The sequence below is a fragment of the Sturnus vulgaris genome, unplaced genomic scaffold (genome assembly GCF_052056855.1).
Source record: "Sturnus vulgaris isolate bStuVul1 unplaced genomic scaffold, bStuVul1.hap1 Scaffold_195, whole genome shotgun sequence".
Lineage (NCBI taxonomy): Eukaryota > Metazoa > Chordata > Aves > Passeriformes > Sturnidae > Sturnus > Sturnus vulgaris.
Window position 1 is genome coordinate 11,006,077 of NW_028276170.1, and position 284,336 is coordinate 11,290,412.

The 284,336-nt window shown below is 51.8% G+C and overlaps 5 protein-coding genes and 2 long non-coding RNA genes across 16 annotated transcripts; 3 read left to right on the forward strand and 4 right to left on the reverse strand.

Moving 5' to 3' along the window:
* The first annotated feature begins 13,046 nt into the window (after positions 1-13,046).
* LOC148218076 (uncharacterized) lies at positions 13,047-132,545 on the forward strand. Its single transcript, XM_088158043.1, is given in 8 exon segments — positions 13,047-13,515; positions 26,944-27,441; positions 38,208-38,221; positions 50,091-50,581; positions 72,252-72,264; positions 76,824-77,313; positions 81,233-81,241; positions 131,956-132,545. Coding segments are annotated over 8 exon segments (2,574 nt in total).
* LOC148218077 (uncharacterized) lies at positions 91,234-98,459 on the reverse strand. 2 transcript variants are annotated; one of them, XM_088158118.1, is made up of 2 exons: positions 98,356-98,459; positions 91,234-92,647 (listed from the first exon to the last, which is right to left on the reverse strand). In XM_088158118.1, exon 2 carries the CDS (start codon positions 92,519-92,521, stop codon positions 91,865-91,867), a length of 657 nt encoding a protein of 218 aa, XP_088014244.1. In that variant the 5' UTR covers positions 92,522-92,647; positions 98,356-98,459; the 3' UTR covers positions 91,234-91,864. The 2 variants fall into 2 exon arrangements, with proteins under 2 accessions (XP_088014244.1, XP_088014245.1); XM_088158119.1 differs by lacking the exon at positions 98,356-98,459 and adding an exon at positions 92,739-92,838 and having other exon boundaries at positions 91,803-92,647.
* On the reverse strand, positions 99,598-105,682 carry LOC148218078 (class I histocompatibility antigen, F10 alpha chain-like). 6 transcript variants are annotated; one of them, XM_088158165.1, is made up of 8 exons: positions 105,484-105,682; positions 103,575-103,838; positions 103,039-103,311; positions 101,655-101,927; positions 101,455-101,562; positions 101,321-101,356; positions 101,170-101,201; positions 99,598-100,061 (listed from the first exon to the last, which is right to left on the reverse strand). In XM_088158165.1, the coding sequence occupies exons 1-7, from the start codon at positions 105,680-105,682 to the stop codon at positions 101,176-101,178; spliced, it is 1,179 nt and encodes a 392-aa protein (XP_088014291.1). In that variant the 3' UTR covers positions 99,598-100,061; positions 101,170-101,175. The 6 variants fall into 6 exon arrangements, with proteins under 6 accessions (XP_088014291.1, XP_088014290.1, XP_088014296.1 ...); XM_088158164.1 differs by having other exon boundaries at positions 99,598-100,075; XM_088158170.1 differs by having other exon boundaries at positions 103,575-103,726; positions 105,484-105,587.
* Positions 132,546-157,733: 25,188 nt separating the features above from the next.
* On the forward strand, positions 157,734-236,353 carry LOC148218079 (uncharacterized). The gene is given in 4 exon segments (XM_088158044.1): positions 157,734-157,753; positions 176,617-177,196; positions 220,662-220,702; positions 234,547-236,353. Coding segments are annotated over 4 exon segments (1,323 nt in total). The 3' UTR covers positions 235,229-236,353.
* LOC148218080 (uncharacterized) lies at positions 179,596-184,935 on the reverse strand. 3 transcript variants are annotated; one of them, XR_015800626.1, is made up of 3 exons: positions 183,965-184,935; positions 182,730-182,846; positions 179,596-180,985 (listed from the first exon to the last, which is right to left on the reverse strand). It is a non-coding gene; the product is annotated as an uncharacterized LOC148218080 (long non-coding RNA). The 3 variants fall into 3 exon arrangements; XR_015800627.1 differs by lacking the exon at positions 183,965-184,935 and adding an exon at positions 183,011-183,856; XR_015800625.1 differs by having other exon boundaries at positions 179,597-180,985; positions 183,863-184,935.
* Positions 191,132-194,780, reverse strand: LOC148218081 (class I histocompatibility antigen, F10 alpha chain-like). 2 transcript variants are annotated; one of them, XM_088158173.1, is made up of 8 exons: positions 194,627-194,780; positions 193,458-193,721; positions 192,836-193,111; positions 192,345-192,617; positions 192,155-192,259; positions 192,021-192,056; positions 191,863-191,895; positions 191,132-191,385 (listed from the first exon to the last, which is right to left on the reverse strand). In XM_088158173.1, the coding sequence occupies exons 1-8, from the start codon at positions 194,700-194,702 to the stop codon at positions 191,372-191,374; spliced, it is 1,077 nt and encodes a 358-aa protein (XP_088014299.1). In that variant the 5' UTR covers positions 194,703-194,780; the 3' UTR covers positions 191,132-191,371. The 2 variants fall into 2 exon arrangements, with proteins under 2 accessions (XP_088014299.1, XP_088014298.1); XM_088158172.1 differs by having other exon boundaries at positions 191,845-191,895.
* LOC148218082 (uncharacterized) lies at positions 194,882-197,395 on the forward strand. Its single transcript, XR_015800624.1, has 2 exons — positions 194,882-195,162; positions 197,008-197,395. It is a non-coding gene; the product is annotated as an uncharacterized LOC148218082 (long non-coding RNA).
* Positions 236,354-284,336: the final 47,983 nt, after the last annotated feature.

Below are 284,336 nucleotides of genomic sequence, written 5' to 3' on the forward strand. Positions count from 1 at the left end.
AATCTTTTTGCTTGGTAAAAACTTTTTTCCAAAATCTTTTGTTTGAGGTGGTTTATCCTTTGCTCTAAATCATAAAAGCCCCTTCCAACTCACTTGCTCTTTGCCTTCTAGTTACCCAGTCAGACTGGTTCAGCAATTCTTCCCTTCTACATCAAAATTTGCTATGATTTGTATTCCTTCTTCAGATTCTACATTCAAAGACCTTTCTGTTATACATACATAACTGTGAGACCTTCCTGTCAAATCCTTATCCTTTCCAACACCTGTCGCTTCTCACAAGTCAACTATTACATTTTTTAAAGATTTCATAAACCTTTAAAATGTTAAAAGTGAGCGTCGTTTCTCACACCCTGCAATGCCGGGGTAGGAGGTGCAGCTGGAAGGAGAGAGGAGTGGGGGAAAGCTGGTTTGAAGGGTCTTCATTTACTACTCATTATCCTGCTCTGAGTTTTTGGAGTTTTCTGCCAGAAATCTCTCTTGTCCACTCATCCTATGGGGTTTGGGGCAGTTTTCCCATTCTGGGGAAAATCAAAGCCATGCAATGATGATCTTAATTAGGGGGTAGGAGAAGTGAGGCTCCAGGGATTCCCGCTGAGCCAGAGCCACCGAAAACACAGGGCTGGGAAAGGCGTGCCGGGAGCTGCGGAGAACTTTGTTTGTGTTTCCAGGCCAATGGCGGCTCGGGCCCGGGCCCGTTCCAGGGCTGTTCCTCATCTCCGCCTTTGCCCTCCCACAGCCCGGGGGGCCCTGAGAGCGCGGGCCGAGGCTGGGCCGTGTGCAGAGCCCGGCCCTCGCTGCCATTGGCTGATTGTGCCAATGTCACTCCTGGTTGTCGCGCGCTGATTGGGCAGAGCAGCAAAGGCGCCATTGTGGCAGCGTCAGTGCTGGCCCGGCAGCGGCGGCAGCGGCCGGAGCCCGGGGAGGCGGCGGCGGAGCTCGGAGGGGGCCCCAGCGCAGGTGGGAGCCGCGCTCGGTTGTGCGGGGGCTCGGGGCTCGCTGCGGGCCGAGGGGGCGGCAGGGGGCTCTGGCGGGTTGGTTGTGCCGGTGCCGGCCCGTGTTGGCGCTGGGCTGAGGGCGCTGCGGGAGCGGCTGCCCGCGGTCTCCTTCCCGCTGGGGCCTCGGCAGGAGCCGGTGCCGGAGCAGCGCTGGCTCGTCCCGGTTGCTGTGGGTGGCACAGAGATGTCTGCCCTGTGCCCGGGGCTGCGCGGGAAAATTCCCGTGGCCAGAGGTTTGTGTGCCCAAAGGAGACAGAGGAGTCCTGTAAAAGTGACTTTATTCGTGAACAGAGAGAGGCCATGTGGCATTTGCCATGCGGTGTCTAAAATGCAGCCTCCTTTTTATCCTCATTTTCCCAGCTGCGTCTCCCTGTCCCTTTCCCCACTGGCTGAGGTACTTTGAAGGTTCAGACTTCCCGATCCACCTACTGCATGTCCCTCTTAATATGCACTCCTACTACGATATTAATCTTACTGCTTTCAATCCCTCATTTTCTCATTTTCTCAAGAATTGCCTTTACTAACTTTTAATTTCCATTGACTCAATCTCTTTTCCTGCATCCTCTTTGGAGAAAGGTGTCGTGCATGGTAAAAAGCTGAGAGTTGCTGCAGCACGTCAGAAGAGGAGCAGCATTCGTTTAACCCGTGGTCTGCCAGAAAACCACGAAAACGTCTCCCATTCCCATCCTTTCTCCGGAATACGAGATATTTTCATATTTCCTTTGCTATCTGTTTAACCACTTTTCGGTTATCATCTGTTTGCAAACCGCCGTTTGCGTCACTTAATTTTCCACAAACTCCTCCTTCTTCTGTAAGTAGATAATCTGATCCCATCCCATGGTGAAATGTCTCGTTCCTCATTTCAGCGGCTTGGTCAGCAGGAAGGTCAGGAGCTGGAGCTGTCTCCTTGGTTATTATTTCAGGGATACTTTTTAACCTAATTATGCCACTCAAATTATGGATGGATTTTCTGTGTCCTGATATGAATTCGTTAGGGATCCCAGGGGCTGGTCCATGGTCTTGTAGCATTTGTTCTGGTGGCCGTTCATCTTTTTCCCTTTTTTGGGTGCTCCCTCCATCCACGGCTGCATCAATTGACCACTTTTATCTTATGAAATGATAAAATATTTGGATTCCCAGCTCATTTCTCTGGACTAGCAAAAACACCTCAGTACTTTGGGGAGAGGGATGATCCCTCCCCAAACACTTTTTTTCATGAAATTTGCTCAATATTCTCCGTTTGCTGTTTCCCTTTGCAGCTTAACCAGTTTCTGTTGCAGTCAGATATCCTCACTATGGGCTCTGCCTTTAGTTGTGCAAATTCCATCTGTGCAAGCAGGCAGAGCTGGGGGTGAGGGGCAGATGGACTCAGGGAAATTCCTCCCCCAGGCAAGAAGGCCCTTGGGCATTGTCCACACTTCTCCAGAGCAATGTTAATTTGCATTTCTAAAACTCCTCTCCTGGCTGCCTGGAACTAGGATTTTCTTCCAGAGCAGCTATTAGGGGATTCACACGTCCACCCTCACAATCTGCTCTATTTTTCTTTATTATTTTTTTTAACGATTTTTTATTAACAGTTTATGCGTTAAAGCCTCACCATTAATACTCTTCTAGGTTTGCAAAATGCAACTTAAAGCTGAGCTTCTAAAGATCCATTCCGAAATTCTGCCGTCATTAAGAGCCACCACAAATATATAGAAAAATATTCCAATGCAATCAAGTCTTTTCTACCTCTTCTCCTAGGAGTAAAAATTGGTTGTCACACGCCTGGCCCAAACCTAACTGACAATCTAAAAGTAGGATTAATGTGAAAAATTTTTCTCATGGTGTAATCTTGTCACTGAAACTGCAGGGACAATAAAAAACTCTCCAACAATATCTTTAGTGTTAGAGAGTTAAGGCATTACTTGATCCTGGTCAGGATGTGCAACAGAAATCATTTCATCCACACATAGCCCGGGTGTGCAGAGAAAATCATTCCATGAGATGTGAATTTTACTAGATTTTTCCTGAAATTTTACAGTCTGAACCCATTGAAATCCATTGGTTTAGTGTTTATTGCTTCCAGGTTGTGTAGTTTTTAGTGTTTGGTTTCCTATTGCACTCAGATTTCTCCTCTTCTGATGTTAATTAGATCCACATTCCTGGATTTCCTTCTCAGCCTTTTCCAGACCAGGTGTCTCCATCTATGTTGGGGCAGTGTCTGGGGTGGGTGTTCCTTGATGTTTGCTGATATTTCCTTGATGTTTTGTTGAATGTTGTTATCTTTGTTGGTATCTTTTGGGCTATTCCCAGTCTGTTGAGATGTTAAACTCATCTCTGTTGAGTGGTGCAACATCCCTTAAAAAAAGCGTTTTAAAATTTCTTTCCTGAGAGAAAGGCAAACCGAGCCTGACTAGTAAAATGAAATGTGAAAAAAATTTAAATTTGGTATACTTTCCAACAGTGGAATCGCAGGCAGCCCAGTGTGTGAGTGTAATTGAGAGGCAGAGTCCTGGGTGGATGCTGTGAACAGCAAAGTGCCAAGGCAGGCTCTGTGCCAGCCCAGCTTCCTGTGGCAGAGATTTCACAAGAGACAGGATTCTGGCCACAGACTGCTTGAAATATACATCCCTTATCTCCAGCCCGCACTAGGTGGAGAATTCCCAGGGTAAGGAATTGCAAAGATCAATTCCAAGGGAGATAATTGAATATCTGCCCTGGCTCTGGCCAAAGGTTATAATGGCCGGATGCTTGGCCTTCAGCCAAGGGCACACATTGACTCAGAAAACACTTCCTAAATGCAGCAACATGTTGCATATTCATAGACCTTCATGCATTATTCTGAATCATTCCCCTCCAACCTGTAAATCACTGTTTTTGCCTTCCCTGGGGTTCTGGTGTCCCATAATCCAGGAATGTGAAGAATTTCCTGATTATCTTTTTTACCATTTTCCAAGTTTGTTACATGAACAAAAGATTTTTACGTTACACTCCAAGAAAAATATATTTATCACACAACTGTTTATAAGTTTTGTTAATTGCAGAACTAAAAGAAACTATATTCATACAGGAATGTGTTCCAGCATATAGCATTCATTTTAATATTTGCAAAGTCTCAATAATATAATGTACACTTATAACACACCTAGAATTCATTTTTCTTTTTCTCTGTCTGGAGGAGACATAGCTGGTGGTCCAGTCATTTTGTTGTTTTTCATTTTCTCAGTTTTTTTTCCTTTTCTCCTGTCCATAGCACAACACTGAGGGTATTTGGGTTTAAAAAGTCATAAAATGTTGTGGCTAGAGGAGAGAATCTTCAATCCAGGTCCTGCAATTTCCTCTTAATCCTCAGAATTCTTGCACCTGCTTTTTAGTCCTGGATTACTTCTGAGATTCCCTGGTCCCTCTCTGGGTCAATACACCTCAAACCCTCAGTCAAAATATGTCCCAAATATTTAACTCTTTTCTCCAAAATTTCCTCTTTTATTTCAAATACTCAAAGATGCTTTTCAGCCTGAACGTTCAGCCATTTCACAGAGGCTTCTTCTGCCACTTCTTGTCCTCCTGATTACAGCAAGTCATCCACATCCTGCATTAACCCAATCCCTGGGGGTGGGGTAAATTCTTGTGATATTTTCTGCAAGGCTTGCCCCAATAAGGCTGGTGCTTCCCTGCATCCCTGCCGAAGGACCGTCCATGTCTTTTCCATTTTCCCTTCTATCTCTTATTCCCACTAAAAGGCAAATACTAGTTTTCCATACTGTGTACGTGGGCATCCCCAGAAAGCATCTTTGCCATCAAGGACTGAATGGTGTCAGTGTGAGGAGGGCACCTGGTTGAAGATGGTGTAAGGATCTGAGACAATTAGGTACCTGGGTTGGATAATCTCATTTATTTTCCTTAGGTCCTGCAGCATTCTATCGATTCCATCTGATGTCTTGACCGGCAGGATAGGAGCATTACAGGGAGAGATCCCTGGCTTCAAAAGCCCTGCCTTTAGCAGGGACTCAATACGAGGCTGTAAGCCCTTCCTTCCCTCCCTTGGAGCCGGGTACTGCTTTTAGACACCGCTTGTCCTGGTTGCTTCAAAGAGCTTTGGAGAGGCTCCATATCTAATTTTCCCTATTTTTCTGGAGCTGCCCAAACTTCTGAGCTCACATCAGCTTAGGCCTTGCCAGATATTTGACACAAAGGCAAAACGGAACTTGACTCTGTACCACCTTTTACAATGTTAATTTGCATTCGAATTTAGCTATCAAATCTCTTCTCAGTACATTACAATCACAATTAGGTGCAAATGAAAATTCTTGCATTTCAAACTCAGTCCCCTGGGTGCTGGAGCCCCCTTGGGCCCTGGGGTTCATCCCTCAGGGGCTGTAGAAACTCTGCCATGGCCTTTGCCTTCCCCTTGGCCTTTTCCTCATCCCTTCTTGCATTCCCCTGCTGTGCCTTTGTGACCAAGTGCTCCAGGGGCTTCTTCTGCCCCTCCTGCAGCCCCCTCAGTGCCTGGGGGTGCTCATCCTCTGACAGCTGCTGAGCTTTCTGCTAAATCATTCCTTTCTGCAGTGACCCAAGGAAAATGCTTAAAAGCTAATCTCGATCCTTGCACGTCCAATCCCCATTTCCCAGCTGTTCCTTCGTGCTGCTGCTCCTTGTGCTGTGGCTGCCGTGGCCAGCCCGTATCCCAGAGCCGGTGCCTGTCCTGCCGCAGTGTCCAAACGCGGCCCCCCCGGCGGGCAGGGCCGGCAGCTCCACGGGGCCGGGCAGCGGCCGGGGCGTCCCGCAGCCTCCTGGGGGCCGGGGGCCACTGCCGGGCCTGCAATTGCCGGGGGGTGCTGGGCTCAGGCAGCGCCCGGCGCTGAGCCCCGGCTGCCCCACAGCCCCGGCCCGGCCCCGCAGCTCCCCACAGGCCCCCAGCCCGTGCTCCCGGTGCCGCCCCTCTGCGCCCGCTCCTGCCGCTGCCCAGCACAGAGAAACCCCCTGCAATCCTGACCTCCTTGTGTGCCTGTCCTGGCAACCGGGGATACAAAGGATCTGCAGCAGCTGGCAACTCTTGAGGATGAGAGCCTGCTGAAAAACATCCCCATCCTCAGTATTTTTCTCTTCCTCCTCTTTCCCTTCACCCTTTTTCTTCCCACATAGATTGCTCCTGCTGCTTCCTTGCTGAACCATATTCCTGCACACTGCCCTTCACCCAATCCCTTCCCAGCACACCAACACAATCCATTCCCTGTTGTCTAAATCCCTTCTGGACTTCCGTTATTGCCCTTCTGGGTGTCCATGTCCTTGATTACCTCTGGGAGAATGTGCAAACTTCATCAACATGCTCCCAAGGGACCCTTCAGAGATATTTTGAGATCATCATCCCTTTTGCCGGCATCCCTTCCTGGCCTTCCCTTTCTTCCCTCCATGGGTGCCCTGCCATGTTTAGTCCCCGAAGATCCCACTGTAGTCACTGGTGAGATTTTCAGTGCTCTCTAGCTGCCGACTCTTCCCAGCCCCCCTGATCTGTCACTCGTCTGTCTCCTGGCCCCAGCGCCCCCCTGGAGGGGAATTTGGGGAGGTGGGAGGGGGGGAGCGCCAAGACCGGGTCCCCCCGCGCTGTGGTGGCGGCAGCGGCTGCAGTGGGGAGCGAGTGCGGGCGGGAGCGGCCGAGAGCCCAGCGCTGCCCCAGCCCGAGCTGCCCCAGCTCCATCGCTGCCCCTGCGCTGGGATGCTGTGGGTTTGGGGGGAAGAGGGAGCCGGCAGTGGGTGCTGGGCCTGGGGGCAGCAGGAGGAGGGAGGGACAAGCAGAGTTGAAGAACAAAATGATCAAACGATGCATATAGGAGGAGAAGGTGGGATTGTGCAGGAGAAGGAGGAATAGTAGGAGGAAGAGGAATGTGAGGAAAAGCAGAGACACAGGAAGAGCAGAAATGGGAAGCAGCACAAGATTCCAAACCTACAGCGTCCCTCCAGTCCCAGTGTGTTGGCCCCCCCCTCCACATTCAGCAGGTGACTGGAGAGGGGGATCCACCATTTTCAGAGGGGTGAACCTTGTTGTTTCTGAGCTTTATTGGGCTAAGACGTGGTGCTTTGTTTTTTTGCTGGGCCTGAATCTTTGTATTTTGCAGGGGGTTTGGCTGAGTCTTGCTTTTTTGGGAGTTTTTGATCTATGTCTTGATATTTGGAGGATTTTTGTGATCAGTCTGGGTGTTTGGGAAGTCCTTACAAACACAGGATGCCCAGTGTCTTCCTCAGCTGCACATCGGTTGGAAGAACCGCTAGCTCAAGGCAGTCCCCTCTTGTTTTTTCCCCAAACCAGGATTCTTCATTCCCATGGGGTGGGCAGATGGCGGAGGAGGAAAATTTCCTGGGATCCCTCAGGAGGAGGGGCTGCAAACCCAGCCTAGTGAGCTGTGAGGAGGAAAGACCTTCCCTGAGCCGGGAAGGCGGCCGGAGATCCAGGCAGAGCTCAGAGCTGGTGGAGAAGCCTCATGGAAGGCAGAAGCCCCACAAGTGCTTGGAATGTGGGAAGGGTTTCAGCTACAGCTCCCATCTGATCCGGCACCAGATGATCCACACTGGGGAAAAGCCCTATGAGTGTGAGGAATGTGGGAAGGGATTCAGAGACAGCTTCCATCTGATCCGGCACCAGATGATCCACACTGGGGAAAAGCCCTATGAGTGCGGGGAATGTGGGAAGAGCTTCAGAGACATCTCTGGTCTAATGCAGCACCAGGTGATCCACACAGGGGAACGGCCCTACACCTGCTTGGAATGTGGGATGAGCTTTGGACACATCTCCAACCTGAGAAAACACCAGCGCATCCACACTGGGGAGAGGCCCTACGAGTGTCCCAAGTGTGGGAAGAGCTTCTCCAGGAGCTCCGACTTGACCCAACACCAACGGAGGCTCCACTAAGGGAAGCCCTGTGAGTGCCCTGAGTGTGGGAAGAGCTTCGTGCTCTGCTCCAGCTCCATCCCCCATGGGAGGATCGGTGTTGGATGATCCCCAGTGACCCCCGTTGGGCAGAGCCCTGGTGATCCCTGGTCCTGGTGATCCGTGTTGGGAAGACACCTGGCTGGGGGGGCTCTGCATCATCTTGTCTCCCTGGATGAATGCAGGGACAGGAACGTCCATCGGGATGGAAAACAACATTGGGAATTCCTTGGGGAGAGTGAATTTGTTGACTTTCAACCCCAGAAAATCTTCTGTTTTCAGTCCTATCTTGGTGGTCTTTTCCATCCTCAGAGATTCCAGGATTTTGATTTTGATTTTTGATTTTTTGATTGTCCAAGGGTGTTTTCCACAGAAAAATGGTGATGAACTGGGGCAAAGACCAACATTTTGGAGACAGTGGGGTGGAAACACCTCCAAAAGTATTTTTCCCTCACTCCTTCCCTGCTGGATTTTCAGCCAGCATGGACACAGAAATCCTTTTATTTTGGGCTGGATTTGCTTTTCATTTCTCTTCATCTCTTTAAAACATCCAATCTTGGGATAAAAATAAAGACACAGAACTGAGACTTGGGTAGGGAGAAAGACATGGTAGTACACAGACATGGAGAGTGACATGGGGACACATGGACATGGATGGTGATGTGGCCATTCGTGGGGACATGGGGGGACACGGGCATGGATGGAGATGTGGGGGACAGTGACAGGGATGGAAACATGGTGGGGACACAGCCATGGGTGAGGACATGGTGGGACATGGGCAGTGACATGTGGGGACACGGCCACGGCCGGTGCCATGGGGGGAACTTGCAGGGGCTGTGGGGGATGCTGGCTTGGAGGGAGTTGAGGGTTCCTGGCAGGGACTTGGGGCTCGCTGAGGCCTTTGGGGACCCCAGGCCGAGCGGCTCCGGCTGCGCTGGGAGACCCTGGCGGAGGTTCTGGGGCAGCTGCTCAAGGACCCCCTGCCCTGGAGCCCCAGCTGGGCATTGGGCTCCTGGAAGGGAATGAACGTCCTTGTCCCCAGCAGGGAAATCCCAGCACCCCCAGGGTGTTTGTGGCAGCTGAGAGGCCACAACCGGGAGGGGAAAGCCAGACAGAGCTGTCCCAAAACTGAGCACCGAAAATCCGAAAACTGGGATTCCACTAGAAAGAATCTTTGAGGAGCTGCCCGTATTGAGGAAAAGAGGGATAGGACCCCGAGAGTGAGCAGGAGGGACCTGGAAACCTCTTTCAAAAAGAAGCATGAGGTCAGGGGTGGTTGACTGGGGGACAGTGGAAAAGGACTGGAAGAGCATGGGAAAAGAGGCGGCTGGTACCCCTAAAGAATTGGTCAGGGCCCTGGGACCGCCAAATTGCATTTAGAGATGTCCCACTCCTCCTCCTTTCTAGTCCTGCCTCCTCTCCAGTCCTTCTCCTGCTCCTTCCTCAGCCCTCCTCTGCCTCCATCCCTTTTCCTGCTCCCCCTGGGCCCAGCACCCACCCTTCATCCCCCTGTTTTCCCAACACCCTCACATCCTGTGGTAGGAGCTGGGATGGAGCCAGGGCAGGTCGGGCTGGGGCAGCGCTGGGCTCTTGGGCCAGCCTGGGCACCCCCCCATGCACCCCCTCCCCAAATTCCCCTGTTTGTTTATTGGGGTCCTGGCACCTTTGGGGTTGGGGCGGTGCCATGTTGGGGTTCAGGGTCTTCCCAAGGCCCCCTAGAGCAGGGTGAGAAGGGGGGACACGACCATTCCTTGGGGTCCCCATTCCTGATCCATGCTGGGGCCAGTTCTGCGACCCCCCCCCCCCCAATCATGGCTCCCCCTGCGGGGTCCCTCCAAGTCCTTCCCACTGGCTCCCAATAAACAGGACCAGGCAAACTGGGAAGCTTTATTGGGAATACTGGGAGCAGCCGTTCGGGAGCAGAGTGACACCGGGCTGGGGGTCCCCGGGGGGAGCACACACGTTCACCCGAGTCCCGCTGGCCCCAGACAGGTGAGCTCCCAGCAGCACCAGTAGCACCAGTAGGGCCCCAGCTCCCCCGACACGCCCCATGCCCAGCGCCGGGCGGTGCCGCCAGCCCCAAAGCAGCCGCGCTGTGCCCTGGGGGGGTCCCCGCGGCCCCGCCCCACGCGGCACTGGGAGCACCAGTCCGGACCAGTTGGAAGCGTGGGCGGGCGGCACCAGAACCCACGGAAGTGAGTCCACCACAAGGCGTTTAGAACCCCCAAAATTGGTGGAAATCATCAGGATTCTCCCAAAAAGGAGGTTACATCTGCCCATAAACTAACCGGGAAATCCCCCAAAGCTGTTTATAACCCCCTAAAAGTGGCAGAAAGCAGCAGGATCTTCCCTAATATGAGCTCCTGTGATAGGTTGACTTAGGAAGAAGAAATTCAGAAAAGATTCTTCCTAAGGGAATTTCCTCTGTGGGGGTTGGGATACCTGCAACAGCCAATTAGAGAAAGTTAGTTCGCTCCGTGAACACACATTTTGAGGAAGGTAATCCGGAACTGAGCCTCTTTGTCTTCCAGCGGCTGAGCAGGTAACATCAACCCGAGCTTCCCCCTCCCCCATGCGGGGGGGAGGCTCGGGAGGCCGCTTGGGCCCCTTTTGCCAACGAGGGGGACCCGATGGCCGGGGGGAGAAAAAGTTGTGTGATGAGACCTTCACGGCTTCCTCCTCCACGGGCCTGCGGCTCTGGCGTGGGGGGAGGCCGACTCTTGCTGCTGCCGGACGGGCCGGGCCTGCCCGGGTGGCCATGAGCAGTGTGGGGCTGCAGCCCAGCCCCAGAAAGGCTGATTAACACCTCAGCTGCCCCCCCCAGCACGGCCTGAGCCTGGCCCAACTCTTGTAGTTGTGTTAAACTTTAACTCTTTAGTGCTCAGATAAGATTTGCAAAGCCTCCAGCCTTTCCTTTTAATATGAAAGGGAATAAGAAGATTTCTGAAGTCAGTGATGTAAGAGCTAAGTTTTTAAGATGGAAGGAGAATGAGAAGATGCCGAAATGGCTGAAAATCTTTTTGTAAAATTGTAGGGATGAACTGATGTACTGAATATTCCTATAAACTATGGAAAGAGACATGGGGGATGGAAATGTTCCATTTAATAGATGATTTGACTAAAGAGCACCTGTGTTAAGAATTTCTGTCCTGAGAAAAGAAGGAGATCTTGGTTTTCTGAAAATGAAGCCTGAGCAGAGAAAAAGGAGACAGAGAGAATCTTTGCGGTTGAACATTTCATTCTTAAAAGTAATACCCCATGGAGCAGACATGGCCCACATCTACAGCTTTGGGACGGCTGTAGAGTTGGGAGGAGCGTCACGGTTGCAGGTTCCCGGGCGGATGCAAATCGTGAAAGATAAAACCACAAGAGAACTGGTTTTTTTCCTTCTTGTGGGAAAAATCCCTACAACTTCAACAAGAAGAAGCTTCTCTCTCCAGAAAGTGAACTGAGAAAGACTAAATTGGGCACTGACCGAAGTATTTGTTATATGTTTGTTTTGTTGTTATGAAGATTGGGAGAGGGAGGGAAGGAGTGATCTAAAAAATCTTATTCTGAATTTTTTTTTTCCTCTCTTTTTGTTTGTGTAGTTAATAAATTTTCTTTTATACTCTCTCAAGTTTTAGGCCTGCCTTGCTCTTTTGCTCCTGGTTCTGTCTCACAACAAGAAAAATAAGTTTATTCAAATTGGCAACTCAAACTCAAGACATTAATTTGGTGCATTGGCCGGGAAACGTCAAAATTAAACCAAGACAGCTCCCCAAGTCCTTCCCTGTGGGGCCCCACTCCAATGTCAGAGCCTGTTGGAATGTGTAAAATTAGAAGCCTCTCTGAGTCACTCAGAGAAAAGAATGGAGGGATTGTATTAAAGCCTTTAGAGAAATTAAAATATATTAAGCCACACAGACGTGAAGTAGAAGGTTAAGTTTTAGTTTTAATTCAGTAGGAATATTATTTAATCACATAGATATGAAGAAGAAGTTTTAGTTTTAAATAAGAATATATTTTAAGTGCCTTAAGAGTGTTTAAACCCCTAAAATCTATTTTAAAGTTCAGAAACTTAGCCCCGGACTGTGCTAGGTTACAATGGAAAGATATGCCCAAAATGATGTATTCTGTGACCTCTTCATGAGCTGTGGAAAGCAGGTGGGGCAGTGATCCTTATCTCTGTGGGAGATATCCTCTGCTAATGGGCCATCTGTTAAAACCATGTGGGGCAGTGTTCTTTATCTTTTCCACAACCCATCCTTCCTCCAGGAAGATATCTTCTGTTAATGGGCCATTGAGTGCCCCTGCATGACTGATAAAATTCCATCATCCCACTGGGAGATGCTCCAGCCAGGGGGAGCAGCCAAGCCTTTCCTAGCTAGATAAAATCTGAGATTTGGAACACCAAGGCAGCCTTTTTCCATTGAATTCCAGAGGAAAAAACAGACATTTCCATTTCATCACTGAACCTTTGGAGGAAAACTGCACCCTTCTAGAGGACCAGTGCTCAACTGAACAACATCTGTCATCCAGGAGGACTGCAGCCACCATTTAATGGGACTGCTACCAACACGCTGACTGACGGGGTGTCAGGTTGTATTCTGACTCGGTCAGTGTTTTGGGTTTGTTCTTTGTAATACTGTAGTTCCATTTTAATTTTTCCTCGTAAAGAACTGTAATTTCTATTCCCATATCTTTCCCTGAGAGCCCCTTAATTTCAAAATTAAAATAACTTGGAGGGAGGGGGTTTACATTCACCATTTTAAAGAGAGGTTTCTGCCTTTCTTAACAGACCCCTATCTTTCAAACAAACACAGGAGGTTTTTGGTTCTGAATCCTGGTGTTTGGGAGGTTCTTACAGACATGACATGCCCAGTCCTCCTGAATTCTGGAGATGAACTTGGGCAAGGAGTTTATGGAGCTCTCTTCCTGTTTTTTCCCCAAACCAGGATTTTTCATTCCCAAGGCGTTGGCAGATGGAGGACGGTGAAAAGCCCCATAGATCCCTCATGAGGAGGGGCTGCAAACCCAGCCCAGGGAGCTGCGAGGAGGAAAGACCCTCCCTGTTCCAAGAAGGTGGCCGGAGATCCAGACAGAGCTCAGAGCTGGTGGAGAAGCCTCCTGGAGGGGAGAAGCCCCACGAGTGCTCGGAATGTGGGATGGGTTTCAGCTACAAGTGCAGGCTGATTCAGCATCAGATGATCCACACTGGGGAAAAGCCCTACGAGTGTGGGGAATGCAGCAAGAGCTTCAGCAACAGCTCCAACCTGATCCAGCACCAGGTGATCCACACAGGGGAACGGCCCTACACCTGCTTGGAATGTGGGAAGAGTTTTGGGTGGATGTCCTCCCTGAGATACCACCAGCGCATCCACAGTGGGGAGAGGCCCTACGAGTGTCCCAAGTGTGGGAAGAGGTTTCAGAGAAGCTCCAATCTCCTCCTACACGAGCGGATTCACACAGAGGAGAGGCCCTTCCGCTGCCCCGACTGCGGGAAGGGCTTCAAGCAACATGGCAACCTCACTGTCCACCGGCGCATCCACACTGGGGAGAGGCCCTACGAGTGTCCTGAGTGTGGGAAGAGCTTCTCACAGAGCTCTAACTTGACCCGACACCAACGGAGTCACCACTAAGGGAAGCCCTGTGAGTGCCCCGAGTGTGGGAAGAGCTTCGTGCTCTGCTCCAGCTCCATCCCCCATGGGAGGATCGGTGTTGGATGATCCCCAGTGACCCCCGTTGGGCAGAGCCCTGGTGATCCGTGGTCCTGGTGAACCCCACTGGGTGGGGGGAAGTTGTTGGAGAGATTTCTCTCTGTTTTCCTTCTGTTGCTATGATTTGATTGGGAATAAATTCCCTCGCTGTGCCCAGGCTGGGTCTGTTACACCCGTTTTGCTGTTTTGTGTGTTTGCTCTCCCTGTCTTAATCTGATCCTGGTGCTCCTGGTTCAACTTTCTCTTCCCTTGCAGCTGGAGGAGCAGGATCAGAGTGGCTTTGGTGGGTGCCTGGCATCAGGCCAGCGTCACCCAGGCCATGGGCACCCCTGAGATTCCAGTGTGGTGATGCATTCCCCCACTTCTAGATAAAGTCCAACCCAAACTGCGGCTAGGATGAAACATGGTTATGACTGGAGCCCACTCTCTATCAACAGAAATCCAAAAGGAGACCTTTGAGCTCTCCTGGGCCACCGTGGGCTGTGACCAGCAGTCTCTCTCTGAGTGGCCTCAGAGCCAGCAAACCCTCGGCTTTGCTGTGCCTGGAGGATCGCTGAAACACGACGTGTCCTGGGCCCATACCCTCACTGCTCAAGGCCCCATCCTTCGGCCAGTGGGAGATGCAAAAACATCTGAAGGGAGGATTTCACTGAGCTCTGAGGTGAATTGCCTACATTGACTATTCCTGTCTGTGTTTGCCCCTGCACATATGCTATAGCACATCTGGGAGAAATACAGCTTTCCTAGGTGTGGAAGTACCTTGGATATCTAAGTTAGGCCTGTAAGCAAGGTTCAGTTATAGTTATGAACATACTTAAATGCTGTTAAATGCTAAGTGTTTTGCTAAATTCTTAAATGTAAGTAATCAGGGTTGTTTTTGTATTAAGTTGCTAAGTACAACTTGGAAGTTATAGCTGTAAGTTAGCTTAAACTTGTTAAGTATTATTGCTCTGTGGAATTGTTAATGTTATCAGTTAAGTTAGGTATAAGTTCGGTGTTGTTTTCTGTTGAATTGCTAGGCCTAAGGTATAAGTTAAGTTACAAATTAAGGTAGAATTTAAAGAGTTGTTTAGAGTTGTTAAGTTTTTAGGCCGTGTTCCTTTTAATCCCTGCATGCACCTAAACACAGCACACACCCACCCACACTCCCCTAGGGAGTTCCCCGTTAATTTCTGTTCTGATTGCATGGATTTTATTTGGTGTTGTTCTTGCCTTGTTGTGCCTCACCTGTCCTGTAGGCAGTAGAGTGAATCTTGCCAACAAACTTATTGTACTTTGTTGCTTAATATTAAATCTGACTTTTGTTCATGCCCTTGTCACCGATTTTTAAGCGATCTCAAACGCTCTCATTCATGACAGCACCACAATGTCCCGCATCACCGAGGGCCCTGACACACGCCCGTGTCACAAAGGGCCACCCCCGGCACCCAAGAGCAGAGGGACAGCCTGGAAGCGGCCCAGAGCAGCCCCGGCCTCGTGTCCCTGTAGCCCCTGGCGTGGCCAGAGCCCTGGGAGGCTTTGGGGTCCCCACGTTGGTGTCCCAGGGGTTCCCCGTCTCCAGGCTCATCCCTTCTCCAGGCTGCCCCTTCTCCAGGCTCCCCTCACTCCCGGCTCTCGGGGTCCCCCCTCTCCAGGCCCCCATTCCAGGCTCCGGCACTCCCGGGGCTCTCCCCTTTTCGCTTTCCCCCCCTCAAGGCTGCTCCCCTCGCCCTGCCAGTCCCGGGCGATCGCCACGGGGCTCCGGGGACCTCCATCCCCCACCCACCGCCGGGGCTCTGTCTGCAGCCGCCACCCAGACATCCCCAAAAAACCACCCGGGGACCCCGCAGGATCCCCCAAAAGGGGATTTCGGGACAGCTTTGGAGCCCTGCAAGATTCAAACACTGCTCTGCCCGCCGCGTCCCGAAAAGAAGAAACAGGGAGAACTAAAGATACTTCGGGTGAGCTCCAAATATCCCTCACCCTTTCAAAAAAACCCTGCCAGGTCCGCCCAAGATATTGGGGGCGAGGTCCCCCTCCCGAGTCACCTATGTCAGGAAAATTAATCCAAAAACACCAGAGGTTTATGTCCAAAAAGGAGACAGAGGAGTCCTTTTTGCTTTATTCGAATAAAGGGAGAGGCCATGGGACATTCGCCTGGGATCTCTCAAATTTTTGGAGGACGCAGCCTCCTTTTTATCCTATTTTCCCGGCCGCATTTCCCTCTCTCTTTCCCCATTGGCTGAGGTACTTGAGAGGCACAGACTTCCCGGAACGCCTGATACCTGAAATTCCCCTCTAATGTATAAAATTCCCTTTTAATTTTTAATTCTTATAGAATTCATAGTTTCCCCCCCCCCCCGTTGCTTCTTTCATCTTTCGATATCCAATTTCATTTATCAGCAGCCCTACAGTTTGTTTGTAAAGGCAAATATCTCTTTCCATTCATCAATCAGTGGAATCCATCCCATTGTTTCTTTTATCTCTCAGTATCTTATCTACAGGCTGATCCACAGCTCATTTGTAAAGACAAATTCAACATTCCTCTCAATCCCTCCTCTTTTATTGTTTAATAATTGTCTTTACAAACTTTAGCTCTCATTGACTTAATTTCTTGTCCCTGAGTTGTTTTTGGTTTTGTAATTATTTGGAGTGACATCAATTTCTGTCCTTTTGTAACCATCTCTGGATCAGTAGGCGTGGCTATTACCTGCATCCCTTTGATCACATGTTGAATAAGTTGTACTAAGCAAGGGAACATGCCTGGCAAAAAGATTAGAGTTGCTACAGCACATAAGAGGAAAAAAAGCAGTTGTTTAACTTATAGTCCACCAGGTAGCCAAGAAAACATGTCCTATTCCCATCTTTTTCATCTTTGGACTGGTACATGAGCTAATTTTTTAAATTCATTTTGCAATTTGTTTCACCACTTTTCCATTGTCATCTACTTGTCTATTTAGGCAATAAGTGTCTTTTTCAGAAGAATGAAGCCGTCATGGACTTCCTTCTTCATCCCAAAATCCTGTTCCATTACAGACTTTACTCAGGGTGTTAATCTACTATTGAGGTTTTACTGGGCTGGCCACCCATGGCCCGTTTTCAGATTGTCCTGGCCCTCCACAGACCCAACAATTGCTAAGGTTAAAGGTTTTTGCTACTTTTTCTCCTAAGGTCAAAAAATTATTTTCCCATTCTTGGCCCCAACCTAACTGATAATATAAAGGGAACATTATTAAGGGAAACATTCTGATTGTGTAATCTAATTTCCTAACTTAATTTTTACTTTCACGTTGTCTTCCACACCACCTGTGGCGAGTGAAGGCACAGAAACAGCTCAACATAAAGAAAACAATGACAGCAAGGGTTGGCCCCCAGTGCCTGGAGATCTGAGAGGAGGGATGCCCACACAGACTATTTCAGCAGGCACTCTGTGGGTGGGCACACGAGGCTTCCCCCGATGTCGACGCCCTGGCTGCTGCTCCAGTCCCCTCCTGCCGAGTGTCAGTCGCGGCTTCCCGTCCTTCTCCTCCAGCTGAGATGTCCAAATCTCTGGGGCTGCAGAGACCTTGGCCCGAGTGTGATGGGTCCAGCCGTGTTCAGCTGTCTTGACGGCTGTGTCTGTGCTCAGCAACACCTGGAAAGGTCCACGCCACTTGGCCACCAGTGGTGCTTCTTCCCACTCCTTAACCAGGACCCAGTGTCCCGGTTGGATGTTGTGAACAGCAAAGTCCAAAGGCAGGGTCTGTGCCAGCTGAGCTTCCTGTCGAAGAGATTTCACCAGAGACAGTATCCAGCCACATATTGTTTTAAATACACATCACTTATCTCTATCCCCCCACTAGGCTGAGAATTACAAGGGGAAGGAATTCCAAACATCAATTCAAAGGGAGATAATTGAATATCTCCCCTGGGTCTGGCTCTTATCCTTGCTAAAGCCAGGGGCAGGAGCCGTACCCACGGCATTTTAGTTTCTATCACCAGCTTCAGGAGATGTTTCTTTATTTCTCCATTTGTCCTCTCAACCTGGCCCGAACTCTGTGGGTGCCAGGGGGTATGGAGGTTCCACTGTATCCCTAAAGCAGTCATAACTCCTTGAAGAATTTTTCCTGTAAAATGAGTTTCCCTATTTGAATCTATTGCTTCCACCATCCTATATCTTGGAATTATTTGTTCCAAAAATACTTTAACAACTGATCCTGTAGTTGCTGAAACAGTTGGAAATGCTTCTGGCCACCCGGTTAATTGACATACTATTACCAGAAGATATTTAAATCTTGCCACTCGAGGCATTTCAGTAAAATCCACCTGGCATCTCTGGAAGGGACGTACTGCCCAACGCCTCCCTCCCCTGGCCAGTTTCTTTGTAACTTTGTTGTTGGTTTTAGCACAAGTCAAACAACATTCAATAGCTCGCTTTGCCAGGCTAAAGAGACCAACAGCAGCGTTCATTTTGAGGAAGGCTTCTGCCAGTCCTCGGGAGCCCCAATGACTCCCTTCATGAAGTTGTTTTAACAATTGTAAGGCTAGAGCTTTTGGTATCCACTGCTTACCATCCCTTGTAAACCAATTATTTTCTCTTTTCTCTGCCCCACTCTCTTTAATTATCTCAAGTTCCTCTGGTGGAAAAGAGAGTTTCTCTGGCAGTGGTGCAGTTACTGGGAGCATAGGCAGGATCTTAGAGACTTCTGGCAACAATGCAGCTTTGAGAGCTTCTTCATCAGCCAGTCGGTTTCCTATTGCCTCTTCCGACCATCCTGCCTGATGCCCCTTAATGTGGATTATCTCCACCTTTTTTGGTAAATTCACTGCCTCCAATAGGCGAGAGATTAAGTTCTCGTGAGCTAACGTCTTTCCTCTGCAGCTTAATAAACCTCTTTCTTCCCACAGTTTTCCAAATGCATGTATTACCCCATATGCATATTTAGAATCAGTAAATATATTTACTGTCTTGTCCTGGTATAATTCACAGGCTCTCACAAGCCCGTACAGCTCTGCTGTCTGAGCTGACCAGGTGTGTGGTAACCTCCCCCCTTCCTTTAATTGCTTCCCATTCACGATAGAGTATCCTGTAAATCGTTTCCCTTCTACCACCTTGGAGGGCCCATCAATGAACACGTTCTCTCCCTCAGGCCAGGGAATATTCCGTAGATCTTCCCTAGCCCGTGTCTGGAGGTCTATAACCTGGATACAATCATGGATTTCTTCCTGGCCCCCCTTTTCTCTAGGGCCAATTAAATAAGAGGCTGGATTAAAAATTTCCCCACCTCTAAGTTCTAAATCCTCCCGTTCCATTAAACAAGATTCATACTGTAATAATCGAGCACTCGTCATCCACTTAGAGGCTCTCTCAGTTAACAAAGCTTTAATCTGATGTGGGACTTTAACAATGAGATGCCCTCCCCTTGTCAGCTTTCGGGCCTCAGCCACCATCAGAGCTGTGGCTGCACAGTTCTGCAGACAATGGGGCCGCCTCTGGCCACCGGCTCTAACAACTTAGAAAAACAGGCACCAGGCCTCCGTGTTCCCCCATGCTCTTGCACCAAAATTCCTTTAGCATGACCCTGTTTGACATCCACATATAGCTGAAATTCTTTTTCTGCGTCTGGAAGAGCCAAGACTGGGGCCTTAACCAATTTGTCTTTTAATTTCTTAAAACTTTTCTCTCCTTCTGGTGTCCATACCACAACATTAGGACTGTTTTGAGTTAAAAAGTTATATAAAGGTCTGGCCACCACAGAAAAATCCTCGATCCATGCTCTACAGTACCCCACCAACCCTAAAAACCGCTGTAACTCCTTTTTAGTCTGGCGTAATGGTACCTGTAAAATCCCTTTTTTGCAAGAAAATTAAGCAGCTTTACAGTAGCCTCTTCAACCACCTTTTCCTGTTCCCCTGATAAGAGCAAATCATCCACATACTGCAACAACTTGACTCCTGAGGGTGGAGTAAACTCTCTTAATATTTTCTGTAAAGCTTGCCCAAACAGAACTGGTGACTCTGTATATCCTTGAGGGAGTACTGTCCATGTCAATTGTTGTTTTATCATTTTCCCTCCTTCCTCCTGTTCCCACTCAAAAGCAAAATACTGTTTACTATCTTCTGTGATTGGACACCCCCAGAAAGCATCCTTCAAATCCAGTACAGAATAATACTGATGTGAAGAAGGGATTTGATTTAGGATTGTGTATGGATCTGGAACTGTGGGATGCCTTGGTTTGACAATCTCATTTATTATTCTTAAATCCTGCACCATTCTGTAGGTTCCATCTGGTTTCTTAACCGGCAGGATAGGAGTGTTATAGGGAGACATACACGGCTCTAAAAGACCTGCTTTTAGCAGGGACTCAATAACAGGCTGTAACCCCTTCTTTCCCTCCCTTGAAAGAGGGTATTGCTTTTTAGACACCACTTGTCCTGGTTGCTTCAAAGTAATTTGGAGAGGCTCTATGTCCAGTTTCCCATATTTCCCTGGAGCTGCCCATACTTCCGGATTTATTTTAGCATAAGCCTTTTCAGACATTTTACACAAAGATATCACAGTTTCGGACTCCGTGTCACTTCTTACAATGCTAATTTGCATTCCCATTCTAGCCATCAAATCTCTTCCCAGTAAATTACAATCACAATTAGGAACAAACAAGAATTCATGCACTTCAAATCTGTCCCCCACATCTATTAACAGCAGTTGAATAAAATGCACTCGCTCATCCTTTCCGCTTACTCCTTGAATAACCAAGGATCTTTTTGACAATTTCCCCCACTTAGGTATAAAATTTAAGGTGGACGGAGAGGCCCCCGTGTCTACAAAAAAACACACCTCCTCTCGATCCGGACCCACCTTAAAAGTTATCAAGGGCTCCTGAGTGGTGGGTCCTTGGTATAATAGGAGCCCCTGACACCCCTAACAATCCATTTCCATTATCCTCTGGACTTCCTCCTCCTGAGGGTCCAGTTGTTTCTGCGGACACTCGTTTTTCCAATGCCCTTCTGCCCTGCAGACAGCACACTGGCTCCTCCCCAGCCGCTGTTTGGGTCGGCTGTCCCCTGCCGAGGAGGGAATCCCTCTGCCCCTTCCTTGTGGCCGACCCCGTCCCCTCTGTCCCTGGGGACCCCTTGGACCCTGTGGTTTATTCCTCCGGGGCTGCAAAAACTCTGCCATCATCTTTGCTTTAGCTTCTGCCTTTTCCTCATCCCTTCTTACATATATCTGCTGTGTTTTTCTAACCAATTCCTCTAGAGGCTTATTCTGCCACTCTTCATCTTTCTGTACTCCTTTCCTTATATCAGGCCAGGCCTTAGTAACAAATTGCACTTTAAGCAATGTGTTGAAGGCTGGCCCTTCAGGATCCATCCCCCCGTGCTTCCTCAAGGCATCCCTAATCCTCTCCAACCAATGAGGGCTTTCCTGTTTCTCCTGTTCTAACGACAGAGCCTTAGCTATGTTGTTAGTTCTGGGAGCTGCTGACTTGATTGCCCTGATCAAATAAGCACGGCAATCACGGTGAGCCAGACTGGCCTGGTTATTTGGGTCCCACTGGGGGTCTGCCTGGGGGATGGCATCACCCACCGTAGGTGCATTGGGTCCAGCCCCCCCTGCTGCTTGTGGATGTTCAACCTCCCACAGCTGCCGAGCTTTCTGCAAAATCATTCGTTTCTCTGATGACCCAAACAAAATTCCCAAAAGAAAATCCCAATCCTTTCACGTATAATCCGCATTTCCCAAATATTTCTCTATCTTTTCCCCCACCCCTATGGCAACATATAAATATTTTTTTTTTTAACCCTCTTATATCCTGGGTAGTGAGTGGTACAATTACAAACCCAAATCCTCCCCCTTGACCCCCCAAAGGAACTTGACAGAGTGGCATCTGGTGTACTCCTGTCTCTTGGGGGGCTTCTGATGCCCTAAACTGAGTTCAAATTCTAGTTCTGGGGGGGGTGATACAACATGCTGCTCCCCTCCCCCTACACCATCATCCTTCTCAGGTGGGGCTGTAGGAATAACATTTCCCTGATCCCCTTGCTCTGAAAGTTGAGGATACAGACGACCTGCAGCTGGCCCTGGGTCAGCTGGCAACACTGGAGGACAAGACGGGGGAAGGAGCTGAAAAACATCCCAATCCTCACCACTTTGCTCTTCCTCCTCTTTTTTCTTAACACATAAATTTCTCTTGTTTCTTGTCTGACCCATATTAATCCACATTCCCTTTCAATCCATCCTTTCCAATTCTCCTCTAAGTACCTTCACAAAATTCAACACAAATGAATTTTATCTGTTCCATAAGGTGGCCATATAAGTCCCCTTGCCAACTTATACTCTGGCCACACAAAATAACAATATCTTACCATAATTTCCATAGTTACTTCTGGGTGAATATACAATCTCTCCCAAGACCTCAGCATTCTCCCCAAGGGACTCTCCGGGGGTATTATGGGATCGTCATCCCTTTTTCCGGGGCCCCTTCCCAGCTTCACCTTTCCAACCCTCTCTGGGTGCCCCGTTTTACCTGTGCTACCCTCCATGGGTGCCCTCTCAGGTTCACCTGTGCTACCCTCCATGGGTGCCCTCCCAGGGTTGCTCCCCGAAGATCCCATTTTACTCACTGGTGAGATTTTCAGTGGTCCTTCCCTGTGGAATCTTCACGGACCCCCCTGGTCTGCCACTCGTCTGTCTCCTGGACAGTCTCGGGAACCCAATGGATCGCCCGGTACCGGCCGGCACCAAGGGGAGCTGATCACCCAAACTGGGTGAGGCGCCTTCAGCTCCACTCGCTGCCCCGGACGGTGGAAAGATCCCGGACGAGCCCCCAAAATTGTCAGGAAAATTAATCCACAAACACCAGAGGTTTATGTCCAAAAAGGAGACAGAGGAGTCCTTTTTGCTTTATTTGAATAAAGGGAGAGGCCATGGGACATTCCCCTGGGATCTCTCAAATATTTGGAGGACGCAGCCTCCTTTTTATCCTATTTTCCCGGCCGCATTTCCCTCTCTCTTTCCCCATTGGCTTAGGTACTTGAGAGGCACAGACTTCCCAGAACGCCTGATACCTGAAATTCCTCTCTAATGTATAACCCTCCCTTTTCATTTTTAATTCTTATAGAATTCATAGTTCCCCCCCCCCCGTTGCTTCTTTCATCTTTTGATATCCAATTTCATTTATCAGCAGCCCTACAGTGTGTTTGTAAAGGCAAATATCTTTTTCCATTCATCAATCAGTGGAATCCATCCCATTGTTTCATTTATCTCTCAGTGCTAGCCTTATCTACAGGCAGATCCAGAGTTCATTTGTAAAGACAAATTCAACATTCCTCTCAGCCCAGAGGAGAATCTAGCACAAAATATTCTCCCTGTGTATTGCACGACAAAAAATATTCAGGGGAAAATACTGTGGCAGCTGAGGCTTGTGGAACTCCCAGAATACTGAGCCTGCAGAGGAGGCAAACAGCCCTGGCAGTGCCTGAGGGGACTTCTCCTCACAGCCTCCTCTCAAAGTGTGTCACTTCAGCAGGGGAAGGCTTTCAAACCTTTGCCTTTCCTTCCTCCTGTGATAAAATTTAAGGCTCCTCCTGAGAAAATACTGACCTACAAATAGTTCTCCATTCCTCAACAAAGCTACTCAGGTGCTCAACTTAAGAAAGAGCAATACAAAAGGTATTCAGAAATTTCCCATCAAGGCCTATTTGCAGAGAAACCCCATCATATGGGACCGAATATTTATTGACACCAGTTCACTCAAAAGAAACCCAACCCTGTATTAAGCAGCGTTTTAAACGAACTTGAATTCTTTTTCCTCACATATCAACTGGACTGGTTTGTTCCTTTTTTGTCCTAGAGAGAATATTAGAATGATTTGCTCTTGACAGGACTCCTTGGGTGGTCCCCAGCGCTGGCTCCTCACCACGCCTTACCTGGGCTGTTAACGCAGCCTGTCAGCACCACCTGACTTTGGCAGCCTGTTCAGGCCTCGGGCACGGCTGGTGCCACGGTCCCCTCTGGTGCCACGGTCCCCTCTGGCTCCTGGCGTGTCCCTGCTGCTGGAGGAGCCCTGCTCGTGCTGCTGCCTGCGTTCAACAACCCCGGTCCTGCTCCCCAGGCAAAGAGAGACCAAAATCACTGCTTTGGGCAGCTCGTTTGAACGAGTTGAACACTTACTCATCTCTAACACAGACCTCTTAACACTCACACACCAACACCTGGAAGTCACCTCATCTACAGAGGTGAGGAAGCCTGAGAGAACAGAAGGTCGACGTTCAAGCACATTTGTGGGACACATATTGAGAAAGTAAGAAAATTACAGCCTGAAAAATATTCCAGGCTGGAGCTTTTCAGCTCTGTTCCCAGCTGATAAGCTGGTTCAGCTCAAGGCTAGGGAGAATTTCTCCCAGGCTGATAATTTGGTCAAAATAAAAAGGAATTAGTAACAAAGATAGAACAGCTGTTGTGATGTGTGACCAGGCCCTGGGAATGGGGTGTCTTCTGTCTGAACCAATCACCTTTTCTCTACTCTGGGAATTACGAGTCATGCTATAAATCGAGTGTATTTCTGAATAAACTTGTCTCTTTCTTCCTGTCATGAAAGATGACCATGTAGCTGTGCATCTTATTTCCGCCGCACTTAAAGGGTTAAAACCCGATTCCATGGCTACACACATTGGGTTTTTAATTTAGTGGAAGCGCTCACTCGTTCACAAGCCTTACTTGTCAAACTGGATTGTGCGATGCTATTGTCTTGCTTGTGTCAGAGAGAAACCAGGGAGAAATCAGCTAAGAAATGAGAACCACACTTGGGGCTCGGGCTTGGCAGACAAAGGGAGCAGGGCGGCACCTGCCCGCTTTGCCCGAGTCCCTGCTCCTGCCGGACAAAGGCGGACGCGGCTCCGTGCGGGGCGAGCCGGGCACTCCGTGCCGGGGCCGGGGCCGAGCGCTCGGGCGGGCGGCGCTCAGGATGCTCGGGCAGCGCCGCGGGCCGGGCGGGCGCGATGGAGCCGCCTGAGGGCTGGGACCCCTCCGGGCGTCCGGCCCGGCGCACGCAGTGGCTGCTCAGCGCCCTCGCCCACCGCTACGGGCTGGAGCTCGGCGTGGAGAACGAGATGGTCGTGCTGGCCAGCGGCCCGGAGCAGTCCCTGCAGGAGATCTTCCAGCAGCGGGACTGCGCCGGGCCGGGCCGCATCCCCGGCGAGGAGTCCCGCACGCTGTGCCGGGCGCTGGGGCCGGAGGAGGCGGCGGAGCCCGAGGAGTGCGCGGGGCTGTGGGACGGGCTCTGGGCCGAGCTCACCTTCCGCCAGCTCCACGCGCGGCTCTGCGGCCACTTCAGCACCCGCGCGGGGCCGTGGCTGCCGCTGGGCCGGGAGGGCGAGCACATCGAGAGCCACATCCGCCCGCGCAGCCCCCGCCGAGCCCGAGCGGCGGCCGCCGGGGCCCTGCTCCCGAGAGCGCTGCGAGGAGATGGTGGCGCTGGAGCGGGCCGAGGAGCGCATGGCCGAGCTGCAGCAGGAGAAGGGCAGCCTGCGGCAGCTGCTGGAGGACGTGCGGGCCGCCCTGCAGAGCAGCGATGCGCGGTGCCCGGCGCTGCGGCTGAGTCCGGGCCGGCTTCTGCACCGCGCTCCCGGCGGCGGCTCGGGTGGCCCCGAGCGCTTCAGGAGAGATGCTGCTCTCGGAAAGTCAGTGTTTAGAACCCCTCCACCTCCGCACTGAGACCGAAGTTGCTCCTTCATCCTCGGCATTAACTTTCCAGTAAAGTTTAGTTACAAGGGAGGCTTTTAGGAGAAATGTATGGCACCGGTGTGCCATTAAATATATTTGTGATGAGCACTGTTCAAAGTGTAGGGGAGTTCAGCTTAACAAACCCACGTGTACAATGCTGCTGCTGCTTCTCCTGCACGTGCAGCCAGGATGTGCTGATAGCAGATGCTGGGTATGCACTGCTGCAGGGTTTTTCCTGAAGTATGAAAGAGCTTTGGGATCCTTCCCTGCACAAGCACGTGCAGTGCCTCAGTCATAAGTGCCTCAGAAATATCAGAAGTGTGTCTTCTTCAGAGTGTGGTCACAAGGGTTCAGAGTTGGAGCCAGTTCTGTGGGCAGGCTGATGAATAGACTGGGGCTCCTCTGCAGAGCCCCATTTATTCTGGGGCTGCTTTCTGCTGGTTCTGCTGGACTGGCTCGAGTGAAACACACACCCAATTAACAGCAGTTAAATTACTCTGGCATGAAACAGTGGGGAACAGGCAGAGCAGTGAAGGGCAGCATGGACCAGTTGTTCTGGCAGGTCTGACGAGGTCTGGTTTGATACAGCACTCACAGAACTCTGCTCCACCTGTGACACTTCCACTTGCAGTAGATGACTGTTCCTCTTCACAATATCCAGCAAGGCAGGTCAAAGACACTTTTACCATTTTCATCTTCAAAAGGGAGAAGAAATCAGCAGCAAACATGAAGTAACCTGTCAGAGGTCCAGGGAAGAAACAAAAGAACAAAGAGTGGTGGAAAAAAACAGTTGGAGCATCGATCCTTATCTCTGTGTGGGAGATATCCTCTGCTAATGGGCCATCTGTTAAAACCAGGTAGGGCAGTGTTCTTTATCTTTTCCACAACCCATCCTTCCTCCAGGAAGATATCTTCTGTTAATGGGCCATTGAGTGCCACTGCATGACTGATAAAATTCCATCATCCCATTGGGAGATGCTCCAGCCAGGGGGAGGAGCCAAGCCTTTCCTACCTAGAGAAAATCTGACATTTGGAACACCAAGGCAGCCCTTACCCACTGGTTTCCAGAGGACAAGAGCTACCAGACCTTTCTACAGCATCACTACTACAACAAGACCACTTCATCGGGACTGCTACCACCACCCTAACTAGCGGGGTGTCAGGTTGTATTCTGATTCTGTCAGTTGTTTTCTTTTGTACTATTGCATGAATTTATCTCTTTTCCTATAAAATTGTATTTCTGACTTGGAGACTTTCACTGGTTTTGCTTTCGAATCAGCACAATTTTGGGGGGGATTTTGGCTGAAGCTTGTTATTTGGGGAGGTTTTGATCTGTGTGTTAAAGTCTGGAGGATTTGGGGCAGGAATCTTGGTGTTTGGGAGGTTATTACAGACACAAGATGCTCAATGACTTCCAGAGATGAACTTGGGCAAGGAGAAACACCCTGTTTATGGAGCTCTCTTCTTGTTATTTCCCCCTAAACCAGGATTTGTCATTCCTCAGGTGTGCGGGGATGGAGGAGGCAGAAAAGCCGTGGAGATCCCTCAGGAGGAGGGGCTGCAAACCCAGCCCAGGGAGCTGCGAGGAGGAAAGACCCTCCCTGAGCCGGGGAGGCGGCCGGAGATCCAGGCAGAGCTCAGAGCTGGTGGAGAAGCCTCCTGGAGGGGAGAAGCCCCACAAGTGCTTGGAATGTGGGAAGGGTTTCAGCTGGAGCTCCAACCTGATCCGGCACCAGATGATCCACACTGGGGAAAAGCCCTATGAGTGTGGGAAATGTGGGAAGAGCTTCAGAGACAGCTCCAGCCTGCTCTGGCACCAGATGATCCACACAGGGGAATGGCCCTACACCTGCTTGGAATGTGGAAAGAGCTTTGGCAACAGCTCCAACCTGAGACAACACCAGCGCATCCACACCGGGGAGAGGCCCTACGAGTGTCCCAAGTGTGGGAAGAGGTTTCAGACCAGTTCCAATCTCCTCCTACATGAGCGGATTCACACAGAGGAGAGGCCCTTCCGCTGCCCCGACTGCGGGAAGGGCTTCAAGCAAAATGGCAACCTCACTGTCCACCGGCGCATCCACACTGGGGAGAGGCCCTACGAGTGTCCTGAGTGTGGGAAGAGCTTCTCACAGAGCTCTAACTTGACCCAACACCAACGGAGTCTCCACTAAGGGAAGCCCTGTGAGTGTCTCGAGTGTGGGAAGAGCTTCGTGCTCTGCTCCAGCTCCATCCCCCATGGGAGGATCAGTGTTGGATGATCCCCAGTGACCCCCGTTGGGCAGAGCCCTGGTGATCCGTGTTTCTGGTTATCCCCGTTGGATAAGGGGAAGGGGTTGGAGAGATTTTTTTTCCTTGTGCCGCTGTGATTTGGTTGGTAATAAATTCCCTCGCTGTGCCCAGGCTGGCTCTGTTGTTCCCGTGCCGGTGCTCGGGGCGGGATCTCTCCTGTTCCTTCTCTCAACTCCCTGGCCTGTTCTCAGCCAATCAGAGAATGCGATGAAGAAGATTCAGCCAATCAGAGATAGCAGCTGTGATGACTCACCGGTTGCCGGGCTGACCCGCAGCACCCAGTGTTCCCCACCTGGACCCACCCTCCCCCCCAGTCACGATCCCCCCGCGGGGTCCCCCAAGTCCTCTCCCAGTCCCGCCCCACAATAAACGGGACGGGGCGAACTGGGAAACTTTACTGGGAACACTGGGAGCAGCCAGGCTGGGACAGAGTGACAGCAGGGCGGGGGGAACACACGATCCCCCCTAAATCAGCGTGGGGACCGAGCGGGGGGTCCCTGCCTCACCCGAGGCCATGGGCAGGGTCTGCCGCCACTGCTGGGTCAGGAGTTCTGTGGGCAGAGAAAAGGGGGTAGCACCTGACTGGGGGCCCCATGGGGAGCGCACACGCTCCGGGGTCGGAACGCGACCCCGGGACCCTCCCCCCACCCTTCTTGCACAGGTAGAAGCCGAGCCCCAGCTCCAGGAAGACGAAACCCAACACGGAGCCCCCGATCCCCATCAGCACCTTGCTGCGGGCGGTGTCCGGCGGCATCTCTGGGGGTCCACAGGCGTCAAGACCTCCCAAAATCTCTCACAGACACCCCAAGCTACTCCAATCACCCTCCCAGTCACCTCTAACCCACCCAGGACTCCTTAAATCCTCCTCCCAATATCTTCCCAGCCTCTCCAGGACCCACCAACGCTCCTGCTTTCCATCTCAGCATCCCATAACCCCCTCTCAGTTGCCCCCCACCACCTCAGGACCCCCAAACCCTCTCCCAGTCCCTACCCGGTCTCACCAGGACTCACCAGAACTCCTCCCAGTCTCTTCCCATCACAGCCAACCTAATTCCAACCCTTGATTTCCAGCTCCAGATCTTTCTCCATCCCCTCCAGGCTCACTCAAATCCCTCCCTGTTCCCCCCAGCTGATCCTAGTGTGTCCCCACTCTCTCCCAGTGTCCCCCAGTGTGTCCGTCTCACGGTGGCCCTCGAGCTCCCAGCCCGGCCCCAGCTGCCTGCTCTGCTCCATGGATTTCTACACTGCTGAGATCCAGGTGAGGTGGTTCCAGGGCCAGCAGGAGCTCTCAGGGCATGTGGTGGCCACCAGGACCAGGTCCCCAACAGGAGATGGCTGGTGTGGCACTGAGAGGGACTGGGAATGAAACTGGAGAGAGTGGAGGAACACTGGGAGAGAGTGGATTGGATTGGGGCAATGGGAGAGAGGGTGGAGGTCTGGGAGTGGACTGGGAATGGAATGGCTGGGGACTGAGAGGAATTGGGAGGGACTCTGGTGACACTGGGAGGGACCGTGAGGACACTGGAAGAGACTGGGATGGAGTGGGAGAGCCACTGGAGTCACTTGGGGTGAGGGGGCAGGAGGCCCCGGGGATGGGCACAAGAAGGGCTGACGTGTCTCGGGTGATTCCCAGGGAGGTTTTGAGGGGCTCCAGGGTCGTTCCCAGGGCAGGGTCCGAGGGGACACGCTCTGCCCCACGCTCACCTCTGCACTCCACGAGGAACGGGCTGGACAACTCGTAGTTGTGCCGGCAGTGCCTGTCCACCGCAGCCCGTCTGTACTCCATCCATTGCGGGTCGCTGTTCCAGTGCCTGGCAGCCTTGTCCCCAAAGGAGGTGTCCCCACGTGCAGCCCCACATCGCTGCCGAAGTGCAGGAACTGCTCCCGGTTGGAGATGTTCCTCTCCACGAACCTCAGCCGGTCGGTGCCGTGAATGAAGTGACACTCGGACTAAACCATCTCCTGGAACAGCGCTGTGTGTGCAGGACACAGGTCCGGGGGTGTCCCCCCAGCAGCCCCCCAGCAGCCCACAGTAGCCAAGAGCTCCGGGGCAACCCGGACTCCGCACCCCCAGTGCCCCACGGCTGCCATGGGACCCTTCATCCTGCAGTCCCACCCTTCTCTGTATTTTCCTCCCCCTTTCCCAACATTCCCCAGTCACCAGCCCCCCCCCAACATCTGTTTGGGGATCCCACCTCCCCATTTCTTTTTCTCTCCCCACTGTTCCCACCATCCCACCACTTCCCGCCCCTCCCGCTCACCCGAGAGCTCCGTGCCCCCAGCCCGGGGGGCTCCCAGTGGCACCAGTAGGGCCCCAGCTGCCCCACACGCCCCATGGGCAGCGCCGGGCAGGGTCTGACACCTCCCCCCTGTTGGATCCCTGGAAACTGAGAGGTTTGGGCTTTCTGTGCTGACAGGCACTGACCCCCAGGAAAATGCTGCTTTTGACCTGAGGCTGTGAAGAAGGTTTCCTGAACTGAGTGATAGAACTGGGATCACTGGTGTGTTGTTGGAATAGAAATGTGCAGTGTCACATAGTGGAAAATTAAAATTTGTGATTTTAGAATGTAGTAATATATATTAAACAAGATGGAGATTTTAGGGTGGAGGTTTCTTTCTTCTTCACTTTCTTCACGGGTATAGGTGGTACTTTTGTAATTAGATAGAAAATTCCACATTGCAGGTCATGGGTGATTGGTTCTTGGGCTATTATGGTGTCTTTTTTTAATTGGTCTCATTGGCCCTTAAAAGGCCTTGTAGAGAGAGATACGTCGCCATTTTTAGCCTGTTGGCTAGAAGTGCTATTGAACTCACTGTAATATAGATAAGAATTAATAAACATCTGAGTCCGAACACGAAATACCGTCTCTCGAGCATTTAATCTCGACTCTAGAAAAACAAAAAAGAAGATAAAACGTGATAGCCCCCACCTCAAATTCTCCTGGCGGGGGGCGCTGGGGGCGGGGCGCGGGTGGAGTCCAGGTGAGGAGCTCTGGGCGCTCTGGGACTGCCTGAGGAGTCATCAGCGCCGCGCGCTCTGATTGGCTCAATTATTTTGGTGCCTTCTCTGATTGGCTGAGGAGAGGCCCGGGAGTTGAGAGGAGGGCCGGGAGAGATCCTGCCCCAGGCTAGCGGTGGAAGAACATCCAATTAACAAGGCATGCAGATCATTTCCCAGCGGTGCCCACACTCCTGTAGGAACTAAATGCACCGAGGATCTCACGAGGGTCACCAACTCTCTGGCGGCCAAATCCAGCCCTGCGCTCCCTGCGGGTGCGGGCACTCTGGGAAGGGCTCAGCTGCGGGTCAGATGGCCGGAGAGTGGCTTGGTGGTCACCTCGTGTGTGAGGCAGTGATGGGCTGGGGAGATGTGTGGACACCACATGATCAGAGAGCTGACTGGGTAAAGGGACACATCAACAGCGACACCGCAGTGACAGGCAGCCAATGCGGGCTTGTTTCACTAAAGTTTGGGTTAAGTTTCTCTTGGGGGTTGTTTTTATTTTTTTTTTTCCCCCGCCTAGTTCTCTGGAATTTTTTCCCATTGACATGCTAAGATGGCTAGTGATAGGGGGAGACTCCCTGACCCTTTTTGGAGTTTCTCTCGTAGGGCAGGGGGGATGGGGAGGGAAGAGGGAGAACACTGCAAAATCAGGGGCAGGTAAAGGAGAGGTGTGTGCAGCTGCTCGCTCTCTCGCTCGTTTGGCTCGGAGAAGGACGGCCACTGGAAAACCTCGCCCTGCCATCCCAACACCGGGAGCTTGGCTGTGGGACCTCGCACTCTCCTGGTCGGACACTCTCCCACTTCAGCCTGCCACCTCCACACAACCTATTGGAGCACTGGGACTGACACTGCCTCCAAGGATCCATGAGCAGAGTCTTTCCTCCACCCTTCCCACCCAGGACACAGCCGCCATCACCCCCAGCACTCCTGCAGCCACACGGGATCACCGCATCTGCCCCTGCCCACCGGGAGCCGGCTGGCACTGACTGCCAACTTGGACAGAAACTGCAGCAGAGGGGAAAGGTGTCCACAACCAGAAGAACTGTTACTGGGTTCCCGTCTTCTATTTGTTGTTAATTACTTAGCTGTTGTTGTTTTGTTTGCCTTGTTATATATATGTATATATACTAGTAAAGAACTCTTATTCCTATTCCCATATGTTTGCCTGAAAGCCCCATAATTCCAAAAGTATACTAATTCAGAGGGAGGGATTTATTAGCTCAATTTCGAGGGAAGGCCCTGCTTTTCTCCAGCACACACCTGCCCTTTTTCAAACCAGGACAGATTTTTGGCACCCAACATGGCCCCTTTCCCTATGGGAGTGGCTTTTAATGAGTGTGAGAGAGAGGTTTGTCCACAGAGAGAGAATGCAGGAGCACCATCATAGAATGTGCTGGAAGACCCTTAAGGAAGGGATCCAAGAGCTGAGAGAAGTGGCAGTGCTGGAGGTGCTCTTTGGGAGGGATGGACAGCATGACAATGACCCTGACAAGGTCAGGTGCACAGGGCAGATGATGTGGAACCTGGCAGACCTGGGGCCATCTCAATACACCACCTTTATTGCAATGGTTAATGCTGAAAGCAGCCGAGAAACAGTGGGTTCTGTCACCAACAAACTTAGAAATTAGGAGAATATGATCAATGGCCGATGCAGGCTCGTGTCTCTGCTGTGATTAAGGAACACAAAGAGAAGTTTAAAGAGGAGATGAGGGAAGAGATGAGGAAGATCAGTGCAGCACCAGTGCGAGTCACAGGCCCCAAAGTCAGAGCCCAATGTCCCCCAGCTAGGGAGAGGGTACACTCCACGAGCTGACCTGTGTTTCTTTCTGCGTGGCCATGGGGAAGACATGAGAAGGTGGGATGGGAAACCCACTTCTGTCCTGGCAGCACGGGTGCATCAGCTCAGGGGGGGAAACACAAACTGAGGGAGCTCTGATAAAGTGAAGGTAGCCTCAGCCTCCCATGACCGAGGTGCAGGGTATTACAGAAGGGAGGATGATGTGTCAGATCCCCTTGATGGAACCTCCAGCATGTATCCCCAGGAAAGAAAAAATAACCAGGGCTAGAGGGGCCCTGCCTCTAGCCAGAGAGAGGGACGGGAAAACCGGGTCTTTTGGATGGTGTGGATCCAATGTCCTGGCACGTCAGAGCCACAGAAATACAGAGTGTTAGTTGATCCTGATGCACAGAGTACCCTAATGCCATTGGGACATGTGGGGACAGATCCTGAGTCCATTGCTGCGGTGATTGCAGGAATTGACTCTGCTGGAGGCTGAGGTGAGCCTGACTGGGAAGGAGTGGCAGAAACATCCAAATTTGACCAGCCACTTCCCTGGTGGACGTTGCCCATGGTGTCTCTGCTGCAGCTCTTGCTGCTTTGTCCAGTCCATGGCTCTGGGCCCCTTCTCTTTCTTCTCTGGAAAATCACATTCCTGTATCTCCATCTGCTTCGTCTTTTTGTAAGAATCTTCTATTTACAAGGGTCCCCAGCAGGTTCTTCTATTTACAAGGTCTGGACCTCCACAGCTCTCGACTGCTGGCAGCTCTTCCCAGTCACCTTCCCCCACTGGGGTTCCAACTCCACCACTATCCCCACAGCCGGGCTATTGCCTATCACATCGGGGTCACCACTCATTGCAGTTGAGACAGAGCAAAGACAAAAAACTCCATGTTTGTGCAACAAAAACCAACTTTTATTGAGGGCTGTTCTCCCTATATAGCCTTTGAAGTCTGCACGGTTAGCTCAGCTTGGCTAAATTAGTTGTCACCTTGCTAAGTGGCCAGTGGCTGCCCATGTCCCAAATGGCCTAGACCTGCTCCCCAACAGCTCAGACTGCTCAAGTTATATCATTACAGTAGTTATATTATTATTTACATTATAAAATTACAATCGGGATTAGTTATAACTGGAAGGCCTCCAGGCCAGCTGTTAGCTACTACAGGTTTAGTGCTGGCCAAATCTTCCACTAGAATTATTTACTCATTTCCTGATGTGAGATAGGATTAGGAGGAAGGCAAAGCCGGCTCAAGCTTTAAAGGGTATAAAGAAAGAACTTTATTAACAGAACTAAAAGAATTACAAGAATCAGAATAAAACCTTCAGAACACTTCTCTGTAAGGCTTTTTCTCGGCCCAAAACAGGGTCTTTCACCCTTCCTCCGGTCTAGCTCAGGTGTTAGGGTGAAATTCCCCTGGGCCCTAGCCACAGAGACATAGATAAGATATCAAAAGAGGCTCTTTCCCCTAATAAAGTTATAGGTTTATTTCTCGTGGGTAGTGAGTGAAAAGGGAAGGGAAAAGAGTGGGGGAAGAGAGAGAAAAGAGGGGGAAGGACAGGGTAAAAGCGTGGGGGGGGGGAAAAGAGAACAGGGGAAGAGAAAAAGCACGGGGGAAGAGAGTGGGGGGAAAAAGAGAAAGAGCACGGGGGAAGAGAGAGATGCGGGATAAGAGAGCAAGGTCAGTGGGTCCTGACCTTTTCTAGGGTCTGGAAAGGGGGGGCGGGGAGAAATTGGATCCCAGCCAGCTCTGTGTGGCCAGGAGGGGAGAGGGACCAAGATACAGGGCACAGCAGGGGTCATGGAATGTACCATTTACAATGTATCTAGGAAACGCAACATCTCCCCGTTTTTTGTTTAACAAAGTTGAAAGAAGGATATTGGTATCATTCAAATTACGATTTTGCCCACCACTTGTAGCTGGCGGGAGGGTTAGATTGTTTCAAGTCCTTCATTTCTATGTGATTGACTACTGAGGTAGAGGGAATGAGACTATGAATAGCCTTGAAAACCAAGTGACGTAGGATCCCGAATGCCATTATTACAAGGAAAAGAATAACAAAAATTAACATAATTGTTTTGACTATAGATGTCCACCACCCTCTGAGTCCCCAGCCTTTGAACAGTCCATTGAACCAATCTTCAGATTCTTGCTTCACTTGTCCGATCAAGTTGTTCATGTTTCGGAGGGCAGCATGGATGTTAGGAGCTTTCGAGGTCAGGTCCATACAGTAAAGTCCTTCAAATTCCTGGCACTCATGTCCGTGTAGTAGCAAGAGAAAATCTATTTTCTTGTTGGAGCGTCTGTGCCAGGGTCACCCAGGTGTTCTGACGTGGCTGAGGGACGATCCATGCAGCTGCTAGACTGTTCAGTGTTAGCAGGAAGACAGCTTGGATGGGGTTCATCACGGGACTGAGAGAAGAGAAGGTTTTCTCTAGAAGGAAAAACAAACATTATAAAACCTATTAAAAGTCTCTATCTGCCGGAATGCCACCTTCTATGAGGATTTCTTTTCCTTTTTTCCGGCGGCGTCTTCTTTTTGAAGCCACTGCTACCTGCTCCTCGTTCTCCTCAGTCGGAGCAGGATGTCAGGGCCTGAGGGAGTGGATACACATGCATAGCCACGCCCCCAGGTAACAAGCTCATAGGGACCTTTGATTTCCCAGGTTTCTGGGTCCCTAATCAAAACTGGAGGATGCTGGGATAACTTGAATTGTTTACTACTGTTAAAGTGACGTACCACAGGTGGACTCATGTTTTCAAATGAACAATTTAGGAAATTGATAGTAAACATGGCTTTGCAGAGCTTCTGCTGTGGAGACATCCACACAGTTGAACTGCTCTGTTTAGCCAAAACCTGTTTGAGTGTCTGATTGGCTCGCTCCACTATACCTTGGCCTGTGGGGGAGTGGGAGGTGCCAGTTTTATGTTCCACTCCCCACTGCTGGACGAATTCCAGGAACTCCTTGGACTTATACGCTGCGCCCTGATCAGTTTTGATTTCCTTAGGGATCCCCAATACTGAAAAGGCTTGCACTAGGTGTTGTTTAGCATGCATAGCCCTTTCTCCTGCATGGGCAGAGGCATAGACTGCGCCTGAATATGTGTCAATGCTTACATGCACATATTTGAGGCGACCAAAACTAGGAATGTGTGTGATGTCTGTTTGCCATACCTCACAACTGCCAAGACCTCGGGGGTTTACCCCCATGCCTATTGAGGGCATGGTGTGCAGCTGACAGTTGGGACAGGTGGCCACAATGGCTCGAGCCTGACTCCGTGTTAGCTGGAACTGACGCATTAGACCTGGTGTATTCTGGTGATACTGCTAGTGGCTCAGCTTTGCCTGTTGGAAGATGTCAGGAAGGTGTGCTGGTTCTGCTGGGGTTGCTTGTTCTGCTGGGGTTGCAAGGGAGTCTGCCTGACGGTTCCCTTCTGCAATTTCGCCTGGCAAATCTGTGTGTGATCTCACATGCACAACATAGAACGGGTGTTTTCTATGAGAAATCAAATAAATTAGTTTGGAAAGCAACCTGAAAAGCTGCTCATTTTCGATGTCTCTGAGCACTGCCTGCTCTGCCCTGGACACTATCTCCGCTACATAGGCTGAGTCTGTCACCAAGTTTATTGGCTCTGAGAACTTTTCAAAGGCTCTCACGACTGCTGCCAGTTCAGCTACCTGGGGTGACCCTTCCACAAACTCAACATCAGCTTCCCAATGCTGAGTCTGAGGATCTCTCCAAGTCATCACCGACTTGTGGGATGCCCCAGATGCATCCGTGAACACTGTGAGAGCTTTGAGTGGTCTCCGACTCCTCTTCTCACGAGGAATGAGGTGGAATTCCTCATTAAACAGCTTGTGAGATGGGGCATGGACTGATATTTGTCCTCTGTAGCTGTCCAGGGCTAATTGGAGACTGGCATTGCTCTGGAGCAAATGCTCAAACATCTCTTTAGTCAATTTGTCAGGAGAGTTCTTTCCCTCCTCAGACAGTTTAACAGGGAGGTGAATACATGTGAAGTCACAACCAGCTAGTTCATACAGTCTGATCCTTGCTTTCCGAATCAGTTGTGCTATTAACTCTTGTGGCTTAGTGATAGTTTTGGATCTCTGGTGGGAGAGGAAGACCCACTCTATGATTAAGAGTGACTCTCTCTGCTCCTTGATCCATTGGAATATTAACCCGTGTAAGTGTGGCAGTTTTCCTAGGACAATGAATTTGAAGGGCAGCTCGGGCTGGTAACGGTGAGCTTGCCTCTCTCCTAAGGTCTTTTGTACCTTTTCGATTGCAGTCTTTGCCTCTGGGGTCAGTTCCCTGGGAGAAAGCAGCTCTCTCTCCCCTTTCAATAAATTGAAGAGAGGTTCTAGGTCCTCATTAGTGAGGCCTAGCCAAGGCCTAACTCAATTCAATGACCCACAGGGAATGGAGATCTGCTAAGGTTTTTGGATTACAATTAATTTCCAATTTCTGCGGAACAATGGTCCATGCAGTGATTTCCAGGCCCAGGTACTTCCAAGGTGGCATCCTTTGGACTTTGTCCTCCTGCAATTCAAATCCAGCAGAGGTTAAAACTTTAACCACTAGGTCAAGTGTGTCCTGGAGTAGAGAGTTATCGGGTGCACACACTAGCACATCATCCATGTAATGAAGGATGATGGCCTCCCCTCTCTGGGCACGCACCTGGGACAGCAATGAGGCCACATACCACTGGCAGATGGAGGGACTACATTTTAATCCCTGGGGCAAAACTCTCCAGTGGTAGCGCTTCATTGGGGCCTCTCGATTGATGGTAGGAACCGAGAAGGCAAACCGTGGGGCATCCTCTGGGTGTAGGGGAATATGGAAGAAGCAGTCCTTGATGTCTAGAACAGCCAATTGCCAATCTCTGGGAAGCATTGTTGGAGAAGGCATTCCAGGTTGGAGAGACCCCATGTCTTCAATTACTTTGTTTATTTCCCGGAGGTCGTGGAGCAGCCTCCACTTGTCTTTCCCTGGTTTCTTTACCACAAAAATCGGGAAATTCCACGCACTTGTGGTCTCTTCTATGTGGCCTTTAGCCAATTGTTCCTCCACAAGCTCCTCAAGCGCCCTGAGCTTCTCCTTACTCATCGGCCACTGTGCTACCCACTTTGGGGTATCATCTAGCCATTTCAACTTTTGGGTAGGGTGCCTCACAGTGGCCGCTTCTAAAAATCCCGAGGAGTTTTAGGAATAATCAATTTCACCCCCCACTGGGACATGGTGTCTCTCCCCCATAGAGGGCATTTATAATCTGTAACAAATGGACGGATGCTAGCCAATTTTCCATCCGGCCCCTCAATTTGTACGATGCTTTTTGATATTTTTGCCAATTTGATTCCTCCTACACCCTGGATTCTGCCTGCCACAGGCTGAAGTTCCCAATGTGACGGCCACATCCTTTCGGGTATGATAGTCACATCAGCACCCGTGTCCAGTACCCCCTCCACATGGAGGTGATCTGATCCACAGGTTAGGTTGCACGCCAGAGAGGGCTTGTCCTCACCCACCACTTCTGCCCAGTAGACTTCAGGTGATTTTCCATCTACTGGGACCTCCTGTGGAACAGGAATGGCCTGGGCAAGGATTTGTCCCTCAGCCAGGTAATATGGTGGTAGAGGACATCGTGCCAAGAGAATGAGGCCAGTTATGCTTCCCTTGATGGTCATGGGAACCACCTCAATCTCTAGGGGTGTGTGTGCTGTGTCACCGACAACAAAGTACTCACTGTCCAGTTTCATGTGGTTTAACGTCACGTCCTGTGTACTGTTAGGTAAGTCCACTGTTATGACTGTCCAATCAGGTGACCTGAAATGAAAACCTCTGGTAGTCACAAGCCTAAAACGGCCTAGTGGCTTCCAAACCTTGTTAACTGAACCTTTGATATTTTCATTGACATACATCCCCACACCCTCTATCCCATCCTCCCCCTTTTTGTTTATTAAGAGAGAGTCTTTTGCGAGTGTGGAGCCCGCAGTATTTATAGCCGAGCGCGCTATGGTGTTAATGGCGGGTACGCGCTGTAAAGTTAGTTTTTTTGTTTGTTGGTTTTCTTCTGTTTCTGGTTGTGTGGACAGTCCCTGGCGAAGTGTCCTGGCTGCTTGCACTGGAAGCAGATGATGTGCTGCAGTTGCTCTGGTGTCATTGGTTGCTTCTTGGCTTCTGGTGTTACAGCTGCCATGGTCCTTGGGTGTGCCAGTCCTGGATTTCTTTCGTGTCCACTGAACAGTTCTGCTTTCCTGGCGCAAGCTTCCATCATCTGTGCTAAGCTAGGTGCTGGCTCCAGGGGAAGGCCAAGGATAACCCTACGGCAGGTTTCATTAGCATTCCTCTGAGCCATTTCTTTAATTAATTCAGCTTGTAATACTGGATCAGACACTTGTCTTTCTACTTGTGTACGAAGGCGGTCCACAAACTGTAAGAAACTCTCAGAAGTAAACTGTTTAATGTTAATATAACTGCCTTTAGTATCTACTCTTGGTAATTGATTAAAGGCTTTTTCTGCAGCATTGCATATTTTATCTAGGACAGACTTAGATAGTACTCTGGTTTGATTTTCAGGGCAATGCCAATCTTTCTCCCCACATAGGTGTTCATATGTCATATCATTATTATCAGCATCCTTTGCATTATCTGAGCTTTTTAAAAGCTCTTGTAAAAGCACTTTTAAAGATCTTTTCCACAGGCTTTCCCATAGATCATATTCGGAAGGAGTTAACAGACACCGGAAAAGCTCTTTGATATCATATGGAACCAGTTCGTTTGAATTAAAAGTGGCTCTCATCATGCCTTTAAAGATTTCACTATTCCTACCAAATTCTCTTTGTACTTTACAAATTTCTTTTTTATCTTGGTAGGACAAAGGTTGATAACTTCTTTTTCCGTTTCTCTTACCAAGATAAACTACAGGAGCAACTGATGGTACATACTCTTTCTCCTGGTGCTGACTTTCAGGTTTAGGCACCCCCCCCCCACCCGGCCCCGGAGGCCGCCCACCCCCCCCACCACGGGAGCATCATCCATCCCCCAGGGGCTGTGAGCTGATCCCTCCCCACCCCCACCGCCACCGGCACTGAAGCCAGCAGGGGCTACATTGCCCTCCCCCACCCCGCAGCAGCTTGGAGGGAAGGAATGTGAAACCGGAGAGGGGGAGGGGTGGTGGAATCCAGGGTTGCAACACCTGTGGGCGGGGTCGCCAGGTACCAGGCAGGACAGGGTCTTGGAGGGGGGAGGGGGCGGTGGAGCCGAGGGCAGGGATGAGTTATGGGAGGGGACAGGCTTAGGGGCTGGGACCAGAGGGTAAAGGGGGTTGCGGGATGAAGGAGGAGACACGTGGCTGACACCATATCGCCCCCCCCCCACTCCCTGGACCGCATGTCCAATGCTATCTGGGACCCCGATCCTGACCTGTCCAGATACGGCCACGTGTTCGTGGCCTGGAGGGGAAGGGGACAAGGAAGGAGAGCTGATAATTTTAGAAAAATCGTCAGAACCGGGATACTGGGGAGGATTTGGGGTTTCAGCACAGTTACAGCCGTGCTGAGCATGCTGCATTCCCAAGGGAGACCCTGGGGTGCTTTCCAGGTTATGGTTATAGGGATTTTTGGAAAGGGAAGGTGAGTTTGAATCATTTTGCTGCTGCTGTCTGTTGTTTTCTGTCTGAATTAAAACTTTCCGAATTTGTAAGAATATCGGAAGGAATACAGAGGCAGTTTTATCTCCATTTTCTACTTTTAAAGTTAATAAATCCCCTATTTCATCCCAAAATGAAATCGAATTTATATTTTGCAATTCAAGGTCCGATATTTCAACAGACAGCCAGCTGGCAAAACGGGCTAGTTTTTTATTAGATATTAAAACATTTCCTGAACTTAGTATTTCTTTGAGTTGTTTTGTTATACTCTTTTGTAAGGCAGATTGCTGTATCCCCATAGTGTTAGCAATTTGCACTATATCTACCCCACTACAGTTAAAACACAGGAAAGGAGTTAGTTGTTAAGACATGCTAGGTACACTACGGTTTTCAGACTTTACTAGATGCGGAACCGATGTTAATTTTGCCGTTTTTTGTCAGCAAAACCTATGTGTGGCGCCCGCGCCGCTGTAGGGACCGCCCCCGCGCCGCAAACACCCGTAAAAACCGTAAAAACGCAAAAAAACCTCCCTGTGCCGCAGCTTTGAAACCGATCAAAGCTGCCTGCCTGCTGTGCCGCGCCTGGGGTGGCCGCGTCCAGCCCCCCCCCATCCCCCGCGCCGCACCACGTGGCCGAGGGCTTCCAAGCTGCGCGCACGCTGCAAACATGCCCACACCGCCTGTCCTCCGGAGAACGGCTCCGGGCCAGCAAAATGCCACCGGTGAGACCCCCCGCGGAGCTCCGGGAACTACCCGCCGGAAAGGGACGCTTAACTCACCTTTTCTCTTGCAGGCAGAGACGTCTGTGTACACGGTAGTGGATCCACGTCCTGAACCGACCTGTCTGGGACTGACAGGCTGCCGGTTCGTGCTGAAAAGTCTTCGAACTGCACAAAATGCAGCTTAAAGAAATTTTAGCTAGTTGATCAGCTCCTATGCTGGTCGAATCCCGAAATTAGGGATCACAGCGAAACGTGGGTGCTTTAAAGAAACCACGCACGTGGAGCGCCAACTGTAACGGCTTTTTCCTCGGCCTAATACAGAGTCTTTCACCCTCCTCCGGTCTAGCTCAGGTGTTAGGGTGATATTCCTCTGGGCCTTAGCCACAGAGACATAGATAAGATATTAAAAGAGGCTCTTTCCCCTGATAAAGTTATAGGTTTATTTCTCGTGGGTTGTGGGTGAAAAGGGAAGGGAAAAGAGCAGGGGAAGAGAGAGAAAAGAGGGGGAAGGACAGGGTAAAAGCGTGGGGGGGGGGAAAGAGAACAGGGGAAGAGAAAAAGCACGGGGGAAGAGAGTGGGGGGAAAAAGAGAAAGAGCACGGGGGAAGAGAGAGATGCGGGATAAGAGAGCAAGGTCAGTGGGTCCTGACCTTTTCTAGGGTCTGGAAAGGGGGGGCGGGGAGAAATTGGATCCCAGCCAGCTCTGTGTGGCCGGGAGGGGAGAGGGACCAAGATACAGGGCACAGCAGGGGTCACGGAATGTACCATTTACAATGTATCTAGGGAACGCAACAGGAACTGGGGGGAAGTTTGGTCTCCCCCAATCTTTACTAGGACTGGGGACACCCCAGTGACATCTCATGTTCTCTCCACAGTGAGGTGGTGCCATTGCTGTTGGCGATGTGAGTATCCTGAATTCTTCTGCTGAACCAGAGCCTCCCCTCTCATGGCCATGACCCTCCAGGCCATCCCAGTGCACCCCAGTGCGTGCCTGTACACCCCAGAGCTTCCCAAGGCTGCCCCTTCCCCTGGGTCCCCATTGTATTCCCACCCATCTCAGTGCACCCCAGGCACTCCAAAGATCCCCATGCCCAGTCCACTTCCTCTCCTCTTTCCCTCCACTCCCTTCCCTTTCTCATTCTCCATGACAGTATCCCCAAATCCCCCTCCTGGACTCCCAAAGCCCCTCCCAAACCCAACAATTTTGGTCCTCTGCCCCTGCTTTCCCCTGTCCCACCCACCTCCCACTTCAGCCCCCATGTCCCCCCACTGGAATTCCTGCCTCCCCACCTGCATTCCCCCATTCCCATCCCTTCCACTCCCCCAGCCCCATCCCCTGGGTCCCCAAAGTTCCCCCAGTTCAGTGTCTTTGGGGCCCTCACATCCCACTCCATCCCCTCCTCCTTGGAAGCCCCAAGTTCCCCTCGCTCTCCTCGTCTCCATCCCCACCGTGGTCCCTGCAGGAACAGGGATCGGGTGAAACTGCCTGGAGTGGGACTGCGGGGAGCAGAAGGGATTTTCCCCCTCAGACTGGGGACAGCCACAGGGCGTGGGGACACCTGTGACTCTTGAATTCCCACAAGGACCATTCCAGACTAAACCTTTGCTCTCCATCTGCAGGTAGTCATAGGAGGAGCTGCAGGTGGATGCATTGCGGTAAGTCCTGGAATTGGGGCACCAGTGTGGGAACTGGGGGCCAGTTGGGTCCCCCCGTGCCTTGCTGGGACTGGGGACACCCCGGTGACCAGTGACATCTCCCCATCTCTCTGCAGAAGAAGAACGGCGTCCAACGAGTGAAGAGGTCTGAGGTGGGTACCCGCAGTTCTGCTGGGCCCAGAGCTTCCCCTGTCCTCGTCATCACCCCCAGTGCCCCCCAGCACACCCCACTGTGCCCCAGTACACCCCAGCCTGCCCCAGTATCTCCCAACCAGCCCCAGTATCCCCCAGTGTGGCTCTAACCCCCCCTTTCTCCCCAGCCCCTCGTGGCTGAGCAGGTGGAGCTTCTGCGGGAGTGATGCCCGGCTGCCCCTCTGGATGCCCTGGTGAGAAATCTTGGGGGATTCCAGCCCCACAAAAGATCCTCGGGGACCAGGGCAGATTCTTGAGCCCTCTGGGGTGGGCAGAGCTTGGGAAAGTCAGAGGGACATGGAGGGGGCTGTCCCTGATCCATGTGCTGGGGTTCGGTGGACAGAGCTGTCCCCAAGGCTTCCCTTGCACTGGGGGGCTCTAGGGACACCCAGTGTCCCTGTGGAGCAGCAAGGGCTCTGGGAGGTTTTGGGATATTCCAGGGTGAGGGGCTCTGGGAGCCACATGGATGTCAGGAGCCAAGTCCAGTCCCAGGTGTATCCGGGGCTCCAAATCCCTTCTCCTGCTGCAGGTCCCTGCAAAGAGAGGGGTGGGAACAAGGTCCCTCTCGTGTCCCAGTGGACACAGGTGTCAGAAAGGGGTTCTTGCCTTTCCTTAGAAAATACCTGTCTTTCAAACCAAGACAAGGTGACACTGGCCCGATGCCAGGCACCCACCAGAGCCACTCTGACCCTACCCCTCGAGCTGCAAGGGAAGAGAAAGTTTAACCAGTAGCTCCAGGAGCAGATTAAGACAGGACGAGCAAACACAGCAAACAGCAAAACGGATGTCACAGACATAGCCTGGGCTCAGCAAGGGAATTTATTACCAACCAAATCATAGCAATAGAAGGAAAAGAGACAGAAATCTCTCAAGCCCCTTCCCCCTCACCCAACGGGGATAACCAGGAACACAGATCACCAGGGCTCTGCCCAACGGGGGTCACTGGGGATCATCCAACACCGATCCTCCCATGGGGGATGGAGCTGGAACAGATCACAAAGCTCTTCCCACACTCGGGACACTCACAGGGCTTCCCTCAGTGGTGACTCCGTTGGTGTTGGGTCAAGTTGCACCTCTGTGAGAAGCTCTTCCCACACTCAGGACACTCGTAGGGCCTCTCCCCAGTGTGGATGCGCTGGTGCCTGATGAGGGTGAAGTTGCGGTTGAATCCCTTCCCGCAGTCGGGGCAGCGGAAGGGCCTCTCCTCTGTGTGAATCCGCTCATGTAGGAGGAGATTGGAGCTGGTCTGAAACCTCTTCCCACACTTGGGACACTCATAGGGCCTCTCCCCGGTGTGGATGCGCTGGTGTTTTCTCAGGTCAGAGCTCCATCCAAAGCTCTTCCCACATTCCGAGCAGCTGTAGGGCCGTTCCCCAGTGTGGATCACCTGGTGCTGGATCAGGTTGGAGCTGTTGCTGAAGCCCTTCCCACATTCCCCACACTGGTAGGGCTTCTCCCCAGTGTGGATCCTCTGGTGTAGGATCAGCTGGGACCTGTAGCTGAAACTCTTCCCACATTCCAAGCACTTGTGGGGCTTCTCCCCTCCAGGAGGCTTCTCCACCAGCTCTGAGCTCTGCCTGGATCTCCGGCTGCCTTCCCGGCTCAGGGAGGGTCTTTCCTCCTCACAGCTCCCTGGGCTGGGTTTGCAGCCCCTCCTCGTGAGAGATCTCCGGGGCTTTTCTGCCTCCTCCATCTGCGTACACCTGAGGAATGAAAATTCCTGGTTTAGGGGGAAATAACAAGAAGAGAGCTCCATAAACTGGGTGTTCCTCCTTGCCCAAGTTCATCTCTGGAAGTCATTGAGCATCTTGTGTCTCTAATAACCTCCCAAACACCAAGATTCCCACCCAAAATCCTCCAAACTTTAAGACACGGATCAAAAACACCCCAAATATATAGATTCAGCCAAAATCCCCTCCAAAATTGTGCTGGTTTGAAAGCAAAACCAGTGAAAGTCTCCAAGTCAGAAATACAATTTTATAGGAAAAAAGATAAGAGAAAAATAATACATGAAATAGTAGAAAAGAAAACAACTGACAGAATCAGAATACAACCTGACACCCCGCTAGTTTTGATGGTGGTAGCAGTCCAGATGAAGTGGTCTTGTTGTAGTAGTGATGCTGTAGAAAGGTCTGGTAGCTCTTGTCCTCTGGAAACCAGTGGGTAAGGGCTGCCTTGGTGTTCCAAATCTCAGATTTTCTCTAGGTAGGAAAGGCTTGGCTCCTCCCCCTGGCTGGAGCATCTCCCAATGGGATGATGGAATTTTATCAGTCATGCAGTGGCACTCAATGGCCCATTAACAGAAGATATCTTCCTGGAGGAAGGATGGGTTGTGGAAAAGATAAAGAACATTGCCCTACCTGGTTTTACCAGATGGCCCATTAGCAGAGGATATCTCCCACAGAGATAAGGATCATTGCTCCACCTGTTTTTTTCCACCACTCTTTGTTCTTTTGTTTCTTCCTGGGACCTCTGACTTGTTACTTCATGTTTGCTGCTGATTTCTTCTTCCTTTTGAAGATGAAAATGGTAAAAGTGTCTTTGACCTGCCTTGCTGGATATTGTGAAGAGGAACAGTCATCTACTGCAAGTGGAAGTGTCACAGGTGGAGCAGAGTTCTGTGAGTGCTGTATCAAACCAGACCTCGTCAGACCTGACAGAACAACTGGTCCATGCTGCCCTTCACTGCTCTGCCTGTTCCCCACTGTTTCATGCCAGAGTAATTTAACTGCTGTTAATTGGGTGTGTGTTTCACTCGAGCCAGTCCAGCAGAACCAGCAGAAAGCAGCCCCAGAATGAATGGGGCTCTGCAGAGGAGCCCCAGACTATTCATCAGCCTGCCTGCAGAACTGGCTCCAACTCTGAACCCTTGTGACCACACTCTGAAGAAGACACACTTCTGATATTTCTGAGGCACTTATGACTGAGGCACTGCACGTGCTTGTGCAGGTAAGAATCCCAAAGTTCTTTATGTCAGGAAAATTAATCCACAAACACCAGAGGTTTATGTCCAAAAAGGAGACAGAGGAGTCCTTTTTGATTTATTCAAATAAAGGGAGAGGCCATGGGACTCCCTTGGGATCTCTCAAATTTTTGGAGGACGCAGCCTCCTTTTTATCCTATTTTCCCGGCCGCATTTCCCTCTCTCTTTCCCCTTTGGCTGAGGTACTTGAGAGGCACAGACTTCCCGGAACGCCTGATACCTGAAATTCCTCTCTAATGTATAACCCTCCCTTTTAATTTTTAATTCTTATAGAATTCATAGTTTTCCCCCCCATTGCTTCTTTCATCTTTCGATATCCAATTTCATTTATCAGCAGCCTTACAGTTTGTTTGTAAAGGCAAACATCTTTTTCCATTCATCAATCAGTGGAATCCATCCCATTGTTTCTTTTATCTCTCAGTGCTTAACCTTATCTACAGGCAGATCCAGAGCTCATTTGTAAAGACAAATTCAACATTCCTCTCAGCCCAGAGGAGAATCTAGCACAAAATATTCTCCCTGTTACTGCACGACAAAAAATATTCAGGGGAAAATACTGTGGCAGCTGAGGCTTGTGGAACTCCCAGAATACTGAGCCTGCAGAGGAGGCAAACAGCCCTGGCAGTGCCTGAGGGGACTTCTCCTCACAGCCTCCTCTCAAAGTGTGTCACTTCAGCAGGGGAAGGCTTTCAAACCTTTGCCTTTCCTTCCTCCTGTGATAAAATTTAAGGCTCCTCCTGAGAAAATACTGACCTACAAATAGTTCTCCATTCCTCAACAAAGCTACTCAGGTGTTCAACTTAAGAAAGACCAAAACAAAAGGTATTCAGAAATTTCCCGTCAAGGCCTATTTGCAGAGAAACTCCATCATATGGGACCGAATATTTATTAACACCAGTTCACTCAATAGAAACCCAACCTAAGCAGCGTTTTAAACGAACTTGAATTCTTTTTCCTCGCATATCAACTGGACTGGTTTGTTCCTTTTTTGCCCTAGAGAGAATATTAGAATGATTTGCTCTTGACAGGACTCCTTGGGTGGCCCCCAGCCCTGGCTCCTCACCACGCCTTGCCTGGGCTGTTAACGCAGCCTGTCAGCACCACCTGACTTTGGCAGCCTGTTCAGACCTCGGGCATGGCTGGTGCCACGGTCCCCTCTGGTGCCACGGTCCCCTCTGGCTCCTGGCGTGTCCCTGCTGCTGGAGGAGCCCTGCTCGTGCTGCTGCCTGCGTTCAACAACCCCGGTCCTGCTCCCCAGGCAAAGAGAGACCAAAATCACTGCTTTGGGCAGCTCGTTTGAACGAGTTGAACACTTACTCATCTCTAACACAGACCTCTTAACATCCACACACCAACACCAGGAAGTCACCTCATCTACAGAGGTGAGGAAGCCTGAGCGAACAGAAGGTCGACGTTCAAGCACATTTGTGGGACACATATTGAGAAAGTAAGAAAATTACAGCCTGAAAAATATTCCAGGCTGGAGCTTTTCAGCTCTGTTCCCAGCTGATAAGCTGGTCCAGCTCAAGGCTAGGGAGAATTTCTCCCAGGCTGATAATTTGGTCAAAATAAAAAGGAATTAGTAACAAAGATAGAACAGCTGTTGTGATGTGTGACCAGGCCCTGGGAATGGGGTGTCTTCTGTCTGAACCAATCACCTTTTCTCTACTCTGGGAATTACGAGTCATGCTATAAAACCAAGTGTATTTCTGAATAAACTTGTCTCTTTTTTCCTGTCATGAAAGATGACCATGTAGCTGTGCATCTTATTTCCGCCGCACTTAAAGGGTTAAAACCCCATTCCACGGCTACACACATTGGGTTTTTAATTTAGTGGAAGCGCTCACTCGTTCACAAGCCTTACTTGTCAAACTGGATTATGCGATGCAATTGTCTTGCTTGTGTTAGAGAGAAACCAGGGAGAAATTAGCTAAGAAATAAGAACCACACTTGGGGCTCGGGCTTGGCAGACAAAGGGAGCAGGGCGGCACCTGCCCGCTTTGCCCAAGTCCCTGCTCCTGCTGGACAAAGGCGGACGCGGCTCCGTGCGGGGCGAGCCGGGCGCTCCGTGCCGGGGCCGGGGCCGAGCGCTCGGGCGGGCGGCGCTCAGGATGCTCGGGCAGCGCCGCGGGCCGGGCGGGCGCGATGGAGCCGCCTGAGGGCTGGGACCCCTCCGGGCGGCCGGCCCGGCGCACGCAGTGGCTGCTCAGCGCCCTCGCCCACCGCTACGGGCTGGAGCGCGGCGTGGAGAACGAGATGGTCGTGCTGGCCAGCGGCCCGGAGCAGTCCCTGCACGAGATCTTCCAGCAGCGGGACTGCGCCGGGCCGGGCCGCATCCCCGGCGAGGAGTCCCGCACGCTGTGCCGGGCGCTGGGGCCGGAGGAGGCGGCGGAGCCCGAGGAGTGCGCGGGGCTGTGGGACGGGCTCTGGGCCGAGCTCACCTTCCGCCAGCTCCACGCGCGGCTCCGCGGCCGCTTCAGCACCCGCGGCTGCCGCTGGGCCGGGAGGGCGAGCACATCGAGAGCCACATCCGCCCGCGCAGCCCCCGCCGAGCCCGAGCGGCGGCCGCCGGGGCCCTGCTCCCGAGAGCGCTGCCAGGAGATGGTGGCGCTGGAGCGGGCCGAGGAGCGCATGGCCGAGCTGCAGCAGGAGAAGGGCAGCCTGCGGCAGCTGCTGGAGGACGTGCGGGCCGCCCTGCAGAGCAGCGATGCGCGGTGCCCGGCGCTGCGGCTGAGTCCGGGCCGGCTTCTGCACCGCGCTCCCGGCGGCGGCTCGGGTGGCCCCGAGCGCTTCAGGAGAGATGCTGCTCTCGGAAAGTCAGTGTTTAGAACACCTCCACCTCCGGAATGAGACCGAAGTTGCTCCTTCATCCTCGGTATTAATTTCTAGCAAAGTTTAGTTACAAGGGAGGCTTTTAGGAGAAATGTATGGCACCGGTGTGCCATTAAATATATTTGTGATGAGCACTGTTCAAAATGTAGGGGAGTTCAGCTTAACAAACCCACGTGCACAATGCTGCTGCTGCTTCTCCTGCACGTGCAGCCAGGATGTGCTGACAGCAGATGCTGGGTATGCACTGCTGCAGGATTTTTCCTGAAGTATGAAAGAACTTAGGGACTCTTACCTGAACAAGCACGTGCAGTGCCTCAGTCATAAGTGCCTCAGAAATATCAGAAGTGTGTCTTCTTCAGAGTGTGGTCACAAGGGTTCAGAGTTGGAGCCAGTTCTGCGGGCAGGCTGATGAATAGTCTGGGGCTCCTCTGCAGAGCCCCATTCATTCTGGGGCTGCTTTCTGCTGGTTCTGCTGGACTGGCTCGAGTGAAACACACACCCAATTAACAGCAGTTAAATTACTGTGGCATGAAACAGTGGGGAACAGGCAGAGCAGTGAAGGGCAGCATGGACCAGTTGTTCTGGCAGGTCTGATGAGGTCTGGTTTGATACAGCACTCACAGAACTCTGCTCCACCTGTGACACTTCCACTTGCAGTAGATGACTGTTCCTCTTCACAATATCCAGCAAGGCAGGTCAAAGACACTTTTACCATTTTCATCCTCAAAAGGAAGAAGAAATCAGCAGCAAACATGAAGTAACCAGTCAGAGGTCCCAGGAAGAAACAAAAGAACAAAGAGTGGGGGAAAAAACAGGTTGAGCAGTGATCCTTATTTCTGTGGGAGATATCCTCTGCTAATGGGCCATCTGGTAAAACCAGGTGGGGCAGTGTTCTTTATCTTTTCCACAACCCATCCTTCCTCCAGGAAGATATCTTCTGTTAATGGGCCATTGAGTGCCACTGCATGACTGATAAAATTCCATCATCCCATTGGGAGATGCTCCAGCCAGGGGGAGGAGCCAAGCCTTTCCTACCAAGATAAAAATCTGAGATTTGGAACACCAAGGCAGCCCTTACCCACTGGTTTCCAGAGGACAAGAGCTACCAGACGTTTCTACAGCATCACTACTACAACAAGACCACTTCATTGGGACTGCTACCACCACCCTAACTAGCGGGGTGTCAGGTTGTATTCTGATTCTGTCAGTTGTTTTCTTTTCTACTATTGCATGTATTTTATTTCTCTTATCTTTTTTCCTATAGAATTGTATTTCTGACTGATTCTCTCACAGGTTTTGCTTTCAAATCAGCACAATTTTGGAGTGGATTTTGGCTGAATCTTGTTATTTGGGGAGGTTTTGATCTGTGTCTTAAACTTTGGAGGATTCTGGGTAGGAATCTTGGTGTTTGGGAGGTTATTAGAGACACAAGATGCTCAATGACTTCCAGACATGAACTTGGGCGAGGAAGAACACCCAGTTTATGGAGCTCTTTTCTTGTTATTTCCCCCTAAACCGGGAATTTTCATTCCCCAGGTGTACGCAGATGGAGGAGGCAGAAAAGCCCCGGAGATCTCTCACGAGGAGGGGCTGCAAACCCAGCCCAGGGAGCTGCGAGGACGAAAGACCCTCCCTGAGCCGGGAAGGCGGCCGGAGATCCAGGCAGAGCTCAGAGCTGGTGGAGAAGCCTCCTGGAGGGGAGAAGCCCCACAAGTGCTTGGAATGTGGGAAGGGTTTCAGCCAGAGATCCAGGCTGATCCGGCACCGGAGGATCCACATTGGGGAAAAGCCCTATGAGTGTGGGGAATGTGGGAAGAGTTTTAGGGACAGCAACTACCTGATGTGGCACCAGGTGATCCACACAGGAGAACGGCCCTACACCTGCTTGGAATGTGGGAAGAGCTTTGGATGGAGCTCCAACCTGAGATACCACCAGCACATCCACACCGGGGAGAGGCCCTACGAGTGTCCCAAGTGTGGGAAGAGGTTTCACACCAGCTCCCATGTCCTCAGACATGAGCGGATTCACACAGAGGAGAGGCCCTTCCGCTGCCCCGACTGTGGGAAGGGATTCAAACGCAACGACAAACTCACTGTCCACCGGCGCATCCACACTGGGGAGAGGCCCTACGAGTGTCCTGAGTGTGGGAAGAGCTTCTCACAGAGCTCTCACTTGTCCAAACACCAACGGAGGCTCCACTAAGGGAAGCCCTGTGAGTGCCCAAGTGTGGGAAGAGCTTCGTGCTCTGCTCCAGCTCCATCCCCCATGGGAGGATTGGTGTTGGATGGTAGAAAAAAACACAACAAACAAACAAAAAACCCCCCCAAACAAACAAACAAAACAACACAAAAAACCCCAAAAAACAAAACCAAAAACCCACCAAAATAGTGATACGCACAGAAGCAATATAAAAACACCGAAATCAAGCAAAAGGAATAGTCAGCTTCGAAATAAAGAATGGAGAAAAGTCATGAACTAACATTTCTCTTTTTTTTAAACTATGGAGATAAAACTCTTGTTTCCTCTAAAACGTGTAAAAATATTTTGAAGTGAATATGACTGTTCCAACTGTAGATATAAAGAAAAGCATTAATATTAAAGTAAACAAATGTTAAAATTGCAGTAATCTCCTAGGTTTAAATAATAAGAAAACCTCTGCTGTCCCCCCCAATAAAACAAAAAGGAAAAAACTCTATTCTCAAAAATGAATTAAGGTTTTGTTTAAACTGTTATAATCCTTAAACTGTGCATCAGAAGTTAATATAGTCCTCAATAAAAGTTATGAGAAAAATTGTTAGTCTGTATAAAGGATTTTTAGATAGTAATCAGATTTTCATTCTCCTGGGAAGCTAATCACTGTAACATCAAAACAAGAAGAATCCGTTTTCTTATGAAGAAATCTCCATAGACTGAAAAAAAGTCTCCTCTTTCAAGTAAATGAGTGAAAAACTATTTTAGAGATGGTAGACTGAGTTGTTTTTGTACGTGTTTAGTATTTAAAAAAATGTATGGAAGAAAAAGCTGTAGCCTAAAGTTTTCTTCTAAGGGTTTTTTCTTATAGTTTCTAGTAATAAAATTTCTCTTTATACCATTTAAAGTAAAACCTGTTTTTTGTCTACTTCTTAATCCTCTCTCACAACAAAAAAATTCAAATTAAGAAACCAAAACTACTACATTTAACCTCAGTGATTCCAGGATTTTGATTTCCTTTTACCCAAGGGTATCTTCTGGAGCCAAATGGTGATGGACTGGGACAAAGATCAAGATTTTGGAGACAGTGGGGTGGAAACTCCTCCAAAAATGTTCTTCCCTCCCTCCCAAGCACGTGGATCCTCTACTTGCACAGACACAGAAATTATTTTATTTTGGCCTTGATTTGCTTTTCATTTCTCTTCATCCCTTTAAAACATCCAACACTGGCTAAAAATAAAGACTCTGAACTGAGACATGGGTGGGGACATGGGGGGACAATGACATGGTGGGGACACAGACATGGAGAGTGACATGGGGACACATGGACATGGAGGGGGATGTGGCCATTCCTGGGGACGTGGGGGGACACAGGCATGGATGGAGATGTGGGGGACAGTGACAGGGATGGAAACATGGTGGGGACACAGCCATGGGTGAGGACATGGTGGGACATGGGCAGTGACATGTGGGGACACGGCCACGGCCGGTGCCATGGGGGGAACTTGCAGGGGCTGTGGGGGATGCTGGCTTGGAGGGAGTTGAGGGTTCCTGGCAGGGACTTGGGGCTCGCTGAGGCCTTTGGGGACCCCAGGCCGAGCGGCTCCGGCTGCGCTGGGAGACCCTGGCGGAGGTTCTGGGGCAGCTGCTCAAGGACCCCCTGCCCTGGAGCCCCAGCCGGGCATTGGGCTCCTGGAATGGAATGAACGTCCTTGTCCCCAGCACGACAGATTTCTTATTTCTTGCAGGTGCAAATGGTTCTCTTACCAGAATAGCTTGTTGTGTTGATTGTTTTCATGCTTAAGATTGTTTTCACATGGGAACAAGCAAGTTACTTAGCTGCACATAGAAGAAGTGACAGGCTAGCTATTAATTAGCAGAGAGCAAGACCTGATTTTATGGAGCCTTCCTTTTATAGTTTGTGTACCTGACTGCAACATCTCACCCTTTTTCATTAATTCAAAGAAGGCTCATATGTTCTGATGATAAAATAGCTCTCTCTTGTGAGGGTGTTATCTCATTAAGGTTATCACTGGTTATCTCTTAGATATGGGATAAGATACACAAAAGACAGATTACAATCAACAAAACTTGGCAAATTCTATCATGTCATTGACAGAGGGTTTCACAGCATGAGAAAACAAAAGAATAATGTCCAGTGTGTCCTAGGGAAATGGGAATAAATGACCATTGTTTTAAAGTCCAAATAGTCCATTAGCTGGAAATGTTGATCTTTGACATCACTGAATGTGCTCTTGGATCCTGGAACAGGGAATAACTGAAGAAGGTTAGTAGGAACACTATACCATGATGTTGACACAAGGCTTTTGTTGGCAATTTGCCTGTAAATTTCCAGACACAGCCATGTCTTGGCAGTCCTACTTCTGGTTTTGTTATGGCCATGAAGGCTGCATGGTGATTAGGTTCTTTTTCTTCTCACTGGGCTTCATTTTCTTGGAGGCAACTGATGTTTGGCTGAATGAACAGGTGACTACTTTGAACTTGTTGATGATAAAAACACATGCATACCTTCTCCATAAGTTAATGAATTAATTAGACTTTGTCATTGTAGCTTCAATTGAAGAGCCTTATATAAAAATATTTTACTTTTTTGTATAATTATTGCAAAAAAAATTTTTATAAATATATAAATATTTGGGAGCTAATTCTCCCTTCCTTGTTTTAAAAACAGCATGCATGATTCTTGCCATGAACATGAAGGGAAGTTCAAAACAAAACAATACATGTAGTAAAACCAAAAACTTAAAGTAATTGGGAATAATTCTGATACAACAATCCAAAACATTTCTGATAACAGATATAAATAATAACACTTGTGAAATTAGATGATTAACAAGCATTAAAACATGGTACCGTCATCCCAGTATCTGCAACAGCTGATAAACCTCAAATCAGTGAAGAACTGGATAAGCGTCTGTTGGGGGTTGTTTTTTCCTTTCCTCTCTGCCTGTGGAATTTTTTTCCCATTGACATGCTAAGAAGCACTGATGGTTGGGTCCCAGCACCAGGGAGAGCCTCCCTGGTTTTTTGGGAGTTTCTCTCGGAGGGCGGGGGGAGGGAAAGGGGGAACACGGTGAGATTGGAAGCAGGTAAAGGAGGGTGGGGGGCAGTTGCTGGCTCTCGCTCGCTTTTGGCTCTCGGAGCAGAAAGGTCATTGCTACCCCCCCACCATCCCAACGCCGGGAGCTGCCTCTCTGTTTTGGACCCCGCAGCCCTGCTTGGACGCCCTCCTGCTTCAGCTTGCTGTTTTCCCAGCATCCTGCCTCTCCTCCATCCCTTCCCATCTGGGACACAGCTGCCATCACCCCCAGCCCCTGCAGGTGCCGGGATCGTCACATCTGCCCCGTCCACCGGGAATCTGCCAGCGCTCACTGCCAGCGGTGACGGTGACTGCAGCACAGGGGAAAAGTGCCTGAGGCCCAGAAGGACTGGAACTGGGTTCCTGTTCTGCTTCTTGTTAATTCCAGAGTTGTTCTTCTGTTTGCCTTCTTAGATATACTAGTAAAGAACTGTCATTCCATATCTTGGCCTGAGAGTCCCTTAATTTCAAAATTATACTAATTCAGAGGGAGGGATTTGCTTTCTCCATTTCAAGGGAAGGCCCTGCTTTCCCTAGCACACACCTGTCTTTTATTCAAACCAGGACAGATTTTGGCACCCAACAGTGGAACCTGTGGGCATTGAGTGGAATGGCTGGAAAAGCAATAACAGTTCTTGAGTGACCTGATTTTGTGTTTTAGGTGGCACCATATGGTTTGTGCTGCACGTGGTCACTGCTACATCTCTCCCATTTGCAGCCCTTTATCTAAAAATGGGTCCTATAACAAAGGCTACTGTGGCCATTATCCAGTTCATTTTGTGGGTTGATAAGATGAGGAATTCATGGAGTTTTAAGTCTCTCTGGAAGGTAAGTACATGGATTCAGAGCTATTGAACTCTAACTGTGTGTTTTTGGGGTTACTTCAATAATGGTACTTACTGTGAGGAAGTGACAGCAGGGGAAATTTTCTCCCTTCCCTTCATCCAGTTCACCATTTAGGTCCACCCCACCAGTTTTCAAAGGTTTCAAAGGCTTCAAATCTTCTCTAAATACTAATGCCTTTACAGTGGCTGGTGTTGCTGATAAGACTGTTAAACCTGTTCTATTTAACATTCAGAGATAAGGGGAGATTGATTTGGATAACAACCCTGATACCTACCCCAGGAAATTGGGATGCTGCTGCAGAGCCTGACCCTGCCCCACAGCCCACTTCAGAAATGAAACACCCGGATTGGGTGGGTGTTTTAGTGAAGGAGATGTGTGAGATGAGCCAGATGCTGAAGGAGTACCTTTCCCCAGCTGGTGAGAAACTCCCCCTGCCTTCAAGAGGGAGACTCTGATGGTGCAGCAGTGGAACCCACAGACATTACATCTGTCCAGGTTCCAGCTGAACTGCAAGGACACTCACAGAGAGCAATAGTCACCCCTGTGGAAACAAAGAAGTCTAAGATGAAAACAAGGCACCTAGAAAATAAGGATAAGAAAGGAGGGCCCTCACAACCAGCAGGGGAGCCAGAGGTTGAGATCATCACCAAGTCCCTGTCGTACAAAAGTCTCCATACTCTGCAAAAAGACATTGAGTGACGAGGCCGTGAGGCTTTTACCACCTGGTTACTGCAGGTGTGAGGCCTTATGGGTACAGGTGTGTGACTGGATGGTCCTGAGGCCAGGAATTTGGGACCCTTGACCCAGGACTCAGGTGTGGATCAGGTATTTGTAAGGGAGCCAGGCATCCTTTCCCTCTGGGAGTGGCTTTTAATGAGTGTGAGAGAGAGGTTTGTCCACAGAGAGAGAATGCAGGAGCACCACCATAGAATGTGCTGGAAGACCCTTGAGGAAGGGATCCAAGAGCTGAGAGAAGTGGCAGTGCTGGAGGTGCTCTTTGGGGGGGATGGACAGCATGACAATGGCCCTGACAAGGTCAGGTGCACAGGGCAGATGTTGTGGAATCTGACAGACCTGGGGCCATCTCAATACACCACCTTCATTGCAACAATTAATGCTGATAATAACAGAGACAGTGGGTTCTGTTGCTAACAAGCAACAAGCTTAGAAATTTTGAGAGTATGATCAAGGCCCAATGCAGGCTCATGTCTCTGCTGTAATTGTGAGCCTCCAAGAGGAGATGAGGGAGATGAGGGGGGAGGGGAGGAGGAACAGTTCCCAAGCAACACCAGTGCTGTCATATCACGAGTTCCTGGAACACATTTTCAAGCCCTTCCAGCTGTTTCTGTCTTGCATCACAAAATTGGCAGGTGTTTTGCCCTTTAAAAAGGACTTGTTGCATGCATTATTATCCAAGGGGTCGCTTTCAAAGGCCGACAAAAACCCCATGAACAAACAGCAACCAACCAAACAACATATTAAAAACAAGTACTTTATTTTTAGCTCTTGATTACAATATTTTCCAAGCTGGCCTCCTCTTCCACTGCAGTGTTCTTTGAACAGAAAAACTTCCTTGCCAGAGGATGTGACTTAACAAGGCAAACAGAACTTACACACAATTGATATATTAAAGCTAAACATTCAGAGTCCCATTTCACAACCATCATCATTTATTTTCTGTTCATTTTGTATTCAGAAGGGTGGGAACTGTATCTCGGATCCCCTGGCTAGTTCGGTGCCATAGCTACTGATTACCTGTCCTTTCTAATTATCTATCCTTTCTGTAGTTCCTCTGCCCGTCTGTTGCTCTTTGATCGCTGCCTCCTTCACCTGATTTTTATATTTTTCTAGATTTGTGGGGGTTTTTGTATGGGTTTTGATTTTTTCTTGCTGGTTGTTTTGTTTGCCTGCTTTGTTGGGTCACACTTTCCATTTTGTTATTTGGTTGGGGTTTTTTCAAGTTACTAGTAGGAATCAGCTTGTGATTTGGATTGAAAAGTTTTGAAGACAGGTGTTGCACATAAAGGTTGTTTTTGTTTTTAAAGTCATCTCACACACAGCTCTGCAAGGCCCTGTGACTTTGAGGACTGTGAGCTCTAACAAATTGTGCATGAATAGGAAACTTGTAGTTCCTATCTGCATTACACACAGCAAAATGTAAAGTGTTTGGAATGGAATCAATTCTAACCTTTTTTTTTTTCTGCCATGCCATAAATTGTGTCAGATTCATCAATGAACTCGGTTCTTCCAGGATGGAGTGTGCAAGGATAATCCCTTAGCTCCTGTGTGGAGCTGGTGTGCACCAGGCCAGACACAGCACTGTCACCCATAGCCAGCCTCTGTCTGCACAGAGAGCAGGGAGCTGCAGCTCTGAGGAACTCAGGGCTTGGTGAGCAAACACACCAAACCCCTCATGTAGATCAGTTACTTTACTGGACTATTTGTTGCTATGTATTTAGTATATATTTATTTATAGTATATGCTGCTGATATATTTTTATATCCCCACCCAAAGCTGAAAAAAAAGAACCCTGGCAGTTTGCTTTAGCTGTGAAGTCAAGAGACTCATTTCAACAGGTTCCAGCTTTGCTCCTTGTTTGAATTCAAAGCAAGCAAAAACCTCTTCTGTTGGTCACATCAAACCAACATAAGTCTGTGAAAGACAGAAGAGTGTAAAAATTAGTTCATTTTCTAGTACTTACAGTCTTCTAATTCAGCCATGGGATAATTATGCCATAATTCACTAGATCAAATAACTGGTAAAAGCAATAGAAAAGAAATTTTTTTAAAGCTAGGTTTAACAAAAGTGGATTAATTTCATAAACAAAACCATGTAGTAAAAATACAGTAATTTAAACTTCTCAAAGCCCTTTGATAATGGAGCCCTGCACCCCAGTCATGTGCAGTGCAGCCTCAGCTGTCCCTTTGAGCCCAGAGCTGCCAAGGGTCAGGGCTGGGATAAGCCTTCACCCAAAAGTGAATCCAAAATCAGTCCAGAACAGGGCTCACACACAGAGCAAAGTCTCAAGGCCAAAGCCAAACCTCCATCGGGTTGGATTTGTTTAACCACTGAATTGTAGAAAATTTGCTCATCCTGTAACATCATTATTACCATGAAACTTTACATGAGCTGCTAAATAACCACATTCCCATCCTGAAATGCATTCCCAAATATTGTTGTGCACTTGCTCTGCCTCTGCCACTGCTCCTGGGGCTGCTCTTGGCCACGCAGCCTCAGTGGGAGCCAGCACTGGCTGCAGCCCCAGCGGGCTCCCCAGGACAAGGCCCAGCAATTAAGAGGCCAATTAAAGCACTGGGCAGCAGCAGAACCCTTATCAGAGTTATTTGGACAACAGGGACTTGCCACAGCTCCACAGCAGCATGACCATGAGCCAGGCTACCAATGCAATGAGCAGAGTTTTAATAAAACTGCGGAGAAAAATCAGCAACTTACCGTCCTATCTGATAGAGCTTCCGAATGCCAAAATAGCAGCAGAGCAGGACAAGTGGCACAGTGAACATTGTCACTACTGTGCCGATCATGCAGGACCTGCGCACATCCTGGGGGCAGACAATTCTTGGAAGGCGCTCTGGATCCTGAGCATCTATTCCTGTTTCAGGGATAACATCTGTGGGAGCAATGGGGAGCGTGAGCCCGTGCTGTGCTCCACTGCTGAGCTGGCAGCTCGCTGCATACGGCCAGGACGTTCTCTGTTTGCCCCAGAGCTGGGGCCTGCAGGCACCTTGGCACCCCTTGGCACAGGCTGTGCCACCCAACAAAGCCCAGGAGGCCGGGAGGAGAGCCCGGGGCCAGCGCAGCTGCTTGGGCAGTCGCTGCTTCCAGGGAGCCGCGCCCAACCCATCCCTGAGCAGCCACTGCCAGCCCCGACCCTCCCTGCCCCGTGACAGCTCCCCCAGCCCAAGGGGACAGAGCCAGGCCCTGTCAGGACACACTGGAGCCCTGCTCTCCCCCTCTGCCCTTTCCCCACCATGGTCACCCCTTGCAGCCCCTCCCAGGTTTCGGGCGGTGTCTCCCACGGAGGGATCCCAGCAGGATTGCTCAGCCTGGCTGAGCCTGGCACAGCAATCACCTTCTGTGGCTCTGCCTGGCATCTCCTCCCTTTGTGTACCAGGGGGTGGCACGGAGCCATTGCTTCCTCCAGGAAGCGCTGCCTTCACCAAGGCCTTTTGGTCCACCTCTGGAGAAAGGAAGAGGCGCAGCTGGATCAGATGGAACCATTCCCCATTGGGGAGGGGGCATCTTCAGTAAGTAATATTTGTCAAAGACATGGATAAGGATCAGGAAAAGGCCCAGGCTCTTGGGGTTGCCACGGGGCCCTCCCTCCTCCAAACAGCCACCCCTCCTGATCTACCCTGAGACCAGGAAATTTCAGGGATCTCAGGATGTGCATGGCCTGTGGGGCACTTTGGGCTCCCTGTCAGATGATGCCAAATGCCTTCCTGCAGAGGCTGGGGAGAAGCTGCAGCCAGGCCAGGCTGGGAAACAGCCCTGCAGGCTGTGACAGCAGCAGTGGGACAGCGAGGCTGCCATGGATCCCTTCCCGCTGTGCCGGGCACGGCGTGTCCAGATGTGCAGAGAAAGCCCCCGGCTGCTGAGTGTCAGGAGAAGGCTGAGGGAAATGCACCCACCACGGCGTCTCTGCAGATCACTCAGCATCTGGTCCAGCAGTTTGCCTGCCTCCAGGGATTTCTTGTTTCCTGTTTCTTGGGCCTTGCCTGTTGGTAGATCTTAGAGCAAAGTAATTCAACATCATGTGGATGGATTCCACAAAAGCAGTGCTCAGCTTGTGGGGTCAGCAGGTACACACTACTCACTCCTGCTATGGGAATTGGATTTGGACACAGCATCCAGCCCTGGAGCTGCCAAAGTGCTCCCTGCAGACACACCTGTAACTCAACAGCCACACAAGCTTCTGTCACCTGGTTTCTGCCAGGTTGTCAATGATTGTGCTGTGAGGGGAAGTTAAGAACTTACCTGCAGAAGCTCCCAAGAGTTCCAAATCTTCCATCCAACTTCCTTGAGAAGCCTTCCCAGGAACCTCACCTAGAAGGGAGCACACATCAGAAGCATTTCCATGGTGTGCTGGGATCCCCTTCTTCCTTAGGGAACTGGGCAGTGCAAGGAAGGGAAATGCAACCACCACGGCGTCTCTCCAGATCACTTAGCATCTGGTCCAGATGTTTGGCTGCCTCCAGAGATTTCTGGTCTCCTGTGTCTTGCCTCTTGGCTTTTGGAAGACTTTAGAGCAAAATAGTTGCACTTCAAGTGTATGCATAGGGTGAGGCTGTGGGAGCCAGATGTGAATGGACATGGCCAAAGCTGCAGAGGGGCCTGGGGGGCTCTGCGGTAGCTCTGGTCACTCTGCACACTCTCTCCATGCCCTGTTCAACATCCCTGGAGGGGATATCAGGGCAGCCCACGGCCACTCTGGCTCTCTCCCTCCCACTGAGGAAAACCTCCCTAAAGCCCTATGGAAAACCATCCCCAACGCTTCCTGGGGAGAAGGGAGCGCTGTCCCAGGAAAGGGGAGCCAGGCCCCCAGCTCACCTGCTCCCTGTGCTCTCCACGGAGCTGCCTGGGCAGCCCTGGCAGGCAGGGCTAGTGCCAGGAGGAGCAGGAGGAAGAGGCGCAGAGCCAGGGCCATGGTGCCTTGCCCTGTGCCAGTCCCGCAGCTCTTGCTGCCCCCGCTGTCCTGACACCGCTGTCCCAATGTCAGCACCACTGCCGCCGCCGCCGCTGCTGCCGCAGCAGTTGTGCTCAAGGCCTGACTGCTCGGTGCCTGTGGTGCTGTGCAACCACGGGGCTCTGGCACCTCTGGGACCTCACAGCCTGCTGTGACCTCATGTCCAGCGTGGAATTTTGTGGGGAGTGGGATCTATGTTCTTTGGGAGGGAGCTCATCCTGCCCAGCAGCTCTGTCCAAGGGCTGTGACACAGTCCCAGCCCAGCTGATCTCACAGCCTGGGGGATGAAGGGATGGAGAGCAGCTCTGCCGGGAAGGGCTTGTGGGTGCTGCTAGATGAGAGGGTGGACATGAGCCAGCAATGACACATCCAAAGGAGTGAATGTTGAAGGAGGTGATTCCACCCCTCTGGTCTGATGAGACCCCACCTGGAGTACTGCATCCAGCTCTGGGTCCCAACACAGGAAGGACATGGTCCCGTTGGAGCTAGTCCAGAGGAGGCACAAAATGATCTGAGGGCTGGAGCCTCTCTGCTTTGGAAACAGGCTGGGAAGCTGGGGATGCTCATCATGAAAGAGAGAAGGCTCCAGGGAGACCTGATTGCTGCCTTTCAGCACCTTAAGGGGACTTGTAAAAAAGATGGGACAGAATTTTTAGTGGGGTCTGCCTTCTCCGGGCAGGCCTTGGCAGCACCGCAGCCCTTCATGGCCTCCCACTGTCCTGTGCCCTCCACGCCTCCCCCAGGCCTGCCTGGCTGCTGAAGGAGCTCCAGAGGAGCCGCATCAAGAGGCACCTCAGAGCCCTCAGCAATCCAGCCAGCAACACACGGGCAGGACACAGATGGCGCTTCCAGGCTGGCAGAGGGGTGCTGGCCATCTCCAGGGACCGGTCTCTCAGGGATCCCCGCCGCAGCTCCGGCCTCTGCCCGCCCGCTCTGTCAGAAGCCTTAAGGCTTCCACAGAACCCCCAAAGGCCAAGGGCCTTTTGGCCACTTTCCCTTCCACTCCGCACGCTTGGCCAACTTGCTGAGCACAAGCACCCTTTTTGCCCTCTTCCCCATTGGCCTGAAGACTCTGGGCACCAAAAGAAAGCTCCTGGACCTCTGTGTATGACAACAGCAATTTACTAATCCTACAATGGGGTGAAACAAAGTGCTTGCAGAGCAGAGAAGTTCCCTGCAGGCTCAGGTGGCCCCAGCAGATGCAGCCTCCCGGATCAGTTCTCCACAGTGCTCACGCAGGACAACCAGCCCCTGCGACACAGGGAAGGCCGTGACTTCCAGAGCCGGCGGAATCCATCTCGCATCTGCTGGAGTCGGGAGGAGGGAATGCTCTGTACAACTCTGTTGATGTACAGAGTCTGAAGAGCCAGGCATGAGATGGCAGGGCTGGTGTCATCTGTCATGTCCTGAAGGGCTGGAAGAGAGAAGAACAGAGCCACAGTCAGAGCCTGCATCTGCAGGGACCTGGGGAGACCCTCCTGCCCCATCCCTCCCACACGGCAGCTCTTGCCATGGTCTGGAGGAAGCAGGAGACAGCAAGGATCAGCTGGAAGGCGCTGGCCACGAATGTCCCTCCCGCAGGCCCCTGGAAGGTCTCTGTGCTCTGCCCACGCCGCCCCTCGTGCGCGCAGGGAGCAGAGCCCTCCCAGCCGGGGCAGGGAACGCAGCTGCCAGCGCCAGCCCCCGCTGACAGCCCGCTGGCCTCACTCACCCCTGCACATGAGCTGCAACTCTCGCTGCTGCTCTCTCAGGAACCGCCCGGCCATCCCTGCCAACACAGAGCCTGTCACGGCCCCAGCCGCACAGCTGCCCCGCAGCGGCGCTGCCAGCCCTGCGGCCACAGCAGCGCCTTCCCCTGCAGGGCTCAGGCCCGGCCCTCGCCGCATCCTGACGCCCAAGGACACGGCTGCGAGAGGGCGGCAGCGGCGCCGAGGGCAGGCGGGGCTCCAGAGCCCCGGCCCGGATGGCGCTGCCGGGGCAGCAGGCGGGGCTGGGGCCGAGCTGCGGCGGGGCGGGGAGGGAGCCGGGCTTGTGGCTCACCAAGAAACCTGACGGCCGCCTCTCGCAGGGGCTCCTGTGGGCTCCGCAGGTACGGCAGCGCCTGGCGCAGCAGCTCGGCCGCTCGGCTCCTGTCCTGTGCCAGCTGGAGAGAGCGGCAGGGCACGGAGGGAAGGGTTGGCGCGGGCTCTGTCCCTTGGCCCCGGCCTGCCCTGCCCGCACAGCCCTGAGCGGGGCAGAGGGCCCGGCAAGGCGCGGGCTTGATGGAGCTCGGGGCTCCATCAGCTCCGGCCCTGGGGCCAGAGGAGCCTGGAGAAGAGCCCGCGTGGGTAGCCCAGGGAAGGGAGCAGCGTTCTTACCAAGCACTCGCCAAACCTCCACATCTGATCCGCCATCAGCAGGTGCTCAAGATCTCTCCTCTTCAGGAAGCTTAGCGCAGAAAGCAGCGTTTCACAAGAGGCCTGCAGAGCAGCAGAGACCCAGAGATGGCACGGCAGCCCAGGGCACAGGACCTGCCTCCCTGTGCCAAGGCCAGGAGGAGGCTGGAGCCCATGAGGTGCCCGGGTGCAGGGAGACAGCTGAGCCCCCTGCCAGGAGGACAGCAGCGCCCAGGAGTCCTCACCTCTGCCACACGCATGTTCTCATGGTGGCAGTTGAAGAAGAGTGGCAGCAGGCTCTTGCTCACAAGCATCTTGAGGGGCTTTTTACCCTTGGCCGCTACCAACCTCATCACCTCTTGGAAGAGGCGAATGGAGAGCAGCTGTACATGGCGGTTGTCCTGTTGGAAAGGAAGCAAAAGCCCTCCACATCAGCTGCTCCAGGCCCCTCTGTGCACAGGCCCACAAATCCATGGGACCCCACACTTGGGGGCAGCACCCAGTGGCCGTGGCTGGGGGCACAGAGCCTTACGTTGTCCAGCAGTGGCCAGAGCGCGCCAGCCAGCCGCAGGGCGATGGGGCTGGGTATTGCGAGGTGTCTGTGCGAGAGCAGAAAGCTGAGCACCGCGACGGTCATCTCAACGATGTCTTCATCTGCATCCCGCAACAGGTCCACAAGGCTTTCTGTCAGGCTGTACATTCTAATGTTCTGCACGGAAGACAAGGCAGGGCAAGCCCACGCTGCTGCTGCTGCTGCTGCTGCCGTGGAGCCCAGGGGCCGAAGGCCTGTCCTGAAGCACTCGGGCAGCTGAACAGCAACGCAGGAGAGCTGGGAGCAGCTGCCACAGCTCCCAAAGCCCAGCCAAGCCCAAGGGGCTGCTTTCCCCAGCCCCACGCTGCCAGCACAGCTTCAGCCGCTGCTGTCTTCTCACCATCGAGGGGTCCTTGCTGAGCTGCACGAGGCCTCTGAGCACCAGGCGACGCATCTCCCTGGACGTGCTCTGCAGGCGCCTTGCCATGATCTCCAGGACGCTGTCACCCCATTCTTTGATGTCCAGGAGGTCCAGGACCTGAAAGGCACAAAGCAGTGACTGGGGTGCCCAGCTGGCAGGAGCTCAGAACTGCACAGGGCTGAGCCAAGGCAGCAGCACAGGGCACGGGCACCGTCCCAGGCAGCTGCGGCTGTGAGAGGGCAGAGAGGTGGGAGGCAGCTCAGCTGTGCTGCCCATGGGGCTCACCTCCACAAGGAACGCCATGGCAGGCAGCTGCCAGTCTGAAATGTCTTGGCTGAGGAGCTCCAAGAGGCAGGAGATGAAGCTGCAACACCAGATCATGGAGACACAGCGCATCTCCCTGGTGGGGGGGAAAAGGCATCATTGCCCCTGAGCCGGGAGGGCAAAGCTCTCCCAGGAGTGACCCACGGAGCTCTGGTCTTTTCCCAAGCCCCCCGTGGGCGCTTTGGGAGGCGGCTGTTCCCGGGCACCCTCCTGTGCCAGCCTTTTCCAGTCTGCTCGTCCGTCTCTTTGTGACAAAGCCCTCTCACCCCTGCCCATGGGAACTGTGTGGGGCACCGTGGGCACAAGTGCCGGGGGCAGCAGGGAGAAGGGGGTCTCACCTGGCCAGGAGTCCCACTGCATAGTGGTGGGTGTCAGTACAGAGCAGCGTGTCCCAGCCAGCCTTGCCTTCCATGGCTACCACAACACGCTCACACTGCACTCGGCAGAGCAGGACCTTCAGGGTCTGCACTGCAAACCTGTGTGCAGAGCAAAGCCCAGGTGATGCTGGCAGCCCTGGCTCCTGCCTTGGAAGGGATGGGGAGACTGGGAGGACTGGGATGGAGCACCTTTGGGGGTTGGTGGCAAGGCCCAGTTGCTCCTGGCACCCCTTCCAGAAGGTATCAACCTCCTCTGGCGTATCCAGTGCGCTGATGTAAACTTGGAAAAGCAGACACAGAAAGAGACGGGGAAAATACTCCAACACTATAGGTGGGCACCAGGTCAGGTTGAAGACCCTCCACAGTGTCACGGTTGCCTGCAAAAAATGAACCACCCAGAGACAACACTCAGTGCCAAGACATCCGTGTGGCAGGGCCCGAGCATGCTAGGGAGAGGCCGAGGGAGACACCGCGGGGTCACCCAGCCTGGTGCCCCTGAACCTTGCCCCTAAGGCAGGTTTCAGCCCAGTGCCTGGGGCAGAGAGATGCAGCTGGGGGGAGGACAGAGAGCTAGCTGCTGGAGAGGTGGCCTAGGGGCAAGCCAAGGTCAGTTGCAGGAACTCACAGCCAGGGCAAAGACTCCTGTGCTGTCGCCATCGGAGGTGTACACACTGTCCACTGGCCAGGCGTTCAGCACATTGAGGAGTATCTGCAGCGCCGGCTCCGCAGTCCCAGTGGAGGACATGATCACTCCCCACATGGCCGTAGCAGCTCTGTGGGGTCAGAGCTCTGTGTCAGGGGGGTCTGGGCCACAGCACTGTGGCCTGGGCTGCTGCAGGGGCCCGCGCTGGCCGTCAGCCCTGCCTCTGCCCACCGGCCCTCGCTGGCAGCACCCAGCCAGCCCACGGGGGTGCAGGCATCTTGAGGGGCAGGGAGGGAGCGTGGCAGCACGCTCAGGGGCTGACATGGCAGCACTGGCAAACGGAGGAGCCAGAGGCTCCTGGAACTGTCCCCCTGTCTGGCAGTCACCAGGGACAGGCTCTACAGGGTAACGGGCCGGGGAACCCTAAACCCTCAAGGCAGGTGGGGCTGCCGTACCTGTCACCCGATGGGGCCCAGCGCAAGAGAGTCATCAGCACATCGCAGGGGTATTCCCTGGTCAGCTCCAGAAGGGCCTTGTCCAGCCTGTGCCCAGCAGACTCATTGGCCGTGAGCCACTTGTGGATGTACCTCACCATGGCTGGCACCTGCAGAAGGCCCGGGGAGACTTGGACACCTGCCCGAGCAGCAGGTTCCCCAGCTTCCCCTGAGAAGTGCTGCCCTTCTCACCCTATTGGGCTGGGCCTCAAAGACTGAAGGAACCCAGCAGAGCTGGCTTGAGGTGTCACACAATTCCTGGGGTGATCAAGCCCTGGCCACAGGCTGCTTACTTGCTTTGGATTGGAGACACCTTTCTCCACAAGCAAATCCAGCATGGCAGCCCCGGTCTCAGCAGTGAAGAGGTGAAAGTTTGCCAAGAGCCCAGTGCCCACACCGGTGGTCTCTTCCCGCCAAATGCACATGATGAATTCATAGATCATCTGCAGGAGAAGGGAAGGAAGAGATTGAGAATCCATGGAGTGCTCCAAGCACGGTGCTGGGCTGAGCAGTGACAGCAGGCCCAGCCCAGGTGGGGATGGCTGCAGTACCTGCGCTGTTCTGCGGAAGCGGCCACGGGCAGGGTCCTGCTCTTGTGTCGGGTCCATGGCGGCACCTGGCAAAGAGCGAGCGCAGCCAGGGCTGAGGGGCTGTGGGAGAGGCCGGAGAACACAGGCCAGCCCTGCATTCCCAGGCAGGGACAGCCCTGGGATGCTCCAGGGATGGGGTGTGGCTGCCTGGGCGTTCAGCCCCAGCCCCTCTTCTGTCCTATCCATGGGCATGTTGGATGGGATGGGATGGGATGGGATGGGATGGGATGGGATGGGATGGGATGGGATGGGATGGGATGGGATGGGATGGGATGGGGCTATGTTGGCTGCAGGCACCAGCCCTGTGACCCAGCTCTGCTACTCACCCTCTTGCAGCAGCTGGATCTGCTCCAGCTCTTCAGGCTGCTGTGCTGAGGGAGCTGCAGCCTCCTCCTCCTCCTTCACCCAGGCCAGCTTGGGCACTCTGGGTGGTGTCTGCTCCATGTCACTGTATGGAGTTGGGACTTCTTGCAGGAGAGATGTCTTGGAAAAGCTCCAGATGGGCAAGTGCTGCAGTTGTGCCTTGTGGGCACCTGCAACAGAGAAGCCTTGGGAAGGCTACAGGACACCGTGTCCTGCAGTCTCTCCTCGAGGTCACCTGCAGAGGAAACGCTTTGGAAAACCTCCGGGTCAGTAGGGAACAAGCTGGCTGTGTGGGGGCTCCTCACAGCACCGCTCTCTCCGTCCTGTCCCGACGAGTGCACCGAGCACTGTGGTGTGGCCGTGTCACCGCCAGCACCTATGTCACGATGTGTCACAAAGGGTCACCCTTGTACGCTCTGTCCCTTTCCTATTGCACGGTGACCACGGTGCACTGTGTCACAAAGAGCCCTAGGACACACCTCCACGTGCCCTGGGGACACCCCCACCCCCCCCACCCCCCCCCAAAGTGGCCCAGCTTGCAAGGAAGACGTTCCCCCAAGGTTCGAGGACAGCCCAACAGGAATTTTAGGAATGGCTCAAACAACAAGCAGATGCTCCTCTGCTCTGCCTGCTCAGGGCAGCAGAAGGAGCCCCCACGGTTGCCGATGCAGCTGCAGCAGGAAGGGCATCGGGGCCTTCCAGAGCAGCTGCCAGGGCCTCTCTGGGACAAGACCCGGTGCTGGGTGGCCGTCACACACACAGGAGTGTGACACAGACACGGGACATAAGGCCCAGGGCACGAATGCTGCTCTGAGTCCTGGGAGCAGTGAAATCAGCAGGTGTGGCAGAGTCCCTGCCAAAGGAGACCTGCCGCCCCCAAGGCCTGCCAATGCTGGTGCCTGCTCCTGCCACAGAGACCTGTGTCCCCTGGGGACTTCTCTGCCAGAGGACAGCCAAAGCCCACGTGCATTGGTGTGTGTGCTCCTTTCTGCAGGCGGCTGTTGGCAGGAGCACCTGGTGGCAACACTTGGTCTCTGTCAGAAGCTGTTACTCCTTCCTGGAATGATTTTTGCTTGGAAGTGATTATGTGCAGTGTCCACGCATCTCCCCAGCCCATCACTGCCTCACACACGAGGTGACCACCAAGCCACTCTCCGGCCATCTGACCCGCAGCTGAGCCCTTCCCAGAGTGCCCGCACCCGCAGGGAGCGCAGGGCTGGATTTGGCCGCCAGAGAGTTGGTGACCCTCGTGAGATCCTCGGTGCATTTAGTTCCTACAGGAGTGTGGGCACCGCTGGGAAATGATCTGCATGCCTTGTTAATTGGATGTTCTTCCACCGCTAGCCTGGGGCAGGATCTCTCCCGGTGCTCCTCTCAACTCCCGGGCCTCTCCTCAGCCAATCAGAGAAGGCACCAAAATAATTGAGCCAATCAGAGCGCGCGGCGCTGATGACTCCTCAGGCAGTCCCAGAGCGCCCAGAGCTCCTCACCTGGACTCCACCCGCGCCCCGCCCCAAGCGCCCCCCGACAGGAGAATTTGGGGAGGGGGTATCGCGTTTTATCTTCTTTTTTGTTGTTCCAGAGTCGGGATTAAATGCTCGAGAGAAGGAATTTTGTGTTTGGACTCAGATATTTATTAATTCTTATCTATATTACAGTGAGTTCTACAGCACTTCTACCTAACAGGCCAAAAATGGACACGTATCTCTCTCTCTCTCTCTACAAGGCCTTTTAAGGGCCAATCTGTCCAATTAAGAACCGACAGCTGAATTCTTTTTACTTTTAACCCAACAACCAATCACCTGTGACCTGCAATGTGGAATTTTCTATCCAATTACAAAAGTACCACCAAGACCTGTGAAGAAGGTGAAACCCTAAAACCTCCATCTTGTTTTATATATATTAATATAATCTAAAACCACAAATTCTAAATTTTCCACCATGGGTCATTACACACTTCTATTCAAACTACACACCAGTGATCCCAGTTCTATCACAATTCTGGAAAGCTTCTTCACATCCTCAGGTCAAAAGCAGTGTTTTCTTGGGGGTCAATGCCTGTCAGCAGAGAAAGCCCAAACCCCTCAGTTTCCAGGGTTCCAACACGGGGGAGGTGTCAGAGCCTGCCCGGCGCTGGCCATGGGGCGTGTGGGGCAGCTGGGGCCCTACTGGTGCCACTGGGAGCCCCCCGGGCTGCGGGCGCGGAGCTCTCGGGTGAGCGGGAGGGGCGGGAAATGGTGAGATGGTGGCTCTTCCAGTCCGTCCCAGTCTCTTCCAGTCCATCCCAGTCTCTCCTAGTGCCTCCCCAGGCCCTGCCAATATCCTCATAGTCCCTCCCAGTGTCACTAGAGTCCCTCCAAATTCCTCTCAGTCCACAGCCATTCCATTCCAAGTCTATTCCCTGTCCTTTCCAAGTCCTTTTTCAGTCCAATTCCAGACCACCACCCTATCACCCATTGCCCCAATCCGCTCCACTCTCTCTCGATGTTTCCCCATTCTCTCCAGCTTCACTCCCAGTCCCTCTCAGTGCCACACCAGTCCTCTCCCATCTCCCCCCCCAGCTGATCCCAAAGTGTCCTCACTCTCTCCCAGTGACCCCCAGTGTATCCATTTCACTGTGGCCCTCGAGCTCCCAGCCCGGCCCCGGCTGCCTGCTCTGCTCCCTGATGGATTTCTACCCTGCCAACATCTAGCTGAGCTGGTTCCAGGGCCAGCAGGAGCCCTCGGGACACGTGGTGGCCACCGACCTGTTCCTCAACGGGGACTGGATTTGTACCAGCTCCTGGTGCTGCTGGAAACCCCCCCGGCACGGGGTCAGCTCCAGCTCCAGGTGGAGCACGTCAGCCTGGAGCACCCCCTGAGCCGGCACTGGGGCACGGCCCGGACCCCACAGCAGGGGGTAGTGGGGGAAGTACTGGGGGGCTGGTGGGTGAATTGAGGTGTGCTGGGAGTAACTGTGAGGGAGTTTGAGATAGTCTGGCTTAAACTGGGAGTAAGGCTCGGGGGTCTAGAATGGCTAAGAAGGAGTCTGAAGGATGTTGGGGAGGGTGGGATGGGGTTCCGGGTGTCCTTCTGGGCACTGGGAGGGAGTTTGGGGGTACTGGGTGTAACTGGGAGGGATTTGAGTGAGCCTGGAGGGGATGGAAGAAGATCAGGGAGGGAAAAGCAGGGGTTGGAATGAGGTTGGTTGTGCTGGAGAGAAACTGAGACGCGTCTTGGTGTGTCCTGGTGGGGCTTGGAAGTGACTGTGAGAGGGTTGGGAGTCCTGTGCTAGTGGGGGGAAACTGAGAGGGGAGTTACGGGATCCGGAGAGGGACAAGAGGGGCTTTGGTGGGAGCTGGGGAGGCTGGGAAGAGACTGGGAAGAGACTGGGAGGAGATTTTAAGGGGTCCTGGGTAGGCTGGAGGAAATTGGGAGGGTACTTAGAGGGATTTGGAGTATCTGTGACAGGTTTTGGGAGGGTCCTCACCCTTGTGATCCCCCAGAGATGTTGCCAGACACCGTCCAGAGCAAGGTGCTGATGGGAATTGGGGGCTTCGAGCTGGGCTTCAATCTTCCTAGCACTGGGGCTCGGATTCTACTTGTGCAAGAGGGAGGGGTCCTAGGGAGTCGTGTGCTCCCTCCACCAGCGCGCATGTGCTCCCCCTGAGGCTCCCAGTCCGGTGACATCCCCCTTTTCTCCACCCACAGAACTCCTGACCCAGCAGTGGCGGCAGACCCTGCCCATTGCCTCGAGCCCAGCCAGGACACCCTGCTTTGTCCCCACACTGATATTGGGGGAGGGTCGTGTGTCCTCCCCAGCCCCGCTGTCACTCTGACCCCGCCTGGCTGCTCCCAGTAAAGCTTCTCAGTTAGACCCAGTCCCGTTTATTGTGGGGCGGGACTGGGAAAGGACTTGGGGGGACCCCGCGGGGGGATCGTGACTGGGCGGGGAGGGTGGGGTCCAGGTGGGGAACACTGGGTGCTGCGGGTCTGCCCGGCAACCGGTGAGTCATCAGAGCTGCCCTCTCTGATTGGCTGAATCTTCTCCATCGCATTCTCTGATTGGCTGAGGAGAGGCCCGGGAGTGAGAGAAGGAACAGGAGAGATCCCGCCCCGAGCACCGGCACGGGAACAACAGAGCCAGCCTGGGCACAGCGAGGGAATTTATTACCAACCAAATCACAGAGGGACAAGGAGAAGGGAGAGAAATCTCTCCAACCAATTCCCCCCACGCAACGGGGATAACCAGGATCACGGATCACCAGGGCTCTGCCCAATGGGGGTCACTGGGGATCATCCAACACCGATCCTCCCATGGGGGATGGAGCTGGAGCAGAGCACGAAGCTCTTCCCACACTCGGGGCACTCACAGGGCTTCCCTTAGTGGTGACTCCGTTGGTGCTGTGTCAAGTGAGATCTCCTGGAGAAGCTCTTCCCACACTCAGGACACTCGTAGGGCCTCTCTCCAGTGTGGATGCGCCGGTGCCTGATGAGGTTGTCGTTGCGATTGAATCCCTTCCCGCAGTCGGGGCAGCGGAAGGGCCTCTACTCTGTGTGAATCCGCTCATGTAGGAGGAGATTGGAGCTGGTCTGAAACCTCTTCCCACACTTGGGACATTCGTAGGGCCTCTCCCCTGTGTGGATGCGCTGGTGTTTTCTCAGGTCAGAGCTCCATGCGAAGTTCTTCCCACATTCCAAGCAGGTGTAGGGCCGTTCCCCAGTGTGGATCACCTGGTGCCGGATCAGGCTGGAGCTGTTGCTGAAGCCCTTCCCACATTCCCCACACGCGTAGGGCTTTTCCCCAGTGTGGATCCTCTGGTGTAGGATCAGTTTGGACCTGTAGCTGAAACCCTTCCCACATTCCAAGCACTTGTGGGGCTTCTCCCCTCCATGAGGCTTCTCCACCAGCTCTGAGCTCTGCCTGGATCTCCGGCCGCCTTCCCGGCTCAGGGAGGGTCTTTCCTCCTCACAGCTCCCTGGGCTGGGTTTGCAGCCCCTCCTCGTGAGAGATCTCCGGCGCTTTTCTGCCTCCTCCATCCCTGCACACCTGGGGAATGAAAATTCCTGGTTTAGGGGGAAATAACAAGAAGACAACTCCATAAACTGGGTGTTCCTCCTTGCCCAAATTCATCTCTAGAAGTCATTGAGCATCGTGTGTCTCTAATAACCTCCCAAACAACAAGATTCCCAACCAAAATCCCCCAAACTTTAAGACAGGGATCAAAACCAACCCCAAATATCAAGCTTCAGCCAAAATCCCCTACAGAATTATGCTGGTTTGAAAGCAAAACCAGTGAAAGACTCCAAGTCAGAAATAGAATTTCATAAGAAAAATATAAGAGAAAAAAAATCCATGCAATAGTACAAAAGAAAACAACTGACAGAATCAGAATACAACCTGACACTCCACTAGTTAGGGTGGTGGTAGCAGTCCCGATGAAGTGGTTTTGTTGTAGTAGTGATGCTGTAGAAAGGTCTGGTAGCTCTTGTCCTCTGGAAACCAGTGGGTAAGGGCTGCCTTGGTGTTCCCAATCTCAGATTTTATCTAGGTAGGAAAGGCTTGGCTCCTCCCCCTGGCTGGAGCATCTCCCAATGGGATGATGGAATTTTATCAGTCATGCAGTGGCACTCAATGGCCCATTAACAGAAGATATCTCCCTGGAGGAAGGATGGGTTGTGGAATAGATAAAGAACACTGCCCCACCTGGTTTTAACAGATGGCCCATTAGCAGAGGATATCTCCCACAGAGATAAGGATCACTGCTCCACCTGTTTTTTTCCACCACTCTTTGTTCTTTTGTTTCTTCCCGGGACCTCTGACTGGTTACTTCATGTTTGCTGCTGATTTCTTCTCCCTTTTGAGGATGAAAATGGTAAAAGTGTCTTTGACCTGCCTTGCTGGATATTGTGAAGAGGAACAGTCATCTACTGCAAGTGGAAGCGTCACAGGTGGAGCAGAGTTCTGTGAGTGCTGTATCAAACCAGACCTCATCAGACCTGCCAGAACAACTGGTCCATGCTGCCCTTCACTGCTCTGCCTGTTCCCCACTGTTTCATGCCAGAGTAATTTAACTGCTGGTAATTGGGTGTGTGTTTCATTCGAGCCAGTGCAGCAGAACCAGCAGAAAGCAGCCCCAGAATGAATGGGGCTCTGCAGAGGAGCCCCAGACTATTCATCAGCCTGCCCGCAGAACTGGCTCCAACTCTGAACCCTTGTGACCACATTCTGAAGAAGACACACTTCTGATATTTCTGGGGCACTTATGACTGAGGCACTGCATGTGCTTGTGCAGGTAACAATCCCAAAGTTCTTTCTGTCAGGAAAATTAATCCACAAACACCAGAGGTTTATGTCCAAAAAGGAGACAGAGGAGTCCTTTTTGCTTTATTCGAATAAAGGGAGAGGCCATGGGACATTCCCCTGGCATCGCTCAAATTTTTGGAGGATGCAGCCTCCTTTTATCCTATTTTTCCGGACGCGTTTCCCTCTCTCTCTCTTTCCCCATTGGCTGAGGTACTTGAGAGGCACAGACTTCCCGGATCGCCTGATACCTGAAATTCCCCTCTAATGTATAACCCTCCCTTTTAATTTTTATTTTTTATATAATTCATAGTTTCCCCTCCCCCCTTGCTTCTTTCATCTTTCAATATCCAATTTCATTTATCAGCAGCCCTACAGTTTGTTTGTAAAGGCAAATATCTCTTTCCATTCATCAATCAGTGGAATCCATCCCATTGTTTCTTTTATCTCTCAGTGCTAGCCTTATCTACAGGCAGATCCAGAGCTCATTTGTAAAGACAAATTCAACATTCCTCTCAGCCCAGAGGAGAATATAGCACAAAATATTCTCCCTGTGTACTGCACGACAAAAAATATTCAGGGGAAAATACAGTGGCATCTGAGGCTTGTGGAACTCCCAGAATACTGAGCCTGCAGAGGAGGCAAACAGCCCTGGCAGTGCCTGAGGGGTCTTCTCCTCACAGACTCCTCTCAAAGTGTGTCACTTCAGCACGGGAAGGCTTTCAAACCTTTGCCTGTCCTTCCTCCTGTGCTAAAATTTAAGGCTCCTCCTGAGAAAATACTGACCTACAAATAGTTCTCCATTCCTCAACAAAGCTCCTCAGGTGCTCAACTTAAGAAAGAGCAAAACAAAAGGTATTCAGTAATTTCCCATCAAGGCCTATTTGCAGAGAAACCCCATCATATGGGACCGAATATTTATTAACACCAGTTCACTCAAAAGAAACCCAACCCTGTATTAAGCAGCGTTTTAAACGAACTTGAATTCTTTTTCCTCACATATCAACTGGACTGGTTTGTTCCTTTTTTGTCCTAGAGAGAATATTAGAACGATTTGCTCTTGACAGGACTCCTTGGGTGGCCCCCAGGCCTGGCTCCTCACCACGCCTTGCCTGGGCTGTTAACGCAGCCTGTCAGCACCACCTGACTTTGGCAGCCTGTTCAGACCTCGGGCACGGCTGGTGCCACGGTCCCCTCTGGTGCCACGGTCCCCTCTGGCTCCTGGCGTGTCCCTGCTGCTGGAGGAGCCCTGCTCGTGCCGTGCCTGCGTTCAATAACCCCGGTCCTGCTCCCCAGGCAAAGAGAGACCAAAATCACTGCTTTGGGCAGCTCGTTTGAACGAGTTGAACACTTACTCATCTCTAACACAGACCTCTTAACATCCACACACCAACACCAGGAAGTCACCTCATCTACAGAGGTGAGGAAGCCTGAGCGAACAGAAGGTCAGCATTCAAGCACATCGAGATTTTAATTTAGTGGAAGCGCTCACTCCTTCACAAGCCTTACTTGTCAAACTGAATTGTGCGATGCTATTGTCTTGCTTGTGTCATAGAGAAACCAGGAAGAAATTAGCTAAGAAATAAGAACCACACTTGGGGCTCGGGCTTGTCAGACAAAGGGAGCAGGGCGGCACCTGCCCGCTTTGCCCGAGTCCCTGCTCCTGCCGGACAAAGGCGGACGCGGCTCCGTGCGGGGCGAGCCGGGCGCTCCGTGCCGGGGCCGGGGCCGAGCGCTCGGGCGGGCGGCGCTCAGGATGCTCGGGCAGCGCCGCGGGCCGGGCGGGCGCGATGGAGCCGCCTGAGGGCTGGGACCCCTCCGGGCGTCCGGCCCGGCGCACGCAGTGGCTGCTCAGCGCCCTCGCCCACCGCTACGGGCTGGAGCGCGGCGTGGAGAACGAGATGGTCGTGCTGGCCAGCGGCCCGGAGCAGTCCCTGCACGAGATCTTCCAGCAGCGGGACTGCGCCGGGCCGGGCCGCATCCCCGGCGAGGAGTCCCGCACGCTGTGCCGGGCGCTGGGGCCGGAGGAGGCGGCGGAGCCCGAGGAGTGCGCGGGGCTGTGGGACGGGCTCTGGGCCGAGCTCACCTTCCGCCAGCTCCAGGCGCGGCTCCGCGGCCACTTCAGCACCCGCGCGGGGCCGCGGCTGCCGCTGGGCCGGGAGGGCGAGCACATCGAGAGCCACATCCGCCCGCGCAGCCCCCGCCGAGCCCGAGCGGCGGCCGCCGGGGCCCTGCTCCCGAGAGCGCTGCGAGGAGATGGTGGCGCTGGAGCGGGCCGAGGAGCGCATGGCCGAGCTGCAGCAGGAGAAGGGCAGCCTGCGGCAGCTGCTGGAGGACGTGCGGGCCGCCCTGCAGAGCAGCGATGCGCGGTGCCCGGCGCTGCGGCTGAGTCCGGGCCGGCTTCTGCACCGCGCTCCCGGCGGCGGCTCGGGTGGCCCCGAGCGCTTCAGGAGAGATGCTGCTCTCGGAAAGTCAGTGTTTAGAACCCCTCCACCTCCGCACTGAGACCGAAGTTGCTCCTTCATCCTCGGCATTAACTTTCTAGCAAAGCTTAGTTACAAGGGAGGCTTTTAGGAGAAATGTATGGCATCGGTGTGCCATTAAATATGTTTGTGATGAGCACTGTTCAATGTGTAGGGGAGTTCAGCTTAACAAACCCACGTGTACAATGCTGCTGCTGCTTCTCCTGCACGTGCAGCCAGGATGTGCTGATAGCAGATGCTGGGTATGCACTGCTGCAGGGTTTTTGCTGAAGTAAGAAAGAACTTTGGGATTCTTCCCTGCACAAGCACGTGCAGTGCCTCAGTCATAAGTGCCTCAGAAATATCAGAAGTGTGTCTTCTTCAGAGTGTGGTCACAAGGGTTCAGAGTTGGAGCCAATTCTGCAAGTAGGCTGATGAATAGTCTGGGGCCCCTCTGCAGAGCCCCATTCATTCTGGGGCTGCTTTCTGCTGGTTCTGCTGGACTGGCTCGAGTGAAACACACACCCAATTAACAGCAGTTAAATTACTCTGGCATGAAACAGTGGGGAACAGGCAGAGCAGTGAAGGGCAGCATGGACCAGTTGTTCTGGCAGATCTGACGAGGTCTGGTTTGATACAGCACTCACAGAACTCTGCTCCACCTGTGACACTTCCACTTGCAGTAGATGACTGTTCCTCTTCACAATATCCAGCAAGGCAGGTCAAAGACACTTTTACCATTTTCATCTTCAAAAGGGAGAAGAAATCAGCAGCAAACATGAAGTAACCAGTCAGAGATCCCGGGAAGAAACAAAAGAAAAAAGAGTGGTGGAAAAAAACAGGTGGAGCAGTGATCCTTATCTCTGTGGGAGATATCCTCTGCTAATGGGCCATCTGTTAAAACCAGGTGGGGCAGTGTTCTTTATCTTTTCCACAACCCATCCTTCCTCCAGGGAGATATCTTCTGTTAATGGGCCATTGAGTGCCACTGCATGACTGATAAAATTCCATCATCCCATTGGGAGATGCTCCAGCCAGGGGGAGGAGCCAAGCCTTTCCTACCTAGATAAAATCTGAGATTTGGAACACCAAGGCAGCCCTTACCCATTGGTTTCCAGAGGACAAGAGCTCCCAGACCTTTCTACAGCATCACTACTACAACAAGACCACTTCATCGGGACTGCAACCACCACCCTAACTAGTGGAGTGTCAGGTTGTATTCTGATTCTGTCAGTTGTTTTCTTTTGTACTATTGCATGGATTTTTTTTCTATTATATTTTTCTTATGAAATTCTATTTCTGACTTGGAGTCTTTCACTAGTTTTGCTTTCAAACCAGCATAATTTTGTAGGGAATTTTGGCTGAAGCTTGATATTTGGGGTTGTTTTTGATCCGTGTCTTAAAGTTTGGGGGATTTTGGTTGGGAATCTTGTTGTTTGGGAGGTTATTACAGACACAAGATGCTCAATGACTTCCAGAGATGGACTTGGGCAAGGAGGAACACCCAGTTTATGGAGTTGTCTTCTTCTTATTTCCCCCTAAACCCGGAATTTTCATTCCTCAGGTGTGCGGGGATGGAGGAGGCAGAAAAGCCCCGGAGATCTCTCGCGAGGAGGGGCTGCAAACCCAGCCCAGGGAGCTGTGAGGAGGAAAGACCCTCCCTGAGCCGGGAAGGCGGCCGGAGATCCAGGCAGAGCTCAGAGCTGGTGGAGAAGCCTCCTGGAGGGGAGAAGCCCCACAAGTGCTTGGAATGTGGGAAGGGTTTCAGCTACAGCTCCAAACTGATCCTACACCAGAGGATCCACACTGGGGAAAAGCCCTACGCGTGTGGGGAATGTGGGAAGGGCTTCAGCAACAGCTCCAGCCTGATCCGGCACCAGGTGATCCACACTGGGGAACGGCCCTACACCTGCTTGGAATGTGGGAAGAACTTCGCATGGAGCTCTGACCTGAGAAAACACCAGCGCATCCACACAGGGGAGAGGCCCTACGAATGTCCCAAGTGTGGGAAGAGGTTTCAGACTAGCTCCAATCTCCTCCTACATGAGCGGATTCACACAGAGGAGAGGCCCTTCCGCTGCCCCGACTGCGGGAAGGGATTCAACCGCAACTCCACCCTCATCAGGCACCAGCGCATCCACACTGGGGAGAGGCCCTACGAGTGTCCTGAGTGTGGGAAGAGCTTCGCCAGGAGCTCTCACTTGACTCAGCACCAACGGAGTCACCACTAAGGGAAGCCCTGTGAGTGCCCCGAGTGTGGGAAGAGCTTCGTGCTCTGCTCCAGCTCCATCCCCCATGGGAGGATCGGTGTTGGATGATCCCCAGTGACCCCCGTTGGGCAGAGCCCTGGTGATCCGTGATCCTGGTTATCCCCGTTGCGTGGGGGGAATTGGTTGGAGAGATTTCTCTCCCTTCTCCTTGTCCCTCTGTGATTTGGTTATAATAAATTCCCTCGCTGTGCCCAGGCTGGCTCTGTTGTTCCCGTGCCGGTGCTCGGGGCGGGATCTCTCCTGTTCCTTCTCTCACTCCCGGGCCTCTCCTCAGCCAATCAGAGAATGCGGTGGAGAAGATTCAGCCAATCAGAGAGGGCAGCTCTGATGACTCACCGCTTGCCGGGCAGACCCGCAGCACCCAGTGTTCCCCACCTGGACCCTACCCTCCCCGCCCTGTCACGATCCCCCCGCGGGATTGCCCCAAGTCCTTTCCCAGTCCCGCCCCACAATAAACGGGACTGAGTCTAACTGAGAAGCTTTACTGGGAGCAGCCAGGCGGGGTCAGAGTGACAGCGGTGCTGGGGAGGACACACGACCCTCCCCCAATATCAGTGTGGGGACAAAGCAGGGTGTCCTGGCTGGGCTCGAGGCAATGGGCAGGGTCTGCCGCCACTGCTGGGTCAGGAGTTCTGTGGGTGGAGAAAAGGGGGATGTCACCGGACTGGGAGCCTCAGGGGGAGCACATGCGCGCTGGTGGAGGGAGCACACGACTCCCTAGGACCCCTCCCTCTTGCACAAGTAGAATCCGAGCCCCAGTGCTAGGAAGATTGAAGCCCAGCTCGAAGCCCCCAATTCCCATCAGCACCTTGCTCTGGACGGTGTCTGGCAACATCTCTGGGGGATCACAAGGGTGAGGACCCTCCCAAAACCTGTCACAGATACTCCAAATCCCTCTAAGTACCCTCCCAATTTCCTCCAGCCTACCCAGGACCCCTTAAAATCTCCTCCCAGTCTCTTCCCAGCCTCCCCAGCTCCCACCAAAGCCCCTCTTGTCCCTCTCCGGATCCCGTAACTCCCCTCTCAGTTTCCCCCCACTAGCACAGGACTCCCAACCCTCTCACAGTCACTTCCAAGCCCCACCAGGACACACCAAGACGCGTCTCAGTTTCTCTCCAGCACAACCAACCTCATTCCAACCCCTGCTTTTCCCTCCCTGATCTTCTTCCATCCCCTCCAGGCTCACTCAAATCCCTCCCAGTTACACCCAGTACCCCCAAACTCCCTCCCAGTGCCCAGAAGGACACCCGGAACCCCATCCCACCCTCCCCAACATCCTTCAGACTCCTTCTTAGCCATTCTAGACCCCCGAGCCTTACTCCCAGTTTAAGCCAGACTATCTCAAACTCCCTCACAGTTACTCCCAGCACACCTCAATTCACCCACCAGCCCCCCAGTACTTCCCCCACTACCCCCTGCTGTGGGGTCCGGGCCGTGCCCCAGTGCCGGCTCAGGGGGTGCTCCAGGCTGACGTGCTCCACCTGGAGCTGGAGCTGACCCCGTGCCGGGGGGGGGGTTTCCAGCAGCACCAGGAGCTGGTACAAATCCAGTCCCCGTTGAGGAACAGGTCGGTGGCCACCACGTGTCCCGAGGGCTCCTGCTGGCCCTGGAACCAGCTCAGCTGGATGTTGGCAGGGTAGAAATCCATCACGGAGCAGAGCAGGCAGCCGGGGCCGGGCTGGGAGCTCGAGGGCCACAGTGAGATGGATACACTGGGGGTCACTGGGAGAGAGTGAGGACACTTTGGGATCAGCGGGGGGGGAGATGGGAGAGGACTGGTGTGGCACTGAGAGGGACTGGGAGTGAAGCTGGAGAGAATGGGGAAACATCGAGAGAGAGTGGAACGGATTGGGGCAATGGGTGATAGGGTGGTGGTCTGGAATTGGACTGAAAAAGGACTTGGAAAGGACAGGGAATGGACTTGGAATGGAATGGCTGTGGACTGAGAGGAATTTGGAGGGACTCTAGTGACACTGGGAGGGACTATGAGGATATTGGCAGGGCCTGGGGAGGCACTAGGAGAGACTGGGATGGACTGGAAGAGACTGGGACGGACTGGAAGAGCCACCATCTCACCATTTCCCGCCCCTCCCGCTCACCCGAGAGCTCCGCGCCCCCAGCCCGGGGGGCTCCCAGTGGCACCAGTAGGGCCCCAGCTGCCCCACACGCCCCATGGCCAGCGCCGGGCAGGGTCTGACACCTCCCCCCTGTTGGAACCCTGGAAACTGAGGGGTTTGGGCTTTCTCTGCTGACAGGCACTGACCCCCAGGAAAACACTGCTTTTGACCTGAGGATGTGAAGAAGCTTTCCAGAATTGTGATAGAACTGGGATCACTGGTGTGTAGTTTGAATAGAAGTGTGTAATGACCCATGGTGGAAAATTTAGAATTTGTGGTTTTAGATTATATTAATATATATAAAACAAGATGGAGGTTTTAGGGTGGAGTTTTCTTTCTTTTTCACCTTCTTCACAGGTCTTGGTGGTACTTTTGTAATTGGATAGAAAATTCCCCATTTCAGGTCACAGGTGATTGGTTGTTGGGTTAAAAGTAAAAAGAATTCAGCTGTCGGTTCTTAATTGGACAGATTGGCCCTTAAAAGGCCTTGTAGAGAGAGAGAGAGAGATACGTGTCCATTTTTGGCCTGTTAGCTAGAAGTGCTGTAGAACTCACTGTAATATAGATAAGAATTAATAAATATCTGAGTCCAAACACAAAATTCCGTCTCTCGAGCATTTAATCCCGACTCTGGAAGAACACAAAAGAAGATAAAACGCGATACCCCCCTCCCCAAATTCTCCTGGCGGGGGGCGCGGGGGGCGGGGCGCGGGTGGAGTCCAGGTGAGGAGCTCAGGGCGCTCTGGGACTGCCTGAGGAGTCATCAGCGCCGCGCGCTCTGATTGGCTCAATTATTTTGGTGCCTTCTCTGATTGGCTGAGGAGAGGCCTGGGAGTTGAGAGGAGGACCGGGAGAGATCCTGCCCCAGGCTAGCGGTGGAAGAACATCCAATTAACAAGGCATGCAGATCATTTCCCAGCGGTGCCCACACTCCTGTAGGAACTAAATGCACCGAGGATCTCACGAGGGTCACCAACTCTCTGGCGGCCAAATCCAGCCCTGCGCTCCCTGCGGGTGCGGGCACTCTGGGAAGGGCTCAGCTGCGGGTCAGATGGCCGGAGAGTGGCTTGGTGGTCACCTCGTGTGTGAGGCAGTGATGGGCTGGGGAGATGCGTGGACACTGCACATAATCACTTCCAAGCAAAAATCATTCCAGGAAGGAGCAACAGCTTCTGACAGAGACCAAGTGTTGCCACCAGGTGCTCCTGCCAACAGCCGCCTGCAGAAAGGAGCACACACACCAACGCACGTGGGCTTTGGCTGTCCTCTGGCAGAGAAGTCGCCAGGGGACACAGGTCTCTGTGGCAGGAGCAGGCACCAGCATTGGCAGGCCTTGGGGGCGGCAGGTCTCCTTTGGCAGGGACTCTGCCACACCTGCTGATTTCACTGCTCCCAGGGCTCAGAGCAGCATTCGTGCCCTGGGCCATACGTCCCGTGTCTGTGTCACACTCCTGTGTGTGTGACGGCCACCCAGCACCGGGTCTTGTCCCAAAGAGGCCCTGGCAGCTGCTGTGGAAAGCCCCGATGCCCTTCCTGCTGCAGCTGCATTGGCAACCGTGGCGGCTCCTTCTGCTGCCCTGAGCAGGCAGAGCAGAGGAGCATCTGCTTGTTGTTTGAGCCATTCCTAAAATTCCTGTTGGGCTGTCCTCGAACCTTGGGGGAACGTCTTCCTTGCAAGCTGGGCCACTTTGGGGGGGGTATGGGTGTCCCCAGGGCACGTGGAGGTGTGTCCTAGGGCTCTTTGTGACACAGTGCACCGTGGTCACCGTGCAATAGGAAAGGGACAGAGCGTACAAGGGTGACCCTTTGTGACACGTCGTGACATAGGTGCCGGCGGTGACACGGTCACACCACAGTGCTCGGTGCACTCGTCGGGACAGGACGGAGAGAGCAGTGCTGTGAGGAGCCCCCACACAGCCAGCTTGTTCCCTACTGACCCGGAGCTTTTCCAAAGCGTTTCCTCTGCAGGTGGCCTCGAGGACAGACTGCAGGACACGGTGTCCTGTAGCCTTCCCAAGGCTTCTCTGTTGCAGCTGCCTACAAGGCACAACTGCAGCACTTGCTCATCTGGAGCTTTTCCAAGACATCTCTCCTGCAAGCAGTCCCAACTCCATACAGTGACATGGAGCAGACACCACCCAGAGTGCCCAAGCTGGCCTGGGTGAAGGAGGAGGAGGAGGAGGCTGCAGCTCCCTCAGCACAGCAGCCTGAAGAGCTGGAGCAGATCCAGCTGCTGCAGGAGGGTGAGTAGCAGAGCTGGGCCACAGGGCTGGTGCCTGCAGCCAGCTTAGCCCCATGCCATGCCATGCCATGCCATGCCATGCCATGCCATGCCATGCCATGCCATGCCATCCCATCCCATCCCATCCCATCCCATCCCATCCCATCCAACATGCCCATCGATAGGACAGAAGAGGAGCTGGGGCTGAACCCCCTGGCAGCCACACCCCATCCCTGGAGCATCCCAGGGCTGTCCCTGCCTGGGAATGCAGGGCTGGCCTGCGTTCTCCGGCCTCTCCCACAGCCCCTCAGCCCTGGCTGCGCTCGCTCTTTGCCAGGTGCCGCCATGGACCCGACACAAGAGCAGGACCCTGCCCGTGGCCGCTTCCGCAGAACAGCGCAGGTACTGCAGCCATCCCCACCTGGGCTGGGCCTGCTGTCACTGCTCAGCCCAGCACCGTGCTTGGAGCACTCCATGGATTCTCCCTCTCTTCCTGCCCTTCTCCTGCAGATGATCTATGAATTCATCATGTGCATTTGGTGGGAAGAGACCACCGGTGTGGGCACTGGGCTCTTGGCAAAGTTTCCCCTCTTCACTGCTGAGACCGGGGCTGCCATGCTGGATTTGCTTGTGGAGAAGGGTGTCTCCAATCCAAAGCAAGTAAGCAGCCTGTGGCCAGGGCTTGATCACCCCAGGAATTGTGTGGCGCCTCAAGCCAGCTCTGCTGGGTTCCTTCAGTCTTTGAGGCCCAGACCAATAGGGTAGGAAGGGCAGCACTTCTCAGGGGAAGCTGGGGAACCTGCTGCTCGGGCAGGTGTCCAAGTCTCCCCGGGCCTTCTGCAGGTGCCAGCCATGGTGAGGTACATCCACAAGTGGCTCACGGCCAATGAGTCTGCTGGGCACAGGCTGGACAAGGCCCTTCTGGAGCTGACCAGGGAATACCCCTGCGATGTGCTGATGACTCTCTTGCGCTGGGCCCCATCGGGTGACAGGTACGGCAGCCCCACCTGCCTTGAGGGTTTAGGATTCCCCGGCCCGTTACCCTGTAGAGCCTGTCCCTGGTGACTGCCAGACAGGGGGACAGTTCCAGGAGCCTCTGGCTCCTCCGTTTGCCAGTGCTGCCATGTCAGCCCCTGAGCGTGCTGCCACGCTCCCTCCCTGCCCCTCAAGATGCCTGCACCCCCGTGGGCTGGCTGGGTGCTGCCAGCGAGGGCCGGTGGGCAGAGGCAGGGCTGACGGCCAGCGCGGGCCCCTGCAGCAGCCCAGGCCACAGTGCTGTGGCCCAGACCCCCCTGACACAGAGCTCTGACCCCACAGAGCTGCTACGGCCATGTGGGGAGTGATCATGTCCTCCACTGGGACTGCGGAGCCGGCGCTGCAGATACTCCTCAATGTGCTGAACGCCTGGCCAGTGGACAGTGTGTACACCTCCAATGGCGACAGCACAGGAGTCTTTGCCCTGGCTGTGAGTTCCTGCAACTGACCTTTGCTTGTCCCTAGGCCACCTCTCCAGCAGCTAGCTCTCTGTCCTCCCCCCAGCTGCATCTCTCGGCCTCAGGCACTGGGCTGAAACCTGCCTTAGGGGCAAGGTTCAGGGGCACCAGGCTGGGTGACCCCGAGGTGTCTCCCCCGGCCTCTCCCTGGCATGCTCGGGCCCTGCCACACGGATGTCTTGGCACTGAGTGTTGTCTCTGGGTGGTTCATTTTTTGCAGGCAACCGTGACACTGTGGAGGGTCTTCAACCTGACCTGGTGCCCACCTATAGTGTTGGAGTATTTTCCCCGTCTCTTTCTGTGTCTGCTCTTCCAAGTTTACATCAGCGCACTGGATACGCCAGAGGAGGTTGATACCTTCTGGAAGGGGTGCCAGGAGCAACTGGGCCTTGCCACCAACCCCCAAAGGTGCTCCATCCCAGTCCTCCCAGTCTCCCCATCACTTCCAAGGCAGGAGTCAGGGCTGCCAGCATGACCTGGGCTTTGCTCTGCACACAGGTTTGCAGTGCAGACCCTGAAGGTCCTGCTCTGCCGAGTGCAGTGTGAGCGTGTTGTGGTAGCCATGGAAGGCAAGGCTGGCTGGGACACGCTGCTCTGTACTGACACCCACCACTATGCAGTGGGACTCCTGGCCAGGTGAGACCCCCTTCTCCCTGCTGCCCCCGGCACTTGTGCCCAAGGTGCCCCACACAGTTCCCATGGGCAGGGGTGAGAGGGCTTTGTCACAAAGAGACGGACGAGCAGACTGGAAAAGGCTGGCAGAGGAGGGTGCCCGGGAACAGCCGCCTCCCAAAGCGCCCACGGGGGGCTTGGGAAAAGACCAGAGCTCCGTGGGTCACTCCTGGGAGAGCTTTGCCCTCTCGGCTCAGGGGCAATGATGCCTTTTCCCCCCACCAGGGAGATGCGCTGTGTCTCCATGATCTGGTGTTGCAGCTTCATCTCCTGCCTCTTGGAGCTCCTCAGCCAAGACATTTCAGACTGGCAGCTGCCTGCCATGGCGTTCCTTGTGGAGGTGAGCCCCATGGGCAGCACAGCTGAGCTGCCTCCCACCTCTCTGCCCTCTCACAGCCGCAGCTGCCTGGGACGGTGCCCGTGCCCTGTGCTGCTGCCTTGGCTCAGCCCTGTGCAGTTCTGAGCTCCTGCCAGCTGGGCACCCCGGTCACTGCTTTGTGCCTTTCAGGTCCTGGACCTCCTGGACATCAATGAATGGGGTGACAGCCTCCTGGAGATCATGGCAAGGCGCCTGCAGAGCACGTCCAGGGAGATGCGTCGCCTGGTGCTCAGAGGCCTCGTGCAGCTCAGCAAGGACCCCTCGATGGTGAGAAGACAGCAGCGGCTGAAGCTGTGCTGGCAGCGTGGGGCTGGGGAAAGCAGCCCCTTGGGCTTGGCTGGGCTTTGGGAGCTGTGGCAGCTGCTCCCAGCTCTCCTGCGTTGCTGTTCAGCTGCCCGAGTGCTTCAGGACAGGCCTTTGGCCCCTCGGCTCCACTGCAGCAGCAGCAGCAGCGTGGGCTTGCCCTGCCTTGTCTTCCATGCAGAACATTAGAATGTACAGCCTGACAGAAAGCCTTGTGGACCTGTTGCGGGATGCAGATGAAGACATCGTTGAGATGACCGTCGCGGTGCTCAGCTTTCTGCTCTCGCACAGACACCTCGCAATACCCAGCCCCATCGCCCTGCGGCTGGCTGGCGCGCTCTGGCCACTGCTGGACAACGTAAGGCTCTGTGCCCCCAGCCACGGCCACTGGGTGCTGCCCCCAAGTGTGGGGCCCCATGGATTTTTGGGCCTGTGCACAGAGGGGTCTGGAGCAGCTGATGAGGAGGGCTTTTGCTTCCTTTCCAACAGGACAACCGCCATGTGCAGCTGCTCTCCATTCGCCTCTTCCAAGAGGTGATGAGGTTGGTAGCGGCCAAGGGTAAAAAGCCCCTCAAGATGCTTGTGAGCAAGAGCCTGCTGCCACTCTTCTTCAACTGCCACGATGAGAACATGCGTGTGGCAGAGATGAGGACTCCTGGGCGCTGCTGTCCTCCTGGCAGGGGGCTCAGCTGTCTCCCTGCACCCGGGCACCTCATGGGCTCCAGCCTCCTCCTGGCCTTGGCACAGGGAGGCAGGTCCTGTGCCCTGGGCTGCGGTGCCATCTCTGGGTCTCTGCTGCTCTGCAGGCCTCTTGTGAAACGCTGCTTTCTGCACTAAGCTTCCTGAAGAGGAGAGATCTTGAGCAGCTGCTGATGGCGGATCAGATGTGGAGGTTTGGCGAGTGCTTGGTAAGAACGCTGCTCCCTTCCCTGGGCTGCCCACGCGGGCTCTTCTCCAGGCTCCTTTGGCCCCAGGGCCGGAGCTGATGGAGCCCCGAGCTCCATCAAGCCCGCGCCTTGCCGGGCCCTCTGCCCCGCTCAGGGCTGTGCGGGCAGGACAGGCCGGGGCCAAGGGACAGAGCCCGCGCCAACCCTTCCCTCCGTGCCCTGCCGCTCTCTCCAGCTGGCACAGGACAGGAGCCGAGCGGCCGAGCTGCTGCGCCAGGCGCTGCCGTACCTGCGGAGCCCACAGGAGCCCCTGCGAGAGGCGGCCGTCAGGTTTCTTGGTGAGCCACAAGCCCGGCTCCCTCCCCGCCCCGCCGCAGCTCGGCCCCAGCCCCGCCTGCTGCCCCGGCAGCGCCATCCGGGCCGGGGCTCTGGAGCCCCGCCTGCCCTCGGCGCCGCTGCCGCCCTCTCGCAGCCGTGTCCTTGGGCGTCAGGATGCGGCGAGGGCCGGGCCTGAGCCCTGCAGGGGAAGGCGCTGCTGTGGCCGCAGGGCTGGCAGCGCCGCTGCGGGGCAGCTGTGCGGCTGGGGCCGTGACAGGCTCTGTGTTGGCAGGGATGGCCGGGCGGTTCCTGAGAGAGCAGCAGCGAGAGTTGCAGCTCATGTGCAGGGGTGAGTGAGGCCAGCGGGCTGTCAGCGGGGGCTGGCGCTGGCAGCTGCGTTCCCTGCCCCGGCTGGGAGGGCTCTGCTCCCTGCGCGCACGAGGGGCGGCGTGGGCAGAGCACAGAGACCTTCCAGGGGCCTGCGGGAGGGACATTCGTGGCCAGCGCCTTCCAGCTGATCCTTGCTGTCTCCTGCTTCCTCCAGGCCATGGCAAGAGCTGCCGTGTGGGATGGATGGGGCAGGAGGGTCTCCCCAGGTCCCTGCAGATGCAGGCTCTGACTGTGGCTCTGTTCCTCTCTCTTCCAGCCCTTCAGGACATGACAGATGACAGCAGCCCTGCCATCTCATGCCTGGCTCTTCAGACTCTGTACATCAACACAGCTGTACAGAGCATTCCCTCCTCCGGACTCCAGCAGATGCGAGATGGATTCCGCCGGCTCTGGAAGTCACGGCCTTCCCTGTGTCGCAGGGGCTGGTTGTCCTGTATGAGCACTGTGGAGAACTGATCCGGGAGGCTGCGTCTGCTGGGGCCACCTTAGCCCGCAGGGAACACCTCTGCTCTGCAAGCACTTTCTTTCACCCCACTGTAGGATTAGTAAATTGCTGTTGTCATACACAGAGGTGCAGGAGCTTTCTTTTGGTGCCCAGAGTCTTCAGGCCAATGGGGAAGAGGGCAAAAAGGGTGCTTGTGCTCGCCAAGTTGGCCAAGCGTGCGGAGTGGAAGGGAAAGTGGCCAAAAGGCCCTTGGCCTTTGGTGGTTCTGTGGAAGCCTTAAGGCTTCTGACAGAGCGGGCGGGCAGAGGCCGGAGCTGCGGCGGGGATCCCTGAGAGACCGGTCCCTGGAGATGGCCAGCACCCCTCTGCCAGCCTGGAAGCGCCATCTGTGTCCTGCCCGTGTGTTGCTGGCTGGATTGCTGAGGGCTCTGAGGTGCCTCTTGATGCGGCTCCTCTGGAGCTCCTTCAGCAGCCAGGCAGGCCTGGGGGAGGCGTGGAGGGCACGGGACAGTGGGAGGCCATGAAGGGCTGCGGTGCTGCCAAGGCCTGCCCGGAGAAGGCAGTGGGAAGGCGTGAGGGGGATGCGTGTGGCGCTGGGTGGCGGGAGGCTGTGATGGGCCAGGAGGACTTGTGTGGATGGGTTGGTGGGAAGCCCTGAGGAACTGGGTGGCAGAGGCCATAAGCAGCCCCCAGACAGCCACCTTCTTCCTGCCAGCCGGCTGCTCTGGCGCTTCCCCGACGCGTCTCTGGTGCCCGTGGCAGAAGCCCTCGAGGCCTGGCCTCAGCAGGACGGTGGGGACAGCCCCGAGGTGCCCAAGCTGCTTTGGCCAGGGACAAGGAGCGGCAGGGAGGGACAAGGAGGCCCTGCTGGAGCACGGCCACTGGCTGCTGCAGGCGAGGAGCAGTGGGAAGTGGCAGCGCTGGCGATCAGCCCGGGTCCCCAGAGCTGTCCAGGCCACTGTGCTGTGTGGCCAAGACTCCCCTGACACTGAGCTCGGGACCCACAGAGCTGCTGCCACCATGGCAAGAACGATGTCTCCTGGAGCTGGCCTGTGGAGCTGCTGCTGTCAACATGGCTCTGGACACCAGAGAAAAATGACCAGAGTGTGCACAGGAACAGCAGCACCCAGAAGGCTTGTACCTCCTCAGGAAGACATGCACACCAGACAGGATGCCAAAAGAGGGGATGCTATGGGCACAATTTTTCGTGGCTTGGCAAAGGGTTTAAGGGAAAGTGGTCACCATGGTTTTCTCTTGACTTGCCAGAATCACAGCAACGCTTGGCAGCTTCAGCTGCAGCCTGTCCCCCTGACTGACCTCAGCGGCTCTGCTCGAGGGCACACTCGCCTTCCAGAGTCGGCTGTTGCAAGGCAGCAGCGTTGGTGCCATCGTTAGAGACTCTGATGGGACACGAGCCCTTAGCTGCAGCTGCTGACACTCTGCTCCATTGTTATAGTTTTGACTTGCCAATTTAAATATACTCATTTTTCTGTTGTGAGACAGAACCAGGAGCAAAATAGCAAGGCAGGACTAAAACTTAAAAAGGGTATTAAAGACTTTATTAACTACACAAACAAAGAGAAAGAAAAGCAAATTCAGAAGAAGATCTTCAGACCACTCCTTCCTTCCCTCTCCCAACCTTCATAACAAAAAAAAACATACAAAAAACTACTTCAGCCAGTTCCCAAGTTAAATAGTCCTTTTCGATTCACTTTGGAGAGAGAAATTTCCTCTTGTCAGAACATAGGGACTTCACAAGGGAAAAAAACAGTCCTCTCGTGGCTTCACTTTCACGATTTGCATCCGCCTGGGAAAAAACTTGCAAAGTCATGAAGTTCCTCCCATCTTCACAGCTTTCCCAAAGCTGTGCTTATGGGCCATGTTAAACCCATGAGGTATTTAGTTTTAAGAATTAACTGTTCCAAACTAAAATTCTCCTCATCTCTCTTTCTCTCTGTTCGTGTTTCATCTCCAGAAAAAGAGATCCCCTTTTCTCCTCGGGGTGAAGGATTCTCAACACAGATGCTTTTTGCTTAACAACCTATCAAACCCCCCAATAACATCTCCATCCCCCCATGTCTTTCTCCATGGTTTATAGGAATATTCAATACATCAGTTCATCCCTACAATCTTACAAAAGGAATTTTCAGCCATCTTCACAGCATCTTCTCATTCTCCTTCCATCTAAAGAAACTTAGCTCTTGCTTCACTGACTTTGGAGCATCTCCTTTTTCCCCTCTCATATTCAAAGGAAAGCCGGAGGTCTGCAAAATCTTACCTGAGCACTAAAGAGTTAAAGTTTCACAAAGAAGTCACGGCGCTGGGTGTGGGGGCGGCTGAGATGTTAATCAGCTTTTCTGGAGCTTGCTGCAGCCCCGCACTGCCCATGGCCACCCCTGCTTCCAGACAGGGCCCGGCTGCCTCCCCCAGGCCGTGCGGGGGCTGGGCGGGCTCGGCCCCTCCAAAGCTGCTCCGAGCCAGCAGCAGGAGCCGGGCCCCCCCAGAGCCGCGGGCTCGTAGGGGAGGAAGCCGGGCTAAGGTCTCATCAATGAGCCTTTCCTCCCCCCGGCCATCGGGTTCCCTGGTTTGCAAACGGGGCCCAGCGGCCTCCCGAGCTCCCCCCACATGGGAGGGAGCCCGGGCTGGGCCGTTGTTACCTGCTCAGCCACCGGAAATAAAAGAGAGTTTTTTCCCGGGTTACCGCCTTCAAAATGTGTGCTCACCGAGCGAACTAACTTTCTCCAATTGGTTGTTCAGGCTGTCAATAACCAAACCAGCCTCCAATTGGTCCCATCAACTCCCAGAGGGAGTTCTCACAGAGAATTTCTCTCTTGAGTTTCTTCTCCCCAGGTGTAACTAGCACAGAAGTTGATATTAGGGAAGATCCTGGTGCTTTCCACCAGTTTTAGAGGGTCATAAACGCTTTGGGGGATTTCCCGGTTAGTTTATGGGCAGGTGTGACCCCTATTTTGGTGTTGATGCTTTCCGCCAATTTTGGGGGTTCTAAACGCCTTGTGGTGGACTCACTTCCGTGGGTTCTGGTGCCGCCCGCCCACGCTTCCAACTGGTCCGGACTGGTGCTCCCAGTGCCGCGTGGGGCGGGGCCGCGGGGACCCCCCCAGGGCACAGCGCGGCTGCTTTGGGGCTGGCGGCACCGCCCGGCGCTGGGCATGGGGCGTGTCGAGGGAGCTGGGGCCCTACTGGTGCTACTGGTGCTGCTGGGAGCTCACCTGTCTGGGGCCAGCGGGACTCGGGTGAACGTGTGTGCTCCCCCCGGGGACCCCCAGCCCGGTGTCACTGCCCCCGAACGGCTGCTCCCAGTATTCCCAATAAAGCTTCCCAGTTCGCATGGTCCTGTTTATTGGGGGCCAGTGGGGGAGGACTTGGAGGGACCCCGCAGGGGGAGCCATGACTGGGGGGGGTCGCAGAACTGGCCCCAGCATGGATCAGGAATGGGGACCCCCAGGAATGGTCGTGTCCCCCCCTTCTCACCCTGCTCTAGGGGGCCTTGGGAAGACCCTGAACCCCAACACGGCACCGCCCCAACCCCAAAGGTGCCAGGATCCCGATAAACAAACAGGAGAATTTGGGGAGGGGGTGCATGGGAGGGTGCCCAGGCTGGCCCAAGAGCCCAGCGCTGCCCCAGCCCGACCTGCCCTGGCTCCATCCCAGCTCCTACCACAGGATGTGAGGGTTTTGGGAAAACAGGGGGGTGAAGAGTGGGCGCTGGGCACAGGGGGAGCAGGAAAAGGGATGGAGGAGGAGGACTGAGGAAGTAATGGGAGGAGTGGAGAGGAGCCAGGACTAGAAAGGAGGAGGAGTGGGACCTCTCTCAATGCAATTTGGCGGTCCCAGGGCCCTGACCAATTCTTTAGGGGTACCAGCCCCCTCTTTTCCCATGCTCTTCCAGCCCTTTTACACTGCCCCCCAGTCAACCACCCCTGACCTCATGCTTCTTTTTGAGGCTTCCAGGGCCCTCGGGCCCTCCTGCTACCTCTGGGGCTCCCATCCTCTTTTCCCTCAGTTCAGGCACCTCTTGAAAGCTCCTTTCTGGTGGAATACCAAAGTTCTGGGATTTTTAGGGTGCAGTTTTAGAGGTGGACAGCTCTGTCTGGCTTTCCCCTCCCTGTTGTGGCCTCTCAGCTGCCCCCGACACCCTGGGGGTGCTGGGATTTCCCTGCTGGGGACAAGGACGTTCATTCCCTTCCAGGAGCCCAATGCCCGGCTGGGGCTCCAGGGCAGGGGGTCCTTGAGCAGCTGCCCCAGAACCTCCGCCAGGGTCTCCCAGCGCAGCCGGAGCCGCTCGGCCTGGGGTCCCCAAAGGCCTCAGCGAGCCCCAAGTCCCTGCCAGGAACCCTCAACTCCCTCCAAGCCAGCATCCCCCACAGCCCCTGCAAGTTCCCCCCATGGCACCGGCCGTGGCCGTGTCCCCACATGTCACTGGCCATGTCCCACCATGTCCTCACCCATGGCTGTGTCCCCACCATGTTTCCATCTCTGTCACTGTCCCCCACATCTCCATCCATGCCTGTGTCCCCCCATGTCCCCACGGATGGCCACATCCCCCTCCATGTCCACGTGTCCCCATGTCACGCTCCATGTCTGTGTCCCACCATGTCATTGTCCCCCTGTCCCCACCCATGTCTCAGTTCAGTGTCTTTATTTTCAAGCCAGTGTTGGATGTTTTAAAGGGATGAAGAGAAATGAAAAGGAAATCAAGGCCAAAAGAAAATTATTTCTGTGTCCATGCTGGCTGAGGATCCATATGCTTGGGTGGGAGGGAAGAACCTTTTCTGGAGGTGTTTCCACCGCACTGTCTCCAAAATCTTGGTCTTTGCCCCAGTTCATCATGATTTGGCTGCAGAAGACATGCTTTAGTAATAAAAAATGAAAATTGCAAGTTCATTGAGGTTGGAAAGGACCTTCAAGACCATTCAGTATTCCTGAATGCCACCAGAAGATAGGATTGAACAAAGAAGATTTCCTAGGGTTGAAAGTCAACAAGTTCACTCTCCCCAAGAAATTCCCAATGTCAGTTTGGATCCTGATGGACGTTCCTGCCCCTGTGTTCATCCAGGTACCCACAGGGAGACAGGATGAGGCAGAGTCCCCTCAGTCAGGTGTCTTCCCAACACGGATCACCAGGACCACGGATCACCAGGGCTCTGCCCAACGGGGGTTACTGGGGATCATCCAACACCGATGCTCCCATGGGGGATGGAGCTGGAGCAGAGCATGAAGCTCTTCCCACACTCGGGGCACTCACAGGGCTTCCCTTAGTGGAGCCTCCGTTGGTGTTTGGTCAAGTTAGAGCTGTCTGAGAAGCTCTTCCCACACTCAGGACACTCGTAGGGCCTCTCCCCAGTGTGGATGCGCCGGTGGTCAGTGAGATGGGAGTTGCGGTTGAATCCCTTCCCGCAGTCGGGGCAGCGGAAGGGCCTCTCCTCTGTGTGAATCCGCTCATGTAGGAGGAGATGGGAGCTGGTCTGAAACCTCTTCCCACACTTGGGACACTCGTAGGGCCTCTCCCCAGTGTGGATGCGCTGGTGGTTTCTCAGGTAGGACATCCATCCAAAGCTCTTCCCACATTCCAAGCAGGTGTAGGGCCGTTCCCCTGTGTGGATCACCTGGTGCTTCATCAGAGTTGAAATAGTCCTGAAACACTTCCCGCATTTCCCACACTCATAGGGCCGTTCTCCAGTGTGGATCCTCTGGTGTCGGATCAGCTCAGAGCTCCACCTGAAACCCTTCCCACATTCCAAGCACTCGTGGGGCTTCTCCCCTCCAGGAGGCTTCTCCACCAGCTCTGAGCTCTGTCTGGATCTCCGGCCGCCTTCCCGGCTCAGGGAGGGTCTTTCCTCCTCGCAGCTCCCTAGGCTGGGTTTGCAGCCCCTCCTCGAGAGGGATCTACAGGGCTTTTCTACCTCCTCCATCCACCCACGCCTTGGGAATGACAAATCCTGGTTTGGGGGAAAACACAAGAGAGCACCTTGGGCTGACGGTTCCTCCTTCCAAAGTGCAATTCAGGAAGTCATTGAGCATCTTCTGTCTGTAAGACCCTGCAAAATACAACAATGCAATCCAAAAATTATCCAAGCATAAAGACACAAATCAAAAACTCTCCCAAAATCAAGATTTAGCCAAAAATACCTCCAAAATAAAAAGATTCAGGCCCCGCAAAGAAACCAAGGCACCAACATTTAGCCCACTAAAGCTGATAAACGCCAAAATTCGCCCCTCTGAAAATCATGGATCCCCCTCTTCGGCCACCTGCTGAATGTGGGGGGAGCAATGCTCCTGGGACTGGGGGAGAGGCTCCAGACACAGGGAGGGGTGGAAACTTGTGGTGCTTCCTGTTTCTGTTCCTCCTCTTCCTGCATCCTTGCTCTTCCTCACACTCCTCTTCCTCCCATTATTCCTCTTTCCCCTCTACAATCCCAACTTCTCCTCCCACGTGCACCGTTTGATCATCTTGTTCTTCAACCCTGCTTCGCCTTCCCTTCTCCTGCTCCACTGCCGTCTCCCTCTTCCCCCCAAACCCACAGCATCCCAGCGCAGGGGCAGCGATGGAGCTGGGGCAGCTCGGGCTGGGGCAGCGCTGGGCTCTCGGCCGCTCCCGCCCGCACTCGCTCCCCACTGCAGCCGCTGCCGCCACCACAGCGCGGGGGGGCCCGGCCTTGGCGCTCCCCCCCTCCCACCTCCCCAAATTCCCATCCAGGGGGGCGCTGGGGCCCGGGCCGGGCGCAGGTGGCTCCAGGTGGGCAACGCTGGGAGCTGCGGCTCTGCCTGGACACTGCTGCGTCATCACCGCCGCGCGCTCTCATTGGCTCAGCGCTGCCCGAGGGGCGGGGCTGCACCAAGCCGGGACACCCTGCTCCAGGGGGGATGGCCCCAAAACGGGGGACCCCCATGCAAGGAACAACAGCAAAGGGTCTCTACAAACACAGGCTGCGAATCCGCTTGGACACAGGGCCGGGGACGCGGACATAAGGAAGTGACAGCAGAAGCCATCAGGGTCAGAAAATGTTATTAATTGACCACACAGACTGCTGCTCAGCCAAGGTCCTGCTCAATTCATGAACTCCCAGAAGAACAAAGACTTAACAGAGCCAAGAATATCACTAGCTGTACAAAAGTGGAGTGCATATTAAGACTCAAGCACCCAGGGGCTCTCACATCCTTACACCATCTTCAACCAGGTGCCCTCCTCACACTGACACCATTCAGTCCTTGAAGGCAAAGATGCTTTCTGGGGATGCCCACTCACACAGGATGGTAAACTGGATTTTGCTTTTGAGTGGGAACAAGAGATAGAAGGGAAAATGAGAAAGACATGGACGGTCCTTCTGCAGGGATGCACGGAAGCACCAGCCTTATTGGGGCAAGCCTTGCAGAAAATATCACAAGAATTTACCCCACCCCCAGGGACTGGGTTAATGCAGGATGTGGATGACTTGCTGCAATCAGGAGGACAAGAAGTGGTAGAAGAAGCCTCTGTGAAATGGCTGAATGTTCAGGCTAAAAAGCATCTTTAAATATTTGATTAAAAAAAAGGGCAAATGGTGGAGAAAAAGGTAAAATATTTGGGACATATTTTGACTGTAGGCTTCTCGTGTATTGACCCAGAGAGAGACCAGGGAAGCTCAGAAATAACCCAGGATTAAAAAGGAGTTGCAAGAAGTATGACGATTAATAGGAAATTGCAGGATCTGGATTGAGGATTCTCTGTTCTAGCCAGAACACTTTGTGACTTTTAAACACCAGATAGTCTCAATGCTGTGGTATGGATACAAGAAATGGAACAAAACTTAAGATAATGAAATAAACAAATGATTGATGCTGCAGCCATGGCTCTACCAGACTCAGAAAAAAAATTTGAATTGGATGTGGATGTTAAACAGGGCCATGCCAAAGGAATTCTCATTCTAAAATGTTTAACCCAGTGGCCAGAGTGGCCTCATTGTCTGCAGAATTGTGCAGCCACAGCTTTAATGAGACCTGAGGCCCAAAAACTGATGGCAGGAGATCTCCTGTTGTTCAAGTCTGGCACCAAGTGAAAGCTTTGATAACCAAAGGAGCCTCTACATGGATGAGCAGTGCTCGGTGATTACAGAATGAAACTTGTTCAGTGGCACAGGAGGATTTAGAATTGAGGACAGGGCAAGGGTTTAACCCAGGCTCCTGATTGAACAGCCTGCACAGGGGGCTGGGAACAAACCCATGACTGCATTCAAGTGACAGAGCTCCAGAGCCAGGCTGGGAGAGATTTAAGAGACATTCCCTGGCCTGAGGGACAAAATGTGTTTATGGATGGGTCTGCAAGGGCAGGAGAAGGGAAAAGAGCTCCAAGACACGCTCTGATGAAGGAAAGGGAATTAGACCAAGCTCAGATTACCGCCTGCATGGTCAGCTCAACCGGCGGAGCTGGGTGTGCTTGGAAGAGCCTGGCACTGAAATGCCCTGAGCAGGAAGGCTCAAATATCTTCTGGTGACAGCATGGCAGCTAACAGGGTGGCAAACGCAATTCTGACTTCTTCTGTTGACTCGACTGCTGCTGTACTTGAGAGAGAAAACACAGCACTCTCTGATCCTTATGTAAAAGTCCTCTTTATTTTTCTGACTTTTTCTTAAATATCTTTCTTAATGTTCCCAGGTAAGCGCCTGTGATTGGTTCCAAGTTTAGGCTGCTCAGCCCTCTGAGCAATAGCCCCTGCAGCTTAGGACAGAATTGAAGACAGACAAGGATGTAACCCAATGAGTTCCAGCCTATCTCTGCTCTCTGGGGGCCTGTCTGTTAGGCCAGGCCACTTCTCTTAGCAGAGGCCAAATTCACTGCCCAGTGTAAGCCAGCTAACACTGTGACATTGTTCAGCAATCACTGGATCGTTTATTAAGGTATTTCTAAAACAACTCCAAGATAAAGGATTGTGGAAAAAACCGACTCTCAGATGGGGAACTCTTTTTACAGCAAAGATCCTTCAGGGCGTTATGGCTGCTTTAGGAATACAATGGGACCTCCACAAGCCCTTGCACCCCCAGAGCTCTGGGCAGGTAGAAAGAAGGAATGGGGAAATAAAGAAACTCCTTTGGAAGCTGGTGATAGAAACCAAGATGCAATGGATACAGCTTTTGCCATTGGCTTGGGCAAGAATAAGAGCCAGACCCAGGGCAGATATTCAATTATCTCCCTTGGAAGTGATCTTTGCAATTCATTGCCCTGGTAATTCTCCACCTAGTGCAGGGTGGAGATAAGGGATGTATATTTCAAGCAGTCTGTGGCCAGAATCCTGTCTCTTGGGAAATCTCTGCCACAGGAAGCTGGGCTGGCACAGAGCCTGCCTTGGCACTTTGCTGTTCACAACATCCAACCAGGACATCTGGTCCTGCCTAAGGAGTGCAAAGAAGCACCACTGGTGGCCAAGTGCCATGGCCCATTCCAAGAGTCCCTGAGCACAGAAACAGCCGCCAGCACAGCTCAACACGGGGGGACCCCTCACCCTGGGCTCAGGGGCTCTCAAACCCCGGAGATTTGGAATTCCCGGCTGCAGGAGCAGCATGGGAGGGCACCACTGACCCTGCACTGAAGGCAACGCAGCAGCAGCCAGGGCTCCACATCGGGCCAAGCCCCTGGGCCTGCCCACAGATCCTCTGCTGAAATCCTCTGCCTGGGCACCCTCCTTTGGCATCTCCACACACTGGGGCCAATCCTTGCTGCCACTGCTGGAGCTTCGCTGCTTTCTGTGCCTGCACTGCCACAGCTGCTGGGGAAGACAACGGCACAATTCCACTCTGCCCCTCAGTTACACTCACACACTGGGCTGCCGGGCATTCCATGGTCAGAAAATACACCAAGTTGAAAAATGTTTTCAGAATTATTTCTCTAGGCAGGCTTGATTTGCATTTGTCTTGGAGAAAGGAATTATTAAGTGTGTTTTTAAAGGGATGTTACACTAAATGAACGTGAGTTTAACATCTCAACAGACTGGGAATAGCCCAAAAGATACCCACAAGGCTAACAAACATCAAGGAAACATCAGCAAACATCAAGGAACACCCAGCCCAGACACTGCCCCCGGCATACATGGAGGCACCTGGCCTGGAAAAGGCTGAGAAGGAAATCCAGGAATGTGGACCTAATTAACATCAGAGGAAAAGTAATACGGGGCCAATAGGATACCAGATATTAAGAACTATCCAACGTAGAAGCAATGAACACTAAACCAACGGATTCCAAAGGGTTTAAGACTGCATAAAGTTCAGGAAAAATCCAGTAAAACTCACGTGTCATGGAATGATTTTCTCTGCACACCCGGGCACTTATGTGTGGATGAAATTATTTCTGTTGCACATCCTGCCCAGAATCAAGTAATGCCTTGACTCTCTAACACTAAAGATATCAAGTAAAAAGCAGATTGTGGGGGCCACATGTGAGTCACGCAATGCCTGCTCTGGAAGAGAACCTTTGGTTCCAGGCAGTCAGAAGAGCTTTAGAAACACAGATTAACACTGCTGGGGAAAATACCCATTTATCATTCGAACTACAGGACTAGATGACAAGATGTCCTCGAAATAATAATGAAGCAGGCAGACCCAGCTCCTGACCTTCATGACAACCAAACCACGCCAAAGATGAAGGCCACATTTGTGGAAAATTAGATTATTCAAACTGCTATTTGCAAACAGATAATAACGGAAAACTGGTGAAATAGATAACAAATGAAAGTAGAAAGTAGCTCATATTCTGGTAGAAATGTAGAAAGGATGAGAATTAGACAAGTTTTTGGGGCGCCATGGGTTAAACGAATGCAGTTCCTCCTCTGATGTGCTGCAGCAACTCTCATCTTTTTACCATGCACGACACCTTGCTGAGTGCAGCTCATTCAGCAGGTGAGCAAGGGGATGCAGGTGGCAGCCAGGCCTCCTGATCCAGAAACGGCTACAAAAGGACAGGGAATAAGGTCACTGAGAATAATCCCAAACCAAAGAGGATCCAGGAAAAGAGACTAAGCCAATGGACATTAAAGTCAGTAAAGATAATTACTGAGAAAATAAGAAGAGGATTTGAGTAGAGTAAGATGAATATGCCTGGAGATAGGGCCAGGGATTTGTATAAAAGGAAGTAATGGGAGAAACCATCGTTTTCAGAAACTGTTAGTAATTTCCAGAGACAGCTGCTCAGCCAAGATCCTGCTCAGTGCCTGACCTTCGAGAAGGAGAAACACTTAACAAAGCCATGAATATCGGATGTTATACAAAAGGAGAGGTACATATTAACGAGGACATGCAGTAGTCGGATCGGGAAGTCTGAGCCTTCAAAGTACCTCAGTCGGTGGCGAAAGGGAGAGGGGGAATGCAGCCGGGAAAATGAGAATAAAAAGGAGACTGCGTACTACAACAACTGGAGAGACCGCATGGCAAATGCCGCATGGCCTCTCTCTTTGGTCATCAATAAAGTCACTTTTACAGGACTCCTCCGTCTCCTTTATGCACACAAACCTCTGGCCACGGGAATTTTCCCTCACAGCCCCGGGCACAGGGCAGACACCTCTGTGCCACCCACAGCAACCGGGACGAGCCAGCGCTGCTCCGGCACCGGCTCCTGCCGAGGCCCCAGCGGGAAGGAGACCGCGGGCAGCCGCTCCCGCAGCGCCCTCAGCCCAGCGCCAACACGGGCCGGCACCGGCACAACCAACCCGCCAGAGCCCCCTGCCGCCCCCTCGGCCCGCAGCGAGCCCCGAGCCCCCGCACAACCGAGCGCGGCTCCCACCTGCGCTGGGGCCGCCTCCGAGCTCCACCGCGGCTTCACCGGACTTGGGCAGCTGCCGCCGCTGCCGGGCCCACACAAACTGTCCGACAATGGCGCCTTTGCTGCACCCCGCCTCATGGGCGGGGCTTGTCCCCGCTCTGCCCAATCAGCGCGCGACAACCAGGAGTGACATTGCCACAATCAGCCAATGGCAGCGAGGGCCGGGCTCTGCACACGGCCCAGCCTCGGCCCGCGCTCTCAGGGCCCCCCGGGCTGTGGGAGGGCAAAGGCGGAGATGAGGAACAGCCCTGGAACGGGCCCGGGCCCGAGCCGCCATTGGCCTGGAAACACAAACAAAGTTCTCCGCAGAGAATGTTGGACACCAAAATTTCTTTCAGTTTGAAAGACATGTGTTTGCTAGGGAAGGCAGGACTCTCCCTCGGACTAGAGAATGTAAACCCCCTCCCTCTGAATTATTATAATTTTGAAATTAAGGGGGTTTTAATCGAAGATATGAGATAGGAATAACAGTTTCTTACTGGTATGTATAACAAGGCAAGAAAACAACAACTATGGAATTAATAACAAACAGAACCAGGGAGCCTGTGACAGCATTTCTGGCCGAGATGGGAAAGGATGGAGGAGAGGATTTGCTTCTCAAAGCTCTGGGGCAGTCAATCCCAGTGCCCCTGCCGGACTGAAAAGCACTAAGCTAGAACAGCAGGAATGAACAAAAGATCTTGGGCTGGTGGACGAGATGTATCAGGCAATTTTTCGGCAGGAGTTGGAACCTCAGGACGTCCCAGCAGGGCAGGGCAGGGCGGGGCTTCAGCGCAGAGAAACTCAGAGCAGCGCTGAAGGAGCAGCGGGCAGCGGCAGCTGGGTGTGAGCAGAGGGTGATCGGTGCCTCTTTTAGTGAGGAAGGGGTTAATAAGGCCTTAGGTCAGTGGCTGCTCTTACGAGCAGAGGCTCACCCCAGAGGAGAAGGAGCAGCAGCTCTGTGCTGGGTCATGGGGACTTCCTCTCCTTGAGCAAGAGCAGCTCCAAACGTGTCTTCCAAAACCCAAAGCCTTGAGTAGCTGCCCACCCCCATCCTCCTTTTTACCTGGGCCAGGCCAACCTTTTGTTTTCTAAAGCACTAACCAGTAGCTGCAGTTAGAATTTTCTAGCAATTCATGGGAAAAATTCTATAGGTAAGAAGGAACAAAAGAAAAGAAACCTAACCCCCAATAAATAGATAAATATGTAACAACAGTAAATATCTAACAGTAAATAAATATCTAATAGATAAATATCAAACAACAGTAAACATCTAACAACAGATAAATATCTAATAATATATAAATATCTAACAGTAAATATCTAACAGTAGTAATGTCTTGCACAGTTGGCTATCATGCAAAGACGAATCCTGATTATTACAAACAGTTCTTTAGGCACAGAAGAGGAATAATTTAAAACATATTTTTATCTGCATCAGTCTCTGTATTTTCAGTTGTTTCAGGAGCAGAACCCTTCTTAACTCTGGAGCAGTGAATCCAAGGTCCTTTGCCAGCAACTTTGACTGAGGTGAGGGTGGTCAGCAGGACTTGGAATGGTCCTCTCCACTTGGCTTGCAGATGATCACTGTCCCACCACTTCACATAGACCCAGTGTCCAGGCTGGAAGGGATGTGCAGGTGTGTCCAGTCCTATGGGTCTGGATAGCAGGATGTAATTCTGGAGCTTCTGCAACATGGAACCTAAAGCCATTAGATATCTCTGTAAATCCAGTTTCCCCTTCATGTGAATTTAACCTGGAACATGTGGAATCTGATATGGCTGCCTGTTGTAATGCAATGGGGGTTTTTCCCTTTGTGACAACTTCACCAGCCTGACCGGGTTACAGCGTGGCTAGTAATAATAATAATAATAATAATAATAATAATAATAATAATAATAATAATAATAATAAGTGGGATGGGAATGATGGTGTGCCTGTGATATCCTTTTAATCCATTTGTGAACATGTGATCTGAGAGGCTGCATCCAAAGACCAGGGGGAGGGATATATACAGGGATACCCGAGGGCAAAGGTCCAAAGACAAATGAGAATTAGGGACGTGCCTAGGCATGCCTGACATGTCCTTACAAAGCCCATGGTTTTAGGCTAAAGCCTCTGCATCTGCAGGGCAGGGGCCAGACCTCATGTCTAAGGCCTTGCTTTTTAACAGCCTGCCTCCCAAGGTCTTAAATTTGTGCTTTCTTTATAGGGAATTTGGGCTAAATCCCAGTCCATCTCAGCCAAATCGACTACCACAGGAAGGGGCTGGATCCAGCTCTGGGGATTGCTCAGGCAGTGATTCCTGCCGGGATGAGAGAGGGTCACGGTGTCACCCTGTCCCTGTCCCCATCCCACAGGATGGACCTGGCTGGAGCCCATGGAGAGTGAGAGCTGCTCCGGAATTCCACCTGATCCTGCCTCAAACTTGCTCCATCCATCCAACTGATCCTGCTCTGGAACACCTCCCTGATCCCACTTCATCCATCCCACACCAATCCTGTTCCATCCATTCCACGTAATCCCGCCCCACCCATCCTGTCCCAATCCCTCTCTGGAATTCCAACCAATCCTGCCCCATCCATCTCACACAAATCCTGCCCCATCCACCCTGCACCAATCCTGCCCCATCCATCCCACCTGATCCCGCTCCAGAATCCAGCTGTGATCCCACTCCACAATTCCATCTGATCCTGTTCTGGACCCCTACTCTGATCCAGAATCCCTCCCTGATCCCAATCAGTCCAATCCTGCCCTGATCCCTCTCTGGAATCCCACCCTCATCCCGCTCCATACCTGTGGTCAAGCCGTTGTTCCCACATAATTTCCTGCAGAAAGAGAAGATCCATGAGATTCTAGCACGGATCACACACCAGGATTAACCCCAGGATCCATCCTGAGATCTGCACAGAGGGGATCCAGAGCTGGATCCACCACTGGTACTCACTGGCTGCCATGCTGTATTCATTCCTGTCCCTCTTCCCTGTGGAAAAACAGTGGGATCAGCGTTGGTGGCACAGGATTCCCAGAACAGTGCCAGGTGGATCCATGCCCCTTCCCAGCCCCCATCCCGTGTGTTACCGGATTGGCGCTTCCAGATGACAAATCCAATGAGGACAATGAGGATGATGATGGCAGTGATGATGGACACAGCGACCACCACAGTGAGATTCCTGCCAGATGTTGGCTCTGGGAAACGAGGGATGGTGAGCAGGGGGAGGGGGATCCCCATTTGGGCATTCCAAATTCCCAATTCCCACATTCCACATTCCCAGCCTCACCCCAAGCGTAGATCCCGGGCCCCGACATTCCGGGATGCTCCACCCGGCACCGGTACTGCTCCCGCTCCTCCGGCCGCGCCTCGATCCTGGCCCAGGTGTGGAAGGTGCCGTCGCTGTTGGGAACGATCCCGCCCCACTCCGTCTCCTGATCCCAGATTTCATCCCCCTTCATCCAGTTGACTGCGATGGAGCTGGGGTAGAATCCGTACGCGTGGCAGGACAAGATCAGTGTCCTGTGTTCCTCTTTTCCAGACACATGGACATCAGGGGGCTCTGGAATGGGATAATGGTAAGAGACATCCATGGAATTCCATGGGAATGGGATGGGGGTAAGATCTAACCATGGAATTCCATGGGAATGGGATGGGGGTGAGATCTGCCCCTGGAATTCCCACTGGAATGGGATGGGGGCGAGATCTGCCCATGGAATTCCCCTTAGAATGGGATGAGGGAGAGATCTGCCAATGGAATTCAATGGGAACGTGATGGGGGTGAGACCTGCCCATGGAATTGTCATAGTGCCTGGTTTTATATTGTGTTAATTGGTTTGTACTTAGTTCTACAATGGTTCACTCCTATGTTACACCCCTAGTTTGATATGATTCTCCCCTTCCTGCCTCTACCCATGTCCATCATCCCCGAACCCCTCCTATATTCCAGATTCTTCCCTGCTCGTCACCCTAGCCCCAACCCACATGGCTGTCAATCCCCCTTGGCCCCTCCTATCTTTCCAGCATGTTCTGTATCAGTCATCCCCTTCTTGGTACATGATTCGATGTTGCATTATAGTCTCCGCCTATGTTTTCCTCTATTGGTTGTATGTAAACTTAGTCCCTCCTTATGTTACACCCCTAAGCTGTAGCGATTGGTTGCTGTATTGTACCCTCCCATGGGGGAGGGCCCCTATTTAAGTTGCTGCAAGTCTGTGTTCCCTGCCTTCTGTGGTTCCTCCTCCGTGACCGTGGTTGGTTTTCTATCCCTCTCCAATAAATCCTATCCTGGAATTACAAAAGGACTCTCCTGCGCTCTTTTCCTTCCCTTGGACCGGTATCATCGCAGCAAGAGCTTGGAGCTCTACCTTTATCTCGGGTTCCCAGGATCCTGGGAAAAGGCCACTCTCGGCACAGGCTCGTCTTGGAGCTAGCAGGGTGACCCTAGCTTGAGTGGGCAAAGGGGAACTGTGTCAGAATTCTATGGGAATGGGATGAGGATGAGACCTGCCCATGGAATTCCATGCGAATGGGACAGGGGTGAGACCTGCCCATGCAATTCCCACTAGAATAGAACGGGGGCAAGATCTGCACATGGAATTCTCACAGGAATTACCATGTTCCCAAGTTCTCCATTCCCAAATCCCACATTCCCACAGGAATTCTGCTCCCACCTTTGTGGTCCAGCTCCTTCTGCCCATATCCGACATATTTCTGCAGCCATTCTGGACATTCGTGCTCCAGGGTATTCGTCAAACTCTTAGCATAATTTTCATGTTCCCAGTACCTCCTGGTGACCTCAGCAGCGCTGTTGGCCGTCACAAATCTCCCAGATCCCAGGTCAAAGGAGATGAAATCTTGCCCATCGTAGCCACTCCGGTAGGATCCCCGGACGCTCCCGTCGGACAGGAGATCACAGCCGGTAACTCGCAACAATGTGTGGAGACCTGCAGGGATTGTACCCACAGAGACCCATGGAATTGTCTCCTATCCCCACAGAGCCCCATTCCAACCCTATGGAGCCCCAGAGTCTGATGGAGACCCACAGAGCCTCATCCCAGCCCCATGGATCCACATCCCAACCCATGGATCACAAGATATCCCATACCAGCTTAATGGATGTATCCCCATCTCAGCCCCTTTGGCACCCTGTGAATCCACAGCCAAATCCCATAAATCTCATCCCAGCCTCACAGATCCCCCCACTCACCCCTGCTCTGGTTGTATCGGTCCTGCAGTGTCTCCAGGTTCCCAGCAGTCACGTGCTGGCCCCTCTCATAGAACTCGGTCTGGCTATCCCAATATTCCGGATCGGCTCCATCCTTCATCCACTGTGTCAGCGGCTCCATCCGGCCCCGCTCGCTGTCATAGCGTGTGAAAGGGATCCCATCCAGGTACCCCATGGACATGAACTGGGGGATCCCCGGGCTGGGCTCCGACACCCCCACAGACAGGAAGCGCAGGGAGTGGAGAACTGGAGGGACACGGAGATTTGGGGGGGTTGAGGGGGTCATGGATCAATGAAAGAGGAACTGGGAGAGCCGGGAATGGGGTGCATGGGGCCCCAGTGTCCAGCAATGGGGGCTCAGGGGACTCCCTGTGCCAAGGAAAGGGAGATACAAGAACTGGGAGAGGTGGGATGGGGTTCCAGGGTATCCCTGTGCCCAGGAAAGGGGGATACAAAGTTTAGGAGAGATGGGATGGGGGTTGCAGGAGATCCCTGTGCCCAGGAAAGGGGGTCCAGGGGTCCCCAGCCAAGGAAAAAGGGGTCACAAGGTGGGGAGACCTGGGACAGCTGGAATGGGGAGCTCAGGGGTCCTTGATGCAGAGGGAAAGGAGGCCTGGGGGGCGGAGAAAAGTAGGAATCAATGTCCAGGGGGTCTCAGGGTCAAGGAAAGGGGGAGTCTGGAAATAGGAAAGGCAGGATGGATGGGAAAGGGGGTGCAGGGGGGATTGGATAAGGAAAGGCAGGGGGCACCAGTGCTCAGGATTAAAAATTCAGGGGGTGCCCAGAGCCCAGAATCCCCCCGGGACCCTCCACGACCCCCCAGGCCCCCCCCCGACTCCCTGGGACCTACCACAGGACAAGCAGGGCGTGGAAAACTGAGGGGACGCAGAGACTGGGGGGGCAGGAAGCGGAATGTAGAGAGCCTTGGAAGGGTCCAAGGTCAAGGAAGGGACTGGGAGAGGAGGGATCGGGGATCCAGGATGTCCCTGTGCCCAGGAAAGTGGTCCAGGGGTGCCGGGTGTTGCGGGAAAGCGGGGTCTGGGAGCTGGGAAAGGCAGGAATGGGGGTTCAGGGGGTCCCTGGGTCACGGGAAAGGGGGGTCTGGGGATGGGAGAGGCGAGCGGATCCCGGAGGCGCAGGCTGGGAGACGGGAAAGAGACCGAGGGAGAGCGGTGGGGGAGGGGATGCGGGAAAGGGGGAATTCCAGGGAGTTCATCTGGATCCCATTGGATCCCCGCTGCGACCCCCCTGAGACCCCTGGGACGCCGGGGACCTCTTGGACTCCGTTTCGGGAAGCGGCGGGAGTGGAAAACAGGGAGGACACGGAAAGCTGGGAGATCCGGGGGGTCCAAAGGTCAAGGAAAAAAGCGGATCTGCGGTCTGGGAAAAGTGGGATGCCGGAAAAGGAGGAGCAGGGGGGTCCCAAGGCCGGAAATGGAGATTCAGGGGTGCCCAGGAATGGGGGTTCAGGGTGGTCCCGGTGCCAGATAAGGGACTACAGGGGGGTCCCGGTGGCCGGAAATTGGTGCTCAACGGAGTCCCCGTGCCCAGAAATGGGGGTACAGGGGATCCTAGCGCCGAGGAAGGGCTTGGGGGGGGGGGTCACAGGACCCAAAATGGGCCATGGAGGGGTTTCCCGTACCCGGGAATGAAGGTTTGGGGGGTCGCGGTGCCCGATATGGGAAGTTCAGGGGGGTTCCCGGTCCGCGATTCGGGGTTCAAAGGGATCCTGATCCTCAGCAATGGAGTTTCAGCGGGGTCCCGGTGCCAGATGAGGGGGTACAGGGAGGTCCTGGTGCTAGGGAATGGGATGGGGGGGTCACAGGACCCAAAATGGGGATACCGGTGGGAGGGTGTACAGAGTGGTCGCGATTTCAGGGGTCCCGCTCACCTTTCGTCGCGTCCCCCGGATCCCAGAGGAGCCCCAGGAGCCCCAAGAGCAGCCCCAGACCCAGCGCTGGAGCCATCGCGCTGCTCCGCTGCGGGCCAGTCCCCAGCACTGGCCCCGCCCCCAGAGCCGCCTCCGGCCACGCCATTGGCGCCGATATTTCCTTTCCGCCAATGGCAGCCCGATATCTCAGTGACGTCATCGGTCGCCGGGTAGATCTCAGTCTCTCAGGTTTGGACGAGGAAACGAAAGAAACCGAGGGAGCGCGGTGGGGGAGGGGACGTCGGAATTCCACAGAATTCCTCTGGATCCCTCTGGATCCCCGCTGCGATCCCCCGGAGCCCTCTGAGAACCACCTGGGACCCCCTTAAGAAAATGCCGGGTAAGCCGTTTCGGATCCTTGTTATTAAAAATGTATAAATTGAGGCCCAAAGCAAATTAGATTAAATGATCTGCTGTTACTGTCAGAGACAAAAAATAATTTATTGGGGAAGGATTAAATAATAGCATTGGATTTGAAAATTGAAGTATCCCGAGGGTAACTTAAAATTTATGCCTTAACCAAAAACATGAGGAACAAATATGTCCTGAGGTGTGGTACACCCCTGGGGAAATAGGGAAGTTAAAAATGAAACCCAACAAAGTGACAATCACTGATCCTGATTTGCCAATCCGAGTTTGTCAATATCCAATATCAGTAGAAGGGAGCTCGGGCCTTCAGCCTGTCACAGAAAACCTTTTGCCACAAGAGGCTTCAGAACCATGCATGTCCCCACATAATACTCCTATTCTGCCTGTCAAAAAGACAGACGGGAATTACAGATTGGTACAGGATTTGAGGGCTATAAATCAGCGAACTGTTACCAAATTTCCTGTAGTAGCAAACCCTTACACTCTCTTAAGCCAGCTGTCCCCTGACTACACTTGGTATAGTGTAATAGATCTAAAAGATGCCTTCTGGGCATGCCCGTAAGAGGAAAGTAGCAGAGATTGCTTTGCCTTTGAATGGGAAGATCCTGATAAAGGCAGGAAACAACAACTGCGTTGGACAGTATTGCCTCAGGGCTTTACAGAATCCCCCAATGTCTTTGGACAAGGCCTAGAAGAACTGATGCAATCTTTTGAGCTACTAGAAGGGGTGAAATGGTTACAATATGTAGACGATCTATTAATTGCAGAAAAAAGACCAGAAGTCTACTAGAAATGGGACTATATGACTTTGAAACTTTTTGGGACAACGGGGTTTGAAGGTATGCAAAGCTAAATTGCAATTCACAGAACCAGAAGTAGAATATTTAGGACATTGGTTAAGTAAAGGGAAAAAGAAATTGGATCCTAACAAAGTCTCTGGAATACTAAGCCTAGGACTCCAAAGACTAAAAAAGAAGTGAGGAAAATGTTGGGACTGCTGGGATACAGTCATCAATGAATAGTGGGATTTAGTGAGAAAGTGAAAATTCTATATAAAAAACTTACCACTAATCGCCTAAAATGGACAGAGGAGGATGACAAAAGTTTTGAAAAGGTCAGACGTGCTTGAATTCAAGCCCCTGTACTCAGTCTCCCAGACTTGGAGAGACCATTTCAGTTATTTGTAAACACCTCTGATCAAACAGCACATGGGGTACTCAGCCAGGAATGGGCAGGCAGTCGAAAGCCAGTGGGATTTTATTCTAAACTGCTCGACCCTGTCAGCTGGGGTTGGCCCACATGCCTCCAGGCCCCAGTGGCCACAGCACTTTTAATTGAAGAAGCCTCAAAAGTCACCTTTGGGGTGACCCTAGTGGTCCACACCCCCATAATGTGAGGGGAATTCTGAATCAAAAAGCTGAGAAATGGTTAACTGATGCCCGAATATTAAAATATGAAGCTATTCTAATCACTTCCCCAGACTTAGAGCTAAAAGCAGCAACTGCTCAAAGTCCTGGACAATTCCTGTATGGGGAACCAGGAGAAAATTCAGAATGTGATTGTGAGGACATTAGTCCTCACGGAAAAGAAGCGATAAATAAATTAAAGGTAGAACGGTATAAGAATGAATAGGTTTTACCAGATGGCAGGGAATTTTTACTCAAAACCCAAGCCAGACAAATTATTGAATAATTACATCAATGAACTCATTTTGGAACCAGAGTGCTAGAAGACCAATATTTAAATTTTTTTTGATGCATTGCCATTTTTGATATTGCAAAACGGAGCATTCAGGATTGTTTAACTTGTCAGAAAATTAATAAAAAGTTATGCTACAAGGTCCATCAGGAGAACGGAAATTTGCTTACAGACCCATTGAAAGAATACAAATAGATGTTACAGAATTATGAAAAATAGGAAGATGGAAATATTTACTAGTAATAGTAACCAGTTAACCCACTGGGTAGAGGCATACCCTGCAGCTAGAGCCACATCACAAGTGGTAGCCAAAATATTGTTGGAACACATAATCCCAAGGTATGGCCTGGTTCGAGCCATAGACTCAGAGCAGGGGACGCACTTTACATCAAAGGTGCTGCAGTCACTGACCCCGGCACTGGGCATCAGCTGGGAGTATCACACACCTTGGCACCCTCAGAGTTCTGGCAGGGTTGAAAGGATGAATCAAACATTAAAACAACAGCTGTCAAAATTAATGATTGAGACTAAAATGCCATGGACAAAGTGCCTCCCACTAGCCCTGTCTAATATACGAACAATGCCAAATTCAAAAACAGGGATTTCACCATATGAAATGCTGTATGGTATGCCTGACCCTAAAGGAGTACACCTTGATCCGACCTTAGTTCAGGACCCTTCTCTTCAGAATTACATAACAACAATCAGCAAAAACTTAGAAGAATTAAGAGAGAAGGGAATTTTAGCTCAAACTGTCTCTCTAGGATTTGCCATACATAAAATTAAGCCAGAACAACATGTGTTAATTAAAGTATGGAAAGAAGAAAATCTAGCTCCAAAATGGGAAGGACCATATTTAGTTCTGTTAACGACTGAAACAGCTGTGAGGACAGCTGAAAAGGGATGGACACATGTGAGTAGAGTCAAGGGTCCTGTAACCCCTCCTACTGCAGGTTGGGCAGTGACATCTGAGCCTGGAGACCTCAAAGGGCGAATTCGGAAGACTTGATGTCAATATCGGATCAATTCGTCTCGAAGGTCTCCTAATCAGGACTGAAAGTCACCTGCCCCAAACCCGGGTGTAGTCTGTTCATCAAGAAAAGGTGTCCATATTGTACTGAGTTGTGGTGGTGTTATTCCTATGGTGGGCATCCCCCATTCACATTATGTGTCCAGTGTATAAAAAAAGAATATAAGGAAACTATTACAGTATTAATACCCTATCAGCACAAGGAGAAATCGAAATTGATGATCATGACTGGTGGGAGGAATAAGGAAAAAAAAAAAAAAAAAGAAGGAAAACCAGAACAGAGGTATTGACAAGAAAGTGTCAGAAGGGTTGTGTATACTGTGCTGTTACTGCTGTACCTCGTTCTGAAATGTTAAAGCTAAAAGCTGGGACAAAATTAAGAAACACTACCAAAAGAGAAAGACAAAGTGGGAGAGCCCAGGACATATTCCCTGCTGCTGAGAAGATGAAACAAACCTTGGCTACTGGCAGCAACCCCGTAGGCCTTGAGGGAGGCAGAGGGATGAAAATGGTCATGGGAGTCATCCCATTGCTAATGATGATAAAAGGAAATAATGCTGATGCTTGTTCCAAGTGTCACCAGACAATTGGGTACGGGGATGCACGGTATCCACCCTTGCCTTCCACACACACATCAATTCGGCCTGCTGTAATAAACACATTATGCACTATTATGGAAAAAATTGGGTAGCCACCAATTTGGGAAAAGGAGGGTGGGCTCCATGGGCATACCAAAGTTGCCCAGTAGGAGAGACACACCTCTGCTTCCCAAAAGAAGGTATGTGGGGATATTCAGATCAGGGAGGAGTGCAAGATCACTACAAGGAGGAATTGATTAAAAAAAATATTATAACTAAAATGTTCAAAGGAACAAGGACAAACCGTGGAGAAAGTTTTAACTTGTATGAGAAAATAAAACAACAACTCAGCGAACGGGACTTACCCACCTTGGGAAAAATTTATTTGTAGAATTAATGAAAGAAATTACTACTGAACTTAACTCACTGTTGGATCTGTAGAGGAATGCAGATGACTGAACAATGGCCATGGAGGTGGGGGAGGATTAGGGCCAGAGCAGTTGTTACAGTGAAATCAAACAGAAATATCGAGGGGGAGTGTGTGGGAAGTTTAATAATTCTGAATGCTGCTTAGAAATTTATTATAATAGTGAAGTAATGACTAAAATTGCAGAAGAAATAAAACGAATAGCCCATGTGCCTGTACAAACCTGGAACTCTATGCTTAATGATAGTTGGAATAACCTGTTGGGGGGGAGCTTGGTGGAAGAAATTAGGGTTTCTGTTAACATGTGCATTATTAGGACTACTGTTCATCCTTTGTCTTGTTCCACGCTTCATTCGACTAATCCAGTCAGTGGTTCAAGGAATGCAAGTTGCTACAATACCAAGAGAACCTGAGAAGGCAAAAAAATTAATGATAGTAAATGAATTAAATCTAGTACAAGAGGTACTGACAAAATTTGAAGCCAGAACACGAATCAATGGGATAAAAAAACAAAAAAGAAGTGGGGAAATTGTGATAATTGATAAAAGATTCGTGTTAATCACAAAAGCATTGGGGTTTGTATAAACCAGAATACTAAGCTCTGAAGTGAAGCATGGACACTAGATAAAGGAAATTATATGATAAAATCATGCTGTTTAAAATCACCTTGTTATGGTATATTATTTCATGTAATGTTATATTATGTTCTGTTTTCCAAATAAGTTGTATCGGCTACCAGCTTGCAAAATCAGACTTCCCAATAGCCCTTCCTCCCTTTGTCTGATCAATACTGCCTATCTCAAGGACCAGACTTCCAGAACTTCTCTGGTGCTTATCTACAAGGACCAGATGGCTATCTGTGACTGATTATCACCCAAAGGCTTTGTGAAGTTGTGTAAGGATGTTTATTCAACCACCACTGCTTATGACAACAAAAATCCAAAAATTATTGATTACAACGAGAACCCACAGTATAAGAAGAGGCTGCAAACCAAGGTTGGGTGGAGCGTGGAGTGGGCGGTGACCCCTCACGTTCCCCAGCGCTGCTTGCTCTTTCTATATCAAATAAAGCAATCTAAATTTTGCTGAATATCGAGACTTTTGTCTCTCATTTATAACAGGGTTCACCTTTTCCTCCTCCATGTGTGACGTCGTCTGGAGCACAGAGATCCCAGGAGCTGCTTCCTCCTGAGCCAGTGGCACTCCTGGCACTGGGCAGCGCAGGGCCCTGTGCCCCGTATATACCCCTGCAGGGCGGGGCTGTGCCATGTCACCAGGACAACAGAATGGCCAACAGCACCCAGGAACCCGATAGAACGGCCCTGTGTCACAAAGGGCCCAGCCCAGCAGCCCTTCAGCAGCCCAAGCCCCTGGAAGTGGCATGGAGCAGGTGCCCAGCAGGTGCTGGCTTTGCAGGCTGGGCTGTGCGGGGCCAGAGGAATTGGCCGGATGGACGCAGGCAGGGAGTTGTGGTCAGCGGCTCCATGGGCGGCTGCAGGCCGGGGATGAGGGGTGTCCCTCAGGGAGGGCTCTGCCTCGGCCCCGGGGGGGCCCAATGCGAGGGCGAGGGGCTGGGGGGGCCATGGGGGCGTTCGATCAATGGGGAGGGCCCGGGGAGTGCTGAGAAGGGGGTGGTGAGTGGGGGGGAGGGAGGGGTCCCATGGATTTGGGGGGAGTCTTGATGAGTGTGGGGGGAGTCCCATGGATTTTGGGGTCCTGGTGACGGGGGGGGAGCGGTGAGTGGGGGGGGGGTCCCATGGATGGGGGAGGGGCGGTGAGTGGGGGGGGGTCCTGGCGCGCTGGGGTGGTCCCAAGTATCCGGGGGGTCCCAGCGCTTTGGGGCGGTCGGTGAACGGGGGGACAGTGAATAGGGGGAGCCCCGGTAAATTGGGGGGGTCCCTGGTGATAACCGGAGGAGAGGGGGGAAAGGAGCGAGCCCCAAGGGACGCCCCCCGGTGCTGGGGACACCCCGGTGCCCCCCCAGCGCACGCCCCCCCCCCCCCCCCCCATTCCCGCTCCTGTTCCCGGGGGAAGTCAAAGGGGAGGGGCGGAATCCCCGGGATGGGCAGGGGGGGCACAAAGGGGGGTCCGGGCCCTGTGCACCGGAGGGTGGTCGGTACACGAGGGGGGGGTCCAGTCCCGGTGCCCGAGGGGGCGTCCCGGTGCCCGGTGATTCGTGAGGGGGTGTCCGGTGATTCCTGGGGAGGTCTCCGGTGGTCCTGGTGCATGACGGGGGGGTCCCGGTGACTCATGGAGGGGTCTCCGGTGATCTCGGTGCTCGAGGCTGGCGATGTTTGAGGGGGGGTCCGGCGGTCCCGGTGCACGATGAGGGGGTGTCACTGCTCGATGGGGGGGGGGGGGGAGTCCCGGTGCACGGTGACGGTGCTGATTGATGGGGGAGGTCCTCTGGTGGTCCCGGTGCCCGGTGATTGATGGAGGGGGTCTCCGGCGATTCCTCAGGAAAGGGGGGGCGGTCCGGAGATGCCGGTGCACGAGGAGGGGAGAGAGGAAACTCGAGGGTCCTGAGGGGGTCCCGGTGCACGAGGACGGTTAAATTCGGGGGTCCTGGTGCTCGGAGGGGGGGTCGGTTCCTGGTGTGTGACACAGAGAGAGACCCCGGTGACACTGGGGACCCTGGCATGGGGCTGGTGATACTCAGGGGCTCCGGGTGGCACAAGGAGCTGGGGGCATCTGGTAACACAGGGCTCTCGGTGTGACTCGCAGGGCTCTGGGTGACACGAGGAATCTCCCCGTTCCTCCTGGTGGCACTCGAGGAGCTCTTGGTGACTCTCGCGGGGCTCTCAGTGACACGAAGAGCCCGAAATTCCTCTGGGTGACACAAAGAGCTCCCTAAACTGGTCTGGGTGGCACGAGGAGACGGTGGCACGAGAGGAATCCTTTACACGAGGACCCCCAAAATTCCTCGAGCGAACCCCCCCGAAATCCTCGCGCGGGACCCCCCACTCACCGCGAGCCCAACCCCCCCCTCCTCACCCCGGGGGTCTCCGGGTGATTCCGCCCCACGTCTTCCAATTTCTCCCTTTTCCCCCAGGACTGGGAAGGTCGGAGGGACTGAAGGGGGGGTGCAGGTGCGGGTTTTTTCCGGGGGGGTCCCGGCGGCCCCCGGGGCGGGGTCAGTGCTCAGCAGCGGGGCCGCGCCGCTCGCACCCGTTGGCCGAGATCGGGGGGGGGGCGGGGGCGGCCCGGGGACCACGCTGGGCCCCCAAATCAGACCCGGGTCTGCTGCTTTAGTCCTGTGCTCCCAGCGCTGATTTTTCTCCTTATTCAGTCTTTTGATGTATATTTTTTGCTAAGATTTAATAAACCTTTAAAATTTTACAAAGTGAGCGTCGTTTCTCCAACCGTGCACTGCCGGGTTGGAGGTGCAGTTGGAAGGAGAGAGGGGTGAGGGAAAGCTGGTTTGAGGGTGTGATCAATGTGATTCGTGCTAATTAAATTGTAACTATATTAGCAAAATTGTATTTAGATCAATAGAAGACCATTGTTACCGAGTGAAAGGGGGGGAGATGGGTGAGACAGGATAAAAGACATCTTCCAGATGTTGGGAGTCGAAGAAGGAGGTTAGAAGAAAGTCAGATAAGAATAGTAGAAGGACGGAGGTCTGATAAGCAGCATCTAGAAATAGAGCTTCAACCTTGAAATGGGCAAAAATGGAATGATTCCAAGCATGGGACTTAATTAGAGTCATGTTATGGAAAACATCTGCTCAGTCACACAGAGCACCTGCGCTACCTGCAGGTCACACCTCGGTCACTGATGAAGATGATGAGCCTTCACCGGAAATAAGACCCTCAAAAGGATAGAGTATTAGTAGAGCATGCGCCGTGCAGTATAGTTACGTAGATTTTAGGAATAGAAACTAGGAGGAGCTTTCTAGAAACTTCTGTAGCCTACAGTATATAAGTGGGATTGTTAGCCTGGATGCTTTGGTACGAGAGGAAGGGCAGGCCCCTCCCCGTACCCCCGGTCGGTTTTGCTTATGCTTTATACGAACCTCAATTATACTAAAACACTCTCAAATTGTATCCATCCCAAATTATACAATTGTAATACTTTACTTGGATGGTATTTAGTTTCAGTAATTTTTGTAATCATCTTTAATACTTCTGATTGTATTCATTTATAATTGTTACTATTAAAAATTTGTTGTTACTTTTAATCTTTGTTGTTTGTTTAATTGGAAAAATAGAAAACCATTCATAACAATTTGGTGCCGAAATCCGGGAACTCCAGTCCAAGTGAAGAGTGGCTAGTTTTGGGAAGGAGCTCCCCACCAGTTGTTAAGGTGGTCCCAAGGCTAGACCAGGCTCTCTTGGAAAAGGAGTTCCAAATTAGAATAAAGCATAAGCAAAAGAAGCTCGCTACAAAGAGGCGCGCCAGAAGAAGAAGGCTCCCGTGAGAACGCCGGCAGAAAGGGAAAGGTGCCCGTAAAACGTCTTGTGCACATGAACCCTGTGCGAAAATGGGCTGTGTGAGTACCATGGGGTTGGGTAAAGGGGGCGGCTGTGTGCTTGTGTGTGAGTGAGGAATGTCTGAAAGGGGAGAGCGAGTGAATACCCCGGGAGGGACTGGGAGGGAAAGTCCCAGCCCGAGAACTCACGAGAAAAGTCTTTGAGAAGGGAGCTGATGCTCGGAAGAAGTGATTTAAGAAGGGAGTGAATGAGTCAGGTTCAACTATCTGTTGGGAGGATAATAGATGGAAGTTTCAGTACGTGATTAAGAAAGGATTGTGGAAAATAGTCAGAAAGAGAGGTTGGGGAGAGAATAAAAGGAAAAGAAGGAATTAGGTGTGAAACAAGTGGTTGGCAAAAGAAGTGAGATTGGTATATTAAGCGAAGGAGTTGAACCACAGAACGAATGAGAGAGAGCAAGGGAAATGTTGCCGCCAGAGATGGGTCAGAGGAAAAGTAAAATCTCTGACCCAGGGGTTGTGAATTATGAGAATAGTTCACGAGAACCCGGTGTGCCTGGGAACCGAGAGGGGGGTTTCCCAGAAGGGGAGCGAGATTCCTCAGGACAGCCCCCTGAGGATAGTGTTACAATACTAAAGTACAAGGGAATCCCAAAGAGAAAAAGTAAGCAGAAAATTATACAGTACTGTATGTTTGAGTGGACAAAAGAAAAGATTTGTGCAAATAATTTGTACTGACCAGAGTTTAAATCATTTGAGGATTAGATTTGTCAGGTTTTAAATCTATATATGAGTTCAAAACAACGTTTTAATTAAGAAGAAAGTGAATATGCTGCTTTGTGGCTTCCAAAAAGTGTGTGAGGGGTAAATTTATAGTTCAAAGGCAAGAAAAAAAAGGTTATTCGTTATACCCTTTGCAAACTAAAGGACGGGCAGCAAGAAGGGACTGGCTAAAGCCATGGGACCCGTTAGATCACCTCCCACCCCCATACAGACAGCCTGTCCAGCCTGTTCAGCCTGTCCAGCCCTTGGTCCCCGATGCACCCCCTATTCAAGTCGAGCCAGTAGCACACAGAACTAGAGGCAGAAGGGAACAAGAGGAAGAAAGTGACAAAGAGGGCGAGGAAGCAGGAAGGGAAGATAGATTATACCCTCTTAGAGAGGTTCCAATGGCAAATCTGGCCCCAGGACAGGGACCTATTGGTTACATGAGTGTTCCCCTGAATACTAGGGACGTTAGGAAATTTAAGAAAGAGATGGGCAGGATGCCAGAAGATCATATTGAGGTAGCAAAGAAACTAGATCAGTTATTAGGACTGAATATTTACACCTGAGTGGAATTGCAGTCTATTTTAGAAATCTTGTTTACAGTGGAAGAGAGAAATGATTAGATAGTCAGGAATACAGGCTTAGAATAGAGATCATTAGAAGCCAAACCAAAGAGATCAGAAATGGCCTATGGCAGATCCAAATTGTAATAATCAGGAGGTAGAACATAGGCAAAATATGAGAGATTTCAAGTAAATGATTATCCAAAGTATTCAGGAAGCAATGCCCAGAGGACAAAATATAGGGAAATCTCTGAGTGAGCACCAAGAGAAAGATGAATGCCTGGCAGAATGGTTAAAGAGACTAAAAAAAAAAGGATTTGCAGTTATACTCAAGCATAGACCCCGATACACCAGCAGGGCAGGTCCTTTTGAAAACACAATTTGTAGCTAAGTCTTAGAGGGGGGACATCAGGAAAAAGTTAGAAAAATTGAAAAATTAGCAGGATAGGAGCTTCAGGAGTTGTTAAAGGAAGCACAATAAGCGTATGTTCGTAGAGATGAGGAAAAGAAAAATTAAAGCCAGGATTCTAATGACAGCAATCCAAGAAATACAAGCAGCCACAAACACAAAGAATTTATCAGGAAAGAATAAAAATAAGAAAGAAAAATCAGGTCCTGCTTCTGAGGACACAAGACCTATGTGCTTTTCTTGTCAAAAAAAAAAAAAAAAAGGACATACACACAAAAAAATATTAATTCAAGAAAACTAAAGGGGGGGTCAGAGGCTCATTTATTTAATATGAACCAAAATACCAGAAGACCCCTTGATAAAGCTGAAAGTAGATTCTCAAAATGAAGAAATCATATTTTTAGTAGACACAAGGACTTTGTTTTAGTTTAAGGTAAATTTAGAAAGAAACTTTTGAATAGAATTTTTCTGGGAAACAAATTTAAGCAATCTCTTTTTTAATTAGTTAGAGAAAAAAAAATTTCCTCAGAAGTGGGAAAAATAACTATTTATTTAACAGGCAAAACACTTTTCAGTATAAAAATGAACAATATTAAACAACAAAACTTCTTATTGTTTCAAAAAGATGACAGATTCAAAAGAAGGTTTTTTTGTAAGTTGCAGCTTAACTTACTTAGTCTGGTATCAGTTCCTTCAGTGCTGGGAAATGCCTTGGCCCAGGCCAGGCTAGGTGGGCTACAGTGTGAGCTTCCAGTGCTTTCTTGGGTTTTCAGTCCAGAGCAAAATTGAATAATTCAAGAAAAAAAGAAGAAAAACACACTCCAGGGAATTTTTTTACTTTAATTGGTTAAGAAGAAGAAGAAAAAAAAAAAACCTAACCAAAAAGCAAAAGAGAGTTCTCTCCCGCTGTCCACTGCAGACAACTAGGTCTGTGAGCAGGAATGCGGGGGAGTCAGTGTAGTTTCTGATAACTAATTCTGCACTTTTTCTCTCCTCTTTCACTCCTGGAATCAGTCTTAAAGCTGCAGAATTCAATATTCAACACCAACTGAACAGACTATTTAAAGATACAAGCATCATAAAATAAAAAGAAACAATTTGGCTGATAATAAAGCAGGGGGGGAGCCCTAGGAGAAAACGGCAGTGTGAGTGTGGCTTTTGGGGAAGCAAAAGCACAGGGTGGGGCAACATGCTTTTCCTTGGCAGAATTGGAGGCTGTGAAGAAGCTGGGGGTAACCCTGAAAAAAGGATGAATTTTTCTGCCCAATAGTAAAAGAGCGGTGCCAGGACTTTTGGCCCAACAGATCCCAGACAGCTCACATGGGGGGATTCACTGGGGCACGAGAGCACTTTGTGACCATTTTTGTAAAATTTTATTAAAAAAAAAAAAAAAAAAAATACTCAAAAAAAAATGTAATAAATCAAATGAAACTAAGGAGAGTACTGGGTGCCAAAAGCTACAGTCCATATAGAGTTAGAATAGAACCACTGTACTTTGGGACCAAGGGAGAATGTGATTTTTGTATGTGCAGTGAAAAAAATATTATTTTACTGCTGTTTGAAATACCAGTTTAAAGTTGTTTTAAAAGGTGCATTATCAAAGTCTGGACATCCTGAATTAGCTGCCAACTGCAACCTCATTGAACCTGAAGGCAGAACAGCGCTGATGGGAAAGAATCAGACACCTCGTTGATCAATGAAAACAGCCCAGGAGGATTGAAAAATTTCTCCAAGAGCCTCCAACAAACATGAACTGATTTATTTGAAGAACTACAACTCCAGAAAAAAAGACTGGTAACACCTGTTATTAAGAGGGTCAAAAACATAATTAACACACTGGGAAAGTACTAACCATGGCTTAAAGCGTTGTCCATAAATTTGTGTTATTTGTACCTATTGTTTTAATTTGTAGTAAAGAGTAACTAGAGTGAGAAAAAAAAAAGATAATTGGTTTGTTTAAGTTGTGTATGTAAACAGCTAACTTTAAAAAAAAAAAAAAATTTTTAGTAATTTTTTTGGAATGCTATTGGGACAAGTTATGTGAAAACAAATCTTGTAGTTGGCATATCTCCGGAGCTTTAGTGGATTAGGAAAAATAGCTGATCAATCTAAGGAGAAAGATAAGGCAGTGCTGCAGAACTACGAATACTTTGTGCCATCTTTGGAACAAAAAAAAAAAAAGTTAAAATAGTTCATACGAACCTTATGAGGCCAAGCGTATCAAAAAGAAACAAATTCCAGGATAAAAACTTTGCTACCGAGAAGATGGACATCTCGGCCCTTGGCTGCAACCCAAGGGGCCTTGAGACAGGCAGAAAGTTAAAATTCCTGAGAATTATTTTCATTGTGCTTACTATAATACCCCTGGCAACTGGCTAAAACCATAAGACAGCATGGAGCAAAAAAGAACAGACCATGCAGGAACAAATTACAAGAAGACAAGCAATGCAAGAGCCAGCAGTAAAGAAACAAACTATTCCTGATCCCTGTGGGTCAAGGATAAGATGGAATCAGATTTGTGTCACATTCACATGTTACTGCTGCCTGTTATGACTGTACCAGCTTTTTAGAAAATTGTGTGAAAAGTCCAAAATTCTATTGAGTAAGAAGAAATTTAGGATTCAATGAGTGAACTCCTTATCCTAACAATAATCAACTTTGTCCTAGATATAAAATTTTCTTTTGTTTTGAAAAATATAATAATGGAAGTTGAAAAACAAAAAGAAACAAACAAACAAAAAAAAGATAGGAAAAGATCAAAAGGAAAGAGTTAAGGAAATTAATTGAGCTGTATAAACAATTAAAACAGCACTATAGCGACTGGGATTTGCCAACTTCAAACAAAAATTTGTTTGTAGATCTAATGCAAGAAATTGCCACAGAATTGGGATTATCTAAATGTTTTGTTTGTGGAGGACTTAGAATGGCTAAAAGATGGCCATGGAGAGGTGAGGGTTTGGCTCCAGAACAATTTTTAAAATGGAATCATACACAAATTTCTAAGACCCTAAGACGGCCTGAAGGCTGGGTCCTGAGTCATCAAGTCATTAGAACAGTTTGTATAACTCGGGAAGGGAGAAAATACACTGAAGTGGTGGGATATACTCCTTGCCTATCTACTTTAGTAGTAAATTCAGACAATAACACAAAGACCTGGCAACCCAAGAGTCCTACTGGATATTGGGGAATAGCAAAAGAAATGAATTGCGAGTGGAATAATCAAACTAATTTGTGCTGGCATAACAGTTCTGGAGCTAACCCCTACCAATCCATAAAAGACTTGAAATCTTATTGGGAACAACCAGAAAATACAAAAAAGAAAGATGGAAAGCCCCTGATGAAATATATTGGATTTGTAGGCAACAAGCATACAGTGAACTACCCCGAAAATGGGAGGGAACTTGTACTTTAGGGATTATACGACCCTCCTTCTTTGTCATACCAAAGTCTAAGGGCGATGTACTAGGAACACCACTTTATGAAACCTTAGAAAGAAAAAAAAAAGGGAATTAAATCTCGACTTTCCGATGGCGGGAGGAAACCAAAAATGGAAAGATGAAGAATGGCCTGCAGAAAGAATTATAGCATACTATGAACCTGCTACTTGGGCTCAGGATGGGTCTTGGGGATATAGAACTCCAATTTACCTATTAAACTGGTTGATAAGGCTCCAGGCCGTAGTAGAAGTCGTCTCAAACCACACAGCGGACGCTTTAAAGTTGTTGGCCAAACAGCATTCACAAATGCGAGCATTTGTATATCAAAACAGAATTGCCCTAGACTACCTGTTGGCAGAAGAAGGAGGAGTTTGTGGGAGGTTTAATGAATCTGAGTGCTGTGTGGAAATGGATGACCACGGGGAAGCCATCACCAAACTTGCTGGCGAAAAAGTGGCACATGTACCAGTTTAAAAATGGAATTCTATGCTGAAAGCTGACTGGTGGGATAATCTTTTTGAGGGTGTGTGGTGGAAAAAATTAGGATTCATGCTATTGTGTTCTGTTTTAAGTCTATTGTTTCTGCCTTGCATGATATCCTATCTAATCAAACTAATCCACTCAGTAATTCAAGGAATGCAACTTACAGCCATGCCCATGGATCTAAAATCAACAGAAAAAAAAAAAAATTAAATTCCTTGATGGTACTGAAAGCACAATCCACTTGCACTCGAAGGAGAAAAATCGAGAAAATAGTGACTGAATGCAAAGAGAATACCCTGGCATGAGAAATGTTAACCAAATTTAAGAAAAAGTGTGAAGAGCTAGATGCCACATGAAAAATGTTAAAAAAATTAAAAGCTAGTATAAAGGAACACAGACAATACGAAGTAGCAACTTTTTAGAGCACGAATCAATATAATCAAAAAGAGAAATGGGGGAATTGTGATAAATGTGATTCGTGCTAATTAAGTTGTAACTATATTAACAAAATTGTATTTAGATCAATAGAAGACAATTGTTACAGAGTGAGAAGGGGGAGATGGGTGAGACAGGATAAAAGACATCTCCCAGATGTTGGGAGTCAAAGAAGGAGGTTAGAAGAAAGTCAGATAAGAATAGTCGAAGGACGAAGGTCTGATAAGCGGCATCTAGAAATACAGCTTCAACCTTGAAGCTGTCAAAAATGGAATGATCACAAGCATGGGACTTAATTAAAGTCATGTTATGGAAAACATCTGCTCAGTCACACAGGGCGCCTGCGCTACCTGCAGGTCACACCTCGGTCACTGATGATGATGATGAGCCTTCATCGGAAATAAGACCCTCAAAAGGATAAGAGACCCCCTAAGCCATTAGTAGAGCATGCGCCGTGCAGTATAGTTACGTAGATTTTAGGAATAGAAACTAGGAGGAGCTTCCTAGAAACTTTTGTAGCCTATAGTATATAAGTGGGATTGTTAGCCCGAATGCTTTGGTACGAGAGGAAGGGCAGGCCCCTCCCCGTACCCCCGGTGGGTTTTGCTTATGCTTTATACGAACCTCAATTATACTAAAACACTTACTCTCAAATTTTATCCATCCCAAATTATACAATTGTAATACTTTACTTGGATGGTATTTAGTTTCAATAATTTTTGTAATCACATTTAATACTTCTGATTGTATTCATTTATAATTGTTACTATTAAAAATTTGTTGTTACTTTTAATCTTTGTTGTTTGTTTAATTGGAAAAAAAAAAAAAAAAAAAGAAAACCATTCATAACAGAAGGATTAAAAGGAACAGCCTAAAAACTAATCTACACTAAGCAGCACTTTAACTTCTCTCTTAATTTGTCACTTAACTTATACCTTAGCCCCAGCAATCCAACAGAGGTACAACAATGAACTAATACCTGACTTAGCTTATAACTTAACATTAACAATTCAACAAAGCACTAACACTTAACAGCATTTAACCTAACTTATAGCTATAACTTCCATGTTGTACTTAGTAATTTAATGGAAGAACAACACTTAGCTTATGACTTACATTTAAAAATTTAGCAAAACATTTAACACTTACAGCATTAAAGTAAGTTCATAACTATAACTAAACCTTGCTTACAGGCCTAACTTAGATATCCACAGTACTTCCACATCTAGGAAAACTGTATTTCTCCCAGATTTGCTATAGCAAATGTGCAGGGGCACACACACAGACAGGAACAGTCAGTGCAAACAAGGTACCTGGGAAAAATTCCCCCCAGAGCTCAGTGAAATCCTCCCTTCAGATGTTTTTGCATCTCCCACTGGCCGAAGGATGGGGCCTTGAGCAGTGAGGGTATGGGCCCAGGACACGTCGTGTTTCAGTGATCCTCCAGGCACAGCAAAGCCGAGGGTTTGCTGGCTCTGAGAGGCCCCTCAGAGGGAGACTGCTGGTCACAGCCCACGGTGGCCCAGGAGAGCTCAAAGGTCTCCTTTTGCATTTCTGCTGACAGGGTCACAAGAGAGTGGGCTCCAGTCATAACCATGTTTCATCCTGGCCTCAGTTTGGGTCGGCACTTTCTCTAGGAGTGGGGGAATGCTTCACCACACTGGGATCCCAGGGGTGCCCATGGCCTGGGTGATGCTGGCCCGATGGCAGGCACACACCAAAGCCACTCTGAACCTGCCCCTCCAGCTGCAAAGGAAGATAGAGTTTAACCAGGAGCTCCAGGATCAGATTAAGACAGGACAAGCAAAGACACCAAAGAGCAAAATGGGCAACACAGACACAGCGTGGGCACAGCGAGGGAATTTATTCCCAATCAAATCATAGCAACAGAAGGAAAAGAGAGAGAAATCTCTCCAACAACTTCCCCTCACACAATGGGGATCATCAGGACCACGGACCACCAGGGCTCTGCCCAATGGGGGATGGAGCTGGAGCAGACCAAGAAGCTCTTCCCACACTCGGGGCACTCACAGGGCTTCCCTTATTGGTGACTCCGTTGGTGTTGGGTCAAGGCTGAGCTGTGTGAGAAGCTCTTCCCACACTCAGGACACTCGTAGGGCCTCTCCCCAGTGTGGATGCGCCGGTGCCTGATGAGGGTGGAGTTGTGCTTGAATCCCTTCCCGCAGTCGGGGCAGCGGAAGGGCCTCTCCTCTGTGTGAATCCGCTCATGTACAAGGAGATGGGAGCTGGTCTGAAACCTCTTCCCACACTTGGGACACTCGTAGGGCCTCTCCCCGGTGTGGATGCACTGGTGTTGTCTCAGGTTGGAGCTCCACCCAAAGCTCTTCCCACATTCCAAGCAGGTGTAGGGCCATTCCCTTGTGTGGATCACCTGGTGCTCCATCAGGTGAGAAATCGTTGTGAAGCTCTTCCCACATTTCCCACACTCGTAGGGCTTTTCCCCAGTGTGGATCCTTTGGTGCCGGATCAGATGGGACCTGTCTCTGAAGCTCTTCCCACATTGTCCACACTCATAGGGCTTCTCCCCAGTGTGGACCACCTGGTGTCGGATCAGATGGGAGCTCCACCTGAAACCCTTCCCACATTCCAAGCACTTGTGGGGCTTCTCCCCTCCAGGAGGCTTCTCCACCAGCTCTGAGCTCTGCCTGGATCTCCGGCCGCCTTCCCGGCTCAGGGAGGGTCTTTCCTCCTCGCAGCTCCCTGGGCTGGATTTGCAGCCCCTCCTCGTGAGAGATCTCTGGGGCTTTTCTGCCTCCTCCATCTGCGCACACCTGGGGAATGAAAATTCCTGGTTTAGGGGGAAATAACAAGAAGACAGCTCCACAAACTGTGTGCTCCTCCTTGACCAAGTTCATCACTGGAAGTCATTCAGCATCTTGTGTCTGTAATAACCTCCCAAACACCAAGATTCCTATCCAAAATCCTCCAAACTTTAACACACAGATTAAAAACCCCCCAAATATCAAGATTCAGCCAAAATACCCTCCAAAATTGTGCTGGTTTGAAAGCAAAACCAGTGAGAGACTCCAAGTCAGAAATACAATTTTATAGGAAAAAAGAGAAGAGAATTAAAATACATGCAACAGTAGAAAAGAAAACAACTGACAGAATCAGAATACAACCTGACTCCCCACTACTTAGGGTGGTGGTAGCAGTCCCGATGAAGTGGTCTTCTTGAAGCAGTGATGCTGTAGAAAGGTCTGGTAGCTCTTGTCCTCTGGAAACCAGTGGGGAAGGGCTGCCTTGGTGTTCCAAATCTCAGATTTTATCCAGGTAGGAAAGGCTTGGCTCCTCCCCCTGGCTGGAGCATCTCCCAATGGGATGATGGAATTTTATCAGTCATGCAGTGGCACTCAATGGCCCATTAACAGAAGATATCTTCCTGGAGGAAGGATGGGTTGTGGAAAAGATAAAGAACGCTGCCCCACCTGGTTTTAACAGATGGCCCATTAGCAGAGGATATCTCCCACACAGATAAGGATCACTGCTCCACCTGTTTTTTCCACCACTCTTTGTTCTTTTGTTTCTTCCCAGGACCTCCGCCTAGTTACTTAATGTTTGCTGCTGATTTCTTCCTTTTGAAGATGAAAATGGTAAAAGTGTCTTTGACCTGCCTTGCTGGATATTGTGAAGAGGAACAGTCATCTACTGCAAGTGGAAGTGTCACAGGTGGAGCAGAGTTCTGTGAGTGCTGTATCAAACCAGACCTCGTCAGACCTGCCAGAACAACTGGTCCATGCTGCCCTTCACTGCTCTGCCTGTTCCCCACTGTTTCATGCCAGAGTAATTTAACTGCTGTTAATTGGGTGTGTGTTTCACTCGAGCCAGTCCAGCAGAACCAGCAGAAAGCAGCCCCAGAATGAATGGGGCTCTGCAGAGGAGCCCCAGACTATTCATCAGCCTGCCCGCAGAACTGGCTCCAACTCTGAACCCTTGTGACCACACTCTGAAGAAGACACACTTCTGATATTGCTGAGGCACTTATGACTGAGGCACTGCATGTGCTTGTGCAGGTAACAATCCCAAAGTGCTTTCTGTCAGGAAAATTAATCCTCAAACACCAGAGTTTTATGTCCAAAAAGGAGACTTTATTGGAATAAAGGGAGAGGCCATGGGACATTCACCTGGGATCTCTCCAATTTTTGGAGGACGCAGCCTCCTTTTTATCCTGTTTTCCCGGCCGCATTTCCCTCTCTCTTTCCCCATTGGCTGAGGTACTTGAGAGGCACAGACTTCCCGGAACGCCTGATACCTGAAATTCCCCTCTAATGTATAACCCTCCCTTTTAATTTTTAATTCTTACAGAATTCATAGTTTTCTCCCCCGTTGCTTCTTTCATCTTTCGATATCCAATTTCATTTATCAGCAGCCCTACAGTTTGTTTGTAAAGGCAAATATCTTTTTCCATTCATCAATCAGTGGAATCCATCCCATTGTTTCTTTTATCTCTCAGTGCTAGCCTTATCTACAAGCAGATCCACAGCTCATTTGTAAAGAAAAAATTCAACATTCCTCTCAATGTGGTTCTCTAAGAAGGCCATAACTAAATGCTTGCATGGGGATTTTGGCTTCTGGAGCAGTGGGGTAGGGCTATTGTTGGTTCCTACCCCTCCATCCCATGATGATGTAAGGGGTGAGGGATGCCATGTGTGGTGTGCACTGGCAGTGATCCTCATGAAATCCTTCTAATCCTCTCCTTCGACCTAGTCAAGCTCCTGGAAATGACAGGAAAGAAAAAAAATTTTAAAAGTGCTCAGTTTTGTGCCCTCCTGCCCTTGTGGGGTGAGGGGCAGGAGGCAGAGGTCCAGCTTGGTCTCTCTCTGACCTTTCCTTTGAGACAACACTGTCTGCTCCCACCACAAAGGCACAGAGGGTGCTCTTTGCCCCCACCAGTGGGAAGTGGCTCTGCTGACCCCACTAAGAGTGCTGGAAGATGAGTCTGTGAACGAAACAGTTGAATATTGCCTAGAGGGGGGTAGCAGGCAGTAGATGTGCCACCATTCTCTTTCCAGGACCCCACTGGGAGTACTTGAACTATCGACGATGAGAGAGAGACGGGGACACTGAATGGTGATCAAAATCCAATTTTTACTGAGCACTACATGTGCTTATATACCATTTACAGGAAGGCTGGTAATATTTTACTGCAATCACATAGACAAACCTTACATAGACAAACTATCACATAGACAAACTTTACATTTGGACTTAGTAAAATCTTATTTCCCATAACCCAGACTTGATCCAGTCCTCTTGCAGTCAGGTCTCTGTTTGCTCTTGCCAGGCATCCTCGTTGCCAGGCTGCATTTGCTGATTAAATCTGCAGTACTATCAGTCTCATTTGCATTACCCATATCCACACCTCCCCCGTTTCTTTTAACTAAAAATACACTCTTAAGCGATTTGTCTATTAAATTCTTAACACACCGTAAAATACAAGGAATAACTACTACAATGCATAATATGATGCCTAATACATACAAACCTATTTGAACTAAATTCCTGACCCAGCCAGTGAGTCCCCAGTGCCCTAAGAGCCAGTTCAGCCAGTCGTACCCATTATCTACCCGAAGTTTATTCCCACCTTCTTTCAGGGCTTGAATGCTGGCATAGATGGGCTGGGAGTGGTCAGAAAGGTTAAGGCAACACATCCCATCGAATTCCTCAGCCACAGGCGGCGGCGGAGCTCGGAGGCGGCCCCAGCGCAGGTGGGAGCCGCGCTCGGTTGTGCGGGGGCTCGGGGCTCGCTGCGGGCCTCGGGGGCGGCAGGGGGCTCTGGCGGGTTGGTTGTGCCGGTGCCGGCCCGTGTTGGCGCTGGGCTGAGGGCGCTGCGGGAGCGGCTGCCCGCGGTCTCCTTCCCGCTGGGGCCTCGGCAGGAGCCGGTGCCGGAGCAGCGCTGGCTCGTCCCGGTTGCTGTGGGTGGCACAGAGGTGTCTGCCCTGTGCCCGGGGCTGTGCGGGAAAATTCCCGTGGCCAGAGGTTTGTGTGCCCGCAGGAGACAGAGGAGTCCTGTAAAAGTGACTTTATTGATGAACAAAAGGAAAAGCCATGCGGCATTTGCCATGCGGTCTTTAAGCCGCCGCCTTTTTTATCCTCATTTTCCCGGCTGCGTCTCCCTGTCCCTTTCCCCTCTGGCTGATGTTTTTGGAAGTTTCAGACTTCCCGATCCGCCTACTGCATGTCCTCGTTAATATTCACTCCTCCTACGATATTAATCTTACTGCTTTCAATCCTTCCTTTTCTTATTTTCTCAAGAATTGCCTTTACAAACTTTTAATTTCCATTGACTCAATCTCTTTTCCTGCGTCCTCTTTGGCGCAAGGTGTCGTGCATGGTAAAAAGCTGAGAGTTGCTGCAGCACGTCAGAGGAGAAGCAGCATTCGTTTAAGCCGTGGTCTGCCAGGGAACCACGAAAACGTGTCCCATTCCCATCCTTTCTCCGGAATACGAGCTATTTTCTTATTTCCTTTGCTATCTGTTTCACCACTTTCGGTTATCATCTGTTTGCAAACAGCCGTTTGCGTCATTTAATTTTCCACAAACTCCTCCTTCTTCTGTAAATAGATAATCTGATTCCATCCCATGGTGAAATGTCTCGTTCCTCATTTCAGAGGCTTGGTCAGCAGGAAGGTCAGGAGCTGGAGCTGTCTCCTTGGTTATTATTTCAGGGATACTTTTAAACCTAATTATGCCACTCAAATTATGGATGGGTTTTCTGTGTCCTGATATGAATTCGTTAGGGATCCCAGGGGCTGGTCCATGGTGTTGTAGCATTTGTTCTGGTGGCCGTTCATCTTTTTCCCTTTTTTGGGTGCTCCCTCCTGCCACGGCTGCATCAATTGACCACTTTTATCTTATGAAATGATAAAATGTTTGGATTCCCAACTCATTTCTCTGGACTAGCAAAAACACCTCATTGCTTTGGGGAGAGGGATGATCCCCCCCACACTTTTTTTCATGAAATTTGCTCAATATTCTCCGTTTGCTGTTTCCCTTTGCAGCTTAACCAATTTCTGTTGCAGTCAGATATCCTCACTATGGGCTCTGCCTTTAGTTGTGCAAATTCCATCTGTGCAAGCAGGCAGAGCTTGGGGTGAGGGGCAGAGGGAATCAGCCCAATTCCTCCCCCAGGCTAGAAGAGTTTGGTACATCTTGCACACATTGCCCTAGCAGTGTTAGTTTGCATTTCTAATTAAATCGCCACATACTCGAATTTCCAACTCATTTCCCTGAACTTGTGGCTGCAAAAACACCCCAGTGCCCCAATACACCCTATATAACCTGGACAGTGACAGCACAGGTTGGAGTGAGGAGAGGGATGATTTCCCCCCCGCTTTTTTTCATGAAGTCTTCCCAACATTCTGCGTTTGCTGTTTCCCTTTGCAGCTTAACCAGTTTCTGTTGCAGTCAGATATCCTCACTATGGGCTCTGCCTTTAGTTGTGCAAATTCCATCTGTGCAGGCAGGCAGAGCTTGGAGTGGGGGACAGAGGAAATCTGCAAAATTCCTCCCCCAGGCAAGAATAGTTTGGTAAATTGTCCATACATTTCTTCAGCAGAGTTAATTTGCATTTCTAAAGCTGCTCTCCTGACTCTGCCTGGAATGAATCTTATAAAAGTAGGATTATTAAGAAAAAACCTTCTAATGGTGTAGTCTTGTCACCAAAACTGCGGGAAGGACTAAAACTCTTCAACAGCATTTCTACTGTTAGAGAATCAAGGAATTGCTTGATTCTGGCCAGGATGTGTAGCAGAAATCATTTCATCCACAAATAGCCCGGGTGTGCAGAGAAAATCATTCCATGACACGTGAGTTTTACTAGATTTTCCCTTAACTTTTTACAGTTTGAACCGATAGAAATCCATTGGTTTAATGTTCATTGCTTCCAAGTTGTGTAGTTCTTAGTATTTAATTTCCTATCGGACCCAAATTTCTTCCCCTCTATATTAATTAAGTCCGCACTCCTGGATTTCCTTCTCAGCCTTTTGCAGACCAGGCATCTCCAACTATGCCAGGGGCAGTGTCTGGGGTGGGTGTTCCTTGATGTTTGCTGATGGCCTTAAGGGTCGTTATCTTTGTGAGTATCTTTTGGGCTATTCCCAGTCTATTGAGATGTTAAACTCCTCTCTGTTGAGTGGAGGAACATTCCTTAGAAATCTCTTTAAAATTCGTTTCCCCAATGCAAAGCACATGAAGCCTGAGTATAGAAATAGATTTTTAAAATTACACTCGGTATATTTTCCGACCATGGAATCCCCGGCAGCCCAGTGTGTGAGTGTAACTGAGGGGCAGAGTGGAATTGTGCCGTTGTCTTCCCCAGCAGCTGTGGCAGTGCAGGCACAGAAAGCAGCGAAGCTCCAGCAGTGGCAGCAAGGATTGGCCCCAGTGTGTGGAGATGCCAAAGGAGGGTGCCCAGGCAGAGGATTTCAGCAGAGGATCTGTGGGCAGGCCCAGGGGCTTGGCCCGATGTGGAGCCCTGGCTGCTGCTGCGTTGCCTTCAGTGCAGGGTCAGTGGTGCCCTCCCATGCTGCTCCTGCAGCCGGGAAGTCCAAATTCCTTTGGCATGGCCCTATTTAACATCCACATCCCATTCCAATTTCTTTTCTGACTCTGGTAGAGCCATGGCTGTGGCGTCAATCACTTTGTTTTTTCATTTTCTCAAGTTTTGTTCTTTTTCTTATGTCCATACCATAATACTAGGGCTGTCTGGGGTTAAAAAGTCGTACAATATTCGGGCTGGAACAGAGAATCCTCAATGCAGGTTCTGCAAATCCCTGTTAATCCTCAGAATTGTCCCAGTTCCATTTTAGTGCTGGGTAATATTGCTTCTGAGATTCCCTGGTCCCTCCCTGGGTTAATACACCACAAACCTTGAGTCAAAATATGTCCGAAATATTTTACTTTTTTCTCCACCATTTGCGCTGTATTTTCAAATAATCAAAGATGCTTTTTAGCCTGAACATTCAGCCATTTCACAGAGGCTTCTTCTACCACTTCTTGTCCTCCTGATTGCAGCAAGTCATCCCCATCCTGCATTAACCCAATCCCTGGGGGTGGGGTAAATTCTTGTGATATTTTCTGCAAGGCTTGCCCCAATAAGGCTGGTGCTTCCCTGCATCCCTGCAGAAGGACCGTCCATGTCTTTTCCATTTTCCCTTCTACCTCTTGTTCCCACTCAAAGGCAAAATCCAGTTTACCATCCTGTGTCAGTGGGCATCCCCAGAAAGCATCTTTGCCATCAAGGACTAAATGGTGTCAGTGTGAGGAGGGCACCTGGTTGAAGATGGTGTAAGGATGTGAGAGCCCCTGGGTGCTGGGGCCCCCTTGGGCCCTGGGGTTCATCCCTCAGGGGCTGTAGAAACTCTGCCATGGCCTTTGCCTTCCCCTTGGCCTTTTCCTCCTCCCTTCTTGCATTCCCCTGCTGTGCCTTTGTGACCAAGTGCTCCAGGGGCTTCTTCTGCCCCTCCTGCAGCCCCCTCAGAGCCTGGGGGTGCTCATCCTCTGACAGCTGCTGAGCTTTCTGCTAAATCATTCCTTTCTGCAGTGACCCAAGGAAAATGCTTAAAAGCTGATCTCGATGCTTGCACGTCCAATGCCCATTTCCCAGCTGTTCCTTTGTGCTGCTGCTCCTTGTGCTGTGGCTGCCGTGGCCAGCCCGTATCCCAGAGGCGGTGCCTGTCCTGCCGCAGTGTCCAAACGCGGCCCCCCCGGCGGGCAGGGCCGGCAGCTCCACGGGGCCGGGCAGCGGCCGGGGCGTCCCGCAGCCTCCTGGGGGCCGGGGGCCACTGCCGGGCCTGCAATTGCCGGGGGGTGCTGGGCTCAGGCAGCGCCCGGCGCTGAGCCCCGGCTGCCCCACAGCCCCGGCCCGGCCCCGCAGCTCCCCACAGGCCCCCAGCCCGTGCTCCCGGTGCCGCCCCTCTGCGCCCGCTCCTGCCGCTGCCCAGCACAGAGAAACCCCCTGCAATCCTGACCTCCTTGTGTGCCTGTCCTGGCAACCGGGGATACAAAGGATCTGCAGCAGCTGCCACCTTTAGAGGATAAAATCCTGCTGAAAAACATCCCCATCCTCAGTATTTTTCTCTTCTTTGTCTTTGTCATCATCCTTTTTCTTCCCACATAGATTCCTGCTGCTTCTTCTTGCCTGAACCATATTCCTGCACACTCCCCTTCACCCAGTCCCTTCCCAGCACACCAACACCTCCCTCCCTTGTTGTCTAAATCCCTTCTCGAATTCCCTTATTGCCCCCCCTGGGTGTCCATGTCCTTGATTACCTCTGGGAGAATGTGCAAACTTCCTCAAGATGCTCCCAAGGGACCCTTCAGAGATATTTTGGGATCATCATCCCTTTAGCCAGGAGCCTTTCCTGGCTTTCCCTTTCTACCCTCCATGGGTGCCCTGCCATGTTTAGTCCCCGAAGATGCCACTGTAGTCACTGCTGAGATTTTCAGTGCTCTCTGGCTGCCGACTCTTCCCAGCCCCCCTGATCTGTCACTCGTCTGTCTCCTGGCCCCAGCGCCCCCCGGCAGGGGAATTTGGGGAGGTGGGAGGGGGGGAGCGCCAAGGCCGGGCCCCCCGCGCTGTGGTGGCGGCAGCGGCTGCAGTGGGGAGCGAGTGCGGGCGGGAGCGGCCGAGAGCCCAGCGCTGCCCCAGCCCGAGCTGCCCCAGCTCCATCGCTGCCCCTGCGCTGGGATGCTGTGGGTTTGGGGGGAAGAGGGAGCCGGCAGTGGGTGCTGGGCCTGGGGGCAGCAGGAGAAGGGAAGGAGAAGCAGGGTTGAAGAACAAAATAGTCAAAGGATGCCTGTGGAAGGAGCAGGTGCGATTGTGCAGGAGAAAGATGAATAATGGGAGGAAGAGGCCTGTGAGGAAGAGTAGGGATACCAGAGGAGGAGCAGAAACGGGAAGCAGCACAATGTTCCACTCCTCCCTGTATCTGCAGCCTCTGCCCCAGCCCCAGGAGCGTTGCTCCCCCCACATGCAGCAGGTGACTGAAGAGGACCATCCATGATTTTCACAGGGCTGAATCTTGGTGTTTGTGAGCTTTATTGGGCTAAATGCTGGTGCTTTGATTTTTTGCAGGGGCTGAATCTTTATATTTTGGAAGGGATTTGGGCTGAAACTTGCTTTTTGGGGAGTTTTTGATCTGTGTCTTGATGTTTGGATAATTTTTGTGCTGAATCGTTGTGTTTTGGAGGTTCTTACAGACACAAGATGCCCAATGACTTCCTGAGTTGCACTTTGAAAGGAGGAACCCCCAGCCCCAGGAGCATTGCCCTCGCCACATTCAGCAGGTGACCGGGGAGGGGGATCCACGATTTCCACAGGGGTGCATCTTGGTGTTTCTGGGCATTACTGGGTTAAATGTTGGTGCTTTGGATTTTTTGCAGGGGCTGAATGCTTATATTTTGGAGGAGGTTTTGGGTAAATCTTGCTGTTATGCGGAGTTTCTTATCTGTGTCATGATGTTTTGGAGGATTTTTAGGCTGAATCTTGGTATTTTGTAGGTTCTTGCAGGCATCATATGCCCAATAATTTCCTGGTTTACATTTGGGCAAGGAGGGACCCGCAACTCAAGGCACTCCCCTCTTGTTTTTTTCCCCAAACCAGAATTTTACGTTCCCAAGGTGTGAACAGATGAAGGAGGAAGAAAAGCCCCGGAGATCCCGTGGGACGAGGGGCTGCAAACCCAGCCTAGTGAGCTGTGAGGAGCAAAGACCCTCCTCGAGCCAGGAAGGAGGCTGGAGATGCAGGCGGAGCTCAGAGCTGGTGGAGAAGTCTCCTGGAGGAGAGAAGCCCCACAAGTGCTTGGAATGTGGGAAGGGTTTCAGCTGGAGCTCCGAGCTGATCCGGCACCAGAGGATCCACACTGGGGAACGGCCTTACAGATGTGGGGAATGTGAGAAGGGATTCATGACGATCTCTAATCTGATGCAGCATGTGCTGGTCCACACTGGGGAAAAGCCCTATGAATGTGGGGAATGCGGGAAGAGCTTCCGCCAGCGCTCCAGCCTGATGCGGCACAAGGTGAGCCACACTGGGGAACGGCCCTACACCTGCTTGGAATGTGGGAAGAGTTTTGGGTGGAGGTGCGACTTGAGACAACACCAGCACATCCACACTGGGGAGAGGCCCTACGAGTGTCCCAAGTGTGGGAAAAGGTTTCAGAGAAGCTCCAATCTCCTCCTACATGAGCGGATTCACACAGAGGAGAGACCCTTCCGCTGCCCCGACTGCGGGAAGGGATTCAACCGCAACTCCCATCTCACTGACCACCGGCGCATCCACACTGGGGAGAGGCCCTACGAGTGTCCTGAGTGTGGGAAGAGCTTCTCACAGAGCTCTAACTTGACCCATCACCAACGGAGGCTCCACTAAGGGAAGCCCTGTGAGAGCCCCGAGTGTGGGAAGAGCTTCGTGCTCTGCTCCAGCTCCATCCCCCATGGGAGGATCGGTGTTGGATGATCCCCAGTGACCCTCGTTGGCCAGAGTCCTGGTGATCCGTGGTCCTGGTGATCCCCATTGGGTGGGAGGAAGGGGTTGGAGAGATTTTTCTGCTCGGGGAGTGGACAGGGAATGGAATGGCTGTGGACTGAGAGGAAATGGGAGATACTCTGGTGACACGGACTGTAAGGACAGCAGGAGAGACTGGGATGAACTGGGAGAGCAACCGGAGTCACTTGGGGTGAGGGGCAGGAGGCCCGAGGGTGGGAACAAGAAGGGCTGACGTGTCTCAGGTGATTCCCAAGGAGGTTTTGAGGGGCTCCAGGGTCATTCCCAGGGCAGGGCCCGAGGGGACACGCTCTGCCCCACGCTCACCTCTGCGCTCCACGAGGAACGGGCTGGACAACTCGTAGTTGTGCCGGCAGTGCCTGTCCACCGCAGCCCGTCTGTACTCCATCCATTGCGGGTCGCTGTTCCAGTGCCTGGCAGCCTTGTCCCCAAAGGAGGTGTCCCCACGTGCAGCCCCACATCGCTGCCCAAGTGCAGGAACTGCTCCCGGTTGGAGATGTTCCTCTCCACGAACCTCAGCCGGTCGGTGCCGTGAATGAAGTGACACTCGGACTAAACCATCTCCTGGAACAGCGCTGTGTGTGCAGGACACAGGTCCGGGGGTGTCCCCCCAGCAGCCCCCCAGCAGCCCACAGTAGCCAAGGGCTCCGGGCCCCCGCCACACGCACCATGGCCAGCGCCGGGCAGGGTCTGACACCTCCCCCCTGCTGGAACCCTGGAAACTGAGGGGTTTGGGCTTTCTGTGCTGACAGGCACTGACCCCAAGGAAAACACTGCTTTTGACCTGAGGCTGTGAAGAAGGTTTCCAGAATTGTGTGATAGAACTGGGATCACTGGTGTGTAGTTTGAATAGACGTGTGTAATGTCCCATGGTGGAAAATTTAGAATTTGTGGTTTTAGACTATATTAATACATATAAAACAAGATGGAGGTTTTAGGGTGGAGTTTTCTTTCTTTTTCACCTTCTTCACGGGTCTTGCTGGTACTTTTGTAATTGGATAGAAAATTCCACAGTGCAGGTCACAGGTGATTGGTTGTTGGGTTAAAAGTAAAAAGAATTTAGCTGTCTGTTCTTAATTAAACAAATTGGCCCTTAAAAGGCCTTGGAGAGAGAGATACGTGTCCATTTTTGACCTGTTAGCTAGAAGTGCTGTAGAACTCACTGTAATATAGATAAGAATAAAATATCTGAGTCCAAACACGAAATTGCGTCTCTCGAGCATTTAATCCTGACTCTAGAAAAACACAAAAGAAGATAAAACGCGATACCCCCCTCCCCAAATTCTCCTGGCGGGGGGCGCTGGGGGCGGGGCGCGGGTGGAGTCCAGGTGAGGAGCTCTGGGCGCTCTGGGACTGCCTGAGGAGTCATCAGCGCCGCGCGCTCTGATTGGCTCAATTATTTTGGTGCCTTCTCTGATTGGCTGAGGAGAGGCCCGGGAGTTGAGAGGAGGACCGGGAGAGATCCTGCCCCAGGCTAGCGGTGGAAGAACATCCAATTAACAAGGCATGCAGATCATTTCCCAGTGGTGCCCACACTCCTGTAGGAACTAAATGCACCGAGGATCTCACGAGGGTCACCAACTCTCTGGCGGCCAAATCCAGCCCTGCGCTCCCTGCGGGTGCGGGCACTCTGGGAAGGGCTCAGCTGCGGGTCAGATGGCCGGAGAGTGGCTTGGTGGTCACCTCGTGTGTGAGGCAGTGATGGGCTGGGGAGATGCGTGGACACTGCACATAATCACTTCCAAGCAAAAATCATTCCAGGAAGGAGTAACAGCTTCTGACAGAGACCAAGTGTTGCCCCCAGGTGCTCCTGCCAACAGCCACCTGCAGAAAGGAGCACACACACCAATGCACGGGGGCTTTGGCTGTCCTCTGACAGAGAAGTCCCCAGGGGACACAGGTCTCTGTGGCAGGAGCAGGCACCAGCATTGGCAGGCCTTGGGGGCGGCAGGTTTCCTTTGGCAGGGACTCTGCCACACCTGCTGATTTCACTGCTCCCAGGACTCAGAGCAGCATTCGTGCCCTGGGCCATATGTCCCGTGTCTGTGTCACACTCCTGTGTGTGTGACGGCCACCCAGCACCGGGTCTTGTCCCAAAGAGGCCCTGGCAGCTGCTCTGGAAGGCCCCGATGCCCTTGCTGCTGCAGCTGCATCGGCAACCGTGGGGGCTCCTTCTGCTGCCCTGAGCAGGCAGAGCAGAGGAGCATCTGCTTGTTGTTTGAGCCATTCCTAAAATTCCTGTTGGGCTGTCCTCGAACCTTGGGGGAACGTCTTCCTTGCAAGCTGGGCACTTTGCGGGGGGGGTGGGGCGGGGGTGTCCCCAGGGCACGTGGAGGTGTGTCCTAGGGTTCTTTGTGACACAGTGCACCGTGGTCACCGTGCAATAGGAAAGGGACAGAGCGTACAAGGGTGACCCTTTGTGACACGTCGTGACATAGGTGCTGGCGGTGACACGGTCACACCACAGTGCTCGGTGCACTCGTCGGGACAGGACGGAGAGAGCGGTGCTGTGAGGAGCCCCCACACAGCCAGCTTGTTCCCTACTGACCCGGAGCTTTTCCAAAGCGTTTCCTCTGCAGGTGGCCTCGAGGACAGACTGCAGGACACGGTGTCCTGTAGCCTTCCCAAGGCTTCTCTGTTGCAGCTGCCTACAAGGCACAACTGCAGCACTTGCTCATCTGGAGCTTTTCCAAGACATCTCTCCTGCAAGCAGTCCCAGCTCCATACACTGACATGGAGCAGACACCACCCAGAGTGCCCAAGCTGGCCTGGGTGAAGGAGGAGGAGGAGGCTGCAGCTCCCTCAGCACAGCAGCCTGAAGAGCTGGAGCAGATCCAGCTGCTGCAGGAGGGTGAGTAGCAGATCTGGGTCACAGGGCTGGTGCCTGCAGCCAGCTTAGCCCCATCCCATCCCATCCCATCCCATCCCATCCCATCCCATCCCATCCCATCCCATCCCATCCCATCCCATCCCATCCCATCCCATCCCATCCAACATGCCCATGGATAGGACAGAAGAGGGGCTGGGCCTGAACCTCCTGGCAGCCACACCCCATCCCTGGAGCATCCCAGGGCTGTCCCTGCCTGGGAATGCAGGGCTGGCCTGTGTTCTCCGGCCTCTCCCACAGCCCCTCAACCCTGGCTGCGCTCGCTCTTTGCCAGGTGCCGCCATGGACCCGACACAAGAGCAGGACCCTGCCCGTGGCCGCTTCCGCAGAACAGCGCAGGTACTGCAGCCATCCCCACCTGGGCTGGGCCTGCTGGCACTGCTCAGCCCAGCACCGTGCTTGGAGCACTCCATGGATTCTCCCTCTCTTCCTGCCCTTCTCCTGCAGATGATCTATGAATTCATCATGTGCATTTGGCGGGAAGAGACCACCGGTGTGGGCACTGGGCTCTTGGCAAACTTTCACCTCTTCACTGCTGAGACCGGGGCTGCCATGCTGGATTTGCTTGTGGAGAAGGGTGTCTCCAATCCAAAGCAAGTAAGCAGCCTGTGGCCAGGAATTCTGTGGCGCCTCAAGCCAGCTCTGCTGGGTTCCTTCAGTCTTTGAGGCCCAGCCCAATAGGGTAGGAAGGGCAGCACTTCTCAGGGGAAGCTGGGGAACCTGCTGCTCGGGCAGGTGTCCAAGTCTCCCCGGGCCTTCTGCAGGTGCCAGCCATGGTGAGGTACATCCACAAGTGGCTCACGGCCAACGAGTCTGCTGGGCACAGGCTGGACAAGGCCCTTCTGGAGCTGACCAGGGAATACCCCTGCGATGTGCTGATGACTCTCTTGCGCTGGGCCCCATCGGGTGACAGGTACGGCAGCCCCACCTGCCTTGAGGGTTTAGGATTCCCCGGCCCGTTACCCTGTAGAGCCTGTCCCTGGTGACTGCCAGACAGGGGGACAGTTCCAGGAGCCTCTGGCTCCTCCGTTTGCCAGTGCTGCCATGTCAGCCCCTGAGCGTGCTGCCACGCTCCCTCCCTGCCCCTCAAGATGCCTGCACCCCCGTGGGCTGGCTGGGTGCTGCCAGCGAGGGCCGGTGGGCAGAGGCAGGGCTGACGGCCAGCGCGGGCCCCTGCAGCAGCCCAGGCCACAGTGCTGTGGCCCAGACCCCCCTGACACAGAGCTCTGACCCCACAGAGCTGCTACGGCCATGTGGGGAGTGATCATGTCCTCCACTGGGACTGCGGAGCCGGCGCTGCAGATACTCCTCAATGTGCTGAACGCCTGGCCAGTGGACAGTGTGTACACCTCCGATGGGGACAGCACAGGAGTCTTTGCCCTGGCTGTGAGTTCCTGCAACTGACCTTGGCTTGCCCCTAGGCCACCTCTCCAGCAGCTAGCTCTCTGTCCTCCCCCCAGCTGCATCTCTCTGCCTCAGGCACTGCGCTGAAACCTGCCTTAGGGGCAAGGTTCAGGGGCACCAGGCTGGGCGCCCTTGTGGTGTCTCCCCCGGCCTCTCCCTGGCATGCTCGGGCCCTGCCACACGGATGTCTGGGCACTGAGTGTTGTCTCTGGGTGGTTCATTTTTTGCAGGCAACCGTGACACTGTGGAGGGTCTTCAACCTGACCTGGTGCCCACCTATAGTGTTGGAGTATTTTCCCCGTCTCTTTCTGTGTCTGCTCTTCCAAGTTTACATCAGCGCACTGGATACGCCAGAGGAGGTTGATACCTTCTGGAAGGGGTGCCAGGAGCAACTGGGCCTTGCCACCAACCCCCAAAGGTGCTCCATCCCAGTCCTCCCAGTCTCCCCATCCCTTCCAAGGCAGGAGCCAGGGCTGCCAGCATCACCTGGGCTTTGCTCTGCACACAGGTTTGCAGTGCAGACCCTGAAGGTCCTGCTCTGCCGAGTGCAGTGTGAGCGTGTTGTGGTAGCCATGGAAGGCAAGGCTGGCTGGGACACGCTGCTCTGTACTGACACCCACCACTATGCAGTGGGACTCCTGGCCAGGTGAGACCCCCTTCTCCCTGCTGCCCCCGGCACTTGTGTCCAGGGTGCCCCACACAGTTCCCATGGGCAGGGGTGAGAGGGCTTTGTCACAAAGAGACGGACGAGCAGAGTGGAAAAGGCTGGCACAGGAGGGTGCCTGGGAACAGCCGCCTCCCAAAGCGCCCACGGGGGGCTTGGGAAAAGACCAGAGCTCCGTGGGTCACTCCTGGGAGAGCTTTGCCCTCTCGGCTCAGGGGCAATGATGCCTTTTCCCCCCCACCAGGGAGATGCGCTGTGTCTCCATGATCTGGTGTTGCAGCTTCATCTCCTGCCTCTTGGAGCTCCTCAGCCAAGACATTTCAGACTGGCAGCTGCCTGCCATGGCGTTCCTTGTGGAGGTGAGCCCCATGGGCAGCACAGCTGAGCTGCCTCCCACCTCTCTGCCCTCTCACAGCCGCAGCTGCCTGGGACGGTGCCCGTGCCCTGTGCTGCTGCCTTGGCTCAGGCCTGTGCAGTTCTGAGCTCCTGCCAGCTGGGCACCCCGGTCACTGCTTTGTGCCTTTCAGGTCCTGGACCTCCTGGACATCAAAGAATGGGGTGACAGCCTCCTGGAGATCATGGCAAGGCGCCTGCAGAGCACGTCCAGGGAGATGCGTCGCCTGGTGCTCAGAGGCCTCGTGCAGCTCAGCAAGGACCCCTCCATGGTGAGAAGACAGCAGCGGCTGAAGCTGTGCTGGCAGCGTGGGGCTGGGGAAAGCAGCCCCTTGGGCTTGGCTGGGCTTTGGGAGCTGTGGCAGCTGCTCCCAGCTCTCCTGCGTTGCTGTTCAGCTGCCCGAGTGCTTCAGGACAGCCCTTCGGCCCCTGGGCTCCACGGCAACAGCAGCAGCAGCGTGGGCTTGCCCTGCCTTGTCTCCCGTGCAGAACATTAGAATGTACAGCCTGACAGAAAGCCTTGCGGACCTGTTGCGGGATGCAGATGAAGACATCGTTGAGATGACCGTCGCGGTGCTCAGCTTTCTGCTCTCGCACAGACACCTCGCAATACCCAGCCCCATCGCCCTGCGGCTGGCTGGCGCGCTCTGGCCACTGCTGGACAACGTAAGGCTCTGTGCCCCCAGCCACGGCCACTGGGTGCTGCCCCCAAGTGTGGGGCCCCGTGGATTTTTGGGCCTGTGCACAGAGGGGTCTGGAGCAGCTGATGTGGAGGGCTTTTGCTTCCTTTCCAACAGGACAACCGCCATGTACAGCTGCTCTCCATTCGCCTCTTCCAAGAGGCGATGAGGTTGGTAGCGGCCAAGGGTAAAAAGCCCCTCAAGATGCTTGTGAGCAAGAGCCTGCTGCCACTCTTCTTCAACTGCCACGATGAGAACATGCGTGTGGCAGAGGTGAGGACTCCTGGGCGCTGCTGTCCTCCTGGCAGGGGGCTCAGCTGTCTCCCTGCACCCGGGCACCTCATGGGCTCCAGCCTCCTCCTGGCTTTGGCACAGGGAGGCAGGTCCTGTGCCCTGGGCTGCGGTGCCATCTCTGGGTCTCTGCTGCTCTGCAGGCCTCTTGTGAAACGCTGCTTTCAGCACTAAGCTTCCTGAAGAGGAGAGATCTTGAGCACCTGCTGATGGCGGATCAGATGTGGAGGTTTGGCGAGTGCTTGGTAAGAACGCTGCTCCTTTCCCTGGGCTGCCCACGCGGGCTCTTCTCCAGGCTCCTCTGGCCCCAGGGCAGGAGCTGATGGAGCCCCGAGCTCCATCAAGCCCGCGCCTTGCCGGGCCCTCTGCCCCGCTCAGGGCTGTGCGGGCAGGGCAGGCCGGGGCCAAGGGACAGAGCCCGCGCCAACCCTTCCCTCCGTGCCCTGCCGCTCTCTCCAGCTGGCACAGGACAGGAGCCGAGCGGCCGAGCTGCTGCGCCAGGCGCTGCCGTACCTGCGGAGCCCACAGGAGCCCCTGCGAGAGGCGGCCGCCAGGTTTCTTGGTGAGCCACAAGCCCGGCTCCCTCCCCGCCCCGCCGCAGCTCGGCCCCAGCCCCGCCTGCTGCCCCGGCAGCGCCATCCGGGCCGGGGCTCTGGAGCCCCGCCTGCCCTCGGCGCCGCTGCCGCCCTCTCGCAGCCGTGTCCTTGGGCGTCAGGATGCGGCGAGGGCCGGGCCTGAGCCCTGCAGGGGAAGGCGCTGCTGTGGCCGCAGGGCTGGCAGCGCCGCTGCGGGGCAGCTGTGCGGCTGGGGCCGTGACAGGCTCTGTGTTGGCAGGGATGGCCGGGCGGTTCCTGAGAGAGCAGCAGCGAGAGTTGCAGCTCATGTGCAGGGGTGAGTGAGGCCAGCGGGCTGTCAGCGGGGGCTGGCGCTGGCAGCTGCGTTCCCTGTCCCGGCTGGGAGGGCTCTGCTCCCTGCGCGCACGAGGGGCGGCGTGGGCAGAGCACAGAGACCTTCCAGGGGCCTGCGGGAGGGACATTCGTAGCCAGCGCCTTCCAGCTGATCCTTGCCGTCTCCTGCTTCCTCCAGGCTATGGCAAGGGCAGCCGTGTGGGAGGGATGGGGCAGGAGGGTCTCCCCAGGTCCCTGCAGATGCAGGCTCTGACTGTGGCTCTGTTCCTCTCTCTTCCAGCCCTTCAGGACATGACAGATGACACCAGCCCTGCCATCTCATGCCTGGCTCTTCAGACTCTGTACATCACCAGAGCTGTACAGAGCATTCCCTCCTCCCGACTCCAGCAGATGCGAGATGGATTCCGCCGGCTCTGGAAGTCACGGCCTTCCCTGTGTCGCAGGGGCTGGTTGTCCTGTGTGAGCACTGTGGAGAACTGATCTGGGAGGCTGCGTCTGCTGGGGCCACCTGAGCCTGCAGGGAACACCTCTGCTCTGCAAGCACTTTGTTTCACCCCATTGTAGGATTAGTAAATTGCTGTTGTCATACACAGAGGACCAGGAGCTTTCTTTTGGTGCCCAGAGTCTTCAGGCCAATGGGGAAGAGGGCAAAAAGGGTGCTTGTGCTCACCAAGTTGGCCAAGCGTGCGGTGTGGAAGGGAAAGTGGCCAAAAGGCCCTTGGCCTTTGGTGGTTCTGTGGAAGCCTTAAGGCTTCTGACAGAGCGGGAGGGCAGAGGCCGGAGCTGCGGCGGGGATCCCTGAGAGACCGGTCCCTGGAGATGGCCAGCACCCCTCTGCCAGCCTGGAAGCGCCATCTGTGTCCTGCCCGTGTGTTGCTGGCTGCATTGCTGAGGGCTCTGAGGTGCCTCTTGATGCGGCTCCTCTGGAGCTCCTTCAGCAGCCAGGCAGGCCTGGGGGAGGCGTGGAGGGCACGGGACAGTGGGAGGCCATGAAGGGCTGCGGTGCTGCCAAGGCCTGCCCGGAGAAGGCAGTGGGAAGGCGTGAGGGGGATGCGTGTGGCGCTGGGTGGCGGGAGGCTGTGATGGGCCAGGAGGACTTGTGTGGATGGGTTGGTGGGAAGCCCTGAGGAACTGGGTGGCAGAGGCCATAAGCAGCCCCCAGACAGCCACCTTCTTCCTGCCAGCCGGCTCCTCTGGCGCTTCCCTGATGCGTCTCTGGTGCCTGTGGCAGAAGCCCTCGAGGCCTGGCCTCAGCAGGACGGTGGGGACAGCCCCGAGGTGCCCAGGCTGCTTTGGCCAGGGACACGGAGGGGCAGGGAGGGACAAGGAGGCCCTGCTGGAGCACGGCCACTGGCTGCTGCAGGCGAGGAGCAGTGGGAAGTGGCAGCGCTGGCGATCAGCCCGGGTCCCCAGAGCTGTCCAGGCCACTGTGCTGTGTGGCCAAGACTCCCCTGACACTGAGCTCGGGACCCACAGAGCTGCTGCCACCATGGCAAGAACGATGTCTCCTGGAGCTGGCCTGCGGAGCTCCTGCTGTCAACGTGGCTCTGGACAGCAGAGAAAAATCACCAGAGTGTGCACAGGAACAGCAGCACCCAGAAGGCTTGTACCTCCTCAGGAAGACATGCACACCAGACAGGATGCCAAAAGAGGGGATGCTATGGGCACAATTTTTCGTGGCTTGGCAAAGGGTGTAAGGGAAAGTGGTCACCATGGTTTTCTCTTGACTTGCCAGAATCACAGCAACGCTTGGCAGCTTCAGCTGCAGCCTGTCCCCCTGACTGACCTCAGCGGCTCTGCTCGAGGGCACACTCGCCTTCCAGAGTCGGCTGTTGCAAGGCAGCAGCGTTGGTGCCATCGTTAGAGACTCTGATGGGACACGAGCCCTTAGCTGCAGCTGCTGACGCTCTCCTCCATTGTTATAGTTTTGACTTGCCAATTTAAATATACTCATTTTTCTGTTGTGAGACAGAACCAGGAGCAAAAGAGCAAGGCAGGCCTAAAACTTAAAAAGGGTATAAAAAACTTTATTAGCTACACAAAAAAAGAGAAAGAAAAGCAAATTCAGAAGATCTTCAGACCACTCCTTCCTTCCCTCTCCCAACCTTCATAACAACAAAAAGATAGAAAAAACTACTTCAGTCAGTTCCCAAGTTAAATAGTCCTTTTCAGTTCATGTTGGAGAGAGAAGTTTCCTCTTGTCAGGCCATAGGAACTTCACCACAAGAAGGGAAAAAACCAGTCCTCTCGTGGCTTCACTTTCATGATTTGCATCTGCCTGGGAAAAAACTTGCAAAGTCGTGAAGTTCCTCCCATTTTCACAGCTTTCCCAAAGCTGTGCTTATGGGCCATGTTAAACCCATGAGGTATTTATTTTTAAGAATTAACTGTTCCAAACTAAAATTCTCTTCATCTCTCTCTCTGTTCGTGTTTCATCTCCAGAAAAAGAGATCCCCTTTTCTCCTCGGGGCGAAGGATTCTCAACACAGATGCTTTTTGATTAACAACCTATCAAACCCCCCAATAACATCTCCAACCCCCCATGTCTTTCTCCATGGTTTATAGGAATATTCAATACATCAATTCATCCCTACAATCTTACAAAAGGATTTTCAGCCATCTTCACAGCATCTTCTCATTCTCCTTCCATCTAAAGAAACTTAGCTCTCGCTTCACCGACTTTGGAGCATCTCCTTTTTCCCCTCTCATATTCAAAGGAAAGCCGGAGGTCTGCACAATCTTACCTGAGCACTAAAGAGTTAAAGTTTCACACAGAAGTCTCGGCGCTGGGTGTGGGGGCGGCTGAGATGTTAATCAGCTTTTCTGGAGCTTGCTGCAGCCCCGCACTGCCCATGGCCACCCCTGCTTCCAGACAGGGCCCGGCTGCCTCCCCCAGGCCGTGCGGGGGCTGGGCGGGCTCGGCCCCTCCAAAGCTGCTCCGAGCCAGCAGCAGGAGCCGGGCCCCCCCAGAGCCGCGGGCTCGTAGGGGAGGAAGCCGGGCTAAGGTCTCATCAATGAGCCTTTCCTCCCCCCGGCCATCGGGTTCCCTGGTTTGCAAACGGGGCCCAGCGGCCTCCCGAGCTCCCCCCACATGGGAGGGAGCCCGGGCTGGGCCGTTGTTACCTGCTCAGCCACCGGAAATAAAAGAGAGTTTTTTCCCGGGTTACCGCCTTCAAAATGTGTGCTCACCGAGCGAACTAACTTTCTCCAATTGGTTGTTCAGGCGGTCAATAACCAAACCAGCCTCCAATTGGTCCCATCAACTCCCAGAGGGAGTTCTCACACAGAGAATTTCTCTCTTGAGCTTCTTCTCCCCAGGTGTAACTAGCACAGAAGTTGATATTAGGGAAGATCCTGGTGCTTTCCACCAGTTTTAGAGGGTCATAAACGCTTTGGGGGATTTCCCGGTTAGTTTATGGGCAGATGTGACCCCTTTTTTGGGAGAATCCTGATGGTTTCCGCCAATTTTGGGGGTTCTAAACGCCTTGTGGTGGACTCAGTTCCGTGGGTTCTGGTGCCGCCCGCCCACGCTTCCAACTGGTCCGGACTGGTGCTCCCAGTGCCGCGTGGGGCGGGGCCGCGGGGACCCCCCCAGGGCACAGCGCGGCTGCTTTGGGGCTGGCGGCACCGCCCGGCGCTGGGCATGGGGCGTGTCGAGGGAGCTGGGGCCCTACTGGTGCTACTGGTGCTGCTGGGAGCTCACCTGTCTGGGGCCAGCGGGACTCGGGTGAACGTGTGTGCTCCCCCCGGGGACCCCCAGCCCGGTGTCACTGCCGCCGAACGGCTGCTCCCAGTATTCCCAATAAAGCTTCCCAGTTTGCCTGGTCCTTTTTATTGGGGGCCAGTGGGGTAGGACTTGGAGGGACCCCGCAGGGGGAGCCATGATTGGGGGGGGTCGCAGAACTGGCCCCAGCATGCATCAGGAATGGGGACCCCCAGGAATGGTGGTGTCCCCCCATTCTCACCCTACTCTGGGGGACCTTGGGGGGACCCTGAACCCCAACACGACACCGTGCCAAACCCAAAGGTGCCAGGACCCCAATAAACAAACAGGGGAATTTGGGGAGGGGGTGCATGGGGGGGTGCCCAGGCTGGCCCAAGAGCCCAGCGCTGCCCCAGCCCGACCTGCCCTGGCTCCATCCCAGCTCCTACCACAGGATGTGATGGTGTTGGGAAAACAGGGGGGGTGAAGGGTGGGTGCTGGGCCCAGGGGGAGCAAGAAAAGGGATGGAGGGGGGCTGAGGAAGGACTGGGAGAAGGACTGGAGAGGAGGCAGGACTAGAAAGGAGGTGGTGTGGGACATCTCTCAGTGCAATTTGGTGGTCCCAAGGCCCTGACCAATTCTTTAGGGGTACCAGCCACCTCTTTTCCCATGCTCTTCCAGCCCTTTTCCACTGTCCCCCAGTCAACCACCCCGACCTCATGCTTCTTTTTGAGGTTTCCAGGCCCCTCCTGCTATCTCTGGGAGTCCCATTCCCCTTTCCTTCAATTCAGGCACCTCTTGAAATCTTCTTTCTGGTGGAATCCCAAAGTATTGCGATTTACAGTGTGCAGTTTTGGAGAAGGACAGCTGTGTCTGGCTTTCCTCTCCCTGTTGTGGCCTCTCACCTGCCCCTGACACCCTGGGGGTGCTGGGATTTCCCTGCTGGGGACAAGGACGTTCATTCCCTTCCAGGAGCCCAATGCCCGGCTGGGGCTCCAGGGCAGGGGGTCCTTGAGCAGCTGCCCCAGAACCTCCGCCAGGGTCTCCCAGCGCAGCCGGAGCCGCTCGGCCTGGGGTCCCCAAAGGCCTCAGCGAGCCCCAAGTCCCTGCCAGGAACCCTCAACTCCCTCCAAGCCAGCATCCCCCACAGCCCCTGCAAGTTCCCCCCATGGCACCGGCCGTGGCCGTGTCCCCACATATCACTGGCCATGTCCCACCATGTCCTCACCCATGGCTGTGTCCCCACCATGTTTCCATCCCTGTCACTGTCCCCCACATCTCCATCCACGCCCGTGTCCCCCCATGTCCCCAGGAATGGCCACGTCCCTCTCCATGTCCATGTGTCCCCATGTCACTCTCCATGTCTGTGTACTACCATGTCTTTCTCCCTACCCAAGTCTCAGTTCAGTGTCTTTATTTTTATCCCAAGATTGGATGTTTTAAAGAGATGAAGAGAAATGAAAAGCAAATCCAGCCCAAAATAAAAGGATTTCTGTGTCCATGCTGGCTGAGAATCCAGCAGGGAAGGAGTGAGGGAAGAATACTTTTGGAGGTGTTTCCACCCCACTGTCTCCAAAATCTTGGTCTTTGCCCCAGTTCATCACCATTTTGCTGTGGAAAACACCCTTGGACAATCAAAAAATCAAAAATCAAAATCCTGGAATCTCTGAGGATGGAAAAGACCACCAAGACCATTCAGTATTCCTTGAAGCCACCAGAAGATAGGACTGAAAACAGAAGATTTTCTGGGGTTGAACATCAACAAATTCACTCTCCCCAAGGAATTCCCAATGTTGGTTTCCATCCCAATGGACGTTCCTGTCCCTGCATTCATCCAGGGAGACAGGATGATGCACAGCCCCCCCAGCCAGGTGTCTTCCCAACACGGATCACCAGGACCACGGATCACCAGGGCCCTGCCCAACGGGGGTCACTGGGGATCATCCAACACCGATCCTCCCATGGGGGATGGAGCTGGAGCAGAGCACGAAGCTCTTCCCACACTCGGGGCACTCACAGGGCTTCCCTTAGTGGAGCCTCCGTTGGTGTCGGGTCAAGTCGGAGCTCCTGGAGAAGCTCTTCCCACACTCAGGACACTCGTAGGGCCTCTCCCCAGTGTGGATGCGCCGGTGCCTGATGAGGTTGGAGTTCTGCTGGAAGCCCTTCCCACAGTCGGGGCAGCGGAAGGGCCTCTCCTCTGTGTGAATCTGCTCATGTACAAGGAGATTGGAGCTTCTCTGAAACCTCTTCCCACACTTGGGACACTCGTAGGGCCTCTCCCCGGTGTGGATGCGCTGGTGGTATCTCAGGTTGGAGATCTGTCCAAAGCTCTTCCCACATTCCAAGCAGGTGTAGGGCCGTTCCCCTGTGTGAACCACCTGGTGCTGCATTAGACCAGAGATGTCTCTGAAGCTCTTCCCACATTTCCCACACTCGTAGGGCTTCTCCCCAGTGTGGATCACCCGGTGCCGGATCAGATGGGAGCTCCACCTGAAACCCTTCCCACATTCCAAGCACTTGTGGGGCTTCTGCCTTCCAGGAGACTTCTCCACCAGCTCTGAGCTCTGCCTGGATCTCCGGCCGCCTTCCCGGCTCAGGGAGGGTCTTTCCTCCTCACAGCTCACTGGGCTGGGTTTCCAGCCCCTCCTCCTGAGGGATCCCAGGAAATTTTCCTCCTCCGCCATCTGCCCACCCCATGGGAATGAAGAATCCTGGTTTGGGGAAAAAACAAGAGGGGACTGCCTTGAGCTAGAGGTTCTTCCAACCGATGTGCAGCTGAGGAAGACACTGGGCATCCTGTGTTTGTAAGGACCTCCCAAACACCCAGACTGATCACAAAAATCCTCCAAATATCAAGACGCAGATCAAAAACTCCCAAAAAACCAAGATTCAGCCAAAACCCCCTGCAAAATATAAAGATTCAGGCCCAGCAAAAAAACAAAGCACCACGTCTTAGCCCAATAAAGCTCAGAAACAACAAGGTTCACCCCTCTGAAAATGGTGGATCCCCCTCTCCAGTCACCTGCTGAATGTGGAGGGGGGGGCCAACACGCTGGGACTGGAGGGACGCTGTAGGTTTGGAATCTTGTGCTGCTTCCCATTTCTGCTCCTCCTGTGTCTCTGCTTTTCTTCACATTCCTCTTCCTCCTACTATTCCTCCTTCTCCTGCACAATCCCACCTTCTCCTCCGATATGCATCGTTTGATCATTTTGTTCTTCAACTCTGCTTGTCCCTCCCTCCTCCTGCTGCCCCCAGGCCCAGCACCCACTGCCGGCTCCCTCTTCCCCCCAAACCCACAGCATCCCAGCGCAGGAGCAGCGATGGAGCTGGGGCAGCTCGGGCTGGGGCAGCGCTGGGCTCTCGGCCGCTCCCGCCCGCACTCGCTCCCCACTGCAGCCGCTGCCGCCACCACAGCGCGGGGGGGCCCGGCCTTGGCGCTCCCCCCCTCCCACCTCCCCAAATTCCCATCCAGGGGGGCGCTGGGGCCAGGAGACAGACGAGTGACAGATCAGGGGAGCTGGGAAGAGTCGGCAGCCAGAGAGCACTGAAAATCTCAGCAGGGACTACAGTGGCATCTTCGGGGACTGAACATGGCAGGGCACCCGTGGAGGGTACAAAGGAAAAGCCAGGAAGGGCTCCTGGCCAGAGGGATGAGGATCCCAAAATATCTCTGAAGGGTCCCTTGGGAGCATGTTGAGGGAGTTTGCACATTCTACCAGAGGTAATCAAGGACATAGAAACCCAGCAGCACAATAAGGGAAGTCCAGAAGGGATTTAGACAGCAGGGGATGGATGGTGTTGGTGTGCTGGGAAGGGATTGGGTGAAGGGGAGTGTGCAGGAATATGGTTCAGGCAAGAAGAAGCAGGAAGAATCTTATGGTAAGAAAATGGAAGATGGAAAAGAGGAGGAAAGGAAAACACTGAGGATGGGGTTGTTTTTCAGCAGGGTTTGATTCTCAGAATTTCCCAGCTGCTGCAGATCCTTTGTATCCCCGGTTGCCAGGACAGGCACACAAGGAGGTCAGGATTGCAGGGGGTTTCTCTGTGCTGGGCAGCGGCAGGAGCGGGCGCAGAGGGGCGGCACCGGGAGCACGGGCTGGGGGCCTGTGGGGAGCTGCGGGGCCGGGCCGGGGCTGTGGGGCAGCCGGGGCTCAGCGCCGGGCGCTGCCTGAGCCCAGCACCCCCCGGCAATTGCAGGCCCGGCAGTGGCCCCCGGCCCCCAGGAGGCTGCGGGACGCCCCGGCCGCTGCCCGGCCCCGTGGAGCTGCCGGCCCTGCCCGCCGGGGGGGCCGCGTTTGGACACTGCGGCAGGACAGGCACCGGCTCTGGGATACGGGCTGGCCACGGCAGCCACAGCACAAGGAGCAGCAGCACAAAGGAACAGCTGGGAAATGGGGATCGGACATGCAAGGATCCAGATTAGCTTTTAAGCATTTTCCTTGGGTCACTGCAGAAGGGAATGATTTAGCAGAAAGCTCAGCAGCTGTCAGAGGATGAGCACCCCCAGGCACTGAGGGGGCTGCAGGAGGGGCAGAAGAAGCCCCTGGAGCACTTGGTCACAAAGGCACAGCAGGGGAATGCAAGAAGGGAGGAGGAAAAGGCCAAGGGGAAGGCAAAGGCCATGGCAGAGTTTCTACAGCCCCTGAGGGATGAACCCCAGGGCCCAAGGGGGCCCCAGCACCCAGGGGCTCTCACATCCTTACACCATCTTCAACCAGGTGCCCTCCTCACACTGACACCATTCAGGACTTGATGGCAAAGATGCTTTCTGGGGATGCCCACTTACACAGGATGGTAAACTGGATTTTGCCTTTGAGTGGGAACAAGAGGTAGAAGGGAAAATGGAAAAGACATGGACGGTCCTTCTGCAGGGATGCAGGGAAGCACCAGCCTTATTGGGGCAAGCCTTGCAGAAAATATCACAAGAATTTACCCCACCCCCAGGGATTGGGTTAATGCAGGATGTGGATGACTTGCTGCAATCAGGAGGACAAGAAGTGGTAGAAGAAGCCTCTGTGAAATGGCTGAATGTTCAGGCTAAAAAGCATCTTTGATTATTTGAAAATACAGCGCAAATGGTGGAGAAAAAAGTAAAATATTTCGGACATATTTTGACTCAAGGTTTGTGGTGTATTAACCCAGGGAGGGACCAGGGAATCTCAGAAGCAATATTACCCAGCACTAAAATGGAACTGGGACAATTCTGAGGATTAACAGGGATTTGCAGAACCTGCATTGAGGATTCTCTGTTCCAGCCAGAATATTGTACGACTTTTTAACCCCAGACAGCCCTAGTATTATGGTATGGACATAAGAAAAAGAACAAAACTTGAGAAAATGAAAAAACAAAGTGATTGACGCCACAGCCATGGCTCTACCAGAGTCAGAAAAGAAATTGGAATGGGATGTGGATGTTAAACAGGGCCATGCCAAAGGAATTTGGAATTCCCGGCTGCAGGAGCAGCATGGGAGGGCACCACTGACCCTGCACTGAAGGCAACGCAGCAGCAGCCAGGGCTCCACATCGGGCCAAGCCCCTGGGCCTGCCCACAGATCCTCTGCTGAAATCCTCTGCCTGGGCACCCTCCTTTGGCATCTCCACACACTGGGGCCAATCCTTGCTGCCACTGCTGGAGCTTCGCTGCTTTCTGTGCCTGCACTGCCACAGCTGCTGGGGAAGACAACGGCACAATTCCACTCTGCCCCTCAGTTACACTCACACACTGGGCTGACGGGGATTCCATGGTCGGAAAATATACCGAGTGTAATTTTAAAAATCTATTTCTATACTCAGGCTTCATGTGCTTTGCATTGGGGAAACGAATTTTAAAGAGATTTCTAAGGAATGTTCCTCCACTCAACAGAGAGGAGTTTAACATCTGAATAGACTGGGAATAGCCCAAAAGATACTCACAAAGATAACGACCCTTAAGGCCATCAGCAAACATCAAGGAACACCCACCCCAGACACTGCCCCTGGCATAGTTGGAGATGCCTGGTCTGCAAAAGGCTGAGAAGGAAATCCAGGAGTGCGGACCTAATTAATATAGAGGGGAAGAAATTTGGGTCCGATAGGAAATTATATAGTAACAACTACACAACTTGGAAGCAATGAACATTAAACCAATGGATTTCTATGGGTTCAAACTGTAAAAAGTTAAGGGAAAATCTAGTAAAACTCACGTGTCATGGAATGATTTTCTCTGCACACCCGGGCTATTTGTGGATGAAATGATTTCTGCTACACATCCTGGCCAGAATCAAGCAATTCCTTGATTCTCTAACAGTAGAAATGCTGTTGAAGAGTTTTAGTTCTTCCCGCAGTTTTGGTGACAAGACTACACCATTAGAAGGTTTTTTCTTAATAATCCTACTTTTATAAGATTCATTCCAGGCAGAGTCAGGAGAGCAGCTTTAGAAATGCAAATTAACTCTGCTGAAGAAATGTATGGACAATTTACCAAACTATTCTTGCCTGGGGGAGGAATTTTGCAGATTTCCTCTGTCCCCCACTCCAAGCTCTGCCTGCCTGCACAGATGGAATTTGCACAACTAAAGGCAGAGCCCATAGTGAGGATATCTGACTGCAACAGAAACTGGTTAAGCTGCAAAGGGAAACAGCAAACGCAGAATGTTGGGAAGACTTCATGAAAAAAAGCGGGGGGGAAATCATCCCTCTCTTCACTCCAACCTGTGCTGTCACTGTCCAGGTTATATAGGGTGTATTGGGGCACTGGGGTGCTTTTGCAGCCACAAGTTCAGGGAAATGAGTTGGAAATTCGAGTATGTGGCGATTTAATTAGAAATGCAAACTAACACTGCTAGGGCAATGTGTGCAAGATGTACCAAACTCTTCTAGCCTGGGGGAGGAATTGGGCTGATTCCATCTGCCCCTCACCCCAAGCTCTGCCTGCTTGCACAGATGGAATTTGCACAACTAAAGGCAGAGCCCATAGTGAGGATATCTGACTGCAACAGAAATTGGTTAAGCTGCAAAGGGAAACAGCAAACGGAGAATTTTGTGCAACCTTCATGAAAAATAGAGGGGGGGGGGGGAGTATCATCCCTCTCTCCAGAGCACTGGGGTGTTTTTGCTAATCCAGAGAAACCAGTTGGGGATCCAAGTATTTGATGATTTCATAAGATTAACGTGGTCAATGGATGCAGCCCTGGCTGCAGGGAGCACCCCAAAACTGGAAAAAAGATGAACAGACACCAGAACAAATCCTACACCACCTGGACCAGCCCCAGGTAGCCCTAACGAATTCATATCAGGAGACAGAGAAGTCATTTATCATTTCGATGGCATAATTAGATTACACAATGTCCTCAAAATAACACCCAACCAGACAGCTCCAGCTCCTCACCTTCTTCCCGACCAATCCACTCAGATGAGGAATGCAACGTTTCCCGATGGAATGGAATCAGATGATCTATTAACAGAAAGTGGAGAAGTTTGTGGAAAATTAAATGACTCAAACTTCTGTTTGCAAACAGATCACAAAGGAAAAGTGGTGAAACAGATAACAAAGGAAGTGAGAAAGTAGCTCATATTCCGGTCAAATGTGGAAAGGAAGGGAATGGGACACGTTTTCGTGGTTTCCTGGCAGACCATGGGTGAAACGAATGCTGCTCCTCCTCTGACGTGCTGCAGAAATTCTCATCTTTTTACCATGCACGACACCTTGCGTCAAACAGGATGCAGGAAAAGAGATTGAGTCGATGGAAATTAAAAGTTAGTAAAGGCAATTCTTGAGAAAATGAGAGAAGGAGGGATTGAAAGCAGTAAGATTAATATCGTAGTAGGAGTGCATATTAGGAGGGACATGCTGTAGGTGGATCGGGAAGTCTGAACCCTCCAAGTACCTCAGCCAGTAGGGAAGTGGAGAGGGAGGTGCAGAAGGGAAAATGAGGATAAAAAGGAGGCAGCGCTTTAGAGACCGCATGGCAAATGCCGCATGGCGTCTCCCTTTGTTCATCAATAAAGTCACTTTTACAGGACTCCTCTGTCTCCTTTGGATACACAAACCTCTGGGCACGGGAATTTTCCCGCACAGCCCCGGGCACAGGGCAGACACCTCTGTGCCACCCACAGCAACCGGGACGAGCCAGCGCTGCTCCGGCACCGGCTCCTGCCGAGGCCCCAGCGGGAAGGAGACCGCGGGCAGCCGCTCCCGCAGCGCCCTCAGCCCAGCGCCAACACGGGCCGGCACCGGCACAACCAACCCGCCAGAGCCCCCTGCCGCCCCCGAGGCCCGCAGCGAGCCCCGAGCCCCCGCACAACCGAGCGCGGCTCCCACCTGCGCTGGGGCCGCCTCCGAGCTCCGCCGCCGCCTCCCCGGGCTCCGGCCGCTGCCGCCGCTGCCGGGCCCGCACAGACGCTGCCACAATGGCGCCTTTGCTGCTCTGCCCAATCAGCGCGCGACAACCAGGAGTGACATTGGCACAATCAGCCAATGGCAGCGAGGGCCGGGCTCTGCACACGGCCCAGCCTCGGCCCGCGCTCTCAGGGCCCCCCGGGCTGTGCGAGGGCAAAGGCGGAGATGAGGAACAGCCCTGGAACGGGCCCGGGCCCGAGCCGCCATTGGCCTGGAAACACAAACAAAGTTCTCCGCAGCTCCCGGCACGCCTTTCCCAACCCTGTGTGAAGCAGCGGGAAGCCCTGGAGCCTCACTTCTCCTACCCCTAATTAGGAGCGTCTGTGCATGGCTTTGATTTCCCCCAAAACAGAAAATTGTCCCAAATTCATGGGGATGAGTGGGGGAGGGGAGAAATTTCTGGCAGAAAACTCCAAAAACTCAGAGCGGGATAATGAGAAGTAAATGGAGACCCTTCAAAACAGCTTTCCCTCACCCCTCCCTCCTTCCAGCTGCACCCCCTACCCCGGCATTGCAGGGTGGGAGAAACGACGCTCACTTTTATAATTTTAAAGGTTTATTAAATCTTAAAAAAATGTAATAGTGGACTGGTGAGAAGCGACAGGTGTTGGAAAGGATAAGGATTTGACAGGAAGGTCTCACAGATATGTTTGTGTAACAGAAAGGTCTTTGAATGTAGAAACTGAATTAGGAATACAAATCATAGCAAATTTTGATGTAGAAGGAAAGAATTGCTGAGCCAGTCTGACTGGGTAACCAGAAGGCAAAGAGCAAGTGAGTTGGAAGTGGCTTTTATGATTTAGAGCAAAGGATAAACCACCTCGAACAAAAGATTTTGGAAAAAAGTTTTTACCAATCAAAAAGATTTTCAGAGACAAACAAGAAAGCCAATGTTACAAGCAGAGAAAATATCTCAGAATTTTCCACTGCAAGAAAACTGAAAAAGAACTTCTAGCTTAAACTGTAACATAGTAACCTTTTGTGATTGGACAATCGTAACATGAATATGGTTATGTCAGTAGTAAGGACAGGCTATAGGTAACAGTAAAGGTATCGATTGGGTGTCATGTATTGAGATGCTCTGTAATGAAAGGTATAGAATGCATTGTAACCAGAACTAGAGATGCTTCAGAGGAACCTACAGCTGTGGCTGAAAAGGCTCCATGACCCGTGAATTGCTGCATCATCTGGATACAATAAACAGCATTGGAAAGAGCCACCTGGAGCCCCACATCCCTCATTTCTGGCTCTTACACAAATGCAGAGCTGAGTCCTTTGTTTGAACTGCTAAAAGGAGACTCAGACCTTTTATCACCTAGAAGACTCAGTTCACAAACTCATCAAGCCCTGCAGGGCAGAGCTTAGCAAAACGGCAAGGTGCACTATGTGCACTTCTTTTCATATTTTTGGCACAGCTAAACAGCCTCATGCTTTGATACTTCAATGGGACTCCGATGAACCAGACCCTTTGTTTATCATTGAATGGATTTTTTTGCCACACCAAGCAACCAAAGCCATCAGTACCCAACATGGAATGATGGCACAGCTGATTGTTAAAGCCCGACAGAGACTAACTTCCCTGGCAGGAGTGGATTTTTCCACTATTTACATGACTATTACCACCTTTTATTTGGATTGGATATTTCAGGAATCTGAGGCTATTCAGATGGCCTTTGCTGAATTCAGCGGGCAAATTTCAATACACCCACCAAAGCATAACCTTTTAACCCCTTTATTCCAATTGATAGAAAAACCAAACAGAAGTGAAGTCCCACTTAAAGCTTTAACAGTATTTACAAATGGTTCTGGTCGCTCTCATAAATCAGTGGTGGTATGGAAGAGATCCCTCACCTGGTGCTCGGAAATCAGATGTGTCCACAGTTGAGGGGTCTCCCCAAATTGTTGAACTAGCTGCTGTTGTCAGAGTTTTAAAAAAATTTTCTGATCCCTTTAATTTGGCAACAGATTCAGCTTATGTTGCAGCAATTGTGATGACAGCTGAAGCATCAATTTTGAAAGAGGTTGAATATTCACAACTCTTTTATTGGTTACAGCTTCTTGGTTTTTCCTTAGAAAATAGAACATCTCCTTATTTTGTTATGCATATTCGATCACACACAGACCTTCCTGGATTTTTGGCTGAAGGGAACAGGCAGGCTGATCTTTTAGCAATGCATGTACTAAATTCTGTACAGAAGATGGACCAAGCTAAATTGAGTCATTCATTTTTTCTCCAGAACGCTGCTGCTTTGATTCAGAACTTTGGCATTACTAAAGCCCAAGCTTCAGTAATTATCACTGTTTGTCCTGACTGTCAAAGGTATTATTTTCCTTCTATTGCAGGAGGTGTTAATCCCCGAGGGCTTCAAAGCCTTCAAATCTGGCAAAGAGATGTTACCCATTTTGCTGAGTTTGGCCGTTTAAAATACATTCATTCCTCCATTGACGCCTTTTCTGGCGCTCTTTTTGCATCAGTCCATTCAGGGGAAACAGCTAAAGATGTCTGGGGACACTTTACTGCTGCTTTTGCAACTCTGGGTGCACCTTCTGAGGTGAAGACCGACAACGGCCCAGCTGATACTTCCCATCGAGCTGCTGCCTTTTTTGCTCTATGGGGAATTAGTCACAAAACAGGTATCCCTCATTCCCCAACAGGCCAATCTAGCATTGAATGAGCTCATGGCTCTCTTAAGCGTCTTTTAATACTACAAAAAGTGGGAGCTGGAGATGGCACCCCTGCCGAGAGACTGCAGAAAGCTCTTTATGTTTTTAACTTTTCGAAATGTTCTTTTATGGACCCCAATCCACCAACTGTTCACATTTTAATTGTAATTCACAATTGCAACATAAGGAAAGGCCCCCTGTTTTAATAAAAGATCCAGAATCCGGTAAAATATTGGGGCCTTATCCTTTGATCACCTGGGGTCGAGGTTTTTCATGTGTCCTTACAGAGAATGGTTCCAAGTGGATCCCTGCAAATAATGTGAAGCCATTTCGAGAACCCCTGAATGCAGCACTGGAGGATTCGCCTTTAACTGCAGCACCTGAAGACCCACCTGTAATACCACCATGGAAGGAGGACACCCAGGAACAGGACTTTTAACTGAGGTTGACTGTGTTAGACATGCTACTCTGCAAAATAGAGCAGCAATCGACTTTTTGCTTTTAGCACAGGGACCTGTGGCTGAGGAATTCGATGGGATGTGTTGCCTTAACCTTTCTGACCACTCCCAGCCCATCTATGCCAGCATTCAAGCCCTGAAAGAAGGTGGGAATAAACTTCGGGTAGATAATGGGTACGACTGGCTGAACTGGCTCTTAGGGCACTGGGGACTCACTGGCTGTGCTAGGAATTTAGTTAAAATAGGTTTGTATGTATTAGGCATCATATTATGCATTGTAGTAGTTATTCCTTGTATTTTACAGGGTGTTACGAATTTAATAGACAAATCGCTTAAGAGTGTATTTTTAGTTAAAAGAAACGGGGGAGGTGTGGATATGGGTAATGCAAATGAGACTGATAGTACTGCAGATTTAATCAGCAAAAGCAGCCTGACAACGAGGATGCCTGGCAAGAGCAAACAGAGACCTGACTGCAAGAGGACTGGATCAAGTCTGGGTTATGGGAAATAAGATTTTACTAAGTCCAAATTGGGAGGAATGTTGAATTTGTCTTTACAAATGAGTTGTGGATCAGCCTGTAGATAAGGCTAGCACTGAGAGATAAAAGAAACAATGGGATGGATTCCACTGATTGATGAATGGAAAGAGATATTTGCCTTTACAAACAAACTGTAGGGCTGCTGATAAATGAAATTGGATATCGAAAGATGAAAGAAGCAACGGGGGGGAAACTATGAATTCTGTAAGAATTAAAAATTAAAAGGGAGGGTTATACATTAGAGGGGAATTTCAGGTATCAGGCGTTCCGGGAAGTCTGTGCCTCTCAAGTACCTCAGCCAATGGGGAAAGAGAGAGGGAAATGCGGCCGGGAAAATAGGATAAAAAGGAGGCTGCGTCCTCCAAAAATTTGAGAGATGCCAGGGGAATGTCCCATGGCCTCTCCCTTTATTCGAATAAAGCAAAAAGGACTCCTCTGTCTCCTTTTTGGACATAAACCTCTGGTGTTTGTGGATTAATTTTCCTGACAAAGGTGACCCGGGAGAGGGACCTCGCCCCCAATATCTTGGGCGATCCTGGTAGGGTTTTTTTGAAAGGGGGAGGGATATTTGGAGCTCACCCGAAGTATCTTTGGGTCTCCCTGTTTGTGTATTTCGGGAGGCGGCGGGCGGAGCGATGTTTGCATCTTGCAGGGCTCCAGAGCTGTCCCGAAATCCCCTTTTGGGGGATCCTGCGGGGTCCCCGGGTGGTTTTTTTGGGGATGTCTGGGTGGCGGCTGCAGACAGAGCCCCGGCGGTGGGTGGGGGATGGAGGTCCCCGGAGCCCCGTGGCGATCGCCCGGGACTGGCAGGGCGAGGGGAGCAGCCTTGAGGGGGGGAAAGCGAAAAGGGGAGAGCCCCGGGAGTGCCGGAGCCTGGAATGGGGGCCTGGAGAGGGGGGACCCCGAGAGCCGGGAGTGAGGGGAGCCTGGAGAAGGGGCAGCTCGGAGAAGGGATGAGCCTGGAGACGGGGAACCCCTGGGACACCAAAGTGGGGATAGAAAGGGGGGGACCCCTGTGAGCCCCGGCAGGCCGGAGCAGGGAGTCAGGTGAGGAGGCGCCCCTGGGAGCCCAGAACGCTCGGCATCCCTTAGTGCCACCCAGAGAGGGGCACCCATGGGACCCTCAGCAGCCCAGAGAAGGGGGAACCCCAGAATCCCAAAGTGGGGAGACCAAAGAGGGGGGACCCCTGGAATTCCCGGGAAGCCTGGAGCATCGGGACACCCTGCAGAGGAGGGACCACCACATATATGCAGGATCCAGGGCATCCAGGACAAGGGGATCCCCAGAACCTCATAGTGGGGACCCCTGTCTTGGGGTGACTGTATGATGCCTGTACCCACAAATCGTCTGTTCTGTTGGTGTTGGATATTGAATTCTGCAGTTTTAAGACTGGTTCCAGAAGTGAAGGGTGGGAAAGAAGAAGTGCAGAGTTTGTTATCAGAGACTGCACAGGCTCCCCCACATTCCTGCTCACAGACTGTGTTGTCTGCAGTGGACAGCCAGAGAGAGCTCTCTTTTTTTTGCTTTTGGTTAATTTTTCTGCCTAGCTGAGGCAGAGAATCTCCCTGGACTGTGTGTTTTGGGTTTTTTTCCTGGAACTGTTTGAACCTGCTCTGGACTGAAAACCCAGAAGGGCATCGGGAGCTCACACCTGTGGCCCACCAGGCCTGGCCTGGGCCGTGGCATTTCCCAGCACAGGAGGGACTGAGAACAGACTGAGTGAGCCGGGCAGCCCAGGGAAAGAACTCTTCTAAATCTGTCATCTCTTGGGAACAGCGAGGGGTTTTGCTGTTTGGTTTTGTTCATTTTTGTGCTGGGAGGTGTACTGCCTGTTGAATAAACAGTTTTTTCCTTTTCTACTTCTCTCCGAGGGAGTATTTATTCCCGAGACAACTGGGGGAGGGACGGCTTGAATTTCTTTCCCAGAGGGACTCCATTTAGAGGTTTCCTCACAAGTTTGCCCTAAACCAGGACAAATACTTCTTTGGCACCCAACGCGTTGCAAGAAAGTGGAAAAGAAAACCTGATCTGATTGCATTTTGGTTTTACTTACTCTGTATTGGGGTAAAGCAGTCAGTAACCATGTTTTTTGAATTCATAATGTCTGTCAGGGTGAAGGCCTTTATGTGTCTTGGGTCCCTAGACTTTTTTGAGGTTTTAATACCTTTCTGGTCTCTGGGCTTATTTTCTTATCTGGAGATGGCTCCAGTAGTGTCCCTCATATGCAGTTTTTTCAGTAGAGGAGGACAAATTAGAATAGCTGTTGTGCTGGGCTCAGTGATTATGATTTATAGAAAGTTTATAAAGCTACTGAAGTTTGTTCCAGATATTTATGGTTCATGGTTTCTTCATCCAACCCTGCATCCCATTTCCAATAGCCTGTTTTGGGAATTCATTAGTAATTGCATCTAGTTTGTTAGAGGAGGAGCAGGGGATGAGGCTTTTTTGCCTTTCCTTCTTCTCCTTTGAATCTGTTAAGTCATTTTTTGAGGATCTTCACTTTCCCCTGAATGTCAAGGATACCACTGTCCTGGTATTTCATCTGGTAAGCTTCCTCTGCACAGTCTGCAGCCTCTCTAGAATGAGGGCTGAGGTGTCCAGAGGAGCTGATGGGACCCCTGACCCAGGAGTAGGCCCAGGCATGGAAAATTCTGAGTGGGATGGGGAATGGGAGAGAATGGGCAGAACCCTGAAGAAATTTTCTGATCCCCCAGCCTGGGAATTTTCACGTGAACAAATTCAGAACCCAGATGAAGTGGGGAAATATCTGGAATAGAAGGTCCATGATGATTCTAATGAGAAAAAGATCATTGCAGTAAGCTGGGCCCTAGCATATGCTTATTGCACACTGCTAGATACCGTAGGGCAGCAGAGAGAGGCAGGGGGGCAGGGAGATAAATCAGCCAATACCCCAGTCACTCAGGCTGTAGCTAAACCAGACAGTGAGCCTAAGCCACTGGCAGTTGCTGTGGGGAGGAAGCACACCAGCAAAACTGATCGGCCAGTGGGTGATGATGATCCAGGGGAAGGATCCTCAAAGTGAGCTCCTGGTACAAAATCAGAAGTCAGAGCAACTGAGACAGGATCAGAAGCCAATATTGAGTCCTTATCCCTGAAAGACCTTCGTGGCCTGAGAAAGGATCACACCTGATGACCTGATGAATCTATAATTAGCTGGCTGGTCCGTCTTTGGGATGCTGCAGGCGAGGCCACAATTCTGGATGGCACTGAAGCCAGGAATTTGGGGTCCCTGTCACATGATCCCGTTATTGACCAAGGAATGGTGAGGGGGGCTAATCCTCAGAGTCTCTGGGCACGGGTCCTGGGAAGTGTGGCATAAAGATATCTGTGTGCAGATGATCTCTGTATGCAGCAAACCCAGTGGGAGACCATAGAACAAGGGGTTCAACGCTTGAGAGAAATGGCAGTGGCAGAGATTGTTTTTTCAGATGACCTAACAACTAGGAATCCGGACTTGGTACCATGTACATCTGTGATGTGGCGAAAACTTGTACGACTTGGGCCACAAGAATACGCTTCTGCTTTAGCAACAATGAAGCTGGAGGAAAGGGAGGAGACCGTGCTCGATATGGAGAAGAAGCTCCGAGCATATGCAGATGCCGTGCATGGCCCAACACATGCCAGAATCTCAGCTGTGGAAACACTTCTACAGAAATGAGAGGATAAGATAGAGGAGAACCACAGGAAACTCAGGGAGGAGATGAAAGAGGGATTTCTCCAAATCTTGGCTGTACAGATCAAAAGTTCTGGCCCCAAACGTAAACGTTCCCCAGATGGGGAGAGAAGACCCTTCTCACGAGCTGAGCTGGATTCTGGAGAAAACATGAAGAAGAGGGATGGAAAATCTACTGTTGCTCTGGTAAAACTGGTGCTTGAATTGCAGGACAGTGAGATGCAGAGAGGGATTTCCACAAAAAAAGGTGGAACTTCACCAAACTTCACCAAAAAGGAAGCAGCTCCAGTTGCCGGTAGTCAAACTGCCAGGTATGATGATGATGATGATGACATGTCCAATCCCCTTGAAGGAACCTCCAAGACATAGCTCAGGAAAGAAGAATAACCAGGCTTAGAGGGGCCCTGCCTCTAGCCAGTGTCCTGGGGTACAATGCAAAAATGTGTATTCTATCACCATCTGTTAAAATGTGGGAGGGGTGGTGATCCTTATCTCTGTGGGAGATATCCTCTGCTGATGTGCCATCTGATAAGATGGGGGGATGATCATCGTTATCTATTCACAACCCATCCCTCCTCCAGAAGATATATTCTGTTAATGGGCCATTAAGTCCTATTGTGTGACTGATAAGATTACATCACCCCATTGGGAGATGCCCCAACCAGGGGCAGGAGCCAAGCCTTTCCTACCTAGATAAAAAACTGGGGTTTGGGACCCGAGGGCAGACCTTTATACTGGATCCCAGAGGAAAGTCGGACCTTTTTCCACATCATCGCTGGATCTTCGGAGGAAAACTGCACCTTCTACAGGAGCACTGCTTCAACAGAACCACATCTGTCATCCAGGAGGACTGCAGCCACCATTTATACGGACTGCTACCAACACCCTGACTGACAGGGTGTCAGGTTGTATTTCTGACTGTGTTGGTGGTTGTTTCTTTTATATTATTGCATGTATTTTATTTTTTTCTCTTTTCTCCTATTAAATTGTATTACTGACTTGGAGTCTCGCACTGGTTTTACTTTCAAACCAACACATTAATTGGCGCCCAACGTGGGGCACGAAGGGTGCTGAGGAAAGTCAGTATTACAATTTTGTTTTCACCATGATTCTCAACATGCTTACATGGGTTTTATATCTTGCTCTCTATATTTTTCCACACATGGGGAACTATCTGCCAGCTGTAATGCTCCTGTGTAGACCAGGATATGGTATAAAAATTGCTTTACTGGCCTATTATGTCTACTGCATGATAACCTCTGAGGCAATGAACATAATCCGGAATATATACTCGACTTTGTTTGCTTGTCCTAGTCTAGGTTGCTACATCCGGGGTTTTAACAATCACACCCAGCCCTTGGGGGGAGGGGTAAAGGATGATTTTTTCCAATCTTTCCGGCCTGATACAGTAGTTTTTGGAAATGTTGAGTTCCCGCTGGATGCTAAGGACAGCACAATATTGTTGTTAGTTCTGCTTTGTCTCCTCTGCACAGCCTTTACAGCCTACAACATGCTTAGAAACAGAACACTACATGGCGTATTGATGCGTATTCTTGAGGAAGAGGAAAAAAGAAACAAATCAACTTCGTCCACGACTGCACAGAATGTCACAAAGAGGAGAAGAACCAAACAAAAAGCAACAGTGCCCGTGTCTATGCAGACTGCCACAAAGGAGGAAAAAGCCAAAAGCGAAGCAACAGTGTCCGTGTCTACGCAGACTGCCACAGAGGAGGAAAAAGCCAAAAGCAAAGCAACGGTGTCCGTGTCTATGCAGTCTGCCACAGAGGAGAAAAAAGCCAGAAGCACCATCAGCATCTCCACACAAACCATCACTGAGCCAGAACAGCCTAGACCAGTAGCAGTTGCGCCCGTTCAGAAGAAGAAATCAAAGAGCAAATCAGTTCGCATAGTGACTGACGAGGACGTGGCAGGACCTTCGCACCCAGCAGAAGTGACAGAGCCAGAGATCATCACTCGCTCTCTATCCCTGGGTGAGCTGCGTGACCTGCGGAGGGAATTCACCCGCCAGACAAATGAGTCCATCTTGACCTGGCTGCTCCGCATCTGGGACGCTGCAGCCAATGACACCATTCTGGATGGATGTGAGGCCAGGCAACTGGGATCTCTGTCCCGGGATGTGGTCATTGACCAGGGGATTGGGAGAACCCAAGAAACTCTCAGCCTCTGGCGGCGACTGCTGACAAGTGTGAAGGACAGATACCTTTGTAAAGAAGATCTTCAGGTGCACCAAGGAAAATGGAGCACAATAGAACAAGGTATCCGATGCCTGAGGGAATTGGCCGTGCTGGAGATCATTTTCTCAGAAGATGAGAGATTTCCTAAGAGCCCAGACTGTGTCCGGTGCACGTCACAGATGTGGTTGAGATTTGCACGACTTGGACCAGAGATGTATTCCCGTTACCTGGCAACGCTGCAGTGGAGGGAAGGTGAGGACATGGTAGGCGTCTTGGCCAATAAACTAAGAATTTATGAGGACACTGTCACAGCCCCATTTCGTACCCATGTCTCATCCGTGGAAACACGGCTGGTGGAGCAAGTCCGAAGCCTGATTGAAGAGGGCCATCAGAAACTAAAAAAAGAACTTAAGGAAAACAACTACCAGATCTCTCCTGAACCAACAAGAGTTTCTGCCATTAGGAGCCGGCGTTCCTCAGGCAGGGAGAGAGGACACACTCCACGAGGTAACCTCTGGTTTTTCCTTCAGGAGCATGGAGAAGACATGAGGAAGTGGGATGGAAAACCCACCTCCTCCTTAGCAGCCCGGGTACGGGAGCTGAAAAGAGGGACACCTACCCCAAGAAGTTCATCTAGAGTCAATGCTGCTCCAGTCTCTCGTGTACAGAACTCCAGACAGTATCAGAATGATGATATGACTGATCCTCTTGAAGGAACCTCAAGAACCTATTTACAGGGAGAGAGCAACGTGTACCAGGATCAGGAATAGAGGAGCCCTGCCTCTAGCCAGGTAGAGGAGAGGGATAATCGGATCTATTGGACTGTGTGGATCCGATGGCCTGGCACATCCGACCCACAAAAACATAAGGCTTTGGTTGACACCGGCGCCCAGTGTACTCTGATGCCATCAAAGTATGTAGGAGAAGAATCCATCTCTATTTCTGGGGTAACAGGAGGATCCCAGCAGCTGACTGTAGTGGAGGCCGAAGTGAGTTTAACTGGGAACAGGTGGCAGAAACACCCCATCGTGACTGGCCCAGAGGCCCCATGCATCCTTGGCATAGACTATCTTAGAAATGGATACTTCAAAGACCCAAAAGGATATCGCTGGGCTTTCGGGATAGCTGCTGTAGAGACAGACGGCATTAGAAAACTGAGCACCTTGCCTGGTCTTGCAGATGACCCCTCTGCTGTGGGACTACTGAGAGTTGAAGAGCAACGGGTACCAATCGCCAGAACAACAGTACACCGCCGGCAATACCGTACTGACAGAGACTCAGTGATTCCCATCCATGAAATGATCCGTAAACTGGAGAGCCAAGGGGTGGTCAGCAAAACCCACTCACCCTTCAACAGCCCCATCTGGCCTGTGCGTAAATCTGAAGGAGAATGGAGATTGACCGTAGACTATCGTGCATTGAATGAGGTGACTCCACCGCTGAGCGCTGCTGTGCCGGACATGCTGGAACTGCAGTATGAGCTGGAGTCCAAGGCAGCAAAGTGGTATGCCACTATCGATATCGCCAATGCATTTTTCTCCATTCCTCTGGCAGCAGAATGCAGGCCTCAGTTTGCTTTCACCTGGAGGGGTGTGCAGTACACCTGGAATCGTCTGCCCCAGGGGTGGAAGCACAGTCCCACCATCTGTCATGGGCTGATCCAGGCTGCACTGGAGAAGGGTGAGGCCCCCGAACATCTACAGTATATCGATGACATCATTGTATGGGGCAGCACAGCAGGGGAAGTCTTCGAGAAAGGAGAGAAGATTATCCAGATTCTGCTGAAAGCTGGTTTTGCCATTAAGCGAAGTAAAGTTAAGGGACCAGCTCAGGAAATTCAGTTTCTAGGAGTCAAGTGGCAAGATGGACGTCGTCAGATCCCAACAGAGGTAATTAATAAGATCACTGCTATGTCTCCACCTACCAACAAGAAGGAAACACAAGCCTTCCTAGGTGCCATAGGCTTTTGGAGAATGCACATTCCTGAGTACAGTCAGATCGTGAGCCCTCTTTACCTGGTTACCCGCAAGAAGAACGATTTCCACTGGGGCCCTGAGCAGCAGCAAGCCTTCGCCCAGATCAAGCAGGAGATTGCTCATGCAGTAGCCCTTGGCCCAGTCAGGACGGGACCAGATGTGAAGAACGTGCTCTACTCTGCAGCCGGGAACCATGGTTTGTCTTGGAGCCTGTGGCAGAAGGTGCCTGGTGAGACTCGGGGTCGACCACTGGGATTCTGGAGCAGAAGCTACAAAGGATCTGAAGCCAACTACACTCCCACAGAGAAGGAGATCTTGGCCGCCTATGAAGGAGTTCAAGCTGCCTCAGAGGTGATTGGCACAGAAACACAACTCCTCCTGGCACCCCGACTACCAGTGCTGGGCTGGATGTTCAAGGGAAAGGTGCCTTCCACACATCACGCCACTGACACCACATGGAGCAAGTGGATTGCCCTCATCACTCAGCGCGCCCGTATTGGGAATCCAAATCGCCCTGGGATTCTGGAAATAATTACAAACTGGCCTGAAGGTGAGACTTTTGGATTGTCTTCTGAAGAAGAAGAGGAACAAGTGGCACGTGCTGAGGAAGCCCCACCATATAATGAGCTACCGGAGGCTGAAAGACGATATGCCCTCTTCACTGATGGTTCCTGCCGAATTGTAGGCACTAACCGGAAATGGAAAGCTGCAGTATGGAGCCCCACACGACAAGTTGCACAAGCTACCGAGGGACAAGGTGGATCGAGTCAGGTCGCAGAGCTAAAAGCCGTCCAGTTGGCTTTGGATATTGCTGAACGAGAGAAGTGGCCAAGGCTCTATCTCTACACTGACTCATGGATGGTAGCTAATGCTCTGTGGGGTTGGCTGGATCGCTGGAAAAAGGCCAACTGGCAACGCAGAGGGAAACCCATATGGGCAGCTGAGATTTGGCAGGACATTGCTGCCCGAATAGAGAAACTGACCATAAAGGTTCGACACGTGGATGCACATGTACCCAAAAGCCGGGCTAATGAAGAACATCACAACAACGAGCAGGTGGACCGAGCTGCCAAAGTGAAAGTATCACAGGTGGATCTAGACTGGCAGCACAAGGGAGAATCATTCCTAGCTCGTTGGGCCCATGATGCCTCTGGTCATCAGGGGAGAGATGCGACGTACCGATGGGCCCGTGACCGAGGGGTGGACCTTACCATGGACAGTATCTCACAGGTCATCCACGACTGCGAGACCTGTGCCGCAATCAAACAGGCCAAGCGGGTAAAGCCTCTGTGGTATGGTGGACGATGGTCAAAGTACAGGTATGGGGAAGCCTGGCAAATTGACTACATCACCCTTCCCCAAACCCGCCAGGGCAAACGCTACGTACTGACCATGGTGGAAGCAACCACAGGATGGTTAGAGACCTACCCTGTGCCTCATGCCACTGCCCGGAACACCATCTTGGGCCTAGAAAAACAAGTCCTTTGGAGGCATGGTACCCCTGAGAGAATTGAATCAGACAACGGAACCCATTTCAAGAACGGTCTTATCAACACGTGGGCCAAAGAACATGGCATTGAATGGATATATCATATTCCTTACCATGCGCCAGCTGCCGGGAAAGTTGAACGGTGTAATGGACTCCTTAAGACTACTTTGAAAGCACTTGGTGGTGGAACCTTCAGAAATTGGGAAATGAACTTGGCCAAAGCCACCTGGATGGTTAACACTCGAGGGTCCATCAATCGAGCCGGTCCTGCCCACTCTGAACCCCTGCACACAGTGGATGGGGACAAGGTCCCAGTGGTACACATGAAAGGTATTTTAGGAAAGACTGTTTGGATTAATCCCACCACAGGCAAAGGCAAACCAATCCGTGGGATTGTTTTTGCTCAAGGACCTGGTTACACTTGGTGGGTAATGCAGAAAGATGGGGAAACCCGTTGTGTACCGCAAAGAGACCTAATTTTTAGTGAGAACTGTATGTAAGGTTTCATTTTGTATTATATATCTGTAAGAGGGTATTGGTTTGGGTGTGATGTAGATGGTAATAGAATAAGGGGTGGATTATGTCCTGGGGTACAATGCAAAAATGTGTATTCTATCACCATCTGTTAAAATGTGGGAGGGGTGGTGATCCTTATCTCTGTGGGAGATATCCTCTGCTGATGTGCCATCTGATAAGATGGGGGGATGATCATCGTTATCTATTCACAACCCATCCCTCCTCCAGAAGATATATTCTGTTAATGGGCCATTAAGTCCTATTGTGTGACTGATAAGATTACATCACCCCATTGGGAGATGCCCCAACCAGGGGCAGGAGCCAAGCCTTTCCTACCTAGATAAAAAACTGGGGTTTGGGACCCGAGGGCAGACCTTTATACTGGATCCCAGAGGAAAGTCGGACCTTTTTCCACATCATCGCTGGATCTTCGGAGGAAAACTGCACCTTCTACAGGAGCACTGCTTCAACAGAACCACATCTGTCATCCAGGAGGACTGCAGCCACCATTTATACGGACTGCTACCAACACCCTGACTGACAGGGTGTCAGGTTGTATTTCTGACTGTGTTGGTGGTTGTTTCTTTTATATTATTGCATGTATTTTATTTTTTTCTCTTTTCTCCTATTAAATTGTATTACTGACTTGGAGTCTCGCACTGGTTTTACTTTCAAACCAACACAGCCAGGTAGAGGCTGGGGAAATCCAGGTTTTTTGGACTGTGTGGATTCGTTGGCCTGGCACATCAGAACCACGAAAATATGAGGCCTTGGTCAACCCTGGCTCACAGTGCACATTGATTCCATCAAGGCAAGTGGGGGCAGAATCTGTTTCTATCACAAATGAGAGCATGTGCCAAAGTCAATAGTCTGGGTTTAAAGAAGAGTAAATGAGAGGCAGAGAGAATGACAAAGAGAGAAAAATAGAAATGGAATAGAGGTGGGGGATGAGAAAGAGAGTGACAGAGACAGATTAAGTAGAAAACCTCACCACTCTGTGGATCCCAATGGCGTCCTGTGGATGCTCTACATCTCTGTCTTCTTGGTGCTCAGGGTCCCCCACAAACACGGAGTTCAGGGGGTCCATACACACTTGGGGCAGGTGGGAAGGCCCAGGTTCCTCCCCTGGCAGGGACAAGTCTGACACAGGCTCTGGCAGCAGCCTCTGGCTCTGCTGCATCCCTTTGCATCAGGAGCAGTGCTCTGCTGCAAGGCCTCAGCAGTGAGTCTGGGCAGCGCTTTGGGGCTCTTGGATGGATTCTGGCACCTCCTCAGCTGCCCCTCACGGCAATGTGCCGTGGATGTGGCCCCAGGGTGGGGATTTTCCAGCAGAGCCAGTTTGTGTGAGGGAGGATGGGTGTTCAGTGCCTGTGGGCAGAGGTTCCCCCACAGCCCCAGAACTCTCCTCCTCCCTGGCTGGCTGTGGGCAGTGTGTGCAAACGTGGCCTCAGCAGATGAGCCTGTGGGCTACGGCCTCCCCCAGCCCCAGCCTGGCCCAAGCTGATTTTCAGGACAGCTGCTGGCTTTGGCTTTCTTTGGATACATTCTCCTGCCTCAGTTTTGTGTCCTTGTCCCTAGACCAGAGGCAATTGATCAATGGTGTCACCTTGATGGTACCTCAGGTGCTGTTAGGCCGCTCAAGTCCCAGGCCAAAGCTGCAGACAGGTGAAGGAGGGCTGGGCTGGGGTGGTCTCAGCCTCTTTATTCAGTTCAGCCATAATGTGCAAATCTCCTTCCTGGCAGCGTTTAAGCCATTCCCCATAACATTTCAGTGTGTGACACCGCTGCTGTGCCCCGAGCCCTGTGAGGCCCAGTGGCCCAGGACAGACCCCCCGAGCCCCACAGTGCCAGGCCTGGCTTTGCCGGCTGGGCTGTGCGGGGCCAGAGGAATTGGCCGGATGGACGCAGGCAGGGAGTTGTGGTCAGCGGCTCCATGGGCGGCTGCAGGCCGGGAATGAGGGGTGTCCCTCAGGGAGGGCTCTGCCTCGGCCCCGGGGGGGCCCAATGCGAGGGCGAGGGGCTGGGGGGGCCATGGGGGCGTTCGATCAATGGGGAGGGCCCGGGGAGTGCTGAGAAGGGGGTGGTGAGTGGGGGGGAGGGAGGGGTCCCATGGATTTGGGGGGAGTCTTGATGAGTGTGGGGGGAGTCCCATGGATTTTGGGGTCCTGGTGACGGGGGGGGAGCGGTGAGTGGGGGGGGTCCCATAGATGGGGGAGGGGCGGTGAGTGAGGGGGGGGGGGTCCTGGCGCCCTGGGGTGGTCCCAAGTATCCGGGGGGGTCCCAGCGCTTTGGGGGGGTCGGTGAACGGGGGGGCAGTGAATAGGGGGAGCCCCGGTAAATTGGGGGGGTCCCTGGTGATAACCGGAGGAGGAGAGGGGGGAAAGGAGCGAGCCCCAAGGGACTCCCCCCGGTGCTGGGGACACCCCGGTGCCCCCCCAGCGCACGGCCCCCCCCATTCCCGCTCCTGTTCCCGGGGGAAGTCAAAGGGGAGGGGCGGAATCCCCGGGATGGGCAGGGGGGGCACAAAGGGGGGTCCGGGCCCTGTGCACCGGAGGGTGGTCGGTACACGAGGGGGGGGTCCAGTCCCGGTGCCCGAGGGGGCGTCCCGGTGCCCGGTGATTCGTGAGGGGGTGTCCGGTGATTCCTGGGGAGGTCTCCGGTGGTCCTGGTGCATGACGGGGGGGTCCCGGTGACTCATGGAGGGGTCTCCGGTGATCTCGGTGCCCGAGGCTGGCGATGTTTGAGGGGGGGTCCGGCGGTCCCGGTGCACGATGAGGGGGTGTCACTGCTCGATGGGGGGGGGGGAGTCCCGGTGCACGGTGACGGTGCTGATTGATGGGCGAGGTCCTCTGGTGGTCCCGGTGCCCGGTGATTGATGGAGGGGGTCTCCGGCGATTCCTCGGGAAAGGGGGGGCGGTCCGGTGATGCCGGTGCACGAGGAGGGGAGAGAGGAAACTCGAGGGTCCTGAGGGGTCCCGGTGCACGAGGACGGTTAAATTCGGGGGTCCTGGTGCTCGGAGGGGGGGTCGGTTCCTGGTGTGTGACACAGAGAGAGACCCCGGTGACACTGGGGACCCTGGCACGGGGCTGGTGACACTCAGGGGCTCCGGGTGGCACAGAGACTCTCCCCAAATTCTCTGGCACGAGGTCCTGGTGGCACGAGGGGCTCTCGGTGATACGAGCAGCTGGTGGCACTCCAGGGGCTCCTGGTGGCACAAGGAGTTGGGGGCACTTGAGGGGCTCTTGGTGACACAGGGCTCTCGGTGTCACTCGCGGAGCCCTCGGTGACACGAGGAGCCCCCCAATTCATCTGGGTGACACAAAGAGCTCCCCAAACTGGTCTGGGTGACACGAGGAGACGGTGGCACGAGAGGAGCCCTATGCACGAGGATCCGTTGCACGAGGACCCCCAAAATTCCTCGAGCGAACCCCCCCGAAATCCTCACGCGAGCCCAATTCCCCCCCTCTCCTGCTCCTCACCCCGGGGGTCTCCGGGTGATCCCGCCCCATGTCCTTCCCTTTCCCCCAGGACTGGGAAGGTCGGAGGGACTGAAGGGGGGGGTGCAGGTGCGGGTTTTTTCGGGGGGGTCCAGGCGGCCCCCGGGGCGGGGTCAGTGCTCAGCAGCGGGGCCGCGCCGCTCGCACCCGTTGGCCGAGATCGGAGGGGGCGGGGGCGGCCCGGGGACCCCCCTGAACCCCCAAATCAGACCCGGGTCTGCTGCTTTAGTCCTGTGCTCCCAGCGCTGATTTTTCTCTTTATTCAGTCTTTTGGTGTATTTTTTTTGCTAAGATTTAATAAACCTTTAAAATTTTACAAAGTCAGAGTCGTTTCTCCCACCCTGCACTGCCGGGGTAGGAGGTGCAGTTGGAAAGAGGGAGGCGTGTGGAAAGCTGGTTTGAAGGGTCTTCATTTACTTCTCATCATCCTGCTCTGAGTTTTTGGAGTTTTCTGCCAGAAATCTCTCCCCTCTCCCACTCATCCACAGGGGTTGTGGGGCAGTTTTCCCTTTTTGGGGGAAATTAAAGCCAAGCACAGACGCTCCTAATTAGGGGGTAGGAGAAGTGAGGCTCCAGGGCTGCGCGCTGAGCCGGAGGCAGCGAACACGCAGGGCTGGGAAAGGCGTGCCGGGAGCTGCGGAGAACTTTGTTTGTGTTTCCAGGCCAATGGCGGCTCGGGCCCGGGCCCGTTCCAGGGCTGTTCCTCATCTCCGCCTTTGCCCTCCCACAGCCCGGGGGGCCCTGAGAGCGCGGGCCGAGGCTGGGCCGTGTGCAGAGCCCGGCCCTCGCTGCCATTGGCTGATTGTGCCAATGTCACTCCTGGTTCTGGCGCGCTGATTGGGCAGAGCAGCAAAGGCGCCATTGTGGCAGCGTCTGTGCGGGCCCGGCAGCGGCGGCAGCGGCCGGAGCCCGGGGAGGCGGCGGCGGCGGAGCTCGGAGGCGGCCCCAGCGCAGGTGGGAGCCGCGCTGGGTTGTGCGGGGGCTCGGGGCTCGCTGCGGGCCTCGGGGGCGGCAGGGGGCTCTGGCGGGTTGGTTGTGCCGGTGCCGGCCCGTGTTGGCGCTGGGCTGAGGGCGCTGCGGGAGCGGCTGCCCGCGGTCTCCTTCCCGCTGGGGCCTCGGCAGGAGCCGGTGCCGGAGCAGCGCTGGCTCGTCCCGGTTGCTGTGGGTGGCACAGAGGTGTCTGCCCTGTGCCCGAGGCTGTGCGGGAAAATTCCCGTGGCCAGAGGTTTGTGTGCCCGCAGGAGACAGAGGAGTCCTGTAAAAGTGACTTTATTGATGAACAAAGAGAGAGGCCATGCGGCATTTGCCATGCGGACTCTGAAACGCAGCCTCCTTTTTATCCTCATTTTCCCTTGGCATCTCCCTCTCCCATTCCCCACTGGCTGAGGTACTTGAAAGGTTCAGACTTCCCGATCCGCCTACTGCATGTCCCTCTTAATATTCACCCCTACTACGATATTAATCTTAATGCTTTCAATCCCTCCTTTTCTCATTTTCTCAAGAATTGCCTTTACAAACTTTTAATTTGCATTGACTCAATCTCTTTTCCTGCATCCTCTTTGGCGCAAGGTGTCGTGCATGGTAAAAAGCTGAGAGTTGCTGCAGCACATCACAGGAAGAGCAGCATTCGTTTAAGCCGTGGTCTGCCAGGGAACCACGAAAACGTGTCCCATTCCCATCGTTTCTCCAGAATATGAGCTATTTTCTTATTTCCTTTGTTATCTGTTTCATCGCTTTTCGGTTATCATCTATTTGCGAACAGCAGTTTGAGTCTTGTAATTTTCCGTAAACACCTCCTCTTTCTGTTAATAGATAATCTGATCCTATCCCATGTGAAATGTCTCCTTCCTTATTTCAGTGGATTGGTCGTCAGGAAGGTCAGGAGCTGGAGCTGTCTGGTTGGTTATTATTTCGAGGATGCTTTTTATCCTAATTATGCCACTCAAAGTATGGATGGATTTTGTGTGTCCTGATCTGAATTCGTTAGGGTTCCCAGGGGCTGGTCCATGGTGTTGTAGGATTGGCTCTGGTGTCTGTTCATCTTTTTTGCGTTTTTGGGTGCTCCCTCCATCCAGGGGTGCATCAATTGACCACTTTTCTCTAATTAAATCACCACATACTTGGATTTCCAACTCATTTCCCTGAACTTGTGGCACCAAAAACACCCCAGTGCCCCAATACACCCTATATAACCTGGACAGTGACAGCACAGGCATGAAGATCCTGGTTCATTGTGCACACATTGCCCTATCAGTGTTAATTTGCATTTCTAAAGCCCCAACCTGGCTGTGCCTGGATCCAATGCTTTTATTCCTGAGCAGACATTAGGTGATCCACAAGTGCACCCCCATAATCTGTTTTCTTTTTCTTTTCTCTTTTTTTTTTTAACAATTTTCTACTAACTGTTTATGTGTTAAAGCCTCACCATTAATACTCTTCTAGTTTTGCAAAATGCAACATAAAGGTGAGCATCAAGAAACCCTTTCTGAAATTCTGCCATCATTAAGAGCCACCCACAAATACACACAAAGAAATTCTAATGCAATCAAGATTTTTCTACTTCTTCTCCTAGGAGTAAAAAGTGATTCTCACACCCCTGGTCCAAACCTAACTGACAATCTAAAAGTAGGATTGCTATGCAGAATTTTTCTAATGGTGTAATCTTGTCACTGAAACTACAGGAAAAACAAAAACTCTCCAACAATATCTTAATGTTAGAGAGTCAAGGCATTACTTGATCCTGGTCAGGATGTGCAACAGAAATAATTTCATCCACACATAGCCCGGGTATGCAGAGAAAATCATTCCATGAGATGTGAATTTTACTAGATTTTTCCTAAACGTTTTAAAGTCTGAACCCAGTGAAATCCATTGGTTTAGTGTTCATTGCTTCCAGGTTGTGTAGTTTTTAGTGTTTGGTTTCCTATTGCACTCAGATTTCTCCTCTTCTGATGTTAATTAGATCCACATTCCTGGATTTCCTTCTCAGTCTTTTCCAGACCATCTGGGCCAGGGGCAGTGTCTGGGGTGGGTGTTCCTTGATGTTTGCTGATGTTTCCTTGATGTTTTGTTAAATGTCGTTCTGTTTGTTGGTATCTTTTGGGCTATTCCCAGTCTGTTGAGGTGTTAAACTCATCTCTGTTGAGTGGTCTAACAGTCCATAAAAATACCTTTTAAAATTTCTTCCCTGGGACAAGGCAGACCGAGCCTGACTAGTAAAATAGAATGTAATAGAAGTTTAGAGTTGGTATATTTTCCAGCAATGGAATCGCAGGCAGCCCAGTGTGTGAGTGTAATTGAGAGGCAGAGTCCTGGGTGGATGCTGTGAACAGCAAAGTGCCAAGGCAGGCTCTGTGCCAGCCCAGCTTCCTGTGGCAGAGATTTCACAAGAGACAGGATTCTGGCCACAGACTGCTTGAAATATACATCCCTTATCTCCAGCCCGCACTAGGTGGAGAATTCCCAGGGTAAGGAATTGCAAAGATCAATTCCAAGGGAGATAATTGAATATCTGCCCTGGCTCTGGCCAAAGGTTATAATGGCCGGATGCTTGGCCTTCAGCCAAGGGCACACACTGACTCAGAAAACACTTCCTAAATGCAGCAACATGTTGCATATTCATAGCCCTTCATGCATTATTCAGAATCATTCTCCCTCAACCTGTAAATCATTATTTTTTCCTTCCCTGGGGTTCTGGTGTCCCCTAATCCAAGAATGTGAAGAATTTCCTGATTATTTTTTCTACCATTCTCTGAGTTAGTTACATGAAGAAAAGCTTTTTACGTCAAAATGTTGTACTTCAAAAAAATATATTTATCGCAACTAAGTTCTGTTAATCGCGGAGCTAAAATAAACTATGTTCATACAGCAAAGTTTTCCACCATATAGCACTCATTGTAATATTTGAAAAAAGTCAATAATATAACATGTACTTATAACACACCTAGGATTCAATTTTTTTTCTGAGTATGGAAGAGCCATAGCTGTGGCACCAATCATTTTGTTATATTTCATTTTATTTGTTGCTTTTCTTCTGTCCATACCATGGCATTGAAGCTATTGGGTTTTAGAAAGTGATACAATGTTATGGGTAGAACAGACAACTCTCAATTCAGGTCCTGCAATTTCCTATTAATGCTCAGAATTCTTGCACCTCCTTTTCAGTCCTGGATTACTTCTGAGATTCTCCAGACCCTCTCTGGGTCAATACGCCACAAACCTTCAGTCAAAATATGTCTAACTATTTTCTCCACCATTTCCTCTTTTATTTCAAATACTCAAAGATGCTTTTTAGCCTGAACATTGAGTCATTTCACAGAGGCTTCTTCTGCCACTTCTTGTCCTCCTGATTGCAGCAAGTCATCCACATCCTGCATTAACCCAATCCCTGGGGGTGGGGTAAATTCTTGTGATATTTTCTGCAAGGCTTGCCCCAATAAGGCTGGTGCTTCCCTGCATCCCTGCAGAAGGACCGTCCATGTCTTTTCCATTTTCCCTTCTACCTCTTACTCCCACTAAAAGGCAAATTCTAGTTTGCCATCCTGTGTCAGTGGGCATCCCCAGAAAGCATCTTTGCCATCAAGGACTGAATGGTGTCAGTGTGAGGAGGGCACCTGGTTCAAGATGATGTAAGGATGTGAGAGCCCCTGGGTGCTGGGCCCCCCTTGGGCCCTGGGGTTCATCCCTCAGGGGCTGTAGAAACTCTGCCATGGCCTTTGCCTTCCCCTTGGCCTTTTCCTCCTCCCTTCTTGCATTCCCCTGCTGTGCCTTTGTGACCAAGTGCTCCAGGGGCTTCTTCTGCCCCTCCTGCAGCCCCCTCAGTGCCTGGGGGTGCTCATCCTCTGACAGCTGCTGAGCTTTCTGCTAAATCATTCCTTTCTGCACTGACCCAAGGAAAATGCTTAAAAGCTAATCTCGATCCTTGCACGTCCAATCCCCATTTCCCAGCTGTTCCTTTGTGCTGCTGCTCCTTGTGCTGTGGCTGCCGTGGCCAGCCCGTATCCCAGAGCCGGTGCCTGTCCTGCCGCAGTGTCCAAACGCGGCCCCCCCGGCGGGCAGGGCCGGCAGCTCCACGGGGCCGGGCAGCGGCCGGGGCGTCCCGCAGCCTCCTGGGGGCCGGGGGCCACTGCCGGGCCTGCAATTGCCGGGGGGTGCTGGGCTCAGGCAGCGCCCGGCGCTGAGCCCCGGCTGCCCCACAGCCCCGGCCCGGCCCCGCAGCTCCCCACAGGCCCCCAGCCCGTGCTCCCGGTGCCGCCCCTCTGCGCCCGCTCCTGCCGCTGCCCAGCACAGAGAAACCCCCTGCAATCCTGACCTCCTTGTGTGCCTGTCCTGGCAACCGGGGATACAAAGGATCTGCATCAGCTGGCAACTCTTGAGGATGAGAGCCTGCTGAAAAACATCCCCATCCTCAGTATTTTTCTCTTCCTCCTCTTTTCCATCATCCATTTTCTTCCCACATAGATTTTTCCTGCTGCCTCTTTCCTGAACCATATTCCTGCACACTCCCCTTCACCCAATCCCTTCCCAGCACACCAACACCATCCATTCCCTGTTGTCTAAATCCCTTCTGGACTTCCGTTATTGACTCCCTAGGTGTCCATGTCCTTGATTACCTCTGGGAGAATGTGCAAACTCCCTCACCATGCTCGCAAGGGACCCTTCAGAGATATTTTGGAATCATCATCCCTTTTGCCGGGATCCCTTCGTGGCTTTCCCTTTCTACCCTCCATGGGTGCCCTTCCATGTTTAGTCCCCGAAGATCCCACTGTAGTCCCTGCTGAGATTTTCAGTGCTCTCTGGCTGCCGACTCTTCCCAGCCCCCCTGATCTGTCACTCGTCTGTCTCCTGGTCACTCTCGGGTACCCAGTCCATGCCCGGCGCCGCAGCCACACAAGGGAGCCGATCACCCAAACTGAGTGAGGCACCTTCAGCTCCATTCACTGCCCCCCCGCCCCGGACGGGGCAAGGAATTCCGGTCGAGTCCCAAGGTGTGTGGGAAAATTCACATCACCAGAGGATTCTGTGCACAAAGAAGACAGAGGAGTCCTGTAAAAGTAATTTCATTCAAAAAAAAAGGGAGAGTCAATGGGCCATTTCCCAAGGGGTCTCTGCAATTGTTAGTAGACAGAGCATCCTTTTCATCCTAATTTTCCCAGCTGCATCTCCCTCTCTCTTTTCCCATTGGCTGAACTTCTTGAGAGGTACAGACTTTCCAATGCACCTGCTGTATTCCCCCCCCCCCCCCCCCCGTTAATATGCACCCCACTTTTGAATAGCTAGCGATATTCATGGCTCTGTTAAGTGTTTGTTCTTCCTCTGGGAGTTCATGAATTGAGCAGGACCTTGGCTGAGCAGCAGTCTGTGTGGTCAATTAATAACATTTTCTGACCCTGATGGCTTCTGCTGTCCGTTCCTTATGTCCACGTCCCCGGCCCTGTGTCCAAGCGGATTCGCAGCCTGTGTTTGTAGAGACCCTTTGCTGTTGTTCCTTGCATGGGGGTCCCCCGTTTTGGGGCCATCCCCCCTGGAGCAGGGTGTCCCGGCTTGGTGCAGCCCCGCCCCTCGGGCAGCGCTGAGCCAATGAGAGCGCGCGGCGGTGATGACGCAGCAGTGTCCAGGCAGAGCCGCAGCTCCCAGCGTTGCCCACCTGGAGCCACCTGCGCCCGGCCCGGGCCCCAGCGCCCCCCGGCAGGGGAATTTGGGGAGGTGGGAGGGGGGGAGCGCCAAGGCCGGGTCCCCCCGCGCTGTGGTGGCGGCAGCGGCTGCAGTGGGGAGCGAGTGCGGGCGGGAGCGGCCGAGAGCCCAGCGCTGCCCCAGCCCGAGCTGCCCCAGCTCCATCGCTGCCCCTGCGCTGGGATGCTGTGGGTTTGGGGGGAAGAGGGAGCCGGCAGTGGGTGCTGGGCCTGGGGGCAGCAGGAGAAGGGAAGGAGAAGCGGGGTTGAAGAACAAAATGGTCAAACGCTGCACGTGGGAGGAGCAGGTGGGATTGTGCAGGAGAAAGAAGAATAATGGGCGGGAGTGTGAGGAAGAGTAGGGACACCGCAGGAGGGTCAGAAATGAGAAGCAGCACAATGTTCCACCCCTCCCTGTATCTGTAGCCTCTCCCACAGCCCCAGGAGCGTTGCTCCCCCCATATGCAGCAAGTGACCGAAGAGGATGATCCATGATTTTCACAGGGGTGAATCTTGGTGTTTGTGAGCTTTATAGGGCTAAATGTTGGTGCTTTGGTTTTTTGCAGGGGCTGAATCTTTATATTTTGGAGGGGATTTGGGCTGAAACTTACTTTTTGGGGAGTGTTTGATCTATGTCTTGATGTTTGGATAATTTTTGTGCTGAATCGTGGTGTTTTGGAGGTTCTTATAGACACAAGATGCCAAATGACTTCCTGAGATGAACTTTGGAAGGAGGAACCCCCAGCCCAAGGTGCTCTTTTTTTTTTTCCCCTCAAACTAGGATTTGTCATTCCCATGCCGTGGGTAGATGGAGGAGGAGGAGGAAAAGCCCCAGAGATCCCTCACGAGGAGGGCTGCAAACCCAGCCCAGGGAGCTGCGAGGAGGAAAGACCCTCCCTGAGCCGGGAAGGCGGCCGGAGATCCAGGCAGAGCTCAGAGCTGGTGGAGAAGCCTCCTGGAGGGGAGAAGCCCCACAAGTGCTTGGAATGTGGGAAGGGTTTCAGCTACAGGTCCCAGCTGATCCGGCACCAGATGATGCACACTGGAGAACGGCCCTATGAGTGTGGGAAATGCAGGAAGAGCTTCAGGACTATTTCTCATCTGATGGAGCACCAGGTGATCCACACAGGGGAACGGCCCTACACCTGCTTGCAATGTGGGAAGAGCTTTGGGCAGAGTTCCCACCTGAGAAGCCACCAGCGCATCCACAGTGGGGAGAGGCCCTACGAGTGTCCCAAGTGTGGGAAGAGGTTTCAGACCAGCTCCAGTCTCCTCGTCCATGAGCGGATTCACACAGAGGAGAGGCCCTTCCGCTGCCCCGACTGCGGGAAGGGATTCAAGCACAACTGCACCCTCATCAGGCACCGGCGCATCCACACTGGGGAGAGGCCCTACGAGTGTCCTGAGTGTGGGAAGAGCTTCTCACAGAGCTCAACCTTGACCCGACACCAACGGAGTCACCACTAAGGGAAGCCCTGTGAGTGCCCCGAGTGTGGGAAGAGCTTCGTGCTCTGCTCCAGCTCCATCCCCAATGGGAGGATTGGTGTTGGATGGTAGAAAAAAACACAAAAACACAACAAACAAACAAAAAACCCCCCCAAACAAACAAACAAAACAACAAAAGAAACCAAAAAACCAAAACAAAAAACCCACCAAAATAATGATACGCACAGAAGCAATATAAAAACACCGAAATCAAACAAAAGGAATAGTCAGCTTCGAAATAAAGAATGGAGAAAAGTCATGAACTAACATTTCTCTTTTTTTTAAACTATGGAGAAAAAACTCTTGTTTCCTCTAAAACATGTAAAAATATTTTGAAGTGAATATGACTGTTCTAACTGTACATATAAAGAAAAGCATTAATATTAAAGTAAACAAATGTTAAAATTGCAGTAATCTCCTAGGTTTAAATAATAAGAAAACCCCTGCTGTCCCCCCAATAAAACAAAAAGGAAAAAACTCTATTCTCAAAAATGAAGTAAGGTTTTGTTTAAACTGTTATAATCCTTAAACTGTGCATCAGAAGTCAATATAGTCCTCAATAAAAGTTATGAGAAAAATTGTTAGTCTGTATAAAGGATTTTTAGATAGTAATCAGATTTCCATTCTCCTGGGAAGCTAATCACTGTAATATCAAAACAAGAAGAATCCGTTTTCTTATGAAGAAATCTCCATAGACTGAAAAAAAGTCTCCTCTTTCAAGTAAATGAGTGAAAAACTATTTTAGAGATGGTAGACTGAGTTGTTTTTGTACGTGTTTAGTATTAAAAAAAATGTATTGAAGAAAAAGCTGTAGCCTAAAGTTTTCTTCTAAGGGTTTTTTCTTATAGTTTCTAGTAATAAAATTTCTCTTTATACCATTTAAAGTAAAACCTGTTTTTTGTCTACTTCTTAATCCTCTCTCACAACAAAAAAATTCAAATTAATAAACCAAAACTACTACATTTAACCTCAGTGATTCCAGGATTTTGATTTCCTATTACCCAAGGGTATCTTCTGGAGCCAAATGGTGATTGACTGGGGCAAAGACCAAGATTTTGGAGACAGTGGGGTGGAAACTCCTCCAAAAATGTTCTTCCCTCCCTCCCAAGCACGTGGATCCTCAGCTCGCACAGACACAGAAATTCTTTTATTTTGGCCTTGATTTGCTTTTCATTTCTCTTCATCCCTTTAAAACATCCAACACGGGGTAAAAATAAAGACACTGAACTGAGACATGGGTGGGGACACGGGGGGACAATGACATGGTGGGACACAGACATGGAGAGTGACATGGGGACACATGGACATGGAGGGGGATGTGGCCATTTGTGGGGACATGGGGGGACACAGGCATGGATGGAGATGTGGGGGACAGTGACAGGGATGGAAACATGGTGGGGACACAGCCATGGGTGAGGACATGGTGGGACATGGCCAGTGACATGTGGGGACACGGCCACGGCCGGTGCCATGGGGGGAACTTGCAGGGGCTGTGGGGGATGCTGGCTTGGAGGGAGTTGAGGGTTCCTGGCAGGGACTTGGGGCTCGCTGAGGCCTTTGGGGACCCCAGGCCGAGCGGCTCCGGCTGCGCTGGGAGACCCTGGCGGAGGTTCTGGGGCAGCTGCTCAAGGACCCCCTGCCCTGGAGCCCCAGCCGGGCATTGGGCTCCTGGAAGGGAATGAACGTCCTTGTCCCCAGCACGACAGATTTCTTATTTCTTGCAGGTGCAAACGGTTCTCTTACCAGAATAGCTTGTTGTGTTCATTGTTTTCATGCTGAAGATTGTTTTCACATGGGAACAAGCAAGTAACTTAGCTGCACATAGAAATGACAGGCTAGCTATTAATTTAGCAGAGAGCAAGACCTGATTTTATGAAGCCTTTTATAATTTGTCTACCTGACTGCAACACCTCACCCTTTTTCATTAATTCAAGGAAGGCTCATATGTTCTGATGATAAAATAGCTCTCTCTTGTGAGGGTGTTATCTCATTAAGTTTATCACTGGTTATCTCTTAGATATGGGATAAGATACACAAAAGACCGATTACAATCAACAAAACTTAGCAAATTCTATCATGTCATTGACACAGGGTTTCACAGCATGAGAAAACAAAAGAATAATGTCCAGTGTCTCCTAGGGAAATGGGAATAAATGACCATTGTTTTAAAGTCCAAATAGTCCATTAGCTGGAAATGTTAATCTTTGACATCACTGAATCCAAGTGCTCTTGGATCCTGGAACAGGGAATAACTGAGGAAGGTTAGTAGGAACACTATACCATGATGTTGACACAAGGCTTTTGTTGGCAATTTGCCTGTAAATTTCCAGACACAGCCATGTCTTGGCAGTCCTGCTTCTGGTTTTGTTCTGGCCACGAAGGCTGCATGGTGATTAGGTTCTTTTTCTTCTCACTGGGCTTCATTTTCTTGGAGGCAACTGATGTTTGGCTGAATGAACAGGTGACTGCTTTGAACTTGTTGATGATAAAAACACATTCATACCTTCTCCTTAAGTTAATGACTTAATTAGTCTTTGTAAATTCAATTAATGAGGTTTACCTAAAAATATTTTCTTTTTTTTTTTTGTATAAATATTGCATTATTCATATTTCCTTAGGAGTTAATTTCCCCTTCTTTGTTTTAAAAACAGCATGCGTGACTCTTGCACTGAACATGAAGGGAACATCAAAACAAAACAATATATATAGTAAAACCAAACACTTACAGCAATCGGGAATAATTCAGATACAACAATATAAAACATTTCTGATAACAGATATAATTAATAACACATCTGAAATTACAGGATTACCAAGCACTACAACATTGTACCATCATCCCAGTGTCTGCAACAGCTGATAAGCCTCAAATCAGTGAAGAAGTGGATAATCATCACCGGAAAATGATTTGGGACGAAATGAGCGCAGAGCCGCCTGTGGCTGCAGTGCAGAGGCAGCTCCCAAGTCGGGCAGCAGACGGCGGGGGGGAAGCTCCGGGCCCCGCGGGGAGAACGGGAGCCTGAGCCGGCGGCGCTGAGCAGCGGGGGCTGCAGCCACCCGAAAGGGGGGTGGGAAAGCGCCACAGCGGGGAACGGGGGGGCTGTGATACCCCCTGAGCCGGGGCCTGAATCCTTAAAAACCGGAATAATCACGGACGGAGACCCTGTAACTAATTAAAGTTACAAAGTGGTGTGTTTATTCACCGGCACGGGAGTCACCTCCCAAAGGCGTGACCGCCCCGAACAAGGTTCTTTGCCCTCTATTTATTGCCCAAGATCTTACATACAATACATGTGCATAACCCCAGCACCTCCCATCCCCATCCCATATTAAAATGAGCCCATTCGTCCTTCACGTGTGCGCAGTTTTTCTCTTGAATTGGGTCGGTGCTCTCGAAATGGGTCAGTGGTCTCGAAGGATGAAGTCAGGAGAGTCTTCATCAGGTCTCTGTGACCCCCTGGAACAATCCAAGGCCTCTTGCTTTGTGATTAACTGTTGTGTTCCGTCAGCGGATTCAGGATCCAGGGTGGTGTGTCGGTGCATTGCCTCTCACAACGGGTCTAGAAATTCAGAAGGGACCCTGTTTAATAGCATACAGGGCTGACCAGTTTATGGTTCTAGGAATTGCTCTTTCCAGCCCCTTCACTATTAATTCCTGGTATTTTGTTAGCTGTGCTGCTCCCTCTGATCTATTAGCATTCCAACCTGGATCCTGAAGGGGAAATAAATCCTTAATGTCCTCCTGTGTTGTTCTGCAATCATCCTCAGCCAGATCTTCAGCCACCTTCAAAGCCAACTGCTTCTCTGAGTCTGTTAAAGAATCAAGCAGTAGCTGGAGGTCAGTCCAACCAGGCCTGTGCTGTCTAACCATAAACTTCATTCTCTTAGCAACACCCATTGGATCGCTCTGATAACTCTTAGCAATCTTTTCCCAGGAATCCAGATCCAATGCAGAAAAGGGAACTTTAACTGGCACTGTTGTTCCCTCAGAGGTTACTGTCTCCCTCAGAGGAGCCTCTCTAATTTGTTTTCAGGTCCTTGATGCTGTGGGACCCTGTGGGGAGGGCCCTTCCTCCTCACTGTCACTGGGGGTGACGGTGGGTACAGTCAGGTTGGCTCTCATGCTTTGGGAATTGGGGGAAATCCTGCTTTAATTCCTGTTCTCCCGAGGGAAGGTGATGCAGGGGATGAAGTGGGGATAGAGGCTGGAGTTGATGGCTACTCTGAATCTACTTTCTCTATCACCCCTCCCCTTTCCTGCCTTTTAGAGGGTCTTTTAAGCAATTCTTCTGTTTCTTTTTCCTGAGCTTCCATACTATGTATCTTGTCAGGATGTGTGCATCTTTGGTTTATTGAACACTTACTGCAACATCGCTTGGATTTTCCCCCGTTAGCTTTATTATCTTTTTCCAGAGCCAACACTGAAGGGTCAGATGGTGGCCTAATCCCACAATCCCTTTGCCACTTGTAGTGATTCCAAAGGGTGGAAAACATCAGCATAATAACCTCCTGCAATTTTTGTTCACGCCTAAGTAAAAGCATTAGCTGTAACAAATTTTTACAGTCAAGCGTCCTGGCTGGTGGCCATTTCACCCCTCCTCAAGTCTATAAAGTGGCCACCACTGCGGGCACAGCTTAACAAGCTCTCTCTTGGTTTCTGTACCACCATGGCCCACCAGCTCTTTCCAACGTGTCAAAATACATCCCAAGGGGCTGTCTTTAGGAATCTCTCTGCTCTCACTCGCCCCCATGCTGAGAGTTCCTCCTCTCTCAACGCCTTTTAATCTTGTCCCAACTCCGAAGCTTCACCTGGTGATAATCAGGTACAAAGGTACACTGAGCACACTCACCCCTAAGGATCTGTGCTGGTTTCTGTGGGGTTCCTGAAATCCCGTTTTCTAACAGCTCAAATATTCTATTGCTACCGTGTGCCTCCTGACCAGTGACCAATAAAATCCATATAACTATCTGGGTAGCCTTTTATTCCTTTCTGTGACAAAGATCGCAAATTCCATTTCTAGGTATCCTCCACTTGTATACTTGCCAGACCCACAGTTGTCGACAAATTACACAACGAAACACAACCCACGGGTTACAGTCACAGCTCCCCCTTGGACAGGGAAGTTCCTTTGGCCTGGGATCCCCCTCCCTGAACCTTCTATTCCTAGGCATATAATTTTACCAGCAGGAGAGAAAGGGAAAAGATAAAAGCAACTGAAGGAAAAGGGTTAACAGTGAAAGCAGCGAACCAAATCACTTAAGCTCTGCAATTATAATCTTTGACACAAGATGGCTGTGTTGCCTAAAGAATGAAACCTTTCCACACAAAATGGCGATATCTTTCTAAAATACTCACAACGCGCACTACACAACTAAAAAAAAAAGTTCCTTTTTATTCACCTCTAAAGGAATTAATGTATCACAACCAAACACTTCCAAACACTTCACTCACAACACTTTTACAAAATGGCAAAATTCAAAACAAAAATTCGTTTTCTCCCCCTTCAAATTTCTGATCACAGTTCGCTGGCAAACCAAACCTCTCTCGTTGTACCTTGGGCTGAATATTCACAAAGCCACGCCGAAAATCCGGCAAACTTCGGCCAAGGCACAATTCCTCTGCGGGGGGAGGGTAGCTCTGAACTCACGTCGCTGCCTCTCCCCTCCGCACCTAGGGACCAACAACAATTGTCAGAATAGTGCCCCACACAATGGTGATTTTAAAGCCTCACAAACAACTAACTATATTTTCTCGCAGTTAAAACAGCCGCAATTAAAACTTCGGGGTTGGACGGAAACCGAGAAATCTTGCTCAAAGCTGCAAACCCGCAGTACCGGGTACCGGGGTTACTCCGGAGTGTGCAGGATGTAATTTCAAACCGCACCCACACTGCTCGCTTCCTTTAAACACAAAACAAACAGCTTAAACACAAAACTGCCGCTCTCACCCGGTAATACACCGTTCACAATCTCACTGCTTGCACACACACAGAGCCAAAGCTCACACGCATCAACCAAAACTCACACACACACAGAGCCAAAGCTCACACACACAGCCAAAGCTCACACACACAGCCAAAACTCACACACACACAGCCAAAGCTCACACACCACCCCAGCCCCCGCGATTCAAGTGTAATACAAGTGCTTTGGGTTCCTCCGCCCTCCCGGGTGTATCCCTTCTGCTAATCAGCCGCAAATCTCAAAATTCTTCCACAACCTACACATACATAAATTCAAAACACATACACTACTTTGCGAACATGCTCCCAAAACCACACAAACCAAAGTACATACAGCACACCGCTAACCCACAGTCTAAGCACACAAAACAAGTTCCATCCACACGCTCAAGAACACACGCGCATCTGGAGCACACAGACTGTGATCACCATATTCTGCAACCCAAAAATGGAGTCACCCACACACCACCACTCGTGACGGATCCCTCAAGCTAAAAGCCCACCACGCTGCTTTTAAACCACAGATAGAACTGGAGCCACCACAGCTCCCGTACCACAGCCCTGCCATGAACGCTGTTATTGCCCTGCCCCAGCTCTGCCCACGCTGCCGGGCGAGCTCCGCTCCCGGCGGCCGCCACCGGCCCCGCTTCGGGACAAGAGTTCCTGGGGCTGTTACTGATCTCACCCGGAACACAAACCACTGCCAAATTCCACGGAAACTTACAAACAAATCCACTTCAGGCTTTTTCACTGCGCGCTTGACATCTCGCAGCATCTTATCAGTTTGCCTTTCTTAAAAGTGGTTATCTTTAATTTTTAACCATACCTTTTTTGTCCGTATCTCCGGCAGATCTCGTTCTTTCCCCCGGGGTGCCAGCGAGGAAAAGGAGCTCTCTTCCTAGGAAGATCCCAGGTGGGCGCCCAAGAGGGATCCCGAACCTCGCTGGCCCTCGGCCAGAGAGAAGAGAGTCCTGCTGCGGTCACCAAATGATTTACCAAAATAAGAGTATTGGCCTATTACTGATACCCAACTGTGACGGACAAAAGACTCTTTAACAATTTAAAGTTAGAAAGTGTATGTTTATTCAGTGCTGGACAGCAGCCTGAGGTAACCCTCCAATACACACTGCAAAATTACAGGTGATCACAGAGTCGATTTATTGACAAAAGCATCAAACAAATACATATTCATAATACCAGCCTCTCCCATCCCCCCGCTTCCTGTGGTAATTAGCTTGAATCGCTATTAAGCATGCGTGGTTGGCTTCTTGAATTAAGTCTGGGGTAGTTTTTGTGGGGAGGGGTCTTAAAAAGAGGAAGAAAGGCGAGTCTTCCTCGCCCTGAACTCTCGACCCTTTCTATCGACGACAATACAAATGGCTTCTGGGAGAACTCCAATTTTCCCTCCCTTCATGACTTTGAATAAGTTTCTGCTTGCAATTGAAACTACTTACTAGTTTCATCTGTTCCCGTTGCAAGCACAGCTGAGCAAACATAAAATGACAGTCAATAAATTATTTAAGTTTCAGATAACCATCTGAAGGCCAGTTTCTTCTAACTTCTATCTCTTAATTATTTTCAGCAAGGCCTATGTTTATTCAGCACCGTTTAATAAACTCTAGTAAATAACTAACTTTTAACTAATCCTAATTTCTCTACGACTAAGTGTTTCACTTGGGTGACACATTGTAGTGTATGCACCCCATGCCACAGCAGCTGTACACAAACTAAAGGGGGGACATTGGCTGGCCGGGAATAGGATGCTTAAATACCAATCGCTGTTATTAGAGCAGGATGGTGTTACCTTGGAAACAACTTCTGTTGTTAAGCCTGCCATGTTTCTGTCCTCCACCTTAACTGACGATGTGCCTGATCAGGACTGTTTGCAGACAATTGAAGAGGTCTATTCCAGCTGACCAGACCTGAAGGACATGCCCCTGGAAAATCCAGATCGGGAGCTTTTTACAGATGGCAGCTAGCCCAGAGAGGACATGAAAACATTTCAACATTTTTGTGTTGAAAATCTTTTGAAACATCTAAAACAGGTAATAGGAAAAGGAATTACTGACATTGTACAATCAGTAGTGAGCAAATATGAAATCTGCTGTAGAAACAACCCTGATATGAGGAAAAGAGTTGTGTTAGGAGTAACAAAGGCCAGGCATCTTCCTGGAGATTACTGGCAAATGGATTTTGCAGCATTACCAGGCAAACAGGGACACTGGTCCATACTGGTATTAGTTGACACTTTCAGTGGATGGCCAGAAGTTTTCCTCTGTCGCACTAACACAGCCAAGGAAGGAGTGAAAGTTTTGCTCAATTATGTAATTCCAAGGTTTGGGGTTCCCTTGGGGATGTCATCAGATAGGGAACAGCACTTTGTCACAACAGTGGTTAAAGAAGGGAGCCAGATTTTGGGAATTACTTGGGATCTGCACACACCTTACAGACCCCAAGCAAGTGGTGAAATTGAACGTATGCATGGGACCCTCAAAACACAAATTAGTAAACTTTGTCAGGAAACATCCATGACATTGGTTCAAGCCTTGCCTGAAGCTTTACTGAGTATCCACATCCAACCGAGGTGGAGGGATAACATCAGTCCCTATGAAATACTGTATGGCAGCCATATCAGATTCCACATGTTCCAGGTGAAATTCACATGAAGGGCAAACTTGATTCACAGAGATATCTGATGGCTTTGGCTCCACATTGCAGAAGCTCCAGAATTACATCCTGCTATCCAGACCCATAGGACTGGACACACCTGCACATCCCTTCCAGCCTGGAGATTGGGTCTATGTGAAGTGGTGGGACAGTGATCCTCTGCAAGCCAAGTGGAGAGGACCATTCCAAGTCCTGCTAACCACCCTCACCTCAGTCAAAGTTGCTGGCAAAGGATCCTGGATTCACTGCTCCAGAGTTAAGAAGGGTTCTGCTCCGGAAACTACTAAAAGAACAGAGATTGATGCAGATAAAAATATGTTTTCAATTATTCCTCTTTTATGCCCAAAGAAATGTTCATAACAATCATTATTCTTCTTTGCATGATAGCCAACTGTGCAAGACATTTCTACTGTTAGATATTTATCTATTATTAGATATTTATCTGCTGATAAATATTTCTTATTGTTATTTACTATATTTTAGATACTTATCCATTATTAAACACCTATTATTAGCAGATATTTAGAATAGAGACTTGACAAGGTAAAGGCCTTGTTAAGCCTTTAAAGGGGGGAAAAGATGCCTTAATTTTCAACTTTCATATTTTTCAGATTCTGTGCTGCCCTAGTGCGTGACTCTGAACTTCAAATAAAGTGTTAGCAAGTTCTCTTCACAGCTTAGTTAGACAAAACAATCCTTTTCCAGTCTGAGAGCCAAGGACACCGTTGCAGCTTCAGGCCCAAAAATTGTGAACAACAATGAATTGAGGAGAGCAATCTGGGTGAATGGGACTTCATAACCTGGAGCTCTAATTGGACAATTAACCCCAAGATGTAAATTGACCAAAACTGATAAAAGTGTGAAAATCTGTGACTGCTCGTCCATCTTGGGTAGAGCCACGGCCGGGCTCTTGTACTGCCCAAGGTGAATCCTTTGAAGGCCTTTTAGTAAAAACCTCCTTGACTCCTTTAACTCTGTCCAGCCTCTCTGGGCATCAGTTGGAGATTCCCCAGTGACCCTGGTGATCCGTGTTGGGAACACACCTGGCTGGGGGGCTCCACATCTTCCTGGCTCCCTGTGGACACCTGGATGAATGCAGGGGCAGGAACGTCCATTGGGACCCAAACTGACATTGGGAATTCCTTGGGGAGAGCAGATTTGTTGACTTTCAACCCAAAAAAAATCTTCTGCATTCAGTCCTATCTTCTGGTGGCATCAAAGAATACTAAACAGTCTTGGAGATCTTTTCCAACCTCAGTGATTCCACAATTTTGATTTCCTATTGCCCAAGGGTGTCTTTTGCAGCAAATACTGATGAACTGGAGCAAAGACCAAGATTTTGGAGACAGTGGGGTGGGAACCCCTCCAAAACAGGTTCTTTCCTCCCACCAAAGCACATGGATCCTCAGCTGGCATGGACAAGGAAATCCCTTTCTTTTGGCCTTGATTTGCTTTTCATTTTTCTTCATGGAGTAAAAATAAAAAAACAGAAGCTCTTCTCGGGATAAAAAACAAAGACATTGAACTGAGACATGGGTGGATGTAGTAATTATGTTGAGATAGACATGACTGGCATCATCAGCAGTCCTTTATTAAAAACTTGTCATGCCTTATTTCAATGGACTTCTCTTAGGCAACTCTGACTCCTTCCCTCATAGGCAGAATCACACAGCTCTGACTCCTCCTCTCCTCTCTGCAAGTTTCCTTCTTCCTTCTACATCACTGGCTATACCTCATCCTGTCCCTTACCCAGCCACCTAACCCTGTCTGTCACAACAACTTCTTACCTTATCTGCCCCTTGCACAACCCCATGTCCCTTCTCTCCTCACAGCACAGCCAGCAGACTCCACCCCAAACTGCAGCAGATCCTCAGTCTCAAGCTCCAACCGTAACTGTGACTGTGACTAGTGGCCAGCTAGCCCACTCTTTTATAAAACACCCATCCTCATTGGGCAGGCAAGGCTGTTTGCACTCCTCAGTAATCAGTACAGGTGTAATTCATTGTGAAAGATTGCCTTCTAGCCTTTCAACCTATCTTCCCACAAATTCCCCCTTTTTTATTTAATTAAAATAAATTGACATGATGACACATTCACATATTTCACCTCAGACTAACAGTTATACAATTGTTTGGGCAACACATCACAATAAGAACATATACTTGAAATCTCAGTTCTCAAATATCACAAGTATGCTTAGCTTTACTTCATGATTGTTTCTTTCAGCAAGTTCTTATATAAGAAATAATTGTCTGCATGCTGTAGATTGATTAGACATTTACTTTTTCCCAGAGCCGAGAGTCTTATTACTTTTCTCCTCACATATAACCAATTTATTCCGTTTTCATTACCCAAAGTGAAAGTTTACAGCAGCATAACAACCACATCCATTTCATTCTGATTGATTCTTCATTCTTTTCTCATTGATTGTTAGCTTTCTTTTTTAATTTACTTTGGTTTAGTTTGGCTTTTAGCAGTACAGAACATCAACCTAAGGATTCTCTTAGCTCTGAAATGCCTTTGTGAATTAAGCTTGATACATTACCCAGATTCACACAGTACATACCATTAAAGCTCAAAAAGCAGAAAGCTGCAATTCATAAACACAATATATATATTTCAGCATCAAATAGACACATTGCATTCAACAGCAGAACCACCATCTCCAGCTTTTCCTGTATCTTGTTCCTTTAATTACTTCACTTGTTCCTTCTTCAGCTGAGTTGCTTTTGTAAAATTATTTTAGCTAACTTCTGTGCAGGAGTAACATATTTGAACTTGACTCTTAATTCAGCTTTTTGGGGGACACAGAGGCAGCTCTAGCAGGCTCTGCTTCAGGGACAGGCACATTCTCAAGCTGAACTTCATTCTTCTCTTGCTCCCCATTAACTTCAGTTTCTAGCTCTGATTCTTCTTCCACCTCCTGCTCTGTTTTCCATTCTTTTAGAGTCTCATAGAGCAATCTCCAGGTGGCAGTCAAATTTGCAGCTGCCTTGTCCCCTTTGCATACTGCATCCCACGGTCTTTCCCCAACTTCTTTCCATACTCTAACACTAAAGGCAGTACTTTCATCAATCTTAATAACATATTTTTTTTTCCCCAAGTGTTTTTTTAATACACATAAAACAGTCTGTTGCCAGTAGCTCATCTAGATAAGCATCCCTTCAGGTGTCACAGTCAATCAGGTTCAGACCAGCGGCTTCCCCCACTGCTCTCAGCTTCACTGGGCTCCGTCTCTGGCTGTACCTCACCCTACAGCCCAAGTCCAACCACGTTGGCATCACCATTATGTAGTAACTATGTTGAGACGGACTGGACTGATACCATCATCAATCCTTTATTAAAAACTTTACATGCCTTCTTTCTGTGGACTTCTCTCAGCCAACCCTAACTCCTTCCCTCAAAGGCAGCTCCACACAGCTCTGACTCCTTCTCTCCTCTCTGCAAGTTTCCTTCTTCCTTCTACATCACTGGCTAAACCCCAGCCTGTCCCTTATCTGGCCACCTAACCCTGTCTGTCACAACAGCTTCTTACCTTATCTGCCCCTTGCACAACCCCATGTCCCTTGTCTCCTCACAGCACAGCCAGCAGACTCCACCCCAAACTGCAGCAGATCCTCAGTCTCAAGCTCCAACTGTAACTGTGACTAGTGGCCAGCTAGCCCACTCTTTTATAAAACACCCATCCTCATTGGGCAGGCAAGGCTGTTTCTACCTCTCAGTAATCAGTACAGGTGTAATTCATTGGGAAACATTGCCTTCTGCACTATCCTTTCAACCTATCTTCCCACACTTATTCTGTAAGGCTTTTCTTATTTCCTATAGTTATGGTCACCATCATCTCATGGTCATGGTCACCTCACAGTCACCTCATGGTCACAATTGTCTCACAGCCATGGTTGTGTCATGATCATCTCATGGTCTTGATCACCACATAGCAATGGTGTGTTGTGGTCATCTCGTGGTCACCTCTTGGTCAAGATGTGTCATGGTCACAGTCATGATCATCTCATGGCCTCCAGCATTTCATGGCCGTGGTGGTGTCATGGCAATCTCGTGGTCATCTCATTGTCACCATCATCTTGTGGTCATCTCATGGTCACGGCCATCTCATGGTCATGGTCATTTCCTGATCACCATCATCTTATGCTCACGGTCATCTCACTGTAATGGTCACCTCATGATCATGTCACTGTCACCTCATGGTCATCTCATGGCCACGATCACATCAGGGTCACCCCAAGGCCATGGCTGTGCCACAGCCAACCCATGGTCATCTCTTGGTCCAAATCATCTCTTGGTCAGGGTTGTGGTTGTGTCATGGTCATATCATGGCCATGGTCACTCTCATCCCATGGCCATCTTGTACTTGTGTCATGGCCATGGTCATGGCCAGGGAACTTCTCCAAGCCCCAGTTTTGGAACACTCAAGGACCATTGGGGGCAACGATGCCTGGCCTGACCCCTCTCCCATCCCACTGCCCTTCCAGGAGCCTGACATGGCCAAACCTGTCAGGGCTTGGCCTGCCCTGACCCCGGGCTGGTGTCAGTGAAATGGCTAAATAAATAATAAAGGGACAGGAATGACTAAAGGGCTAGAAACTGAAAGTGTAAGGAGAAATAAAAAGGGTGCACAAAGGCCCCTTTAGAAGACCCTAAAATGGGGTTGAGCAGACACTGATACAGACTATGAAGGAATGTTCTAGAAAGCTTCCAGCCAATCACAGACCCTTGTGCAGTCTCTATTTGCATGGTTATGCCCAGTAGTTCCCATAATCCTTTTCTTCTCCTCTACTGCTCGCCATAGTGTGACTGGATGTTGTCTGTCTTGGCTCCTCAGTGTCCAGGGTTGTTACCTGCTGTGGGGCCGGTTCCCAGCCCGTCCCTTCCAGGATGGACTGCTACACAGACTCTCCTGGGGACACATGGGATATGGGACATGGAGCAGGAAACAAAACCTGGGGGATGGAATTGGGTGTGGCTGAGAAGCCCTCATTTTGCTCCAGGTGTCCCCATCCCAGTCCTGGTGTCCCCCTTTATGTGTCCCCATCCCAGTCCTGGTGTCCTCACACTGATCCTGGTGTCCCCATTCCCATGAATGTGTCCCCCACCCTAGTCCTGGTCTTCCCATCCTGCTCCTGGTGTCCCCGTCCCAATTCCTGCTGTCCCCATTCCCATTCCTGCTGTTCCCATCTCTGTCCCTTGCTGTCCCTATCCCATCCTGGTGTCTCAATCCCCGTGTCCCCATCCCTGTCCCCAGTGTCCTTATCCCTGTCCCCAGTGTCCCTATTCCCACTCCTGGCTCCCAGTGAGGAACTGTCGGCCACTGGAGGAGGGAACCCGGATTTATTGCCCCAAGCAGGATTTATTGCCCAAAGTAGGATAATTTCACACCAGAACAAAAGCATTGGGAATATTTGTAATTCTTAGCTTTAAAACACTGGAAAATGGGAAATGTATCTGTTAGCAAAAGCTGTGGGTGGATGGGAACAGTGGGATGAGCTCTGCTGGCATCTCCTGGTTTCCTGGGAAGAGGGAAGGGGCCGGATCCAGCTCCATGGATCGCTCAGGCAATGATTTCTGTCGGGATGAGAGAGGGTCACGGTGTCACCCTCTCCATGTCCCCATCCCACAGGATGGACCTGGCTGGAGCCCATGGAGAGTGGGAGCTGTTTCGGAATCCCACCTCATCCCGCCCCAATCTTGCTCCATCCATCCCACGCGATCCCGCCCCATTCATTCTGCCCTAATCCCACTCTGGAATTCCACCCAATCCCTCTCCATCCATCCCACACCTACTCCATCCATCCATCCATCCATCCATCCATCCATCCATCCATCCATCCACCCCAACTCACCCTGCTCCATCCAACCTGCACCAATCCTGCCCCATCCATCCCACCTGATCCCACTCCAGAATCCAGCCCCGATTCCACTCCACAATTCCATCTGATCCTGCTCTGGACCCCTGCATTGATCCAGAATCCCTCCCTGATCCCAATCTGTCCATTCTGCCCCGATTCTCCTCTGGAATCCCACCCTGATCCCATTGTGTACCTGCACTCAAGGCGTTGGTTCCCACGTCATTTCCTGCAGAAAGAGAAGATCCATGAGATTCCAGCACAGATCCAGTTAATCCACTGGGAATAACTCCAGGATCCATCCTGGGATCCAAACAGAGAGGACTCAGAGCTGGATCCACCACTGGTACTCACTGGCTGCCATGTTGCATCCATTCCTGTCCCTCCTCCCTGTGGAAAAACAGTGGGATCAGCGTTGGTGGCACAGGATTCCCAGAACAGTGCCAGGTGGATCCATGCTCCATCCCAACCCCCATCCCGTGCATTACCAGATTGGCGCTTCCAGATGACAAATCCAATGAGGGCAATGAAGATGATGATGGCAGCGATGGACACAGCGACCACCACAGTGAGATTCCTGCCAGATGTTGGCTCTGAAAAATGTGGGATGGTGAGCAGGGGGAGGGGAATCCCCATTTGGGAATTCCAAATTCCCAATTCCCACATTCCCAGCCTCACCCCAAGCATAGATCCCGGGTTCTGACATTCCGGGATGCTCCACCCGGCACCGGTACTGCTCCCGCTCCTCCGGCCGTGCCTTGATCCTGGCCCAGGTGTGGAAGGTGCCGTCGCTGTTGGGAACGATCCCGCCCCACTCCGTCTCCTGACCCCAGATTTCATCCCCCTTCATCCAGTTGACTGCGATGGAGCTGGGGTAGAATCCGTACGCGTGGCAGGACAAGATCAGCGTCCCGTGTTCCTCTTTTCCAGACACATGGACATCAGGGGGCTCTGGAATGGGATAACGGTGAGATACATCCATGGAATTCTATTGAGTCCATGGGTGAGATCTGCCCCTGGAATTCCCACTGGAATTGGATGGGGGTGAGACCTGCCCATGGAATTTCCACTGGAATAGGATGGGGTGAGATCTGCCTGTGGAATTCCCACCGGAATTATCACGTTCCCAAGTCCTCCATTCCCAAATCCCACATGAATTCTGCTCCCACCTTTGCGGTCCAGCTCCTTCTGTCCATATTTGACGTATTTCTGGAGCCACTCTGGGCATTCATGCTCCAGGTAATTCGCCTGCCTCTCAACCTCGTTCGTTTCACTTTCCCAGTACCTCCTGCTGATCTCAGCAGCGCTGTCGGCCGCCACGAATCTCCTGGATCCCAGGTCAAAGGAAATGAGTTCCTGCCCATCGTAGCCATTCCGGAAGGACCCATGGACGCTCCCATCAGATAGGAGCTCACAGCCAAAAAGCCATTGTATGGTGTGGAGACCTGGGGGAATTGTACCCACAGAGTCCCAGTCCCACAGAGCCCCATTCCAGCCCTATGGAGCCCCAGAGTCTGATGGAGATCCACAGAGCCTCATCCCAGCCCCATGGATCCACATCCCAACCCATGGATCACAAGATATCCCATACCAGCCTAATGGATCCCCATCTCAGCCCCTTGGTGCCTTGTGAATCCACATCCAAGCCTCATAAATCCCATTCCAGCCCTATGGATCCCCATCTTAGCCTCATGGAAACCCACCCCAGCCCCATGGATGCCATCCCAACACCATGGATGCCACCCCAACCCCACAGATCCTATCCCAGCCCCACAGATCCCCCCCACTCACCCCTGCTCTGGTTGTACCGGTCCCGCAGTATATCCAGGTTCCTGGCATCCATGTTCTGGTTCCCCACGCAGATCTGGGTCTCCCTATCCCAATATCCCGGCCCGACTCTATCCTTTATCCACTGCGTCAGCGGCTCCATCCGGCCCCGCTCGCTGTCATAGCGCACGAAGGGGATCCCATCCAGGTACCCAATCATCATGAACTGAGGGATCCCCGGGCTGGGCTCTGACACCGCCACATCCAAGTAATACAGGGAGTGAAGAACTGGGGGGACACAGAGATTTGAGGGGATTGAGGGGGTCATGGATCAATGAAAGGGTAACTGGGAGAGACGGGAATGGGGTGCATGGGGTCCCAGTGTCCAGGAATGGTGGCTCAGGGGACTCCCACTATCAAGGAAAGGGGGATACAAGAACTGTGAGAGGTGGGATGGGAGTTCCAGGGGATTCCTGTGCCCTGGAAACGGGGCTCAGGAGTCCCCGGTGTTGAGGGAAAGGGGGGGTTTGGGAGCTGGGAAAGGCAGGAATGGGGGTCCAGGGGGTCCCTGGTTCAGGGGAAAGGGGGATCTGGGGCTGGGAGAGGCGAGCGGATCCTGGAGGCGCAGCCTGGGAGACAGGAAAGACACTGAGGAAGTGCGGTGGGGGAGGGGACGGAAGGAAAGGCCGAATTCCAGGGAGTTCATCTGGATCTTATTGGATTCGCGCTGCGACCTCCCCTGAGACCCCCTGGGGCGGCCGGGACCCTCTGGGACCCCGTTTCAAATAGCGGCGGGAGTGGAAAACGGGGGAGACACGAAAGTTGGGAGGTCCGAGGCAAAGGTGAAGGGCGAGACTGAAGTCTGGGAAAGGGGGATGGCGGAAAAGGAGGTGCAGGGTGTCCCAGGCCTTGAAATGGAGATTCAGGGGTGTCCCAGTGCCCAGGAATGGGGGTTCAGGGGGTGTCCCGTACCGCGATTCGGGGTTCAAAGGGGTCTTGATCCCCAGGAATGGGGGTTCAGGGCAGTCCCGGTGCCTGATGAGGGGGTTCAGGGCGGTCCCGGTGCCGGGGAAGGGGGAGTCACAAAACCCAAAATGTGGCTATGGGAGGTTCCCGAGTCCAGGAATGAAGGTTTACGGTTTAGCCCGGAAATGTAAGTTCAGAGCGGTCGCGGTTTTAGGGGTCCCACTCACCTTTCGTCGCGCCCCCCGGGTCCCAGAGGAGCCCCAGGAGCCCCAAAAGCGGCCCCAGACCCAGCGCTGGAGCCATCGCGCTGCTCCGCTGCGGCTCCGCCCGGCTCCCCCCGCCCGGCTCCCCCCGCCCGGCTCCCCCCGCCCGGCTTCCCCCGGCTCCCCCTGGCTCCCCTCGGCTCCCCCCGCCCGGCTTCGCCCCAGCACTGGCCCCGCCCCCAGGGCGGCCTCCGGCCCCGCCATTGGCGCCGCATGTTCCTGTCCGCCAATGGCAACAGTATCTCTCAGTGACGTCATCAGTCGCCGGGTAGATCCCGGTCTCGCAGGTTGGGGCGCAGAAGCGAAAGAGACCGAGGGAGCGCGGTGCGGAGAGGGGTCGGCGGAATTCCAGAGAATTCCTCTGGATTCCTCTGATCCCCGCTGCGACCTCCGGCGGCCCTTTGAGAACTATCTGCAACCCCCTGAAACCCCCCTTAAGAAAGCTCCGGGAGTGGAGAACTGGAGGGACACGAAAATTTGGGAGACCTGGGGGTGTAAAGGTGAAGGAAAAGGGCGGGTCCGGGGTCTGGGAAGGGCGGGATGCCCGAGAAGGAGGTGCAGGGGGTCCCAGTAGACGTGACGAGGATCCAGGAGGGGGTCCCAGTATCGAATAATGGGGTGCAGGGGGTGTCCTCATGCCCAGTAATGGGGGTTCAGGGGGTCCCAGGATCAAGGAAAGGGAGCTGAGGGCAATGGGGGGTCCAAAGGGTCCCTGTGCCCAGGAAAGGGGGGGCACGGGTTGAGGAAAATAGAGAGTGGGGGCTGGGAAAGGCAGGAATGGGGGTCCAGGGGCTCCCGGAGTCAAGGAAAAGGGGGACTGGGGTCTCCGAGAGGGAGAGGGTCTGGAAAGGGGTGCGGGGGGCATTGGTGCTGGATGAAGGGGTTCAGTTGGGTGCCGGTGCTGGATAAGGGGATACAGGGGGATTCTGGTGCGCGGGAATTGGGGGTTCAGGGGAGTTCCGGTCCTGAATATGGGGGTTCAGGGGGTCCCGGAACTGGGGAAGGTGGTCTCAGTTCCTCCGAAATGAAGATTCAGGGAAGTTCCCGTGCCCAGAAATGGGGTTTTCTAGGAGTTCCCATGCCGGTAAATCGGGGTTCAGGGGGTCCCGGTTCCCAGGAAATGGGGTTTCGGGGGTGGTTTCCGTGTACGAGAATGGGGCTTCAGGGGGTTCCACGTTCCAGGTAAGGGGGTTCAGGGTATTTTTCGACTGGGCAAGGGGGTACAGGGGGTCTCGGTGCCCCGAAATGAACGTTCAAGAGGGTCTCTGTGCCCAGGAAGGGGAGTTCGTCCGGAATTGGAAGTGCAGGGGGGTCCCTGTTCCCAGAAACGGGGGTTCAGGGGGGTCCCGGTGCAGGGGGCGGTCACCGTCCCCGGGCGGATCCCGAAGCCGCAGCTCGGGAGACGCGAAAATGATCGGGGAACGCGAGGAGGGGGAGGGGACAGAGGAAACCCTGGGAATTCCTCTGAATCCCCTCCGGGACCTCCCAGGACCCCCCGCAGGACGAGCAGAGGGTGGAGAACTGGGGTGGACGCAGAGACTGGGGGGTCTGGGGGCGTCCAAGAGTCAGGAGCAGAACTGGTAGATTGAGGAAGGTTCCAAGGTTCAAGGAAAGGACTGGGAGAGGCGGGATGGGGGCTCCAGCGGGTCACTGTGCCCAGGAAAGGGGTCCAGGGGTCCTCGGTTTTGAGAAAAGTGGAGTTTGAGAGCTGGGAAAGGCAGGAATGGGGGTCCAGGGGGTCCCTGAGTCACGGGAAAGAGGGAGCTGGGGCTGGGAGAGGCGGGCGGATCCCGGGGACACAGGATGGGCGAAGGGAAATCGAGACGGGAGGAAAGGGGAATTCCAGGGAATTCATCTGTTCCCACTGGATCTCCTCTGAGATCCCCTGGGACCCCCCGGGACCCCGGGGGACCCTCTGAAACGCCCTTCCAGGAAGCGCCGGGAATGGAGAACTGGGGAGACGCAGAAATTTTGGAGATCTGGGGGTCCAAAAGCCGAGGAAGAGGGCGCATCTGGGGTCTGGGAAGGGCAGCATGGCCGGGAATGGGAGTGCAGGGGTGTCTCAGAGCACTGACGGGGGTGCGGGGGAATCCCAGTCTCGGATAAGGGGGTGCAGGGGAAAGGAGTACGGGGCTGTCCCCGTGCCAAAAATGGGGGTTCAGGGGTTCCCGTTGTGGTAATTGATAAAAGATTCGTGTTAATCACAAAAGTCTTGGGGTTCGTACAAACCAGAATACTAAGGTCTGAAGTGAAGCATGGACGCTAGATAAAGGAAAATATATGATTAAATCGTTCTGTTTTAAATCACCATGTTATGTTATGTTGTGTTGTGTTATGTTTCCCAGATAAGTTATATCTGCTGCCAGCTTGCAAAATCACACTTCCGGATAGTCCTTCCTGCCTTTGTTTGATCACTGCTGCCTATCTCAAGGACCAGACTTCCAGATTTCCCTGGTGGTTGTCTACAAAGACCAGATGTTTATCTGTGAGACTGACTATCGCCCAGAGGCTTTGTGAGTTTGGATACAGATGTTTATTCGACCACCACTGCTTACTTGGCAAAATTATGACAGAAAAAAACCCAAAATTAATGATTATAATGAGAAACCATAGTATAAGAAGAGGCTGCAAACCAAGGTTGGGTGGAGCGTGGAGTGGGCGGTGACCCCTCACGTTCCCCAGCGCGCTGCTTGCTCTTTCTATATCAAATAAAGCAATCTAAATTTTGCTGAATATCGAGACTTTTGTCTCTCATTTATAACAATTGGGAGGTGAGAGGAGTGATGGGATCTGGGGAGATCCAGACCATTGCCAGATCGTGGTCAGCTCATGTTCATCACGTGGTCACTCATGGTCATCTTATGGTCATCTCCCAATCACCATCATCTCATGCTCATGGTCACCTCATGGCCAGGATCATGTTATGGTCATGGGCATGCCGTGGTCATCTCTTGGTCACAATACCTCATGCCCATGGTCATCTCACAGTCATCATCATGTCATGGTCACAGTCATGGACATTTCTTGATCACCTCATGGCCATGGTTGTGTCATGGTCATCTCATGGTCACTACATGATCCTGGGCACCACATGGCTGTGTCATCATCATCTCATGGTCACAGTCCTCTCATAGTCATGGCCGTCTCTTGGTCATCTCACAGTCACAGTCATGTCATCATCACAGTCATGGTCATTTATTTCCTGATATCCATCATCTCATCTTCATGGTCAACTCTCAGTAATGGTCACCTCATGGTCATGGTCACCTCATGGTCATGGTCATCTCCTTATCACCATCATCTCATGGTCGTGGTCATCCTGTGGCCACAATTATTTCATAGCTGTGGTCATATTGTGGTCACCTCATGGTCATCTCCTGATCTCCATCATCTCGTTCACAGTCATGGTTGCATCATGGTTATTTCTTGTTCTTGGTCATCTCCTGATCCCCATCATCTCATGTCCATTGTCGTCTCACTGTAATAGTCATCTCAGGGTGATGGTTGTGTCATGGTCATCTCATGGTCATGGTCATCTCATGGCCACAGTTCTGTCATGGTCATCTCATATCAGGGGTCGAGGGTGGTCCCCAACAATCCTTTTTAGGCTTTGCGGATATCAGAGCAGAAGTGGCAAAAATTAAAGAAGAGCGGAACAACAACCACAACTCAGAAACATAAAAAAATTTATTAATAATGAAAGTAAATGTGGGATGAGGCCCAAAAATCCAAATACAACAACTGAGAGGACAAGGTCACTTTAGGAGCCTGGGGTTGAAGACAAAGATACAGGGAGGTCCAAGGTGTAAATATGGGGTAAGGGAGGGGGTAGAGTTGAGCTTAGGGTCCAATGGGGAAAGGGGAAAGTGGGGCAGAGGTGGAGTAAGGGCAGGTAGGATCCAATGGGGTAGGTTGGGTGGAACATTGCATCAGCTGAGGGCCAATGGAGATACAAGGAAGGGAGAACATTCTGGAACTGGGAGAGGTGATAATTAACGGGGAAATGAGGGTTAGGAATATGCATGAGGTATTAACATAGGCAATCCCATAACTCTTAATAACATTCTTCTGAGGTCACCACAACTTAAACAAATGCCTCCCAAAGTTTAGGGTTGGGATATAATTTTTCTTTGGTGATGGTTGCCTGTCCTGGGATACTGGTCAGGCTGACTCCCACATCTCCCCCTTTCTGTTTAACTGTAAAAATAGAACTGAAAGATTTTTGTAAAACTCTGTAAAAACATCCTAACAGACAAGGAACAACTCACAGTATAATGACAACAATTATGAAGATAAGTAACCCCGTATTCATTATAGACAACACCTACCCCTTGATTTCCCAACTTTTAAAGAGTCCATCAAACCAGTCTTTGTCATCATAAATTCTTAACTTTTTGACTCCCATCTTTGAGGACTTGAATACTTTTGTGTATAGACTCACTATGGTCTGAAAGGTTCACGCAGCACATGCCTTCGAGGTCTTGGCATCCGTGTGCCAACAGCAAGAAATCTATGGCAGCTCTGTTTTGTAACGTTGTGTGTCTTAGGCTGTCAACATCTGTTAAAAGGTCATTTAGAGATAGAAGTAGCATTGGTTTATTTACATAACCAACATCCTAATTTTCCTAATTGCGTTATTGCTTGTGCAGCACCTACCCACGGTACAAAAGCAGAGGCAACAATCCTCTGTCCTCTATTCCAAAATTCTATTTCACTGGTACAGTCGAATTGGAACTGATGTGCAAAGCGGTTTATTTCCCTATTTTTGTCATTGCCAATTAGTGTTGTGACATTGGGAGTTAGTAAAGCAAGCCTACCAAGGCTACATGGGCTGCCTTTAATACGAGATGGAATGGCAGGCCATGCTCTGTCCCCACAAATAAGAAACGTGCCTGCTGGTAATTGCAAAGGGGCATCGATTTAGATGGATGTCATGAGGTATAATTGCACCATAGGCTCTCATTTTTATACCTTGGATGGTGGGGAGAAACATCCCACAGTGCTGGTTCATCTGGTTTTACAATTTGGGGCTTAGCACCATTAGATGTTACCAATTGAACTCTTTTTCTATAATGAAAGGTAAAGCAGTAATCCATTCGAGCTGAGCCAAACAGTTCCAATTCTTGAGCCTCTAATGGTGCATGTGGAAGGCTGCGAGGCCACGAATCTCAAAAATCTACAGGATTGTATTTCAGCTTACCAATGGGACTGTTCCTTTGCATATTACAGATGGCCTTTTTATTTACTGGCCACTCATCTATTGCCAGACATACCAGCCATGTTGAAGAGGGGTTATTTGGGGTGGGAACAGATAAACATAAAGTCTCCTGGTGTGTTATGTTCGCTAAAGACTTGCTGTTAGGAGTTGTGAGTACTGGAATTTTCTGGTGGGTTGTCCTTTATTGGCTGTAGGTAAGGTTTGATGGTTTTGGCTGGTATCCACCGAGGTCCTCTATCTGTGGAGACACAACTGTATCCCTTCCCCCAATTATTAATTGAAATGGTCCTAAAATTTGATTTGTTTCAGGCTCTTTTACTAACACTGGTGGTCATCAGCATCATCAGCTTGTGGATTTCTGTTACAGCACGAGGCTGGCTCATGCTCCAGTGCAAGTTTTTTTGATGGCAGCCTGGGGAAATTGCCTTTAAAAGAAAATTGTTTAGCCGGGGGTTCGTTTTGACCAGGAACTGGGTATCTCCCTTTTCTCTGTGGACAGTCTTTTCAGAAATGCAAAGCATGTGGGTTGGTACTGTGATTGTGGGCTTTAAAAGGAAACTGCACAGCCACCAGGGCTTTTGCAACTCCTTGCCCCATGGCCTGGGCCTGTCCTGCTGCCACATTCATCCCGAGACGTTTGCACGCCTCGATCATCTGGAGGATCATCAGTGGTGTTTCTCGTGGCAGGGCGTGCAACACCTTTGGACACTCAGAGTTACCATGAGCTACTGCCAATGTCTCTAACAGTTTGTTGCTGGTCCTATCATCAGGGATTTGTTTTTCCAATGCTTGTTTTAACTGGTCTATAAATTCCGTGTATGTCTCTCCTGGCTCTTGCCTAATATTAGTATACTCTGAGTTAGGATTGCTGCCATCTGCTACATGGACCAATGCTTTTAACAAAAATTTTTAACTTCATTGAATACTTGCCTGAGGACTGCTGCTGCTTGCTCCTCAGGTTGGCTAAATTGTCCTTCCCCGGTTAGGTGGCCCATCATTTATGTTGTGTCATTCAAACATAACTGAAATTTAACCCAAACTTTACTGAAACAAGCCCACATTGGCTGCCTGTCACTGCAGTGTCACTGTTGATGTGTCCCTTGACCCAGTCAGCTCTCTGATCATGTGGTGTCCACGCATCTCCCCAGCCCATCACTGCCTCACACACGAGGTGACCACCACCCCACTCTCTGGCCATCTGACCCGCAGCTGAGCCCTTCCCAGAGTGCCTTTTGGTGGATAAAAGTGAACATAGTGAACAGGATTTAACAAAAATAGAAGAGGCCCTTATTCTCTAAGGCGTTCCTTATTTCCTACAGTTATGGTCATCACCATTACCTCATGGTCATGGTCACCTAATGGTCACCTCACAGTCACCTCATGCTCACAATCATCTCACAGCCATGGTTGTGTCATGATCATCTCATGGTCTTGATCAGCACATAGCCATGGTGTGTTGGGGTCATCTCATGGTCACCTCTAGGTCAAGATCCTGTTATGGTCATCTCACAGCCTTCAGTATTTCATGGCCATAGTGGTGTCAAGGTCATCTTGTGGTCATCTCATGGTCACGGCCATCTTGTGGTCATGGTCCTTTCCTGATCACCATCATCTTATGCTTGTGGTCATCTCACTGTAATGGTCATCTCATGATCATGTCATGGTCACCTCATGGTCATCTCATGGCCACGACCACATCAGGGTCACCTCAAAGCCATGGTTTTGCCATGGCCAACCCATGGTCATCTCTTGGTCCAAATCATGTCATGGTCAGGGTTGTGGTTGTGTCATGGTCACTCTCATCTTACGGCCATCTCGTGCCCATGTCATGGCCAGGGAACTTCTCCAAGATCCTGAGCCCCAATTTTGGGACACTCAAGGACCTTTGGGCACAATGAGGCCTGGCCTGACCCCTCCCCCCATCCCACTGCCCCTCCAGGAGCCCAACGTGGCCAAACCTTCCTGGGGACACCTCGGACATGGGACACAGAGTGGGAAATGAATCCTGAGGGATGGAGCTGGGTGTGGTCGGCAAGTCCCAATTCTAGTCCTGCTGACCCCATCCTGCTCCTGCTGTCCCCATTCCACTCCTGGTGTCCCCATTCCCATTCCTGCTGTTCCCATCTCTGCCCCTGCTGTCCTTATCCCACTCTGCAGTCCCCAACCCTGCCCCTAGTGTCCCCATCCTTATCCCCAGTGTCCCCATTCCTGGCTCCCAGAGAGGAACTGCCAGGCACTGGAGGAAGGAACCTGGATTTATTGCCCCAAGCAGGATTTATTGCCTCAAAGCAGGATAATTTCACACCAGAACTGAAGTATTGTGAATATTTGTGGTTCTTGGATTTAAAATACTGGAAAATCAGAAATGGATCCATTAGCAAAAGCTGTGAGTGTCTGGGAGCAGCAGGATGAGCTGTGCTGGCAGCTCTTGGTTTCCTGGGAAGAGGGAAGGGGCCAGATCCAGCTCCATGAATCACTCAGGCGGTGATTCCTGCTGGGATGAGAAAATCTTCCAGGTCACTGATGGCTCTGCAGGAAAATCCAATGCAAACAGTCAAGTCAGGTGCCTGAAGGATTTTCTGACCTGTGCCACAACAGGTCCCTTCTGTGAGGTCAGTGTCCCGTGAGGAGGGAACATGTCCTGGAAATGTCACGGAATGTCAGTGGAGAATGGAGGCACTGGCAGCTCGTGGCAGCCCTGGCAGGGACTGTCACTGATCTGTGTCCTCGGGGGTGACCCTGACAGGGGCCTCTGAGCTGGGACAGCAGCGCAGGACCCTGGGCTGGGAAGGTCAGCCCCAGCTCAGGGCCAGCGCTGGGACCAGGGCAGGACAGGGCAGGGCCATCCCTGGGGCCAGGGGAGCTGCGGGAGCTGTGTCCCAGTGCCAGCCCGGTCTGGAGCCACAGCCCTGCTGGGCACAGAGCCCCTGGGAGCCGATGGCTGGGCCAGCTCAGCACAGCGGGGTTGGGCTGATCCAGCAGGACACGGTGGCCGTGGCTGTGCCAGGGGCTCTGCCCGGGGATCTTCCCCTGGGGGCCTGGAGCAGTCTGGGGCTGCAGGGACAGGAATGGGCTGGAGCCGGGCACTGCCACCAGCCCAGCACTGCCACAAGGCCAGCCCCGGTGTCCCAGTGCCACCATTGCCCAGTGCTCCCCAGGGCACCTGCAGGGACTGGAGATCCCGGTCCCCCAGCTGCTGCCATGGCCCCTGACCCCGCTGTGCTCCCCCTGCCCCTTCTCCCTGATCCCGGGGTGCTGCTGCCCCAGGAAGAGGGGTCAGTGCACCCCAATGAGCCCAGGGGCTGCAGTGGGAACAGGGACAATCCTGCTCTGACACTCCAGGTTTGGGGCCGGGCTCAGCTCCGGGGTGTCCTGCAAGGAACTCTCTGGGAGGGGAGGGGTACCGGGAGATGGGGGGTGTGGGGCTGGGGGCTGTTGGAGGATGGATTGTGTTGGAGTGGGGGTGTCCCCACAGGGTCCCCAGCTGCCTTTGGATCCCTGCCTGCCCCCCTCGGCCCCCCGGGTGCCCGGTCCCCTCCAGGGGCAGCTGCCCCGTGCAGGAAGCTGCAGGGATGCGGGGAGCGGGGCTGGATCCGTGCCACAGCCGGGATGGACTCTGTGCCAGGGCTGGGCTTGTGGCCAGGGCTGGGGGCTGTGCCAAGCCGGGCTTTGGCCTGGGGGCTGTCAGGGAGGGCGCAGGGAGGAGTCCCGGCAGGGATAAAGGTGCTCCTGCCCTGCTGCAGCCTCAGCCAGCGCTGCCCAGTGCGAGAGGAAGATGAAGGTGGCTGTGCTCAGCGTGGCCCTGCTCTTCTCCATCCTGCTGTGCCTGCCGGCACAGAGCGAGGTGAGGCTCCAAAGCCACGGGCTGGGCTCAGGTCTGAGGGCTCTTCCCAATGCAGGGGCTCCGCCGGGCTCCCCGGCCCCGGGCCGTGCCGCTTTCTCCTCGCCACCATTGCCTCTGTCCTTCCCCTTGCCGCAATTCAACTCCCGCTGCCAGAGCCCGGCTTCCCCACGGATGCTCGGACCCGGCTCCTCCCTGCGAGGGCCCCAGAGCTTTCCTGTGCTGCTATCCCCAAATCCCGTCCTTTTGGGCCTCCCCATCCCATCCCATCCCATCCCATCCCATCCCATCCCATCCCATCCCATCCCATCCCATCCCATCCCATCCTCTTGATCCCCTCGGGCATCTCCCCAGCATCTCCTCTGTTGCCCACACAAGAACAAAGGCCAGTCCCAAACTAGGCTGAAGTGGGACCAAGAGGTCCAAACTCATTTAAGTACAGACTAGGCTGAACTCGGCCTAACTGGGATGAACTGTTCCAGTCCCAAACCAGGCTGAGCTGGCACAAACGGGGAAATGCCTCCCCCTCTGCCCTGCTCCCCTCAACCCCCCAGATGATTCCCACGGTCTTCTCTCCAGTCTTTGCCCTCAGTTCATTGCCTTTCACCCTGCAGTGATGTTCCCAAATCCCCTGGCACCCCCTGCTCAGAGCAGAGGACAGCCATGGGTGGGAGGTGGGGGGCTGGGGACTCCTGTGTCCCCCCAGCCCCTCAAGGGCCAATCCTGACCAACCTTTGCTCTCCTTGCCCAGGCCACCTTTGATGGCAGTGGTGGAGCTCTATGTGCTGGGGTAAGTCCTGGAGCTGGGGGCACCAGTGTGGGAACTGGGGGGAAGTTTGGTCTCCCCCAATCTTTACTAGGACTGGGGACACCCCAGTGACATCTCATGCTCTCTCCACAGCGAGTTGGTGGCATTGCTTTTGGCAAGGTGAGTACCCCGAGTTCTTCTGCTGAACCAGAGCCTCCCCTCTCATGGCCATGACCCTCCAGGCCATCCCAGTGCACCCCAGTGCGTGCCTGTACATCCCAGAGCTTCCCAAGGCTGCCCCTTCCCCAGGGTCCCCATTGTATTCCCACCCATCTCAGTGCACCCCAGGCACCCCAAAGATCCCCATGCCCACTCCACTTCCTCTCCTCTTTCCCTCCACTCCCTTCCCTTTCTCATTCTCCATGACAGTATCCCCAAATCCCCCTCCTGGACTCCCAAAGCCCCTCCCAAACCCAACAATTTTGGTCCTCTGCCCCAGCTTTCCCCTGTCCCCACCCACCTCCCACTTCAGCCCCCATGTCCCCCCCTGGAATTCCTGCCTCCCCACCTGCATTCCCCCATTCCCATCCCTTCAACTCCCCCAGCCCCATCCCCTGGGTCCCCAAACTCCCCCCAGTTCAGTGTCTTTGGGGCCCTCACATCCCACTCCATCCCCTCCTCCTTGGAGGCCCCAAGTTCCCCTCGCTCTCCTCGTCTCCATCCCCACCGTGGTCCCTGCAGGAACAGGGATCGGGTGAAACTGCCTGGAGTGGGGCTGGGGGGAGCAGAAGGGATTTTCCCCCTCAGACTGGGGACAGCCACAGGGCGTGGGGACACCTGTGACCCCCTGAGTCCCACAAGGACCATTCCAGACTAAACCTTTGCTCTCCATCTGCAGGTAGTCATAGGAGGAGCTGCAGGTGGATGCATTGTGGTAAGTCCTGGAATTGGGGCACCAGTGTGGGAACTGGGGCCCAGTTGGGTCCCCCCGTGCCTTGCTGGGACTGGGGACACCCCAGTGACCAGTGACATCTCCCCATCTCTCTGCAGAAGAAGAACGGCGTCCAACGAGTGAAGAGGTCTGAGGTGGGTACCCGCAGTTCTGCTGGGCCCAGAGCTTCCCCTCTCCTGGTCATCACCCCCCAGTGCACCCCGGAACACCCCACTGTGCCCCAGTACACCCCAGCCTGCCCCAGTATCTCCCAACCAGCCCCAGTATCCCCCAGTGTGGCTCTAACCCCCCCTTTCTCCCCAGCCCCTCGTGGCTGAGCAGGTGGAGCTTCTGCAGGAGTGATGCCCGGCTGCCCCTCTGGATGCCCTGGTGAGAAATCTTGGGGGATTCCAGCCCCACAAAAGATCCTCGGGGACCAGGGCAGAACCTTGAGCCCTGTGGGGTGGGCAGAGCTTGGGAAAGTCATAGGGACATGGAGGGGGCTGTCCCTGATCCATGTGCTGGGGTTCGGTGGACAGAGCTGTCCCCAAGGCTTCCCTTGCACTGGGGGGCTCTGGGGACACCCAGTGTCCCTGTGGGAGCAGCAAGGGCTCTGGGAGGTTTTGGGATATTCCAGGGTGAGAGGCTCTGGGAGCCCCATGGATGTCAGGAGCCAAGTCCAGTCCCAGGTGTATCCGGGGCTCCAAATCCCTTCTCCTGCTGCAGGTCCCTGCAAAGAGAGGGGTGGGAACAAGGTCCCTCTCGTGTCCCAGTGGACACGGGTGTCACGACTTGGGCTTTGCCTTTCAGGTCTGGAACTGGTGATGACACCCAGGGCCTGTCCCCCTCCAGCAGCATGAGGAGATGATCATCTCTGGATAATCCCCCTGATCCCCTGGGAGCCCTGGGAATGTCCCTGGAATGATCAATAAACCCCTTCAGCAAAACAACTCTGTGTATGCACGTGTGCCTGTTCTCATGTCCGTGCGTGTGTTCCCCTGTCCATGTGTGTGTTCCCACATCCCTGTGTGTTCCTGTGTCTCTGTGTGTTCTTATCTCCATGTGTGTTCCCATGTCCGTGTTCCGTGTCCCTGTGTGTTCTGTGGCCCTTGTTCAACCCTGCGAGTCTCCAGTCCCTCCCCCACCATGACCAGAGTGACTCCAGGGGCTCCCAGGGGTCTCTGTCTCCCCCCCACCACTGTGTGCCCTGGGCAGGGCAGGCTGGGACACCCTGGAATGTCCCCCTGGAGCTGGGAGGGACGAGGGGCACCCAGAGCAGCCTCTGGAGCCCCCAGGGTTTGGGGCACAGAGGGAAACAGGTTCTGCCCAGGGCTCTGGGAGCCCCATCCCCAGGGAGCACAGGCTGGGCTCGGGGCAGGAGAGGATCATGGCCAGGAGCCTGGAGCCCTGGCTCCTCTGCTCCCTCTGGGAGCGACAGAGCTTCCCTGGCCAAGGATCAGCACTCGTGACTTCATGGCTGTTGGCAATGAGGGGGTTAAGGTCACTTGAAGAATCTTGGGCTGTTCAGATCCCATCCTTGAGGTGCCTCTGCCCAAATTCAGGGGCAAATGGGACCAAAGTCAATAGTCTGGAATTAACTGAACAATGAAATGCCAGGGAAAGAAAGGAGGAAGGGCAGGAAGAGAGGGAGAAGGGAGGGAGAGAGATCAGTCAGAAGGTCAGCACCACCCATGGATCCAGCAGTGTCCTGTTGGTCCTTCTTCCCCTGGAGCTTCCAGGTGATGGGGGGGTCCTGAGGTCATTCTGAACTTCTCCCTGTTTATCCATTTTAGCAAACTCAGGAATCAGTGCTCATGGGCTACACCCCTCTCTAATGCCATTGGTTTAACGATTCCCTGGCCTTGGGTGCTGATTATTCCAGGCTCAGGCTGACTCTTCTGTTCAGCTGGAGGTTTCTGGGCTTGGTGGTGGCCATGGATCAGTGGTCACCATCTGCCCCTCTGGAATTCCCTTTGACCCAGTCACAGCTGATTCCAGCACGGGTGCTGGGTTGGATTTCCTTGTCCACCACCAGGGTCCATTCTGATCCCCCAGCTTTGTTTACCTCCCCCAAGGTCCAAGATGGCCTGAGGACAATTGTCCCACCTTGATCTTACCTTAGGGAGCTCCATTCTGTGCTTGTCTCTTGGCAGAATCCCTCTGTGGGGACAGTGTTTGGGATGGGCAACTGCTGCTCCTTAGTCCCAACACCAGTGGAGCCTCCCCAGCCCCCAGGAGTCCTGCCTGGGTGTCCCCAAGGTGTCCCCTAAGTGTTCCAGCCCAGTGACCCCCGGTGACCCCCTCCAGCCCCACTTCATGCAGTTCCCAGAGCACAGCGAGGTCTTTGAGGCTCTGGACTGTGACATCTTTGAGGCTCCAGAGCCGATGGCGCTGCCAGTGCTGGTCCCCATCGAGATGTGAAATGCCCTCAATAAGGAGCAGGGGTGGCCTTCATCATCACCATCACCATCATCTTCATCACCACAACCACCCACATCATCAGCCTTATCCTCTGCAACATCTTCATCTTCATCACCCACACCGCCATCATCATCTTCCAATACCATCAACCTCCATCATCATCACCACAACACCAACAGCACCATCTTCATCATCACCTTCATCTTCATCACCCACACCCCTGACACCATCACCTGACACTGCTCACACCATGTCCCCACAGCCCCTGTCCCAGCATTCCCAATCCCCCTGTTCCCATGGGCCCATGTCCCACCTGAACCCTGCCCTCTGCTCATGGGTCACCTCCATGGTCACCTTCACGGTCCAAGGTCACCTCCAGCTCTTCCCTGTCCCCACCCTCTCACTTCCTGTGTCCCTTCGACCATCTCCAGGTGCTCTTGACCATCTCCATGCCCCCACTACCATCTCCCTGTCCCCTCCTCATGTCCCACCACCACATCCTGTTCACCTTGAACATCTCCATATCCCCCCTCATGTCCTCCCCATGTCCCCACCACCTCTCCACATTTCACTGCCCATTTCTGCATCTCAAATTCTGTATTCTTTTCTCTTCCACCTCCTCCCTGTCCCCTCCACATGTGCCACCACCATGTCCAGGTCACCTCCACGATCTCCAGGTCTCCTTGACCATCTCCTCCTGGCTACCATCCCCATCCCCATGACCCCACCACCATGTCCATGTCCTCTCCATGTCTCCAACTCCATGTCTGGGTCCTCTCTTGTCCCTGCCCCCACTGTCATCTCCATGTCCCCTCTGCTGTCCCCTCCACCATGGCTCTGCCACCTCGATCTCTTCCCTGTCTCCCCCTCGCAATGTCCCTCTGTTCCCTTTTCCCCCATCTCCATCTTCTGCCCTCAGCCCAACTCGTCCAACCCCCCAGCCCCAGCCCCGCCCAGAGGAACACCCCTGGCACTGTCACCACACCCCTGGCACTGTCACCACACCCCTGGCACTGCCACCCCACACCCCTGGCACTGTCACCACACCCCTGGCACTGTCACCACACCCCTGGCACTGCCACCATCACACCCCTGGCACTGTCACCACCCCGTCTCCCCCTCCCACGCCTTGTTTTCCCTTTCATATCCCAGTGTTCCCTATCACAGCTACTGCGGGAACACCCCTGTCACTGTCACCTCCTGTCACCCCCATGTGTCCGTCACCCCCGATGCCACTGTAGCCCCCCCCACGTGACACTGATGGGATGTGGCAGGGTCTGAATTAAGGGGGGCAGGTTGGGGGAATCACCTGACGTCATCTGGTGTCACCCCAAGTGTCCCCCCCGTCCGTGTGGCGCCACCCAAGTGTCCCCAATGCCCTCGCCACGCTCATTTGCTGTCAATAAAGGGAATTTCCCCTTCCTCATCCCAAACCGCCTGCGGGTTTTTTTGGGGGGTGGGGACCCCCAGGGCAGCCAATCACAGCCCAGAGTGGGGCATTGGGGCGAGGCGGGCCACGCCCCCCCAGGTAAGAACCCCCGAGCCCCAATTCGGGCTTCAGTCGCCTCCAACCCTGGACAGGTCAGTGGGGCGCCCCTCCCCCACCTGGGAGTCTCGGGAAGGGGAGGGGGGAGGGGTGGGTGATGTGGCCACTCCGGACCGGACTTTGGACCCCCCTGAGCTGGGGGGAAGGGGCAGGAGGGGGGAGAGGGACCCACATTTTGGGTGCCCATGGAGGGGCGGGACCCACATTTGATCTCCTTCCTGGACTCCCAGATCCATCCCAGGACCCCAATAACTCCCAACATACCCCCTGCACCCAAAAATATTTTCCAAAATCCCCTTAGGACCCCAATATCCCCCCCAAGACCCTCCTAGGACCCTCAACCTCCCCCCAGGAGCCGCCCAAAATCCCCTTCCCAGGACGCAATAACCTCCCGACAAGCCCTTCCCAGGACCCCAATATCTCTTCAAGGACCCTCCTGGGACCCTCAACTCCTGCAGCAACCCCTCAAAATTCCCCAAATCCTGCAAAGACCAACCCAAATTTCCCCCTCAACGCCTCAAAACCCCTCCAAACCCCCTCAACGCCCAAATATCTCCCTGAAAATCCTTCCTGGATCCCAATACCCTCTCACAGACCTTCCTAGGACGCCAACAACCCATCCCCAAGACCCCAAATCCTTCCCCACGACCCCAAATCCCTCTCCATGACCCCAAATCCCTCCCCAAGATCCTAAATCCCTCCCCACGACCCCAAATCCCACTCCCGCAGCCCCCAAGCAGCGCCTCTGTCTCTCTGCCCAGGCTCCCCCGGACCATGTCCCGCTCGCCCCCGGCCCGCTCGCCGCCCCCCGCCCGGGGCTGGGCCCCCCCGCCCCCCCCGCACCGCCTGCGCTCCCTGGCGCGCTCCTGGCTGGACGAGGACGCGCCCTGGCCGGACGCGGCGGTGGCGACCGTGGGGGACAGCGCGACCCGAGCGCAGCTGCTCAGCAAGGCCGGGGGGCACTCGGGGGGTGTCCTGGCCGGGGCCCCCTTCGCCGAGGCCGTTTTCGGGGTGTCGGGGTGCCGGGTCACCTGGAGGGTGCCCGAGGGGGCGGCGCTGCCCCCCGGGCGGGTGTTGGTGGCCGAGGTGGAGGGTCCGGCCGCGGGGGTGCTGGCAGCGGAGAGGGTCGCCCTCAATATTTTGGGGCGCTGCAGCGGGGTGGCCTCGATGGCCGCGAGGGCTGTGGGGGTGGCCCGGGCCCAGGGCTGGGCGGGGGTCGTGGGGGGCACCCGAAAAACCACGCCCGGGTTCCGCTTGGCGGAGAAATACGCGCTGGGGGTGGGGGGCGCTGACCCCCACCGGGCAGGTTTGGGGGGACTCCTCCTCCTCAAGGACAATCACCGAGCGCTGGCGGCGGCAGCGGGGGGGCTCGAGCAGGTGGGGACGCCAAACTTGGGGGGACAATTGGGAGGGGGCTTGAATTGGGGGGTTCTGGGTGTGGGGGGACTCCAGAATTTGGGCGGTAATGGCGGCAGGATCCCTGGATTTTGGGAAACCCGGAGACTGGAGGAGCAGCACCCCAGTTTGGGGGGGAAATTGGAGGGGGACCCTTGAATTGGTGGTTTCTGGGTGGTCGGTGTGACATCGCCAATTCTGGGGGTGTGGGGAATATGAGGTCTGGAGGTAATGGGGGGTTTTGGTGGAGGGGGCTCGACTTTGGGGGAGTGACAGCTTGGGGTACCCCGTATTTCGAGTGTGGTGGGGAGCACCAATATTTAAAGGGGGTTCCAGTTTTGGGACAGACTCTTGGGCTGGGGTATTGTGGGCGTGGACTGATGTAGGAGGACCCCTGAATTGGGGGGGATGGGTGCGGGGGGGGCTCCCAATTTGGGAGGGAAACTGGGGGTCACCCCTGAATTTGGGGAAGATCATGCGTTGAGTAACTCTGAATTTTGGTGTTTGTAGTTGGGAGAAGCCCAACTTTGGGTGCAGCAGACAACCTTGAATTGGGGGACTCTGGGGGAGAGGACCCAAATTTGGGGATCAATGTGGGGGGGGAGGGCAGTGGGGGGGCCCAATTTTAAGTGAATGACTGTGGGGGAGCCCCCATTTTACCCTGCCCCATACTGGGGCGTTCCTCTGGGGTTCTCCCTGACCCCCCTCTTCCCCAGATGATTTTGGGGGTGCGCCGGGCCGGGGGCTTCACCCGCCGGTTGGGGGTCGAGTGCTCGAGTGCGGACGAGGCGCTGGCGGCTGCTGGGGCTGGGGCTGACATCGTCCTGCTGGACAACCTGAGCCCCCAGGTGAGCCCCAAAACCGGAGGGGGGCCAATAGTGGTGGGACCCCAAGTGTGGGCTGGACTCCAAAAATGGGGGGTTAGATTCTAAAAATGGGGATAAACCCAAAAAATGGGACACAGGGGACATCCCGGGGTGAGGCTACACCAGTAAAATGGGAATCTGCTGTAAATGTGGGCCACCCCAAAGATACGAGGGATAATCCCAATTTCGGGGGAGTCAGAGGGTTGGATAATCCCAGTTTGTGAGGTTTTGGGTGAAGGGACCCTTAACTTGGGGAGTTTAGGTGGGGGGACTGTAATTTGGGGGTCAGGGGTGGGCAAATGCCTGGATTGGAGGTGTTGAATAGGAGGCCACAATTTTGGGTGGTTCTGGGTGGGGGGACAGCTATTTGGATTGGACAGCCCAAATTTGGGGTTGTTCTGGAGGTCAGTGGTGGGTGGTACCCCCAGTTGGGCAGATGTTGGGTGGGAATCTATTTATATTGAGTTTTTATTGGGTTTAATCAGGATAACCCTTGATTTGGAGGGGTTGGGGGTGGACACCCCAATTTTGGAGCTCAGTGGGTGGAATAATCCCTGAATTGGGGGTTTCCTGTGGGGGAGGTCCCACATTGGGCAGATTTGGGCCAATTTGGGGGGGGATTCTGCACTATGTAGCATCCATATGTCCGGTGTACCCCCAAATTTTGGGGAGGGGGTGCTCCCTGCTAACAGGGTGTCCCCCCAGGAGCTGCACTCGGCTGCGGCGCAGGTCAAGGCTGCACATCCCGGAGTGACGGTGGAGGCCAGCGGGGGCATCGTTTTGGAGACCCTCCCCCAGTTTTTGGGGCCCCACATCGACGTGGTGTCCATGGGGTGTCTGACCCACAGTGCCCCCGCCCTGGACTTTGCGCTGCGGGTGCTGGAACCCTAAAATCCATCCCCCTGACCCTGAAAACCCAGCCTAGGACCCCAAAAATCCATCCTAGGACCCTAAAAACCTACTCTGGAACCCCAAAACCCAACCTGAGATGCCCAAATCCATCCTGGGGAAGGTGAAACTCACTGTGAAACTCCAAAATCCACCCTGGGAATCCTCAAACCCCAAAGGCCTTCCACTAAGGGGTCTGTGAAAACTGGCGCTGGGACCCACAAAATCTATCTTGGAACTGCCTAAATCAACTCTGGGACCCCAAAGTTCCACCCTGAGACCCTCCAGAACCCACTCTGGGACCCCCAAATCCCCCCCTGAGACCCCACAAAGCCCACCCTGAGGATCCCAAATCTCCATCCTGGGCTACTCCCACTCACCTCCCCCCTCTAAGGTGGACCCAAAATTCCACTCTGAGGTCTCCCCATCCCCCTTTCATCTTTGTACCCCCAAATAAACCCCTACCTCACCTCCCCCACTTGTCCCCCCAGTTTTCTCAGGGGTCCCAACTCCAGGCGGGGGGAGGGTCCAGACCGAGTTTGAGGATTCCAGACCCCAGTTTGAGAGGCCCAGGTCCCAGGGTGGAGAGCTGAGACCTCAGTGTGAGGATCCCAGATCACGCTGGAGGGCTGCAGATCCCGGTTTGGGGGTACCAGATCTCAGTGTGAGGGTCCCAGACCCACCAGCAGCACACATGGCAGCACCATAACACTGGGAATTAGGATCAGAGAAGTCCTGCTGTAAATCACAAAATCAGGGTCTAATTCCTGGCCTGATCCCACCCACCCCATCACACCTGTGTGCCCACCTGCCCGCAGGTACCTTTGGGATGTCTTAAAAGAAATTTAAAAAGCAATTACTTAAAACTTAAAAAAACTAACTTTATTTACAAAACTATAGTTGGCTTGGCAGCCATAATCCTTAGGACAAAGTGATCTCCAGGCTCAAGGACGCCTGTATGACCATGTCCCCACCCATGTCTCAGTTCAGTGTCTTTATTTTTACCCCAGTGTTGGATGTTTTAAAGGGATGAAGAGAAATGAAAAGCAAATCAAGGCCAAAATAAAAGGATTTCTGTGTCTGTGCAAGTAGAGGATCCATGTGCTTGGGAGGGAGGGAAGAACATTTTTGGAGGAGTTTCCACCCCACTGTCTCCAAAATCTTGGTCTTTGTCCCAGTCCATCACCATTTGGCTGCAGAAGACACCCTAGAGTAATAGGAAATCAAAATCCTGGAACCACTGAGGTTAAATGTAGTAGTTTTGGTTTATTAATTTGAATTTTTTTGCTGTGAGAGAGGATTAAGAAGTAGACAAAAAACAGGTTTTACTTTAAATGGTATAAAGAGAAATTTTATTACTAGAAACTATATGAAAAAAAACCTTCGAAGAAAACTTTAGTCTACTGCTTTTTCTTGCATACATTTTTTTTAATACTAAAAACGTACAAAAACAACTCAGTCTACCATCTCTAAAATAGTTTTTTACTCATTTACTTGAAAGAGGAGACTTTTTTTCAGTCTATGGAGATTCCTCCACAAGAAAACGGATTCTTTTTGTTTTGATGTGACAGTGATTAGCTTCCCAGGAGAATGAAAATCTGATTACTATCTAAAAATCCTTTATACAGACTGACAGTTTTTCTCATAACTTTTATTGAGGACTATATTGACTTCTGATGCACAGTTTAAGGATTATAACAGTTGAAAAAAAACTTACTTTATTTTTTAAAATAGAGTTTTTTCCTTTTTCTTTTTTTGGGGGGGAGAGCAGGGGTTTTCTATTACTAAAACCTAGGATATTACTGTAATTTTTACATTTGTTTAATATTAATGCTTTTCTTTATATGTACAGTTAGAACAGTCATATTCACTTCAAAATATTTTTACATGTTTTAGAGGAAACAAGAGCTTTTTCTCCATAGTTTAAAAAAAGAGAAATGTTAGTTCATGACTTTTCTCCATTCTTTATTTCAAAGTTGACTATTCTTTTTGTTTGATTTTGGTGTTTTTATATTGCTTCTGTGCGTATCACTATTTTAGTGGGTTTTTGTTTTTGTTTTGTTTTTGGGGGTTTTTTTTGTTTGTTTGTGTGTTTGTTTGGGTTTTGGGGTTTTTTGTTTGGTTGGTTAATTTTTGTGTTTTTTTCAACCATCCAACACCAATCCTCCCATGGGGGATGGAGCTGGAGCAGAGCACGAAGCTCTTCCCATACTCGGGGCACTCACTGGGCTTCCCTTAGTGGAGACTCCGTTGGTGTTGGGTCAAGTTAGAGCTCTGTGAGAAGCTCTTCCCACACTCAGGACACTCGTAGGGCCTCTCCCCAGTGTGGATGCGCTGATGTTTTTTCAGGTCAAAGCTCCATCCAAAGCTCTTCCCACATTCCAAGCAGGTGTAGGGCCGTTCACCTGTGTGGATCACCTGGTGCCGGAGCAGGCCGGAGATCTCATTGAATCCCTTCCCGCATTTCCCACAGTCGTAGGGCTTTTCCCCTGTGTGGATCCTCTGGTGTTGGATCAGCCTGCACCTGTAGCTGAAACCCTTCCCACATTCCAAGCACTTGTGGGGCTTCTCCCCTCCAGGAGGCTTCTCCACCAGCTCTGAGCTCTGCCTGGATCTCCGGCCGCCTTCCCGGCTCAGGGAGGGTCTTTCCTCCTCGCAGCTCCCTGGGCTGGGTTTGCAGCCCCTCCTCGAGAGGGATCTACGGGGCTTTTCTGCCTCCTCCATCCCCGCACACCTGGGGAATGAAAATTCCTGGCTTAGGGGGAAATAACAAGAAGAGAGCTCCATAAACTGGGTGTTCCTCCTTGACCAAGTTCATCTCTGCAGGTCATTGAGCATCTTGCGTCTGTAATAACCTCCCAAACACCAAGATTCAGTCAAAATCCCCTCCAAAATTGGGCTGGTTTGAAAGCAAAACCAGTGAGAGACTCCAAGTCAGAAATACAATTTTATAGAAAAGAGGTAACAGAAAAAAAATACATGCAATAGTAGAAAAGAAAACAACTGACAGAATCAGAATACAACCTGACACCCCGCTAGTTAGGGTGGTGGTAGCAGTCGAGATGAAGTGGTCTTGTTGTAGTAGTGATCCCAAAGAAAGGTCTGGTAGCTCTTGTCCTCTGGAAACCAGTGGGTAAGGGGTGACTTGGTGTTCCAAATCTCAGTTTGAATCTAGGTACAAAATGTTTGGCTCCTCCCCCTGGGTGCAGAATCGCAAAATGGGATGATGTAATTTTATCAGTTATGTATTGAACTCAATGGCCCATTAACAGAAGATATCTGATATAGTCCTGGAGGAAGGATGGATGGAAGGAAAGATAAAGAACACTCCCCCACCTGTTTTCTAGCATATGGCCCATTTACAGAGGATATCTCTCTCGGAGATAAGGATCACTACCCCAGCTGGCTTCAACAGATGGTAACAGAATACATACTTTTGGGCACATTTTACATTGGAACCGAGGAAAAAAATATAAAGATTCAGTCCCCACAGAAAAACCTCAGCCCCAACATTTAACCCAATAAAGCTCAGAAACACCAAGATTCACCCCTGTGCAAATCATGGATCCTTCTCCCTCATCACCTGTGGCACGTCAGGAGGTGCAACACTCCTGGGGCTGGGAGGGCCTGCAGATACAGGGAGGGGTGGAACCTTGTGGTGTTTCCTGTTTCTGCTACTCCTCGTCCTCATCCTGTGTCCCTACTGCCCCTCACACTCCTCTTCCTCCTACTATTCCTCCTTCTCCTCCACAATCCCACCTACTCCTCCCACATGCATCATTTGATCATCTTGTTCTTCAACCCTGTGTCTGCTTTCCTTCTCCTGCTGCCCCCAGGCCCAGCACCCACTGCCGGCTCCCTCTTCCCCCCAAACCCACAGCATCCCAGCGCAGGGGCAGCGATGGAGCTGGGGCAGCTCGGGCTGGGGCAGCGCTGGGCTCTCGGCCGCTCCCGCCCGCACTCGCTCCCCACTGCAGCCGCTGCCGCCACCACAGCGCGGGGGGGCCCGGCCTTGGCGCTCCCCCCCTCCCACCTCCCCAAATTCCCCTGCCGGGGGGCGCTGGGGCCCGGGCCGGGCGCAGGTGGCTCCAGGTGGGCAACGCTGGGAGCTGCGGCTCTGCCTGGACACTGCTGCGTCATCACCGCCGCGCGCTCTCATTGGCTCAGCGCTGCCCGAGGGGCGGGGCTGCACCAAGCCGGGACACCCTGCTCCAGGGGGGATGGCCCCAAAACGGGGGACCCCCATGCAAGGAACAACAGCAAAGGGTCTCTACAAACACATGCTGCGAATCCGCTTGGACACAGGGCCGGGGACGTGGGCATAAGGAAGGGACAGCAGAAGCCATCAGGGTCAGAAAATGTTATTAATTGACCACACAGACTGCTGCTCAGCCAAGGTCCTGCTACGTTCATATAAGACTCCTCTGTCTTCTTTGAGCACAGAAACCTCTGGTGATGTGAATTTTTCCACACACCTTGGGGGTCGGCAGGAATTCCTTCCCCCGTCCGGGGCGGAGGGCAGTGTGTGGAGCTGAAGGTGCCTCACCCAGTTTGGGTGATCAGCTCCCTTGGGTGGCGGCGGCACCGGGCATGGATTGGGGTTGGGAAGGATGAATTAGGGAAACCTTATAAATACGAGTGCCTAACAAAAGACTTTGAGAATAGGAAAAATATAAGCAAAATAGAAATTATAGCCACTTTTGACTGTGTGGCTGAAAGCAACTGAATGCCTGAAGGCCCCTTTGTTTAGATAATGTTAGATGCTGCGAATACCAAAAAGCAAACAGACATCCTCCCTAGGCATGGCACGAAGGGTCCCAGATAAAATTTAGAGATAAGAAAAGCAGTAAAACATGGTAATATAGTCATTCCTATAGGTTGCATACAAATGTTAGACAATTTGTATCTTCTAGAAGAGTGGTTAGTGGAAACTAGAATATTCAACATAGTAGAAAATTTCTTGTATCGTAAACGGGAAAATCTCACTCTTATGCACTTACTCTTGCCGTTTCTTACTCTCTTACGATCTCTGCTCTAACTCTTGCTCTATCCCTCTCTCTCCTTCCTGCTCTGAGCTGCAGCTGCAGTTCCTAGCAGGGCCTTATATATACCCACGCCCTACCAAATAAACTGCAAACTTCAAGACCAGAGCGCCTCAGTTTGTCCCTACAATCCCAACGCAGTAATTCCTACAGACTGTGTACCCGAGAGTGACCAGGAGACAGACGAGTGACAGATCAGGGGGGCTGGGAAGAGTCGGCAGCCAGAGAGCACTGAAAATCTCAGCAGGGACTACAGTGGCATCTTCGGGGACTAAACATGGCAGGGCACCCATGGAGGGTAGAAAAGGAAAGCCAGGAAGGGCTCTCGGCAGAAGGGATGATGATCTCAAAATATCTCTGTAGGGTCCCTTGGGAGCATCTGGAGGGAGTCTGCACATTCTCCCAGAGGTAATCAAGGACAGGGACACCCAGAAGGGCAATAAGGGAAGTCCGGAAGAGATTTAGACAACAGGGGATGGATGCTGTTGGTGTGATGAGAAGGGATTGGGTGAAGGAGAGTGTGCAGGAATATGTTTCAGGAAAGAAGAAGCAGGAAAAATCTATGTGGGAAGAATAAAGATGATGGAAAAGAGGAGGAAAATACTGAGGATGGGGATGTTTTTCAGCAGGCTCTTATCCTCCAAAGTTGCCAGCTGATGCAGATCCTTTGTATCCCCGGTTGCCAGGACAGGCACACAAGGAGGTCAGGATTGCAGGGGGTTTCTCTGTGCTGGGCAGCGGCAGGAGCGGGCGCAGAGGGGCGGCACCGGGAGCACGGGCTGGGGGCCTGTGGGGAGCTGCGGGGCCGGGCCGGGGCTGTGGGGCAGCCGGGGCTCAGCGCCGGGCGCTGCCTGAGCCCAGCACCCCCCGGCAATTGCAGGCCCGGCAGTGGCCCCCGGCCCCCAGGAGGCTGCGGGACGCCCCGGCCGCTGCCCGGCCCCGTGGAGCTGCCGGCCCTGCCCGCCGGGGGGGCCGCGTTTGGACACTGCGGCAGGACAGGCACCGGCTCTGGGATACGGGCTGGCCACGGCAGCCACAGCACAAGGAGCAGCAGGACAAAGGAACAGCTGGGAAATGGGCATTGGACGTGCAAGCATCCAGATTAGCTTTTAAGCATTTTCCTTGGGTCAGTGCAGAAAGGAATGATTTAGCAGAAAGCTCAGCAGCTGTCAGAGGATGAGCACCCCCAGGCACTGAGGGGGCTGCAGGAGGGGCAGAAGAAGCCCCTGGAGCACTTGGTCACAAAGGCACAGCAGGGGAATGCAAGAAGGGAGGAGGAAAAGGCCAAGGGGAAGGCAAAGGCCATGGCAGAGTTTCTACAGCCCCTGAGGGATGAACCCCAGGGCCCAAGGGGGCACCAGCACCCAGGGGCTCTCACATCCTTACACCATCTTCAACCAGGTGCCCTCCTCACACTGCCACCATTCAGTCCTTGATGGCAAAGATGCTTTCTGGGGATGCCCACTCACACAGGATGGTAAACTGGATTTTGCCATTGAGTGAGAACAAGAGGTAGAAGGGAAAATGGAAAAGACATGGACGGTCCTTCTGCAGGGATGCACGGAAGCACCAGCCTTATTGGGGCAAGCCTTGCAGAAAATATCACAAGAATTTACCCCACACCCAGGGATTGGGTTAATGCAGGATGTGGATGACTTGCTGCAGTCAGGAGGACAAGAAGTGGAAGAAGAAGCCTCTGTGAAATGGCTGAATGTTCAGCCTAAAAATAATCTTTCAGTATTTGAAAAAAAAAAAGAGCAAATGCTAGAGAAAAGAGTTAAATATTTGTGAGATATTTTGTCTGAAAGTTTGTGGTATCTTGAACTAGAGGGGGTCAGGGGAGTCTCAGAAGTAATCCAGGACTGAAAAGGAGGTGCAAGAATTCTGAGCATTAATAGGAAACTGCAGGACCTGAATTGAGAGTTCTCTGTTCTACCCATAACATTGTATCACTTTCTAAACCCCAATAGCCTCAAGGTTGGGGTATGGACAGAAGAAAGGGAACAAAAGCTGAGAAAATGAAAAATAACAAAATGATTGGTGCCACAGCTATGACTATTCCAGACTCAGGAAAGAAATTGGGATTCTACGTGTGTTATAAGTACATATTATATTATTGTCTTTTTGCAAATATTAAAATGAATGCTATCTCTTGGAAAACTTTGCTGTATGAACATAGTTTATTTTAGCTCTGCGATTAACAGAACTTAGAAATAGTTGTGGTAAATATATTTTTTGTAATTACAACATTTTGATGTAAAAAGCTTTTGTTCATGTAACTAACTCAGAGAATGGTAAAAAAGATAATCAGGAAATTGTTCACATTCCTGGATTATGGGACACCAGAATCCCAGGAAGGAAAAAATAATGATTTACAGGTCTGGGGAGAATGATTCAGAATAATGCATGAAGGTCTATGAATATGCAACATGTTGCTGCATTTAGGAAGTGTTTTCTGAGTCAGTGTGTGCCCTTGGCTGAAGGCCAAGCATCCGGCCATTATAACCTTTGGCCAGAGCCAGGGCAGATATTCAATTATCTCCCTTGGAATTGATCTTTGCAATTCCTTACCCTGGGAATTCTCCACCTAGTGCGGGCTGGAGATAAGGGATGGATATTTCAAGCAGTCTGTGGCCAGAATCCTGTCTCTTGTGAAATCTCTGCCACAGGAAGCTGGGCTGGCACAGAGCCTGCCTTGGCACTTTGCTGTTCACAGCATCCACCCAGGACTCTGCCTCTCAATTACACTCACACACTGGGCTGCCTGCGATTCCACTGTTGGAAAGTATACCAAATTTAAATTTTTTTCACATTCCATTTTACTAGTCAGGCTCGGTTTGCCTTTCTCTCAGAAAAGAAATTTTAAAAGCTTTTTTAAGGGATGTGGCACCACTCAAGAGAGATGAGTTTAACCTCTCAACAGACTGGGAATAGCCCAAAAGATTCCCACAAAGATAACAACATTCAACAAAACATGAACAAAACACCAGCAAACATCAAGGAACACCCACCCCAGACACTGCCCCTGGCATAGATGGAGACACCTGGTCTGGAAAAGACTGAGAAGGAAATCCAGGAATGCGGATCTAATTAACATCAGAAGATGAGAAATCCGTGTGCAATAGGAAACCAAACACTAAGAACTACACAACTTTAAAGCAATGAACACTAAACCAATGGATTTCATTGGGTTCGGACAGTAAAAAGTTAAGGAAAAATCTAGTAAAACTCACATCTCATGGAATGATTTTCTCTGCACGCCCGGTCTATGTGTGGATGAAATTATTTCTGTCGCACATCCTGACCAGGATCAAGTAATGCCTTGACTCTCTAACATTAAGATATTGTTGGAGAGATTTTTATTGTCCCTGCAGTTTCAGTGACAAGATTACACCATTAGAAAAATGTGTCATAGTAATCCTACTTTTATATTCTGAGTTTGGTTTGGACCAGGGGTGTGAGAATCAATTTTTACTCCTAGGAGAAGAAGTAGAAAAATCTAGATTGCATTGGAATTTCTTTGTGTGTATTTGTAGGTGGCTCTTAATGATGGCAGAATTTCAGAAAGGGTTTTTCAATTCTCACCTTTATGTTGCATTTTGCAAAACTAGAAGAGTATTAATGGTGAGGCTTTAACACATAAAGAGTTTGTACAAAATTGTTTAAAAAAAAAGAGAAAAAAAAAACAGATTGTGGGGGTGCACTTGTGGATCACCTAAGGGCTGCTCCGGAATAGAAGCATTGGATCCAGACACAGCCACGACAGGAGCTTTAGAAATGCAAATTAACACTGATAGGACAATGTGTGCACAATGAACCAGGATCTTCATGCCTGGGGGAGGAATTTCGGTGATTGCTTCTGTCCCCCACTCCAAGCTCTGCCTGCTTGCACAGATGGAATTTGCACAACTAAAGGCAGAGCCCACAGTGAGGATATCTGACTGCAACAGAAATTGTTTAAGCTGCAAAGGGAAACAGTAAACGGAGAATGTTGGGAAAGCTTTACTAAAAAAAGTGGGGGGGAATCATCCCTCTCCCTGCTCCAACCTGTGCTGTCACTGTCCAGGTTATATAGGGTGTATTGGGGCACTGGGGTGTTTTTGCAGCCACAAGTTCAGGGAAATGAGTTGGAAATCCAAGTATGTGGTGATTTAATTAGAGAAAAGTGGTCAATTGATGCAGCCCTGGCTTGAGGGAGCACCCAAAAACGCAAAAAAGATGAACAGACACCAGAGCCAATCCTACAACACCATGGACCAGCCCCTGGGAACCCTAACGAATTCATATCAGGACACGGAAAATCCATCCATAATTTGAGTGTCATAATTAGGATAAAAAGAATCCTGGAAATAATAACCAACCACACAGCTCCAGCTCCTGACCTTCCTGACGACCAATCCACTGAAATAAGGAAGGAGACATTTCACCATGGGATAGGATCAGATTATCTATTAACAGAAGGAGGAGGAGTTTACACAAAATTACATGACTCAAACTGCTGTTCGAAAATAGATGAGAACTGAAAAGTGCTGAAACAGATAACGAAGGAAATAAGAAAATAGCTCGTATTCCGGAGAAAGGATGGGAATGGGACACGTTTTCGTGGTTCCCTGGCAGACCATGGCTTAAACGAATGCTGCTCATCCAAAGAGGACGCAGGAAAAGAAATTGAGTCAATGGAAATTAAAAGTTTGTAAAGGCAATTCTTGAGGAAACAAGAAAATGAGGGATTGCAAGCAGTAAGATTAATATCGTAGTAGGAGTGCATATTAAGAGGGACATGCAGTAGGTGGATCGGGAACTCTCAACCTTCCAAGTAACTCAGCCAGTGGGGAAGGGGAGAGGGAGGTGCAGACGGGAAAATGAGGATAAAAAGGAGGCTGCGTTTTAGAGACCGCATGGCAAATGCCGCATGGCCTCTCTCTTTGTTCATCAATAAATTCACTTTTACAGGACTCCTCTGTCTCCTGCGGGCACACAAACCTCTGGCCACGGGAATTTTCCCGCACAGCCCCGGGCACAGGGCAGACACCTCTGTGCCACCCACAGCAACCGGGACGAGCCAGCGCTGCTCCGGCACCGGCTCCTGCCGAGGCCCCAGCGGGAAGGAGACCGCGGGCAGCCGCTCCCGCAGCGCCCTCAGCCCAGCGCCAACACGGGCCGGCACCGGCACAACCAACCCGCCAGAGCCCCCTGCCGCCCCCTCGGCCCGCAGCGAGCCCCGAGCCCCCGCACAACCGAGCGCGGCTCCCACCTGCGCTGGGGCCGCCTCCGAGCTCCGCCGCCGCCGCCTCCCCGGGCTCCGGCCGCTGCCGCCGCTGCCGGGCCCGCACAGACGCTGCCACAATGGCGCCTTTGCTGCTCTGCCCAATCAGCGCGCGACAACCAGGAGTGCCATTGGCACAATCAGCCAATGGCAGCGAGGGCCGGGCTCTGCACACGGCCCAGCCTCGGCCCGCGCTCTCAGGGCCCCCCGGGCTGTGGGAGGGCAAAGGCGGAGATGAGGAACAGCCCTGGAACGGGCCCGGGCCCGAGCCGCCATTGGCCTGGAAACACAAACAAAGTTCTCCGCAGCTCCCGGCACGCCTTTCCCAGCCCTGCGTGTTCGCTGGCTCCGGCTCAGCGGGAAGCCCTGGAGCCTCACTGCTGCTACCTCTTAATTAGGCGCGTCTGTGCTTGGCTTTAATTTCCCCCAAAACGGGAAAACTGCCCCACAACCCCTGTGGATGAGTGGGAGAGGGGAGAGATTTCTGGCAGAAAACTCCAAAAACTCAGAGCAGGATAATGAGAAGTAAATGAAGAGCCTTCAATCCCGCTTTCCACACGGCTCCCTCCTTCCAGCTGCACCTCCTACCCCGGCAGTGCAGGGCTGGAGAAACGACGCTCACTTTATAAAATTATAAAGGTTTATTAAACCTTAGCAAAAAAAAATACAACAAAAGACTGAATTAGGAGAAAAATCAGCGCTGGTAGCACAGGACTAAAGCAGCAGACCTGGGTGTGATTTGGGGTCCCCGGGCCGCCCCCGCCCCCCCCCCCCCTTCGATCTCGGCCAACGGGTGCGAGCGGCGCGGCCCCGCTGCTGAGCACTGACCCCGCCCCGGGGGCCGCCGGGACCCCCCCGGAAAAAACCCCACACCTGCACCCCCCCTTCCGTCCCTCCGACCTTCCCAGTCCTGGGGGAAAAGGGGGAAAGGGGAGGACCTGGGGCGGGATCACCCGGAGACACCCGGGGTGAGGAGCAGGAGGGGGGGCGGGGGGTTGGGCTCGCGGTGAGTGGGGGGTCCCACGTGAGGATTTCGGGGGGGTTCGCTCGAGGAATTTTGGGGGTCCTCGTGCGACGGATCCTCGTGCAAAGGGCTCCTCTCGTGCCACCGTCTCCTCATGTCACCCAGACGAGTTTGGGGAGCTTTTTCTGTCACCCAGAGGAATCTGGGGGATCCTAGTGTCACTGAGAGCCCCGCGAGTGTCACCAAGAGCTCCTCGAGTGCCACCAGGAGGAACGGGGGGATTCCTCGTGTCACCGAGAGGCCTGCGAGTGACATTGAGAGCCCTGTGTCACCAAGAGCCCCTCAAGTGCCCCCAGCTCTTTGTGCCACCAGGAGCCCCTGGAGTGCCACCAGCTCCTCGTATCACCGAGAGCCCCTCGTGCCACCAGGACCTCGTGCCAGAGAATTTGGGGAGAGTCTCTGTGCCACCCGGAGCCCCTGAGTGTCACCAGCCCCGTGCCAGGGTCCCCAGTGTCACCCGGGTCTTTCTCTGTGTCACACACCAGACCCCCCCCTCCGAGCACCAGGACCCCCGAATTTAACCGTCCTCGTGCACCGGGACCCCCTCAGGACCCTCGAGTTTCCTCTCTCCCCTCCTCGTGCACCGGCATCACCGGACCGCCCCCCCTTTCCCGAGGAATCGCCGGAGACCCCCTCCATCAATCACCGGGCACCGGGACCACCAGAGGACCTCCCCCATCAATCAGCACCGTCACCGTGCACCGGGACTCCCCCCACCATCGAGCAGTGACACCCCCTCATCGTGCACCGGGACCGCCGGACCCCCCCTCAAACATCGCCAGCCTCGGGCACCGAGATCACCGGAGACCCCTCCATGAGTCACCGGGACCCCCCCGTCATGCACCAGGACCACCGGAGACCTCCCCAGGAATCACCGGACACCCCCTCACGAATCACCGGGCACCGGGACGCCCCCTCGGGCACCGGGACTGGACCCCCCCCCTCGTGTACCGACCACCCTCCGGTGCACAGGGCCCGGACCCCCCTTTGTGCCCCCCCTGCCCATCCCGGGGATTCCGCCCCTCCCCTTTGACTTCCCCCGGGAACAGGAGCGGGAATGGGGGGGCCGTGCGCTGGGGGGGCACCGGGGTGTCCCCAGCATCGGGGGGCGTCCCTTGGGGCTCGCTCCTTTCCCCCCTCTCCTCCTCTGGTTATCATCAGGGACCCCCCCAATTTACCGGGGCTCCCCCTATTCACTGCCCCCCCCGTTCACCGACCGCCCCAAAGCGCTGGGACCCCCCCGAATACTTGGGACCACCCCAGGGCGCCAGGACCCCCCCCTCACTCACCGCCCCTCCCCCATCCATGGGACCCCCCCACTCACCGCTCCCCCCCCGTCACCAGGACCCCAAAATCCATGGGACTCCCCCCACACTCATCAAGACTCCCCCCAAATCCATGGGACCCCTCCCTCCCCCCCACTCCCCACCCCCTTCTCAGCACTCCCCGGGCCCTCCCCATTGATCGAACGCCCCCATGGCCCCCCCAGCCCCTCACCCTCGCATTGGGCCCCCCCGGGGCCGAGGCAGAGCCCTCCCTGAGGGACACCCCTCATCCCCGGCCTGCAGCCGCCCATGGAGCCGCTGACCACAACTCCCTGCCTGCGTCCATCCGGCCAATTCCTCTGGCCCCGCACAGCCCAGCCTGCAAAGCCAGGCCTGGCACTGTGGGGCTCGGGGGGGTCTGTCCTGGGCCACTGGGCCTCACAGGGCTCTGGGCACAGCAGCGGTGTCACACACTGAAATGTTATGGGGGAATGGCTTAAACGCTGCCAGGAAGGAGATTTGCACATTATGGCGAAACTGAATAAAGAGGCTGAGACCACCTCAGCCCAGCCCTCCTTCACCTGACTGCAGCTTTGGCCTGGGACTTGAGCGGCCTAACAGCACCTGAGGTACCATCAAGGTGACACCATTGATCAATTGCCTCTGGTCTAGGGACAAGGACACGAGACTGAGGCAGGAGAATGTATCCAAAGCAAGGCAAAGCCAGCAGCTGTCCTGAAAATCAGCTTGGGCCAGGCTGGGGCTGGGGGAGGCCGTAGCCCACAGGCTCATCTGCTGAGGCCACGTTTGCACACACTGCTCACAGACAGCCAGGGAGGAGGAGAGTTCTGGGGCTGTGGGGGCACCTCTGCCCACAGGCACTGAACACCCATCCTCCCTCACACAAACTGGCTTCGCTGGAAAATCCCCACCCCGGGAAGGCCACATCCACGGCACATTGCCGTGAGGGGCAGCTGAGGAGGTGCCAGAATCCATCCAAGAGCCCCAAAGCGCTGCCCAGACTCACTGCTGAGGCCTTGCAGCAGAGCACTGCTCCTGATGCAAAGGGATGCAGCAGAGCCAGAGGCTGCTGCCAGAGCCTGTGTCAGACTTGTCCCTGCCAGGGGAGGAACCTGGGCCTTCCCACCTGCCCCCAGTGTGTATGGACCCCCTGAACTCCGTGTTTGTGGGGGACCCTGAGCACCAAGAAGACAGAGATGTAGAGCATCCACAGGACGCCATTGGGATCCACAGAGTGGTGAGGTTTTCTACTTAATCTGTCTCTGTCACTCTCTTTCTCATCCCCCACCTCTATTCCATTTCTATTTTTCTCTCTTTGTCATTCTCTCTGCCTCTCATTTACTCTTCTTTAAACCCACACTATTGACTTTGGCACATGCTCTCATTTGTGATAGAAACAGATTCTGCCCCCACTTGCCTTGATGGAATCAATGTGCACTGTGAGCCAGGGTTGACCAAGGCCTCATATTTTCGTGGTTCTGATGTGCCAGGCCAACGAATCCACACAGTCCAAAAAACCTGGATTTCCCCAGCCTCTACCTGGCTAGAGGCAGGGCCCCTCTAAGCCTGGTTATTCTTCTTTCCTGAGCTATGTCTTGGAGGTTCCTTCAAGGGGATTGGACATGTCATCATCATCATCATCATACCTGGCAGTTTGACTACCGGCAACTGGAGCTGCTTCCTTTTTGGTGAAGTTTGGTGAAGTTCCACCTTTTTTTGTGGAAATCCCTCTCTGCATCTCACTGTCCTGCAATTCAAGCACCAGTTTTACCAGAGCAACAGTAGATTTTCCATCCCTCTTCTTCATGTTTTCTCCAGAATCCAGCTCAGCTCGTGAGAAGGGTCTTCTCTCCCCATCTGGGGAACGTTTACGTTTGGGGCCAGAACTTTTGATCTGTACAGCCAAGATTTGGAGAAATCCCTCTTTCATCTCCTCCCTGAGTTTCCTGTGGTTCTCCTCTATCTTATCTTCTCATTTCTGTAGAAGTGTTTCCACAGCTGAGATTCTGGCATGTGTTGGGCCATGCACGGCATCTGCATATGCTCGGAGCTTCTTCTCCATATCGAGCACGGTCTCCTCCCTTTCCTCCAGCTTCATTGTTGCTAAAGCAGAAGCGTATTCTTGTGGCCCAAGTTGTACAAGTTTTCGCCACATCACAGATGTACATGGTACCAAGTCCGGATTCCTAGTTGTTAGGTCATCTGAAAAAACAATCTCTGCCACTGCCATTTCTCTCAAGCGTTGAACCCCTTGTTCTATGGTCTCCCACTGGGTTTGCTGCATACAGAGATCATCTGCACACAGATATCTTTATGCCACACTTCCCAGGACCCGTGCCCAGAGACTCTGAGGATTAGCCCCCCTCACCATTCCTTGGTCAATAACGGGATCATGTGACAGGGACCCCAAATTCCTGGCTTCAGTGCCATCCAGAATTGTGGCCTCGCCTGCAGCATCCCAAAGACGGACCAGCCAGCTAATTATAGATTCATCAGGTCATCAGGTGTGATCCTTTCTCAGGCCACGAAGGTCTTTCAGGGATAAGGACTCAATATTGGCTTCTGATCCTGTCTCAGTTGCTCTGACTTCTGATTTTGTACCAGGAGCTCACTTTGAGGATCCTTCCCCTGGATCATCATCGTCCACTGGCCCATCAGTTTTGCTGCTGTGCTTCCTCCCCACAGCAACTGCCAGTGGCTTAGGCTCACTGTCTGGTTTAGCTACAGCCTGAGTGACTGGGGTATTGGCTGATTTATCTCCCTGCCCCCCTGCCTCTCTCTGCTGCCCTACGGTATCTAGCAGTGTGCAATAAGCATATGCTAGGGCCCAGCTTACTGCAATGATCTTTTTCTCATTAGAATCATCATGGCACTTCTCTTCCAGATATTTCCCCCCCTCATCTGGGTTCTGAATTTGTTCACGTGAAAATTCCCAGGCTGGGCGATCAGAAAATTTCTTCAAGGTTCTGCCCATTCTCTCCCATTCCCCATCCCACTCAGTATTTTCCATTCCTGGGCCTACTCCTGGGTCAGGGGTCCCATCAGCTCCTCTGGACACCTCAGCCCTCATTCTAGAGAGGCTGCAGACTGTGCAGAGGAAGCTTACCAGATGAAATACCAGGACAGTGGTATCCTTGACATTCAGGGGAAAGTGAACATCCTCAAAAAATGACTTAACAGATTCAAAGGAGAAGAAGGAAAGGCAAAAAAGCCTCATCCCCTGCTTCTCCTCTAACAAACTAGATGCAATTACTAATGAACTCCCAAAACAGGCTATTGGAAATGGGATGCAGGGTTGGATGAAGAAACCATGAACCATAAATATCTGGAACAAACTTCAGTAGCTTTATAAACTTTCTATAAATCATAATCACTGAGCCCAGCACAACAGCTATTCTAATTTGTGCTCCTCTACTGAAAAAACTGCATATGAGGGACACTACTGGAGCCATCTCCAGATAAGAAAATAAGCCAAAAAGGTATTAAAACCTCAAAAAAGTCTAGGGACCCGAGACACATAAAGGCCTTCACCCTGACAGACATTATGAATTCAAAAAACATGGTTACTGACTGCTTTACCCCAATACAGAGTAAGTACAACCAAAATGCAATCAGATCGGGTTTTCTTTTCCACTTTCTTGCAACGCGTTGGGCGCCAAAGAAGTATTTGTCCTGGTTTAGGGCAAACTTGGGAGGAAACCTCTGAATGGGGTCCCTCTGGGAAAGAGATTCAAGCCGTCCCTCCCCCAGTTGTCTCGGGAATAAATACTCCCTCGGAGAGAAGTAGAAAAGGAAAAAACTGTTTATTCAACAGGCAATACACATCCCAGCACAAAAATGAACAAAACCAAACAGCAAAACCCCTCGCTGTTCCCAAGAGATGACAGATTTAGAAGAGTTCTTTCCCTGGGCTGCCCGGCTCACTCAGTCTGTTCTCAGTCCCTCCTGTGCTGGGAAATGCCACGGCCCAGGCCAGGCCTGGTGGGCCACAGGTGTGAGCTCCCGGTGCCTTTCTGGGTTTTCAGTCCAGAGCAGGTTCAAACAGTTCCAGGAAAAAGGAAAAAAACCCAAAACACACAGTCCAGGGAGATTCTCTGCCTCAGCTAGGCAGAAAAATTAACCAAAAGCAAAAAAAAGAGCGCTCTCTCTCCCTGTCCACTGCAGACAACACAGTCTGTGAGCAGGAATGTGGGGGAGCCTGTGCAGTCTCTGATAACAAACTCTGCACTTCTTCTTTCCCACCCTTCACTCCTGGAACCAGTCTTAAAACTGCAGAATTCAATATCCAACACCAGCAGAACAGACGATTTGTGGGTACAGGCATCATACAGTCACCCCAAGACAGGGGTCTCCACTATGACGTTCTGGGGATCCCCTTGTCCTGGATGCCCTGGATCCTGCATATATGTTGTGGTCCCTCCTCTGCAGGGTGTCCCGATGCTCCAGGCTTCCCGGGAATCCCAGGGATCCCCCCTCTTTGGTCTCCCCACTTTGGGATTCTGGGGTTCCCTCTTCTCTGGGCTGCTGAGGGTCCCATGGGTGCCCCTCTCTGGGTGGCACTAAGGGATGCCGAGCGTTCTGGGCTCCCAGGGGTGCCTCCTCACCTGACTCCCTGCTCCGGCCTGCCAGGGCTCACAGGGGTCCCCCTCTCTGGGGTCCCCACTTTGGTGTCCTAGGGGCTCCCCGTCTCCAGGCTCATCCCTTCTCCGGGCTGCCCCTTCTCCAGGCTCCCCTCACTCCCGGCTCTCGGGGTCCCCCCTCTCCAGGCCCCCATTTCAGGCTCCGGCACTCCCGGGGCTCTCCCCTTTTCGCTTTCCCCCCCTCAAGGCTGCTCCCCTCGCCCTGCCAGTCCCGGGCGATCGCCACGGGGCTCCGGGGACCTCCATCCCCCACCCACCACCGGGGCTATGTCTGCAGCCGCCACCCAGACATCCCCAAAAAAACCACCCGGGGACCCAAAAGGGGATTTCGGGACAGCTTTGGAGCCCTGCAAGATACAAACATCGCTCCGCCCGCCGCCTCCCGAAAAAAAGAAACAGGGAGACCCAAAGATACTTCGGGTGAGCTCCAAATATCCCTCTCCTGTTCAAAAAAAATCCTGCCAGGACCGCCCAAGATATTGGGGGCGAGGTCCCTCTCCCCGGTCACCTACACAATACGGGGGGGCCGATACTTGCGGGCGCGAAGGGGCTGCACATCCAGAGAGCGATGGACGCACGGGCTGCCGCCTCTCGCTGCTCCTCCTCCTCTTCTTGCTCCTCCTCTACCCCTCCTCTTCCTCCTGCTCCTCCTCCTCCCTCTCCTGCTCCTTCTCCTCCATCTCTCGGCTGCCGGCGAGGAGCTCTCTCTGGTGAGCGGGGCGGGAAAGGGACTGGTGGGAAAGAGGTGGGAGAGGGGGTATAAAGGGAGATGGGACAGGGGGAAGAGGGTTCCCAGGGAGGGTGTCCACGTTAAGCCCAGGACCCCCAATCCCCTCCGTGTCCTGCCAGCCCCTCCCGGCGCTGTGGGGTCCGGGCCGTGCCCCAGTGCCGGCTCAGGGGGTGCTCCAGGCTGACGTGCTCCACCTGGAGCTGGAGCTGACCCCGTGCCGGGGGGGTTTCCAGCAGCACCAGGAGCTGGTAGAAATCCAGTCCCCATTGGGGACCAGGTCGGTGGCCACCACGTGTCCCGAGAGCTCCTGCTGGCCCTGGAACCAGCTCAGCTGGATGTTGGCAGGGTAGAAATCCATCAGGGAGCAGAGCAGGCAGCCGGGGCCGGGCTGGGAGCTCGAGGGAAGCAGCGAGATGGACACACTGGGATGGGCAGGGGGCCCCTCCAGTGCGGATCTGCCCCCCCATCCAAGCCGCAGATAATCGCTCCAGGGATCGAGTGCTAAGGGACAGGGAACCACCTTTCTTCCATCCCAACTCCACCTTTCCCTCCCCTCTCCCCCTCTTTCTCATCATTCCCCAAATCTACTGACCCCTCACGACTCAATGTGGGTTTCCCAGCCCCCTCCCCCAATCTTTGGGCATCCCAGCTCCCTCTTTTCCCCCATTCTTTGGCCCATTCCCAATCATCACTCCACCATCAAACCCCCTAACCCGTGCTTGCTTTTGGGGGTTCCAGGCCTCTCCTGCTCAATCTCGGGTTCCCAACCCCCTCTTTCACTCCTTTTGGACAGCTCCTGGCAGCTTTTTCCTGGGAGGAATCCCTGATTTTCAGTATTTTTGGGGTGTAGTTTCAAAGTGGACAGCTCCAGGTCCCTCCTGCTACCTCTGGGGATCCAACCCCCTTTTCCCCAATTCAAGCACCTCTCGAAAGCCCATCAGGTGACTCACATATTCTCTCCTTCCTCTCTCCACTCCCCCCTCCCGCTGCTTTTCTTTTTTGGTCTCTTTTTAAAACAATATCCTATTAAATATTACAGGGCTTCTGGTTTTGCCAAATGCAGCCTAAAGGTGAACAGTGAACATTACAAATTCCATACCAAAATTTTGCCATCACTAACAGCCACTCATGAACATACACAAAAAATCCCCAAAGGAATCAAGATTTTTTTCTGCTCATTCCCCTAACACTAAAATGTGGTCCTCACACCCTTGGCCCAATCTTAACTGAAAATATAAAAGTCGAATTATTAAGAAAAGATATTCTAATGGTGTAATCTTGTCACCAAAACTGCAGGAGGACCCAAAACTCTTCAACACCATTTCTACTGTTAGAGAATCAAGGCATTACTTGATTCTGGCCAGGATGTGCAACAGAAATAATTTCAGCCACACATAGCCCGGGTGTGCAGAGAAAATCGTTCCATGATATGTGAGTTTTACTAGATTTTCGCTTAACTTTTCACAGTCCAGAACCTATAGAAATCCATTGGTTTTATGTTCATTGCTTCCAAGTTGTGTAGTTCTGAGAATTTAATTTCCTATCGGCCCCGGATTTCTTCCCCTCTATATTAATTAGGTCCGCACTCCTGGATTTCCTTCTCAGCCTTTTCCAGACCAGGCATCTCCAACTATGCCAGGGGCAGTGTCTGGGGTGGGTGTTCCTTGATGTTTGCTGATGGCCTTAATGGTCGTTATCTTTGTGAGTATCTTTTGGGCTATTCCCAGTCTATTGAGATGTTAAACTCCTCTCTGTTGAGTGGAGGAACATTCCTTAGAAATCTCTTTAAAATTCGTTTCCCCAATGCAAAGGCACATGAAGCCTGAGTAGAGAAATAGATTTTTAAAATTAGACTTGCTATATTTTCTGACCATGGAATGCCCGGCAGCCCAGTGTGTGAGTGTAACTGAGGGGCAGAGTGGAATTGTGCCGTTGTCTTCCCCAGCAGCTGTGGCAGTGCAGGCACAGAAAGCAGCGAAGCTCCAGCAGTGGCAGCAAGGATTGGCCCCAGTGTGTGGAGATGCCAAAGGAGGGTGCCCAGGCAGAGGATTTCAGCAGAGGATCTGTGGGCAGGCCCAGGGGCTTGGCCCGATGTGGAGCCCTGGCTGCTGCTGCGTTGCCTTCAGTGCAGGGTCAGTGGTGCCCTCCCACGCTGCTCCTGCAGCCGGGAATTCCAAATCTCCGGGGCTTGAGAGCCCCTGAGCCCAGGGTGAGGGGTCCCCCCGTGTTGAGCTGTGCTGGCGGCTGTTTCTGTGCTCAGGGACTCTTGGAATGGGCCACGGCACTTGGCCACCAGTGGTGCTTCTTTGCACTCCTTAGGCAGGACCCGATGTCCTGGGTGGATGCTGTGAACAGCAAAGTGCCAAGGCAGGCTCTGTGCCAGCCCAGCTTCCTGTGGGAGAGATTTCACCAGAGACGGGATTCTGGCCACAGACTGCTTGAAATATACATCCCTTATCTCCAGCCCGCACTAGGTGGAGAATTACCAGGGTAAGGAATTCCAAAGATCGATTCCAAGGGAGAGAATTGAATATCTGCCCTGGGTCTGGCTCTTATTCTTGCCCAAGCCAATGGCAAAAGCTGTATCCATTGCATCTTGGTTTCTATCACCAGCTTCCAAAGGAGTTTCTTTATTTCCCTGTTTGTTCTTTCTACCTGCCCTGAGCTTTGGGGGTGCAAGGGCTTGTGGAGGTCCCATTGTATTCCTAAAGCAGCCATAACCCCCTGAAGGACTTTTCCTGTAAAATGAGTTCCCCATCTGAGAGTCTGTTTTTTCCACAATTCTTTATCTTGGAGTTATTTGTTTTAAAAATACCTTAATAAGTGATCCAGAGATTGCTGAAGAAGTCAGAATTGCTTTTTTCACCCTGTTAGCTGCCATGCTGTCACCAGAAGATATTTGAGCCTTCCTCCTCAGGGCATTTCATTGCCAGGCTCTTCCAAGCACACCCAGCTCTGCCAGTTGAGCTGACCATGCAGGCGGTAACCTGAGCTTGGTCTAATTCCCTTTCCTTCATCAGAGCTTGTCTTGGAGCTCTTTTCCCTTCTCCTACCCTTGAAGAGCCATCCATAAACACATTTTGTCCCTCAGGCCAGGGAATGTCTCCTAAATCTCTCCCAGCCTGGCTCTGGAGCTCTGTCACTTGACTGCAGTCATGGTGGGGAGCGCCAAGGCCGGGCCCCCCCGCGCTGTGGTGGCGGCAGCGGCTGCAGTGGGGAGCGAGTGCGGGCGGGAGCGGCCGAGAGCCCAGCGCTGCCCCAGCCCGAGCTGCCCCAGCTCCATCGCTGCCCCTGCGCTGGGATGCTGTGGGTTTGGGGGGAAGAGGGAGCCGGCAGTGGGTGCTGGGCCTGGGGGCAGCAGGAGAAGGGAAGGAGAAGCAGGGATGGAGAACAAAATGTTCAAAGGATGCACGGGGAGGAGATGGTGGGATTGAGAAGGAGGAATAGTAGGGACACAGGCGGTGGAAGAGCAGAAAGATGAAGGAGCACAAGGTTCCCCCCTCCCTGTATCTGCAGCCTCTCCCCAGGCCTCAGGAGCATTGTCCCCATCGCATGCAGCAGGAAACTGGAGAGGGGGATCCATGATTTTCACATGGGTTAATCTTGGTATTTCTGAGCTTTATTTGGTTAAATGTTGGTGCTTTGATTTTTTGCAGGGGCTGCATCTCAGTATTTTGGAGAGGTTTTTGTCTAAATCTTAGTGTTTGGGGGGGTTTTGTTCTGTGTCATGATGGGAGGATTTTTCGTCTTAATCTTGGTGTTTTGGAGGTTCTTACACAAGATGCCCAATGTCTTCCTGAGTTGCACTTGGGCAGGGAAGAACCCCCAGCCCAACACACTCTTCTCTTCTTTTTTCCCCAAACCAGGATTTTTCATTCCCAAGACGTTGGCAGATGGAGGAGGAGGAAAAGCCCCAGAGATCCCTCTCGAGGAGTGGCTGCAAACCCATCCCAGGGAGCTGTGAGGAGGAAAGACCCACCCTGAGCTGGGAAGGCGGCCGGAGATCCAGGCAGAGCTCAGAGCTGGTGGAGAAGCCTCCTGGAGGGGAGAAGCCCCAGAAGTGCTTGAAATGTGGGAAGGGTTTTAACTCCATCTCTCAGCTGATCCAGCACCAGAGAATCCACACTGGTGGAAAGCCCTATGAGTGTGGGGATTGTGGGAAGAGCTTCAGCAAGAGCTCCCACCTGATCCGGCACCAGCTGATCCACACTGGGGAAAAGCCTTACGAGTGTGGGGAATGTGGGAAGGGATTCAGAGATAGCTCCAGCCTGATCCGGCACCAGGTGATCCACTCTGGGGAAAAGCCCTACATTTGTGGGGAATGTGGGAAGAGCTTCAGCGACAGCTCCAACCTGATGCAGCACCAGGTGATCCACACAGGGGAACGGCCCTACACCTGCTTGGAATGTGGGAAGAGCTTTGGGTGGATGTCCGACCTGATAAACCACCAGCGCACACACACTGGGGAGAGGCCCTATGAATGTCCCAAGTGTGGTAAGAGGTTTCAGAGAAGCTCCACTCTCGTCAGACATGAGCGGATTCACACAGAACAGAGGCCCTTCTGCTGCACTGACTGTGGGAAGGGCTTCACATGCAACTCGTATCTCATCAGACACCAGAGCATCCACACCAGGGATGTGAGTGCCCCGAGTGTGGGAAGAGCTTCGTGCTCTGCTCCAGCTCCATCCCCCATGGGAGGATCGGTGTTGGATGATCCCCAGTGACCCCCGTTGGGCAGAGCCCTGGTGATCCGTGGTCCTGGTGATCCGTGTTGGGAAGACACCTGGCTGGGGGACTCTGCATCATCCTGTCTCCCTGTGGGCACCTGGATGAATGCAGGGGCAGCAAAGTCCATCAGGATGCAAACCAACTTTGGGAATTCCTTGGGGAGAATGAATTTGTTGATATCCAACTCTAGAAAATCTTCTGTGTTCAATCCTATCTTCTGGTGGTGCCCTGCTGGGCAGGGTGGAGGAAGAACCCCCGGCCCGTGGCTGGAATTGAGTGCAGCGGGCGCTGGAGAACAGCCATGAAACCAGAAACTCATCACGGCTCCTCTGACTGAACTCTACAGTCCTCACCCAGCCCCCAGCGTGGCCTTGAAAGACTCTTTATTGTAAATAACTCGGACTGCCCCACCTGGAAAAAGTCACAAAACCCTCTGCTGCCCGGGCAAGGTATTAATTCTTTCAATGCCCAGAATAAAACTTTACAGATACTTTATTCTCTCTCCTAAAAAAACCCCAAAAAACCCCAAAACAACCAAAACACAAACAAAACCAAAAAAACCCACCAAAATAGTCATACATACAGAAACATTATAAAAACACCGTAATCAAATAAAAAGAAAAGTCAAATATGATATAAAGAAAGGAGAAAAGTAGTGAGCTAAAATTTCTTTTTTTAAACTATGGAGAAAAGCCTCTTGTTTCATCTACAACACATAAAAGTATTTTGAGGTGAATATGACTGTTCTAACTGTACATATAAACAAGAGCATTGATATTAAAGTAAACAAATGTTAAAATTGCTGTAATCTCCTGTTTAAATAATAAAAAAACCCTACTGTTCCCCCAAGAAAAAGAAAAAAATCTCTGTACTCAAAAATAAACTGTTTTTTGTTTAACCTGTTATAATCCTTAAACTGTGCCTTGTAAATTAACACAGTACTTATTAAAAGTTATGAGAAAAACTGTTAATCTGAAAAAAGGGTTTTTAGATAGTAATCAGATTTCCATTCTCCTGGGCAGCTAATCACTGTAACATCAAAACCACAAGAAAACTGTTCGTTATTCTAAGTTTTTTTCTTATAGCTCCCCTTAATAAAATTTCAATTTCTACCGTTTAAAGTTAAACCTGTTTTTTACCTTTGTCCTAATCCTATTTCAAAACAAAAACATTTTCAAATTAATAAACCAAAACCACTGCATCTAACCTCAGTGATTCCAGGATTTTAATTTCCTATTGCCCAAGGGTGTCTTCTCCAGCCAAAGGGTGATGATCTCAGGTAAAGACCAAGATTTTGGAGACAGTGGGGTGGAAACCCCTCCAAAAAAATGTTCTTCCACCCAAGCACGTGGATCCTCAGCTCACACAGACACAGAAATCGTTTTCTTTTGGCCTTGATTTGCTTTTAATTTCTCTTCATCCCTTTAAAACATCCAACACTAGGGAAAAATAAATTCACTGAACTGAGACATGGGTGGGGACACGGGAGGACCTTTGGTGCAGTTAAGGCTGTGTCCTCTTGTCCTGTCCCTGTTCCCTACGAGAAGAGCCCGACCCCCACCAGGCTGCACCCTCCTGTCAGGGAGTTGTAGAGAGTGATGAGGTCTCCCCTGAGCCTCCTCTTCCCCAGGATAAACATTCCCAGCTCCCTCAGCTGCTCCTCACAGGACTTGTGTTCCACAGCTTCTCCCCTGTTGTTCCACAGCCACTGCTCCTGTTCCAGTGCAGCTGCAACCCCTCCAGTGGTGCTGCTCCCACTGCAGTGCTGCTCGTCTGTGACAATGAGGGGACAGATGGAATCCTGGGGCCAATGTGACACTGCAGGGCCTCCTGGAATTGTGGGGCCGTTGTTACACTATGGGGACACATGGAACCATGGGTCCCTTGTCACAATGAGGGCATAAATGACACTTTGGGGCCATGGTGACATTGAGGGGACAAATGGAACCCTGATGCCCTTGTGACATGAGGGGACATGGAACACTGGGGCCACTATGCCACAGCAGAGCCTCCTGGAAGCGTGGGGCCATTGTGACACTGAAGGGGAAACATGGAACCATGATGCCATTGTGACACATGGAAACCTGAGGCCATTGTGACGTGAGGGGACACATGGAACTGTTGGGCCATTGTGAAATGGCAGGGTCTCTTGGAGCCATGGGACCATGGTGACACTGAGGGGACACATGGAACTGTGGGGCTATTGTGACACTCAGGAGACACATGGAACTGTGGGGCTATTGTGACATTGAGGGCACACATGGAATCCTGGGCCCAAAGTGACACTCAGGGGACACGTGAAATGGTGCAGATATTGTGACACTGAGGGGACACATGGAACCCTGGGGCCATTGAGAAACTGCAGGACCTCCCAGATCTGTGGGGCCATTGTGACACTGGTGGACACACGAAAGCGTGGGGCCATTGTGTCACTGAGGGGGAACATGGAATCCTGAGGCCAGTGTCAAACTGAGGAGACGAATGGAACCCTGAGGCCATTGTGACAGGAGGGATCACGTGGAACCATTGGGCCATTGTGACATGGCAGGGTCTCTTGGAACTTTGGGAAAATGGTGATACCAAAGGGACACATGGAACCCTAGGCCATTGTGACACTAATGGGACACATAGAACTTTGGGGATATTGTAACTTTGAGGGGACACATGGAACTCTGGGGCCATTGTGACACTGAGGGGACACATGGAACCCTGGGCCATTGTGACATTGAAGGGACAAATGGAACCATGGGGCCATTGTGACATTCAGAGTATACACGGAACCATGAGACATTGTGACACCTCAGGGCCTCTTGGAACTGTGGGACCATTGTGCCACTGACAGGACACATGGAATAATGGGGCAGGGGACACGTGGAACAATGGGGCCATTGTGACACTCAGGAGACACATGGAACTGTGTGGACACTGTGACACTCCAGTGTCTTGTGGAATCCAGAGGCCCCTGTGATTCTGTGGGGCCTCATGGAACCAAGGATCCATTGTGATCCCACAAGGCCTTGTCGTTCTCTGCGACTTCATGGAACTGAGGGGACACTGTGACACTGTGGAGTCTCTTGAATCCAAGAATCCAATGTGACACTTTCAGGATTTGGGGAAATAAAGTGACTCTGTGACACTTTGGGGTCTTGTGGAATCCAGAGGCCCTTATAGTTCTGCGGGGCCTCATGGGACCAAGAATCCTTTGGGATATTTTGGGGCTTCAGGGAAAGAAAGGGATCCTGTGACACTGTGGGGTCTCATGGAATCCAGAGGCCCCTATGGTTCTGCGGGGATTTTTGGAACCAAGGGGCCATTGTGATGCCTCAGGGCCTTATGGTGTCCAGAGATCATTGTGACATTGTGGGGTCTCCTGGAATGAAGGATCCATTTTGACTTTACAGGGCCTCATGGAGCCAAGGGTGACAACATGAGACCTCACAACAGAAAGGGGGGACCCTCTGTGCTAGTTTTGCACATTTGACATTTTGTGAGGAGTGAAGAAGCCACCCCCGGAAATGATTTTTTTTCACAGGAGCTGCTAAGAGCTTCCTCCATGTCTGACAGAATCTAATCAGTGATTAGTGTTGAGAACTGACAACCTGTTAAACCACTGAAAAAGCTGTGCAGCCACAGCGGCCACACTGTTCTGGCTGGGCCCCTTGAAAATCCTGGCATAACCTCCCAGAATTCTCCACTGTAAACAGCCCTGGGCACCACCCAGCAGGGATCATATGATTATCTGCAGGCCTTGGAACAAGATATTATCTCTTTCACTGTACAGATGAGACTTGCAGACCTTCAATTCTCTCTCGAGTGAGAGAACAGGACAGAGTGAAGACACGTAGAGGAACAACATGTGGACCCCAAGGTTAGAGAAGCAGAATTCAAGTCCCAGATGGGAGGGACTGAGGAGATGCCTCATTCTTGGGCTGAAATCCTCTTGTAAGTCTATGGGGAAGATACAGCAGACTCTATTTCCCTGTAACTTGTTGAAAAGCACATGGAGGATGAAGTGTTCAAATTGTAGACATGAGCAAAAGCATCCATGCTGAACAAGCAGATATTGAAGTAGCTTGAACAGAGAGAGATGAGAGTGATGAAGACCCTTTACCCGAGGGAAGAAGAAGAGAACCTCTGTTCCCAGGGATGAAGATGATCTCAGAGACAGATGAAGAGAACCTTTGCTTCTGAACAGCTCATCCTTAAAAGTGTACCCCACTAGCCAAAGATTGAGCCCTCAAAAACAATTGTGGGGAAAGCTGTAGGTCGAGGGGAGGGACTTTTACACAGTGATGAGATTTCCATTCTCCTGGGCAGCTGATGCACTGTGACTTTGAAGCCACGAGAGAATTGTCTCTTGTGGAGAAGTCTCCATAGCATGACAAAAGAGACTCCTCTCCCTAAGTGAACTGGAAAAAGACTATTCTAGAGATGGTAAACTGGCTGAATTGTTCCTGCACATTGTCAGTGGGAAAGAAAAGAAGGTATGGGGGGGAGGAGAAGTGTTGTGAAGGTTTTATTCTGATTCTTATAATTATTTTAGTTCTGTTAGTACAGTCCTTTCTTTATACCCTTTAAGGTTTGAGCCTGCTTTGCCTTCCTCCTAATCCTATCTCACAGCAGGAAATGAGTAAATAATTCTAGTGGAAGATTTGGCCAGCACTAAACCTGTAGTAGCTAACAGCTGGCCTGGAGGCCTTACAGTTATAACTAATCCCGATTGTAATTTTATAATGTAAATAATTCTATAACTATTGTCATGATATAACTTGAGCAGTCTGGGCTGTTGGGGAGCAGGTCTAGGCCATCTGAGGTCGGTGGCCACCACGTGGCCCGAGAGCTCCTGCTGGCCCTGGAAAAAACCTCACCTAGATCTTGGCAGCGTAGAAATCCATCACGGAGCAGAGCAGGCAGCTGGGGCTGGGCTGGGAGCTCGAAGGCCACAGTGAGATGGACAAACTAGGGGACATTAGCAGACAGTGGGGACACACTGGGATCAGCTGGGGGGAACTGGGAGGGATCTGAGTGAGCCTGGAGGGGCTGGAACAAGATCAGGGATTGGAAAGCAAGGGTTGGAATGAGGTTGGTTGTGATGGGAAGAGACTGGGAAGGCCTTGGTGAGTTCTGACAGGTCCTGGAAAGGAATGGGAGAGGGTTTGGGGATCCTGGAGCAGTGGGGAGGTTAACTAGGAGGGAGTTATGGGATCCTGAGTGGAAATAGAGGGGCTTTGGTGGGTCCTGGGGAGGCTGGGAAGAGATTGGGAGGAGGTTACAGGGTGTCCTGGGTGGGCAGGAGTTGACTAGGAAGGTGCTTAGAGGGGCTGCGGAAGGTCTGGAGGGTCCTGACCCCTGTGGATCCCCAGAGATGCTGCCAGACGCCGCCCGCAGCAAGGTGCTGATGGGGATCGGGGGCTCCGTGTTGGGCTTCGTCTTCCTGGAGCTGGTGCTCGGCTTCTACCTGTACAAGAAGGTGGGGGGGGGGGGGGGGTCCCGGGGGTCATGTCCCCCCTCCCCAATAAAGCTTCCCAATTAGACCCAGTTCCGTTTACTGGGGGGAGGGACTGGGAAAGGACTTGGGGGAACCCCGCGGGGGGATCGTGACTGGGGGGGAGGGTGGGGTCCAGGTGGGGAACACTGGGTGCTGCGGGTCTGCCCGGCAACCGGTGAGTCATCACAGCTGCTCTCTCTGATTGGCTGAATCTTCTTCATCGCATTCTCTGATTGGCTGAGGACAGGCCCGAGAGTTGAGAGAAGGAACAGGAGAGATCCCGCCCCGAGCACCGGCACGGGAACAACAGAGCCAGCCTGGGCACAGCGAGGGAATTTATTACCAACCAAATCACAGCAGCACAAGGAGAAGGGAGAGAAATCTCTTCAACGCCTTCCCCCCACCCAACGGGGATCACCAGGATCACGGATCACCAGGGCTCTGCCCAACGGGGGTCACTGGGGATCATCCAACACCGATCCTCCCATGGGAGATGGAGCTGGAGCACAGCACGAAGCTCTTCCCACACTCGGGGCACTCACAGGGCTTCCCTTAGTGGTGACTCCGTTGGTGTTTGGTCAAGTGAGAGCTCTGTGAGAAGCTCTTCCCACACTCAGGACACTCGTAGGGCCTCTCCCCAGTGTGGATGCGCCGGTGCCTGATGAGATGGGAGTTGCGGTTGAATCCCTTCCCGCAGTCGGGGCAGCGGAAGGGCCTCTCCTCTGTGTGAATCCGCTTATGTACAAGGACATTGGAGCTGGTCTGAAATCTCTTCCCACACTCAGGACACTTGTAAGGCCTCTCCCCCGTGTGGATTCGCTGGTGGTCTCTCAGGGCAGAGCTCCATCCAAAGCTCTTCCCACATTCCAAGCAGGTGTAGGGCCGTTCCCCTGTGTGGATCACCTGGTGATGCATCAGGCCTGACCTGTCTCTGAATCCCTTGCCACATTCCTCACACTCGTAGAGCTTCTCCCCAGTGTGAATCACCTGATGCCGAATCAGCCTGGAGCTCCACCTGAAACCCTTCCCACATTCCAAGCACTTGTGGGGCTTCTCCCCTCCAGGAGGCTTCTCCACCAGCTCTGAGCTCTGCCTGGATCTCCGGCCGCCTTCCCGGCTCAGGGAGGGTCTTTCCTCCTCGCAGCTCCCTGGGCTGGGTTTGCAGCCGCTCCTCGAGAGGGATCTCTGGGGTTTTTCATCCTCCTCCATCTGCCCAGGTCTTTGGAATGAAAAATCCTAGTTTGGAGGAAAACAAAAGAGGAGAGGGCCTTAGGCTGGGGGTTTCTCCTTGCCCAGGTTCATCTCAAGAAGTCACTGGGCATCTTGTGCCTGTAAAAACCTCCAAAACGCCACCACAGCGCGGGGGGGCCCGGCCTTGGCGCTCCCCCCCTCCCACCTCCCCAAATTCCCCTCCAGGGGGGCGCTGGGGCCCGGGCCGGGCGCAGGTGGCTCCAGGTGGGCAACGCTGGGAGCTGCGGCTCTGCCTGGACACTGCTGCGTCATCACCGCCGCGCGCTCTCATTGGCTCAGCGCTGCCCGAGGGGCGGGGCTGCACCAAGCCGGGACACCCTGCTCCAGGGGGGATGGCCCCAAAACGGGGGACCCCCATGCAAGGAACAACAGCAAAGGGTCTCTACAAACACAGGCTGCGAATCCGCTTGGACACAGGGCCGGGGACGTGGACATAAGGAAGGGACAGCAGAAACCATCAGGGTCAGAAAATGTTATTAATTGACCACACAGACTGCTGCTCAGCCAAGGTCCTCCTCAATTCACGAACTTCAGGAGGAAGAACAAACACTTAATAGAGTCATGAATGTCGTTAGCTATTCAAAAGTGGGATGCATATTAACGGGGGGTGGAATTCAGCAGGTGCATTGGCATGTCGGTACCTCTCAAGTACTGCAACCAATGGGAAAAGGCAGAGGGAGATGCAGCCGGGAAAATTAGGATGAAAAGGATGCTGTGTCTACTAACAATTGCAGGGACCCCATGGGAAATGGTCCACGGCCTCTTCCTTTCTTTGTGAATGAAATTACTTTTACAGGACTCCTCTGTCTTCTTTCTGCAGAGAATCCTCTGGTGATGTGAATTTTTCCACACACCTTGGGGCTCGACCCGAATTCCTTCCCCCATCCAGGGCGGGGACAGCGAATGCAGCTGAAGGTGCCTCACCCAGTTTGGGTGATCGGCTCCCTTGTGTGGCTGCGGCACCGGGCATGGATTGGGTACCCGAGAGTGACCAGGAGAAAGACGAGTGACAGATCAGGGGGGCTGGGAAGAGTCGGCAGCCAGAGAGCACTGAAAATCTCAGCAGTGACTACAGTGGCATCTTCGGGGACTAAACATGGCAGGGCACCCGTGGAGGGTACAAAGGAAAAGCCAGGAAGGGCTCCTGGCCAGAGGGATGAGGATCCCAAAATATCTCTGAAGGGTCCCTTGGGAGCATGTTGAGGGAGTTTGCACATTCTCCCAGAGGTAATCAAGGACATGGACACCTAGGGAGTCAATAACGGAAGTCCAGAAGGGATTTAGACAACAGGGAATGGATTGTGTTGGTGTGCTGGGAAGGGATTGGGTGAAGGGCAGTGTGCAGGAATATGGTTCAGGAAAGAGGCAGCAGGAAAAATCTATGTGGGAAGAAAATGGATGATGGAAAAGAGGAGGAAGAGAAAAATACTGAGGATGGGGATGTTTTTCAGCAGGCTCTCATCCTCAAGAGTTGCCAGCTGCTGCAGATCCTTTGTATCCCCGGTTGCCAGGACAGGCACACAAGGAGGTCAGGATTGCAGGGGGTTTCTCTGTGCTGGGCAGCGGCAGGAGCGGGCGCAGAGGGGCGGCACCGGGAGCACGGGCTGGGGGCCTGTGGGGAGCTGCGGGGCCGGGCCGGGGCTGTGGGGCAGCCGGGGCTCAGCGCCGGGCGCTGCCTGAGCCCAGCACCCCCCGGCAATTGCAGGCCCGGCAGTGGCCCCCGGCCCCCAGGAGGCTGCGGGACGCCCCGGCCGCTGCCCGGCCCCGTGGAGCTGCCGGCCCTGCCCGCCGGGGGGGCCGCGTTTGGACACTGCGGCAGGACAGGCACCGGCTCTGGGATACGGGCTGGCCACGGCAGCCACAGCACAAGGAGCAGCAGGACAAAGGAACAGCTGGGAAATGGGCATTGGACGTGCAAGCATCGAGATGAGCTTTTAGGCATTTTCCTTGGGTCAGTGCAGAAAGGAATGATTTAGCAGAAAGCTCAGCAGCTGTCAGAGGATGAGCACCCCCAGGCACTGAGGGGGCTGCAGGAGGGGCAGAAGAAGCCCCTGGAGCACTTGGTCACAAAGGCACAGCAGGGGAATGCAAGAAGGGAGGAGGAAAAGGCCAAGGGGAAGGCAAAGGCCATGGCAGAGTTTCTACAGCCCCTGAGGGATGAACCCCAGGGCCCAAGGGGGCCCCAGCACCCAGGGGCTCTCACATCCTTACACCATCTTCAACCAGGTGCCCTCCTCACACTGCCACCATTCAGTCCTTGATGGCAAAGATGCTTTCTGGGGATGCCCACTTACACAGGATGGTAAACTGGATTTTGCCTTTGAGGGGGAACAAAAGGTAGAAGGGAAAATGGGAAAGACATGGACGGTCCTTCTGCAGGGATGCAGGGAAGCACCAGCCTTATTGGGTCAACCCTTGCAGAAAATATCACAAGAATTTACCCCACCCCCAGGGATTGGGTTAATGCAGGATGTGGATGACTTGCTGCAGTCAGGAGGACGAGAAGTGGTAGAAGAAGCCTCTGTGAAATGGCTGAATGTTCAGGCTAAAAAGCATCTTTGAGAATTTGAAATAAAAGAGGAAATTTTGGAGAGAAGGGTTAAATATTTGGGACATATTTTGACTGAGGGTTTCTGGAGTATTGACCCAGAGAGTGTCTGGGGAATCTCAGAAGTAATGCAGAACTAAAAAGCAGCTGCAAGAATTCTCGGGATTAACAGGAAATTGCAGGACCTGGATTGAAGATGCTCTGCTCTAGCCACAACATTGTATGACTTTTTAAACCCAAATATCCTCAGTGTTGTGCTATGGACAGGAGAAAAGAAAAAAAACCGGAGAAAATGAAAAATAACACAATGATTGGACCACCAGCTATGTCTCCTCCAGACTGAGAAAAAGAAATTTAAATTCTATGTGTGTTATAAGTGTACATTATATTATTGAGTTTTTGCAAATATTGAAATGAATCCTATATGCTGGAAAACATTGCTGTATTAATATAGTTTCTTTTAGTTCTGCAATTAACAAAACTTATAAATACTTTTGTGATAAATATATTTTTCTTGGAGTATAATGTAAAAATCTTTTGTTCATGTAACAAACTTGGAAAATGGTAAAAAGGTAATCAGGAAATTCTTCACATTCCCGGATTATGGGACACCAAAACCCCAGGGAAGGAAAAAATGATTTACAGATTGGAGGAGAATGATTGTGAATAATGCATGAAGGTCTATGAATATGCAACATGTTGCTGCATTTAGGAAGTGTTTTCTGAGTCAGTGTGTGCCCTTGGCTGAAGGCCAAGCATCCGGCCATTATAACCTTTGGCCAGAGCCAGGGCAGATATTCAATTCTCTCCCTTGGAATTGATCTTTGCAATTCCTTACCCTGGGAATTCTCCACCTAGTGCAGGCTGGAGATAAGGGATGGATATTTCAAGCAGTCTGTGGCCAGAATCCTGTCTCTTGTGAAATCTCTGCCACAGGAAGCTGGGCTGGCACAGAGCCTGCCTTGGCACTTTGCTGTTCACAGCATCCACCCAGGACTCTGCCTCTCAATTACACTCACACACTGGGCTGCCTGCGATTCCATTGCTGGAAAATAGACCAAATTTAAATTTTTTTTATATTCCATTTTACTAGTCAGGCTCGGTTTGCCTTTCTCTCAGGAAAGAAATTTTAAAAGTTTTTTTTTAAGGGATGTGGCACCACTCAACAGAGATGAGTTTAACATCTCAACAGACTGGGAATAGCCCAAAAGATTCCCACAAAGAGAACGACATTCAACAAAACATCAAGGAAACATCAGCAAACATCAAGGAACACCCACCCCAGACACTGCCCCCGGCATAGATGGAGACACCTGGTCTGGAAAAGACTGAGAAGGAAATCCAGGAGCGGGACCTCATTAACATCACAGGAGGAGAAATCCAGGTCCAATCGGAAACCAAACACTAAAAACTACACAACCTGGAAGCAATAAACACTAAACCAATGGATTTCAATGGGTTCAGACTCTAAAACGTTTAGGAAAAATCTAGCAAAATTCACATCTCATGGAATGATTTTCTCTGCACACCCGGGCTATGTGTGGATGAAATTATTTCTGTTGCACATCCTGACCAGGATCAAGAAATGCCTTAACTCTCTAACACTAAAGATATTGTTGGAGAGTTTTTTATTGTCCCTGCAGTTTCAGTGACAAGATTACACCATGAGAAAAATTTTTCATAATAATCCTACTTTTATATTGTTAGTTAGGTTTGGGCCAGGGGTGTGACAAGCAATTTTTACTCCTAGGAGAAGAGGCAGAAAAGACTTGATTGCATTGGAATATTTTTCTATATATTTGTGGTGGCTCTTAATGACGGCAGAATTTCGGAATGGATCTTTAGAAGCTCAGCTTTAAGCTGCATTTTGCACACCTAGAAGAGTATTAATGGTGAGGCTTTAACGCATAAACTGTTAATAAAAAATCCTTAAAAAAAAAAAAAAAGAAAAATAAAGCAGATTGTGAGGGTGGACGTGTGAATCACCTAAAGGCTGCTCTGGAAGAAAATCCTAGTTCCAGGCAGCCAGGAGAGGAGTTTTAGAAATGCAAATTAACATTGCTCTGAAGAAGTGTGGACAATGCCCAAGGGCCTTCTTGCCAGGGGGAGGAATTTCCCTGAGTCCATCTGCCCCTCACCCCCAGCTCTGCCTGCTTGCACAGATGGAATTTGCACAACTAAAGGCAGAGCCCATAGTGAGGATATCTGACTGCAACAGAAACTGGTTAAGCTGCAAAGGGAAACAGCAAACGGAGAATATTGAGCAAATTTCATGAAAAAAAGTGTGTGGGGGGGGGGATCATCCCTCTCCCCAAAGCAATGAGGTGTTTTTGCTAGTCCAGAGAAATGAGTTGGGAATCCAAACATTTTATCATTTCATAAGATAAAAGTGGTCAATTGATGCAGCCCTGGATGGAGGGAGCACCCAAAAAAGGGAAAAAGATGAACGGCCACCAGAACAAATCCTACAACACCATGGACCAGCCCCTGGGATCCCTAACGAATTCATATCAGGACACAGAAAACCCATCCATAATTTGAGTGGCATAATTAGGTTAAAAAGTATCCTTGAAATAATAACCAAGCAGACAGCTCCAGCTCCTGACCTTCCTGACGACCAAGCCACTGAAATGAGGAACGAGACATTTCACCATGGGATGGAATCAGATTATCTACTTACAGATGAAGGAGGAGTTTGTGGAAAATTAAGTGACGCAAACGGCGGTTTGCAAACAGATGATAACGGAAAAGTGGTTAAACAGATAGCAAAGGAAATATGAAAATATCTCGTATTCCGGAGAAAGGATGGGAATGGGACACGTTTTCGTGGTTCTCTGGCAGACCACGGCTTAAACGAATGCTGCTCCTCCTCTGACGTGCTGCAGCAACTCTCAGCTTTTTACCATGCACGACACCTTGCGCCAAAGAGGACACAGGAAAAGAAATTGAGTCAATGGAAATTAAAAGTTAGTAAAGGCAATTCTTGAGAATATGAGAGAAGGAGGGATTGAAAGCAGTAAGATTAATACCGTAGTAGGGGTGCATATTAAGAGGGACATGCAGTAGGCGATCGGGAAGTCTGAACCTGCCAAGTACCTCAGCCAGAGGGGAAAGGGAGAGGGAGACGCAGCCGGGAAAATGAGGATAAAAAGGAGGCGGCGTTTTAGAGACCGCATGGCAAATGCCGCATGGCGTCTCCCTTTGTTCATCAATAAAGTCACTTTTACAGGACTCCTCTGTCTCCTGCGGGCACACAAACCTCTGGCCACGGGAATTTTCCCGCACAGCCCCGGGCACAGGGCAGACACCTCTGTGCCACCCACAGCAACCGGGACGAGCCAGCGCTGCTCCGGCACCGGCTCCTGCCGAGGCCCCAGCGGGAAGGAGACCGCGGGCAGCCGCTCCCGCAGCGCCCTCAGCCCAGCGCCAACACGGGCCGGCACCGGCACAACCAACCCGCCAGAGCCCCCTGCCGCCCCCTCGGCCCGCAGCGAGCCCCGAGCCCCCGCACAACCGAGCGCGGCTCCCACCTGCGCTGGGGCCGCCTCCGAGCTCCGCCGCCGCCTGTGGCTGAGGAATTCGATGGGATGTGTTGCCTTAACCTTTCTGACCACTCCCAGCCCATCTATGCCAGCATTCAAGCCCTGAAAGAAGGTGTGAATAAACTTCGGGTAGATCATGGGTACGACTGGCTGAACTGGCTCTTAGGGCACTGGGGACTCACTGGCTGGGTCAGGAATTTAGTTCAAATAGGTTTGTATGTATTAGGCATCATATTATGCATTGTAGTAGTTATTCCTTGTATTTTACAGTGTGTTAAGAATTTAATCGACAAATCGCTTAAGAGTGTATTTTTAGTTAAAAGAAACGGGGGAGTTGTGGATATGGGTAATGCAAATGAGACTGAGAGTACTGCAGATTTAATCAGCAAATGCAGGCTGACAACGAGGATGCCTGGCAAGAGCAAACAGAGACCTGACTGCAAGAGGACTGGATCAAGTCTGGGTTATGGGAAATAAGATTTTACTAAGTCCAAATGTAAAGTTTGTCTATGTGAGAGTTTGTCTGTGTAAGGTTTCTCTATGTGATTGCAGGAAAATATTGCCAGCCTTCCTGTAAATGGTATATAAGCACATGTAGTGCTCAGTAAAAATTGGAGTTTGATCACCATTCAGTGTCCCCTTCTCTCTTTCACCTGGAAAGAGAATGGTGGCAACATCTACTGCCTGCTACCCCCCTCTAGGCAATATTCAACTGTTTCGTTCACAGACTCATCTTCCAGCACTCTTAGTGGGGTCAGCAGAGCCACTTCCCACTGGTGGGGACAAAGAGCACCCTCTGTGCCTTTGTGGTGGGAGCAGACAGTGTTGTCTCAAAGGAAAGGTCAAACAGAGACCAAGCTGGACCTCTGCCTCCTGCCCCTCACCCCACAGGGGAAGAAGGGCACAAAACTGAACACCTTTTTATTTTTTTTTTCTGTCCTGTCATTTCCAGGAGCTTGACTAGCTCGAAGGAGAGGATTAGAAAGATTTCTTGAGGATCACTGCCAGTGCACAGCACACACGGCATCCCTCACCCCTTACATCATCATGGGATGGAGGGGTAGGAACCAACAACAGCCCTACCCCACTGCTCCAGAAGCCAAAATCCCCATGCAGGCATTTAGTTATGGCCTTCTTAGAGAACCACATTCCCACCCAAATCTTCCCCTCTGCAGCAGCTCATTCCCACAGGAACTGGCAGAGCAGATGGGGTTTGGACATTGGCTGGCTTCCATTGCACTCCTTGCCCTGGAGCTGGCACGGCAGGAGAAGGGCTCTGGTGAACCTTCTCCTCCTCCCATGTAGGCTCTAACCCAGCTGCCAGAACTTCAAGTTCTCAGAGCACTTGAGAGAGCCGACCCAAACAGCGGCTGGGGAAGAACCAGTGTGCTGTCTGCAGGGCAGAAGGGCATTGGAAAAACGAGTGTCCGCAGAAACAACTGGACCCTCAGGAGGAGGAAGTCCAGAGGATAATGGAAATGGATTGTCAGGGGTGTCAGGGGCTCCTATTATACCAAGGACCCACCACTCAGGAGCCCTTGATAACTTTTAAGGTGGGTCCGGATCGAGAGGAGGTGTGTTTTCTGGTAGACACGGGGGGGGGCCTCTCGGTCCACCTTAAATTTTATACCTAAGGGGGGGAAATTGTCAAAAAGATCCTTGGTTATTCAAGGAGTAAGTGGGAAGGATGAGCGAGTGCATTTTATTCAACCGCTGTTAATAGATGTGGGGGACAGATTTGAACTGCATGAATTCTTGTTTGTTCCTAATTGTGATTGTAATTTACTGGGAAGAGATTTGATGGCTAGAATGGGAATGCAAATTAGCATTGTAAGAAGTGACACAGAGTCCGAAACTGTGATATCTTTGTGTAAAATGTCTGAAAAGGCTTATGCTGAAATAAATCCGGAAGTATCGGCAGCTCCAGGGAAATATGGGAAACTGGACATAGAGCCTCTCCAAATTACTTTGAAGCAACCAGGACAAGTGGTGTCTAAAAAGCAATGCCCTCTTTCAAGGGAGGGAAAGAAGGGGTTACAGCCTGTTATTGAGTCCCTGCTAAAAGCAGGTCTTTTAGAGCCGTGTATGTCTCCCTATAACACTCCTATCCTGCCGGTTAAGAAACCAGATGGAACCTACAGAATGGTGCAGGATTTAAGAATAATAAATGAGATTGTCAAACCAAGGCATCCCACAGTTCCAGATCCATACACAATCCTAAATCAAATCCCTTCTTCACATCAGTATTATTCTGTACTGGATTTGAAGGATGCTTTCTGGGGGTGTCCAATCACAGAAGATAGTAAACAGTATTTTGCTTTTAAGTGGGAACAGGAGGAAGGAGGGAAAATGATAAAACAACAATTGACATGGACAGTACTCCCTCAAGGATATACAGAGTCACCAGTTCTGTTTGGGCAAGCTTTGCAGAAAATATTAAGAGAGTTTACTCCACCCTTAGGAGTCAAGTTGTTGCAGTATGTGGATGATTTGCTCTTATCAGGGGAACAGGAAAAGGTGGTTGAAGAGGCTACTGTAAAGCTGCTTAATTTTCTTGCAAAAAAGGGACTTAGAGTATCCAAAAAGAAAACACAGTTGGTAGAAAAGAAGGTCAAATATTTGGGACACATTCTGTCTGAAGGGTTATGGTGTATTGATCCAGAAAGGATACAAGGGATTTTACAGGTACCATTACCCCAGACTAAAAAGGAGTTACGACAGTTTTTAGGGTTGGTGGGGTACTGTAGAGCATGGATCGAGGATTTTTCTCTGGTGGCCAGACCTTTATATAACTTTTTAACTCAAAACAGTCCTAATGTCGTGGTATGGACACCAGAAGGAGAGAAGAGCTTTAAGAAATTAAAAGACAAATTGGTTAAGGCCCCAGTCTTGGCTCTTCCAGATGCAGAAAAAGAATTTCAGCTATATGTGGATGTCAAACAGGGTCATGCTAAAGGAATTTTGGTGCAAGAGCATGGGGGAACACGGAGGCCTGGAGCCTGTTTTTCTAAGTTGTTAGACCCGGTGGCCAGAGGCGGCCCCATTGTCTGCAGAACTGTGCAGCCACAGCTCTGATGGTGGCTGAGGCCCGAAAGCTGACAAGGGGAGGGGATCTCATTGTTAAAGTCCCACATCAGATTAAAGCTTTGTTAACTGAGAGAGCCTCTAAGTGGATGACGAGTGCTCGATTATTACAGTATGAATCTTGTTTAATGGAACAGGAGGATTTAGAATTTAAAGGTGAGGAAACTTTTAATCCAGCCTCTTATTTAAATGGCCCTGGAGAAAAGGGGGGCCAGGAAGAAATCCATGATTGTATCCAGGTTATAGACCTCCAGACACGGGCTAGGGAAGATCTAGGGGATATTCCCTGGCCTGAGGGAGAGAATGTGTTCATTCATGGGTCCTCCAAGGTGGTAGAAGGGAAACGATTTACAGGATACTCTATCGTGAATGGGAAGCAATTAAAGGAAGGGGGGAGGTTACCACACACCTGGTCAGCTCAGACAGCAGAGCTGTACGAGCTTGTGAGAGCCTGTGAATTATACCAGGACAAGACAGTAAATATATTTACTGATTCTAAATATGCATATGGGGTAATACATGCATTTAGAAAACTATGGGAAGAAAGAGGTTTATTAAGCCGCAGAGGAAAGACATTAGCTCACGAGAACTTAATCTCTCGCCTATTGGAGACAGTGAATTTACCAAAAAAGGTGGCAATACTCCACATTAAGGGGCATCAGGCAGGATGGTCGGAGGAGGCAATAGGAAACCGACTGGCTGATGAAGAAGCTCGGAAAGCTGCATTGTTGCCAGAAGTCTCTAAGATCCTGCCTTTGCTCCCAGTAACTGCACCGCTGCCAGAGAAACTCTCTTTTCCACCAGAGGAACTTGAGATAATTAAAAAGAGTGAGGCAGAGGAAAGAAAAAAAAAATAATTGGTTTACAAGGGATGGTAAGCAGTGGATACCAAAAGCTCTAGCCTTACAATTGTTAAATCAACTTCATGAAGGGAGTCATTGGGGCTCCCGAGGACTGGCAGAAGCCTTCCTCAAAATGAACGCTGCTGTTGGTCTCTTTAGCCTGGCAAAGCGAGCCACTGAAGGCTGTTTGACTTGTGCTAAAACCAACAACAAAGTTACAAAGAAACTGGCCAGGGGAGGGAGGCGTTGGGCAGTACGTCCCTTCCAGAGATGCCAGGTGGATTTTACTGAAATGCCTCGAGTGGCAAGATTTAAATATCTTCTGGTAATTGTATGTCAATTAACCGGGTGGCCAGAAGCATTTCCAACTGTGTCAGCAACTACAGGATCAGTTGTTAAAATATTTTTGGAACAAAAAATTCCAAGATATGGGATGGTGGAAGCAATAGATTCAGATAGGGGAACTCATTTTACAGGAAAAATTCTTCAAGGAGTTATGACTGCTTTAGGGATACAGTGGAACCTCCATACCCCCTGGCATCCACAGAGTTCGGGTCAGGTTGAGAGGATGAATGGAGAAATAAAGAAACATCTCCTGAAGCTGGTGATAGAAACTAAAATGCCATGGGTACGGCTCCTGCCCCTGGCTTTAGCAAGGATAAGAGCCAGACCCAGGGGAGATATTAAATTATCTCCCTTTGAATTGATGTTTGGAATTCCTTCCCCTTGTAATTCTCAGCCGAGTGGGGGGATAGAGATAAGTGATGTGTATTTGAAACAATATGTGGCTGGATACTGTCTCTTGTGAAATCTCTTCGACAGGAAGCTCAGCTGGCACAGACCCTGCCTTTGGACTTTGCTGTTCACAACATCCAACCGGGACACTGGGTCCTGGTTAAGGAGTGGGAAGAAGCACCACTGGTGGCCAAGTGGCGTGGACCTTTCCAGGTGTTGCTGAGCACAGACACAGCCGTCAAGACAGCTGAACACGGCTGGACCCATCACACTCGGGCCAAGGTCTCTGCAGCCCCAGAGATTTGGACATCTCAGCTGGAGGAGAAGGACGGGAAGCCGCGACTGACACTCGGCAGGAGGGGACTGGAGCAGCAGCCAGGGCGTCGACATCGGGGGAAGCCTCGTGTGCCCACCCACAGAGTGCCCGCTGAAATAGTCTGTGTGGGCATCCCTCCTCTCAGATCTCCAGGCACTGGGGGCCAACCCTTGCTGTCATTGTTTTCTTTATGTTAAGCTCTTTCTGTGCCTTCACTCGCCACAGGTGGTGTGGAAGACAACGTGAAAGTAAAAATTAAGTTAGGAGATTAGATTACACAATCAGAATGTTTCTCTTAATAATGTTCCCTTTATATTACCAGTTAGGTTGGAGCCAAGAATGGGAAAATAATTTTTTGACCTTAGGAGAAGAAGTAGCAAAAACCTTTAACCTTAGCAATTGTTGGGTCTGTGGAGGTCCAGGAGAATCTGAAAACAGGCCATGGGTGGCCAGCCCAGTTGAACATCAATAGTAGATTAACACCCTGAGTAAAGTCTGTAATGGAACAGGATTTTGGGATGAAGAAGGAAGTCCATGGCGGCTTCATTCTTCTGAAAAAGACACTTATTGCCTAAATAGGCAAATAGAGGACAATGGAAAAGTGGTGAAAAAAATTGCAAAATGAATTAAAAAAATTAGCTCATGTGCCAGTCCAAACATGAAAAGGATGGGAATGGGACATGTTTTCTTGGCTACCTGGTGAACTATAAGTTAAACAATTGCTTTTTCCCTCTTATGTGCTGTAGCAACTCTAATCTTTTTTGGCAAGCATGATCCCTTGCTTAGTACAACTTATTCAACATGTGATCAAAGGGATGCAGGTAATAGCCACGCCCACTGATCCAGAGATGATTACAAAAGGACAGAAATTGATGTCACTCCAAATAATTGCAAAACCAAAAAAGACTCAGGAACAAAAAATTAAGTCAATGAGAGCTAAAGTTTGTAAAGACAATTACTAAAAAATAAAAGAGGAGGGATTGAGAGGAATGTTGAATTAGTCTTTACAAATGAGCTGTGGATCTGCCTGTAGATAAGGCTAGCACTGAGAGATAAAAGAAACAATGGGATGAATTCCACTGATTGATGAATGGAAAGAGATATTTGCCTTTACAAACAAACTGTAGGGCTGCTGATAAATGAAATTGGATATCGAAAGATGAAAGAAGCAACGGGGGGGAAAACTATGAATTCTGTAAGAATTAAAAATTAAAAGGGAGGGTTATACATTAGAGGGGAATTTCAGGTATCAGGCGTTCCGGGAAGTCTGTGCCTCTCAAGTACCTCAGCCAATGGGGAAAGAGAGAGGGAAATGCGGCCGGGAAAATAGGATAAAAAGGAGGCTGCGTCCTCCAAAAATTTGAGAGATGCCAGGGGAATGTCCCATGGCCTCTCCCTTTATTCGAATAAAGCAAAAAGGACTCCTCTGTCTCCTTTCTGGACATAAATCTCTGGTGTTTGTGGATTAATTTTCCTGACATAGGTGACCCGGGAGAGGGACCTCGCCCCCAATATCTTGGGCCGTCCTGGCAGGGTTTTTTTGAAAGGGGGAGGGATATTTGGAGCTCACCCGAAGTATCTTTGGGTCTCCCTGTTTGTGTATTTCGGGAGACGGCAGGCGGAGCGATGTTTGCATCTTGCAGGGCTCCAAAGCTGTCCCGAAATCCCCTTTTGGGTCCCCGGGTGGTTTTTTTGGGGATGTCTGGGTGACGGCTGCAGACAGAGCCCCGGCGGTGGGTGGGGGATGGAGGTCCCCGGAGCCCCGTGGCGATCGCCCGGGACTGGCAGAGCGAGGGGAGCAGCCTTGAGGGGGGAAAGCGAAAAGGGGAGAGCCCCGGGAGTGCCGGAGCCTGAAATGGGGGCCTGGAGAGGGGGAACCCCGAGAGCCGGGAGTGAGGGGAGCCTGGAGACGGGGCAGCTCGGAGAAGGGATGAGCCTGGAGACGGGGAACCCCTGGGACACCAACGTGGGGACCCCAAAGCCTCCCAGGGCTCTGGCCACGCCAGGGGCTACAAGGCCACGAGGCCGGGGCTGCTCCGGGCCGCTTCCAGGCTGTCCCTCTGCTCTTGGGTGCCGGGGGTGGCCCTTTGTGACACGGGCGTGTGTCAGGGCCCTCGGTGATGCGGGACATTGTGGTGCTGTCATGAATGAGAGCGTTTGAGATCGCTTAAAAATCGGTGACAAGGGCATGAACAAAAGTCAGATTTAATATTAAGCAACAAAGTACAATAAGTTTGTTGGCAAGATTCACTCCACTGCCTACAGGACAGGTGAGGCACAACAAGGCAAGAACAACACCAAATAAAATCCATGCAATCAGAACAGAAATTAACTGGGAACTCTCTAGGGGAGTGTGGGTGGGTGTGTGCTGTGTTTAGGTGCATGCAGGGATTAAAAGGAACACGGCCTAAAAACATTTGAACTTCTACCTTAATTTGTAACTTAACTTATACCTTAGGCCTAGCAAATCAACAGACGAACAACACCAAACTTATACCTAACTTAACTTAGAACTTACCATTAACAATTCCACAGAGCAATAACACTTAACAGCATTTAACCTAACTTACAGCTGTAACTTCCAAGTTGTACTTAGCAACTTAATACAATAACAACACTTATGACTTACATTTAAGAACTTAGCAAAACACTTAGCATTTAACAGCATTTAAGTATGTTCATAACTATAACTAAACCTTGCTTAGAGGCCTAACTTAGATATCCAAGGTACTTCCACATCTAGGAAAGCTGTATTTCTCCCAGATGTGCTATAGCATATGTGCAAGGGCACACACACAGACAGGAACAGTCAGTGCAAGCATTTCCCCCCAGAGCTCAGTGAAATCCTCCCTTGAGATGTTTTTGCATCTCCCACTGGCCGAAGGATGGGGCCTTGAGCAGTGAGGGTATGGGCCCAGGACACGTCGTGTTTCAGCGATCCTCCAGGCACAGCAAAGCCGAGGGTTTGCTGGCTCTGAGAGGCCCCTCAGAGGGAGACTGCTGGTCACAGCACACGGTGGCCCAGGAGAGCTCAAAGGTCTCCTTTTGGATTTCTGTTGAGAGGGTCACAAGAGAGTGGGCTCCAGTCATAACCATGTTTCATCCTGGCCGCAGTTTGGGTCGGCACTTTCTCTAGGAGTGGGGGAATGCATCACCACACTGGGATCTCAGGGGTGCCCATGGCCTGAGTGATGCTGGCCCGATGCCAGGCACCCACCAAAGCCACTCTGATCCTGCCTCTCCAGCTGCAACAGTGGGGAGAAAGTTTAACCCAGAGTTCCTGGGATGGTGTAAAAAGGGGAAGCATCCCATACCAAACAGCAAAATGTGCATCACAGACCCTGCCTGGGCACAGAGAGGAAATTTATTACCAACCAAATCACGGCAGGACAAGAAGAAGGGAAAGAAATCTCTCAAACCCCTTCACCCTCACCAAATGGGGGTCACTGGGAATCATCCAACACAAATCCTCCCATGGAGAATGGAGCTGGAGCAGAGCACGAAGCTCTTCCCACACTCAGAGCACTCACAGGGATTCCCTTAGTGGTGACTCCGTTGGTGTCGGGTCAAGTGAGAGCTCTGTGAGAAGCTCTTCCCACACTCAGGACACTCGTAGGGCCTCTCCCCAGTGTGGATGCGCCGGTGCCTGATGAGGGTGGAGTTGTGCTTGAATCCCTTCCCGCAGTCGTGGCAGCGGAAGGGCCTCTCCTCTGTGTGAATCCGCTCATGGACGAGGAGATTGGAGCTGGTGTGAAACCTCTTCCCACACTTGGGACACTCGTAGGGCCTCTCCCCGGTGTGGATGTGCTGGTGTTTTCTCAGGTTGCAGCTCCACCCAAAGCTCTTCCCACATTCCAAGCAGGTGTAGGGCCGTTCCCCTGTGTGGATCACCTGGTGCTTCATCAGATCAGAAATAGTGCTGAAATTTTTCCTGCATTTTCCACACTCATAGGGCTTCTCCCCAGTATGGACCCTCTGGTGTAGGATCAGCTGGGACCTGTAGCTGAAACCCTTCCCACATTCCAAGCACTGGTTGGGCTTCTCCCCTCCAGGAGGCTTCTCCACCAGCTCTGAGCTCTGCCTGCATCTCCGGCCACCTTCCCGGCTCAGGGAGGGTCTTTCCTCCTCGCAGCTCCCTGGGCTGGGTTTGCAGCCCCTCCTCGTGAGAGATCTCCGGGGCTTTTCTGCCTCCTCCATCCCTGCACACCTGAGGAATGAAAATTCCTGGTTTAGGGGGAAATAACAAGAAGAGAGCTCCATAAACTGGGTGTTCCTCCTTGCCCAAGTTCATCTCTGGAAGTCATTGAGGATCTTATGTCTGTAATAACCTCCCAAACACCAAGATTCCCACCCAAAATCCTCCAGACTTTAAGACACGGATCAAAACCTCCCCAAATATCAAGATTCAGCCAAAATCCCCCCCAAAATTGTGCTGATTCGAAAGCAAAACCAGTGAAAGACTCCAAGTCAGAAATACAATTTTATAGGAAAAGAGATAAATTCATGCAATAGTACAAAAGGAAACAACTGACAGAATCAGAATACAACCTGACACCCCGCTAGTTAGGGTGGTGGTAGCAGTCCCGATGAAGTGGTCTTGTTGTAGTAGTGATGCTGTAGAAAGGTCTGGTAGCTCTTGTCCTCTGGAAACCAGTGGGGAAGGGCTGCCTTGGTGTTCCAAATCTCAGATTTTATCTAGGTAGGAAAGGCTTGGCTCCTCCCCCTGGCTGGAGCATCTCCCAATGGGATGATGGAATTTTATCAGTCATGCAGTGGCACTCAATGGCCCATTAACAGAAGATATCTTCCTGGAGGAAGGATAGGTTGTGGAAAAGATAAAGAACACTGCCCCACCTGGTTTTAACAGATGGCCCATTAGCAGAGGATATCTCCCACAGAGATAAGGATCACTGTTCCACCTGGTTTTTTCCACCACTCTTTGTTCTTTTGTTTCTTCCCGGGATCTCTGACCGGTTACTTCATGTTTGCTGCTGATTTCTTCTCCCTTTTGAAGATGAAAATGGTAAAAGTGTCTTTGACCTGCCTTGCTGGATATTGTGAAGAGGAACAGTCATCTACTGCATGTGGAAGTGTCACAGGTGGAGCAGAGTTCTGTGAGTGCTGTATCAAACCAGACCTCGTCAGAGCTGCCAGAGCAACTGGTCCATGCTGCCCTTCACTGCTCTGCCTGTTCCACACGGTTTCATGCCAGAGTAATTTAACTGCTGTTAATTGGGTGTGTGTTTCACTCGAGCCAGTCCAGCAGAACCAGCAGAAAGCAGCCTCAGAATGAATGGGGCTCTGCAGAGGAGCCCCAGACTATTCATCAGCCTGCCCGCAGAACTGGCTCCAACTCTGAACCCTTGTGACCACACTCTGAAGAAGACACACTTCTGATATTTCTGAGGCACTTATGACTGAGGCACTGCACGTGCTTGTGCAGGTAAGAATCCCAAAGTGCTTTCTGTCAGGAAAATTAATCCTCAAACACCAGAGTTTTATGTCCAAAAAGGAGACTTTATTGGAATAAAGGGAGAGGCCATGGGACATTTCCCTGGGATCTCTCAAATTTTTGGAGGACGCAGCCTCCTTTTTATCCTATTTTCCTGGCCTCATTTCCCTCTCTCTTTCCCCATTGGCTGAGGTACTTGAGAGGCACAGACTTCCCGGAACGCCTGATACCTGAAATTCCCCTCTAATGTATAACCCTCCCTTTTAATTTTTAATTCTTACAGAACTCATAGTTTTCTCCCCCGTTACTTCTTTCATCTTTCAATATCTAATTTCATTTATCAGCAGCCCTACAGTTTGTTTGTAAAGGCAAATATCTTTTTCCATTCATCAATCAGTGGAATTCATCCCATTGTTTCTTTTATCTCTCAGTGCTAGCCTTATCTACAGGCAGATCCACAGCTCATTTGTAAAGAAAAAATTCAACATTCCTCTCAATGTGGTTCTCTAAGAAGGCCATAACTAAATGCTTGCATGGGGGTTTTGGCTTCTGGAGCAGTGGGGTAGGGCTGTTGTTGGTTCCTACCCCTCCATGCCATGATGATGTAAGGGGTGAGGGATGCCATGTGTGCTGTGCACTGGCAGTGATCCTCAAGAAATCCTATGAATCCTCTCCTTCGAGCTAGTCAAGCTCCTGGAAATGACAGGACAGAAAAAAATTTTACAAGTGCTCAGTTTTGTGCCCTCCTGCCCTTGTGGGGTGAGGGGCAGGAGGCAGAGGTCCAGCTTGGTCTCTCTCTGACCTTTCCTTTGAGACAACACTGTCTGCTCCCACCACAAAGGCACAGAGGGTGCTCTTTGCCCCCACCAGTGGGAAGTGGCTCTGCTGACCCCACTAAGAGTGCTGGAAGATGAGTCCGTGAACGAAACAGTTGAATATTGCCTAGAGGGGGTAGCAGGCAGTAGATTTTGCCACCATTCTCTTTCCAGGAGCCCACTGGGAGTACTTGAACTATCGACGATGAGAGAGAGACGGGGACACTGAATGGTGATCAAAATCCAGTTTTTACTGAGCACTACATGTGCTTATATACCATTTACAGGAAGGCTGGCAATATTTTACTGCAATCACATAGACAAACCTTACATAGACAAACTCTCACATAGACAAACTTTACATTTGGACTTAGTAAAATCTTATTTCCCATAACCCAGACGTGATCCAGTCCTCTTGCAGTCAGGTCTCTGTTTGCTCTTGCCAGGCATCCTCGTTGTCAGGCTGCATTTGCTGATTAAATCTGCAGTACTATCAGTCTCATTTGCATTACCCATATCCACACCTCCCCCGTTTCTTTTAACTAAAAATACACTCTTCAGCGATTTGTCGATTAAATTCTTAACACATTGTAAAGTACAAGGAATAACTACTACAATGCATAATATGATGCCTAATACATACAAACCTATTTGAACTAAATTCCTAACCCAGCCAGTGAGTCCGCAGTGCCCTAAGAGCCAGTTCAGCCAGTCGTACCCATTATCTACCCGAAGTTTATTCACACCTTCTTTCAGGGCTTGAATGCTGGCATAGATGGGCTGGGAGTGGTCAGAAAGGTTAAGGCAACACATCCCATCGAATTCCTCAGCCACAGGCGGCGGCGGAGCTCGGAGGCGGCCCCAGCGCAGGTGGGAGCCGCGCTCGGTTGTGCGGGGGCTCGGGGCTCGCTGCGGGCCGAGGGGGCGGCAGGGGGCTCTGGCGGGTTGGTTGTGCCGGTGCCGGCCCGTGTTGGCGCTGGGCTGAGGGCGCTGCGGGAGCGGCTGCCCGCGGTCTCCTTCCCGCTGGGGCCTCGGCAGGAGCCGGTGCCGGAGCAGCGCTGGCTCGTCCCGGTTGCTGTGGGTGGCACAGAGGTGTCTGCCCTGTGCCCGGGGCTGTGCGGAAAGTTCCCGTGGCCAGAGGTTTGTGTGCCCAAAGGAGACAGAGGAGTCCTGTAAAAGTGACTTTATTGATGAACAAGGGGAGAGGCCATGCGGCATTTGCCATGCGGTCTCTCCAGTTGTTGTAGTACGCAGCCTCCTTTCTATCCTCATTTTCCCGGCTGCATTCCCCGTCTCCCTTTCGCCACCGACTGAGGTAGTTTGAAGGTTCAGACTTCCCAATCTGCCTACTGTATGTCCTCGTTAATGTGCACCTCTCCTTTTGCATAACATCCGATATTCATGGCTTTGTTAAGTGTTTCTCCTCGAAGATCAGGCACTGTGCGGGATCTTGGCTGAGCAGCTGTCTCTGGAAATTAGTAACAGTTTCTGAAAACGATGGTTTATCCCATTACTTCCTTTTATACAAATCTCTGGTCCTATCTGCAGGCACAATCATCTTACTCTGTTGAAACCCTCTTCTCATTTTCTCAGTAATTATCTTTACTAACTTTAATTACCATTGGCTTAGTCTATTTTCCTGGGTCCTCTTTGGTTTGGGATTATTCTCAGTGACCTCATTCCCTGTCCTTTTGTAGCCATTTCTGTATCAGGAGGCCTGGCTGCCACCTGCATCCCCTTGCTCACCTGCTGAATGAGCTGCACTCAGCAAGGTGTCGTGCATGGTAAAAAGATGAGAGTTGCTGCAGCACATCAGAGGAGGAACTGAATTCGTTTAACACATGGAACCCCAAAAACTTGTCTCATTCCCTACTTTTCTACATTTGTACCGGAATATGAGCTACTTTCTTCTTTCCTTTGTTATCTCTTTCACCACTTTTTGGTTTTTATCTGTTTGCAAATAGCAGTTTGAATAATCTAATTTTCCACAAATGTCGCCTTCATCTTTGGCGTGGTTTGGTTGTCATGAAGGTTCGGAGCTGGATCTGTCAGCTTCATTATTATTTCGAGGACATCTTGTAATCTAATGATGTAGTACAAATGATAAATGGGTATTTTCCCCAGCAGTGTTAATCTGCGTTTCTAAAGCTCTTCTGACTGCCTGGAACCAAAGGTTCTCTTCCAGAGCAGACATTGCGTGACTCACATGTGGCCCCCCCACAATCTGCTTTTTACTTGATATCTTTAGTGTTAGAGAGTCAAGGCATTACTTGATTCTGGGCAGGATGTGCAACAGAAATCATTTCATCCACACATAATTGCCTGAGTGTGCAGAGAAAATCATTCCATGACACGTGAGATTTACTAGATTTTTCCTGAACTTTATAACAGTCTTAAACCCTTTGGAATCCGTTGGTTTAGTGTTCATTGCTTCTAAGTTGAGTAGTTCTTAATATCTGGTATCCTATTGGCCCCGTATTACTTTTCCTCTGATGTTAATTAGGTCCACATTCCTGGATTTCCTTTTCAGCCTATTCCAGACCAGGTGCCTCCATGTATGCCGGGGGCAGTGTCTGGAGTGGGTGTTCCTTGATGTTTGCTGATGTTTCGCTGTTGTTTGTTAGCTTTGTGGGAATCTTTTGGGCTATTCCCAGTCTCTTGGGATGATAAACTCATGTTCAATGAGTGTAACATCCCTTTAAAAACACACTTAATAATTCCTTTCTCCAAGACAAATGCAAATCAGGCCTGCCTAGAGAAATAATTTTGAAAACATTTTTCAACTTGGTATATTTTGCAACAATGGAATTCCCGTCAGCCCAGTGTGTGAGTGTAACTGAGGGGCAGAGTGGAATTGTGCCGTTGTCTTCCCCAGCAGCTGTGGCAGTGCAGGCACAGAAAGCAGCGAAGCTCCAGCAGTGGCAGCAAGGATTGGCCCCAGTGTGTGGAGATGCCAAAGGAGGGTGCCCAGGCAGAGGATTTCAGCAGAGGATCTGTGGGCAGGCCCAGGGGCTTGGCCCGATGTGGAGCCCTGGCTGCTGCTGCGTTGCCTTCAGTGCAGGGTCAGTGGTGCCCTCCCATGCTGCTCCTGCAGCCGGGAATTCCAAATTCCTTTGGCATGGCCCTGTTTAACATCCACATCCCATTCCAATTTCTTTTCTGAGTCTGGTAGAGCCATGGCTGTGGCGTCAATCACTTTGTTTTTTCATTTTCTCAAGTTTTGTTCTTTTTCTTATGTCCATACCATAATACTAGGGCTGTCTGGGGTTAAAAAGTCATACAATATTCTGTCTGGAACAGAGAATCCTCAGTGCAGGTCCTGCAATTTCCTATTAATCCTCAGAATGGTCCCAGCTCCATTTCAGTGCTGGGTAATGGTACTTCTGAGATTGCCTGGTCCCTCTATGGATAAATACACCAGAAGCCTTCAGACAAAAAATGTCCCAAATATTTAACCTTTTTCTCCACCATTTCCTCTTTTTTTTCCCCAATACTCAAAGATGCTTTTTAGCCTGAACATTCAGCCATTTCACAGAGGCTTCTTCTACCACTTCTTGTCCTCCTGATTGCAGCAAGTCATCCACATCCTGCATTAAACCAATCCCTGGGGGTGGGGTAAATTCTTGTGATATTTTCTGCAAAGCTTGCCCGAATAAGGCTGTTCCTTCTGTGCATCCCTGCAGAAGGACCGTCCATATCTTTTCCATTTTTCCTTCTACCTCTTGTTCCCACTCAAAGGCAAAATAAAATTTACCATCCTGTGTAAGTGGGCATCCCCAGAAAGCATCTTTGCCGTCAAGGACTGAATAGTGGCAGTGTGAGGAGGGCACCTGGTTCAGGATGGTGTAAGGATCTGAGACTGTTAGGTGCCTGGGGTTAATATCATTTATTTTCCTTAGATCCAGCAGCATTCTATAGATCCCATCCCCAGTTTAAGGCACTCCCCTCTTGTTTTTTCCCCATACCAGGATTTTTCATTCCTAAGGTGTAGCCAGATGGAGGAGGAGAAAAAGCCCCAGACGTCCCTCACGAGGAGGGGCTGCAAACCCAGCCCAGGGAGCTGTGAGGAGGAAAGACCCTCCCTGAGCCGGGAAGGCGGCCGGAGATCCAGGCAGAGCTCAGAGCTGGTGGAGAAACCTCCTGGAGGGGAGAAGCCCCAGAAGTGCTTGAAATGTGGGAAGGGTTTCAACTACAGGTCCCAGCTGAGCCGACACCAGAGCATCCATACTGGGGAGAAGCCCTATGAGTGTGGGGAATGTGGGAAGAGCTTCAGGACTATTTCTCATCTGATGGAGCACCAGCTGATCCACACAGGGGAACGGCCCTACACCTGCTTGGAATGTGGGAAGAGCTTTGGCTTGAGTTCTCACCTGAGAAGACATCAGCACATCCACACTGGGGAGAGGCCCTATGAGTGTCCCATGTGTGGGAAGAGGTTTCAGACCAGCTCCAATCTCCTCCTACATGAGCGGATTCACACAGAGGAGAGGCCCTTCCGCTGCCCCGACTGCGGGAAGGGATTCAACCTCAACTCCAATCTCATCAGGCACCGGCGCATCCACACTGGGGAGAGGCCCCACGAGTGTCCTGAGTGTGGGAAGAGCTTCTCACAGAGCTCTCACTTGACCCAACACCAACGGAGTCACCACTGAGGGAAGCCCTGTGAGTGCCCAGGTGTGGGAAGAGCTTCGTGTTCTGCTCCAGCTCCATCCCCCATGGGAGGATCGGTGTTGGATGATCCCCAGAGACCCCCGTTGGGCAGAGCCCTGGTGATCCATGGTCCCCAGTGATCCACGTTGGGTGGGGGGAAGTTGTTGGAGAGATTTCTCTCTCTTTTCCTTCTTTTGTTATGATTTGATTGTTAATAAATTCCCTAGCTGTGCCCAGGCTGTGTCTGTGACGCCCGTTTTGCTGTTTGTTGTGTTTGCTCGTTGTATCTTAATCTGATCCTGGAGCTCCTGGTTAAACTTTCTCTTCCCTTGCAGCTGGAGAGGCAGGGTCAGTGGGTTTGGTGGGTGCCTGGCATCGGGCCAGTGTCACCCAGGCCATGGGCACCCCTGAGATCCCAGTGTGGGGATGCATTCCCCCACTCCTAGAGAAAGTGCCAACCCAAACTGAGGCCAGGATGAAACATGGTTATGACTGGAGCCCACTCTGTTGTGCCCCTGTCAGCAGAAATCCAAAAGGAGACCTTTGAGCTCTCCTTGGCCACCGTGGGCTGTGACCAGCAGTCTCCCTCTGAGGGGCCTCTCAGAGCCAGCAAACCCTCGGCTTTGCTGTGCCTGGAGGATCACTGAAACACGACGTGTCCTGGGCCCATACCCTCACTGCTCAAGGCCCCATCCTTCAGCCAGTGGGAGAGGCAAAAACATCTGAAGGGAGGATTTCACTGAGCTCTGGGGGGAATTTTTCACAGGTACCTTGTTTGCACTGACTGGTCCTGTCTGTGTGTGTGCCCCTGCACATTTGCTATAGCAAATCTGGGAGAAATACAGCTTTCCTAGATGAGGAAGTAGTGTGGATATCTAAGTTAGGCCTGTAAGCAAGGTTTAGTTATAGTTATGAACTTACTTAAATGCTGTAATTGTTAAATGTTTTGCTAAGTTTTTAAATGCAAGTCATAAGCTAAGTGTTGTTTTTCCCTTAAATTACTAAGTACAACATGGAAGTTATAGCTATAAGTTAGGTTAAATGCTGTTAAGTGTTAGTGCTCTGTTGAATTGTTAACGTTAAGTTATAAGCTAAGCCAGGTACTAGTTCATTGTTGTACCTCTGTTGGATTGCTGGGGCTAAGCTATAAGTTAAGTGACAAATTAAGGAAGCAGTTAAAGTACTGCTTAGCATTGATTAGTTTTTAGGCCATGTTCCTTTTAATCCTTGCCTGCACTCTCTTTTGTCCCATGCACCTAAACACAGCACACACCCACCCACACTCCCCTAGAGAGTTCTCAGTTCATTTCTGTTTTGGTTGCCTGGATTTTGTTTGGTTTTGTTGTTGCTTGTTTTCCCTTGTTGTGCCTCAGCTGTTCTGTAGGCAGTACAGTGAATCTTGCCATCAAACTTGTTGTATTTTGTCGCTCAATATTAAATCTGACTTTTGTTCATGCCCTTGTCACCGATTTTTAAGCGATCTCAAACGCTCTCATTCATGACAGCACCACAATGTCCCGCATCACCGAGGGCCCTGACACACGCCCGTGTCACAAAGGGCCACCCCCGGCACCCAAGAGCAGAGGGACAGCCTGGAAGCGGCCCGGAGCAGCCCCGGCCTCGTGGCCTTGTAGCCCCTGGCGTGGCCAGAGCCCTGGGAGGCTTTGGCCACGGTGGGAGTCGGCAGCCCCAGCCCCGGCCTGCAGAGCCCTGGGGCTGCAGCCCGGGCTGGCCGGGGCAGGAGGAATTGGCCGGGCCGGACGTGCCAGGGCCTTGTGGGCAGTGGCTCCGTGTCCCGCGGGAGGCCGGGGACGAGGGGTGTCCCTCAGGGCTGTGCCCGGGCACCGGGGCCCGTCAGTGCCTCGCTCAGTGACACCCAGGGGCACCGAGCGCAGCCTCGGCGCCTTTGCAGGGCACGGGGAGCTGAGCGGGGCAGGGGCACCACGGAAACACCGAGTGCCTGCCCGGGGCAGAGCCGGGGCAAAGCCGGGCTGGAGAGCCGGGAGAGGCTGCTCAGAGCTGGCCCGGGCACTTGGGCACCTGGGAGACAGAGCCCGGCTCGGAGCTGACACTGAGCCAAATACCTGAGAAATCACAGCCGGCTTTTCTAGACACTCTTCATTATTCTGTATTTTCTCAACGTTACTTTTCATCAGGGAACATTTCAATGTATATTTTACTTGATTTTTTACCCTATAGAAATGATTCCGTGTATTTTGTAATGTGCGAGGAGGGATGTGCTGGGAAATGTTGTGGTTAAGGGAGTTTTTTATTCAATATATTTTCAAATCTGAGATGTGACAAGTCCAGACTTTGACTCCAGCAGCAGTGTCTGGTTCCAGACTGCTCTGCTTTTCACGGTGACATCTCAGTTCATTCAATTCCAGCAGTCAAAGCCCTTGAAACACGAAAAAGCTGGGAATGAGGTTGAAGCCCTTGGAGGCTTTGCTGTGTCCGTACATTCCCCATCTCCCCTGGTGTCCGTTCAGCCTCTCTGCTCCTGTCCTAGAGCACATTGCTGGATCCAGAGTTCAGTACGTGCTTTTACAGATAGATATTTACATGTGATTATTGTATACACGATTCTCTTGCAGTGAGTTACTGTGATGGTAATTCCATGATCCTCTGCTTTGTGCCCAAAGAATGGTTATTGTATCTAAACCCCGGCAGCCCGGGAGGGGATGTGTGCGGGGCCGGGGCGGGGAGAGGCTCCTTGTTCATTCCGCGGGCGTTTTGAAGCCTCGCTGCTCGGGTTTTCCGCGGCTCTCTCTGTGCACCGTGGGTTTCTGTTTGCCTGAGAAGCGTTTTTGCCCCAAGCAAACAAAGGATTTTTCCCCTTTTCTTGGCTCGGAGAGGATGCAGGGGCAGCCTTGCCGTGCCTGGAGGCGAACTGAGCAGCTGCTGTGTCGCAGCCCGGGGGCTCCGCGCCGGCAGGAGCGGAGCGGCGCCGCTGCAGCCCAAAGCCGCTGCGAGCCGGGCCGAGCCGGGAGAGAAAACAGCCCGAGGCTTCAGCCCCGCTGCTTCGCCTGCCGGGACCGTGCCCGCGGAGCCCGGCTGGGGAGGAGTTCAAGGGCAGGCGAGCCCCGGGCTTTCATCTCCTTCGGGACAGACCCGGGTTGGTTTTTCCCCTGGGGAAGAAGTCGGCGCAACCTGTACCGAGTGTGGTGAGCGGGGAATTTTGGGTCTTTTGTCCCAGGTATGTGCGTGGGGTAAGGTCTGACAATTTAATATTTAGAAATCATTTACTTTTTTACCCCTTTGCCTTGTGGACTTACTGTTTGTTAGTAACTGTTGGAGGTTTTTTTCCACTTTCATCTACTAATTATTACCTATTGGTGGAAAGGTATTATTGGAACCCTATAGAGGAGACAAAACTAATGTCCTCTTTAAAACTGTCTCTCAAACTAAGATACCCATCCCTGTGGTCTCCTGCCCCCACACCCCAAGTGAATCTGATGGCTCTCCCAGTCCACCCCATCTCTTCCAGGGTCCTCACAGTCCCTCCCAATTCCTCTGAATCCACAGCCATTGCATTCCCAGTCCACTCCCAGACCTCCACACTCTCTCCCAGTGCATCCCAGTGCTCCCCCAAATCTCTCTGCTCTCTCCCAGTGCCCTCCCAGTCCTTTCCAAAAGCTTTTCAGTCAAATCCCAAACCTCCACTCTTTCTCCCATTGCCCCAATCCACTCCACTCTGTCCCAGTGTTCCTCCACTCTCTCCAATTTCATTCTCAGTCCCTCTCAGTTCCACACCAGCCCTCTCCCCTCTCTCCCAGGTCCCCCCAGCTGATCCCGGTGTGTCCCCACTCTCTCCCAGTGCCCATCTCACTCTTGCCCTTGAGCTCACAGCCCAGACCCAGCTGCCTGCTCTCCTCCATGATGGATTTCTACCCTGCCGACATCCAGCTGAGCTGGTTCCAGGGCCAGCAGGAGCTCTCGGGCCACGTGGTGGCCACCGACCTGGTCCCCAGTGGGGACTGGATTTCTACCAGCTCCTGGTGCTGCTGGACCCCCCCGATACGGGGCCAGCTCCAGCTCCAGGTGCAGCACCCCCTGAGCCGGCACTGGGGCACGGCCCGAACCCCAAAGTGCAGGGGTAGTAGGGGAGGCACTGGGGGAGATGGGAGGGGGATTGGGGTGTGCTGGGAGTAACTGGGAGGGAGTTTGGGGGTGCTGGGTGTAACTAGGAGGGGTTTGAGTGAGTCTGGAGGGGTTGGAAAAAGATCAGGGATTGGAAAGCAGGGGTTGGAATGAGGTTGGTTGTGCTGGGAAGAGACTGGGACAGGTCTTTGTGAGTCCTGGTGGGACTGGGAAAGGGTCCGGGGGCAGTGGGGAGAAAGTGAGAGGAGGTTATGGGATCCTGAGAGGGATAGGAGGGGCTTTGGTGAGTGCTGGGGAGGTTGGGAAGAGATGGGGAGGAGGTTTTAAGGGGTCCTGGGTGGGCTCGGGACAATTGAGAGGGTGCTTGGAGGGGCTTGGGGTGTCTGTGAGAGGTTTTGTGAGATCCTAACCCTTGTGGACCCCCAGATGTGCTGCCAGACACTGCCCGCCGCAAAATGCTGATGGGGATCAGGGGCTTCATGCTGGGCTTTGTTTTCCTGGCACTGGGACTCGGCTTCTACCTGTGCAAGAAGGTGAGAGGGGGTCCCTTGGAGCGTGTGTGCACCCCCTCGGGCCCCCAGTCAGGTGCTACCCCCTTTTCTCGGCCCACAGAGCTCCTGAACCAGCAGTGGCTGCAGCCCCACCCCGTGGCCTCAGGCCCAGCCAGGACCCCCTGCTTCGTCCCCGTGCTGATTTTGGGGGAGATCTTGTGTCCTCTCCAGCCCCGTTGTCACTCTGCCCACACGCGGCTGTTCCCGTTTATTGTGGGGTGGGACTGGGGAGGGACTCGAGGGAACCCCGCGGGGAGATCGTGATTGGGCGGGGAGGGTGGGGTCCAGGTGGGGAACACTGGGTGCTGCGGGTCTGCCCGGCAACCGATGAGTCATCACAGCTGCTCTCTCTGATTGGCTGGATCTTCTTCATCGCATTCTCTGATTGGCTGAGGAGAGGCCCGGGAGTTGAGAGAAGGAACAGGAGAGATCCCGCCCCGAGCACCGGCACGGGAACAACAGAGCCAGCCTGGGCACAGCGAGGGAATTTATTACCAACCAAATCACAGCGGGACAAGCAGAAGGGAAAGAAATCTCTCCAACCCATTCCCACGCACCCAACACGGATCACCAGGACCACGGATCACCAGGGCTCTGCCCAACGGGGGTCACTGGGGATCATCCAACACCGATCCTCCCATGGGGGATGGAGCTGCAGCAGAGCACGAAGCTCTTCCCACACTCGGGGCACTCACAGGGCTTCCCTTAGTGGTGCCTCCGTTGGTGTTGGGTCAAGTGAGAGCTCCTGGAGAAGCTCTTCCCACACTCAGGACACTCGTAGGGCCTCTCCCCAGTGTGGATGCGCCGGTGGACAGTGAGGGTGGAGTTGCGGTTGAATCCCTTCCCGCAGTCGGGACAGCGGAAGGGCCTCTCCTCTGTGTGAATCCGCTCATGTAGGAGGAGATTGGAGCTGGTGTGAAACCTCTTCCCACACTTGGGACACTCGTAGGGCCTCTCCCCGGTGTGGATGCGCTGGTGTTTTCTCAGGTCAGAGCTCCATCCAAAGCTCTTCCCACATTCCAAGCAGGTGTAGGGCCGTTCACCTGTGTGGACCACCTGGTGCCTGAGCAGGCTGGAGCTGTTGCTAAAACCCTTCCTGCATTTCCCACACTCGTAGGGCTTCTCCCCAGTGTGGATCCTCTGGTGCCAGATCAGCCTGCACCTGTAGCTGAAACCTTTCCCACATTCCAAGCACTTGTGGGGCTTCTCCCCTCCAGGAGGCTTCTCCACCAGCTCTGAGCTCTGCCTGGATCTCCGGCCGCCTTCCTGGCTCAGGGAGGGTCTTTCCTCCTCGCAGCTCCCTGGGCTGGGTTTGCAGCCCCTCCTCATGAGGGATCTCCGGGGCTTTTCTGTCTCCTCCATCCCCGCACACCTGGGGAATGAAAATTCCTGGTTTAGGGGGAAATAACAAGAAGAGAGCTCCATAAACTGGGTGTTCCTCCTTGCCCAAGTTCATCACTGGAAGTCATTGAGCATCTTGTGTCTGTAATAACCTCCCAAACACAAAAATTCCCACCCAAAATCCTCCAAACTTTAAGACACGGATCAAAAACTCCCCAAATATCAAGCTTAAGCCAAAATCCCCTCCAAAATTGTGCTGGTTTGAAAGCAAAACCAGTGAGAGACTCCAAGTCAGAAATAGAATTTCATAAGAAAAATATAAGAGAAAAAAATCCATGCAATAGTACAAAAGAAAACACCTGACAGAATCAGAATGCAACCTGACTCCCCGCTAGTTAGGGTGGTGGGAGCAGTCCCGATGAAGTGGTCTTGTTGTAGTAGTGATGCTGTAGAAAGGTCTGATAGCTCTTGTCCTCTGGAATCCAGTGGGTAAGGGCTGTCTTGGTGTTCCAAATCTCAGATTTTATCTAGGTAGGAAAGGCTTGGCTCCTCCCCCTGGCTGGAGCATCTCCCAATGGGATGATGGAATTTTATCAGTCATGCAGTGGCACTCAATGGCCCATTAACAGAAGATATCTTCCTGGAGGAAGGATGGGTTGTGGAAAAGATAAAGAACACTGCCCCACCTGGTTTTAACAGATGGCCCATTAGCAGAGGATATCTCCCACAGAGATAAGGATCACTGCTCCACCTGTTTTTTTCCACCACTCTTTATTCTTTTGTTTCTTCCCTGGACCTCTGACTGCTGAATTCATTTTGCTACTGATTTCCTCTCCCTTTTGAAGATGAAAATGGTAAAAGTGTCTTTGACCTGCCTTGCTGGATATTGTGAAGAGGAACAGTCATCTACTGCAAGTGGAAGTGTCACAGGTGGAGCAGAGTTCTGTGAGTGCTGTATCAAACCAGACCTCGTCAGACCTGCCAGAACAACTGGTCCATGCTGCCCTTCACTGCTCTGCCTGTTCCACGCAGCGCCGGGCGCTGCCTGAGCCCAGCACCCCCCGGCAATTGCAGGCCCGGCAGTGGCCCCCGGCCCCCAGGAGGCTGCGGGACGCCCCGGCCGCTGCCCGGCCCCGTGGAGCTGCCGGCCCTGCCCGCCGGGGGGGCCGCGTTTGGACACTGCGGCAGGACAGGCACCGGCTCTGGGATACGGGCTGGCCACGGCAGCCACAGCACAAGGAGCAGCAGGACAAAGGAACAGCTGGGAAATGGGCATTGGACGTGCAAACATCCAGATTCGCTTTTAAGCATTTCCCTTGGGTCAGTGCAGAAAGGAATGATTTAGCAGAAAGCTCAGCAGCTGTCAGAGGATGAGCACCCCCAGGCACTGAGGGGGCTGCAGGAGGGGCAGAAGAAGCCCCTGGAGCACTTGGTCACAAAGGCACAGCAGGGGAATGCAAGAAGGGATGAGGAAAAGGCCAAGGGGAAGGCAAAGGCCATGGCAGAATTCCTACAGCTCCTGTGCCCATGGGGTCACTGTTTTTCCAGGGAAAATGGAAAAGACATGGACGGTCCTTCAGCAGGGATGCATGGAAGCACCAGCCTTATTGGGGCAAGCCTTGCAGAAAATATCACAAGAATTTACCCCACCCACCCCCAGGGATTGGGTTAATGCAGGATGTGGATGACTTGCTGCAATCAGGAGGACAAGAAGTGGTAGAAGAAGCCTCTGTGAAATGGCTGAACGTTCAGGCTAAAATGCATCTTTGATTATTTGAAAAAAAAAGTGCAAATGGTGGAGAAAAAGGTTAAATGTTTGGGACATATTTTAACTGAAGCTTTGTGGTGCATTGACCCAGGGAGGGACCAGGCAACCTCAGAACTAACACTACCCAGCAGTAAAATGGAGCTGGGACAATTCAGGGGATTAAGAGTGAATTGCAGGACCTGCATTGAGGATTCTCTGTTCCAGCCTGAATGTTGTATGACTTTTTAACCCCAGATAGCCTTAATATTATGGTATGGACATAAGAAAAAGTACAAAACTTGAGAAAATGAAAAAATCCAAAGTGATTGAATCCCTGCCATGGCTCTACCAGAGTCAGAAAAGAAATTGGAATGGGATGTGGATGTTACATAGGGCCATGCCAAAGGAATTTGGACTTCCCGGCTGCAGGAGCAGCATGGGAGGGCACCACTGACCCTGCACTGAAGGCAACGCAGCAGCAGCCAGGGCTCCACATCGGGCCAAGCCCCTGGGCCTGCCCACAGATCCTCTGCTGAAATCCTCTGCCTGGGCACCCTCCTTTGGCATCTCCACACACTGGGGCCAATCCTTGCTGCCACTGCTGGAGCTTCGCTGCTTTCTGTGCCTGCACTGCCACAGCTGCTGGGGAAGACAACGGCACAATTCCACTCTGCCCCTCAGTTACACTCACACACTGGGCTGCCGGGGATTCCATGGTCAGAAAATATAGCAAGTTAAAATTATTTAAAAATCTCTTTTCTCTACTCAGGCTTCATGTGCCTTTGCATTGGGGAAACGAATTTGAAAGAGATTTCTAAGGAATATTCCTGCACTCAACAGAGATGAGTTTAACATCTCAATAGACTGGGAATAGCCCAAAAGATACTCACAAAGATAACGACCATTAAGGCCCATCAGCAAACATCAAGGAACACCCACCCCAGACACTGCCCCTGGCATAGTTGGAGATGCCTGGTCTGCAAAAGGCTGAGACGGAAATCCAGGAGTGCGGACCTAATTAATATAGAGGGGAAGAAATCCGGGGCCGATAGGAAATTGAATACTTAAAATTGTACAACTTGGAAGCAATAAACATGAAACCAATGGATTTCTATAGGTTTTGGACTGTAAAAAGTTAAGGGAAAATCGAGTAAAACTCACATATCATGGAATTATTTTCTCTGCACACCCGGGCTATGTATGGCTGAAATTATTTCTGCTGCACATCCTGGCCGGAATCAAGTAATGCCTTGATTCTCTAACAGTAGAAATGGTGTTGAAGAGTTTTGGGTCCTCCCGCAGTTTTGGTGACAAGATTATACCATTAGAATGTTTTTTCTTAATAATCCTACTTTTATATTTTCAGTTAAGATTGGGCCAAGGGTGTGAGAACGACATTTTAGTGTTAGGGGAATAAGTAGAAAAAAATCTTTATTCCTTTGGGGATTTTTTGTGTATGTTTATGAGTGGCTGTTAGTGATGGCAAAATTTTGGTATGGAATTTGTAATGTTCACTGTTCACCTTTAGGCTGCATATGGCAAAACCAGAAGACCTGTAATATTTAATAGAATATTGTTTTAAAAAGAGACCAAAGAAGAAAAGCAGCGGGAGGGGGGAGGGGAGAGAGGAAGGAGAGAATATGTGAGTCACCTGATGGGCTGTGATGAAAAGAAGATTCATTCCAGGCAGAGCCAGGAGAGGAACTTTAGAAATGCAAACTAACTCTGCTGAGACAAAGTGCAGACAATTTACCAAACTCTTCATGCCTGGGGGAGGAATTGGGCTGATTCCCTCTGCCCCTCACCCCAAGCTCTGCCTGCTTGCACAGATGGAATTTGCACAACTAAAGGCAGAGCCCACAGTGAGGATATCTGACTGCAACAGAAATTGGTTAAGCTGCAAAAGGAAACAGCAAACGGAGAATGTTGAGAAAGCTTTTCTAAAAAAAGTGGGGGGGAATCATCCCTCTCCCTGCTCCAACCTGTGCTGTCACTGTCCAGGTTATATAGGGTGTATTGGGGCACTGGGGTGGTTTTGCTGCCACAAGTTCAGGGAAATGAGCTGGAAATCCAAGTATGTGGTGATTTAATTAGAGAAAAGTGGTCAATTGATGCAGCCCTGGCTGGAGGGAGCACCCAAAAACGCAAAAAAGAGGAACAGACACCAGACCCAATCCTACAACACCATGGACCAGGCCCTGGGATCCCTAACGAATTCATATCAGGACACAGAAAATCCATCCATAATTTGACTGGCAGAATTAGGATAAAAAGCTTCCTCGAAATAATAACCAACCAGACAGCTCCACCTCCTGACCTTTCTGACGTCCAATTCACTGAAATAAGGAAGGAGACATTTCACATGGGATAGGATCAGATTATCTATTAACAGAAGGAGGAGGAGTTTACGCAAAATTACATGACTCAAATTGCTGTTCGCAAATAGATGATAACTGATAAGCGGTGAAACAGATAACAAAGGAAATAAGAAAGTAGCTCGTATTCCGGAGAAAGGATGGAAATGGGACACGTTTTCGTGGTTCCCTGGCAGACCGTGGCTTAAACGAATGCTGCTCCTCCTCTGATGTGCTGCAGCAACTCTCAACTTTTTACCATGCACGACACCTTGCTCCAAGGAGGACGCAGGAAAAGAGATTGAGTCAATAGAAATTAAAAGTTTGTAAAGGCAATTCTTGAGAAAATGAGAGAAGGAGGGATTGCAAGCAGTAAGATTAATATCGTAGTAGGGGTGACTATTAACGAGGACATGCAGTAGGCGGATCGGGAAGTCTGAACCTTCCAAAAACGTCAGCCAGAGGGGAATGGGAGAGGGAGATGCCAAGGGAAAATGAGGATAAAAAGGAGGCGGCGCTTTAGAGACCGCATGGCAAATGCCACATGGCCTCTCTCTTTGTTCATCAATAAAGTCACTTTTACAGGACTCCTCTGTCTCCTTTGGGCACACAAACCTCTGGCCACGGGAATTTTCCCGCACAGCCCCGGGCACAGGGCAGACACCTCTGTGCCACCCACAGCAACCGGGACGAGCCAGCGCTGCTCCGGTACCGGCTCCTGCCGAGGCCCCAGCGGGAAGGAGACCGCGGGCAGCCGCTCCCGCAGCGCCCTCAGCCCAGCGCCAACACGGGCCGGCACCGGCACAACCAACCCGCCAGAGCCCCCTGCCGCCCCCTCGGCCCGCAGCGAGCCCCGAGCCCCCGCACAACCGAGCGCGGCTCCCACCTGCGCTGGGGCCGCCTCCGAGCTCCGCCGCCGCCTGTGGCTGAGGAATTCGATGGGATGTGTTGCCTTAACCTTTCTGACCACTCCCAGCCCATCTATGCCAGCATTCAAGCCCTGAAAGAAGGTGGGAATAAACTTCGGGTAGATAATGGGTACGACTGGCTGAAGTGGCTCTTAGGGCACTGGGGACTCACTGGCTGGGTCAGGAATTTAGTTCAAATAGGTTTGTATGTATTAGGCATCATATTATGCATTGTAGTAGTTATTCCTTGTATTTTACAGTGTGTTAAGAATTTAATTGACAAATCGCTTAAGAGTATATTTTTAGTTAAAAGCAACGGGGGAGGTGTGGATATGGGTAATGCAAATGAGACTGATAGTACTGCAGATTTAATCAGCAAATGCAGCCTGACAACGAGGATGCCTGGCAAGAGCAAACAGAGACCTGACTGCAAGAGGACTGGATCAAGTCTGGGTTATGGGAAATAAGATTTTACTAAGTCCAAATGTAAAGTTTGTCTGTGTGAGAGTTTGTCTATGTAAAGATTGTCTATGTGATTGAAGTAAAATATTACCAGCCTTCCTGTAAATGGTACATAAGCACATGTAGTGCTCAGTAAAAATTGGATTTTGATCACCATTCAGTGTCCCCCCGTCTCTCTCTCATCGTCGATAGTTCAAGTACTCCCAGTGGGTTCCTGGAAAGAGAATGGTGGCACATCTACTGCCTGCTACCCCCCTCTAGGCAATATTCAACTGTTTAGTTCACAGACTCATCTTCCAGCACTCTTAGTGGGGTCAGCAGAGCCACTTCCCACTGGTGGGGACAAAGAGCACCCTCTGTGCCTTTGTGGTGGGAGCAGACAGTGTTGTCTCAAAGGAAAGGTCAGAGAGAGACCAAGCTGGACCTCTGCCTCCTGTCCCTCACCCCACAAGGGCAGGAGGGCACAAAACTGAGCACCTTTTTATTTTTTTCTGTCCTGTCATTTCCAGGAGCTTGACTAGCTCGAAGGAGAGGATTCGAAGGATTTCTTGAGGATCACTGCCAGTGCACAGCACACATGGCATCCCTCACCCCTTACATCATCATGGGATGGAGGGGTAGGAACCAACAACAGCCCTACCCCACTGCTCCAGAAGCCAAAACCCCCATGCAAGCATTTAGTTATGGCCTTCTTGGAGAACCACATTCCCACCCAAATCTTCCCCTCTGCAGCAGCTCATTCCCACAGGAACTGGCAGAGCAGATGGGGTTTGGACATTGGCTGGCTTCCATTGCACTCCTTGCCCTGGAGCTGGCACGGCAGGAGAAGGGCTCTGGTGAACCTTCTCCTCCTCCCATGTAGGCTCTAACCCAGCTGCCACAACTTCAAGTTCTCAGAGCACTTCTGGGCTCTGAGCAGCGGCCACGGGAGGAGGAGATGCAACTCCAAAGGCAGCAGTTCCCAGGCCCAGCTCCTGCCATCCCAGTGGGGCTGTTCGGTGGTTCAGGAGAGGAAGGGAAGGGCAAGTGCAGGTGGCAGTAGCTCATTTCCGACTGAAAGAGGGAAAGGTAATTTATTCACTTTGAAATCACTGCATTCAAGCTCTGATCTTAACCTGAAAGAGAAGTAGCACCTGCTCGTGTTAAATTTGGGTGAAGAACAACTGTTACACTTGATATGGTAAGCAGTTCAATTATCTGAGGGAAAATGTACAGCAAAAATTAGCATTCACAGAGAGACAGGAAACAGCAAGAGTTGGCAAAAGGGAGGAGGAAAAGAAAGCACACCCTAAGCCAGTGTTTCACCCAAATCCAGGATTTTCTGTTTGTAAGGAGTGGGGTCCCCCCAGGTCCTTCCCCAGTCCCACCCCCCAATAAATGGGACCAGGGTGAACTGGGAAGCTTTATTGGGAACACTGGAGCAGCTGTGCTTGGGCAGAATGACAGCGGGGCTGGGTGTGGGACACACGACTCCTCTAAAATCAGTGTGGGGATGTGTTGGAGTCACTAAGTCAAGAGTTTCTCTGAATCCTTCAGAGAGCGATCAGAGTGCAGGGATTGAATTAAAGTCTTGTGATGGATTGAAATATGTTAAGCCTCTCACACATAAAGCAGAGGTGAAGGTTTAGGTTGTAGCACAAGTGTTATTACACAAGGGAGCAATAAGTAAGTAAATGGAATAAGTTTTAAGTGCTTTTAGTGAGTAAAAGGTCTTAGATGCCAGAGAAGTAGTACATGTTCTAGTGAAGGTTGAAAGACATGCTAGTGTTTCCTTCGAGGCTCCAAGAACCTGGCTTCAGACATAATAGAGTTAGAGTTAAGAATATTGCTTACATTTTCCAGTTAGAACAAGACAGGCCATGTACATAGTTTATATGTAGCCTGGCGTGCTAAGAAACTAGAATTCTAATAGGTTAAGAAGCAGTGGTCTGAGTTTGTGTCTTAGCTAGCTGGAAAGTTTCTATAAAAGAACATGCTTTAGGGAGAGCTGGTGCTCTATGCCATGGCTTTATGCCATTGCATTTTGCCACTTGCATTTTGCCATTGCCACTTGCTTTATGCCATTGCTTTTGCCATTGCTTTTAATGCCATGTGCTTTTTGCCATTGCTTTGCTTTGTTTTTGCCTTTGAGACTGATATGCTTCTGCAATAAACAGCTATTAACTATTAGCTGCTTGGCACATGACAGAAAATAACCCGACAGTTGGGTGCCTGAGAGCACCTGGAGGTTCAAAACCTCACAGTCCTCGAGCTCTGTGAGGACTAAGAAGAGAGAGAGCGCAGATGGGCAGGTCTGTCAGCAGGCGGGTTCCCCTGGGCTGCCCCTGGCCAGGCCTGGGTTGAGCCGGGACCAGCTGAGCCGAGCTCCCCAGGCCCGTGCTGTGCCTGCCCTGCCCGTGTGGAAGCGCCTGCAGCCATCAATAACCATCGATCCCGGCTGCGGCGGGCACTGCGGGCGCTGCGCCGCCTCTGCCGCTGCCCCTGCCTGGCTCCACTGCCCCAGCAGGAGGACTGGAAAAGGAGTGAGAACAAGAAAAAAAGAAATTGAAAGAAAAAGAATAATAATAAGAATTAGAATAAGAATAGGAAAAATAATAGGTATTAAGAATAAGGAAAAAAAACCAAAAGTAATAAGACTGTAAGAGTAAGACCAAGACTATAAGAATTTAAGAATAAGAATAGATGTAGAAATAGGAGAACAAGTAGAACAAGCCCATAAGAAGAAATAGTTATAGTAAGAATTATAAAAGGAAGAAGAAAAATAAAAATCCTAAGTTGAAGAAGAAATAGTGGTAGAAGTAAATGTAATAATCATTATAAGTATAGACAGAAGAAAAAGAAGAAAAAGAGGAGGAATGGGAAGAAGAAGAAAGAGAAGAGGAAGAGGAGGAGGAGGAGGAAGTAATAGATGTAGTATTAAATAATAGAAGTTGTAGTAAATAGTTATAATAAAAATAAAGTTATGATGATAATAATGATTTGTATTAATGTTATCAAGTTAAAATACACATCCACACATCTTCTAGAGTCAAAGCATAGTTTGGGTTGGGAAGGACCTCAGAAATCCTCTACTGAATAGAGGCTGAGACCACCCCAGCCCAGCCCTCCTTCACCTGACTGCAGCTTTGGCCTGGGACTTGAGCGGCCTAACAGCACCTGAGGTACCATCAAGGTGACACCACTGATCAATTGCCTCTGGTCTAGGGACAAGGACACGAGACTGAGGCAGGAGAATGTATCCAAAGCAAGGCAAAGCCAGCAGCTGTCCTGAAAATCAGCTTGGGCCAGGCTGGGGCTGGGGGAGGCCGTAGCCCACAGGCTCATCTGCTGAGGCCACGTTTGCACACACTGCCCACAGCCAGCCAGGGAGGAGGAGAGTTCTGGGGCTGTGGGGGAACCTCTGCCCACAGGCACTGAACACCCATCCTCCCTCACACAAACTGGCTTCGCTGGAAAATCCCCAGCCCGGGAAGGCCACATCCACGGCACATTGCCGTGAGGGGCAGCTGAGGAGGTGCCAGAATCCATCCAAGAGCCCCAAAGCGCTGCCCAGACTCACTGCTGAGGCCTTGCAGCAGAGCACTGCTCCTGATGCAAAGGGATGCAGCAGAGCCAGAGGCTGCTGCCAGAGCCTGTGTCAGACTTGTCCCTGCCAGGGGAGGAACCTGGGCCTTCCCACCTGCCCCCAGTGTGTATGGACCCCCTGAACTCCGTGTTTGTGGGGGACCCTGAGCACCAAGAAGACAGAGATGTAGAGCATCCACAGGACACCACTGGGATCCTTCTCCAAGGGGTCTGTAGATGCTCTCCATCAGAGAGCAGAATTCCATTGGGATCCACAGAGTGGTGAGGTTTTCTACTTAATCTGTCTCTTTCACTCTCTTTCTCTCCCCCCACCTCTATTCCATTTCTGTTTTTCTTTTTTTTTTCATTCTCTCTGCCTCTTGTTTACCCTACAGTAAAATCCATACTGCTGACTTTGGCACATGCTCTCATTTGCACCCTAATTGAGGCAGAGCCATTTCTGATCATTTTCATCAGTGGATCAGAACAAGGGGCTAGAAGCCCTCCAGGCTGGCTGCTGCTCCATGCCACTTCCAGGGGCTTGGGCTGCTGAAGGGCTGCTGGGCTGGGCCCTTTGTGACACAGGGCCGTTCTATCGGGTTCCTGGGTGCCGTTGGCCATTCTGTTGTCCTGGTGACATGGCACAGCCCCGCCCTGCAGGGGTATATACGGGGCACAGGGCCCTGCGCTGCCCAGTGCCAGGAGTGCCACTGGCTCAGGAGGAAGCAGCTCCCGGGATCTCTGTGCTCCAGACAGTTGCACATGGAGGAGGAAAAGGTGAATCCCGACTCCAAAGCAGCCAGCCCCATGCCCAGCAGGCTGGAAGAGCAGGCCCTCAGCGGGCAGGGGCTGGGGACAGGCGACAGCTCAGGCCTGCAACCATGCAGCAACCTCAGCAACAGCTGCCATGAGGGATCCCAAGGGGAAGCCTGCATTGAGCAGGAGCTGTCCCCACTGAAACCACCAGAGACCATCAGGCATCCTGAGGGGAAGCCTGCATTGAGCAGGAAGTCTCCTTAGAAAAAAACACCAGCAACCATTAGGAATCCTGTCCCGGCTGGGAGGGCTCTGCTCCCTGCGCGCACGAGGGGCGGCGTGGGCAGAGCACAGAGACCTTCCAGGGGCCTGCGGGAGGGACATTCGTGGCCAGCGCCTTCCAGCTGATCCTTGCTGTCTCCTGCTTCCTCCAGGCCATGGCAAGAGCTGCCATGTGGGATGGATGGGGCACGATGAAAGCAACCCCTTGGATGTTAATGCATGCAACAAGTCCTTTAAAAGGTCAAAACACATGCCAAATTTTGTGATGCAAGACAGAAACAGCTGGAAAGGCTTGAAAATGTGTTCCAGAAACTCGTGATATGACAGCACTGGTGCTGCTTGGGAACTGTTCTTCCTCACCTCATGCCTCATCTCCCTCATCTCCTCTTGGGGGCTCACAATTACAGCAGAGACATGAGCCTGCATTGGGCCTTGATTATACTCTCAAAATTTCTAAGCTTGTTGCTTGTTGGCAACAGAACCCACTGTCTCTGTTATTATCAGCATTAATTGTTGCAATGAAGGTGGTGTATTGAGATGGCCCCGGGTTTGCCAGATTCCACAACATCTGCCCTGTGCACCTGACCTTGTCAGGGTCATTGTCATGCTGTCCATCCCTCCCAAAGAGCACCTCCAGCACTGCCACTTCTCTCAGCTCTTGGATCCCTTCCTCAAGGGTCTTCCAGCACATTCTATGGTGGTGCTCCTGCATTCTCTGTGGACAAACCTCTCTCTCACACTCATTAAAAGTCACTCCCAGAGGGAAAGGGGCCCTGGCTCCCTTACAAATACCAGATTCAGACCTGAGTCCTGGGTCAAGGCTCCCAAATTCCTTGCCTCAGTACCATCCAGTCACACACCTGTTCCCATAATGTCCCAGATCCGCAGTAACCAGGTTGTAAAAGTCTCACGGCACTGTCACACAAGGTCTTTTCACAGATTACGGAGACTCTCATACCACAGGGCCTCATTGATGATCTCAGCCTCTGGCTCCCCTGCTGGTTGTGAGGGCCCTCCTTTCTCATCCTTATTATCTAGGTGCCTTGTTTCCATCTTAGACTTCTTTGTTTCCACAGGGGTGGCTGCTGCTGGCTGTGATTGCCCTTGCAGTTCAGCTGGAACCTGGACAGATGTAATGTCTGTGGGTTCCACTGCTGCACCATCAGACTCTCCCTCTTGAAGGCAGGGGGAGTTTCTCACCAGCTGGGGAAAGGTACTCCTTCAGCATCTGGCCCATCTCACACATCTCCTTCACTAAAACACCCACCCAATCCGGGTGTTTCATTTCTGAAGTGGGCTGTGGGGCAGGGTCAGGCTCTGCAGCAGCATCCCAATTTCCTGGGCTAGGTATCAGGGTTGTTATCCAAATCAATCTCCCCTTATCTCTGAATGTTAAATAGAACAGGTTTAACAGGCATATCAGCAACACCAGCCACTGTAGTATAGCATTAACATTTAGAGAAGATTTGAACCCTTTGAAGCCTTTGAAAACTGGTGGGGTGGACCTAAACGGTGGACTGGATGAAGGGTAGGGAGAAAATTTCCCCTGCTGTCACTTCCTCACAGTAAGTACCATTATTGAAGTAACCCCAAAACCACACAGTTAGAGTGCAATAGCTCTGAATCCACGTTGCCATCTTCCAGAGGAAGTTAAAAACCCATGAATTCCTCACCTTATCGACCCACAAAATGAACTGGATAATAGTCACAGTAGCCTTAGTGATAGGACCCATGTTCATATAAGGGCCTGCAAATGGGAGAGATGTAGCTGTGACCACGTGCAGCCCAAACCAGGGTAAGCTGGACAACATGGTGTCACCTAAAACACAAAATCAGGTCGCTCAAGAACTGTTATTGCTTTTCCAGCCTTTCCACTCAATGTCCACAGGTTCCACCGTTGGGTACCAAAACCATTCCTGGTTTGACTAAAAGACAGGTGTGTGCTAGGGAAAGCAGGGCCTTCCCTTGAAATGGAGGAAGTAAATCCCTCCCTATGAATGAGTATAATTTTGAAATTAAGGGGCTCTCAGGCCAAGATACGGGGACAGGAATGACAGTTCTTTACTAGTATATCTAAGAAGGCAAACAGAAGAACAACTCTGGAATTAACAAGAAGCAGAACAGGAACCCAGTTCCAGTCCTTCTGGGCCTCAGGCACTTTTCCCCTGTGCTGCAGTCACCGTCACCGCTGGCAGTGAGCGCTGGCAGATTCCCGGTGGACGGGGCAGATGTGACGATCCCGGCACCTGCAGGGGCTGGGGGTGATGGCAGCTGTGTCCCAGATGGGAAGGGATGGAGGAGAGGCAGGATGCTGGGAAAACAGCAAGCTGAAGCAGGAGGGCGTCCAAGCAGGGCTGCGGGGTCCAAAACAGAGAGGCAGCTCCCGGCGTTGGGATGGTGGGGGGGTAGCAATGACCTTTCTGCTCCGAGAGCCAAAAGCGAGCGAGAGCCAGCAACTGCCCCCACCCTCCTTTACCTGCTTCCAATCTCACCGTGTTCCCCCTTTCCCTCCCCCCACCCTCCGAGAGAAACTCCCAAAAAAACAGGGAGGCTCTCCCTGGTGCTGGGACCCAACCATCAGTGCTTCTTAGCATGTCAATGGGAAAAAAATTCCACAGGCAGAGAGGAAAGGAAAAAACAACCCCCAACAGACGCTTATCCAATTCTTCACTGATTTGAGGTTTATCAGGTGTTGCAGACACTGGGATGATGGTACAATGTTTTAATGCTTGTTAATCATCTATTTTCACAAGTGTTATTAATTATATCTGTTATAGGAAATGTTTTGTATTGTTGTATCAGAATTATTCCCAATTACTGTAAGTTTTTGGTTTTACTACATGTATTGTTTTGTTTTGAACTTCCTTTCATGGCAAGAATCATGCATGCTGTTTTTAAAAGAAAGAAGGGGGAATTAGTTCTAAATATTTATATATTTATACTTTTTTTTTGCAGTATTTATTCCAAAAAAAAGTAAAATATTTCTATGTAAGGCTCCTCAGTTGAATGTACAATGACAAAGTCTAATTAATTCATTAACTTACGGAGAAGGTATGCATGTGTTTTTGTCATCAACAAGTTCAAAGCAGTCACCTGTTCATTCAGCCAAACATCAATTGCCTCCAAGAAAATGAAGCCCAGGGAGAAGAAAAAGAACCTAATCACCATGCAGCCTTCGTGGCCAGAACAAAACCAGAAGTAGGAGTGCCAAGACATGGCTGTGTCTGGAAATTTACAGGCAAATTGCCAACAAAAGCCTTGTGTCATCATCATGGTATAGTGTTCCTACTAACCTTCTTCAGTTATTCCCTGTTCCAGGATCCAAGAGCACATTCAGTGATGTAAAAGATCAACATTTCCAGCTAATGGACTATTTGGACTTTAAAACAATGGTCATTTATTCCCATTTCCCTAGGACACACTGGACATTATTCTTTTGTTTTCTCATGCTGTGAAACCCTGTGTCAATGACATGATAGAATTTGCTAAGTTTTGTTGATTGTAATCAGTCTTTTATGTATCTTATCCCATATCTAACAGATAACCAGTGATAACCTTAATGAGATAACACCCTCACAAGAGAAAGCTATTTTATCATCAGAACATATGAGCCTTCTTTGAATTAATGAAAAAGGGTGAGATGTTGCAGTCAGGTAGACAAGTTATAAAAGAAAGGCTTCATAAAATCAGGTCTTGCTCTCTGTTAAATTAATAGCTAGCCTGTCACTTCTTCTGTGTGCAGCTAAGTTACTTGCTTGTTCCCAGGTGAAAACAATCTTAAACCTGAAAACAATTAACACAAAGAGCTATTCTGGTAAGAGAACCATTTGCACCTGCAAGAAATAAGAAATCTGTCCTGCTGGGGACAAGGACGTTCATTCCCTTCCAGGAGCCCAATGCCCGGCTGGGGCTCCAGGGCAGGGGGTCCTTGAGCAGCTGCCCCAGAACCTCCGCCAGGGTCTCCCAGCGCAGCCGGAGCCGCTCGGCCTGGGGTCCCCAAAGGCCTCAGCGAGCCCCAAGTCCCTGCCAGGAACCCTCAACTCCCTCCAAGTCAGCATCCCCCACAGCCCCTGCAAGTTCCCCCCATGGCACCGGCCGTGGCCGTGTCCCCACATGTCACTGGCCATGTCCCACCATGTCCTCACCCATGGCTGTGTCCCCACCATGTTTCCATCCCTGTCACTGTCCCCCACATCTCCATCCATGCCTGTGTCCCCCCATGTCACCATGAATGGCCACGTCCCCCTCCATGTCCATGTGTCCCCATGTCACTCTCCATGTCTGTGTCCCCACCATGTCATTGTCCCCCCATGTC

What these genes read in the sequence shown, in the direction of transcription:
- LOC148218077 (XM_088158118.1), bottom strand. Translation starts at nt 92,521, where the DNA reads ATGGAGGAGGTAGAAAAGCCCTGTAGATCCCTCTCGAGGAGGGGCTGC.
- LOC148218081 (XM_088158172.1), bottom strand. Translation starts at nt 194,702, where the DNA reads ATGGCTCCAGCGCTGGGTCTGGGGCCGCTTTTGGGGCTCCTGGGGCTC. An exon ending in CCCGGGGGGCGCGACGAAAG is followed by an intron (nt 193,722 to 194,626) that starts GTGAGTGGGACC and finishes GTGTCCCCCCAG; the next exon opens with TTCTTCACTCCCTGTATTAC. An exon ending in CATCTGGAAGCGCCAATCTG is followed by an intron (nt 192,057 to 192,154) that starts GTAATGCACGGG and finishes GTTTTTCCACAG; the next exon opens with GGAGGAGGGACAGGAATGGA.
- LOC148218078 (XM_088158165.1), bottom strand. Translation starts at nt 105,682, where the DNA reads ATGACGTCACTGAGATATCGGGCTGCCATTGGCGGAAAGGAAATATCG. An exon ending in GCCCGGGATCTACGCTTGGG is followed by an intron (nt 101,563 to 101,654) that starts GTGAGGCTGGGA and finishes CTCGTTTCCCAG; the next exon opens with AGCCAACATCTGGCAGGAAT. An exon ending in TGAATACAGCATGGCAGCCA is followed by an intron (nt 101,202 to 101,320) that starts GTGAGTACCAGT and finishes CTCTTTCTGCAG; the next exon opens with GAAATTATGTGGGAACAACG.